We start from the raw sequence: 239,084 nt of genomic DNA on the forward strand, positions 1-239,084 counted from the left end.
TGCATGATTTTTGAAATTTCTTTGGAAGGGTATTTTGAAAGTTCGAAATGCAAAATGTGATTATTACTATATTGTTACCTTTATCAAAATATGCTTTCACAAGAAAATAGTACTCAAATTGTCTTTAAAAAGAAAGTATTTTTGTGTATTAGATATATTAATCATAAACTATTTTTAATGCAATATATGATGTAACATGTTCATACATGTTATAAACTCCTGATACATGTTTAAATATATTTTATAATAAATTTAAATTTAAATATATTTTAAATATTTTTTTATTTCAATTATGTACTGCTTGGCACATAGAAGAAACTAACAATTTATTGACTGAGTTTATTCCAAATGCTATTAATAACCCAATAGCAATAAGTACTACTAAGGTTTAGATTGTGATCTCAAAAATCCCCGTCTACCAAAAGCAACCAGGGTTCTTTAGAGAAATGGCTGATTTCAGTTCTGGGGCAAGAAATACACAAAATGAACCTGGCTATCTTGTGCCAGAAATCAAAGACATTATCAGAGAATATTAGGGTCATCTCAAGAGGTTAGCATAGCCAGCATGAAAAGCCCTGAAATGGAGGATGGGGAGAATGGACCATCACCAAAAAAGAAAAATTATTGCAATGCATTGAAACAGGATTGTCTTATAATCCTACACATTAATAAAAAGCTGACAATTATGCAATAAAGAAATGTTTGGTCCTGGTAGTAGGTGATCAGGTAAACAAATAATAAAATAAAATAAAATAAAATAAAATAAAATAAAATAAAAAGAAACGTTTAGAATGAATTAACAGGTAGTTCACAAAACTGGACTTGTAAAGGATGATACAACATTAAAATGTGCTCAATCTCCACAGTAATCAGGGAAAAGCAAAATAAAAATATTAAGACTCCATTTTCTGGTCCATCTGATTGGCAAATCTTTAAAAGTTTAATTAAAGCAAATACTGGCAATCACATAAAAAAAAAACAGGAAATGTTGGAGGTGCAAACCTTTTTTGACTGGGCAATTTGGCAGTGACAATTAACATTTTAAATGTATATGCCTTCTGACCTAACAATTCTACTTTCCTGTATCTACCACAGACAAAGACTTGTACATACTTTTAAAAGAGACATTTATAATGCTCAACTGATCACATTGTTTTTAGCCGTGAAGAGTAACGCAAATTCAATCAGTGAGGGAATTAGATACATGTGAATCAGTTCAGAAGTATGTCTTGGGATATCTTCAAGCTATATTAAGTTTTTTAAAAGTCACAGTGAAGAACATACAGTGTGATATTATTTACATTAAAACCCCACAAAATTATTTAACTCCATATGTGTCTTACAGGTTATTATATAGGAAATAGTTAAGCAAAGATGCACATCAAACTGATAGTATTGCTTACTTCTAGGGAGAAGAATCATGTTAGAGGGAATTAGAATGGACTTTTGCTTTAATTGTATTTTTAATACTATAAACACAAGAAAGTGTTTAAGTAGTCTTTGTTTTATACTTCCAGTAACCATCTTAGATGGTCATTTAAGTCTCCATTTACAGGTGAGGAAATAGGGCTCAAAAATATTGCCTGACCAGCTGAGGTTTAAACAATAGTAGAGTTGAAAAATTAATTCAGGCTTATCTTAGGGCCTCTATGCAGACTCTTCTCTGTACATTGCAAGTAAAAATGATTTTATATTTTGCATTGGTGAAAACTTTTCTAGGGAGATAACTGGGTTGGAAACAGAGATTTGGGAGCAATCAGTATTTGCCAATTAAAACCATGCAAGGATAGTGAGATTGTGGGGTAAGGAGAGCAAGCCCAGGACAGAATCCTGAGAAGTGGCAACATGTACTAGAAGAGCGGAGTTAAAGACTCATAAAGAAATCAGAGAAGTTGCTACATAATCAGAAGGTGAGAGTGAAGTCAAGAACTGAAAGACAGAGAACATTTTCTGGAGGAGGAAGTGGTCAACATTGGCATGTGCTGAAAACAGGTCAAGTAAGAGGACTTTTGGACTTTGGATTTGGTAACAAGATCACTGGTGATTGTGGCAAGAGTCTTGGTAAATAGGAGGAAGCGGAAAGCCATGCAGAAGGAAGAAACATGAGAAAGATAGGTGGACTTAGTATGGTCGTTCCTCAAAAAGTAAATATAAAATTACTGTATGATTCAATTCCACTTCTGGGTGTATATAAAAAAATTGAAAGTAAAGATTCAAACAGATATTTGCACGCCCATGTTCATAGCAGCATTATTCTCAATAGCCAAAGATAGAAACAACTCAAGTGTCCATCGTCTGATAAATAGGAAACAAATGTGGTATATACATACAATAGAATATTATTCAGCTTTAAGGAGGAAGGAAATTCTGACACATGCTGCAACTTTGATGAACCTAAGTGAAATAAGCCAGACACAAATGAACAACTGTCATATGGTTGAATTCATATAAAGTACCTAGAGTAATCAAATTCATAGAGATAGAAAGTAGAATGGTGGTTGCCAGGTTGAGAGCAGGAAGGAACGTTCAGTTATTGTTTAATAGGTGCAGAATTTCGGTCTAGAAGAATGAGAAAGCTCTGGAGAGAGATGGTGGTCATGGTTGCAAACAATGTGAATGGACTAATGCCTCTGAACTGTACATTTAAAAATGGTTCAAATGGTAAATTTTGTCAAATATATTCTACCATACACACATACAAAAAAGATACAAGGGCTCAAGTCAATGTGGGCAACTTTCTCAAAAAGTTCTGATGAAGGAAAAGAAAGTAAGAGGACAAGTCAGTCAGAGGAGGAATTTTTAATGTGAAAGATACTTGAGCATATTTATCAGCCTGGAAGGGATCATTAGAGAAGAAGAGAAGTAGAGATATACATCCGTTATTCAGGCAAAAGGTACACAAATATTGAGGATATACATTAAAATTACAGCAGACATTGAGGACTATGCTTCCAGAAGTATTACTGGGTCTTTGGGGACTGATAAGCCTAGTGTTTTATATAATGATACCCAAATACCATAATATTTAAAATTTGTCTAAACACATAGAATCTAAGCAATTTTAATCACATCGACAACTTTTCTGTAGGGATTTCCTTATAAGTAGTTCACAAAAGAATTCAAATAAATTTTTATATTAATGACATACTGGGGTTTTGTTTGTTTATTTGTTTGTGTTTTTCGTTGGGGTTTTTTTGTGTTTTTCTGGAGGGGGCAGCTTTCTTCACTTGGTTTATTTGTTTAACTTCCTGCAAACTCATATTAAGTACGAGTTTAGGTGAAATGGAAAATATTTCAGTTTCTAATCATCTTCTAATTACTCTTTGTTTGTTTGTTTTTGAGACGGAGTCTCACCCTGTTGCCCAGGCTGGAGTGCAGTGGCAGGATCCCGGCTCACAGCAAACTCTGCCTCTCAGGTTCAAGGGATTCTCCTGCCTCAGGCTCCTGAGTAGCTGGGATTACAGGGGCCCACCAACGTGCCCGCCTAAGTTTTGTATTTTTTTGGTAGAGATGGGGTTTCACCATGTTGGCCAGGCTGATCTCGAACTCCTGACCTCAAGTGATCCACCCGCCTCGGCCTCCCAAAGTGCTGGGATTACAGGGGTGAGCCATTGTGCCCAGTCTAATTACTCTTAATGCCTCTTTGGACATAAGGTTAAGTAAAAAGCAAAGAGTGTGGTGCAGTGACAGCATGATAGCTTCTAAAGTCCAAAAAGTGGTTCTTGCAACACGCGGAGGTTTGCATAATTACTATGCTTCGCTTGCAATCCATCTCCTTCTTCCCCAATGAGCGAGGGAGGTTGGGAGCAACTGCCACACATAAAAAATGAAGCTACACATTGGTTTCTATTATCTGGCAACCTGAACCGATGATAAATATATTTGTATATATCCTTTTATTTGAAGTTGGCAGTAGTATTTGCTTTGATCAACTTTTTTATGTCTTTTTTCAACCATTGTCCCTACTGTCCTTTAAATATTCTCATTTACTACTCCAACCTGTAAGAAACTTAGCCAGCTAAATGTTCAGTTTTGCAGGATCTGCACCTCTGCACCTGTTTTTACTCTTGTGGCTGAAGTAGTGAAAGATCATGTGTAAGTTCATGTGTAAGTAACAGTTTCAGTTTTGCAGTGCTTTATCTCTATGTAACAGGCAACTATTCATGAGAAAGGAAGTTTGAGACTTGTAGGTAAAAAACCACCACCCAAATTCCAGGAAAATGTCCGTTTACTGGAGGTTTTTTTGTTTTGTTTTGTTTTGTTTCTTCCTTTAATAAGATGCCTGTAGTCAGATTAGCATTTGGGTCATACTTCAAATATTTTAAATTAATTAGACTTATAAAAGCAAGTTTATTCCCATATATCAGCTGGACAGTTTTCTTCTGCATAGGGCAATATTTTCTGTGATCATTGAGCCACACAGGACATGTTTCCTTGTGTAAACGAGCACTACTTAATCAAGTATAGATTTCTTTTTTTTTTTTTTTTTTTTGAAATGGAGTCTCGCTGTGTCTCCCAGCCTGGAGTGCAATGGCCATGATCTCAGCTCACTGCAACCTCCGCCTCCTGGGTTCAAGCGATTCTCCTGCCTCAGTCTCCTGAGTAGGTGGGATTCAGGCGCCCGCCACCATGTCAGGCTAACTTTTGTATTTTTAGTAGAGACAGAGTTTCACCATGTTGGCCAGGCTGGTCTTGAACTCCTGACCTCAGGTAATCCTCCCGCTTCAGCCTCCCAAAGTGCTGGGATTACAGGCATGAGCCACTGTGCCAGGCCAACTATAGGTTTCAATAGCTTAACTTTTCTAAACTTTGCTTACACATATAAACATGTGTATACTTTAATTATATATGTGTACAGGCACCAATTATAGCCTGTTGCTCTGATTTCAAGTGTAAGCTTCATGAATAATTTTCCATGCCCCATAAAATGGATAAAGCATAATGACTGTTATTTCATAACTTCCTCTTTTGGTGGACTATCCTTTTGCAGAGGAAGAAAAAAAAATGTAACTAGAGAAGAGAGTTGAGCAGAGAACCCAGATCTTTGACATGCTGGTAGTTTGTCTCAACCCGTGAAACAGCTTAACAAGCAACTATAACAGCATTGAGGTAAGAACAGTTATTTGCTATTTTTCATTTTATTATTTGGATTGCTATTTATATAGCAACAATTTAAATGCTGGCCAGATTACAGAGTAGATTAGATAAACCTGATACCTCTTTCAAGTAAGTAACCGACATTTTAAATAAAAGGTTTAATAAATTGACAAAGCTTCAACTTCATATACAAGCTTTTAAAAACCTGGAAAAATTTAAAGTTTTCATTGATCTCCAAATTATTTTACCTGCAAAATAAAACATTATCATTCTTGTGTATGTGTAATTTTGCACACAATTTAGTGCTGAGGAAGCATTTGGATTATTAACAAATTTTATAACTTTTCTTCTTCCCCGGCTCTAGATTATTTCTAATACTCTCTCACAGATACACTTTTGTTCATTTTGCATATTATTAGTTGAGCACTTTCCAGAAAAAAAGCATTCTTACATTTGTTTTTACCCACTGTGAAAATATATCATTTAAAATATGACATTTCAGTATTATTTTTATATCTCTTCATAATATTTGTTTAGAAAAATTAATTTGTAGTGTAGACAGCATGATTTAAAAATTTAAATGAAATATGCAAATCTAATTTTTAAAATTTATTGTTTTCTAAATAAGTTTAATTTGTATTTATAATGCTTAAAATATAGTAAGAATGAAAAAGATATTTGGATTGATAATTGGAAATCAAACTAAACTGAAACTGATCTTATTAGTGAAATTCTAAAATAATCTAGATCCTAGAAACTTTTATTCTCATTTGCACTAATCTAGAATAATACCTACACATATTAACTGTATTTAATACAATTGTATTCGTACTATAGCAATTTTTAAATCTTCCTTTTAAAAGCTGTTGGTTTCTTTATACTTTGGTAAAAACATTAAAGAGCATTTAATACAGCTTTGAAAAGAAAAATCAGTTTAAGTGAACTACTCTGGCTATATACACAAATGGAAGTTTGAAGAGTTTGCCTCTGAGCATTTTCATAACTGAATCATTTTGAGAAGGTTTCATACATCACACATTTATCATGTGAGATTTGGTAAGTGTAAATATCCCAAGAGGTATTTGAAACTGTCTTAATTTGGTTTGAAAAAATTAGGCTAATCTCATGGCTTCCAAAAAAGAAAGTCCACATTATCCCATCAATTAATAGATTTAATTTTCAATAAATTTTGGTAAATGGTGCTGTTATACTGGTTCTAGTATGTTACCTAGTACCTGGTTGGTTTTTTGTTTGCTTGTTTGTTTTACGTATTTTCATGCACTATACCAATAGTTGCTGTCTTCTTATTGTAGGAGGAAGGAAAGCAGATTGTTAGTGTTACAAACTCAGATGTGAACTGTTGAATCAAATTTAACATATTAACTTGATGAAAATTTTAAAATTAAGTTGATGGTTATGAGAAATCCGTTACAATTGTATGTCTTCATCTTTATCACACACTAATTAAACACAACTGCTTGTCAGGTCTGGTAGATCAAGCCTGTAGTCCCAGCTACTTTGGAGGCTGAGGCAAGAGAATGGCTTAAGTCAGAAGATCAAGGCTGCAGTGAGCTCTATTGCACCACTACACTCCAGCCTAAGTGACAGAGCCAGATTCTGTCTCTAAAAATATAAAAATAAAGAAAATTTAAAAATAAACACAACTACTTCCATCAGAAGTTCAAATGTCCACAATTTTAACTATGAGATATTTTGATATCATGAGCTATTTAGTGCTATATGTAGTATGGTTATATACTAAATAATGGCTAACAATCACAAGGAGACATAGCCCAAGGTAATTACAATATAAGTTGGTCATAAGTGTAATTCAGAACAGCAAATGAAGGCTAAAGCACCAGAGAAGATACTATCTTTCTGGCAAGACAGATTTGTTGTTGCTATTGTTGTCAATAATTAATAAAGTCTGAATGAACATCCTAGTTCTAGATTACGGAAAATAAGTTTTTAAGTTGTTCTCTCTTTGAGAAAATTATCTTTACATAAGGAAAAAAGCGTGCTCATCTGAGTTTCCATGATAATATTAATAAATTAATATTAATAAATATTAAATATTTAATATTATTTATTCATCATAAATAAATATGATACATAATTTATTATTGCAAAATATAATTTTTACTTCTCAGCTGTAGATATATATTTTACCATGTTTTAGTAGATTATGTTTATGTGACATAATTATCTAATAAGTTTTCATTGAATCTAATAAAAGTTGAGGCTGCATGACTGCTGTATATAGTATTGTGAAATTTGGTCTCTGTCTTAATAAGACATAGTTTGATTGTGTGAAGTGAATGATCTTCTTGGGGATCTACTAAACTATTGGTTCCAGGGTTGATGCTGCTAATCTCACAGTTAAATGGATGTTCTCCTCCTCCTTCACAAGATGACCTTCCCAAAGTTGCTCATCTACAGAAATAGAAAAGAATGATCTGCTTATAGAGGGCTCTATCCCACTCCAACAAATAAACATACATTATTTTTCAAATAATAATTACATTTAGGAATAACAGTGCTATTTGTTTTTGACATAAATTACTAAACTTCCAAAAGAACATTGAAACATTTAGGCTTTGTTTAGTTGTTTTGTTTCCTCTTCTTTTGGCCATTTTCCCATTTGCAAGAATAAAGAGAAGAAAGCTTGTTGCCTAGAAGAAAGATAACAGTTTGGGTGCAAACGCAGACATGACCTGTTTTGAATTGAAAAACAAAAATCTTTGTATCTTAGATAATGTGGGCCTTTCAGCAATTTAAAAGCAAATTTGTGCCCTCCTGTGTTTGTTGACTTTCTATTTATTTTTAATAAATGTAAATTCCAAATGATTGCTACATTTGCATATTCACATATATTATAATTAAAATATGCTAAATAAATAAGAAATTATTATGATTGCAAAAATATGAACTATGTCAGTACATGAGCTCTGTGTGATAAAATATGTATCATTTTCATGAAGAAAATAATCTGTACAGATATAAAAATAAGGGTAAGCCATTTTATATTTCTGAATATTGCCATTTAAAAAATAAATGAAATGGAATCTAATTTACACATCTGCATTGTAGAAAATAAAACCACTGTTCGTTAATTTTTAATCTTTAAAATGTAACTTGTTATTTGAGAGTTAGTATAGTTCTGTTATTTGTCTGACATCATTGATGCTTTTTATAATTTTTTATTAACTAAAGTTAGGCACTTAAATTTAATGTTTTTAAAATTCCTTCCAGTTTTATTTTTCATCCTTATATACATTTTCTAAATATAGGTTTTAACTTTTTATTTAATTTTTTAACTTTTAATATTATAGAGGAAAATACCAGATTTGCATATTTAAATCCAAATTTAAATAAAAATGTCATAGAATCATTCATTAATATTGGAACCTTGGAAAGCAGATGAAGAATGAAATTAGTCTATTGGTGTTGCTCCATAAACTAGTATAAAATTTCATACCTCATTATTATTCTACTTTGCAGATATTTCATTGTAAGCCTTTAGTTTTTTTTAAATAGGTAGTGGTTATCACATTCTCAAACTTTTTTTCACCTTGGAAAAAAATAAATTGCAATATGATTTTGAGAAAAATCACCACAGTTGTGATTTTGAAAAAAAATTAAATTTTTTTAAAGTATACCTTAATGCAATTTATTTTCTCTTTGCACAAGAGAAAAATTTTAAGTAGGTTGCTTTTATTCTCGTTCTATGTAGGTGAATAGAGCTGAATTAGAGGAGCAGCAAAAACACTTTCTATGAAATTAGGCGGCCTTCTGAATAAAATACAATCATATATCTGATGGCAGTGAGTTTTCTTAAATGCTCACCAGAAATTCTTGTTACACTTCACCTACTTTAAAACATCTTATTTAGAAATAATTGGAAGCTGAAAAAAGTTGTAAAAATAAAAAAGTGTAATGAACCTCTTATATCCTTACCTAGATTTGCTTAAATATTTTATCCCATTTGCTTTATAACATGCTCTTGTTTTCTTCTTTATATTTTTCTATGGTCATAACTTTTTTCTGAACAACTTAAGAGGAAATCACACATAACAAGGTCTTTCAGTCTGTATTTTCCAAGAATAGAGATAATCTCTTATATAATGGTCACATTCAATTATCTACTTCATAAATTTACATAGCTACACTACTTTTATTTAATATTTGTCCATGTTCCAATTTTGCTGTTTTCAAATAATACATTTTTAAATACTTCCCCTCCAGTAAATCACCCAGTCTGGAGTCAATTATCACACTTAGTTGTCTTCTGTCTTTTTAAAGTGTATTGTTGCTAAATGTTAAGTAAAAATTGTTTATTTTTATAGTGTAAAGCATGTTTTAAGATATTTATACATGGTGGCTAAATGTATAATGGATCAATTGAAGTAATATATGCATTACTCAAATACTTTTTGTAGAGAAAACATTTAAAATCTAATCTCTTAGCAATATTTAAGAATAGAATACATTGTTATTAATTATAATCACTATGTTGTACGATAGATTTCTTGAATGTCTTGTCTCTTTAGTCCCCTTTTGTCTGGAACATTTCCATATCATTTCTTTGTCTTTTATGAAAATGAAGATTTTAATGAATATGGTGTATTCACCAACTCTTTTTTTCATTTTAATAAAGTGCTCCTCATTGTTTATTTTTCTGACATTTCCCCATGATTAGATTATGGTTATGCACTTTCTGCTGGAGTTCCTCACAGGTGATGTTTCCTCTCTTGCTATCATATGTAGAGGCACATGAGCCTCTTATGTCCCACATTGTTAATGTTCATTTTTGTTGCCTAGTCAAGGTGTTGTCTGATTTCTCTATTGCATAATGATGGCTCCTCATCAAAAATTTCCCCTCAGATTTAACATTCATTGATGTTCTTGTCAAATGCAATCTTTACTATAATGGTTGCAGTATGATGGCTTTACAACTTCAGCACTCCCTCCACATTTGCATTAGTCTTTCCCAATCTACTGTAAGCAAAAGAACTCCCATCTTCAACATCTATTTCATTATTAATTTATGTATCTATTTGTTACTGCTATGGATTCACGAATTTCTTTTTTCTATGACTCAACTATTTTGGTGCTTAAATTGTTTACATTTGACCAATGGAGCCCATCCATTCTATAACAAACCATCCTCCTTCCCTCCCTCCCTCCCTCCCTCCCTCCCTCCCTCCCTCCCTTCCTTCCTTCCTTCCTTCATTCCTTCCTTCCTTCCTTCCTTCCTTCCCTCCTCGCTCCCTCCCTCCCTTTATTTCTTTCTTCCTCCCTTCCCTCCCTCCGTTTGTGCCTCCCTCTCTCTTTCTGCTTCCCATTCAGGGTGATCAAGTACTCCTTTTACATACAATTAGGTTCATTATTCCCAATTTTAGGTTGTTTCCCTTTACATTTTTATTGATTTAATTTTATTTTTTGAGTCGATTAATTTACTTTAAATCTTTTTTTAACCTGTTGAGATTAAGTGCTGCTTGTCTTAGACATTTCTGCTAAACAAATTTGATGCACCTTAACTCAAATGTTACTGATACGGTTCAAAAATACTTGCTTGAGTTTGGGATTGAGCTTTTATCTTTGTATTTCAAATCTCTTCAATCTACATTTAGTCTGAAGTTAAATTATCCTCCTTTGCATTCCAAAAAGTGACAATTTCAGAAAAGAAAGTAGATAGCTATAGTCGCACTGGTAGTTCACTTATCTTATGGGTTTATTATTCCAGAGCTTTTAAAAGTTAAATGAGCAGGTTATCATTACACTTACAGAACAAATAATTATGTAAACAAAGACAAGAGCAATCATAAATGTAGTATAGTTTATGAGCTAAAAACTTTTTCATTATTTTATATGTGATTCTAGAATATTCCTGCCCCCAATACTTCCCTATATTCTACTCCGGCATTCATAACTGAAAATAAACCCTAAAATTCATAATAGGAAGAGAAATTTGTGGTTAATGTCAAAAGATTCATTTTCAAGTTCCATTTTATCACTTACTGACTGTGGAACTTGAATAAGTTACATCTCCTATATTTCTAGACATCTAAATAACCCTAACTAAAAAACAAATTCATACCTCCTCAACTTTCTACCAATTTCTGGGTTCATCCCCCACACAGATTATTAAATCTATACACTCAGATGTTAAGAGGCATCTCAAATTCAACATGCTCCAAATAAAACCTCTCATTTCCTTCCCCTCTTTCCGCTCCATCATCAATCTTCTTTGTTTACTAAATAGCACCACCTTACTCCCTTACCCCCATTATCCAGGCCAAAAGTATCTTTAATTTCATTCTTTCTTTTCCTCACCTACACTCCATCTATCAGCATGCCTGTCTGTTCTGTTCCCAAAAGATATTCCAATGCTGACTAGAATCACCTGTTTCACATCTTGAGCAAAGTGTAAGACACTGTCATCTCTGTTCTAGATGTCTCTGTTTTTGTGGTGGCCTATTAAGAAACCTCTTTTTCTATTCTTGCATCCCTACCAATATGACCATTTAAAATATCCATCAAATCATGTGACTTCCTGCTCAAAATTCTTCAATCGCTTCTTATTTTAATTAGGATAAAATCCAGATTCCTCACTATAGCTTATATGTCTATGTGTATTCTCTCATATCCTATCTTTCATCTCTTCATTCATGATATTCTGGCTCTAATCCTTATTTTCCTCCCAGAGTATTCTGAGCTCATTCCTGACACAGGGACTTTCCACATGCCCTTCTCTTTTCTTGGCATGCCCACATACCTTATTGTGACAATCTCCTCTTTATTCAGGTCTCTTCTCAAACATATCTCCTAATAGACGCCTCCCATGGTCCACTACATATTTAATTGTAGTATTCCCCACTCCATCACTCTGTCATTTTACCCCATTTTAATGTCACTGATAGCACATAAAATGTTACACAACATGTTAATTTTTATTTCTTTATCCAATTATTTATTATATGTTTCTTTCACTAGAATGCAAGTTCCCTGAGGGCAGAAACTTGGCCTTTGTTGTTCATGCTACTTTTACATTTTCTAGTAAAATAAATGGAGCATAGTAGGTCCTCAATAAATAAACAATGATTAAGTGAAAAGCCTCAACATTTCTGAGCCTTATATATAAAATAAGCATAATAGAAATAACTATCTTCCAACGCTGTCTTGAGGAGGCCAGTATTCTAAACTGCCATGCAAATGTCAGGTGTAGTTTCTTTTGTCGGTTTTGAGTCAAACGAACTGAGACCCAAAAGTGGTCCTTGGAGACAACAAATAGACAGAGAAGTTCTCTTTTTTTCTGTGCTGGCAATTTTCCACTGAGCTCAAAAGAGACAAGTTCATAATGACTGCCACTAATTTTTTAGAATCCTGGGGTGCAAGACCTCTGCATTTCTTGCCCCATTGCCTCTGCCCTTGTCCTGCCTTGCTGTTGCCCCCAAGAAAACATGCACCCACTCTTCCTTGACAGTTAGGGTTCATTGTTTTCCTCAACCACATGGAAGAGTAATCTCCTTCCAGAATCCTTTCCTGATTAGCCATCTGCCTATGCTGGCCTCACATCTATGTGTATTTTCAATATTGTTTTGTAATTACTTCCTTGTTCTATTTTTGATCTTGAAATGGATTATAAAACTGCTCTAGGAAAATTCTTTTTCTTGTATATCCGAAATATCAAGCTTAGTTATATGTTTATACATATAACTAAGTTTTTGAGATCATAAGGCCCTAAATAATAAAACCAATGATAATGATGATAATTGCAATGTTCGTAATAATAATAGCTCTGCTATTTCATGTTAAACTTTTTTTTGCATCATCATATGTCAGGTGCATCACATGATTAACGCAATTAATGCCCTCATGAGTCCTATGCAATAAGTACTATTATTTCCACTTTACAGATTTAAGGAAAAATATAGAAGTTCAGAGAGGTAGGTAGCTTAATAAAGGCCACGCAGTTGATCTACCTTTAAACTGAATCTGCATCATATTTATATATGACCTATAGCACTTATTTTTTGAGAAGCAAAGTAGGTAAATCTGTGGTTTGGTTATAGTTAAGAATTTATGGATTATTATGATGCAGCCCTAAGCCAGAAATCTTACAATTTGGTGGAGTAAATATTAAAAGAAATATATTTTAAGACACAGCATAAAAAATAGAAGGTGCCACATGAAAGATCAAAATAATTTAGAACTGTACTTCCAGGTGCAGTGATGGTTACAAGTCTCCCTGGAGGTGGCAGGTTTAAAGTTGAACTGTTAAAATTGTTTCATTAGGTGGAGAAAAGTTGTGATAATAAATTTTCAGAAGAGTTCAGAAAAATTTCAAAGAAATAAAAAATTCTGATATTACATTAATTTAATATTGAGCCTTAACTTAATATTGAGCCTTTTAAAAAAAATATTCAGCCTTTTTAATATTGAGCATTATCTCCTACAGTGCTACCATAGGAGATATTTGGTGGCTCTGACTTTATGGTTCTTCTCAGGAAATGCGTTATGTGATGAGAGGATTTTAACTCTTGCGAGAAGCTCTGGTTTCATTTTAAAGTGAGTTTATTCATGAAGTCATATATCAAGCACTATACTTTGGGCACTATTTTAGGTGCTGGGGAAATAGTGATGGACAAGATCAAGTTTCTACCCTCAAGGAGCCTTCAGTCTAGTGGGGAAAGCATTGAGCAAACTAGTAAAGAAATAAATTTTAAAGGGACTTTTAGATAATGATAGTGACCAGAAGAAAATCCAGCAGAGTAAAAGGATAGAGAGAAGATAGGAAAAACATCTTTATGTAGATGGTCTCCTGAGATGGTCTATTTGAAAAGGTAATATTTAAGCTAAGACCTGAACAACGAGAGGATTGAGAGTCCCATGCAGAGGACTCCGGGAAGAGTAGCTCAGGAAGCGTGACTGACCGGCGTAAGGGCCAGAATGAGCTTGGCGCATCTGAGAAGTAGAAAAGAGTCTGGGTCTCGAAGGATGGTGGGAGATGAAGCTCAGGAGCTGGAGTTGAAAAAGGGCCAAGTCACATAGACTGCAGACCAAGGAATGGACTTGCACATATGAGCAAACATTTCCAAGGACATGCACATGTGTTAATTGGGGATGGGAATGCAATGAATGAACCGTTATCTCTGGCTAACACAGGCTTGGAAAAACTGTTGTTTGAAGAGAAACAGGAATTACTACATAGGTAAAAGTTTCATAGGAGATAAATTATTACATTTAGGTGAATTTCAGGTAAGCCAAGTTTACCTTGATGAAAGTGAAAGGAGCTCACATATTATTTAAATTTGTAAAGATAATGTTTTCAGCAAAAATTGTCATGGAATAGTTGACTCTAATCACGGTCATCTGATAATAGCGTCATCATGCAACTTAGTTTCTGCATGGATATGAAGCAGAAAAGACTACAGAAATAACTACATTTCAGCCTCCAGAGACAGCAGATGTTCCCTTGTTTATTGTTCCCAAATCCCAGTACCAATAGCTACTGGGCCCCTGGCAACATCAACCTGCTCCCCTTAAAAGTAGACGTAAATTACTCTGCCATTTTCCATAGTAATTATATATTGCCTATGATTTATTTTTATTATCCTAAGAGATGTAAATGACCCATATCACTACATTTTACATGTTAGTTGGACACTGCTTGCTTTAAGGGGTAGGAGGTTGGGGCTGTGATTTGGAGAAAAAATATAGAATAGCTTACTGAAAAGACTTTTTACATTGAGTAAACGGAATCAATATTTATTTGTTAGGGATGATGAGAAAAAATGGCCTTCCCTCATACTTAAGAAGTTAATAACAATAATTATAGATTCTTCTATTTCTGGTTTGGGTTAAAAGCTGCCCATAAAAAACATTACCTGGCCTTGGACTGAGTGTGTACTAGAAGGATGACAATCATGTTGTCCCCAGGGCAGTCAGATGTGTTGCTATAGGAGCCAGAAGCTTACTTTTGAGTGCTACTGGCAACCTCCAAATAGAAAACCATTGTGCTACTGGTATTACAGGGTGTGGAGGATTATAGATGACTTATGTGCTATTTAAGCAATGCATTCTATCTTATGTGTATATATATGGGTATCATGACCACCATATTATCGGATTATTGCAGTGTGAGGTAGTGTGCGGTTTTTAAGTGCATGTGTGTGAGAGAATAAATGCATGAATATCTGCAATATGCATTAGAGAGCACTCCTGAAATATAAGCCACTTCCTGACCTGGGCAGATTAACCAAGAAGCAAACCTATTCAAGTATGAGAGCATTAGATTTTCTACACTAATAGTACACATTTGTTGACATGAACTGGATTCAGGAAGGGAATACAGAAAGAGCAAATAGACGTTTGGTTTGACTATTTAATTAACTTGGGGCTGATGATCACCCTTCAGAAAAGGATGCTGAGGATGCCTTCTCCAGAGCCAAGAGGCCTCTCCTTGTGCCTTTATTTGGCTTTCCTCCTCTCATTGGTGACCCATCATGTTAGGAAAAAAAAAAAATATCTTTCAAAAGTGTAAATGTTATTCTTTCTGTGGGTGATGTCATCATTTTAGTGGCCCAAGCATTTGTTACTAAAACAGTACTTAGCAACACATAATCATTATTTTCTCCTCTTAAAATTCTGAGTGTGTTTGTTCTGATGCAGTCAGGAGACACATTTTTCAGGGAGGTAGGAGTAACAGCTTAAAAACATGAAGTAATGCCTGGAATAATCTCTTGACTTGTGTTCCTTAAATAAGCAAGAAGACAACTAAATTTTCCTTCCTGTGGCGACAGCTTTGGCGGAGTTAAAAAAAAAATTTTGAAATATAGTGCTAAAGGAAGTGGTTTTCATGCAACTGTGCATCATATACTCTTCGTTAATGTGGTAGATACCGTTTGCTTGACTTCATTTGACTTGTCTTTCTCATGTTTTTGCTTGTAAAGTGGGTGAGAAAAGTTCCACCAAAGAAACCTGTGCACTGACCAATCAATAGTGATGTTTCTAAAGTTCCTGTTAATCATTTCAGGAAACATCTTGGGCTCTTTTTTAATTACATCCTACGTAATATAAAAACTGTAAAGGTATTTCTGTATAGCTATACCATCTTGTAGAAAATAGCTATATGTTTCTTAAAATTTGTAATTTGATTTGAATCCTCATATTTCAAAGACACTTGAAGCTTAACAAGAGCTTACTTTTAAAAACATATTCTGTATTTTAAAATTTGTGGTTACTCTTTTAAATAACAAAAATAGATGTAATTTATCAACGGCCTGACCAATGTTAGGATAATTCTCATGAAGTCATTCATTATCACAATTCCACAAGGTAGACATTTTAAGTTTGCAGGAACCTAAGACTTGGAAAAAAACTGTCCAAAATCTTATGCCTAATAACAGATTCTAAAGCCTGTCTTTATGTCTAATAGCCAAGGCCATGGGAAATTACACTTAATCTTTTCCTACCCTGATTCTTCTAAAAAGTGTGTGAGTCATGCGCAGGCCATTGCACCAAGTTGGTTGGCAGGAGGAGGTGGGTATGCCCTATTGCCAAGAGCAGCCAACAACAAAGGCAGCAGGGCAAGGTTGCAGCAGAAGACCAAGGTTGCAACATCAGTAACTACTGCCAGTGGAAACTAGCCCATGTATCATACTTGGTATGTTATATCTGTTGCCAATAACCCCGAAGTAGATAGTGTTTTCCTTTTAGTCACCCAGTAATCTAGTCATAAACAAAATAGATTTACTTCATTGGCTGCTTCTTCCATCATGGTAAGGAAAATGCCCAAAGTTATGCCATGTATCATCTAAGCATTCCTTCTTTCTAACAATTAATTTTGGCTGCCTTCCATGAATCTGATATTGGTGCCAAACATTCCCTATCCCACAAGTTCAAGAGTAATCAAGCAAAGTTGACACCTTCTAGTGCCCACATGGGCTTCTTGGTATTTAGGGACCTTGGCAAATTATTTACAGCTTCTTTCAGACGAGCCTTCCAGAGCTTTGTAAGAATAAACAAACTTCAAAGGTCTCCGAAGGGGAAAAACTGTCCTGGCTAAGTCTATAATTTAGGCTATCTTTAGAGAGCACAACTCCATAAAGAGAGAGGTCCAAGAAACCAGCTTCTTTTATACAATTAACTTTTTCTTTACTTAATTGTAAAGACTAAATGACAAGTAGGAAAGTGCTTTTGCAGGAATGTGGGAGTCTTAAAGCTGTAGAAGGAAGATACACTGTGCATGGGAGTAAGTATGTGGGTGGGAGTTATAGATTACTGCTCTTTTGCTAGTCTAGAATAACTATGCATAAACATCTTTATAGTAGTAACTTGAACAGAATCGTTAAACCTCTATTAAAGGCACTTGATACATCATTTAAAATAAGCACAGGTTACCTTATATCCAGAAACAGAAAAAATCATTTTACATCTAGCAAAAAAAGATTTTAAAAGAGCCTTTGATTTTTGACAAAACAGATGATAATAAAATTAAATTTTTATTTTATTTTCAAAATATTAATTCAAAAGCTATACTTTTGAATATACATGCTATACTTCTTGAAATTATCAAAAATAAGCTGGCTAGCTTTGTAGATATCATACCCTTAAAAGATAAAGCCCAAGAAGTGAATGATAGTAACACCAAAGACAGTAACAGCAAGAGCATGTACTAATGATCAGTCACAGATATCTTCCAATCTTGCCTTTAGGGACTATGTGATAGACACCTTGCCACTTAACACAAATAGTCACTATTTCATGCAACTACTAATAGAATTCTGTCCTTATAAATGAAGAGGATTTCAGACAATATGCACATATAGTACAAGTATTGTGAAGACTTTCAACTATAATGTGAGACATTTGAATTCAATAAAAAAGGGAGAGAGCATTAAAATAATTATAATTGTTTATCTGTTGAGTTTAGATTCAGCAGTTACACACTCTCATTTTTCTCCTTCACTAAATTTTGCACATTTATATTATTTACTTAGTTGATCATAATTATTTACCATTTCATATTCATTGTCCTTGCTAGACTGTATACTTCAAGAGACTTCAGGTCTAGTTTTGCTTACCATGTAGTCTCAGACTCTAGGAAAGACTAGAATTATGCCAGGTGCTCAGTGAGTATTCATAGACCGGATAGGAAAGTTGATAGCAATAAGGTTTAGAATGAAAATGCAGCAGTAACTGGTGAGCTGGTGACCTAGGGCCAGAAAAGTTTGAAAAAGGAAAAGAATGCTCCACATTGTCTAAAAACACATTCATTACTGGGAGGGCTCGATGGAATCAGGCCCTGTCAGCAGTTACTCATTGCTAAGCCCATTGCAGAAACATAGGCATTCAAATCCATCCAGGTGGGGCCAGGAGGGTCATTTGGACTGACGGCACATTCACAAAGGCCATAAACTAAGATGTCTAACATTATCTTCAAATGAGTTTCAAATGAGGTATGTTCTGTTAATTTGTTTATGTTTATAATTTAACTATGTTAATTTATTGAACGAATTTATAAAATATATTAAATATACAGAGTAGCTTTTGTTGAATACACATAATTATACATATGAGTATGTAACTGGTGAAGATAACGTATATCTTCAAAAGGAAGTGGCCAAGAACACACTTAATCTCCCAGAGGCTCTGATGTCACTCTCAAGGGGGTACTTATAATCACAATTTCTTAGCAAGAGACAGGGTATAGAATTTTAAACAAACAGCAACCTAAGCATTTCAGAATATGTAGGATTCTCCTTTGTGTGATCTTAACTGTTTGTCTTATCTGTTTGTAATCCTATGGACCACTAATGCTTACCTGGTATGAAGTGAAGCATATTTTGGTTGCCGAAGAAGCACCACTTCCAACCATGTGCATGACAAAATGTACCACCTTGCACCACCAGTTTAGCTATCCACAGCTTGTCCTAACTCCCTCATTTCTAGATGCATATGGGCACCAGCCTACCCAAATCTAATTCTATTTGAGACCAAGTTTCCTGCAGATAATTCTGTTTCTATTGAGCCAAATAAACTTTACCTGCCAAAGGAAAAAATGGAACAGGTCAATGGATTGCTACCTATTCTGGGTAATTTCCATTTCCTAAGCTCTAGCTTCCTGCAGAGTTTAGGCAAGAAGCTGGCAACCTTGGCTGCGCTTTGGAATCATCTAAGGGGCTTAAAAAAGATACAGATACTTGGATGCCACTTCCAGAAATTTTGATTTAATTTGTCTGGGTTGCAGCCCGCCTATCCAAAATGTAGTCAGAGTTAAGAACCACCGCCCTAGTTTCAGTCTCCTTATTATGAGCATGGGGTCATAATTACCTCACATACCTCTTGTGATAAGTTCAAGGAGATAATGTGTGACCTTAGAGTCCCTAACACTTCCATTCCTCCTTTGCTTCATGAAAGACAAATGAAAAGGAAGGACGTGGGGTTGGCAAGTCTGGGAAGGTGAGGAGGGGGGATACTTTTGCAGAGTTCTTCCAATGAGCAGTTCATTAGGGTTAACAAGCTATCCTTTGTTAAAGCAAACGCTCTTGAAGGATTAAGCCTCATTCTCGCCTTAGTGTGAATTACTTTAATCAGATAATCTCCCATCACCTAGTTGAGGATTTGTTACTGAAAGCCTAGGGAAGGCAAGGAGAGAGAGTTGCAAGGCCAGTTTGGGATTCACTGAGGCAAGCCAATGAAGCCTCAGCCTCTAGGAAATAAGCTTTCCATAATGACAGCATGAAAAATCTGAACAACAAACTTTCTCCTCATGTTGCTAGGACAATATTTGTTAAAAGTGTTTTTCTGATCAAGTCTCTTATCTGTCTAATAGGCTTTCATGACTTTTTCTGACTTTCTTTCTGCCATGAAGCTCTTAACAAGTGTCGGGTAATTTTACCATTTGCCAGCTGCTTTGGAGTCCCTGAGGAGCACCGCCTTGCCCAGTCCTATCCTCCTTGCCATCTGCTTGGCACATGGTAAGCATGCAGTGTTTGTGGAATTTAACTGAATGGTTTCATTTGCTACAGTCTTTTCCAACTGTGTTTTTTCCCCCACGTCTGTCCCCAACCGCTAGACTATGAACACCTTGCAGAAGACTTAATAACTTCTTCATCCCTAGTGCCAAGCACAGCCGTTGGCACATAGTCAGCCCTCAATGACTATGTGCTAAATGCATTAAGGAGCAATAGCCAGTGCACTGATGCCTAAGTTAAGATATTAAAATTAATTTGTGACTGCGCTGCTCAGTTCCCGTTCTTTTGGACAAGGCAAAGAGGAAAGAAGACACAAAGAAACAGATATGTGAAACTCCCACCATTTATTAATGGGACAAATGTTGTTCTTATTCAAAGGTCTCTTTAGAACATCTTTTGAGACATGATTTGAAGGTAATTTCAGGAAACTCAGATAGGCAAGAAGGAATAAGAGGAACTAACAAAAGATCCACGGAGAGAACTCACACAATGGAATGGAGAGAGAGATGTGGAATATCATAGAAACCAAAAGAAAGGAACCTCAAGAATACAATGAATAAGTAGATAGAGATACAGCCAGCATTTAAGAACATCAACCCTGCTATTGGCATTGTCAAAGATTGGTTTGCCTTTAGAAATAAGTAAGACAATGGCCATATTTTTTCATATTTGTTTTCTATATGGAACAGTGTTACTATGTAGAAATGTTTGGGTTACAGTACATAAAAGAGTTACATCACAATATTTATATTAAAAGCCCTATTAGATACTATTTTTAAAAGACTGCAAGGGAATTCTGGGCTAAATGACAACACAGAATTTTATGAAATGGTAGAAAGTGTTTTACAATATTACGTGTAGTTACATATTATAAGCATAAATAGATAATATGTCAATTTTGATCTTCTGGCTGTATTATATATTTATTTTTATATCTGTTTAATTTATTGAAAGATCACAATTGCATATTTCCTTGTCTCTAATGACAGTCCATAGTAGAAGGTATACATACATCCCAGGTAGAGTGTTTATAAATATATTACACATTAGACAGATGAATTCCAGAGCTTAGGGTACTGGCTGTGAAACACTGTGGGGCAGGAGGCTTGTCCTTGTGTTAGCTGCAAGGCTTTGGTCAAGGGCCAACTTTCCAGCTTCCATTACCTCATGAAAAATTAAGATTACATATAAATGACATGGGGGGTGTCCTTTGTTTTATAAGCTTGTCTCAAAAGATTCAATTTAGAAAATAAATTGCATATATAGTACAATATTAACTATGCTTTTAAAAATGCACGGGAAAAGCCTAGAAGGAAATAAACTGTAATACGAACAGTTTCCTATCTCTGGGAACTGGAAACACCACTGATACAAAAATATTCTACCTTCATTAATTTTGAATTTTCTATATTGTGTTGACACCAAGTAATAAATAAGTCACACACAGACAGGCATACCACATCTCCCTTCCCTCAAGGTACGTTATCTTGAGGATCATGAGTCTTACAGCTTCTCTTCAACACTGAGATGTAAGGTTCTAATGTTTGTTGTACCCCATTGCTGAGGGTCTTCAACCAAATCACATTCTGCTGCTGGGTCCCCAGCCATTTGCTGCCCGTTGCCCTCCTAGACAGAGCCCACTTTTGGTTTGCTCTCATTCCCAGCAGTGGTGCACGTCATGCATTCTGTTCTGAGATTAGACTATCAGCCTTTACACAGCAGTCAAGAGTTATCCAGTTATCTTTGTGAAAACCAAATTTAGATAACGTTCCATCACCCCACCCCGACCCTTGCCTCTAACATAATCAAACATGTCAATGGTTCCCAGTGAGGAAAAGTATCATGGCTGTAGCTTTGCATTTTGAGCGTGATGAATTTGATTGAGATTCATTTTTTCCCTCTTTCTTAACTGTAAGCTCCTTGAGGTTAGGTCGTTTTTGTTCACCATAGGGCTCTTTAGCCCTATGGTGAACTCAGGCCTTAGGGCTCTTGCCATGCAGTCCCACTGCTTTGAATGCTCTTTCCCCAGTTATTCCTCACTTCGCTGAGAACCTTGCCTGCATATGACCAGCTCAGTCCATCCTGTTTCACACAACCTCCTCTCCCAAATCTCCCTAACCTGCTTTATTTTATTTCATAGCGCTTATCTCCATCTGAAATTACCTCATTATTTATCTTTTATTTTTTATTTTTGACTTATTTTTTGTTGCTTCTCTCCCCCTAGTAGAATGCAACCCCTTTGAGGGAAGTGATTTATCTGTGTTGTTCATTTCTGGAACCACAGTACCTAGAATAGGAGTTAGCCATGGCTGATGCTCAATAAATGTTTGTGAAATGAATAGAGTCATTGTGTGAAAGGTGTTTTCTCTATGGAAAGAAGAAAGGAGGGATGAAAAAATAGAAAGAATAAAACAAGGAAAAAAGGAAAGAAGGAAGAAACAGAGGAAGGAAGAACTATACTCTTGGAAATCTAATGTAGCACCTCCTCACATTAAACTGGGGGAACTGTTAGGCCTATTTTAGAGCTGCTTCTTGGCCTCATTGTCTTTAAGAAAAAAAAAGACAATGAAAATGAATGGCCTGAGAGAGTCAGAAGACACTGATGTCAGTTCTGCTCTTCCATGGTGCCAAGTTCCTTATATAATGCACTCCTCTGGTTTAACAAGGGAACAAGGCCAGATGCTCTCTAACATTCCATTCAATGCTAAAATTCTATAATTTTGAACTTTTAATTTCAAAATGTATTTGCTTACTGTCTCTCTATTGCCAAATCCCAAAATAATGATATTGAATATATAGATTCAACTTTTAGGTAAAATAACTTGAGAAATGCATAATATTTAACTGTTTTAAATTTTACAAACATTTAGTAGCAAAGATACTGATTTTATATATTTTCACATTCATGTGCCATATGTTATACATATATTGTATATTATGTATACATATATGTATATTATATGTATACGTATAACATGTATATATAATATTGTATATATATCAAATATATACATAGTATCTATTAGAATAAATATTTTTATTTTTAAATAGTGAGCACAAAGAAATTGTGTTGTGTACAAAATATATAAAGGTCTTTGAAGATAAACTAAATTCATGTAATTCTTTTTCTCAAGTATATTTATTCAAATATCTGAACAAGTTTGAATTCTACAAAAGGTCTCACCTCTCTCCTCAACCCTGTTGTGAAGTTTAATGTGATACATTTAATGCATCTACTTAAACTTGATTCTCCATACAAGAATGTTTGCAACTTTTGATTGCCTTTTAGAGTCATCTTCTCTTGACTATCTATATTTAAATATTGATTAGGAAGCACAGGACATGAGACTAGGTTCTGGTTTTGACACCATCTTTCAATCAATTATTTTTATCCTGGTATAATAAAAATATCATTTTAAAAGAGTATACCTCCTTGAGATATTTTTATTTAGGTGATTTGTGTGGGTAAGCGTGTGTGTGTGTGTGTGTGTGTGTGTCAGGAAAGACAAGTTATATTGCAGAGGCAGTGAGAGCTTACTGAGCTATGAATGCGGTATGCAGAAGAAGTAAGTCACAATTCACACAGGCACTCACACACTTACATAGTTACCTTAAATATCCCCATTGGACTGAAAAAGATAAATGCTGCCATTATCTTTATCTTTATTATTGGTAAACAAGGAGCTGATATTATCTATAAAAACCATATCCCTTAACTGTATTTCTCTTGAGATTCATTGGTATAATTAAAACTTGAATGGACTGAAATATTTCAGGAACCTGTAGTGAACACTCTTTCCTTTATCTGAAAATGTAGTTTATTTTACCTGAAATTGTTTTCTATAATTTCCCTCTCCACCCACAAATGACCTTCTTTTTATACTCACGGATATACTCACTTATGAACCTGTGGACTATACACTTCACAGAAATAGGAGTAACTATAATGTTCTCCTGGCACTGAGGGGATATCAATGGTATTCTAAATGAGGAACTATTAACTTTTTATTACTATAATGATTTTTTAGTACTTTCCATAGTTTGAAATGTGCTTAGGATGTTACTGGCAGTTGAAAGCTGACACCATGATTTAATAGTTTTAACATATGATCTGGTGTCTGTTACAGTGCTTTAATATTTTAAATATTATCATTCATGTTATGTTATCAATGATAGTAAATTAGACCAAATCAGTGGTAATGTAGCTTTATATCACAATTTATTTGGACTCATTTTGAGTTATAGATTGACCATTGCTTTATGAGTTTTCTTAGCCATGTTTTTCTCTGTATCTAATGTAAAATAACATGTTTTTCTCTTCTTTTTCATTTACTAGGATGGTTATTCTACTGTTTCTAACATTAAAGGATCATCCTTGTATTTCTTTGTATTCTGTCATGGAGCAAAAAACATGTCTCATCTCAGTTTCAATTTCTCTTTTGCTCCCAGAAGTTCCCCCCTCCTCCAGTGTTGAAGTAGAAACATAATTTCCCCTTTTGCACCATAAACAGGTTCAAAAGTCCTTTGTTTCACCATGTTGCTCCAAACAGCAAATTTCCTAACCCACATGATAAAAGAACACCACAGTTCTAACTTGGAATTCTACAAGGGTTTGAGAACAATTGAAAATAAATTTCTACCACCAGGATTAGTCCTTAGTGGTTTGCAGGCATTCTAAGCAGAGGGGCATGGAAGCCAGCTAGGACACCAACCTGCTAGCAGATGCAAAGGTTGCTCTACTAAGAAGTTAGGCCTTTAATATCATAGACAATGGGAGGCAAAATGAAGACATTAAAAGGCAAGTAGTAAGCAATTCAGTAGGCTAAGCCAGGGATTTGAGAGTCTCCCAAGGCTCCTCCCTTCCTCATTCCCTGCATGAGTCATTTTTCCAGTCTGTCCACACCCATTCACCCCTCCATCCCACACTCTCATTCACCCTCCAAGCTGCCGTCACAGGAACTTTCTGCAATACAAGTCTAGACTCCATCTCTGGCCCTTGCTGCCTAAACTTTTCTAGCTCATTAGTTTTGACAGTAAAGTTGAGACTTGTTAGATTAACACAGACCTACTTTTAGCGTCATCTCCTGCCACTTTCCTGTACTACTCTCCCCTCGCTTCTCATAGAAAGGCTGAGAAGGCTGGCAGGCCCCTTGTGTATACCCTACTCTTTTCATTTTCTTTGAGACAGGGTCTTTTAATGTCACCCAGGCTGGTCTCAAACTCCTGGCCTCAAGCTATCCACCCTCCATGGCCTCCCAAAGTGCTGCGATTACAGGTGTGAGCCACGCCATCCAGCCTGTCCTGCTCTTTTCTTTTCTCCACCTGGACTCTACTCCCTTTTGATATTGCCAACTTCTACACATCTTTCAAGGCACCAGTTAAATGTAAATTCTCCAGGAACCCTTCCTTCACCATCCTCAGAGCCCTCGTGGGATTGCTTCCAACATCATAGCACTTATCCCTTATGCAGAATTAATTGGTTTGTCTCTCACCTAGTAGAGGTGTTATCCTTGAGTGTAGGGACTGTCTTATCCATTCTTGCATCACTGGCATAGTAGGCATTAAATGTAGTTGCTGAATGCTTAGTAAGAGGAATGGAAGTCTTCATAGCTTGGGGTAGTTACTAATGGGCAGATAGAAAGTTCCCATTCCTGTTCTCTGAGAAAGTGTCAGTGTTCTTTTAGTTTGCTAAAACTGTGTGGGTACTTGAGTCCTTTTAAACGATTAACGCTGGGAAGAGGCACCATTTAATTAATTATTTGTTCTGGAAGGGCTCAGTGTACAATTTTAACTCAGTGCTTTGTGGATCTAGCTAAAGGTCAAGAACTCAAGTCGGCTGTTAGTGCCTCTGGAAGGTATTTCTGCACTTTAGCACCTTTCTGATGTTTTTCCTTCACCGTGAGCTGGCCTCACTTTCTTCAACACAACCTAACCTGCAGGAAGAATGTTGTACCATATCCAGCATTTTTGTCCCAAATTGTGTCCCAAACATGGGACAAACGTTTTTCATTAGAATCTTCGTTGCACAAGTTATCCGAATTCCTTACATTCAAAGGAAATCCTGCCCCCAATCTCCAAAACTTCATTACATCACAGACGTTCAGCATTCTTTCCATTCAAAGCGAAGCCAAGTTACATCTTACAGCACTCAGTGAATTATGATGTGGGGCTGTGGTTTATTTGCTCTAGCGACAATATGGCTTACTTGCTGTGGAATATCGCGGTATTTCAGAAAGTAATGTATTATTTTTAAAGAGGGAGCTTTGCTTTCTCTAAATCACATGGTGTAAAGTTGGAAATAGAGTGGCTTGTAAATTACAAATATTATTTACAAAGTAGAAGAAAAGCTGACATATGAGTGTTTGTGCTTGTGTGACAGTTTCACTAAGGATTTCCAAAACTGGACAGGCTGTACAGTGGCAATCTTGAAGATGTTTTTCCCGCCTGTTAGCCCTCCAGGTTCAAAAACTGTTTGGTGCATTTTAAGGCGGCAGTCTCACCAGATCGCAGGATTCTAGTCTAATCGGCTTCTAACCTTCAATCTAACCTTGCCGGCTTCCTTGTAAAGCCCGGTGCAAGGGCCTCTTTCAAAACGAACCCACTGGTGTGTCGAGCTAGTCGGTAGAAGTAAGTAGCTGGAGGGCGTCCGGTCTGCACGCCCGCCGCGAGGTTACAATGTTGAACGCATGAGATGGAAGATACCAACGGGAGGCCGAGGGGATCCACGGCGCCCGCGCGGGCTCCAGCTTCCTCCTGCTCTCGGCGCCGCGGGGCAAGCACCCATCACCCGCCCTTGCGGACTCTGTCCGGTTGACAGGCGACCCTGGGGCCCGGGGAAGCGCGGGAGGGCGCCAGCCGAAAGTTGAAGAGCGTTTTCCTCGCCGCCGCGTGCATTAGGAGCTCCACGAGTCCGCCCTGGGCTTCCTGGTGGGGCTGGGCGGGCGGGGGAGGGGCCGCGCAGCAGCAGCGGAAGCCAGACCTCCGCGATAAGAGGCTGCACAGAGACATGCAACAGTCTTTTCACTGCAGCTGAGTGAGTTGTAGCGCCCACAATGCTCCCGTGACAAGGAGCTGACAAGTTCCATTTTCCGTCGCGGGCATCTTGGAATCATGACTCCCACAATGCCTTGGGCATTCGGTCGACAGTCGGGCCGCCTCTGAAAAAAAAATGTGAGAGGTAAGTTTCCATTTTCACAGTTTCCCCGCGCTGGTCCGCCGCGCTTCATTGTTCGGACTCCGGCGGGGCTGCCGGTGGTTGAAGGAGGAAGTGCGAGGAGGTGCTCGCCGGCCGCGGTTCTCCTGGGCAGGGGCGGGCCGCGCGCGGTGGTTGGTTTCGCGTCCCTCAGCACCTCCTGCCCGGGGGAAGGCGGGAGGGTGAGCCGCAGCCGCTCCTGCGCCCTTCCCCGCCGTGGGCTCTGCGGACGCTGTCACGGCGCAGCCGGCGCACGGCTTGGCAACCCAGCGGGACCCAGGGAGAAACAGTGGGGCGAGAAGAGAAACAGGTGCGTGCAAGTGTACTCACAACTTAATGATCTTTGTCGGGGGAAGGTGCGAGTCCCTCCGAGGCGAGCGGCGCGCGGGTCCTCCCGGCGGCTCCCGCATCCCTGGCCCCGGGGCTGCCATCCCGCCCGGTTTTCATCTGGGCCAAATATGTGCACGCAAAGGTTAATTCTCTGCCTGCTACCCATAAATTACGCATGACATGTTTAGCTGGGCTGCCTTATATGGAGAGTGCTGTATTTCAGGCCAGTTTGCCTTTTGCCAAGTTTACAGGGCGGAAGACGCCCTGCAGGAGAGGGCTGCCTCCTCCTTTTCTTCTTCTTTTTTTTCATCGTTTTGCAGTGCGTCACTCAAAAACTGTAAGAAAAGTAAGTATAGAAGCTCTTTGGGTGGAGCCGCAGTTGTTTGATTGAATTGCTTTCATGAAAGGTTGAAAAGAATGAAAAGTAGTTAGTACTTGGGTTCTGGTTTTTAGACAAAAGCAGGACAAATATGTAGCGCCCCCCCCCCCACTTTTTTTTTTTTTTTAAACGGAGCCGGAATCTGTTATTGGTAGTAATGTGTCATGTGAGAATACTTTGATTCGAGAGCCAGTAACACGAGCAGGTATATGGTGGCGCTTATGCCTTCCTCTCGCACAGCACTTTACAACTACAGGGGTGTTGCTACCAGACTAATATTGTGTTCTTAGGGCTCTCTGGGACCGAGAGAGTATGCGGCTGTTGGGATTCTGGGGTGTATTTCCGTGGAGTATGTCCACCCAGGATTAAAATTAAGAAGCTGCCAGAAAGGTTGTTGCCGCTGACTTTACTTTGTGTGCCCACCAGCACAGGCACAAGTCATAGCAGATGGATGGCAAACTCTGCCATATACTCTGAGGAATTTCTTAAATTAATACGCTAGGAGAGAAGTCATAATTAATGCTTTTAGACTTTCGGGCCCTGTGCAACGTGCTTTGAAATACTACACCGGTGGACACTGTGTCCCTTCCTCCTGGGTTTGAACACAGTGTCTGTTTATACACAGAGGGTGTTTAGTACATAAGTATTCTATACCAGCATAAGAGAGCCACTCCACAGTTATCTTTCTGTGTGGGTTCCTAAGTGTGTTGGTGTTTCTCCTTGCTGTTGAGATAAAATATTATCACCCAGACAGAAAATGAAAGTTCAACGACTGTAAAATTTATCCCAGGAAAGTGCAGTTCAATACTTAGACTGTCTTAGATGTAGTTATAGATAGAGGCACTGAATAAGTTATTTTGTAGCCTGAGAATGCACATCGCTGTCATTTGTATCTTGCTTTCTTAAAGTTGGTGACAACTACGGCTCAACTTTTTAGGAAAACCTAATGTTCTAGTTTTTATCTGTTTTGTGTATTTGCATGGGAGTTACTTTATTATTATTATATTGTTAGATCTTCTTTGAAAATGTCGGCATAGGTTTTTTAGTCTTATTAGTTTAACGGGGGGTTTCCTTGCTGAAGACTACAAAAGTTGCCTTTTGTGTTTTAAGAACAGGTTGGGTCAGCAACAGAAAACCTGTTCATCTGTAATTATAGTATCACTTAAGACATAATAATCAGATTTCATTATTACTAAGAGACTCAGAAAAACCTCACATATGCCTAGTTTAATTTTTTCCTTATATAACTATGAACAAATTTGTGTGTAGCTACACATCAAGTGTGGTTCTCTGTGCAGTCATGCCAAAGAGAAACTGAAGTGTTACATGGTTTGAGATATTATTGCTTGTGTTTACATTTCCACATTTGAGGCAAAGTTAGACTCCAAGTTGAATTCATTAAATTTTGATTCCAACATTCTGTTCTTCCTTTGGGCACAGAATTCCTATGAAATGAAACACTGGGTTTTGTTCCAGAACAAGAACAGACTAACCCAAAATTTCTCCTGGGAGAAAAAAAGAGTAAAATTATATTTCTCATTGAAAGTTTTATTTCTCATTGAGGAAGGGTGTGCTACTTTATTATATAAAGTGCCTTATCTTCATTATAAGAAAAAAACGCCCCTCCATTTGTCACTGTTGCCATACATTAGGGCTGTATTTGATTGATCTATTTATGGAAACAGAGAATAAATAATCTTGCTGCACCTTCTGGCTTTCTGCTTGGTGTTAGATGTGCAGATTAGAGAACATCTCAGGTATTGCTTAGAAGAAGCTGAAAAGAATAGGTGATTGGGTTTTTAAAATTCTGTAAGCAAAGGCATTAGGGTGGGTGGTAGATATGAGAGTCAAGAGAGTGGAGGAAAGAAGTGAAATAGGTTCATGAAGTGATTGGCTCAAAATAAAATCCCAACAATATGGATCATAGAGAATGTGACATAGGAAGATTTTAAAGTATATGGTCTTTTAGGCCAAAAAGCTTCATATGTTTGGAAATCTAGAATGTGCTGTCCAGTACAGTAGCCACATGCGGCTGTTGAGCACTTGAAATGTGTCTAGTCCAGATTGAGAAGTGTAAAATACTGCTGGGTTTTGAAAACTTTATATGAGGGAAAGAATGTAAAACATCTGATTAATGTTTTTATATTTATGATATGTTTTAATGATAATTTTTGATATATTGGTTCTAATAGAAGATCTTACTAGATTAAACTTCACCTGTTCTCTCTCTCTCTCTTTCTTTCATGATGTCTAGAAAACTTAATATAACAAATAAGGCTAACATCGTACTTATTTTGGACAGTGTTGTTCTAGGATAAAGCAGAAAAACAATATTCTGGGAGAAAGCTTAAAGAGTTTGCTGGTCAAAACAATCAAATTGGCTTATTTTATTATATGTAGAAATACCTTGTCTTTCTTATCCATTGTAACCAAAATTTGAGAAAACACACCACCTAACATCTATTTTTATTTCCTCAAAGCTGCTATTTAGTTTAGAGATTTGATGGTGAGGTAGTAATAATAGAGAAAGACTTATAATTAGAGAATGAGTCTTAACACCTCTCAAAGGCCAAAATGGAGTATGATTGTTACTTAGGAACATTTTAGAGACACTGTAGTTATCATTGTCCTGAAGTTACAAAACATAAACGAGTCACTAAAATTATTTTAAAATAGAGTTTTTAGTAAATAGCAATTATCTTCAAATACTTAATATGTGTTTTCTTTTACTAGAACTTTCTTTAGAAAATTAAAAAAAAACAAAAAAAACAAATCCAAAGTCCTGAGCAGATGTTAATAAAAGATTGCTGAATTCATAAGAATGAAAGATTTTTACTTGCAGATAGGAGGGTATTGTTTTGAATATTAGCAAAGGTAAAAATGTGTTTCTACTGTAACATGGGCTCTGAAGAGTTTCTATACATGGAGACACTGTCTTTATAATTTGAACACATTCTTGAGAAAGCATCTGACTGGTAAACAAAGCACAATGGCATAGGTCCTGGAAACATTCCTTTCAGATATTTTCGTAACTGAAGTACATTTTGCCATTCACAGTGAGTGTTAAGCTGAAAAAAATGTGGTTCTTTTCTAGCCATATAAAGTATGCTTACTATTATTTTCTTGAAGGATGCCAAAAAATGTAAGATGGATGTCGTGGATTCTTTGTGGGGAGGAGTTAGATTGTATACAGGGCCTCAAGAAGAGTTGCCTTTCGGCTTGGTGCCATCTTGAATCTGTCTTCCACTATATGAAGCATAGCTTCCATTAGTGTCAGTGCGTGTGTGGAGGGTGAGGGGAAGAATGATCCCCATTAACTTTGTGTATTGTTTCTGATGAGTCATGGAGCATATTCACTAATGGTTGGAGAATTATTGATTGCAAAGCAGAGGATTCAAGAAGAGCTATTGGCATATGGCATTAACTGTCTCTAAACATATTTTATATTTTTACATTTGAGGTGGGGAAATTGGTTTTTACATAGTGTTTTTCATATTGTAAAAAATAAACATTTATATAAGCATTACAGATATATCATTGAGAAAAAAAAGCAAATACATGGTTATAGCTTTCTATATATTACTAGCTTTTTTTTTTTTCATAACAGATCCAGAACACCTCTTTCAGATAATCGTTCATGTTTTTAGAGAGGCATCTATCTCATCATATGTGCCTATGAAATCTGTAAAAATATGTGTAACACACACCTTGAAATATTTGTGTTAGGAGAATTCGGTCTTACACATTTGGTTCTTTTTCTACTGTTTTTGGTTATGTTCTCTAGGTTACTATGATTAACCTTTGTTAAAACAGTTCAGGAAATATTAATCTTAAAATGAAATATAGCCGTATTGGACCGAGTAGAGAATTGCTTTTCCACAGAGATCAATTATTCCAAAAAAGTGAAGACGTTTCTGAAATAATATGCTCATATGCTCCAAAAGAAAAACCATCATCTCTTTTGACATTCTTTTAGGAAACTGAGAGATGTGTGTTTTATATACAAAAAGAGGTGAATGATAGTTGATAAAGGTATGCAAAATACATACTCCTGTGAAGTATGAACACACAATTTGTATGTAATGCATGCTTGAGCATATAACTTTCCCCAAGACAATGCCAATTTATTCAAATTACCTGAATGTTAAATAATATCATACTATTAAAAAGAATTGTGGTAAATATGAAATCTAAATACCACTGATGATGTCCATGCTGATGTCAACTCCATTCCAGTCCCTCTTTAGCTAAATTCACAAAATGAAGAGATGTCTTTCTCCAAAGTAGTTTTCCAGAAATTTGTATTTGACACTGGATTTTTCCTACATTTTCACTTTTAAAAGTTCAGAAGCTATTAACTAAAAATGAACTTGTTTTAGAGAGCTAAGAAGATTCTAGACTTATGGGGACATAGTTAGTTCTATGAAATAAGCATTACATTGCTGACTTGAATATTATTTTATCATATAAAGTTGATTTATAAGTGAATACATATTGTGAAAAAATACCACACTAGGCTTAGTGAAATCTACCAAACTTAATCAAGATAGATACACCTTGTCCTTAAAAAAATAAGAATCTGGTAGGGAAAATAAGAGCTTCGAAAATAACTGTAAAGTAGAAAGTGCCTTTTTAATGAACAGTGGCTGGGTAACATAGTATGAAGGTTCAGATAAGGGAAAGTCTTCAGATGACTCTGACTTCACCCACATACACGTAATAAAGGGAACAGTCCTTAAATGCATAACTAATGAGAACAAAAGGTATTCAGTATTTTTCAGCCTTACCAAAATATTATTCTGTTGAAGCAGTATTAACTCTATTCAGCGATGGTTCCATATTTTCCATACATTTATAGATAACATTCAGATATCAAATTTTCATATATGTTTTAATTCATTTATTTATTTCTTTTATGTAGGAGAAATATAATGGTTTCCAAATGTCCTATACTAGATTATTGATAGATTTTGTCATTAGTTTTACTATTGAATACCATGAAATATCAGCTGTTGCAGCCACTAAATAGTTACAAACTGTAGGTACTACAGTTTAATAGTCAATGCATGTCATATGCTTGTACTATGCTAAATATAAAGGATGCAAGATGAGGACTTAAGCAGTTCATATTCGTATTTACAGTATTATCAAAGATATTTTCTTGTCTCAGTATTACAATTTACAGCCCATTTTCAGCTTATTGTATCCAAAAATTTCAATCTTATATCCAATAATTTATTTATTAGCATTTGTTGATGACAGTCAAAGTGATGCATTAGCATTTTATTTTTTTCTGTGTTGTTTGATTACAACAGTGACATTTTAGCACTGTTTGTGGATGGATGAAAGAAAGCAGGAGGGTGGTCAAGCTAAGTGACAGATATGAAGAGTTGGAGGACATAGGGCTTTCTGTGGGTAAGAAATTGATGAGAAAAGCTTTATGCCACTGACGAGGCTTACAATTCAGTATTCCCCTACCAAAGGCCCCCTTACTGATGTTTCTGTTTACCAGATCTTGGTTTCAAGATGCCAAGTTCTGAAGAGATACACGAGTTCTTATAAACACTATATCTAAATTTGGTTTGAAAGTCTAATGTTTGACCGGGTGCGGTGGCTCATGCCTGTAATCCCAGCACTTTGGGAAGCCGAGGCGGGTGGATCACGAGGCCAGGAGATTGATACCATCTTGGCCAACATGTTGAAACCCTGTCTCTGCTAAAATACAAAAAATTAGCTGGTGTGGTGGCGCATGCCTGTAATCCCAGCTACTGGGATGCTGAGGCAGGGGAATTAGGGGAGTTGCTTGAACTCAGGAGGCGGAGGTTGCAGTGAGCTGAGATCGTGCCACTACACTCCAGTCTGGCAACAGAGCAAGACTCCATCTCAAAAACAAACAAACAAACAAAAAAGGCTAATGTTTATACCAGGCAGGTAGAAAAACAAAAATGGACCTCATTGGAGGATACATGAGGTTTCTAAAAGTGGAGCTCCTTTGTAAATGTAGGAAGTGATATCAATATTATTATTATATTAATATACTTATTTTGAAGTAACTAAGTTTTTTTGTTTATTTCTTTAAATAAATGATAGATTTGGGGAAAAACCATTTACTCTTTTCATGCACTAGTTTCTAAATCTGTGACATTGTAAAGGTGTAAATATTTATGAAAATAGTAGAAGTTGCCACTTGCTGTATACTTTTAAATAAGGTATCTCATTTAATCTTTTCTACTGTAAAGTAGCCGTAAAGTAGTCCTTATGACTTTTATCTTAAAGATCATGACTAGAACAATTTTTTCATTTGCAGAGATATGAGGCTTGTCATTCTGTTTATTCCAGTGCTCATGTTTTTAACCAATTTTTTTGTCTTGCCTCCACTGATGATGTATAAAGAATAGTGATGAGAATATAGCTGTAATGATTACTAACATCTTTGAATACTTTCTATGTGCTAAGCTAAGGTTTATAAATTAATTCGTGTATTCCTCAGAACAACCCTGTGAGATAGGTACTGTTAATATCCTGATTTTACAGATAGGGGAACTGAGGCACAGACAAGTCCAATTAATTGTGCAACGGTACTTAATAAGCAGCACAATAAGGACTTGAACCAAGGTAGCCCAGTTTTAGAATCCATGCTCCTATGTGAAAGAATAAAAACAGATTTTAAAAATACTTATTTTGGATGCTGATAGGAGCTTGATAACATAAATGTTTGGAATACTTTAAAAGACTTGTATTTTCTACAGCATTTGAAGAGACTCCAGAGGGATGGCAGAAACTAAGAGGATAGAGAGGAAAGGCCTGGGGTGAGGGTTGGGAAGCATTTACTAGAGTAGGAAGAAATGAGGAATCAGGTGTTCAAGGGAGATTGGTGCTACACTTTTGAGGTCATTGATGACCAGGTAGTGAGTTTAATAATACGTAGCGTGGAACATAAACAGACACTTGGTGTTTAGGGCAGTAACCTTACAGGAGTTGTGTTTTGGTGACATTTTATAGGGGAAGTATAGGAAACATGTAGAATGAAATAGAGATTGTGGTTACACAGAACAGAGATGAAGGACTAGATGAGGGGAATGGCCCTAAAATGAAAAGGAGGACATGTGTGCTGAGAGAAATGTGATAAGGTTAGGCTGCATAGGATGTACCAGCTGACTGGATGTGGATATTAAAGGCAATGGGAGTATTAACACTTAATTTTAAAATATAGCAAGAATTTTAAAAACTTTTAATCAATCAAAAATTCCTTATTTGAGAATTAGGCCAGACGCGGTGGCTCACGCCTGTAATCCCAGCATTTTGGGAGGCTGAGATGGGCGGATCACAAGGTGAGGAGATCGAGACCATCCTGGCTAACACGGTGAAACCTTTCTGTCTCTACTAAAAATGCAAAAAATTAACCGGGCGTGGTGGCGGGGGCCTGTAGTCTCAGCTACTCGGGAGGCTGAGGCAGGAGAATGGCGTGAATCCGGGAGGTGGAGCTTGCAGTGAACCGAGATCGCCCCACTGCACTCCAGCCTGGGAGAGGAGCGAGACTCCATCTCAAAAGAATTATATAAAAATATCAGTAAGTGAAGAGCATTTAAAATTGTATATTATCAGGGATTATAACTTGATTAAATAGAAGATACATGTTAATTTCTTAAAACATTTCATTTCTGTGCCAAACTCTTTTAAAGCACTGGATGGTGACCTATAGGTCACCAAATTGGTAATTTTAAAGTAAACATAATTTCAACGTTAGGCGTATTTTGTTTTTTGCTGAGAAATGTCTCAATGTCAACCAGGCAGTTCTCTTCTCTTATTAAAGTCCATGCTCAGAATGCCTGTGTAACCTATCCTTAGTGATAAACAAGGTGGCAGATAGATACATGATAAAACAAGTTTGCAATGTGCTCAATGTGGCTGACATTTATACTTCTCAGATCTTGCTATTTTAGGGAAGGTATCAGTATAACCAGGGCATTCTTTTTCCTGGAACTAAAAATCCTTAATAATCAGTCACTATTATAAACAGAATGATTTACATACAGGACTCAATAAACAATTGCATTTGGTTAATGGTTATTTGGAGTTAGGAGGGTAGTTATATTTCAAATAGAATAGAAAGCTTTATTGGAATTCTTGCAGATCTTTTTAGTTTGAGGACCTTACAAGCTTTTTACAAATAAATGGTTCAAAATAGTTTAAACAGAAAATATCAGAACATTGATAGATTATGTTTTATTTAATATACAGAGAAAAATTCCCATGAAATCAAGACAGTTTTCAAGAAAAAATATTCTATTTATAAATATTTACAATTTATTAGTTATTTAGATTGCGTATGTCCATAAAAATAATACAGAAATTACACTATGTCTTTAAGTATAGCATGTTTCTATAAACTAGAGAATAATGTTGACAGTATTTTATTTTGCCTTTGTTAGTATTATATGAAAGCCACACTTATTACGTGCCTTTCTCTATTATTAGACTTTTTTTTCCTATCTAGTTTTTGCTATAAAGATATAGTATGGTGAAAATCTGTTTAGCTATGTCATTAAGATAATGCTTAGGAAATGCTAATTTTTAAGTAACTAAGATTAAGTAGTATTGGACATTCTTTGCCTTCTTTATTATTCTGTCATTGGGCTAATTTTAAATAGACAAATTAATTCCAAGTTATTTTGAGCCATTATTTGAACTTCAGTGCTGTAACATTCAGGGAAAACTGCATTTTCTACCTAGTGGCATTCAGATAAAGGCATTTGGTCTTAGGTACCTCTTCCAAAAGACTTTTAAGAGATTTGATAAACATAGCAAAAGTGAACAACAGATGATACAAGAAAATCTTTGATCCAGGAGTAGAGTTTCTCTGAGGCTTTGCATGACCTTTCCAAAAAATAATTGGAGAAGTTCCTAACAATAGAAAAATATATACTTCAACAGGAAAGACTTTAGAAAAATATACTCAAGTAGAATTCTGCATAATGCTTTCTGGGAGACCACATTTGCTGAAAATTGCCTATGGGAAATGACTTTCTCAGAGCAATATAGTTTTGAGGACTGAGATTTTAAATAAATATTTTATTGGGAGCAATTAATTTAGGGAGAAAACTATTATAATAGCCTGTTCCTCTGTAGTTGATTAAAGTTTACTAAGTGCTGAGGTCTTTTCCCTTAAAACATTACTTTGCCATGTTAACAATCAGGTCATAGAGGAATCAGTTCATCTTTTGTGTTTTGCTAAAATAATCAATTAACAAACATATTCTGAGCACCTTTAAAGTCAGAGGATTGTCATAGGTCACAAGAGGGGGATCGAAAGTATAATTACATAGTGTCTTTCCTTCTTTGACATATAATTGAGTTAGGGAGAAAGACTTGAAAAGTTAACAATGCAAGGCACTATACAAGTTAGTACCAAAGGAGGAAACTGAAAGAGGGAAGGAAATTCAAAGAAGGAAGTTTTTGTAGAACTGAATGGCCAGGGAATGGTGTGGGGGAAGAGGGGGCATCTGTCATAGGCCCAAAGATTAAGCACTCTTTTTGGAATATGAAGTGACATAGTAAGAATAAGGTGGAAGTAATGATGAAAGCTACTGTATTTGAGTGTCTTTTCTATGTGAGGCCTTGCCAGCTTATGTTGTTTTTGGAAAAACATTGAGTAAAGATAAACAACCTGATAGTGATAGTAGGCAATGAGCGAATTGGGCCTGTGAGACAGGAATCATCATCCTCTTAGAGGACATAGACTTAGAGAAGTTATCTTACTTGTCTAAATCCACATAGCTGGTGATCAGCCGAACTGAACTGAAACCAGGCCTTTTCATACTTCAAAACCAGCATTCCCCACCCCCATCTCCCCCATCCCATGATTCTGCTGGGAGTGAGTGTGGCATGTTTATGACGTAGTAATTTTAAAACTTCACCCGTGCAACAACTGACATAAGTCAAGAAGATAGAAATTTTATTTAAAAGGCTGTCAAATGTGTTTTCATCTTTTTGCTTTGATGTTGGATTACAAATGGCATATAGTCTGACAAATTCTTATACTGTTTCTTGGATTTGTAAAAACAAAAATAAAACAAACCAGGCCCCCCATGTTTATTAGATATGGTATGGAGTTGCAGTGTCATGATGTTATAACGGTGCATATGGCAGTAGGTAGACCCATTTGGGATTCCCTCAGAGGAAGCTTGGTGAAGTTTGAAGACAGTGTACTTTCTCACCAATAATATGATGCTATAAAATTTTCACCAAGAAGTGATGGGGCAAAAGTTTATAGATCATGGTTGTTTGATTATTTTATGCTTTTATGTTACATCTAATTTATACATCAGTCTCTGCTTTCTGTAACTTTACATGTGATGTAGCCTGTGACTTTAAAAGATAAGCTATTAATTATAGAGTTGTGCTGTTGGAGACCTGTCACTTTGCTAACAAATTCCTCTCTTCATAGAGCTATTTAGAACATATAGCAAATAAAATTATGTGATTATGTATTTTTAGAGAAAAATTTATTTATATAAAATGAAAGTCTTTGCTTTGCTTTTGGTTGCAAAAGAAAGCATCCTTGTTTAGCAAATATTGAGTGCAGAGCCAGTGTGCTACGTATCATGCTATACCCTTTGGAGGATAAAGAGGTAAGATGTGCCTGTTCTCAAAGTAATTTCCAGTGGAGTGATAGAAATATTCACAAATAATGGACAGGCAAAACAAAGTGGGCACAAAGAAGCCAAGAATAGGCTGTTTGTGGGCAGAGTATGGAATTTGCCTAAAACCATTCGGTAGACAGGTTAACTCTTTAGATACTTTGTATATATTGGAGAAGAGACAAAATCAACTCATAATTTATTAAAATGATGTGATTTGATATGTAAACCATTTAGTTTTTTTGTTCAAGTATTTGATAAATAAGTGTGATGCCACCATAGTATCATCTTGGACTAGACAGAAGAAATTAATTTCTGATGTTGGCAGTTTCGGAGAAAGGTGGGGACATAACAGTTCATCTGAATCTTCCTCATGCTAAATTCCTGATTGGGAGCAGGTTAAAACACTCAGGATTGGTAACCAAGTTTCAGGGCCTACAACTTTTATGTTAACAGAAAAAAAAATCAATGAGAGAGAGGTGAGTTGTATTTAACTTTAATGAGAGAATTTTAAATATGCACATGATGCTCTTTTTTCCTCCAGTTTTTCTTTCTACACAGGGAAGAAAGCTGTATTTTGTAGGCTAGCTTCCAGACTTTGAAATTGTGAAAGTGCAACTGTGCATATTCTTCTATAAGACCCCATTCAGCTGTGATGTGTTTGTTCCTTGTTTCCAGGATTTAATCTGCATTCTAGGTTAGAAAATTCAGGATTTTATTGCTTATTATTATTCACTTTTAATCACAAATATTTGTTTAAAGCCCATTACATATAAAGTTTTACTGTAAGATTTTAATTGCAATTTTTAAGATAAATTAAGAATATGGTTTCTGATTTTCTGAAGTTTATGGCCTATAGAAAAAGGCCCATTCATAAGTGAAATAATAAAAGCAAAACAACAAAAGGTCAGAGCTTTAGCCATTCTAATAATTATTAAAATAGCTACTTACCTCGTAGGAACTTACTATTTTACCTGTGTGATCATACATAGCTCGTATACAATTCTGTGTGATTTAGGCATTGTTATCTTTCTGGCTCAGAAGTGAGAAGATTGAGGCTTGGAAAGATTAAGGTTAGGGGATTTGCTCAAGGGTCATATGGTAAGGTACTGTGAGAGCTGAGATCTCAACCCAGGAGTTTTGCTGTTTTTCTGCTTGTTTATTTCTATCAGTATGGTATGAATTATGTACACAAATACTCATTGCATGTAGATTTGAGACCTACTCCAAGTTAATTCTGGAAAAACTCAGTGAAGAAGATAAGATGTGGAAGATTTTTTTTTAAGCATTGTGGTCATAAAAGAGCAGACTATGGAATGGACTTTGAAGTTTCACTAGCTTTGAAAGGAGGGATATATCAAATAGCCTAATCTGCCTGTGTGGTTTGCTCAGTATTAGGTCTACTCACACCTAATACCCTCTGCCCCAGCACTCGCCAAGATCAGCAAAATCTACTTTTAGACTCAAAATCATTACCACCTGTGAAGTTTCTGATGTCACTTCTGAGTGACATAGCACTCTGTCAATTGCTCTGTTGGATGGCTTGCTGAATGGCACCTTTTAAGAAGTGTCTTGAGCCCAAAAAGAGAGTTTCAAATGCTCTTGTAATCTATTCAGCTGCATTATTGAAGGTATTAGGGTAATTCAATTCATTTTTCATCATTAAAACACAGAAATCTATTGCCAGCTTTAAAAAAGACAAACATATCACTGAAAATTTAATAGCTCTACATTCACTTGGAGATTTCCGATAAACTTTTCGCACTTCCCCGCAAATCCCTAGTAATTAGAGCATGTCCCTGTATGTATGTGTGCATGTTTTTGTGTCATATCCCTGTGTGTCTATATATTCCATAAATGATTGTGAAGTAGTGCACAAGTTGTAGCTAAAAATGAAATAGAGTAAATGTATGAAGCTAAGGGATCCATTCTCCAACTAATGAGTTAGTTGACAAATTTGCTCTGAAATATTAATATCATTTTGTGGTTCCCCGTATTGAATACAAGTGTGGGCTTGTGAAAATATAGTATCCACAGACCCTAAGTAGAAACAAAATAAAGGTATTCTAATATACCTGTGCAAATTTAAAGTTTTAACTTATTCATATAACAGTTTTCTGCTTGTCAGTGACCTGATATCAATGTATTTGAAAATGATTTTACCTTTAAGCACCAAAAATTCTTAGGGATACGTGTGTGTGTGTGTGTGTGTATTCAGATTAAAGATTCCATGCGAATATACTAATTTTTTGGCAAGAAAATTTAGCACCTATATTTCAGTTTAATAGTACTGTGGTAAATGAAATATATTAAACATGCAGATTCTGTTACATTCACATAATATTAATTTGAATTTTTAATGTTCTAGGCACTGTGCTAGATATTGAATACATAATGGTAAACATAAACAGATAGCAAACAGTTATAAAATTCAGACATCTCTTGATTTTCAAATTGGCCATTGCAGAAATAGTGACATTTTGTTAGGTTTTGTTGCCACAAGATTTTCAAAAATTAAAAAAAGAATTATTTATAGATGCCAGTAAATATTTATTTTACAGCATCTACCAATGTTAGATTTACTATGCATGAAGGAAGGATTTTATTTTCATGTAAAGAAAAACACCATTTTATGCTTAGCATCAATGCTTTACAATTAAACAAGAGAAATAGCATCACGAAATAATATGGGAAGAGAAAACTCATTTTGATCAGCAGCAAAATGTTGTGAGTTTAAAAGGTCAGGCTAGTACAGGAGGCTCCAGTTTTGCCACTCACTGTGCAGAATGCTGTGACAGCCAGGGCTGATACAGCTGAAAATATCTGCAGCTTTGGAAGCCTTGTAAGTTTCAGAAGGTCATTTTGGCATCATGATAGGAGCACAGATTCACATGGAAGGTCAAACTGGACAGCCAGGCAAGAAGATAGGTTGCTGAACCCAGTGCTTGTAGATTTTAGAGCAATCACCAACTGCAGTAACTGAGTATTTTAATTCAGGGCAGCCGTCTTTCATTGAAATATTTATAGAGGAATGAGCTTTACTTGGTGGGGAAATTATAAATTACTTTTTCTCTTCTGAAACTTTAAGTGTTGCATCTACAACTTTCCCTGGTACCAAAACAAACGTTACTTTAATTTTATTTACGTGTGATGTATACCCCATCAAGCTTACAAAAGTAAAGTGCACGTCAGATTGGACTGTCGTTTCTTTTTTGTGTGTTTTTTTTTTTTTTTTTTTTTTTTTTTTTTTTTTTTTTGAGACGGAGTCTAGCTCTGTTGCCCAGGCTGGAGTGCAGTGGCCGGATCTCAGCTCACTGCAAGCCCCGCCTCCCGGGTTCACGCCATTCTCCTGCCTCAGCCTCCCGAGTAGCTGGGAGTACAGGCGCCCGCCACCTCGCCCGGCTAATTTTTTTTGTATTTTAGTAGAGACGGGGTTTCACCATGTTAGCCAGGATGGTCTCGATCTCCTGAACTCGTGATCCGCCCGTCTCGGCCTCCCAAAGTGCTGGGATTACAAGCTTGAGCCACCGCGCCCGGCCGTTTTGTTTTGTTTTAATCAATTAGAAGGCAAAGAAATGAAACAAGTACTTAAGATGAAATTGAGCACTAAATTTATCTCTCAGCTTCCTGGCAACTGAAGCAGAAGCTTTCGGGAGTAAAATAATCCCGAGTTTATTTGTTAAGATTTCTTCAGATCCCATATACTGTCTTATTCTTGGCCCTTCGGGTGTTTAGTTAAATATTCTGACTCTGCCCTTGGGTGAAGTCTTGAATGGGTGAATTCCAATTACTTAAGAAGTAAAGGCTGAATTCTTTAGCCTGCCTTTAAGGCCCTTACTGATTTGGCTTCAGCCCAAAGTTCCAGGGTCATCTCTTTACAACCCCATTACATACGGTGTTCCATACAGACCAGTTCTCCCAGTGTTCATATGCAGTGCTTTCCCACATCCCTGCCATTACTGTCTGGATTTCTAGTCTGGATTTCTACCCCTTTTTGTCTCTAACCAAATGTAACTTGTCCTTCCAGACCAACCTTACATTTCTTATCCCTTTTGAAACTCCCCTGACCTCTCTCTAACTTACCAAGCTTTCTTGTTACCTCTACTGTGTACTTCTCGCTTTCTTTTTTATATGTAGTTATTTGTGTGTTAGTTTTATACCTTTAATTAAGCATCAAATTCTTAAAGGCTGGATCCAAGTATTCTCACTATGTCTAGGCTACATATACAAGGTGGTCAATAGACAGTTAATATAATCAATACACATATTTTATGTGTACTGTTTATTGTTAATGAATATGTTTATTCATAAAGTTACTGTTAAATGTAGTTGAATTTCTTTAAGGAAAACATTTCTTTTCCTAGGATAGTAGGGAACAAAGAAAGAAAACCTAAAAAAAGAAGCACAATTAGAGAAACACACTCCTGTAATTTTTCTCAGAGGAAATATTTTGAGGCAACAGAACCAGGATTATAATTTTTTAAATTGTTTTGACTTGGGGTTTTCTTTTTATAAGTCAACTTAATATTTGTGATTTCTCTGTGCCAAAAAGTAACCAGTATTAATAGAGAACAGCTTTGGTACATGTAAAAGAAAAAAAGTCATTTATGCTATTTGAATCCCTCAGTGCTTTCTTTCTGACAGATTTTTAATGGTTTTATCAGCTGTTAATTAAGTTGGTGCAAAAGTAATTACGGTTTTAAAAAATATTGCAAAAACTGAAATTACTTTTGTACCACCCTAGTAAAAAATTGGCCTGACTATGGCTTTGAAATATTTCAGACAGTATTCCATCTCCTTCATTGCTCTTCAAATACTGTTTTAGTAGTTTATCTAGATCAGTCTTACTGTATGCATAGTCAGCATATATCAGTTTTATACTTTTAAAGCAGCATTGCATTTTACCTATGTGGAATTTTTCTGCTGACATATTTTAAGCTTCTCTAAGAAAAGCTCTGAGGAAAATGTAGGCTCCTGTTGCTCGGAGGGCTGATAAATAAATTTTAAAAATCATGCTCAAAGACCACTTCATTGACAATTAATCTTTCAAAATCGGCTACTGAGTATTTAGAACTTCATAATCTATTCAAAATTGATTAACAGTCTTAATTGAAAAGACATTTGTATCTGAAATGTAGAATTTTCTTGTCTCCAGGTATACATTATTAATGTTTAGTGTCTACCCCATGGACATAAAAGAGCAATAGCATCCATTCTCAGCTCTGTAAAAGAGACCATCTTATCTTCTCTAGAATCAATATTCAGGGGTTTCTCCACTTACACACACCTAACTGAGCTAACCACAAGCAATGCAGTAGTGGTACCTCCAATATATCCCACTCAGCCCCTATCTCTCCCTTTTTTTTGGCTTCTGTTGTATATATTAGTAGTCACTGTCATTTCTGCCAAGTTTGGTATTAAATTGCTAGCATGTATCGTGAATGAAGTTTTACGTTTGAAATCATAAGAGCTGATTGGGAGTCCTGGTTCTTCCATTTATTTAGCGTAGGGATTTTGATGGGTCAGTCACTTAACCATGCAAGCCTCGATTTATTTGTTCACAAATGAGCAAAATAATATAACCATCTCTTAGAGTTGTGAGGAACAAATAATTAGGATGAAAATAAATTGCATGTCAATATATAGATATTATTTGCTATTTTTGAATAATAGAATATATAAGTTGTTGGGGGAAAGTAAATTTCTCTGCTTGGCTTCTTCAATGGAAACGTTTTTTTTTTTTTTTTTTTTTTTTTTTTTTGAGACAGGGTCTCCCTCTGTTGCTCAGGCTGAAGTGCAGTGGCATGATCTCATCTTACTGCAGCCTCCCAGGCTGAAGCAATCCTCCTGCCTCAGCCTCCCAAGTAGCTGGTACTGCAGGCATGCACCACCATGCCTGGCTAATTTTTGTATTTTCTGTAGAGACGGAAGTCTCGCTGTGTGGTTCAGGCTGGTCTCAAACACTTGGGCTCAAGCAGGACTCCCACCTTGGTCTCTCAAAGTGCTGCGATTATAGGCATGAGCCACTGTGCCCATCCTGAAACATTTGTTTTTAAATTAAAGAACCAAATGAACACCTTGCAGATTTTATGTGTAAGCCAGAAAGAAAGCTCAGTACATGCATAGAATGTAGCACAAGCCAACTTTTCAAAAATTAATCTTTTTAAGGGGCATTACGTAATGAAGGAGCACACATTTTCAGTTTTATCCAGGATAAAAGTGGTTGTTTCCCCCCCCCATTAACTTTAACACAGAGGTTTTACTTTAAATTGCAAGGACTAGGTTTTTGTTGTATATGAAGAAAATAATTTGACTAAATTCAATGTAAATGTTTTTCCTTATTTGGGGGCACACACACACACACACACACACATTAATCCTCATTTTTATATTGTATTTATAATATATATATTTATATTTTATAGGTTGAATAGATTCCTTGTTTATCTTTTCTGCAAAATAATTTTATTGTTATAAATTCTCATAAGCAATAAATAAGGAACCTAAATATCACAATCTGTAAAGCGTTTTATTTGTGTGCGATTATATATGATAGTTCATTAGACATTTGATAGGAAAATATGGAAAGTTTTGAGATTGATACATGATTGCTCTTTTAATTTGTTCAGTGTATTCCTTTAAGTATTGTGAGGAATTTTTTTACCATTGAAGTAGCTTTTGCATGCTAAGTTGTAGTGAACTGCTGGGCAGAACTAAAATACAAGTGGTTTGAGGAATGATCAATAGTTGTATATAGAGGCCAGGTGTGGTGGGTCACGCCTATAATCCCAGCACTTTGGGAGGCTGAGGTGGGCGGATCACGAGGTCAGGAGATCGAGACCATCCTGGCTAACATGGTGAAACCCTGTCTCTACTAAAAACACAAAAAATTAGCCAGGCGTGGTGGTGGGCACCTGTAGTCCCAGCTACTTGGGAGGTTGACGCAGGAGAATGGCGTGAACCCAGGAGGCGGAGCTTGCGGTGAGCCGAGATCATACCACTGCACTCCAGCCTGGGTGACAGTGTGAGACGCCGTCTCAAAAAAAAAAAATTGTTGGCCAGGCGCGGTGGCTCAAGCCTGTAATCCCAGCACTTTGGGAGGCCGAGACGGGCGGATCATGAGGTCAGGAGATCGAGACCATCCTGGCTAACACGGTGAAATACCTTCTCTACTAAAAAAATACAAAAAACTAGCCGCGCAAGGTGGCGGGCGCCTGTAGTCCCAGCTACTCGGGAGGTTGAGGCAGGAGAATGGCGTAAACCCGGGAGGCGGAGCTTGCAGTGAGCTGAGATCCGGCCACTGCACTCCAGCCTGGGCGACAGAGCGAGACTCTTGTCTCAAAAAAAAAAAAAAAAAAAAAAAAAAAAAAAAAAAAATTGTTTGTAACATTTTATAAGCATACTAGTTTGCTGAAGTAGTTGATAGAGTATAATCAAAGATCGTGTCACCAAATCTTTAAACAGGTCATTTTATCAGAGAAGATCCTCTGGTTTCTTAGGTAAAGTTATAGGGTAGAAACAGAGTAAGCAATCTCTGGTAAGAGTAATATTTTAGCCTTGATCAATTATGGTTGCCAAAATTTAATGGAATTAAAAATAACCTGGGAAAACATAGATTCCTGGTTTCTATCCTCAGTAGGTCTAGGGTAGGTCCCAGGAACAGTATATATTTTTAACAGTCACCTACGAGTGACTGATTCAGATAATCCAATAATCTTTCTGGAGCATCAGTATCCCAGAGAAACAAATGTTGCTGTTAATAAACAATTTGCAATTATTTCAGTTTATTAGCTAGCTACGATTGCATTCTGATTTGCTGTGGAAAGCTGGTCATTACTTTTTAAGAGCATATGATGCTGATGGAAACATAGAGCTTTAATCCGTGTCTCATTAAAAGGATGTAGTTTATTCTTTGTGTTTCCTTATTTGTTACAGCTTTTGCAGAATGCACAGAACCTTATGTGCAATTAAAATAATGAAGAAAAGGGTATTGTTTTCTATTTAGCAAGGGAACTAAATCTCATGCTCCCTTATAGTTTCTATTCAATATGCATTCTCTTTTGAAAGTACAAATTTGTAATAATAAAATTTTTGATCTCATCTCCCGAAAAGCCTGACTTTATTTATACTTTGACAACACGGTAAAATCACATTGTCAAAATAAAAGCATTGGAAATGCTCACATTCTGCCAACCAACCATATTTAAAGTCTTGTAAAAATTCACTTTCAGGTACTTTATTCTGTAGACTGTTATTTAATAACTAAGAGAGTTTGAGGAGGACAAAGTGAGGTCAGAATGTTTTTATTTTCCAACAGGACATACGTGCAAAGGCATAATCATACAAGAGTATATACCTCTCTTGGTTATTTTAATTAGAAGTGCATGCTGCTTCATGGAGACTCCCCACTCCTGACTCAGGAATGACTACAAGTGGAACCCCAGCCTCGGGGAAAATTACTACATAGGAAAATACGCTTGGGTCTACATGAGTTTTCCAGAGTTCTGTTGTGCCTTAGCTAGTTTGATAATACTTTGCATTATGTATAGCAGTTGTCAGAAACCATTTCCTTTATTCAATTAGCATCTAAAAAAAGAAAGAGTAGCGGATATTTTCTGACATTTGTGGAAATAATGTGTTAAAAAAAGCATTCCCTTACTCTTATGACATAGTGTTGTCAGAGATTTCACAAGTATAACGTGCCCTGCAGATTCTTAAAACTGCACATTTTCCTTTGGTTAATAAGAAAACAACAGTAAAGTATATATTGTCCATTTTGATACTTTGTCAACCCAAACATTTTTTCCAAATTCCAGACTCTGTTTCTTTGTAAATAATTACAAAATGCAAATACTGTGATTGTTTTAGAAATGAAATGCTATGTTTTGATGCAACAGGAATTGAAAACTGATTTTACAAATGTTTCTATTGATTAGCTGCTATATGAGGGCTAACAGTTGAAAATATTTTGGAAAAGTACAAAAAACAGGCTTTCAGTTCTATTTACAGAAAAAGACATACTTTTTTTGCATGTTCCCACAAGAGAAATTTATAGTGTAAAGTACAGCATAGGCTTAACAAATATAGAAAAATATGTTATTGACTCTTAGAAGTACATATTGGTAAAGGTTTTCTTGGAAGTTTTTTTATTCTAGTTCAAAGTTAATACGTATATGAATACACTTCATGTTCTAAGGATTTATATTATTAAAATTACTCAAATATAAGCATAGCTTTTTATATACAATTTCAACATTGATTAAAAGTGAAAAATTGGCATTAACTTAGTTGACTACTGATAACAAAATGGACATATGGTGGAGTAATATATAATTGTTAAAAAGTAATTATATTGATCTGTTTCTATTGACATAGAAAGATCATTAACATATTTTATATTGTAGAATATTAACATAATTTGTTGTTTAATCTCTGGACCTAGTTAGGTATGTGAATTATGTGAAACCTTCCTCGAAGGATATTTAAGTTACATTGAAGTGAAAATAGGAGTTGTCAATGCATGTCTTTGTTTTGTGGCGTATCTTAGTCTTATTTTAAACCAGGGAAGAACAACTGGGTCTTGAGTCACCGTTAGTCAGTGAAAACATTTTTCTTGTTTGTGAGCATATGTGAGTTTATTTTTTTTTTGAAAAAAAGTCAAGTTAAACTGACATACAGTGTTATGAAGAATAGATATTATGAGGAATATATTCAGTTAACATTGGTATATTTTTAAAAAGTATGTTTGAGATTATTCGTTAAAAAGTAATCTTTAAGGTCAGTTGTATAAATCAATAGAATTATCCATGGGATTGTAATGTTAAACTGTGTAGCACCTATGTGGCTTGAGTATTTGTAAGTTTGGAATAAGAAATATGTTAGTGAAATAATAGGGACTTTTACTGATTATGTGGAATGGAGGAAGTATTTGTGTATTATGTTGTGTCATGAGAAGTTCACTAATTTATTTTTTTAGAATACATTCGAGCAATTCCATATTCATTCGTAATTGGTTTTAGTCATTGTATTCTGAAGAATAATTATTGTAGATTTTTTTATTTTATTATAGGCATAGATTTTTCTATACTTTTCTTACAATGATTAATAAATCATGTATTTTGGGCCATATTCAATACAAATAAGCTAATACGATTTTCCTGATTGAGGTTATCATGCAAGGTTTAAAATCAGACATTTGGAAATTCAAAATCTATTTGTTAAGATAAAGCTTGTGTGGTCAGATTTAGTGGGTAGTTTTGAGGGCAATTATCACATTAAATTTTTAGAAATTTTGAACGGTGTGGCAACTATTAAGTTTGATCCTAGTGAGATATGCTTTATATTTTGGGCAGGTTTTTAAAAAAAATTATATCTGTCATATTTTTCACATGTTGATTTTGTAATGTATCCTACTTGAGTCTGCTAAAATAGAAAACAAATATAGGTTAATTATGGAGAAGATCTTATGACTGTTGGTTGTGAGAATGATTTCTGTATGAAAGAGAAAGTTGGAATAGAGGGGCAAAGAGGTACAAAATACAGCAAATTTCACCAATGTATGAGGTGCTGTGGAAATATTTTCTTAGTTCTCTGATGGATTAACTTCATACTTAGTTTTGTATTGTGCAGTAATGTCATTAGGGATGCACAGATGAATTTGGTACCATTTTTAAAGCAGTGAACATCATATTTTAAAATGTTTTAGGCAGAGATGCCACCAATCTCAGCAAGAAGCTTGGTGATGTTCAGCAGATACAGAGGTTGAATATGAAAACTATGATTTTGGCCCTTAGTTACTGTGTCAAATAAAATAATACTCATTTAAGTAAGCTTTAGAATCAAAGTCTATAATCAGGGCATTGTAACGGGAATTACAGTATTACTGTGTATTGCATTTCATTTAGCATTCACATTTTTGTTGTGTTAGTTCTACATTGACAGATTTGGATTGGGTCACTGTACCATTCTGAAAATTGCCAAGATGATAAGATTTGATTTTTGTACCATTTAGTTCTTGAGCACATAACAGCATGTTAAATTTTGCTGTAGTCTGTGTTCTGATAACCTATTTACTATTTTGAAATATTAAATGATATGTACAGATCAGATATGTTTACCTGAGGCTAACAAGATAATGTCTTTGTGTAATATATAGGTAAATAAAACACTAATTAGGAATAGTGCCTTCTCTTGTAGAACAATTAAGTAGCATTCACAGTTTTATCTCATTATACCTTCTTGTATAAGGAAATGTTAAAATACTTCCTCTTTGAATAGCATCAGAAAAAATGTAGTGTTTCTTTTGCTGGAATTGAAGACTGGTTCTGTCAGAAATTCACAGATAATTATTTAAATATTTTAAATTTGCAAAGCCACATAAATCTGTGTCATATATTCTGTGGCTCAGAATATCTTCAGCTTCATAATCAAGGAGGTATTTAAATATGTTGCTATTTTAACTTAATCGCCTCATGTTCTCTTTCCAATGAGTGACGTTTGATGCTGGTTTCATTCACTTATAAAGGTGATATCCCCAGGGTACTAAACCGTATAGTTTAAGCACTGTAATTTGTCAAAAATACAAACTAGTCTGATATACTAAGAAAAATATTCAGTCATATCACAAATATTAATTGTTTGCTTCCTCTGGGCCAGGCACTGTTTTGGTGATCTGTTTCTATTAATGGAGAACTAAGGTAACAACTGCTTTCTCTCATGGAGCTTACATTTTTGTGGCAAAGGCAAATGATAAGCAGATAGCGAGATAAATGTGTAATATTAGTCTGCTTTCTTCACAGTACTACGTAGTATTAGGTGGGGTTTTTTTTGTTTGTTTTTTGAGACGAGGTCTCACTCTATTACCTAGGCTAGAGTGCAGTGGCTCAGTCATAGCTTAGTGCAGTCTTGAACTCCTGGGCTCAAGCATTACTCCCATTTCAGCCTCCCAAGTAGCTGGGACCACAAGCAAGTGCCATCATGTGTGGTTATTTTTTAAAAAATGTATTTTCTATAGAGATGGGGTTTCACTATGTTGCTCAGGCTGGAAGTGTAATGTTATGTACTTCTCTCAAAACAAGTCTGGACTGCTGTTGGGAGGAAAAGAAGGCTGGGTGCTCTGGATGGTGGGCTGAAAATCTTCCAAGAAGATAACTTTGCAGTAGGGACTTGGACGAAGGCGTATTGGGGTATAGAGCTAGTATGCAAAGTGCAGTGATTCATTGTGATAATTATCTTCTAGTGAGCTTAAACCTTTTACTTTTTTAAAAATTTTGCCTGATATAGGAATTAATTCAAAATTCACTTTTAAATCATTGCCTGTGTAGAAGCTTTATGTTCTGTTTTGTCCTAAATATAAATACTTAAGGATCAACAATCATTTTCTAATTTGAATGCAGTTTAGTTGCCTCTGGGAATTCTAATCTTTAGCAGTAGCATGTCACCTAAACAACACTCCTTCATTATCCTTCCTACAGTAGACCAGTAGGTGATTTAGGGAACCAAACTGTTGAATGGATCAGAATTCTAAAAGACTGCTTCAACAGACCTTAGATTACTTATTTGAGTTAGTAAACACAATATTCCTTTCTTGGCAGCAGCTAGTCTGAAATGTGTCAGACCAGCAGGCCACATTGGCATTCTCTATGCCATTCCAGAGGATGTGTGATTGAAAGTTATCTTTTTCTTTGCAGTATTGCTAAAACTTAAGTCATTTACATATCTCCTTCATGATTTTTATTTATATATAGTCTGTTATGTATATGTGTGGGTATATATGTATATATTCTTTAAATCTTTTAAAAAAATTTATTTAATTAATATATAAATTTTTTTCAGACAGGGTCTCACTCTGTTGCCCAGGTTGGAGTGCAGTGGTGTGATCATGGCTTACTGCAGCCTTGACATCCTGTGCTCAAGCAGTCTTCCTGCCTCAGCCTCCCAAGTGGCTGGGACTACAGGCATTTGTCACCCTGCCTGACTAATTTTTGTATTTTTTTGTAGCTATAGGGTCCTACTGTGTTGTTCAGGCCGGTCTCGAACACCTGGCCTCAAGCAGTCCTCCACTTCAGCCTCCCAAAGTGTTGGATTACAGGCGTGAGCCACGGTGCCTGGCCCTTTAAATTTGTAAATTAAACTAATTTCTTCCTAAGTTATAATATTGATGTAATCACAGACTGGACACACTAGTTTTAGCATTCTCATCTATCTATTAAAATGATGTTGTTTGTCCGTCACCTGAAATTGCCGTGGGTCCTGCTGGTAGTGTGCTTACCCCTCACCGAGAAATATGTATCTCTGCTTTTTGCTATGTGGAGTTGAATAGTGCTGAAGGCTGCATTAACTCATTCAGCTGGCAGTTCTTCCCATATAATATATAACATCTTTGTTACTCTACTTAGCACCTTAGTGAATACAGAGATAGCTGTACAACCTCCAGAAATGTTAAGTTGGCTGTTTGTGTATGGAGATCTCTGTTAATATTTGGGACAAACCCTGGGAATAATTGTGTGAGCAAACTTAGTTTACTAAAGAACTGCATTGCTAATTATGAACTTGTTGACACCAGTGAGCCAGGGGAAGAAGTTATGGTTTTGGGCAAGGGTTTCCTTCTTATCAACTCCAGACTTACGGGGTGAAGTTAGCCATCTCTTTCAGTTAGATTGAAACTGCCTTACTAAACAAAAATCATAATAAAGGAGCTCAAAAATTACTTAGTTAACATCCTTAATATATAACTTATATCAATATTAAAAGCATATTAAATAAAAGTCTTCAAAATTACCAGCTAACTACTCTGGGATGTAATTGGACTGATTGCCTTATTTGCTTTAGAAGAACTTTTGAAATGATAAGTAAACATATGTGAGCAAGAAATTTAACCTTGCTCATAGAGGCTGTCCTGTTCCCCAAAAGAGAATTTCATTTTCATACCTTATAAACATCTATTTTTCTTCTATAGCAGTAGGTATGTGACTCTTAAATAGGCCTTCATATGAAGCCAAATATATATATGTAATCTTTAAGAATAAGTTTTCAAAGAATAAGAATAATTTCATTCTTCCTGATCCTTTTCTTGGTTTTTATTATCTCTGTCATTTCAAATTATTATTTCTTTCCTTTTTATTTTCTCCCTTACATTTATCTTAAAGTAGAATATATACATGATTTCTGATATCATTCAAGAAGAAATTTGTTCTTGTGGCAGAATATTGGTGTTGTAGACGATGTCAGATAAAGCAAGAAACTCTAGTGTTTGGAATTTGATCAGTAGGTTAAAGAGGGACTGCTGTTAGCTATTATTCAGATTTTTAAGTTTGATTCTTATAATATTTTTGTTGTTCAGAGAAGTTTATTATAATGTATTGAAATATAGGCCAGATATTTACCTCAGAAGCAATGTACCCATTAGTACTTATCTTTGAAGTAGAAATCTTTCCTTTAATAATTATTTAGAGACAAAATTTATTTTAGGCCAAATATGTTTGCAAGAATTCTCACAATCTGGACATTACCCACATATATTTAAACATTATATCTATCTATAGAACAAAACTCTATTACTTAGTTAAAGGAATGTTTTGTGAATTCAATATTGATCCAAATTCTATAAATCTTAATTTACCAAAAAAGATTTCTATTTTTTGAAGTTTTTTTTTTTGAATATAGATAAGACAATAATCTGATATCAGCAGTTTAGTAAAATCAATCTATAGGATATAATTTGAGTTTGTTGCCCACAGTGATAAACCTTTATCAAGTGATAGTTGATAAACCTATATCAAGGGCAGGCACATACATTAGCAGGTCCAGCTAGACTAATGCATAAAGGCCAGTATCTGTTTTAATTGTTCAGTATCTATGCCTGAACTAATTATTAATATTTTGATTATCATCCTTGTCTATGTCCTTTACAATTAAATGGTACAAATCTATGTTTATAATTCTTTCAATAGCACTTTTGAAGTAAATAGAATTTGTCTGCTACAGAAAATAAAGATAATCAGAACACTGATTTGCAAGCATTTTAGTAATCAAAGTTTATTTTGTGCTTGAGTGGGACTGTCTGTAACCTGGCAAAAAGGAAAAATAATCAGCTCTAGAAATTAATTGTTAGTTGTATTTAGATATGACTACCAAGCAATGCTGATCTTTCTTGTGGTACCAATCTTCTTATATATATTGTCTGGATGCTATAGACATGATTAAATAATCTATTTCGTCAGGGTTGGGACCACATCCTTTTATACATGTTTATTTCTGTAAGTATGAATGAAGTTTACTTATTTATCAAACATTTTTTAAAAAGGTCTGTTATGTTCCAAGAACTGTGTGATGAGGAATGCTGGGCCTACACCCTGTTGTCAGGGCATATATAACATTGAGGGGGAGAGGTACAAAGAGATACAAAGTATCAAAAACATTCTGAGATGGAATAATGTTTAGCATAGTTGGCCCAGCCCTATAGAGAAGGTGATTTTTGAACAGCAGTTTAAACAAGGAGAAGGAATTTGCCAAGTTGCAGGGTTGAGGAAGTGTGTGTCAGACCAAACAGGGAGTTAGCATGTAACAAGTCCCAGGAGCTCACACATGTCTTGGCACCTGCCAAGAACCCTCAGCAACTCCTCTCCAGGGGGGATACAAGAGGTACAGCACTGGGAGAAGCAACAAGATAAAATGTGTCAGTTTGTTAAAAGGGAAAGGTTCAAGAAAGAGGGAGTTGTAAATCATGTTACACATCAAGCAAAGGCAAGAACAAAACATAGTCTTGGGACTTGGCTTTCCTGACAGCATTGATGACCTTTGCTGAGCAGTAAAGTAATGGGTGTGAAAGTCAGACTGATAAGGATTCAGAAGTGAATGGGAAAGGAAGAAGCAGAAAAACAGCATAGTAGATATTCACCTGGGAAGGATGGATTAAGTACATTAGGGAGAGGAGGATGCATAGCCAGGGCAGCATCCTCTTCCTCCTGCCATGTCACCCTCTGCATTTCGGAGTTACTTTAGTACATTTGGAAGCTAAGAGAAGGAACTGCTGAAAGACAAAGTGTGCATGCATAGAGGAGGCAGAAAGAGAAAGAGGTCTTGAGAATGAATGAGTCAAGGTGGAGGCTTGTGGAAGCTTAACTGTGGGCAGGAGGAGGGAGAACTGGGAGACTAAGAAAGAAACAAGGATAGGTTAACGACTCATGGATAGGAAGGTAAGAAAAAGTTCATGCTTAAGGGCTACTGTTATATGGCTATGAAATATTCATGACATATAATGTTATTATCCACTGTTGCTAATGAACATGGAGAAAGAGTAATGAAGTTTTAGAAAAGCTGCTGTGTGCAATGAGATAGGGAGCTGTCCAAGGACAGGGCTAGATTGTGAGGCAGTTTTGAAAGGGCCTACGTGACCCTGGAACATTATTTTTAGAGGCAATGATTGTGCGTGTGTGTGTTCAAGTGTATGTTTCAGTGTGTTCATGTGTTGTATTCATATATGTGTTCATGTGTGTGTGTTTGTATGTTTTGTACCCTAGACGTAATCCAAATCCTGATGCAGTAATTGATAATTTAATTTACCAATATTTTTGGAACTCCATCTATTTTGCATCACTATGTAAGCCATGGGGTTACTGAGATGAATAATATTTTTTTCTGTCCTTAAAACCATATGGTCTAGTGGGTCAATTATATAAGGAAATAAAACACTGTATAGGGCATAGGTGCAGAGATAATTCAGAGAAGGCGGTATTTTAATATATGGATGAATAGAGATGGGGGTAATGACATCTTGGTAGCTTTTTGGAGGAAGTGACATCTTAGCTGGCTTTAGAGGAAGAAAATAGTTACAGGTAAGGCACTTGAAGATTCTGAAGAGAAGGACTAAAGAGATTGTTGACCATGCAGGTGGTCCATTCTCAAGGCATGAAATCATTAAGTAATTCTTTATGCAGAACAAAGTTTCAGGAAGACAGACACAGCTTACACTTTATGACTGGACCTTTTTTTTTTTAATATAGAAACTGGCATTAGGACCTAGAAACTTTTTTGAAAACCAAAATATTTCTTGAACACTGGGATGAGGTTTTTTGTTTTTTTGTTTTTTTGTTTGTTTTTTGAGACGGAGTCTCTCACTGTTGCGTCCGGGCTGGAGTGCAGTGGTGCAATCTTGGCTCACTGCAACATCCACCTCCAAGGTTCTAAGTGATTCTCCTGCCTCAGCCTCCTAAGGAGCTGGGATTACAGGCGCCCGCCCCCGTGCCTGGCTAATTTTTTGTATTTTTATTAGAGACTTTTTTTGCCATGTTGACCATGTTGGTCTCGAACTCCTGACCTCGCTTGTGATCTGCCCACCTCGGCCTCCCAAAGTGCTGGGATTATAGGTGTGAGCCTCTGTGCCCAGCCATGGTTGTTTTTGTTTGTTTGTTTTCTTTTTTTTTTTTTTTTGAGACAGCATCTTGCTCTGTCACCCAGGCTGGAGTGCAGTGGTACAATCTCAGCTCACTGCAGCTTCCACCTCCCATGTTCAAGTGATTCTTCTGCCTCAGCCTCCTGAGTAGCTGGGATTATAGGCACCACCACCACGCCTGGCTAATTTTTGTATTTTTAATACAGATGGTGTTTCACCATGTTGGCCAGGCCGGTCTTGAACTCCTGACCTCGTGATCCACCCACCCTAGCCTCCCAATTTGCGGAGATTACAGGCGTGATCCACCACGCTCAACTGATTTTTTAAATCTCTATCAAAAGTTGTAGTCTTACTGTAGTATTTTCCAAATAGTTTTGGAAAGTAATTTTTTAAAGGAAAATTAGTGTTAAAATGGCAATATTAATCTTAAACGATTTAAGTTCTAGATGCTCATGTTTTTTAACATACATATGTATTTATATCCTGTACTTTAATTCCAAAAATTATAAACATACCATATGCCAATAGAGCAATTTTGGCTCATGAAGAAGTATAATCAAATACTAGTGATCATACTGTGTTATTGCCTCTTTAAAATGTGAAGATTTTACTTTTTAAAGCCTTATTTTCCTCATTGGCGACATTCAAAAAAAAGAAAAGAAAAGAAAAAGAAAAATCCTGATAGAGAAAGTAAGTTGTTAAAAGTAAAAATGCCCTGCTCTAAGTAGTCTTGTGGTGCTGAGTTAACTGATCATCAGGCAACAGGGGATCCCTCATCCCCCACCCTCCAGCTTTGTTTGGAATTGTACTTCTGAAGTGCATCACGCTGCTCAAATCAAATTGCTCACTTAATATTTAATGTTTCTGCGATGGAATCACTTTCTCCCTTGAGGTTGACTTCAGATTTACCAGACACACTGACAACACTGCACTCCTTATTTTCCCCACATGACCTCAGCTTCTGCCTTAAAAATGTACGAATAAAGGATGCTTTTGTTCATATCTTGCCTGCCTGTGATATATTGACAAAGTGTCTGCGGGCTCAATGGAATAGTTTTACAGTATGAGTGCTGCTTTCAGTGGAGGGGCAGGACTTGGGCTTTAGAAGGAAGTGAATTGGATAGGTCAGGAGAATGTACCATTTGTAAACACCCCTTTCCTTTTTTATTCACGTGTCAGGACAGCAGGAGCAGGCTGTTCAGTGCCCGTCCCTGCACAGAGCCAGAGGGAAAGCAGCTTGGAAGTCAGCTGCAATTTTTAAACCTTACTTTTTATTCCCCGGTAATGATCTTCAAGTGCTTAGACTTGTCTGAGAAGCTGTTTTGAAACTAACATGGTTTAGTCCACTAACTGCATGTTGGGTAAATTCAAAACCCACATGCTCGTCCTCTTGCAGTGGAATAAGTCACATCTGATGGACATTTTCTGTGCTTATAGCATAGTAATGAACGTCTGACAGGCGCGACCTTTCATAAGACAACCCACACTATTGGCTTTCTGCCCAGAATATTGCTGCAACACTATCTGTGATTGGTTATCTCTCTATCATGCATTGCTTCACAAGGGGAAACGGCTCCTTTTTTTAATAAATCTACGATGGCTGGCTGCAATATGCCTCACTGTAAGTATTTTGTGTGTGTATGTGTGGGAGAGAGAGGGAGAGAGAGAGGCTGACTTGAATATTACTTAGTCTGGTATCACATGGCAAGGTTGTGATACTGTAGGACATCAGTGAAGTGCTACTTAGTAAATCTTAACCTATCTCTTTTTTCTACAGGTTGGTACTAAGAAGTGCCTTTCCTGACGTCTCTGCTGCTTGGAACCGCTTCTAGAGCAGTCTCTGCTTTTGCCTTGCTTGCTGCCAGCTAGACTGTGACGACAGCACATCCACCCTCCACCTCTAGCCCAGACACCCCCATTTCTACTTATAATCAAGAGAAAAGCTCTAAGTATCTGGCATTGCCCTAGGCTGCTTTAGTGTTAAAAGAAAAGTTCGCTGAAAAAGTAAGATATCTTCTGCCAGGAAATCAAGGAGGAAAAAAAAAAATCATTTTCTCGATTTTGCTCTAAACTGCTGCATCTGTCTATGCCAAACTAATCAATACCGATTGCACCACCAAACTCCATTGCAAATTCAGCTGTGAGGAGATTCCCTTTCAGACAACTTTGCTGAAAGCAGCTTGGAAATTCGGTGTCAAAGGGTCTGCCACGTTTTCATGCTTGCATTTTGGGCTCCAAATTGGCACTGGGAAGGGGTTACTGAGAGCACAAGGCTGATACCAGGCCCTACTTTTAAACGTTCATCTACTTACAATCCTAGTATTTCTCTAAAAACCAAAACCTCTTTGAATTAACAGTTTCATGCTGTGAATTTCTAGTGGGAGATCTTTTCCTTGATATTGACGACACAATTTTCCATGTACTTTTAAAGCAGGGAGTGGGGAAAAGTATTTTGAGGGGACATTTTCATCATCAGTTCAGCTTTTTTTTTTTTTTTTTTTTTTTTTTTTTTGGTTATTGCTCTTTTTTTGGGGGGTTGGGTTTGTTGGTTTCACTGAAACATTTAACTACCTGTAAAATCTAAACATGGCTGTTAGTGTCACACCAATTCGGGACACAAAATGGCTAACACTGGAAGTATGTAGAGAGTTCCAGAGGGGGACTTGCTCACGGCCAGACACGGAATGTAAATTTGCACATCCTTCGAAAAGCTGCCAAGTTGAAAATGGACGAGTAATCGCCTGCTTTGATTCATTGAAAGTGAGTAACTATTATATTCTTTTAAGGATATTCAATGCTTGAATAAGGGGGATATGGACGTAACAGTTCTCTGCATTTGGGATTATGGATTGCTTTGTTCATAGTTTAGTTACACAGTGTGTTGATGATGTTGGGCTGGGGAACTTTACAAGAAGCAACAGAATCAAGTCTGGCCAAACTTTGTTATGAATAACTTTATCAGTCCTTTCACTCCATGTTTTTTTTTTTTTTTTTTTTTTTTTGCTAGGGCAGAAAGTATTGACATGTTTTTCACTTAGTAATGGCAAAGTGAGTGTCTGTCCCTGGAAATGGTAAATGTAGCTACATGTGAGTGTTTAGCCAATGCATATATTATATATAAGGCCGTGGCAATAACTGAATGAAGATGATTTTTACTTGTTGGTAAAGGCATTGTACAGTTGCAAAAGACAAGCAGATTTAAAATCAGCTAAACTTGGATAGACTTTTTACTCTTTTAATATTTTGACATTTTGGATTTTCTTTTTTTGTGGGCATTTTAAGGCCAGAGCCACACGTTTTATGGAAAATACAACTAGAAGTAAGGTGCTGAAATGCTGCTACAGCACCTTACCTGAGGGACAAACTTTGTTGAATGTGAGTTTTATAAATAAGCAGAAACTCATAAGTACTATTGTTTATTGGATTTTTCCAACTTCAGAAATTCTAAAGTGAATTAGCAGTTTATTTTCTGTTAGATGGTGATTATTTTTTTATTTGTAATAGTCTTAGCTAGAAATGTTAAAAGTTAGCTTTTGTGAGCACCATAATACTAAAATATTTACTTTAGTGTTTCTTGGCATTCAAAAATGTCATTGCATTTGTAATTCAAGTATCATATTTGAAAATGAGTCTTTTAAAAGATAACATAAATGTCTTTATTTTGACACACAAGGTCAAGACTAGAAATGTGTTCCTGGGTACTTTCAACCTACTTGGTTTAATCAAATTGCTTTTGAATATTAATGTCCTAATTTAATTCTTTGAAGCTTTGAGGAGAAGACACTATCACTTCTACATATGTAGACAAGTAAAAGTCTCATAAGTCCATCTTGTCTTTACAAATATATAGTGCTATAATAATCTTTTCTTTAATAACATCAGGGTGAGTTATGAGTTAATTGTTTCAGTTCATTGTTTCCTGGTCCAGTTTAGGCTGTTCATTTTGCTAAAGTTTTTGGCAAAGATTCCAAGAACATGATCTTTAGAGTTGAACAGAAAGGAGGTGTTAAAAACAAAAATATTTTAAAATATTAGATTATTTTTAATGTCATAGTCCTAAAGATCAATAAGCAAAAGTCATAAACTCCCATTGAGACTTTCTTCAGCCTTTCCTTTGAGAGGCATCAGTGAAGGGCATAGTGGTTGTACCTCCGTGAATGTGTATTCCTAAATTCATGCCGGCTGAATTCAGGTGTAATTAGAGACTGAGACCCATAAAATGAGGGGCAGAGAGCTAATTACTCCTGTCGGTAACCAGCTGTGGCCATAAGTAACCCTGTTTTGACCCAATTAATAGTAAATCCAATTTTTAATCCTACAGACAGTTGATGGTGCACACGTAGCTGCAAAGTAAAGGACATTAAATTTTGCTGTGACATTGAGTGGTTTCACAGAAGACCTGCCCCTACAACATTTGGAAACATTGTGAAACATTAATATTCAGTTGCTACTTTTCCTTCTCAAAATATATTCTTTTTTTAGTTGCTGCTCACTTATGGCCACAGAACAGTCCCTTTTTGAGTAAAGCAGCAAGGTTGCTTAATGCCATGCTGTGTGGTTAACAAGATTCAACTGCCACATCAAGGACTTTAAATAATTTCAAGATTTTAAATGTATTTATGAAATGAACTCATTACAGCAGCTAATCAATGCAGACTTTGTCCTTTTTCTTTGTCTTTCTAAGATAAACTGAATTTAATTTAAATTTAAATTACAGTGTCTAAATCTTGGTAAAATATTTTAAATTTGAATAAGAGGAAAAAAACCCACAAATTTATTTATGATGGAGCTTCATACCCAGGAAAAAAGCTTCTTAAATGTTAGTAAAATAACTATGTTAAGAATTAAAACAATTTTGAATATGCAATTAAGCATTTATGTTAAAAAACATGTTTCTTGTGTGTGTGTGTATATATTTATAACTGACACATGTGATTTTTCGTACAGTATTTAGAATCCTTCCCTTCAGATAGCAGTCCTCTTGTATTCAGTCTTGTGTCTAAAATAGATCAAAAACATATTTTAAAACTGTTAAAGTAACTGTATGACTCATGCTTGAAGTTCTGAAATTTGGGAGCGTTATGAGGTTTCCATGCCAATAACCGCTAGATCATTTGCATTCTCTCACAGAGTAAACGAAAAAAAATTTAGAAAACTTGTAATATCCTGACTTCTTTAATAAAATGTGTCCTGTGTATTGCTTAAATCCATAGTCCAGCCTTTTCTGAGTTCTTGAGCCATGAGATGGAGGTGGCCTGTGTAATCTACTATTTTTAGAAAGTTAGGAAAGCAAACCAAATACTCTCTGAGAGGACCCTATGAAATGGCTGTACCCTTCAGCTGTGCTGCTTCAGACTTTGGCCAGGCTCCCAGGTGACTTACGTTAATAGCAGACTTCTAGTTAGAAGAGGAGAATTTATTTCATTAAAAAGACAGAAGTCAAACAGTTCAAGAAAATATTCATTTATGTAAAAGAAGTCAATTGGTATGTTACAAAGATAATGGGAAGAAAATTAGCTGACAGTATTTTAGTTGCATACTGATGATTTTAAGGTTTAAATAATTAGATTTAAATATACCATATGAAAATGTAGAATTCTGTATTGTAATAAATCTATTACTAAGTAAAATGGGAATACATGATAACAAGGAATGTAGGTATTTATTAAGAATATCAGAATTAGAATGAAAATAAAAGAGCAAAAGCTGTAATAATGTGTGCTAGTATATAAACAATAAATACTTAATTTCTCTAATTTTCCTTTTATAATTGTAGTTTTAATTTATAATAGTTTAAGTGTATATTCAATCTGAGACTTAAATTGCTTACAGATTATAGATTTAGGTGTATTAACTATTTCAGAAATCCAGAACATTTGCAAAGGTGCATTATTTGATGCCAAAGAGGATTATGTTCCCCTATGGCCTATGAAAGATATAGGAAAAAAGAAAAGAAAAATATTAACACTGCACGCCACCATTAGAAAATTATATTTCAAAAATGATGTTTCAAATAATACTTAATGACAAATTGCCTATTCAGTCATGAGCTCTCAACTAAAATTTAGGGAGTCAATGTAAAGAAAGCCTACAGAATGTATTTTAATATTTGCCAAGTTATTTATACCCTCAAAAAAAAAAAACTTTTACGATATGATCAACAGAAATAGACTTATTGTTTACTGAATTCTATTTCAAATACCTGTTCATTTTTCGGGTACTAGGGATGGGAGGAAGAGAATATAACCTTTATATTTACTGTTTAGCAAAATTCTAGCAAAAAATCTAGCAAAATTCTTTTACCTTTGAAAACTTTAGTCACTTGTTCCTTTATCAAATTGAACAATTTTATTTAAGATAATTAAAATTTATTTTTGCTATATACAATGATATCTATCTATAAATAGCACCACTGATCAGATTTATCATAGACAAATTTGAAATCAGATTCCACTGCAAAGTGGCATAGAATCAAGGACACTGAGAACAGTTTTAAAGAGCCTCTGAAGACTTAGCAGAATATATGAAGTATGGAAATTAGGTATTAGAGGGCACACAAATATATGTACATACAGGTAAATGAACAACTAAAACACTCAAAATCAGTAAGGCAAATCAAGTATCCAGATGGTCACATATGGATTGGTTGGCATAACTAGACATGAAGAAGTAGTCCCAAAGGTGTTTATAGTTAAATTTTAGAAGATGGTCTATTGCTAGCATGGTTTACCCTCAGTCCAGAAATTGCCTGTGATGCTGCTGTTCTTTCCAAGCCCCAGGCATAGACTTTTCATCGTATTTTAAAAGACAGTTTCACTGATAATCCTGATAAAATATCTGCCAGTTTTAGGCTAAATATGCAATTTTCAATCAAAATTTTGATCTAGTAGGGTCCTAATTGGAATGAGTGTTACCAGGAATTGTTTTTGTTGTTTGGTTTTTACCACTGGTATCTCCCATGTATTAAAACTTTGACAGATTATTATATATACTGTGCTGGCACATATATTCAATGTGTTTTTCCGTGACAGATTGACATATCACTTCCTTGTTTTCTCCTAATGACTCTGGAGATGAACTAACTATAAGGCATAACCTGCACAGCAATGTGTTTCATATAAAAGCTCCCTAAGCAGAAACTTCACAGCTTTGTAAAGAATACCCTGTGAATATGCTGCAGTGTATCAATTCTGACATAAACCATTCTTTAATGAAATTCTCAATAGCTGCAGTTGCTTTGGTGAAGCTAGTAATTGTATTCATTTGCCTGTTTATATTGTTAGAACTTTTTTAGAAAACTTTTTTTTTTAATGACTAAAGGTTTCTTAGACTATGAGATAAATTTTAAACCATGTTTTGAATCAAGCTACCTGCTGCTGTAATTCTAGAACTAGTTATTTTGCTTCATATTATAAGATTTTGGTACACTGCTTCTACTTTTTTCCTCATGAAATCTTGCTTCACTGTGCGAGTGTGACAAACTAAAAACAATTTAGACCTCAAGCAAGGTGGCACTTACAGCTGAATTCAGTTTCGTTGTAATTCAGATGTCTGAAGCTACTCAAAATTCCATGGAGTAGCCTTGAAACAATTTCATGTATAAGGCTGTTTCTCACTTAAAAGAGACAGTGCTGTGTGGGGTGAATTGTCTTTTGAAGAACTGTATGACATACGCCCAGTTCACGTGAAAGGTGAGAAATGGAATGTTTCTCAGACCTAGCACAGATACCTAGGGACCTAGTTTGGGAAGCTTATCTTGTCATTTTCCTTGCCAAGGATAAGTAGAGGATTTCGGCTATCAACATTGCTAATCCGTTACCTTTCATGCTGAGCAATGTCTCTGCCTTCCCACAGACTTAGACAAAGCTTCTTATTTTCTTACAAAGAGATCCTATTGAGGAAATTTGATTTTTTTTTTTTTTTTTTTAACTTCAGCAGTACTACATCCTGTGCTTTTAGATAGGTGAGCAATTTTCCATGTTAACAGCTAGGCCAAAATTCATGACTGCCAGTAGAAGTGGGTAACTAGATAGATGGCCTTTGATTTAGCACTAATGATAGTTATTAGCATGTAGCAACTTAAGTAAAAGCAACTGGAAAGGCTTGATAGAAATTCTGAGTTGTTTGAAGTGTAATAGATTATTAGAATAGTAATTTCTTCGTGAATTTTACTGTAAAAAAGCTTGATTCTAGTGAGGACTTCTTATGCTAATTTCTCATTTATAATATACTAACAACAACTACAGAGTTTTTATTTAATACTGTTTCTTATACAAGTATCATAAAATGCACATCTACGTGCAGCATCATCCCTACATTTTTGGCACATGTTTGAAATATTTTCACTTTGAGATAAAGTTTGATTTTTTTGCTAGTGATAAAACTTTCTATGCTGTGAGCTTGTGTTTTGAAAATTCCTGATAATTGCTAAATAGTATAACCCCTGATATCTTCTAATTTGGTTGACAGGTTGTTTGTCCTCTGGATTCCTGAGGGCCTTGGCCATCTCTGACCATTACTTTTCTTGTTTTGTTATCTCCGAGTTCTTTCCAGCTTTCTAATTGTCCATCTTCAGAACTGTTGGTTCAGATCTTATGTATGTCTTTCCATAGTCACACAGAAGTGATTTAGACATTTTGTCTGTGAAAAATTAGATTCAGCTTTGCCTAACAGAGACACCTCCCCCATCCCCAGCATTTGGCATAAACAAATTAGGGGTTTATATTTCAGTCAGTTGTCTAGATCTATTTGGTGACTCTATAGTCATTGGAACTCAGGTTCCTTCTCTCTTAGTTCCTGAGGAGCACATGGCTTCCAACTTTAGGATTATTTCAAAATTGCAGCGTGGCCACTGCAGTGTCAGCCATCGTATCCTTAGTCTAGGACACAGGATGCAGAAAAGGCAAGACGCTGTAACTCAGCCCAGCCAGGCTCTTTTTAAGCGAAGGTTCTCTGAGCTTCACCCAGTAATTTTTCAGTCTCTTATTGACTGATTTTGGTAGCAGGGATTGCTAGGAAGTATTTTTTTGTATGTTGCTTTGTTTAGTTTTTATTTATTATTTAAAAAAACCGTTGCCTTGATTAAAATCAGACATCTGGTAGGTAAGACAGAAGGGGAGAATGGAAATGGATGTTCAGGAGGGCCATTTCTGGAATAAAAGAGTGATTATTTTTTTCCCTCATAAAACTTCCAGAATTAAGTAAATCTCTCTGAAAAGCATCTGGGTAAGGGAGGTGGTTGAGGAGAGACCACTTTTGAAGAGAAACTGAGGTCTTCTCATCTTAACAAACTTGTCATCACTTCTTCTGTCTTGGTTATTTAGTAAGTAAAACCTGGCATATCCCAGATGGATTTATTTTTCCTTATAGAGAAAACTAAAAGAGCTTCATTTTTTGCCTTCTTATAACTGTACTTATTTATCTATTTATTTGAGACAGAGTCTTACGCTGTTGCCCAGGCTTGAGTGCAGTGGTGTGATCTCAGCTCATTGTAACCTTCGCCTCCCACGTTCAAGCAATTCTCCTGCCTCAGCCTCCCGAGTAGCTAGTCCTACAGGTGTGTATCACCATGCCCAGCTAATTTTTGCATTGTTAGTAGAGATAGGGTTTCACCGTGTTGGCCAGGCTAGGCTTGAACTCTTGACCTCAGGTGATCAGCCTGCCTTGGCCTTCCAATGTGCTGGGATTATAGGCGTGAGCCATGGTGCCCAGCCTACTGTTCGTATTTATATACACAGTCACATTTTTATAACTGGAATATAGCAGAAATACCATGTCATAAAACAGGTCCCAAATGATTTTATAAGACAAAAGAATCTGTACTTACTCTGATTTGTATTTCTGCTGCTTCCACAAATACACTTTCTTATTTTTTCTGTCTGGAGTAAAATAACAAGATGAGTTAACATTTATTGAAACTTAATATATATCAATCAGTATTTTCAGTGCTTTTCATTTTTTCATGGTATTTTGTCCTTGTAAAATCTCATTGAGATAGTTACTGGTATTACTTCCATTTCATAGATGGGCACACTGAAATACAGAGAAGTTAGGTAATACATGCAAGGTCAGTAGTAAAATGTGGACTTGAAACCTTGTAATCTGATTTCACAGACTGTGCTCTTAATTGTTTCGTTATGTTTGCTGGAAAACACTGCTTCTTAATTTATATATGCATATTCTAAGGATTCGACAAAGAAAACATAACTAACAGCAGTACTTAAGAATAAAAATGAATATCCAAGACAAATTTATAGTACAGGGCCTAAAACAGTAAGTACTCAGAAGTAATCACTATATTTTAAGTCAACAAATGAGTCAAGGAGTGAACCCAAAATAGCAGAAAGAATGTTGCCACCAACTTTCAAAGATGTTGTATCTGTTGTAAAATATATGGCCATATAGGAAAAATTTTAAATGAATCATCTTAGATAAGTAGTCACTGTATAAACTATATAGCTGCCTCCCCAGTGCATAAAAAGCCATATTCAAAAGTTTTAATTGTTTAGAAAGTGTTTTTCCACAGAAGCAAGGTGATTAAGTCATCAGGTCAACCCTGAGAAGCCAAAGTAGCCCAGAGGATGCTTGAGTTATAGTTCAGTATAAACAGTACCTTGGAAACCCTGGTTATTAATTAAACCCAAGAGGCTCCATAGAAGTGTTATCTTATCGTAAATCTTGAGAACTGCTAGAGTCACAGACCCCAGCTGCTTTTGTCAAACTATTTCTATGGCAAAGATGTATTTTAAATTTCAGTTTAGGGTTCCAGAAATTCACCTTGCCTAGTTCAGGGGAGGTGCCTCTCCCAAACACCTGGAACTCATGCTGTGAGCCGGTGCAGTTTTCCCCAGCTTTAACTTTGGGCTGCTTCTGTTTCCTGAAGCTAGTCTTCAACAGGGCATTTGCTTAGAATCAGGGTATGCAGTGAGGAGCTGGAGTCCAAAGCTTCCCACATGTGTAACATTTAGGGTGGGAAGTTGTCATCAATATGTCTTCCAAGTGACCCCCATTTTTCTGAGGACTCAGCCTGCCTGTTTTTTGAATGTAGTGCTTATTGATCTTGGGCCCTGTCTACTGCAGCTTCTACCCATTCTTCCTCCGCTTTGAAATTTTCAAGTGTGTGGTTGTTGCTGTTGTTTTCTGAATACTAGTAACCATGGGGAAACAGGTGGATCGTAAAAGTATCAAACTCAATTTTTATTTTGTTTTTTGGCATTTAATCATAGGATATGGTCAAGAGACCAGTTATAAAAACTCAGATGTGAGGAAGAAAACCATTAGGAGGTGAAAAGAATTCAACAATTTAAATAATATAACTTATGTACTTCCTATGTCAAACTTTAGGGAGGCAATTAACAACACAGTCCTCAAGGAGCTGGTTACTAACAGGGAGACTAGTAGATTAGGTGGTGGTGGCAATGGTCAGGAGGGGGAAGTTTCTCGACAGCAGTTGCAGGGTCGGTGAAAGAGATACTTGAGGAAGAGAGAAAGAAATGGTTCTGGTGGTTTATCTTTCCTTTTTCCCCTTCCCTTTCTCTCACACTATTAATTATGACACCACAAGTGGGAATAAAAGAACTAGAGGGAATCCCCAATAAGAGACTTCACATAGCCACAGGCCACCAGACTGTGGCATCTGTCCCTGAGTCATCACGGGTCACTTGGTAACCACCTATATTTTAATCCTAGATCACAATTTTAGGCCCAGCAAAATTCTTGTGAAGCTGTCTAGATTTATTAAGCAATATTTATATTTTAGTTTATGTTAATATGAGGTTAAGATCCAAGACCCTGTTTACTCCAGACCCCATATGAGTCCAGTATCTTAAGTTAGAATTTTTCTCTCTGCATAAAATTCAGACCTAGCGTATAGGCTTCTGGATTTCAGAATCACTTATACTTAAGTCCAGGCTGTTCTCAAATAAGGCAAGAAGCATCTGCTGTTAATAGTTGACAGTAAATTACACAAAGTAAAACTTGGAAAATTAAAGTCAGAAAAGCTGGGAAGCTTTTCTATCATTTTCAATTTTCTGCAAAAATACGGACATAATCAGTGTTTAGGATCTGCTTGTGATGGATAAATTACATCTGTAATTCCTTCTTTTCCATATTACTGCATCCAGACGATAATTTGCTTTCAGATATCTTTGCTTATCTAATCGTTCATAGACTGGAAATAAGTAGTAACATCTCCCAATCCTAGGAAGCATTTATAACTAAATAGGGTTAGCTCACCAAGTGGGCCAAATTAAAAATAAAAGGTTTTAGAGAAAAACAGCCAAATTTATCATGTTTGAAATAAGATTTCTCTTGGGTAGATGACATTGCCTTTCATAAAACAATTCTCCTTAAAGGGAGGCAACCGAGAAATGAACCATGAAGAAAGAAATAACTAAAGAATTCATTGTTTATATAAAGAGTCCTGTTAAGAAAGACCTGAGATCTGTGCTCTGAATAAACTATCTTTCTTCACATTAGCTTGTATTTCCCCCTGGCTAAGTTGAGACTAATGAAATCTAAATCTAGCCATGAGAAAAGATTATCATTATGAGTTTATTTATTGATTTTTTTTTTTACCTTTGTGAACTTTTACTACCAGACATTGCCATCCATGAATCATAGCAGAGTAATAAATTGAAAACAAATGTCTACATAAGAAAACCCAATATGTTAAGAACAAAAAAACACCCTCCCAACTCTAATGAACTAAAGTCATCCACATTTAGGGTCATGTACATTGTATGTGTTTTTATGGTAGAGTCTATTTAATAGCTCCTCTAAATCCCTTAAACTATGAATAACGTGTAGCAGCTTAATATGTACCATATAGTAAAGTGGGTTAAGTATGCAGAGTGAGAGATACAAGATGCAAAATGAGGTTTTTTTTTGTTTTGGAAGAATCTTTATTAGCTACTCTTGGCTTCTGTATTTCCCCCTAAGGATGAATAATGTTAGAGGAGAGATTCTCACCAGAAATATACATTATTCTGCCAGAGGTTTAATTAAGAATTTTTAAAAAATGCAGACCAATATATATGCCACTTCTTCATCTCAATTATAGAAAAATCATCCATTCTTCCTCACCTTTTCACCATTCATTACCTGCTACCAGACGTTGTGATAGGCAATTCTGATGTAAGGGTGAATGACACACAGAGCCTTTTTGGGTGTTGATAGACTAGTGGTGATTATAAGCTTTCGAGCTTCTGAAAAACACAATGAAGATTAAAATAATCATAGGATAATAAAATAGTTTAAAACCCTTCTAGTCTTTAATTTTAAAATGTTCCAGTAGAACACAGATTTGCTCAGGTAACACACAAGTAGGCATTAAATGCCTTCCTGTGTGTCTGAGAAGTTTGTTGTGAAATATATTGGAAACTGCTGCATAGTCAGTGTAGGAGGAGCAGATGAATTTTAGCCGTGGTTGTGTGTGCTGTAAAAGACTATATATGCTTGTATTAGTCAGAATGAGTACACCACTAATTTTTGTGTGGTAAGAGATTTATACTAAACTCATCATCAGTTTCTGTAATTCAGTGAGATAAAACTGAGTCAGATTGAATTTTAGGGAGCACATGTTGAAACGGCTAATTTTATTCCCCTAATTTGATCCTCATCTATTGATTATATAAACTAATGAAGCTAAGAACAATTAACCCTTACAAGGTTACACAGGGAGCTGCTGAACTGACATTCAGTGTAGGCAGTCTGTCTTCAGAGCTTATGCTTTCAATCTTATGCTAAGTTTAACTTGTTTAAATTAGCAAGATTATGGAGCACTATACAGTGACCTTGTATATACAAAAATTTAGTATATTGATTATTAGAGAATCCACATATTAGACTGTTGTACATATATGGGCAAGTATTTGTTGAATCATTTCAGTTGCCTAAATTTAAGCAACCGTACTGTTTAAAACATGCTCATTCACATTTTTTCTTAATCTGGAAAGTCACTTCTGAATAATTGCTTGTTTAGATTTTCTCATTTGATGTGGGAAATTTATATTAAAATTTTAACTAGTATTCTGACAACCCAGAGTCTAAACCTAAAGTCAAGAAGAATTTTAAGTCATTCTGCAGACAGAAGATGAACAGTATAGCAAATCAGAATAATAGACTGTTCGGCGGGGGGGGAAGAAAAAACCCGTGAGAATTGCAGGATTCCAAGATAAAGCTTGGAATTGAGGTAAAGGCATCAGATAAGGAAGTGTTTCATTTCATAACTTTTTTTTTTTTTTTTGCTTAAAATATATTTTAAATCACAAAAGTAGTAGCATAACCGTTATTTTTCTAATGCATAGAACCATGCAACTTTTTTTTTTTTTTTTTTGAGACAGAATCTTACTCTGTCACCCAGGCTGGAGTGCAGTGGTGTGATCTCAGCTCACTGGAACCTCCGCCTCCCGGGTTCAAGTGATTCTCCTGGCTCGGCCTCCTGAGTAGCTGGGATTACAGGCTTGCACCATCACGCCCCCAGCTAATTTTTGTATTTTTACTAGAGGTGGGGTTTCACCATGTTGGTCAGGCTGGTATCAATCTCCTGACCTTGTGATCTGCCTGCCTTGGCCTCCCAAAGTGCTGGAATTACAGGCATGAGCCACCGCGCCTGGCCCAAGACATTATTTTATAAGAGGCTGAGATTTTATTCATCTTACTAGGCGTTTATTAATATTATATTGTTTTCAGTATATGCCTCGTAAGACAGAAATATGCTTAAAAACGTTTGTAAGTCTTCGCAAGTTGTACTATATTAAGTTAAAATCTAGATGAAACCATTCACCTCCTCTTTGACAGTGATTCATATATCTTATTGTATGTCATACTTATTTGTAATTTTGAGTATTACATTTCAGAAATTTTCTAGGAATAAAAATTTCAGTGGTTAATTTTAATTTTTTGTTGATTTGTAATAATTACTAAATAATGCTGAAATATTTAGATCTAGTAGGTAGAATTTTTTCATGTGAATACGTTAATTTTCATGAAGTATTTAAAAATAGCTCACACTATTCTTTTTAAGACTTTTGTTATATGTAATTGGACGAAAATTTGACCATGTAAATATAAGAATCGTTGATTGTATTTTATTCATGATATGTCATAAAGAGCATGTTTGCTCTCAAAAAACATGAGTTTGGGAAGATGAAATTTCTGGGAATACTGGGTATTTAGTAGCTATCAGATTGTAATCCTGAACTCTTAAGAGATGTATCTCAAATATTAGAATTGATTATGTTATTTAAAATACTCCATTGGAAATATAAAATAATTATATTTTATATGTCATTCATTACAGTTCATTTGCATGAATGGTAGCTTGGACAGAAACTTTTGATACCAATAGCTGGTGTTATAAGTGTCCTTTCCTGAAACTCTTGCCACACGTTGCGTTTTGGCGATTTTCATAATTGTATGAATTTAGTCAGGCAGCCAATTAGAAATATATTTTTAGAAAATTAAAAATGAATTTATGTGGATTCAGTGAGATCAATTAGGTAAATCACTTAATTCAGTGTCATGCTCCGTGTAAATTCTTCATAAATGGTAGCCATTAGTATTGATTGTTTTTATCTGAATGCCAGAGTTTAGTCTAAGTTATCTTTCTTCTTATGGGAGGAACTTTGCCTTAGGTCAGAATAAAGATTGTTATATAGATTCAGACTTGGTATGTAAGTCAAACTTATTTTATGTCTGAGACTAAATTGATCACAGGGAAAAGTGAGTGGTATTCCTTGTCCTTTCATTTCATTTCTCTGGGTGCTTTCCTCATTGGTTTGCATTAGCTATAGTATAACTTTTTATTATGTTTTGGTATTTTCTGAATGTCTAGATTGGCCTGCATGCTCTTTTCTTTGGGATGAAATTTGTAATAAAAATTATTTTGTTGCAAATAAATACTGGCGACAGGAATAATGACAATGTGACTACCAGTGGTTTTCACTTCATTCCCAGTGTCACGTTTAGAATTTTCTTCAAACTAGATCTTTGGAATAATTGCAAAAAGCCACATGAAAAAATGTGCAAGTAAAAACTTTTTTTTTTTTTTTTTTTTTTTTTTTTTTTTTGAGACGGAGTCTTTTCCTGTCACCCAGGCTGGAGTGCAGTGGCACGATCTTGGCTCACTGCAACCTGCACCTTCTGGGTTCAAGCGATTCTCCTGCCTCAGCCTCCCGAGTAGCTGGGACTAGAGGCACGCACCACCACACCCGGCTAATTTTTTGTATTTTTAATAGAGACAGGGTTTCACCATGTTGGCAAGGCTGATCTCAAACTCCTGACCTCGTGATCTGCCTGCCTTGGCCTCCCAAAGTGCTGGGATTACAGACATGAGCCACTGCTCCCAGCCAACATTTTTTTTTTATGGCAAAGAATCAAGACTTTGTTAAGAGCCCAAACCGTGGATTCAGCTGGATCTGAGTTTGATTCCATAGTGACTTCCTAGTGACATTGTGCCAGTCACTTTACTATCCCAAACTGGTTTCCTTATCTGTAAAACAAGTCTAGTGTCATCTGCTTTCAAGATTTTGAGGATTCAATGAGATCAGTTAGATATAAATCATTTAGTGTAGTGTCTTACTCCATGTAAATACTCCATAGATACTAACGGTAGCGGTTAGTATTGTTCTTATCTGAATGACAGAGTTCAGTCCAAGTTATCTTTCTCTTGTGGGAGAAACTTTGCCTTAGGTCAGGTGAATGTCATTATGCATATTGCACTATAGGTCTTCGTGTTGTTTGAAAAAATTAAAAAGGACTTACCTTGAATGTGTATACGTGTGCACATACTAGCTTATTTACTTACCTGTTATCAAGAGAAAATAATACCTTAACCTCTTAACATATGTATGACTTGACTACTAGCTAAACCAGTAGGTATTAATAGAATAATTCAGTATATATATTGTCTGTGCTTGAAAATTCATTTTGTAAATGCAGTTATTTATGAATGGAAAAATAGTTGTAACCATCTGTTTGCAAATCTAATTTCATTTAAAACTAATCCTATTTAGCTTTATGCTGGTCTACAATAAATAATTCATATTTGATATTTCAAATGCTGTACCATTTATGTAAATTTTCTCCTAAAAGACTCACCTAAGACTTTTCTAGAAATAAAATTGTTTATTCAGTGAAGTACCTGCACAGATTAGAAGGTTAAATATTAAAGTTTATTTTTTCATGATTTGCACTATTCTTTTCTATTTTTTAATACCTACATAAAACTTAATTGGTCAGATATCTACCACTCACTTCCTCAAATGTGTAAAGAAACATCCAAATCCCTAATACTCTGTTTATCACAGCTTTATTTTTTTTTCCCTTTCACTGTCACTCAGAATTGATAGGGATCCAATTCTAGCCTATTGAAATGGTCCTTTTGCTGCAAGATTTTTTTTTTTTTTTTGAGACAGGAGTTTCGCTTTTGTTGCCCAGTCTGGAGTACAATGGCGTGATCTTGGCTCACCGCAACCTCCGCCTCCCGGGTTCAAGTGATTCTCCTGCCTCAGCCTCCCGAGTAGCTGGGATTACAGGCATGTGCCACCATGCCCAGCTAATTTTGTATTTAGTAGAGACGCAGTTTCTCCATGTTGATCAGGGTGGTCTCAAACTCCCAACCTCAGGCAATCCGCCTGTCTCTGCCTCCCAAAGTGCTGGGGTTACAGGAATGAGCCACCACACCTGGCCTGGCTCCAAGATTTTTGAAAGCATTTGCCTCATTTATGAGTTTGAGACTTTTGACGTGATTAGAAATAGCATGTACTTTTCCCAGCAAGTGAAAAGGGGGAAAAAACATCAAAACCCCATCTCCCTGATTTTTTTGGCTTTTCAGAAATAATACAGCCCAGTTGTTTCCTATGGCCAGTTCTGGGTTTTTCTTGACAGCATCTATAAATGTTCTTGTTATAGTCTAATTCTGGATATGAGTTATGCATTTACAGTTTGATTTACTGAGCCATGTCACTGCCTTCTTGTTAAGGTTATTGATTATTGCCCATTCTATTCTGCTGTGTATTGATTTAGTGTGTGACAATGAGTTAATTGTATTACCTGATGTTGAAGAAGGATCAAATATGTGTTCAAAGGGGATGCTTGTAGCCTGTTTAATTGAGTTGGCTATTTCAGGCTTTTAACATGTTGTGAAACAATTGGGAGAAAGTACAGGAGGACCTCTGAGGGCAAGGAACATAAAATTTGCTTTCAGCTTTTCTGCAGTTGCCAAAAATTGTGCGGTAAGGCTTTCCTGGAATTAAGTAGTCAGTTGGTATTTGGTTAGCAGATGCTTCGTAAAACCTAATATATTCCCCCTATATTTCCTTTAAAAATCAAGGGGGTTGACAGTTTTAAATTGTCATGTTTTATTGAGAAAAACCCACTTCTCTGAAACTCCCTATTACTGGATATGAGGAAAAATAACAAGCAAGGTGTGTTGTGTATGTTGGTGCCCACATTTTGGAGGAAATTACAGAGAGAAAAAATTAAGCTAAATTATTAAGAATCCGATGAGTTCTTTTTGCTTACTACAGTTTTGTTTCATATTTCATAGTTTTTAGAAAAAAAATTTCCACGTAATAACATTTAAGACCAGTATTATTTTCTTTGACATTATTATGCAGTTTGAATTTTCTAAGCTTTAGACAATTCACACTTAATGTAAAAAAAAAATTAACCTTCAGAATGAGATCATGGTGCCATGGTTCTCTAATGAATGTTACCTTTTGTTTTAGCAGCTCAGTTGGCTCTAATCCATGGAAAAGTTTTTATTTCCCATCAGCTCCAAAGTAGGAGCCAAACCAAAGTTTAAAGAAACATTTTCCAGCAGACAAGTTTCTACAGATAATATCAATAGTCAAAGCATGTGAACACACACACACACACACACACACTCTCTCTCTCTCCCCCTCTACCCCCCCACACACACCCACACACACACACACACGCGCACACACACACCCATGCACACATCTTCTGGAAACATTAAATCCAGGAAGAATTTCTGAAGTTCTCATAATAAAAATAACTGTAATATTAATAAAGTACTCCTTATCAGTTCTTTCTCATCACATTGTGGCCCCAAGGGTTTGCTTGACTTTTCAAAATGTATTTGCTTCAGGATAAATTGAAGAAGTACCACTCTCTCTGTATTAATACCTTTCAGGGCTTTTTGATCTGTAACCTCTTGCCACCTCCGGTTTATCTGGCTTAGCATATGAAATTTGAATAATGAGGGAGCATAAACAATTATGACTGCCTTTTTAAAAACACATGTTAAACCTGTGGCCTCAAACTTGTCAGTTCTGAACTTTAACAGTAGAAAAGTGAAAGCTCGGTGTTGAAAGTAGAGAGTGTAAGAGATTTTGCCAGTTGGACCACTTTGCTACAAATACCTATTAGACCCAAACCTTTCTTTTGCCTGGTGATCAGCCATACTGATAGCAGGATCCACTTAATTCCATGTGAGTCAGCAGCTTGCATGGCATGCCCACTGTGTGCAAACAGCTTCTCAGGTACTTTTCCAAGTGTCCTGCCTGCAAAAGCAGAAGAGACTTGGAATATATTTATTTATATTTATTTATTCTCTCACCCCATTGCTTGCTACATCACCTAGACCTGCATGCTTCATCACCTAGTCCTACTTGTTCCATCACCTAGTTGGAATTTCTAAATCAACAGACATGGGCAGATACATATTTTAAAAGCTGTGTGCCTCTGATTAACAACCATTCCTTTAATACTGCTGAGAGGTTCAGGGAACATAGTATTTTTGCCATGACTTCTCAATCTATAGAGAAGATGTATTTATCTCCTAAGGATAAAACCATCTGGAAATTTTCACATGCTCCAGACTTTCAGATAGAACTGGCTTTGCCTTCTCTTTTTCGTCTTCCTCCTCTTCTTCCTTCTTTTTCTTCTTTTATGTTTTTGGCTTTGCTTTCTTATTAAAACTATGGATGAATTGTTTAAAAGATTAAGAAGATGAAATAACCGTCTCACCTACTTTGTAATTTCTTATTCATAGTTAGAAGGTAGAGTAACTCTGTTTCATAAATGTCCCCATTAAATTTCTGATTCAAAAATATATATTTTTCTTTATAAATACCGTTTCCTATGATTTTTGGTCCCTAAAAAACAAACAAACAAAAAGCTACTTGATGGTACATTGGTTGTAATTAGCAAGTCTCCATTTACTACGGATCTTCCATTCTGCTCTATTAATTTCCTTTATTAATGATAAACCAGCCAGTTGATAAAATAATGTGTCAACTTTTAGAAGATTCTTATAAATTTATGTGGAGTTCTGGGACTACCTAAAATGACTTTGTGACTATTTTAGAATAAAGAATTTCAAATTCTTTATTCCTTTAAAAAATTTGTTTTTTCAGAGACAGTCTCACTGTCACTTAGGCTGGAGTGCAGTGGCGCAATCTTGGCTCATTGCTATTTCCACTTCCTGGGTTTAAATGATTCTCCTGCCTCAGTCTCTTGAGTATCTGGGATTACAGGCATGCACCACCATGCCGGGCTAATTTTTGTGTTTTTTGTGCAGATGGGGTTTCAGCATGTTACCCAGGCTGGCCTTGAACTCCTGAGCTCAAGCAATCCACCCACCTTGGCCTCCCAAAGTGTTGGGATTACAGAAGTGAGCCACCGTGCCTGGCCTTTTTTTTTAATCTCGAAATAACTCCGTAGAGTTATCTTCAAATAAGTCTAATATCTTCTCGTTGAATTTCAAATTGATTCTTATTTATAAACCCATAGAATCTGTAAACCCACAAACAAATGATTCTTCATCGATCAAGTTCTGTTTTCAAATAGATGTTCAAAAAGATGATAAACGTTGTATTATAACTTAAGGACTTTATTTTGTTCATTTGGTCTCTTACCTTTTAATTGTAGTGGACTGAAATGTATACAGATTTTCTTGTACAACAAGTAGCATCCTTTAGCTACAACAAATGAATAGATTAGCCTGTGTGAATATAGTTTTGCAAAATATTAACGTATGAAAGTAGTCCTAAGACTGCAAGTGCTGTTGCTTTAGAACTTCATGCATGAATTGGGTGTGTTGCTACAGGATACAGAGAAAATTGATATCAGCCTTAGCCTGTAGTATGTTTTGACAGCGTGAATGAGTCAAGCAAGCAATTTTCCAGACTGTTTAATGGTACAAAGGAAAGGGCTGCTAAGGAAGTCATTCTTATGAGTAGCTGAAAAATATTTTTCTTAGTAACTGTTCTAGAGAAAAACAGGTCACCGCTGGGCGGGGCGGGGGGGAAGCAGTCTCAAGTTACAAGTATTCTGAAAGTGGTTTGATCATTAAAATGTATTTATCTTATGACAAAACTTAAAACGGATACTGCTTACTATATTTGCAATGTCTTGAAACTCAACAAGAAATTATGTAGCATCATTACAAGTTTTAATTCATGGTAGAATTTTGGAGATTATATTTATTGAGCTATGTTTTTTATTTCATTAGTACAAATAAAACTGCATTATCATAAACATAAAGATAAAATGTTTTAAGTTTATAAAATTACTGCAAATTTATTCCACTGTGTGGTTCTAAACTGCATTTGAATTAAAATAGGACTTGATCGATGGAGAATCATTTGTTTGTGGGTTTACAGATTCTCTTCTAGGTAGTTTGAAAAGATTCATTGTCCAGCAGCAACTATTCACCCAGAGACATAGTGCTTAGCATGAGCTTGATGGATTCAAACCACTGGGTTTATCATTACTACATAGATCTTTGAAAAGACAGGCTGCAAATCTTGTTTCTAAGCTGTGACTAGCTATTATTATGTCAATTTGAAGAACAGAAGTAAAATCAATCCAGATTCAAAAAAAGACACTCTACCGTCATTCACAGGCTGCAACCAGTTCAAACTGTAAGATCCTGCCTATTTAAATTCCCCTGATTATCATGATTATTCAATATCGTGTTAATATTTAAAACTTGGAATACAACCTTGTTTTTATTTATACTATTTTTATTTAACCTTGTTTTTTTTTAATTTATTTATTATTATTATACTTTAAGTTGTAGGGTACATGTGCATAACGTGCAGGTTTGTTACATATGTATACTTGTGCCATGTTGGTGTGCTGCACCCATCAACTCGTCATTTACATCAGGTATAACTCCCAATGCAATCCCTCCCCCCCCCTCCCCCCCCCCCCATGATAGGCCCCGGTGTGTGATGTTCCCCTTCCTGAGTCCAAGTGATCTCATTGTTCAGTTCCCACCTATGAGTGAGAACATGCAGTGTTTGGTTTTCTGTTCTTGTGATAGTTTGCTAAGAATGATGGTTTCCAGCTGCTTCCAAGTCCCTACAAAGGACACAAACTCATCCTTTTTGATGGCTGCATAGTATTCCATGGTGTATATGTGCCACATTTTCTTAATCCAGTCTGTCACTGATGGACATTTGGGTTGATTCCAAGTCTTTGCTATTGTGAATAGTGCTGCAATAAACATACGTGTGCATGTGTCTTTATAGCAGCATAATTTATAATCCTTTGGGTATATACCCAGTAATGGGATGGCTGGGTCATATGGTACATCTAGTTCTAGATCCTTGAGGAATCGCCATACTGTTTTCCATAATGGTTGAACTAGTTTACAGTCCCACCAACAGTGTAAAAGTGTTCCTATTTCTCCACATCCTCTCCAGCACCTGTTGTTTCCTGACTTTTTAATGATTGCCATTCTAACTGGTGTGAGATGGTATCTCATTGTGGTTTTGATTTGCATTTCTCTGATGGCCAGTGATGATGAGCATTTTTTCATGTGTCTGTTGGCTGTATGAATGTCTTCTTTTGAAACACCAAAAGCAACGGCAGCAAAAGCAAAATTGACAAATGGGATCTCATTAAACTAAAGAGCTTCTGCACAGCAAAAGAAACTACCATCAGAGTGAACAGGCAACCTACAGAATGGGAGAAAATTTTTGCAATCTACTCGTCTGACAAAGGGCTAATATCCAGAACCTACAAAGAACTCAAACAAATTTACAAGAAAGAAACAAACAACCCCTAACCTTGTTTTTATTTATACTATTGGAAGATGCTCTAGCATTTTTGAAGTAGGCTGGAAAAAAATTGAGATTCAGTTGTGGTTCTACTTACGTTTTTACTAGAGTAACTTGGAGAGACAAATCAGTGAGTAGTCAAGTCTTCATATAATCAAAGCTTTTAAAATATGATAATGAAAACTTCAGGTGTTAGATTTAGCTTCATAGAAAACCTTTTTTGGGGGCTTCTAGTGTTTTTTCTTTGCATTTTAAAAATTGTTTGTGCACTGTTCAGTGATTTTGTTTAGTATTTAGAGATGATTTTTTTCCTTTGTCACTTTCCACATTGAACTCTAGTGATTTAGTGTGTTGGAATTGCCCTCAGAAGAGTCTTTAGAAATGATGTCATGCAGTTCATTAGTTTTACAGATAGGGAACCAAGGAGTGGTGAGTTAGGGTTTAATCATATTCATAAAGATCTTGAGGTCATTAGGACCCTTTAAATGTGACCAGTGATAAATCACAGCAAAAACTAGAATATACTGTCTTCATTTCATGCAAATGGCATCATTGACACATCTGACAGATGAAAACTGCTATTAAGGTCGAGTCCAAGTGACAAAACTTTCTTGACTGTTCCAAGGCCTTGGCTACTCTACTGGTGGCGTTAAAGTTCTATACTGTTTTTTTTTTTTTTTTTTTTTTTGGTTTTTGCTGGACAACAGACTCTCCAAAAAATGCATGTATATACATTATGCTTATTATAAAATTTACTAATATAAAGGACATAGAAGACAATTAACAATTAAAATATACAATGCTAAACATTTAAATTCGGTATGGCCAATTGATTCTTACAGAATGCCTTTTTGATTTTTGTCCAACTCTTGCATCTATAGCCAACCTGTGGTTGCAATTGACAGAAGAGTTTAATTCTTTCTTTGTGCTCTTACTCCTGAGTCCCTCATTGTGCAGTGATCATCAAATGAAACATCCTTCGTGAAAATGAATAGCTTAACTTTTTGGCATTTCCTTACCTTTTATGTGTCATAGAATAAACTACATTATTCCTGATTTTACAGTTAATTTGTAACTTGTTTCTAACTCCCACTAGTTTATAAGCTCCTTAAGAATTAATCACTTCTATATATATGGTGTTTTGAATATCCTTGACATTCATTAAGTGCTTAGTGAATTGAATGCAATGTTTCTTTCAGAGTATGACCAATAATTGTGAGCAGATTTTATGTGTTTTTAAATTCAACTTTAGAGAATTTCTTTTTATGTAATAGGACATTTGTTGGACAGCAACATGTAACTACTCATAAAATGTTTCTCTGTGGAGTCCAGCATCCTTCATTTACGGTAGGACTCATTCAGTTAAATTGCTCAGGCACTATAATGGGCTATTTATGTTCTGTTGATGTAAATTTCTAGAACAGGCCTTTCCTTGGACTCATGCCATGTTTTGTATGTTATCTTGTACAGGCAGCACATGGGGACCTAGTCAGGCTTCCTGATATGATAGCTGTATATACAGCCCATGTCTCAGAGGGGAATGATAAATTGGCCTGTGCCATGGCACAATACAGTTATTTTGGTGACAGTATTAACTCTCTTTTCATAAGGGTGCTTTGTTGGAAAACTATTCAGCTTAACACAGAATATTTAGCTTTCAAAGGTTGCATAGTGAGAAATGATATTGCCAGGATAGAAACATTATCAGTGTTTTCTTTTTTTATCTTTTTTGACTCTACTGAGAATATTGAGAAGAGTTTTGATTGGTATTGGTGTTTATTATGAGAGAAACATTCTGGGAACCAGGCTACTAGTATATTTATTATTTTTATTATCAAACCAATAGCACTAACAAGGACATACGGTATTTGTTGAGGGGTTCCTATATCTCTGTTACACTTAAATTTCTCTGTACTCTAATTTTAGAGAAAAATTTGTTTTGTCTTCCAACTGTGAATACTTTATAGTGTTGCAACTTCTACTTCTAGTCTTTAATCTGAAGTAGAAAAGAGAATCCAAGCTTCCAAAAATATGTCTCTAGACTCTACCACTTATTAACTTGCTCCTTATTTTCTCTCTCCAATAATTATTTTAAGAGCTGTATGATATAAGCTATTTTTAAAAGAACTGAAAAGTTCTAGAGAGTAAAAAAATGTTCCAGATTGTGTGTTGGTGCCAGTAGTACTGACAATTAAGTATTTGATTGAGGAGAAACCTACATTTATCCACTTTGAAGAGGATCATCAGGGGGAATTAAAAATTTAGTACTTCAGACTCGTTGAGGGTTAGAACAGAGTAATTATGTAGCTGGTAACAAATGCTACAATCACCACTTGAGCATTATGATATGTTACTTACTCATTGAGACTTACTGGCCTTCTTCAGGGAACTTCAGATTTTATAAAAGTCATTTGCTTAGAGAGTAAAGTTCTGCTAATCCGTTATTTTGTTTCTGTCATCCTTTTCTGCAAATAGGGTGAGTTTTCTGAGAAGATAAGTCCCTGGTAATAATCTTTAAAATGATACAACTTTATAGAATATCTCCCCTTGGCATGAAGCAATACTTTTTGTCTTGAACAGTGAGCCTCTTGTTCATGCAGTATTTAAAAGAGATGAGTGTAGAGGTCTTCCTTCTACATTCATTTTATTCGTTAGTAATTGAGAAGCTGGTCTAATTTTTTTAATCTTGTAAGCTGGGAAATAATTAAAATGCTCAAGAGACAGTAGATCAAGCCTAGTGTGCCTTTCTCCATCAAATTTTAAAGGATTTTTTTTTTCTCAGTAATTCTGCTTTTGTGTATTTCCAATCTTGCTTCCTATTTGCGTTGCGCACAGTGGCATGTCAGTTTCAAAAGAAAATGTATTCAGATCTACTTTCAAACTAACTGAAAGAGATAGTGGTATTTATTTTATCCTGAGGTTTTGTTGTAATTGTTATAGTTGTTCTTTGTTTTTAAAATCTGTACGTATCAGTAATCTCCTAAGAGAATCTCTTTATCTCAAACCCAGAGACTGTTTATTCTTGTTTTAGATACTGTTTTAAAAGCCAAGTAATATTACTATAGTATAGATATTTTTAAAAATAATGAAAACAGACTTTTTTTTTTTTAACCACATTTTTGTACGAGAAAAACATTAGAACTCTGTCATACTCCTAATATACACCATTGTTGTTAGGTTTCAAACTCCTTGTCCGCTGTCTGGAAGCTTTATAAGGCTGTGCCTTGGTCTTCTTAAGCCTAACACATTGTAGGCTTCCAAAAGATATTACTTTATTTGTATTAAATTTAAAACGGAATGGAATGTGGTATATCACCAGAGTTCATAGCTCCTGACCCATGCCGTAACTTTCCTTGCCCCCTCCCCAAGGTTTAAAAAAACGCAAACTATTAGACTAATTATAGTCATTACAGTTGTAAATTAGGTCATGCATTTCATTAAAAATTGACGCAGCTCCCTTTTTGAAAGGCTCTGTCACGGAAATGCAAACTAGCCTTGTATATAGAACACTGAAATCATTTAACTTCAATTATTCTAATTGCGATATCACAAAGATTAAAAAATACATCTATATTATCATCTCAGCCTGATAACTGGGCTGGGAAAAATGTCAATTCTGATATGTAACAAGATTGGTATGAGTTATTTTACGTAACAGTTTTATTGATTGATTTTTTTTCATTTATAATCACTAATTCTGTGAGGTTTTCTCCCCTACAGCAGTGGACTGAAAAAGTTACATTTTTCTGCCATTTATAAGCACTAAGAGTAGAAATCAGTAGTTAAATTGACCTAATAAAAGATTTGTGCATCCTACTACTGTGACAAGAACAACAGAAAGCAACATATATAGACTCTTAACAAGGCTCAGAAGCACATTTTGCATTTGTTTTGCATATGAATTTAATAAGCATGAGACAGTGCTAGTGAATTACATTTGTTTTATCGAGTCTGTTTAAGCCAGGATACTGTTAAGTAATAGGCTGTCGGTTTGTGGGAGCCAGATTCAGTAACAGGTCAGCAACAGACTTGCCACATGCCAAAAATGGGGATATACTGGTTTCAGTTTGCTAGCTGCCTAAGTAAACTTGTGTAGAATTTGCATTTTGTGCTTTCCAATTACTGGTTACTTCTCTTGATTATTACATTTGCATTCCATGTAAAAAATAGATTTTATGTTTAATTCAAAATGTATCCATAAGTACTTATTCATTGAACATTATTTTTAAATGATAAAGGAACTTTAAAAAGTGATAGGATCAATGTAGTAATAATTCTAACTCCCTTTTATACCCATATAAAATTCATTTAACTAGACTTATTCATTCAACAATATTATTAAATAACCTGAAGGAATTTTTTAAAGAAATAGTGTGAACATACAAATATGAATAATTTGAACTCCCTTTTATATAAATATATCTGTATTCACTATAAATAATTTTAAAAAATATATATGTACACACACATGCGCGCACACACACACGTCATGCCTTAACAATGGGAATACATTCTGTGTGTCATTAGGGTATTTCATTGTTGTGTGTACATCATAGAGTATACTTACACAAACCTAAATGGTATAGCCTACTACACGTCTAGGCTATCTAGTACAGCCTATCGACCCAGGCTGCAAACCTATACAGCCTGTTATCATATTGAATACTGTAGGCAGTTGTAACATAATGTTATGTATTTGTGTATCAAAACATACTCAAACGTAGAAAAGATGTTGTGTTGTGCTATGAGGTTATGATGGCTACAAATATCACTAGGTGGTAGGAATTTTTCAGGTCCATTATAATCTTATGGGACCACCATCGTATATATGGGTCCTTTGTTGACTGAAGTGTTGTTATGCAGCTATTGACTATAGTTAGTGAAAAAAATCTAGTTCTGTGATTGGTTTTGTTCCCTCCTTTCTTCTGATCACTATTCATTCAATACCTTTTATATGACGTGTAGGTTGAAAGCACAGGGTATGCAAAATTTATCCCCCTGTTTTGGTTGGAGTATCTGTTGCTGACCCAGATAACTTCATTTCCTTCATCTGTGCTTTCATTTTCAACTTCTCTAGTTAGAAATAAATCCTCTTGTGTTGCCCCTTGAGGGAGGAATCGTTTAGCAGGAAATCACTTACTAATCACAGTTCATTAATCACATATAAAGAATACTTTTTAAATGTCAACTGTCATTCATAGAAAATGTATGTTACCTTGAGGAATCTCTATGAATTACTTATTCATTTTCATTGCCTTTCACACATTACATTATATTCCTTAGGAGTTTATTAATTTCAAATATAAATTGACTATGACTTTTATACAGAGTCTTGCAAACAAGAGAGAGAGCAGTTTTGCACCTTTTCTTTGATTTACTTGTTATCTTCCTGGTCATGTAATTAGTCTGTTAAAGTCACTCTGCCTATATAGCTTGTTGAAAGTTACAGGCAGTGGAGTGCTGGAACTGGCTCATGTTGAGACCTCATCCCAATTTCATGTTCAATGATGTCTTTGTTGATAGCTTAAAATAGGCTATGGTGAGAGTGTTTACACTTTGGAAATTGACAGAGGCCAACCATGGTTCTCCCCTCTTCTAGACGGCCACTTATTAAACCTTTAGCAGCACTCACTGTTTACAGTGGTTTTTTTCCTTTTTTAAAAATACTTTTATTATGAGGAATAGCCATGTAGAGTTTTATTTCCAGGTATTTTGTTGTTTGAAACACTAAGAACATCACTCACTATACCAGTTGCCAGCTGAGTAACTGGGAAACTTACTTAGCTTTCCTGTGCTCAAGTGTCCTTGTCTGTTAAGAAGGGGATGATAATAATAGCACGTACCTTGCGATTGATGTGAGGTTGAATAAGAAATACATTTATTTCAGGGCATACATAAGGACTTGGAATGAACACTCAAATAATGCTACCTCTTATCTCTCTGTACTTTAATTAATAGATATTTATTGGTCCCTTACTAAATACCTAGCATTTTGCTACGTACAGTGGGTCATCTACTGAGACTCAATACCTCTCACGTCGAGTCTTAGCCACATTGACCTGTGGCAAATGACTTCTTTTGATGTTCCCATGTAGTGCCATCCCCCCGTTTTTTTTTTTCATTTGTTTTTGTTTTTTGGTCTTTCTGCCTGGGACTCTTTTTTTCTTCCTACATGAATTTTGCAGACCTTTTTCATGTTTATATTTGTCTCATATATTCCCTCCTCTAGAAAGCTTCTCCTCACTCTAGACCTGGCCACATAACTGTTTTGCCTCTATGTAGTTTGGAGTATGAATCATAATTACGCATCTTAGTCCATCTCTGCATTTGATTCCACAGCCTACGACTTATCACCTTTGTGTTTTTAACCTCTTAGTAAGAAATGCTTGACACATAGTAGATCGACTAGAAGTGTACATTGAATGTTTGTTGGTTAAAGGAATGGAACTAGACTTCACTCACAGAGACCTTACTATTTGGCCAGAGAGATAATGCATACATATGAGACATGAAGGTAAACACAAAGTATATTGAAGATATCTATATTTTAATTTTTTTAGTTTATAGTTTATTTTTACATACCTATGTTTTTTTGTAGTAGGTAAGTCAATTATGCTACACATAGACATTTATGTACATATGTGCAAATACATTGATTTAAGTTATCTAGGCCAGATTGTAAGTAGCAAAGCCCAGTTTGTATTACAAAGCCCAGGTTTTGTGACTTCAGGTCAGAAATATAAAAAAAAAAATCCTTGGTTACTCTTCCAGACATGAACTCATTCTTTTTTTTTTCCCCTGTGATTTCTATCTTTTTTGTTTGTTTGTTAAGTTTAAAAAATTCTTATGGCAATTTTTAAATGTACATAATATTAGAGATACAATATAACAACCTCCTCCATATATCTGTCAGTCAGCATTTTGTATGCATGTATCCGTGTGTGCATCAGCCAACATTTTGCCCTTCTAGTTACCTTTCACACTCCTTTTATCCCTGTCGTATGTTAAAAACATATCTCAGACATCTTATCTTGTCACCTATACTTCTTCAGTAGTATCTCTAACAGTTAAGAACTTATTTTAAATATAACTCCATTTCCAAATCTATGAAAATTGACAATAATTTTATTGTATCATTTGATAGCCACTTTATGTTCAACTTTTCCTGATTGTCACAGCAATGTCTTTTTTTAATAGGTGTGTTTTTCCAGTTAGCATCTACATTTCATTTGGGTGATATGTCTGTTAAGATTCTTTTAATCTATAACAATTGCTCTTCCCTTTTTTCCCTCATGCCTTAAAAAAAAAAAAATCAGGTCATTGTTCTGGAGAATTTCTGAAATTCTGAATTACATGATTTCTTCTCTGTGGTGTCATTAGCTTGTTCTTCCATCATCCTTATTTTCTGTAAACTAAAAGTTAGAGTCAAGTTTAACTTTAATGTTATTTATTATTATTTGGGAGGAACATTTCCTAGAAGGTTCTGTATACTTTCTATTTCATCATATCAAGAGGACATAATTTTAGTAATCCCTACTTTTAATGATGCTGCAATCTATCAGTGAATCAGATTGGCCTGGGCCAATCCTTATAAAGTTCTCCGTCAGACTTGGATCCAGTGATTTCACCTCATTGTTGATCATTTTGTAGTCATGATGTTTTTTAGGGTTTGCAAAATGGTGACTTTTAATTGTATAATTTCTGCTGTGTTTACTATCAAGAATTTTTTTCATAAAGAACTTTTCATAGCAACTAATGGTCAACTTCAAAATATAATTTATATTAGAAAAAGGGAGAAAATGCAATATTTTTATTTATCAATTTTCAGAATCAGATATTCTCTTCTAAGATCTAAATAAGGTTACACATATAATCAAGGATGCCAATAAATTTTTCTAAAAAACCTTTTCCCTTGGAGAAGTTATTTGTTTATTTATTTATTGAAATAGAGTTTCACTCTCGTCTCCCAGGCTGGAGTGCAGTGGTGCAATCCCGGCTCACTGCAACGTCTGCCTCCTGGGTTCAAGTGATTGTCCTGGCTCAGCCTTCCGAGTAGCTGGGATTACAGGCATGCACCACCATGCCCAGCTAATTTTTTTTGTGTGTATTTTTAGTAGAGATGGGGTTTCACCATATTGACCAGCCTGGTCTTGAACTCCTGACCTCAAATGATCTGCCTGCCTTGGCCTCCCAAAGTGTTGGGATTACAGGCGTGAGCCACTGTGCCTAGCTGATAAATTATTTGAATTGCTTCTCCTAATTATTTTTTGGATTAGTATGTTTTGATAACATTGTTCCTATGGTAATATTATCACAAAAAGTTTTCTTTCCTTCCTTTTTGTTTATCATTAATGTGCCTCTGTATGATTGAATTTGTTTACTCAGAAGATACTTATTGGGCATCTATCTTTTTTTATCAAGCTCCATGCTAGTCCCTGAGGATGTGGATATGAGCCCTGCTTTTTCCTTTTCTTTCTTTATTTTTTTTTAAATTTGAGACAGAGTCTCACTGTCACTCAGGCTGAGTGCAGTGGCATGATCTTGGCTCACTGCAACCTCCGCCTCCCAGGTTCAAGCGATTCTCCTGCCTCAGCCTCCTAAGTAGGTGAGATAACAGGTATGGGCCCCCATGCCCAGCTAATTTTTGTATTTTTAGTAGAGATGGGGTTTTACTATGTTGGCCAGGCTGGTCTCAAACTCCTGGCCTCAAGTAATCTGTCTGCCTTCGTCTCCCAAAGTGCTGGGATTACAGGCTTAAGCCACCGTGACCGGCTGCTTTTTTCCTAGAATATATAGTTTGGGTCTCTTTTCTACTCATGATGTGATTTAAAAAGTTGAATGTGGTTTTGTGAACTATAATATTTGGTATCATATACTATATATTTTAACTAGCATTTTTTTACTTATTTATTTATTTATTTATTTATTTAGCTTTCTTTAGAGTTCTTGGCCTTAGTGTCTAAAATAGTGGCAATAAAGGAATTTGGAAGTTAAGTCGTTCTTGCTGACCCAAAGAAAAATCAGATGTTTCTGTTTAGGACACTGTATGTGACAAACAAGGAAGGTTTTATTAATTTATTTTTTTGAAGAGGAATTGACGAGAGAATAATGATAATTCCTCTAAGATTAAAAGTAAATTATAAGATTCTGTGCTATTTCAATGTGAGCAAACATTTGAATTTAATTCGACTTCTATTTTCAGTAAATGAGAATGAAATTTTAGGAATGTCTTTATCTCCTATAGTGTGTTTTGCCAAGATTTATTAAGGGTAATTTTGGATTTTAGTAAATGTACAGTTTCTAAAGGCTTGTGAACATTTTATATTGATAGAAAATGTAAGTAAGACTAGTAACATTATTTTCTCCAAAGGATCATGTGACTGACACAAAAAATATGATATAATATTGAATCTGCCAAAAGATACACTGTTAATCTGGGGTTATGTTATGTTGTTATTTTATTAGGTATGTGATACTATGCTGTGAATTACAGAATATAGGTAATTAAGTAATTATTATAATTCTAAAAATCTTCTGAGATATTTTCTCTATAGCAGAAACTCAGCTTTTACTCATGTTCAGATAATGTGATATAGCTGTTATAGTTATTTGAGATTAGGATAGAGGCAAACTGTTGACATGTAATTAAAATGTGTTTTATGACTAAAAACTAGAAGGATGTAAAAAGTTTACATTGTATTTATAAGACTTTGCTAACATGCTTTACGACATTATGGAGAATTACTAGGAAGAGGAGATCTTTAAAAGGAGTGACATTTTGCTTGCTTTGCTGGAGTACCTTATCAGGAGATTTGAAATCTTAGCCCTTTAATTGTGGTATCTGTTAATTCTAAAACTTATACTGAATTTAATTTTGAAGATCAACACATGGGTTTTTTAAAAAACAATATTTACTCTATCAAAAGAGTAGCTGTATTTTTGACTTGAGGAAATAGCTTAATTTGAACAGCACAAAACTTGACAGAAAAGTTTGCTAATACATAAATATTGGCTTTTAATCTGTTGAAAACGGAAGGCTAGTACCAAGGGAGACAGTAGTAAAATTATAGAAGGACCTAGTGAAAAGTAAACATTATGCAACATAAAAAGAATACTAGGGGAAAAACTGACAGAGTAGAATAACAGGAAGATTAGTCACTTCTGGAAGGAAAAAAGTAGGTAGGGGGCAGGGGAATGAAGTACTTTAAACAGGAATGTGGAACTGGAAGTGCTAGGGCTAAAAGACAGATATGAGCTCATCTGGGAGCTAAACTGGGCTTTGAAAAAGGAATAATACTGGTAGCATTTAATATCAAAATTTAAAGTTTATATTAATAAGAAAAAATGGAGAAAATTTTTTGTTAGGGATTATAAAATGCCTGTTAAAATGAAAAGAATTATATTTACTCCTTTGTGGAGCTGAATTGATTTCGGTCAGACAGCAATGTAAAATGCAAATCAAGAAAATATATTTCTGAGGCCAAGGCAAGAGATTACTTGACCCCAGGAGTTTGCGACCACCCCAGGGAACATAGTGAGACTCTGTCTCTACCAAAAAGAAAAGAAAAGAAAAAAAATTAGCCACGCATGGTGATAAGCACCTGTAGTCACAGCTACTCAGGAGGCTGAGGTGGGAGGATTGCATGAGCTTGGGAAGTCGAGGATGCAGTGAGCCATGATCAACCATTGCACTCCAGCCTGGACAATGAAACAAGACCCTGTCTCAAGAAACATACATATATTTCTTTCAAAACCAGCCAAAGTTATTTTACTTTCAAGTGATGGATAAAATAAAAGCATTGTGGATATCATGGGATATATATATGTGCTATTTGGTTTGAAATAATTTTCACTTTTGCATTTATTTATCTGACAAAGGAGTACCAATCTCTAAATATTTTAAGGATTATTTCTATGAATTCTCAAAAAAATATAAATTGTAACTGTCTATATCATGCAAAAATATTTAGCAATCCTTATAACAGAAAACAAGAAAGTAAACTTTGTGTGTGTGTTCATGTGTGTGTATGTGTGTGTTTATTGGTATTCTCATTAATCCCTAGTCTCTACTGATGTAATTATTAGGGACATTAGTGGAACAGATTTTGCTAAACACATTTTCAACCACTCTGGGTGTTCTTAGGTATTTTATTTATTTAGAGACTGATTCTGTGTTGTCCTGGCTAGTCTCAAACTTCTGGGTTCAAGTGGTCCTTCTGCCTTACTTTCCCAAGTATCTGGGACTACACATGCACACCACTGCCCAGCTAAAATGTACTTTAAATAAAGTAGATAACTCTGGGGTTGTCTCGAACTCCTGGCTTTAAGTGATCCTCCTGCCTCAGCCTTCCAAAGTCCTGGGATTACTGGCTTGAGCCACTATGCTTGCCACCTCTGGGGTTATCATAGCATGACCCCAGGACGAAAATCTGCCCATTTTATATCCGGGAAAAAAATGCTACTTCATTTAGATGCAGAAGATGGCTTATGCCTATTGAAATAAAAAATTTAGTCTAATTTAGACACCCAAGATTATTATTTGATATAATGACATGGAATACATCACTCTGTGTCACTGAATTCATGGAAATGCAGTACAGAATGCAGTACAGTAATCCCCCCTTATCTGCAGTTTCACTTTCTGCAGTTTCAGTTACCTGTGGTACAACACGATATTTTGAGACAGAGAAAGCAATAGAGACCATATTCACATAACTTTTATTACAGTATAACTGTTCTGTTTTATTATAGTTATTGTTAATCACTTACTGTGCATAATTTATAAATTAAACTTTATTGTAGGTATGTATAAAAAATATAAATAGTATATTTAGGGGTTACTTGTTACTGTCCATGGTTTCAGGCATCCTCTGGGGGGTCTTGGTATGTATTCCCCATAGATAAGGAGTATCTACTGTATACAGTCAGGTAAGCCATTCCCATTGATTTTATTACAAATGCAATGCTTCCATGGCTCACTTACACATAATTTGCTGGGGCAACTTCTGACTCTTGCAGAAAATAACCATTTTACATGAACACCAAATACTAATAAAAAATAATCTTTTTCTCCTTTTCTCTCTCTTTCCCTCCCGTCTCCCTCTCTCCTTCCCTGTTTTACTCCCTCGCTCCCTCGTTCCTGCTCTTCTGCTCTTTTCATACTCACACAGACACTGCTTCGCCTACACACACACACACACACACACACACACACACACACACCCCCACACACACCCACCCACACACCCACCCTACCCCTGGGCATAACTGAATAGGAAATGTTTATTTTCCAAACTAGAGAAAAAAACCTTATCTCAAACACTGAAAGTCCTTCCTTTTCCTGGTTTGGAAACACTAAGTCATACTGAGTCAGTTGTAGATTTTCTTCAGCCAGTTTTATTTAAAGCGTAAAGTTGTGAGGACAAAATGACTCAGGAATTTGTAATGTACCATTAGAGCTTTTCACTTTTAGGATACTAGTTCATATTCAGATGACTTAGTATTAAAGATTGATGAGTTGTTTACTTTCTAGAAGAACCTGAGGAGCTCACTGTAACTTCACTTATTTTGACCTAAGTATGGCCTAGAGTTTATGCTTATTAATTCATTTATTTCTAGGTAAAGCCATGTTCAAGGAATTAAATAAAAGGAAATAGACCCAGTAAAAGTTGATGAATAAGAAGCTGTTACCTTATCCATTTACTTATATTACTTCAAATGTTACTGAGTAATTGATTGATTCAGACAGTTTTTGTTCTATTGCCCAGACTAGAGTGCAGTGGCATGATCTCAGCAACCTCTGCCTCCTGAGTTCAAGCGATTCTTCAGTCTCAGCCTCCCAAGTAGCTAGGATTACAGGCTCCCCACTACCACACCCAGCTAATTTTTGTATTTTTAGTAGAGACAGGTTTCATTGTGTTGGCCAGGCTGGTGTTGAACTCTTGACCTCAAGTGATCCACCCGCCTCGGCCTCCCAAAGTGCTGGGATTATAGGCATGAGCCACCACTCCCGGCCTTGATAGCTCTTTAAAAATGAAGTTTGTTAAAATGATCAGAAACTTATATGCAGTTGATTGCATTGCCATTGACATCAGCAAGAAATAAAAACTATAGCTATAGTGGTTCAGTTAAGCAGTCAGAATCTATATGTCTATATCTATCTATATTTATTTAGATGACTGGATAAAAGAGTTATGATTCCTCCTAGTCTATCATGTGATAATACCAAGGTCAGAAAAATCATTTGTTATGATCTATCTTATGTAAAAGCCTATGGAGTTACTTTATTTTCCTCACTCATAAGATGACAAAATGTGCTTTCTAGAATTTTTGAATAATTTTTGCTTAAATTCAGTGTTGGAGACTGAAACAAATTTAAAGCTGTTGTTAGCAAAAGAGTAAATCAAGCTAATGTGAGTGCAGTATATAACATGATACCCAAGAAATTCTGCACAAAAGGTAGTTGTCTAGAAATTAGGTACAGAGTTGTCATCTTCCTTCTATGGTAACTTGTGATTATAAAAATAATCGAAGGTAAATAAACTGTAAATGACACATCACCTCAAGCTATGCCACATGGGTACCTAAATAAGTTCTTTTTAGTAAATGCCACCAAATGGCTACATTTCTTACAGCTTATGGCTAAATTCTGACAGAGGGGAGGTGCCTTCACCATAAGAGTATTTTCTCTCTGAAGTTTTCATGGTTGTGTGTGTGTGTGTGTGTGTGTGTGTGCGCGTGCGCTAGTTTATATTAGGTTAGATTTTTTTAAAAGCTGAAGATAGCCAAAATTATCCCAGAGAGTTAGACTTGCTGCCAAACTAAAGAAATAGCTTGGTTTCAGTATTCTTCTGGCTTCTCAGTCTTAATGTTTGGGGACCTAAGTGCTCGATTTGAGCTGTCTGAAATTACCCAGATGGCCCACTTTGGGTCCTCAAGAGCTAATTGAAGGAAGTCATTTCAGCTGCTGAATAATCACGGCAGTACCTTCCTCCAGTGTTGGTTTCAGCCCACACCTTGTAGATGATCGTTGTCTTTCTGAAGCTCTCTCTAAACTCATTGTCTGGACCCTACATGTAGCTAAATTAATTTGCCAAGGATGGGAATGAAATATAAATATTATTGGCAGCGGTGGTAATCCCCCAAAACAGAATGACAGATACTGTGATGGTAATAATGTTACTGCCCTGTTAATGCCTCCAAAGATAAGATACACTTGAAAAATATGAAAACTGAATTTTCCTTGACTTGAAAATCTGAGAATCACATAAAATGTTTGTTAATTTCTTAAGCTAGTAAATATCATTAAGAGAAATGGACACATAAAAGATAAGTATGTGTACATATTTGTACACAATTAGGTTTTTGAAAAAAGACAGGGATATCAGATGCTTCTGCCACCAGGGTTCTGGCCAGCCACAACATTTCCTGCTCTCTTTTTTGAAGAGTTGTAACACTTCATCAGTTTTCAAGCAGCAGTAGAGGGTGGGCATGAAACCACAATTTTAGGAACTGCATTCTCTGGGTCCACATTTCATCTTGGCTACCCCGTAGTTATATAACTTTTGGCAACTTAACATTATATGCCTCAGATTTATCATATATACCCTATTACATCGGAGTGTATCTACCTTGTTAGGTTATTGTGACTCTTAAATAAGTTAATACATGTAAAGAATTTGTGGAATTTCAGGGCACACAATGTTACCTTACCATTGATGTTATTTGCTGTTATTAAATCTTAATTTTATGTAAGCATTTTAAAATGTCTGTCTTGTTAACAAATGTGCAATATACAAATAAACGAAAATAAAAATCAGTGGTGGAGTTTTAATGAAATAATTTAGAGCTCCAGCTCTAGAACAGTATACTCTTGATTCAAATCACTGTGACCTTGAAGAAGTTATGTAACCTTACTAAGCCTCAGTTTCCTTGTTTCCAAAATGGGAGCAGTACTAATATCTAATCCTTGGAGGGTTTGTGAAAATTAAATGCGATAACACATATAAAGCCCAGAGAACAGTGCTTGGCACTTAATGGATTTACAGTATGTGTTAGCTATTGTTTTATTCATTCTGTCATAATGAAGTGAACACTGTGATGCAGTACTTACATATTAGAAACATTATACTTAGAATCTGCCTATATAGGGTTTTTAGTTTTGCTAATGAGGAGTGTTACTCTCTGCTGTGTAGAGAACACATGCTTTGGTGTTTATAATTTTTCTCTAATAGGTAAATGATTAAGAAAAGAATAACCTGTTTTTTTACTTACCCTATTTTGAGATATACAGAAAAAACCTGTAGATGGCTTTTCATATCTACAGGATTTTAGCTGTGGATAAATCAGTTAGGTAAATGCATTGTTAATGTTGGAACTTGCTTACCTCTGTTGTTCAGCCACAGTGTAGCCACTGGTTAAGTTGAACGCCACTAGAAAGAAAAGCAAATAATCAAAAACATCAAAATGGAAATGAAACATGAAGCAAGGAAGTCATTGCTGCTTCTGTAAAATAAGTGTCTGAGACCTATATTTTCCCATCAGTTTGGAGTATTGTAGATTATGACAGCATTAGGATTTTCACTAAAATTGTTTCTATGCCAAGATGGCAGATAGAATATTATGAAAGAAATGACCAAAATTGCATATGACATTTATATGGTAACATTCTTTCTTTCATTAACAGGAAATTTCAGGGCAATTATTTGCTTATTGGGAGTGAGGAGGATGAATGAAAATTTAAAAAGGGTTCATCAAGGCTTCCTTATAATGAAGTAAACTTTTAAAAGCATATTTTTCCATAGAATTAGAAACTTGGAATTTCATAGTAACAGTGTATTCATCACCTTGTTTGGGGAGCAGATTATCAGTATGATCACAGGAAAACACCTGTTTTGACACTCTGAAAAAGGTGCAAACATACAGGCAAACTCTCTGTAGGTGTAGAGTAAATAAGAATGCTTTGGCTAGCATCCTGCAAGGAGGTGGGTCTAAATGGTCTGCTCCAGCTTCTGCTGCTGCTGCTGCTGCTAATATTGCTGGGAAGGAAAAGTGGCTGACCTGGCATATCCATTACTCTTGGTGCTGCAGCAGTCACTCAGGAAATGTTGTTTAAGGGGAACCTTCTGGATCCTTTTCATGGCACCATGGCAAGAAGAAGCTGTATCTTATCTATGGAAGATAAAGCATGGAGTTGGCTAATGGATGCTGGTGAGTGAATAAGGCAATTGGGGAGGCAGTTTACTAAGATACCATTTGGGTAGTCCTGCTCACTCAAGGCCTGAGATGACTTATCCAGGGGAAATGGCCTCTGGTATTCTGTACATTAGAAACTGTTTTAGAGCGGAACTGTGGTTTTCACATTAGCAATCTGATCTGTGATCCTGTATATGTTCCATCAAGTTCTCATTTATTCTGTGCTTCACTACTTGAACTACTAATCCTGAAGTTTGTTCAATACTTCAGTAGATGGAGCATAGTTTCCCATGTAACTTCTTAGTCACTGATCTCTACTCTTGATTTTTACTTGCCCCAAAGTGATTTTTTAAAAATAACTTTGTAGTATATGAAAGCAGTTATTCCTCCTTTCAGTTCTAAATGAGAACCTTTTTTTTCACAACAGTAGATTATAGAATTTTAAATTCTTTCCTTTTATGATTTATATCAGACACAAACGTGTCAATAGTTTACTTTTGTCTTTCATGAAGAAATTGGAAGAAATAAGAATTTTAAGTTAATCAGAGATGTAGGTCAAATTTTCTTAGAATTATTATTCTGTGGTTAATAGGTATCCCATTAAAAACTGTAAAAGCTATGTTTGGGAACTTACAGTGGCATAGTAAAGTTCTGACAAGTAATAGGGGAACAGACTTATTTAACTGCAACTTTTAACAGATTTATTTGACCAATCCCCTCTCCCCAACTCTTCTTTTTTCATGAAGAGAGCTTTTCCACATGTGGCACTACCAGCCAGTAAGTATTTATCAAGCACCTACTATGTTGCTTATGTTGCTAGGCAAACTGGCTACTGGAAATAAAATTGTGAGCACATTCGTCAAAAATTTCTCCCCTTGTGATGCTTAACAACAGTTATGAAAATATTTGTTTAGATGATCTGATCTTATGTAAGATGCTTTAATAACAGCATAGTTTTTATTAAAAATGTAATCTAAAGAGCTTCATAAATGAATAATCCTGCTACAGTTTCTGATGGACAATGTTTATTTGTCTTCTCTTCTACTTTTGGGGGGATTTGTTTCATTTTTGTTGTTTAGATTGTTAAAAACTGGTTTTCACGAATGGGATTAAGAACATAGGTGCAGCATACAAACTGCAATTGATTTTAAATTTTTTATTTAAAGTCAAATTATTACCTTTAAAAAACGGTCAGCCTCCATTTGGATTCTGCCATAGAGGCTTACACTATCTTTCTGTATTCACACCTATCACATTGACATGATTGTATTTTTTAAAAATTAAGTTTAGTTTAAGCCAAAATCTAAACTTAGGCACTGTCTATAAGATGAAAAAGTATTTTTAAAGGAAAATTTAGATTCCTCATTCTCTTATAAAATCCCAGCTCCCTCAAATTTAAAATACTAACTGCTTAGGCGGTACTTAACATGTCGTAAGGTGGGAGTTACTTCATTTTATAACAATGTCTAACTCTTAGTGACTTATCAGACATAAGTAAACCTTGCACAAGCAAGAGTAGCTTTTATTTCGTGTGTCACTTAGAATATATATTTTGCAGGTGAGGGGAGAAATCAATTTTTCCCAACACAGGATAGTTTGAACCATTTTTCTCAAAGTTAAATAGACTACTATTACTATTTTAGTTACCTTAGAACTAAATACCTTGGAATAGAAGAAATTAGATACCTGAAGTCAAGATTATTACACACACATAACTGCTTTTAGGCAGTAACTTTTCTTATTAACTAATTACAAGTATAAAGTCCATGGTTAATTTACTTCGAGTCTAGAAAAAATGAGAGTTCCTAAATGATCTTGACCATTTTCATTTTCATTTCATACATATTAAGAATTGTTAAAGTCCTGTCAGAGTTTATACTGAACCTCTGACTTGATTTTATCCAGCTTATCAAAGCAAAATTGTCTTAGTAACACTCTTTTGTAGGTGTTTTTTGGGCTCCTAAAGAGTTCTCCAAGGCTTGTGAGTAGTTGAAGAGCTGTGAATGGTGGTTAACAAGCTATTAGCATCTCCTTGAAAAGCATAACATTATGAAGCAGAGATTCAGGAGAATCTTAGACAGTGAGTAGTCTATCTGACAATGCATCAAAACTAAATTAGTCGGCCAAGCATGGTGGCTCACGCCTGTAATGCCAGCACTTTGGGAGGCCAAGGCGGGCGGGTCACTTGAGGTGAGGAGTTCGAGACCAGCCTGGCCAGCATGGTGAAAGCCTGTCTGTACTAAAAATACAAAAATTAGATAGGTGTAGTGGTGCATGCCTGTAGTGCCAGCTACTTGGGAGGCTGAGCCAGAAGAATTGCTCAAACATGGGAGGTGGAGGTTGCAGTGCGCCGAGATTGCACCACTGCACTCCAGCCTGGGCGACAGAGTGAGATTCCATCCAAAAAAAAAAAGAAAAGAAACACCAACTAAATTAGTTATATTTTCTGTCCTTCCTCTTTATCCTTTTTCTTTTTCCATCTTTTGCTCTTTTCATCTCTGCACTGCTTATCTACTTGCCTCTTCTTTGTATTCTTCTCTTATCTCATTGAATTTCTTCAGTCTGCCTCATCTGATCATAATAGAAAGTGATGAGTTTGATAAAATGTGTATTGTACTTACTAAAAACAAGTTTAATTATTTATCGATTTAAATAATCAGTTGTTTAACCTTCTCTCTGTCTTTCCATTTTCTCCCCTAATTCCCAATAATGTTGCCTTTTAATTTCTGCTGCCTTGTGGATCAGCACCCTGATTTTTTTTTTGTATTTGTAGATTAAATATTGTGAAGACAAGATATAAGAATTTTATGTCACTTATTAGATTTTTAACCATAAATGCCACAGGCATGCTATAATATGTATTCCTTACTTTTCTTTTTAGAACTAAATCTCCATACCCACCTCCTCCGTGTTTTGGCTTATGTATGGGATGCTAGAATGGCCTATCTCCATGTATTTTGTTGCATTTCTCCATTGCTTCTTGTGTTCTGGCGGGAATCTTGGTGATTCTTTTCAAGCACTACCTGAGCTCTGTGCCAGTTGTTCCTCTTCTCCCAGGGTCTTGTGCTGCGTGGTCATGTCTCCACTTCGTCAGCCCTGTCCATTGACAGAACCTTGGGTTCTGTGATGGCTGCCTCTAAACCTTTGTGAGAGCGGGGAACATTCCTCCCCCTGCTGCTACAGCTGAGCACCGTGCTGGGTACCATGTTGCCCTCTACACTTGCTTTCAGTTGTTAAGGCTTCCCAAGCTTTGGCTGTGGCTCAGTGATCCTGCTGTCAAAACCCTGAAACTTTCCTAGCCTGGACACTCAGTGGTAGCAGCAGGTGTTGGGATTTCTCCAAGCCCCTAAGACTCTGGGAGGAAGAGAATGGCCGTTTGACATAGACCTCAGGAGTTTTCAAAGCACCAAGAAACCTCTCCAGAAGATATGTAAAGGTAAGATTCTGATTTCTCTAGGAAGCCGTTCTAGAAGCTAAAAACAAAACAAAACCCTGTAGCTATGGATTTAATGTAAGCTAGTAGTTAAAGAATGTCCTTGGGGAACTCTGTGTTTGATAGAACCAAAATATGAGTCTTCGATTAGGGAACTACTCATTGAAAACTCTTATAGGAATTTTGTGTGAGATTCACGTTAGTTTTGTTTATATTAAATCCGGCATGGAACAGATTTTTAAATATTCCATTTTTTTTTTTTTTGGACACTGTGAAGCACTTTTTCTCTTTCACAATCTTCATTGTATATCTAGTAAGAGAAATCTTGTTGAGAATTAAAATGGTTAAAGATAAAATAGAAATTATTTTTTCAAATACTGATGTTTTATTTACCTCTGTGTTAATATTTAAAACCAAAAACATTAAATGAATATATCTTCAAGTTCTTCAAGCTGAAATTCCTAAATCCATAATTAATTCAAAAGGAATTAGAAGAGCAGTTCAGATTTTAGTTGGTAGTGCTAGGGATGCGTTATTGTCCTTTGTCAAAAGTTACTGCTTAGTATTCTAAATACAGTGATTTCTGGTAAGGCTTTATTTTTAGATTTTAAAGGGAAAACAATTAAAATTAAGAAAACTTTTTGGGAAAAAAAATTCTCTACATATGGATATAAATAACCTGGATGCAGGATACTTGTGGAAAGGTGGTGGGGTGTATGTGTATGACAGGTAGGGGAGAGAGATCAGCAGCATCTTAAGTGAACAACACAAAACACCTCTTCAGTGTTATGAGTTTTGTGGCAGCTGTTATTTAGTGCCCCCTTCCTTTTTTTATCCCCTGCCTCTATTTTCAGGCAGTAATCTGTGAAGTGATATTAAGGCACTTCTTCTAATATGAGATCATTGTTGGCCTTACTGTCAGTTCAGGTCTTCTTTTTTTCACCCCTTTGTTTTCTTTTCAATATTAACTTAATTTCTTAAATGATGTCCCCTTGTTGAAATTAAGACTATTAGCTTACTACCACATTGAAACCCTTTAATTTCAATGACCAAAAATGCAACTTAATTTTTAAAAATGAAGGAAAATGTTTACTAATAGCTGAACAAAATGAAAAATATCAATCTTTGATAGTGTTTACTGAGGATGCTTTTTATTTATAGTAAACTTTATTTTTATTGATATTTCATTTAACCTAATTTCAGAGTAGCTCTGTGCTGTAAGATGAGCAGAAGAACAGATACCCTAAATCTCAAAGAGCTTTTTCTTTCATGTTTTTCTTCTGAGTAGGGCATGAGGTTTCAGATTCCCCGGTGTTGACATTTATTATTTTATACCTTGAGATTTTACCTACAGATACAGAAAGAGGAGATACGGCCGGGCATGGTTGCTCATCCCTGTAGTCTCAGCAGTTTGGGACGTCTAGATGGGAGGATTGCTTGAGGTCAGGAGTTTAAGACCAGCTTGGGTAATATAGCAAGACACTGTCTCTTCAAAAATAAAGAAACCAACAACAACAACAACAACAACAACAACAACAACAACAAAAAACGGCATGGTGGCAGGCACCTGTAGTCCTAGTTACTCAGAAGACTCAGGCAGAAGTATTGCTTGAGCCTAGGAGGTCCAGGCTGCAGGCACCACTACACCCCAGCCTGGGCAATAGAGTGAGACCCTGTCTCAAAAATAAAAAGAGGAGATAATATCAACATGCAAAAACTGAACAATGGGAATCTCTTGTGGTGTATACTTGCCACCTCTATAAGATTGTAATGATGATGACTGAGTTTTTTTCCTGCCAAGTTCAGTTCCCTTTTTTTTTTTTTTTAATGTAAGTAAAATATCAGACTATGTGAAATTTTACACTTATTTCTCAGAATATATTAAAAATAGTGGCGGTCGGGAGCTTTTTAATTCTTTATGAGTCCAAGCTGAGACATAGTTACAACTGACAGGATCTGTTCACCATACATACTTCCACGTTTGGAAATTATCAGCAGTCACCTGCAACTAAACCCACAAGCATAAGTGTTCCAGAGTGATAGGATCTTATTCGCATAATGCCTAGGAAGATCCCAGATGTAAACGGGAAAACTCAAATGTTCCTTTGGATTCTGTGACAGCTGAGAAGCATCCAGGCCTGCTAACTCACAGAAGAAGAATACAGCAGAAGGGGACTGGACAGAACCTACTTTTGTATAGCCACCGATCACACCTAAAGCAGCGTGCTGCATAGACAAAGCCAAGCCAGTAAAAAGGCACCTGTGGGCAGGGGTCCTTCTGAATTGTTCTCTTCTAATTCTCTCCAGACCGGAGACTGCAGCAGGCCTGCACCTATACCACTTTCCTGAAGGTCTGGGTGAATTGATGAGGGGACACAAACTGTAGGATGCTTGTTTTTTAAAATGAAAAGATGTTTAACAAAGCATTTTATTCACACATGAAAACATTCAAGTTTATTCCCTCTAGAATTCAAAGTATAACTAAATGAAATGTTTTGAAGTGCATTAAAATGGGTAATTCTTTCATATGTAAAAACAGAAAAGTAAAATTTTTATGCTTTTATTAACATTTATAGTGAGTTTATAATTTTTTAAAAAATGTGTGGCACAGTCTCAAGCTAGTAGTTAGCATTATTTGCAAGTTTGTCTATAGAGTGCATTTTTTCTTTTCTATTTCTAGAACTCTTAAATTCCCTTGGGACAAGAAATGAAATGAATGTAAGAATGTAAATTAAGAATTCTCTTTCTTGAAAGTTCAATTTTAAAAAAATAGTTTAAGTACTTTTGGAGTGGGAATTTAGAACACTATTTCACAAAGAGTATGAAGTACTTAATCACTGAAAATCTTAGAAGTGAGTGTTAATTCTCAAAATAAGGTCTCAGTCCCAATCGTATTTTCTATGGGAATTTCTGCCATCACTCTCTTCATAAGACTAGTACTGCTCAATTCCCGTTTTTTCTCTCTCCCTTCTATTCTATTCTGTTCTTGGAGAGCATGGGAGCTGTCCATACCAGTAGGCAATGAGGAGAATATTATAATTGAGATTGAGTATGTCAAATATAAGCCTTTTATGATATAATTATTTCTTTTGTTGTAATAAATTTCTCAGCCTCATTAGGCATATCCATACATACATATTTTCTACATATCCATGTAGAAAATAAATTTAAAAATAAGGTATATACCGAGCACCTTAAAGAGATGACAAATATAGGGATGAGCTCAGATAGTGACGTTTTTGATACTTTAAGGGAGTTTTTCACTTCAAAAACAAAATATTCCTGTTTATTATTTTTAGGTGGAAAGAAAAGATCACTGAATCAGAATTATTCAAAATTAAAATGATCTCTTTAGTTAATTTAGTAATGTATGGATTACCTATTACCTTCAGTGCCATTACAATGATTATTTTATTTGTTCTTCACAAAAACACCTTGAGGTAGTTAGCATTATTTCACCTTTACAAATGAGGAAACTGATACCAAGAGAAACTGAATAATCAACCCAAGGCCTCACAGCTGGACACAGGATTCAAACTCAGGAAGTGTGGCTCCAGAGTCCATCCATCCTTAGACGTCCTTGTTAGTTGTAAATCTGACAGTGAGTGCCAGTTCCCAAATCAGTCCTAACCCTTTTCATGGCTGGTACCAGCAAGGGGATTCTGTCTGCACCTCCTCCCAACTCAATTTTGGGTTGCCATTCACTGGCTGGCTAATTGACCTATCCTCTCTCAGCGATAATCCCACCCTGTCTAAAATATGAATAATATTATCTCCTTCTCAGGGTTTTTATGAAGATTTAATTTTATGAGACAGAGTATGCCAAGCACTTAGCACAATGGCTAGCATATACAAAATAGCCAATAAATTGTTTACGTTATTATGTAATGTTCCCAGGGTCACACAACTAGAAAAAGATTGAGTCAGAATTCAGGCCCAACTTTGTCTTACTGGAAAACTAAACAAAACTAAAACACACGTGCGCGCGCACGCAGACACACACACACACACACACACACTTTCCACAAATAGGACCTATAAAGCAAAACTCGTGCTCTTTCTGGTTTGTAACACTACCTGTCAACTCTAACCATACCTTTTATGATGAGTAAATAAGAATGTCATGTATGCTGAAGGGATATGTAGCATAGTTTAGTGGTTTAGGGCAAACTTTCAAATTGAGGCTTCCAGTGTGTGACAGTAGGCAAGTTAACCCCTCTAAGATTCGTTAACTACACATATTAAACTAAAAACAGTATCAGTTGTATTATCATGGATAATAAATATTAATACAATTAAAGAGCTGCAATAACTGTTAGCTTTTAGCAATTGATAGAGATATTAATGTTTCTTTAAAAATATATTCACAAAATTGGGATGCATACTTAATGAAATCATAAACATGTAAATAAAGTCTTAGAGATGGATAGAATCTTAGTAGATGATCTTCCATTTTTGAACAGTCTATATGCTTTCCCTGTCAAATCCATTTAACCTCTGTGAAAGGTCAGTGGAGAAAGGGGAAGAAGGCATCAGAGATCAGGACTGACCCAAATATGGAGTGGTTGTACCTTCAGAGATGTGGGCAAATATTCTCACTCTTGGCTTGATGTCAGTGACTAGCATTGGAACACCAGATGGTGAAAATAATCCCTGTTAAGCAGATGATGGGATTATCAATCTTGTGTTCTTTCTCTTTTGCAGCAGAACCCAAACCAACAGTTGGGACTCCAGTCCTGAAAAGAGAGAGAGTTGCCTGGACTGAGTTGAATGCCAGGGTTTAACCTTGAATGCTAGTCACAGCAGGGACTTCTTGAATTCTTGGAACTCAAGTGTCTGGCCTCCTTTACTAGTTCTGAACTTCTTGAGGATGAGGATGTGTATCATAATATTTATTTGCAACTCTAGAACAGTGTCTGGGAAATAGTGGGCACCCAATGCATGTTTGACAATTAAGTAAGAGCATAAGATCCAGAAATGGTACAGAAAATCTTGTTTAAGGATTCCATGCCATCAAAGGGATTAGAAAATGAGTCTGCAGTGCAGAAAGCATAGGATGTCCTGGGGTTGGGGGAGCGGGGGTGCCATGGAGCTGAGGGTGCATAACCTTTGTAATGACGGGTTTAGGAACTCGGTAAACTGAAACTGTCAGTGTAGCCTATTCAATAAACGTAGGAATAAAGTATTCCTAATTGCTTAAAAAATGTTGTAAGCAGGTGACATATTTAAAGAATTGAAAGCCATTGGAATCCATTTATATTAACTTTTTCATACAGTGAAAAATAATATTTCTGGTACTAGAAACTCAATTTGGTACCAGAGACTTGAGGAAAAATGTATTTATAAATGTGTCATTGATATATTCCCTTATAAATAAATTATTAAAATAGGGTTTTGCCGGGCGCGGTGGCTCACGCCTGTAATCCCAGCACTTTGGGAGGCCGAGGCGGGCGGATCACAAGGTCAGGAGATCGAGACCACGGTGAAACCCCTTCTCTACTAAAAATACAAAAAATTAGCCGGGCGCGGTTGTGGGCGCCTGTAGTCCCAGCTCCTCGGGAGGCTGAGGCAGGAGAATGGCGTGAACCCGGGAGGCGGAGCTTGCAGTGAGCCGAGATCGCGCCACTGCACTCCAGCCTGGGCGACAGAGCGAGACTCCATCTCAAAAAAAAAAAATAAATAAAAATAAAAAATAAAATAGGGTTTTATGTTTATATTATAAAATTATAATTTGTATGAACGTTAAGAACTTACATGGATGATGTGGGAAGTAACAGTGGAAGTGTAAAACATGACATTTTTTGGGGGGTGATTGGTATAACTTTGAGGTTTGTTTTTTAACTATAATGTGTTACTACTTGTTTGATATATTTTTCCCAGAAATATGGTGAAAACATCTTTCAGTCAGAATCTAAGTTAAAAAACATAAAACATAGTAAAGAAGTAACTATGCTTGGTCTATTAAGACAACAAAAGAAACCACAAAGCACAAACTCATACTTTTTTCAGACCATAACACTACCTCTCAGCCCTAACAGTGCCTTCTCTGATAAATAAATCAGGATGCCATGCATACTAATGGGAGATGTAGCAGAGTTGAGTGGTTGCCACAAAGGTGATTTTAGGTAGTCCTAACAGGTATTGCAGTGATTTCATGTGGTATGTTAAAAGCCAGACACATTAGTACCTTGTGTTAAAACCCTGGATATTGTGCACTGGCACCTGAAGGAAAGTTGTTTAGAAAATTTAAACTGAGAATAAAACTCAAACCAAGTGTTTCCGTGAACATTTGTGTCTTCTTAATTTGAAAAAGGCCATGTATTACACCAGTGCTCCTGTCAGTGTGGAACTTTCTGGTTTCTCAAGAACAGTCTCTTAAATCAAGCACTAAGTTACTATTACCCATTTAAACATTTTTGCTTTAAAAAACATACATTGTTGTGAGAGTAAAATATTAAATGTAGAGAGAAATTATCGCTTACACGTGTACCTTATTTTGTAGAATATAGAGTCCATTTGTGCTATTTTTATTTTTAGATGTGCCTGTAGAGTGGCTGCTTTTGCTGTTCTTCTCTTCCCGCTCTCCGTATACACAGATGTACACACAGATGGAAAGGCACACAAAGGCATACAGACACCCATGCTTTTGCTTTTACTGTAAAAGAGTCATACTAGAGTACAAATTACATGGCATTAATTCTCTATTAATTCTCTTACTTCTTCGCTTTCGAGGCTATGTATGCCTGAATTTTATCTAGGTATAGCATACCATTTGGGCATGAAAACATTGTTTTACTTCACTTACCTTGGGAGTACTTTCTTTTTTTCCCTAATTTCCTAATGCCTGTTTTTAATTTATTTTGGCAATTCACTATGGGAGTTTTAATTAGGTAGTACGTTTGGGATACTATTGAAGCAGTATGTATTAACTACCAAAAGTTAAACTCACCGTAAAACCGTTTACACACGAAATAACTTAGATACCTTGAGTACCGCTTTTCTTTTCCCTGCCCTTATCCCGGATGTGTCCTTGGCAGTTTAATCTGCTTTATTTTACCCCTTTAAAAGCATAAGATGCAATGGCTCAAATAAAATCAGTGGGCTTTCTCCCTGAGGAGACTTTTTGTCATCAGAAATAAAAGTGTCAACACCAAAAGGGAAAATGTTATAAATAAAGTGAGTGGTGTTTGGTAATCATCACCATTTTTGATTTCCTATGTGGAAATAGGATTTTGATATATGCATTTTTTAAAGCATCTTGCAATTTAAAAAATTACACATGGAACAAACCAAATACATATTTTTAAAATACTGTTTTTATTTAGAGAGATAGCTGTGTAAACTGCTCTGTGTGTGTATGTGTAAAACATTGATAATACATTAGACATAATTTGCAGAAACTACTAATTTTCACATCATTTCCAAGTAGAACTGCAAAGATACAGTACTGGGTTAGCTTTATGGTTAAAAGCATTGGCCCTAGAGCCAGATAACATGGGCTCAAACCCTAGTTCTGCCATTTACTCGTTGTGTTACCTTGGGTAGGTTACTTGACCTTTCTAAGCTTCAGATTTCTAATCTTTATTTAATGAGTTTTAATAATAGAATAATAGGATTGCTTTGAGGATCAAATAAGTTAATAAACCACTTAGAACAGTGTTGAATAGGCTGGATTTTTGTTTGTTTGTTGCTATTCTTCTTGTGTTATGTTTTGTATCCAGCAGAAGTGGTTATTTAGCTTCCTATTTTATGAGGTAGGACTGATGGGAATTGACAGTCTTAGGAAACGGTACAACTATAAGTCAGTGGAAGTTTTTCCTAGTCAAGATGTCAAATGCCAGAGGTCAGATTCATGTGGCAGGATGGGGTCCAAACTGTGCAAAAGCTTGAAGATGAATGAGGCGAGACAGCTAAGCTTAAGACAAAAAAACAAGTGAAGTTATGTCCTTGGGCAGTGTTTGTGGTAGTATAGTGCCGCTTTGGAAAACTCAGAAAATGATCCTCAACTCTGTCCACTCAAAGTAGATTCTGCATCTCAATGTCACAGTGTCAAAAATTTCTACCAACATCTGTTTAAATCATTTATTTATATTCTCAAATATTCATACCTTTCACATAAATGAGGTACATTATTTTTAAAAACGCAGTTTTCTTTCTTGATTTTTTCCATATTGTCCCATTATTCTGAGATGAGTTTATTTTATAGGAATTAAGTTATTATCTTACAGAATAAATCTGATTTCTGACTAGATAGGAGATAACCACATATTTTTCCTAGAATAATCTAATTCCAATTTTACTTATTTGTACCTTATATGACTATTTTCAGGTTAGAAAAATGTGGTCCTGCAGTTTTGTTTTGAAGTTTGCCTGGGCCATATGAAGCCACCATTATCATTTACATAAAAAATGAAGGTTATCTGTTGCCCACGAGAAAAATACAGCATACTCAATGTAAAACACTGAAATAGTGAGGGTTTCATAAGCTGTTTCAGTGATTTCTGACTTTGGGTTGGAAAGCTCTCATGTCTCAGTTACCTCAGTGGGTACAATGACGTTGTCCCAGTCTCCATTACCAAATTGTTTCAAATCACTTTAATTTAAAAAAAAAAAAAAGGCAGGCATGGTGACTCACGCTTCTAATCTCAGCACTTTGGGAGGCTGCAGTGGGAGGATCACTTGAGTCCAGAAGGTGGAGACAAGCTTGGGCAACATAGTAAGACCCTGTCTCTACAAAAATTTTTTAAAAACAAAAGTAAATAAATTATCTATATTGTATTTTCAAAGTTTAGGATTGAGAGATTGAACTCATGCTTTTTAGTGTAATTATAATTTTGGAGCTATGCTGACATATTTGTAAACAAACACTTAGTAAAAACTCATATAACAAAAAACAGCCAACTATACTGTATTAAGATTGCTACATGAGAAGAGTTCCCTTTAAAAAGGAAATTTCAACTCAGAGGAAAGTTTGATTTATGTTCATTATAGAACTAAAATTATTTTAAAATATTTTCCATGAGTTGAAAAGTACATGAAAAAAATGGATTATTTTCAAAGCATTAATTGACACTTTATTTAAAAAAAATATTTTTATAGAACCTCAAATTGAGTTAAAATTATACTTTTAGTCACTTAGGTTATAGTTTTCATATCAAATGTATTTTAAATTTTAGGTTTTATGTTTTTTAAGTCTTCAGATAGGCCATTTTCTGCCTATTGTTCAAATATGTCAACCCTTGTAGAGTCAGGTCAGTTTACAATGAAGGCTTTCAATGTGTTTGGCATTTTTATTGGAAGTCAGGAGCTTTACAACAAAGAAGACCGAAAATCATGTAAGAAGACAGTGGACAAAGCACTGGACTTGGAGTCAGTTATTTGGCTTCCTATGACAGGTCCCCATTTGATCACATTGTTACTTTGTGTGTGACATGTTTTCTCGGAAGCATACCCACCGCCATCTTGACTCCTTGGTGGAACAAATCTAGTAAAGATAATGCACAGCACAGTACTTTTTGTAAACTGATATTCATCTCTGTGAGATAATTCATTTATCTGAAAAATAATATAAATGAATGTTTAAAAATATACTGTGCCGGGCACGGTGGCTCACGCCTGTAATCCCAGTGCTTTGTGAGGCCAAGGCAGGTGGATCATGAGGTCAGGAGATTGAGACCATCTTGGCTAACACGATGAGACCCCGCCTCTACTAAAAATACAAAAAATTAGCCAGGCGTGGTGGCGGGCGCCTGTAGTCCCAGCTACTTGGGAGGCTGAGGCAGGAGAATGGCGTGAACCTGGAAGGCGGAGCTTGCAGTGAGCCGAGATCGCGCCACAGCACTCCAGCCTGGGCGACAGAGCCAGACTCCGTCTCCCAAAAAAAAAACTATATATATATATATATATATATATATATATACACACACACACACTGTGAAAGTCAGTGTTTTTATGAATTCTCCTCATGAATTCCACAACTGTATGTTGCTCTCATGAACATTAAAATTGAAAGTGTAATTATTATTTTTATAAGGATAATTGGTAGTGTAAATTTTAATCTATTTAGAATAACAACGAGGTGGGTGAAAAGAATACAGACTTTTCCTCCAAGATGAGTCAGATTTTAAAAATTAAGGTGATATCTACTATTTAGTCTACAGTTTTGAGAATGATTTCTGTTGTTTGAAAGAGTTAGATACCTTCCAAAAGAGAAAAGGAATGCAATGGGAGGAAAGATAGGCAACAAAAAACAAAGAAGCATCTGTCCCTTATGGAGAAAAATGTATTTTTAACAGATACTAGAAAATATAGAAGTTGCTCTATCAACAAAAAAGTTTTAGTTGCTCAAACAGGTAGATAAACCAATGTGAATTTACTGAATAAATGAGTATGTGCAAGTGGAAATCAATGAGTGAGTAAGTGAGCAAGTAAATGGATAAACTCAGTAGGTAACACGTTATTCTTCCTGTTTATTATTTTTAGAAAACAATACTTATTTTAAAGTACTACAAAGAGTTCACTGAAAGAACCTGGTGAAATTCCTCATTTTCTCTTGTGGTAATAGGCAGTTGTTATAGTACAATCATAATCTTTTGACTGTAATTTATTATTGTGTAGGTTGAATTACCCTGCATTTATAGAGCTTTTGGGAATCAGGAGATGAGAAAACACAAATCATAAGCAAAAGGGCAATTAGTACTATCCTAAAAATAAACGTTGGCCCATGTAATCACATCCTAAATAAAATAAACAGAAGTGGATTAAGAAAATTATAGCGGTTTAGAAGAATTTAGTGTGTTTTCTAGCCCCATTTTCATTTGATTTTGATAGTAATGATTATTAAAGGAAGACAGAGCACTTTGTACTTTTAACATTTAGCTGGCAGCAGCAAGTACAGCAATATCCAAAGTGTATTGAGTGTCAGTGGTGTAGAAAAAGGCACTGACTTGACATGATCATAGAAGGTTTTTAAGTGCTTGAGAGAAAGGTTGGGGAAGCAGGTGAAATATGAGATTAGGGCTTGTTGGAAGTCTTAGGACATTACAGAAAGCATAATAAGTCTTACTATCTCCTGGGAACAGAATGCATGGTTACAAAAATAAACCGAGGTGGAATTTGAAGACAAGGGAAGAACTTTGGCTGACAGGGAAGCAAGATCAGGTTAGCATAAGTTCTGGCTATCAAGACCTCTCCTGGGGCCCGTTCCCTAAGAATGTATCCCTTGTGCTAAATAGAGTATGTATGTACAGGCACATTGCACATGTTTGAAATACTTGAATAACAGTTCTTTAGGGATTACTGTGTAATTACTTGTAGGCATTGCCTTTATTTATCTTAGTGCTGATTTATGGGGCTAGATTTTGACGTATGTTACCTACAATGTCTTGTTTCATAGTTTGAGAAAGTACATAAACAATATTGAAAAATTTGTAAACATCAGTGGCGTTATTTAGTGAATAGAACAACTGGAAACTTATTTCTTATCTTTAAATGATCAGCTGAATGTAACATTATATCCATGGCATATTAAAAAATGAAAAATAGATGGAAACTGGCTTTGAACAGATTTGAACAGATTATTGAAATGCTAGTGTGTGATTTTTCTGAGTTGCACTATAAAAAATTTTTACTCTTGCTACTAGAGGAAATCACTCAACTGGAAGTACTGGATATTATTTCTAACTAATCTATTAGTCATCCTAATAACAAGAAAGTATTTAGTTCCTTTTTTTCATAGCAGTCCATCTTAAACAATAAAATTGCATAGCCCACTCAAAGATATTTCAGGAAAATTGAGGTGTTGCTTTCAAAAAAGTGTTAAAAAGTGGGCACAGTAAATGTGCGTGTGTGTGTGTGTGTGTGTGTGTGTGTGTGTAGTTTAGTGCTGCTGTTTTATCATTTATTTCTCATCATACAGGTAGGAAGGTTAGCAGAAAATAATCTTGAGATTTATAGTTTGAATGACTAGGCCTGGAGCATTGCCCTTTGCTAAGATAAGAAATATAGGTGTTAAAATTGATGTTTTCTCTTTCTTTTTAGGGAGAACATGTAATTGGTTTGGGAGGGTTGAATTTATGGAAAAACATCTGAAACCCACTTACTCAGAACTGATAGTGCTGTGATAGGAAGAAAATACCCAGAGAGAATGTATAGTAAGAAGAAGGAATCTAAATACAAACCTTGGCGCATCTCTCTATAACCAGCAGTCAGAAAGGAGGAAAATCAAAAGAAAGTGTCAGAGAATGGATAGGTTAATACGTAACAGGTAAATGAGGATGGTGCTTTGCCAAGGCAAAAGAGAAAAACATTCAGGAAGTAACTAGCTATTCTACAGAGAAGATGAGAAATGAGAAAAAGATCACTCTGGCAGTTAAAAGGACACTGGTAATCTTTGAAGCAGATGAGTAGAATTGGGAGAGGGGAGGTAGAATTCAGATTGTAAACCAGATTCCAAGAAGATGCGTCACTAGTAAATTGGGAGATAATGCATGAGACCTCAACACAAGTAGACAAGTCTATAAAGAAATTCAATAATAATAATAATAAGAGAAGTGGGAGTCGGCTGAAGAATTCAGCACAGAAGAGATTGTTGTAGAGCAGTGAGGGTTATTCCACTGCAGAATAGTGGAAGCATGTCTTTTTCAGTAAGGGAAGGGGCAACAGTCAGTGGAGAGTGAAAGAATGAATGACGGGTCGCTAAAATAGGGAAATATCAGAGAAGTTGAGAAGGGATTTTAAAAACGTGAGTTAGAGAGGTTGGCCTTGAATGGAAGATGAACCAAAAACTCCCTGAGAGACAGAAATGAAGGTGCTTAGCCTGATTCCATTCCCTAATACTACCTTCACTTTGGTCATCCTTGTCATTTGGGTGGTTCCATCCTTGGGTCCACACTCCTTTCTTTACTCTTTTTAAAAATATTTTATTTTAACTTTGCCTTATAGACCCACCTCGATTGAATTTCATGAGGGCAGAGGACATGTTTTATCCATGCATGTGTTCTAATGTATTTCAGTAACCCCCAAAGTCAGTGCTCTCAGGGGAAGAAGTTTCATAGCCCTGCCTATCGGTTATAGTACAAGGCTGATGACTAATTAGCTACCTAGGTGAACCTCAAAAGCTGTTTCCAAAACAAATCCTCAGTTCCTAATGAATGAGGCAGATTATTATGTATCAGACTTTTGTTTGTTTGTTTGTTTCCTGTTTTTGGTTAATAAAGTTACTGCATAACAAAACATAGAGTTCAGGTGTGAATATATCCAAAACTAGATAAAAGTTGTAACCATAATTCATTGTAGTAAGTAGAAACATTTAACTGAAAAAAAATATGAAAAGACAAAAATTTGCAAGGCAAATACTTGTTAAATGCTTTGGTTTATACCACTATTTATATCAAACAAATGAGATTTGATTATGTCATTATCTTTTGTCTGATCCATACTGTAGGCACAGACAAATCCCTTGATTAGAATAGTTGGATTGTATTTTCTGGTTCTTAGCAAAATAACTGTGAGCAAAAGTTAACTAAATGTTGTCTATGCCTCTCATTTAGAAAACATGTTTTATGTTTGTGTTTGTTTTGTGATTGCTATTGTATAAGTGGTAAGTTTTCAAGTTTTATTAAAGGTGTAATTTCACAGTTGGAGTATATTTGTCAAATCCTGACGTATTTCACTTGTAAATACATGGTATAACAATTTTTTAAACACCTTTTTATGTGTAAACACTTATAGGAGGGGTTTTAAGGTAGTGGGCTTGAAGTCAGACTGCTAGTGTGTTGAATTCTGGCCTCAGGAATCACTAGCTATGCAATCAGATACAAGTTACTGTAAGCTATAGCTGTGTCATCTGTAACACTGGGTTACTTAAAATTCTTTGCTGAAATGAATTTTAAGATATTTAAATGAAGTGAAACACAAAAAGCATGCAAACAGGGTCTAGCACATGATAAAACCTTATTAAGTGTTCGCTACTATTATGATTTTTCAGATTATATTTTGGAGATTCAAAAGTACTTAGTAAATGTCCAGATTGCTCTAAGCATATGCTTGGTCTCTACTAATCCACTTTATTTTTTTTTCACAAGTGATCGATAATCTGTTTTTCAAAGTAGTGTTAGATAGACATAGAAATCTTATGATCTGTCTACCATTTTTATGGCTTTAGACTCAACATTATATTTGAAGTGAAAAATTGTAGCTGTTTTAATTCCTAAATTATGTAAAGCTATAAAATTTGTGATGTTATCTACTTGATTTTATTCCTCCTGAAAATACTTTGTTTTATTTCTCTTCAGAAGGGAAAATAGAAGGATAAGACAGTAAATTTAGGATGAGCAAAATATGGCCAATGACAACTTTCATGTATTCATTTGTTCATGTTTTAAAAACTTATTGCTTTCACTAATCACTTAAAACACTGGTTGATGATGATTATTGTACAGTTACACGGACATCTTGTTTTCTTCTAGAGTCCCAGGAAAGCATGAGAACATCATTTAACTACACTAGAATTGTAAAATAAAACACAATTTTGTCCTGGCTCACTTCTCTAGGGCTGCCTTGAACCATTCTTTAGTTGTACAGTCTCCTGTCCAACCTCCCTGGAGTTTTTAAAACACATCGCCCTGTCTCACATTCCTGTCTTCACACAATTTGTCTTTTCACAAAAATTTTTCCACCCTGGTTTTGTTTGTTTGTTTGTTTGTTTGTTTTTTAACTTACGACTCATCCTTTTAGACTCAATACCAGAGACAGCTCCTCTGGGGAGTCTCCCTTGATCCCCTCCATTTCCTAAGCTGTGGGAACTATCCTGTTAGTAACCCACATCAGTTTCTGCTGCAGCCATTTACTGACCTGAGTCCTCTGGGATGCAGCAGAGACACACCATTTGCCCTGCATGTATAGTGGCTAACACCATTGTGTCAATGCTCACTTAGTGTTGGTTGAATGACTGCATGCAAGAATAGCTGTTTTAATTTGGACATTAGGCTGAGTTTTATCCTTATTTGTTAGAGAGGTACATGGATGTAAACTTCTTGGATTATGTAGTAAGTTATGAAATGAACTTGTTTAAGTCTATTTTATGATGAATCTTTTACAAACATAGAAACAACGCTTGCAGTAAACTCTCTTAAAATTAAATCCAGACAGATTTAAACTATGTGTGTCGGATATACTTTTTTATCTTTTATATGAGAGTACAAAAGTCAGGGTATGCTGTCATCAGTGAGCAGAAACACACCTTAACCTCAGAAGCTTACCCTTGCAAAGGTGTCTTTCTTTTCTCTTGTAAAGTCAATGGTGTCCTCTTTCTTTCAACTACTCAGGAGTCCAAGCTTACTCTGTCTTCCTCTGACGTGTGGCTTCCAAAGTGGCTGAGGCTGTGACAGGGAGAGATGGGAAAAGAACATTGGTTTCCAATAATCTCTTCTGGGAAATCAAACCACCATTTACGCTTAGTGTCTGTTGGCTAGAATAATATGCCACCAACTTAATGCAACAGAGGCTGAAAAGGTTGCCTTTTAGAGTAGTCAGGCAGAAGAAATAATGCGTAGGAATTGACCAAGCCACTAGGTGATTTGTCTTCTTTTTTGTGTTCTATTTTTTATTCATTTAATTTTTTTGATACTGGAGGGCCTGAGTGAATAGTGTGAGGTAGATACCACTGAGTAAATTCAAGTATAAAACATAAATGCTATACTAATTATCAAGCCCTTGTCATATCTTAGGCATATTAATTATTGAAGAAGAGAACAAATCCTATTTTTTTTTGGCTTATAGTCCATTTTGAAAATGTGATAGACATTTTAAAACATAGTGCATATCAGCATGTAACCTTAAAATATGGCATGCAAATTCAGAGGTTCACAAAATCTCTGCAGCCCACCCACTGTAGCCTTCCCAAAGTTAAGAGCACCTGGCCTATGCTACGTGGATTGGTGAAGTATTAGAAAAGATGAGAGAAAATCAATATGAGCATAAATTTTATATTCTTTTTGGTGAGTGCTTTTAAAGAAAATTAGGACCTAATCCCCCAGTTTAAGTGAAAGAGGTGATTTGGTTGCTACCTGATAGAGATTCATTGAAGGAGAAAGAAGTAGACAGTAGACAAAATTGTTGTTGAAAGTATAATCAAGGCCGGGCGCCGTGGCTCATGCCTGTGTAATCCCAGCACTTTGGGAGGCCAAGACGGGTGGATCACAAGGTCAGGAGATCGAGACCATCCTGGCTAACACGGTGAAATCCCGTCTCTACTAAAGATACAAAAAATTAGCCGGTCGTGGTGGCGGGCGCCTGTAGTCCCAGCTACACGGGAAGCTGAGGCAGGAGAATGGCGTGAACCCGGGAGGCGGAGCTTGCAGTGAGTGAAGATCACGCCGCTGCACTCCAGCCTGGGTGACAGAGTGAAACTCCATCTCAAAAAAAAAAAAAAGCATAATCAAGAATCGGGCATCCAATTGAGGTCTGAGCAATAACTTTTATTCATGGTCTCTTACCAGTCTGTGCTGTATGAAGCTTTAATGATATTTAATTATTGAATTCATTTTTTAAAATAGCTGCATTGCAGAGAAGTGGTTTGCTATTAAAATACTACGTACCTTAGGAGACTGAGGTGGAAGGATCACTTGAGCCCAGGAGTTTGAGACAAGCCTGGGCAACATAGCAAGACCCCATCTCAAAAAATAATAATAATATCTGAGCATAGTGGCTCCCACCTGTGGTCCCTGCTACTTGGGAGGCTGAGGCAGAAGGATCACTTGATGCTATGAGATGGAGGCTGCAGTGACGCGTGGTGGTGCCATGGCCCTCCAGCGTGGGTAAGCAAAACCTGCCTCTTAAAAAAAAAAATTACATACTTGAGTGTGTGGATCATACAGATTAATGAAAGAATTACAAAAGATTTTTAATGCTTAATTCTATATTTGGGGTCTCTTCAGTTTTAAAAAGAATAAAACAATTTGCTTTATCTTACATTGTCGTTTTATATTCCCAATTATTTCACTCTAATTTTACAATTTTTACCATATGAAAAAAAAAAAAAAAACTGCCCTGAAGACTTTGGTTTACATAGAATAAAACAGGGCATATATTGTTGTGTAAGAAAATGTAATAACAACTTAGCATATTTAATCATGTTGTAGAATTACATATACTAGAGATATGTAGAGATAAATACTTGTTACTTAATGTCAGTTTTATAGATGAGGATATTGAAATTAAGTGTTTAAATGATTCCCCCTTAGTATTTGCTTCTATAGAAATTTTTACCTATTTTCACTCTTGTTTCTCTTCAGATCATATAAATCTTTCGCCTTTTACTAAAGAAATTTTTACCTATTTTTGGCAGTTTTCTCAGTGTATTGTAATTATTTCATCAAAAGTTGAATCTCCTTACCAAACTTGGGTACTACTGAAAGGCAGAAATTTCTGTTATTCATCATTAGTCCTCCAGAGCTTGGCACTTTTTTTTAATGCTCAATACATTGAGTGAAGGAATGAGCAAACAGTTGAAAGACAGTATGAAAAAAAAAATAGTAAGTGAGATCCGGTCTCTGTCCAAATGCCTGTGAGGCAAAATAGCTACATGATTGGTGCTGGGACTCCAGAGCCAGGCTTCTTACCAGCTCAACTTCATACTGTCTCGGTCAACTTGGCATTTGATATATATTATCTATCTTCTTGTGTTGTTATGAGAATTAAATGAGTTAGTATACACAAATGCCTATAGCAGTGCCTGTGTCCAGTTTAATTTGGCTTTACAAATTTAAACCTGCAAGGATTATGTAATTAGACATACGTAAATTTTATACTAAAATAAAAATCAGAGTAAATGTAATTTGACATCAGTTGAATACAATGAAGCCAAATATCTTAATTTTTGGTTTATTACTGTGTATTTGGTAATCCTGGGAATTGACACAATTTACATTTTAGTTTAAGTGCATTTTATTTAAGTTTAAAACACTAATATTTTAAGATCACGGAATTAACCATTTTTTCATATTTTTCCATTGTCAAATGAGCATTCAGTTAGAAAACTGCAATTTTTTATTAGTATGCGACAGATATGACACAGCTAGGCTAAACCATATTATTAGATATAGTCCAAAATTTAGATGATTATACTGAATATTAGGATTCACTTATTGTACTACTGAAAAGTCAACATTTCAAAGCTAATTATGAAAATGATCTACTAAGTGTGTGACTTTTTTCCCAAGAGTAATTTCATTTGCTTCCACCAATTTCAGTATTCTAGTTGATAGAGTCAAAATCGTAGCACGGAGAAGTAGCACAAGATATGATGTGCAACATGTGTTGTGCCAAGTCAGTAAATGGCCATCATAGGAGTGGCCATCATCGCCTTATACCTTACCAGAACACAGAGAAAAAAAGAGTCTGCTTTTTAAAAAGAAAGACAAAATTGCTTCTGGCCTCCATTTCACAACACTTTGTTTCTCATGAGAAGAAACAAGAATTCCAGAATCGTGTGAAATTTTCATGGTTTTATGAAATCATTCTCTGACTCATTAAAATGTATGCTAAGAAAAAAAAATCTTTCTAACTTATGCTTTATGCTCAGATGCAATTTTAATAGTCTCAAACTAAGATAAACAGATATCCCAGCAAACTTTTTCAATTTTAAAAAAAAGTGCCCGAAAAACTTATTACTCTTATTCTTTCTTGAGTTTGATTAGAATTAATACTTTTCACAGTTTTTGTGTGCCGCCAATAGCGCTAAACTTTGTAAAGAGTATCGTCTCTTTATAAAATATATTGACCAGAATCTGCTTCTTAAACAGTGGAATACTAGAATGTATCACAGAGGTGAAGAAGCTTCTAGTAATCCAAGTTTGCCTGACAAAGTCCACTCTTTAAAATGTCCTGATTTATTTATTTGAGACAGAGTCTCACTCGGTCGCTGAAGTGCAGTGACACAATCTCAGCTCACTGCAGTCTCCACCTCCTGGAATCAGGTGATTCTCGTGTCTCAGCCTCCCAAGTAGCTGGGATTACAGGTGCACACCACCACGCCCAGCTAATTTTTGTATTTTTAGTAGAGACCGGGTTTCACCATGTTGGTCAGGCTGGTCTCGAACTCCTGACCTCGTGATCCTCCCGCCTCAGCCTCCCAAAGTGCTGGGATTACAGGCGTGAGCCACTGCACCCGACTCTCCTTTTTCTTTTTTAAAATTTAAAAATTCAGTTACTTTTGTTCTGTGTTCCAGAGGGGATCTGGGCATACGTGTGTTTTGTGTGTGTGTGTGTGTGTGTGTGTGTGTATGTGTGTATGTGTGTATATGTTCTTACTGTAACCCAGGTATATCTTTATGCAAAATCATGCATTTCCCTTGTGGTATTACCGTGCTTATAATATCAAATTCAGTGAGTCCTGTGGTAGAGAGGCAGTCTGGGAATGAGCAGACCTGATTTTAAACCCCCAGTTCACCATGCTATTGATGTAAATGTTGGTCTTCACTTTACTCATTTTCTCAACAGAGATCATGCCATTCCTGAATTATAAAATGTGCCTTGCCCATCTCTCCAGGCTGCTGGGAGAATAAGAATAGAGAGCCCATGGTAGTACAAGCCCAGAGAGAACTTCAAGAATGGTAGCTTTGGTTTGTGAATTATTAGCTGCTATTCTTAATAGTGACACAAGGAAGGAGGCAGAATTCAGTTTTCAGAAGCCCACAGTTATAGTCAAGACCATTGCTGCTCCTTAGTTACATGATCTTTGAACAGACATTTTACATCTCAGAGCCGATTTTCTTATCGCTAAAACAAGATAGTAGCATCTGCCGTGATTACTTCAAATGGCTGTTGTGAGTTGCCTATAAAATAATACTGTTAAGTAAATATTAATCATGGTAGCAGTTTTCTCATGCTTTCTTAGTACTACGTTTCCAGCCCTGAGATGGAGTGTTGTAGGAGCAGGGAAATCAGCCACGGGTGGATGTGGGCAGGAGTGGTTAAACACTACTGTTATTTCAGTAATGTGATAATTGGAGTTTTAAGGGTATGTATGTGTGTTTTGGGAAAGTAGAGTGGAGCTGGAGAAAGGGCATGTAGACAACTATGTTAGAGAAATTGAATCGCAGATGGTGAGTGTTTCATTTTCCCACCTTACTCTTGCTTCTTTAAGTTACTACTCCCACAGGACTTTGGCCATAGACTGACACGAGTGAAAAGTTACTCATTGGGGAATCTAAGCTTCAGTGAGATGATACAAAGTGATTGAAGCGGGGAGCTGTGAAGAGTTAGAAATAAGGTTGGCTCATGGCATGCATCATCAGCTTATCAGGACATGGATGGTGGCAGAGAAAGGAAGAGAACTCATTGAAATAAATACGGGTTCATGGGGTTCATGAGAGGTTCATGGAGCAGAACACACTTGAAAAGGTCAAAATGAAGTTAGAAGAGTGTGTGTGTGCACACGCGCGTGTATCTGTGTCTGTGTGTGTATAAATTAAGGAATGAGTATGCTTGTAGGATGTATTTAAGAAAAAGGGGGTCTGTTAATTTTAGACTTCTAAATTTCACACACTACATCAGTGAGGATGGTTTCAGGCATCCCATGAAGAGTCAAATGTGTATAAAGAGAGAATTTTTCAGCTTAAAAGACAAATTATGATTTCTGAAGCTTTGAAGTCATATAAAAGTTTATTCACTTCTTGTAAATATGTTATCTTTGATTACTGATATTTTATTAAAAGAACTTCTCATTTTTATTCATATTTAAATATAAATATGTTGATGAAGATAGTGATGGTAATGTTAAATCGTTGGCTTCTTAAGAATTGTATAGGCCGGGCGTGGTGGCTCAAGCCTGTAATCCCAGCACTTTGGGAGGCCGAGACGGGCGGATCACGAGGTCAGGAGATCGAGACCATCCCAACATGGGCTAACATGGTGAAACCCCGTCTTCACTAAAAAATACAAAAAACTAGCCGGGCGAGGTGGCCGGTGCCTGTAGTCCCAGCTACTCGGGAGGCTGAGGCAGGAGAATGGCATAAACCCGAGAGGCGGAGCTTGCACTGAGCTGAGATCCGGCCACTGCACTCCAGCCTGGGCGACAGAGCGAGACTCCGTCTCAAAAAAAAAAAAAAAAAAAAGAATTGTATAGTCCTAGTTTGTGAAACAAAAAAAGACAATAAATGATAAGTGACTCATTAGGATAAAGGATAGAAAAGAGAGCAAGAAATATTTGAAAAATATATGTTTCATTTACTGTTAAATATCCAGTTCAGTTAGTTTTCCCTGTAAATAGATCTGTTTCCTTTGCTCTTAAGGAGAATGAATTGAGATATCCAGCTGATGACTTTCGTTTTTCTTTTTTTCTTTTTTTAAATTTATTTATTTTTTTTAATTTATTTATTATTATTATACTTTAAGTTGTAGGGTACATGTGCATAACGTGCAGGTTTGTTACATATGTATACTTGTGCCATGTTGGTGTGCTGCACCCATCAACTCGTCATTTACATCAGGTATAACTCCCAATGCAATCCCTCCCCCCTCCCCCCTCCCCATGATAGGCCCCGGTGTGTGATGTTCCCCTTCCTGAGTCCAAGTGATCTCATTGTTCAGTTCCCACCTATGAGTGAGAACATGCGGTGTTTGGTTTTCTGTTCTTGTGATAGTTTGCTAAGAATGATGGTTTCCAGCTGCATCCATGTCCCTACAAAGGACACAAACTCATCCTTTTTGATGGCTGCATAGTATTCCATGGTGTATATGTGCCACATTTTCTTAATCCAATCTGTCACTGATGGACATTTGGGTTGATTCCAAGTCTTTGCTATTGTGAATAGTGCTGCAATAAACATACGTGTGCATGTGTCTTTATAGCAGCATAATTTATAATCCTTTGGGTATATATACCCAGTAATGGGATGGCTGGGTCATATGGTACATCTAGTTCTAGATCCTTGAGGAATCGCCATACTGTTTTCCATAATGGTTGAACTAGTTTACAATCCCACCAACAGTGTAAAAGTGTTCCTATTTCTCCACATCCTCTCCAGCACCTGTTGTTTCCTGACTTTTTAATGATCGCCATTCTAACTGGTGTGAGATGGTATCTCATTGTGGTTTTGATTTGCATTTCTTTGATGGCCAGTGATGATGAGCATTTTTTCATGTGTCTGTTGGCTGTATGAATGTCTTCTTTTGAGAAATGTCTGTTCATATCCTTTGCCCACTTTTTGATGGGGTTGTTTGTTTTTTTCTTGTAAATTTGTCATTGTTTCAGCCCAAAATCTCCTTAAGCTGATAAGCAACTTCAGCAAAGTCTCAGGATACAAAATTAATGTGCAAAAATCACAAGCATTCTTATACACCAGTAACAGACAAACAGAGAGCCAAATCAGGAATGAACTTCCATTCACAATTGCTTCAAAGAGAATCAAATACCTAGGAATCCAACTTACAAGGGATGTAAAGGACCTCTTCAAGGAGAACTACAAACCACTGCTCAGTGAAATAAAAGAGGACACAAACAAATGGAAGAACATACCATGCTCATGGATAGGAAGAATCAATATCGTGAAAATGGCCATACTGCCCAAGGTAATTTATAGATTCAATGCCATCCCCATCAAGCTACCAATGAGTTTCTTCACAGAATTGGAAAAAACTGCTTTAAAGTTCATATGGAACCAAAAAAGAGCCCACATCTCCAAGACAATCCTAAGTCAAAAGAACAAAGCTGGAGGCATCACGCTACCTGACTTCAAACTATACTACAAGGCTACAGTCACCAAAACAGCATGGTACTGGTACCAAAACAGAGATATAGACCAATGGAACAGAACAGAGTCCTCAGAAATAATACCACACATCTACAGCCATCTGATCTTTGACAAACCTGACAAAAACAAGAAATGGGGAAAGGATTCCCTATTTAATAAATGGTGCTGGGAAAATTGGCTAGCCATAAGTAGAAAGCTGAAACTGGATCCTTTCCTTACTCCTTATACGAAAATTAATTCAAGATGGATTAGAGACTTAAATGTTAGACCTAATACCATAAAAATCCTAGAGGAAAACCTAGGTAGTACCATTCAGGACATAGGCATGGGCAAAGACTTCATGTCTAAAACACCAAAAGCAACGGCAGCAAAAGCCAAAATTGACAAATGGGATCTAATTAAACTAAAGAGCTTCTGCACAGCAAAAGAAACTACCATCAGAGTGAACAGGCAACCTACAGAATGTGAGAAAATTTTTGCAATCTACTCATCTGACAAAGGGCTAATATCCAGAACCTACAAAGAACTCAAACAAATTTACAAGACTTTCGTTTTTCATTTTTCCTTTTATTCCTGTTACTAAAGCATACTTTCTTCTTCTCTGATTATGGATTACATAAGAAAGCACTAGTTTATCTTTTCTAACAAACTAAGTGATCCACATCAGTTAATCTCTGAATTACAGAAGACATACTGTGGACACTAGTATTATTATTATTATTATTATTATTATTATTTTAATAGAGATGGGGTCTCACTGGGTTGCCCAGGCTGGTCTCAAACTCCTGGGCTCAAGTGATCCTCCCACCTTGGTCTCCCAAAGTGCTGGAATTATAGATATGAGCCACCGTGGCCAGCGTCATCTGGTTTTTAAAGTAATAAATACACATGCTTTAGGAAGATACCAGTTGCTTAAAAGTACATTAACAATTAATTTCCCTTGAAGGGGAAACAATTTGACTCATTCAAACGCTAGATTTATTGCTTATGAACAATGACTCCTTATTTCCCTGGAGATTAAAACCTTATATCCCTGAAATAACACAGTTTAAGTTTGTATGCCTATTCTATTATTTGAGTTTAACTACATGTATAAGCAAGAAATTGTTTTTGCATTCTTCTTTGCTGTCACTAGCAGAAGAAACTATATATATTTTGACCTAGTTACTTGGGCAGGACAAATTACATTGTAAGTTTCAAGTCATTTGATTTAAAAGGAGAATCCAAATGGATTTGATTATCAACAGATTGCCAAACTAAAATTTAAAAAATAGTATCTCCATTTCTCACATAATTTTTATTTAAATATTATTCAGCTCTAAAATTCTATCTATTATTTATCACACAATTCTTAGTTGACTCCTAACTGTCTAGGTGAGATGGATCCAGTGGTATACTGGTAAATGTTTACCAACCTGCTCTTATAGGGGTGGAGAAGGATACACTGATTTGTCAGGTTTGCTGATTTCTGTGGTGCAGACACTAACATGACAGACACTAACATCACAGACTTAAAGCTACCTAAGTGAAATCACTAAATGTGTAGTTAAGAAGAGATGCTCCCAGTCAGCTATTGCCAGCCAGTGTAAGCTGGCTCCTGCACATTCCTGGAGAGGCCAAGATTTGAGAATCCCAGGATTTTCATTCTGGGATTTGAGAGAAGAGCATAGTGAAAGATAAGGGATGGTTCTAGATCTCTCTGATGGTGTTAATGAATGTGATTGCTACATGTGAGCATAGGTACTCCAGGCCTCTTCTATTCAAGTAGAAAATTCCTCAGTGATTCACAGTGGTTTTAAGAGCTAGGAGAGAGTTCAGACATTAGGTAAATCATCCCTGTTTTATGGTGCCTATCTTTTCTTCATCTGCAGTTAGACCAGTCTCACTATAAAACCCAAAGCACAGTAATACACAGAAACTATTTCCAAGTGAGATTTTAAAAATATGCTTACTGCCTTTTGAAAACATTGAGCTTTTTCCTCTCTGTTCAGCTTTGCCCAGGATACTTGTTAGACAAGTCTTCAGTATATTCTTTTGGCTTTGTCATGTCAACCACATACCTTGGCCAGGTCTCTGAGGATTTCCAAATGTTTAATCATCCCTAGTGTATGATATCCTTGTTCTGTCACTTTTTAAATATCTTCAGCGTAATGTGTCTTGAATAGGTCTTTGGTCTGTGCTTATAATCACGTTAGTAGTCCTGTCATTTTTCCCTCCTCCAATAAATCTTTCATCTTTTAAAGGAAAAGCAGCTTCCTTGTTAAACCAACCATAACAAAAGCCCCACAGCCTTATCCCAAACCTTCATGGTTAAGATTAATGATAGCTGAAAATCATATACCCATTTAATAATTATCTTGGTAATGTTAATACAAATTTTAATTTTTTTCATTGAAGAAATCCAATATGAACAGCCTGTCCCTGCCTGTGCCATTTAGGTCACTTACTCATCCTGGAATCCCCTTCTCTTCTTCCTGTCCCCATCTCTCTCTGTCCTTTGACACTCATCTCAGGAATCATCCTTTCTATGATGTCTTCTCTAATTAACTCCCTCTGCTCCTAGGCCTGACTGGGAGTTCTTCACCTATACTGCTTCTTAGGGCTCACATAGAACTCTGTTGACCCTTCATTAAGTAGTTCTACATTTATTATATCTGCTGTCATTTTCTCCCTGGCTTTTATTTTGAAAAAAAATTAAACCCAACAGAAATTGTAATACTAGTATAATAAATACCATATACCATTCAAGTAGATTTGCCAGTTGTTAACATTTTGCTGACACTCTGTCATACACGTTTTTCTGAATATTTAAAGTAATTAAGTTGTGCATATACATTCCTTTTGTTAGTCAACTTTATCTAGATTTTGCTATTCTTAGATTAATTATACTTAATAATTTTTGAAGATTTATTTCTTGATTTATTCATTCATCAAATATATATTGAACAGCTATTATGTAACAGATGCTGAAGCCTTGAAGGTTTCAATGTGTACATAGGCTGATTATAGGATATTTTAGATGTATATGATATAATTATGACTAGATCAGATGAAGAATAAAATATTTCCATTGTAAGTGTAGGAATAAAACCATATACCCAGATCTATGAAAGTGTCATCACTGATTTATCGTTGATTTATTCAGTCACCAGAATTTGTTGTCTATTCTGTGCTGTTGTATGCTAGGAGCTGCCAGAGACCGTGGGTATACATCCGAGACTTCTTACCCTTAAAGAATCTAATCTCACATGAGAGAGAAGATTATCCAAGAAAGCAGTGGAGTATGAACATCATTGGAGTTCCCATGGTTCTATGGAAATAGAAGACAGAGAGGCAGGCAAATCTTCCTGTGTAGTTCCAGTGATGCTTGGATGGTACTTTGAAGGATAAGTAGAAGGAATAAACTAGGTAGATAGAGAGACAGAAGACGTGTGAGACTGAAGCAACTTTATATTTTAAGTCAAGGAAACATGAAAAAGATACAAAATGTTCCAGAAACTGGTAGCAGTTTAATACAATGGGAGTGGCAAATGCTAAGGGGCAATGATGAGAAAAGGAAAGACACAGGACTGGAGGGTTAGGCCCAGGTTATGAGGGACTTTGTGAGTTGAGCTGAAGAGTTTAAAAGCTATAGGAAACCCCTGAATGATTCAGATGGATAGTGATAGACACCAGGTTTGTGTTTTTTATAAGGTTACCCTGAAAAAGATTGTGGAACAAAATCGATCTTGATGTCTTGTTATTTTTAATTTAGGGAGATTAAATATTGCTTTAATGGGTGCTAACTCAAATATTAAAAGTGATTCAAAGGCGTATTTAGGTGATTACTGTGCATTTAATAAATTATCCAAATTATTGATGCCTCAGCCAATTTATGTTACCTAAGAATTTTACTTTCTTCCACATTGTTTTCTTCTAAGGAAACCGGCATCTAAAATTTTAAAAATGTGTTGCTCTCAGCAAGGAGTTAGTAATTTCTGCAGCTAATATTGCTGCCTGAAAGAGAGAAAGAGGAAAGGAGTTGCTATAATTAGACACCTGGCTTTGTAAGAGGACGAGATGTCATTTAAAGCATTTTATTTCTTGCTGCAAAACCCTTTCTGTTGAGTAAATGAATAGGAATTAATCAATGACAACATGACAGTGATTCTGGAGGTTTTATAATTGATGTAATGTTTTTGTTTATTGGATCAATTAAGCCTGATTGACTTGCAGATTGCAGCAGCTCTGACAAAGCACCCATTGCTTATAACATTTCAATTCTCTGTGCTCACTGCAGTGCGGATCCACTGGCAGGATCAGCAGGCTGCAGGGATCTTGTCGGAGATAGCACTAGTAGGGGTGGTTTGTGCAGATGTTAAAAGTCATATGATGTAGACTCAAAAAAGTTACCTAGCTGTATTAGTTTAACACTTTATGTTTGCTTTATACTCCTACAGTCAGATAACATAGTTCATACTCTAGGATTAATACCCCAAAAGAGCTTATTAGTTTGATTTCTGAAGGATGCCAAATTATTAAATTTCCATGTAGTCTAGAGTTTCTTAGCATCAGCACTATTGTCATCTTGGACCTGATAATATTTATTGTAGAGGGATGTCCTGTGCATTGTAGAATGCTTAGCAGCATCTGTGGCCTCCACCTGCTAGTAACAGTTTTCCCCCTACCTCCAGATGTGACAACCAAATGTATCTCTGGGTATTGCCAAATGTCCCGTGGTACGCAAAAGTGCCCCTGATTGAGAACCATAGTTGCAGACATTTCACAGTTAAAGTAAAACAAATAAGTACTTTGCTTAACCTTTCCATGGGCTAATTGTATTTATTTATTTAAAAATCTATATTGATACATCTGCATTTATGGAGATATAGATAAATGTTTGGCACTTTGCTGAGTTCTCAAAGTTGGGGAGTATTTTATGGAATGAACAAACCTGAAAGATCCATGCAATTGGCTAAATGAATGTGTGTGTGAAGTTTCCATGTTTTTAAAATTAAGATAGGCAGGAAACTAAATCACAGAAATGGATATCAAATAAAATAGATGTTCTATTTAAAAATTCTATGTTTTGATGTAATAATAGGAGATATAGAATTGCATATGTAAGAACATCATCAAAAGATTATCTTTTTCATTCATGGTTTACAATATTGGAATTATGCATTTGTTTTATAACTTTATTTTTATATGCATATTTAATATATTTTATTTTTTTCACTTTTCAAATGGTATTACTAGCATGTGAAAATATCATTGAGGGATATAAATTGAAGCTGTTTTGGGATTTTATGTGGACCTTGCACACCAAGGTCCTGATCTTTGTTTTAAAATGTTGTTAACTCAGTGTTAAATCAAACTGTAAGACAGCAGGGAAAAGAGTAAGGCCTTAGCGGGGACTATGTGCTGTGATCATTAAGTTGAATTAGAGGTGTAAGATCCTTCTAGCTATTATAGAAGAGCAGTTCATGGAAGACCAAGTTTCTGAGAAGAGGATAAAGATGGTAGATAAATGAATATGCCAAAATGAAACTAATTTTTGTCTTCGTCCAGTATTAAACTATTACTATCCATCTTTTTCCTCTTTGGTAGTCACTTACCAAATGCTGAGCATATGCCAGGCATTGAGGTGCTAAGCTAGAAACTTCCATTTACATGGTTTCATTCAGTCTATAAAATGCCCTCTGAAGCAGGTATTGATAGTTCCATTTTAGAGAGAGGGAAACTGAGAATTAAATGCCTAAATACAGGTCATACAGTCTGTTCATATTGCAACCAGAGATTGAGCCTCATTTTTACATCATTACCTTATTCGATTATATTCAACAAGCACCTTCAAATGTACCACATAGTTTTTTTAATGAAACAATATAATTCCTGTCCATTTGTATATAATAATCTTCATCAGATCTTCTTCACATTCCACTCTTTCATGCTCTCTGAAACGAATTAAGAATGAGATTGATCCTTCATACAGCTGATAACCTGTGTTGATACAGTAGCCATATTTCACTAAAACCTTTTACATAATAAGACTATTGGTCAGTTGCATTTTTTTCCCTATAATACATTATTAATTCAAGATGCCCTTTATTTTTCATGGACAACTCCTGGAAGCTAGTTAGTTCCTTTTGTCTCTAATTTGATTACTTAAGCTATAAAATAGAGACTGTAGTAATAATCTCTATCTGTTTCATAGCTCGAGATAGCATCTTTATTTAGCAGTGCCTACACCTTTTATGTTCAAAATTCCTTAGACAAGAGACATCTGTACACAATGTAGCTGTAGTGTGACTTACAATAACTTTGTGTTTTTGTTATCAGCAAGAGATCACTTACAAAGAGACAATACACCCTTTGTACTTGCAAGTAAAACACTACATAGTTTTACATGTCAAGCATATGTAAGGCATAGTGGAGGTCAGGAAGGATAAATTCATTACGTGCCTGTCATCACATCAGAAATCCACCTCAATCAGAAGTGGTGTGGGAGTTGAAACATATCTACCACCCGGATGATATATTAATCAGATTTGCCCTTTGAATTGTACAGTAAGAGCTGTAATGGCATTACATATTTATGGCCAAAATTGACTCATTAGTGGATAGCTCTGATTTGGAGGTAAAAAAAAAAATCTAAATATGTTTTATTTTCCAAACCCAGTTTTACTAACATGATATAGCTTCTCATAAAATATTTTGAACTAGTAACATCAAGTTTTGACAAAAGCCTGTAACCTGAGGGGAAAAAAAAAATTGGTTAGATACTGTGAGAGAGATTGCAAAAGAATAGGGAGTAAATTTGTTACTACAACAGTGAAAAGGAATCCAATTTGTTATTTTGTGACTTGTCCTGCTTTATTTTATTTTGTTTTATTTTATTTTATTTTATTTTATTTTATTTTATTTTATTTATTTTGCATAACTACTTTTGGAGGTTTTAGTAAAGATCCAGGGGACTTTGGTTCAATGTGCTAGCGGCTCCATGAAAATGGACTGCTTCATGTGAGTGCTCATCTGTCCTCTATCTCACTGAGTTGTCTTTTACCATTGACCTCTCTTTTGGGGATCTTTTCAGGTAATTCCAGAACTGTATAATGCCAAACTTAGGAGAGTTGCAGGTGGCATATGTAGAAAGCATTTTAATTATGCTACAGATTTGAAATAGATGCAAGTCACATCTTTATTGAAGTTAACACCTTTAACATATATATTGAGACAAATTTCCTAAGGTATAGTCCAAAAACTCTTTGTCAGTTCATTCATTTTGAAAGTAAAATGGGTATGGGGCCTCAACAATTTTCTGATTTTTTTTAATAATCCCTCTTATCACTGGATTATGTGAATAGTTACCACATGACTATTCTCTTCAGATTTCAGCAACGAGACAGAATGGTTGAATGTTTGCTACTTCCACATTGCTTCATTCAAGGCAAAATAACTCACCTATTAAAACTGTCATTATTTCTTTTCTGTCTAAAGTCTTAAAGACTTTCTGTTTTCAAATTTTGATACCTCAAATTGGATGAATGTAATTGAGCCTTTAAACTCAGTTTATCTTCCCTAACTAAATTCAGAGGTTGCTAAAAGGATGTACTAGAGGTAAGTTAGTAATGTTAAGCAGTTAATTTTTTTCCCCTAAAATTATGGCTTCTAAAAATGGAATTGTGAAACCATTGCTTAATTTTACTTGGTGTCTTAAGAACAGTTTGTATACAACAGATATAACCATGAGGTTGATATATACAGAACTACATTATTTTAATTATGCAGTTCTATTAAACATCTGTTAAAAGGCTGAAAGGCCTTTTATGAAATGTTTTTTCCAGAAATTCCAAGATAGCTTAAGTACCTTTATTCTTGTCTAAGATATTTTATTAGCATGAAAGAAAAGACACAAACTCACACATACATATTAGTAATAGGAAGACATTTTTGAACTTAGATATAAAGAAACCTTTCAAAATCATAAACAATAGAGCCTTTGTCAGGACAAACGTGTAAAAAGGTGCTAAATTTGCTACAACCTAGGAGGAATATTGCCATTCCATGAGCCTTCATTTCTTCATCTCCAAAATGAAGTAGTTGGCTTAACAGTATTTCTAAATTCTATTTCAACTCTAAGAAATTACTAACTGCAAAATTAAAATCAGAAAAAAAAGAATAGTTTTGTTGATCACAGTGTAGCTAAAAAGTTAACTAGGCTGGTAATCATAGCCAGAGGGTTTGTTGCTGTTTGAATATTGAATAACAGGTTTCTAACCTTGAATTTAATTACCGTCAGAAGTGTCTTATTCTGGTGTTAAAGGCCAAATATCTGTGATTTCAGGACATAATTCTTTGAGAAAGTACACACCTTTCATCACGTGTAATTTTTACCAGCTGATTTTTATAGCAATTAATGTTATTCCATTTCAATCCATTTGTCTTCTTATTTTGCTGTATGAGTCATCTTACCGAGCTGTGCAGAGTATAATGTAATATCCTCAGCACCTAATAAGCTGGCAGATATGTTTCCATTTGAATGTAGATGCTATGGAAAATTTAACCGAATTAAGCTATAATGCTTCACTTACTTTTAAGTGGTCCATGTTAGAAGATTAGTGAAGGAATCCTTTCAGTTCATTGTTATATTTTGGAAATATAATACTTTGATAGGATACTTTGGTAGGATAGATTATAACAGGTGTAAGACTGCAATTTAAGTATGTAGGCATAAGGAAGAAACAATATCACAGCCAATTAGGAAAGTGAGCAAGCTTTTGAATGTCATTATCCTTGTTGTTTTTGTTGTGAAAATGAGGGGCATCAAATTAATTGCTTATTAATGTCAGTCATTTTGGATGGTGAATAAAGACAAATTTTCGTTATATATCATCTCATTTATTTTCCCTTAATTAACAGTGAAGGGATAGTTTGCAGAATATTAGACATTAATAATTTTGTGTACAAAAGAGAAAATAATACAGTCTTCATAATTCTGGAATTGAGGATGTATTATATATTTACATAAAACAAAGCTGTAATTTCTAAAGGAATAATACATTAGCCATAGTTTACATTTGACTTTTTTAAATTATACTTTAAGTTCTGGGATTCATGTGCAGAAAGTGCAGGTCTGTTACATAGGTATACACACGTGCCATGGTGGTTTGCTGCACCCATCAACCCATCATCTACATTAGGTATTTCTTCTAATGCTATCCCTCCCCCAGCCCCCCATCCCCTGACAGATCCTGGAGTGTGATGTTCCCCTCCCTGTGTCCATGTGTTCCCATTGTTCAACTCCCACTTATTAGTGAGAACATGCAGTGTTTGGTTTTCTGTTCCTGTGTTAGTTTGCTGGGAATGATGGTTTCTAGCTTCACCCATGTCCCTGCAAAGGATATGAACTCATCCTTATTTTATGGCTGCATAGTATTCCGTGGTGTGTATTTGCCACATTTTCTTTATCCAGTCTCTCAATTGATGGGTATTTGGGTTGGTTACAAGTCTTTACTATAGTGAATAGTGCTGCAGTAAATATACGTGTGCATGTGTCTTTATAGTCGAATGATTTATAATCCTTTGAGTATATACCCAGTAATGGGATTGCTGGGTCAAACGTTATTTCTGGTTCTAGATCCTTGAGGAATCGCCACACTGTCTTTCACAATGGTTGATCTAATTAACACTCCCATCAACAGTGTAAAAGCGTTCCTATTTCTCCACATCCTCTCCAATATCTGTTGTTCCTGACTTATTAATGATTATGATTCTAACTGGCATGAGATGGTATCTCATTGTGGTTTAGACTTGCATTTCTCTAATGACAAGTGATGATGAGCGTTTTTTCATGTGTCTGTTGGCTGCATATATGTCTTCTTTTGCGAAGTGTCAGTTCATATCCTTTGCCCACTTTCTGATGGGGTTGTTTTTTTCTTGTAAATATGTTTAAGTTTCTTGTAGATTCTGGATATTAGCCCTTTGCCAGATGGATAGATTGCAGAAATTTTCTCCCATTCTGTAGGTTGCTTGTTCACTCTGATGATAGTTTCTTTTGCTGTGCAAAAGCTTTTTAGTTTAATTAAATCACATTTGTCAATTTTGGCTTTTGTTGCGATGACTTGGTGTTTTAGTCATGAAGTCTTTGCCCATGCCTATGTCCTGAATGGTACTGCCTGGATTTCTTCTAGGATTTTTATGGTTTTAGGTCTTACGTTTAAGTCTTTAATCCATCTTGAGTTAATTTTTGCATAAGGTATCAGGAAGGGGTCCAGTATCAGTTTTCTGCATATGCTAGCCAGTTTTCTCAAAACCATTTATTAAATAGGGAGTCCTTTTCCCTTTGCTTGTTTTTGTCAGGTTTGTCAAAGATGAGATGGTTGTAGATGTATGGTGTTATTTTTGAGGCCTCTGTTCTATTCCATTGGTCTATATATTTGTTTTGCTAGCAGTACCATGCTGTTTTGGTTATTGTAGCCTTGTAGTGCAGTTTGAAGTCGTGTAGCGTGATGCCTCCAGCTTTGTTCTTTTTGCTTAGAATTGTCTTGGCTATACAGGCTCTTTTTTGGTTCCATGTGAAATTTAAAATAGTTTGTTTTTCTAATTCTGTGAAGAAAGTGAGTGGTAGCTTGATGGGGATAGCATTGAATCTATAAATTACTTTGGACTATAAATTACTTAGTATGGCCATTTTCACGATATTGATTATTCCTATCCATGAGCATGGAATGTTCTTCCATTTGTTTGTGTCTTCTTTTATTTCACTGAGCAGTAGTTTGTAGTTCTCCTTGAAGAGATCCTTCACATCCCTTGTAAGTTGTATTCCTAGGTATTTTATTCTCTTTATAGCAAGTGTAAATGGGAGTTCAATCATGATTTGGCTTTCTGTTTGTCTATTATTGGTTTATACGAATGCTTGTGATTTTTGCACATTGATTTTGTATCCTGAGACTTTGCTGAAGTTGCTTATCAGCTTAAGGAAATTTTGGGCTGAGACACTGGGGTTTTCTAAATATACAATCATGTCATCTGCCAACACAGACAATTTGACTTCCTCTCTTCCTATTTGAATACTCTTTATTTCTTTCTCTTGCCTGATTGTCCTGGCCAGAACCTCCAATACTGTGCTGAATAGGAGTGGTGAGAGAGGGCATCCTTGTCCTGTGCCAGTTTTCAAAGGGAATGCTTCCAGCTTTTGCCCACTCAGTATGATATTGGCTGTGGGTTTGTCATAAATAGCTCTTATTATTTTGAGATACATTCATCAGTACCTACCTTCTTGAGAGTTTTTAGCATGAATGGGTATTGAATTCTATCAAAGGCCTTTTCTGCATCTATTGAGATAATCATGTAGTTTGTGTCATTGGTTTTGTTTATGTGATGGATTATGTTTATTGATTTGCATATGTTGAACTAGCCTTGCATCCCAGGGATAAAGCCAACTTGATTGTGGTGGACATGCCTTTTGATGTGCTCTGGATTCGGTTTGCCAGTATGGAGTTGAGGAAATTCACATTGATGTTCATCAGGGATATTGGCCTGAAATTTTCTTTTCTTTTATTTGTTGTGTCTGGAGGTTTTTGGTATCAGGATGGTGCTGGCCTCATAAAATGAGTTATGGAGGAGTCCCTCTTTTTCTCTTGTTTGGAATAGTTTCAGAAGGAATGGTATCAGATCCTCTTTGTACCTCTGGTAAAATTCGACTGTGAATCCGTCTGGTCCTGGGATTTTTTTTTTGGTTGATAGGCTATTAGTTACTGCCTCAATTTCAGAACTTGTTATTGATCTATTCAGGGATTTGGCTTCTTCCTGGTTTAGTCTTTGGAGGGTGTATGTATCCAGGTAATTATTCCTTTCTTCTAGATTTTCTAGTTTATTTGCATGGAGGTGTTTATAGCATTCTCTGATTGTAGATTGTATTTCTTTGGGATCAGTGATGATATCCCCTTTATCATTTTTGTATTGTGTCTATTTCATTCTTCTCTCTTTTCTTCTTTGTTAGTCTGGCTAGTAGTCTATCTATTTTGTGAATCTTTTCAAAAAAAAAAAATAGCTCCTGGATTCATTGATTGTTTTTGAAGGGTTTTTCATGTCTCTGTCTCCTTTGGTTCTACTCTGATCATAGTTATTTCTTGTATTCTGCTAGCTTTTGAATTTGTTTGCCCTTGCTTCCCTTGTTTGTTTAATTGTGATGTTAGGGTGCCAATTTTTTATCTTTCCTGCTTTCTCCTGTGAGCACATAATGCTATAAGTTTTTCTCTAAACACCACTTTAGCTGTGTCCCAGAGATTCTGGTACGTTGTGCCTTTGTTCTCACTGGTTTCAAATAACTGATTTATTTCTGCCTTAATTTCATTATTTACCCGGTAGTCATTCAGGAGCAGGTTGTTCAGTTGCCAAGTAGTTGGGCAATTTTTGAGTGAGTTTCTTAATCGTGAGCTCTAATTTGATTACACCAGGGTCTTTTCTGAGAGACTATTTTGAGACTGTTTGTTATGATTTCCATTCTTTTGCACTTGCTGAGGAGTGTTTTAACTTCCAATTGTGTGGGCAATTTTAGAATAAGTGCGATGTGGTGCTGAGAAGAATGTATATTCTGTTGATTTGGGGTGGAGAGTTCTGTAGATGTCTATTAGGTCTGCTTGGTCCAGAGCTGAGTTCAAGTCTTGAATATCCTTGTTAATTTTCTGTCTTGTTGATCTGTCTAATATTGGCAGTGGGGTGTTAAAGTCTCCTATTAATTGGGTGGGAGTCTAAGTCTCTTTGTAGGTCTCTAAGAACTTGCTTATGAATTGGGTGCTTCTGTATTAGGTGCATGTATATTTAGGGTAGTTAGCTCTTCTTGTTGCATTGATCCTTTTACCATTATGTAATGCCTTTCTTTGTCTTTTTTGATCTTGGTTGGTTTAAAGTCTGTTTTATCAGAGACTAGGATTGCAACCCCTGCTTGCTTTTTTTTTTTTTTTTTTTTGCTTGGTAAATATGCCTCCATTTCTTTATTTTGAGCCTATGTGTGTCTTTGCATGTGAGATGGGTCCTCTGAATACAGCACACCAATGGGTCTTGATTCCTTATTCAGTTTGCCAAATTTGCCAGTCTGTGTCTTTTAATTGGGGCATTTAGCCCATTTACATTTAAGGTTATTATTGTTATGTATGAATTTGATGCTGTCATTATGATGCTAGCTGGTTATTTTGCCCATTAGTTGATGCAGTTTCTTCATAGTGTCAATGGTCTTTACAATTTGGTATGTTTTTGCAGTGGCTGGTACTGCTTTTTCCTTTTTATATTTAGTGCTTCCTTCAGGAGCTCTTGTAAGGCAGGACTGGTGGTGACAAAATCTTTTAGCATTTGCTTGTCTGTAAAGGATTTTATTTCTCCACTTATGAAGCTTAGTTTGGCTGGCAGTGAAATTCTGGGTTGAAAATTCTTTTCTTTAAGAATGTTGCGCTGGGCACTGTGGCTCATGCCTGTAATCCCAGCACTTTGGGAGGCCAAGGCCGGCGGATCACCTGAGGTCGAGAGTTTGAGACCAGCCTGACCAACATGGGGAAACCCCATCTCTACTAAAAATACAAAATTAGCCGGCCGTGGTGGCACATGCCTATAATCCCAGCTACTTGGGAGGCTGAGGCAGGAGAATCGCTTGAACCCAGGAGGTGGAGGTTGCGGTGAGCCGAGATCTTGCCGTCATACTCCAGCCTGGGCAACAAGAGTGAAACTCCATCTCACACACACACAAAAAAGAATGTTGAATATTGGCCTGCACTCTCCTCTGGCTTGTAGGGTTTTCTGTAGGTTTTCTGCAGGGAAATCCACTGTTAGTCTAATGGGCTTCCCTTTGTGGGTAACCCAACCTTTCTTTCTGGCTGCCCTTAACATTTTTTTCATTCATTTCAACCTTGGTGAATCTGATGATTATATGTTTTGGGGTTGCTCTTCTAGAAGAGTATCTTTGTGGTGTTCTCTGTCTTTCCTGAACTTGAATGTTGGTCTGTCTTGCTAGGTTGGGGAAGTTCTCCTGGATGATATCCTGAAGAGTGTTTTCCAACTTGGTTCCATTCTCCCCGTCATTTTCAGTTACACCAATCAAACGTAGGTTTGGTCTTCTCACATAGTCCCATATTTCTTGGAGGCTTTGTTCATTCCTTTTCATTCTTTTTTCTCTAATCTTGTCTTAAGGCTTTATTTCATTAAGTTGATCTTCAATCTCTGATATCCTTTCTTCCACTTGATCAATTTGGCTATTGATACTTGTGTATGCTTCACAAAGTTCTCGTGCTGTGTTTTTCAGCTCCATCAGGTAATTTATGATCTTCTCTAAATTGGTTCTTCTAATTAGCAATTCCTCTGACCTTTTTTTCAAGGTTCTTAGCTTCCTTGCAATGGGTTAGAACATACTCCTTTAGCTCGGAGGAGTTACCCAGCTTCTGAAGCCTATTTCTGTCAATTCATCAAACTCATTTTCCATCCAGTTTTGTTTCCTTGCTGGCGAGGAGTTGTGATCCTTTGAAGAAGAGGCATTCTGGTTTTTGGAATTTTCATCCTTTTTGTGCTGGTTTTTCCTCATCTTTGTGGATTTACCTACCTTTGGTCTTTGATGTTGGTGACCTTCGGATGGGGTCTTTATGTGGACGTCCTTTTTGTTGATGTTGATGCTATTCCTTTCTGTTTTTTAGTTTTTCTTCTAACAGGCAGGCTTCTCTGCTGCAGGCCTGCTGGAGTTTGCTGGAGTTTGCTGGAGTTCCACTCCAGACCCTGTTTGCCTGGGTATCACGAGCAGACACTGCAGAACAGCAAAGATTGCTGCCTTCTCCTTCCTCTGGAAGTTTTGTCCCAGAGGGGCACCCGCCAGATCCCAGTGGAGCTCTCCTGTATGAGGTGTCTGTTGACCCCTGCTGGGAGGCATCTCTCAGTCAGGAGGCACGGGGGTCAGGGACCCACTTGAGGAGGCAGTCTGTCCCTTAGCAGAGCTCAAGCGCCATGCTGGGAGATTTGCTGCTCTCTTCAGAGCTGGCAGGCAGGAACGTTTATGTCTGCTGAAGCTGCACCCACAGCCGCCCCTTCCACCAGGTCCTCTGTCCCAGAGAGATGGGAGTTTTATCTGTAAGCCCCTGACTAGGGCTGCTGCCTTTCTTTCAGAGATGCCCTGCCCAGAGAGGAGGAATCTAGAGAGGCAGTCTGGCTATGGTGGTTTTGCAGAGCTGCAGTGGGCTCTGCCCAAATTGAACTTGCCGGGAGCTTTGTTTATACTGTGAGGGGAAAATCACCTACTCAAGCCTCAGTAATGGCGGACGCTTCTCCCCACACCAAGCTGGAGAGGCCCAGGTCAACTTCAGACTGCTGTGCTGGCAGCCAGAATTTCAAGCCAGTGGATCTTAGCTTGCTGGGCTCTGTGGGAGTGGGATCTGCTGAACCACTTGGTTCCCTGGCTTCAGTCTCCTTTCCAGGGAAATGAACAGTCCTTCCAGGCATCACTGGGGTATGGAAAAAAAAAAACTCCTACAGCTAGCTTGTTGTCTGCCCAAACTGCTGCCCTGTTTTGTGCTTGAAACCCAGGGCCCTGGTAGTGTCAGCACTCGAGGGAATCTCCTGGTCTGCGGGTTGTGAAGACCGTGGGAAAAGCATAGTATCTGGGTTGGAATGCACCATTCCTCGTGGCACAGTCCCTCATGGCTTCCTTTGGGTGGGGGAGGTTGTTTTCTCACCCCTTGAGCTTCCTGTGTGAAGTGATGCACCCCCACTTCAGCTTATACTCTGTGGGCTGCACCCACTGTCCAACCTGTACCGAAGAGATGAGCTGGGTACCGTAGTTGGAAATGCAGAAATCACCCACTTTCTGTGTTGATCTCGCTGGGAGCTGCAGACCTGAGCTATTCCTGTTAGGCCATCTTTCCAGCCACTCATATTTTACTTTTAAGTGATTAGGTTGATTGGGAGAAATGGTGATTTAATGCAGAACTTATCCATTGTTACGTATTTTTAAATTAGATTTATAAATGAGGATTTTCAAATTTGTACAAAAGTAGAGAAAATAGTGTAATACACCATAATTCAGTGTTGATTATTTTCCTTATTTATTGATCTTGTTGCTTCCATCTTCTCACTTTTTTGGGAGGAGGGAATAGGCTAGAACATTTTAGAGCATATCTTAAATGGCATATGATTTCTTGTGTATATGCATCTTTTACATATAAAGGCTGTTTTAAAAAAGAGTCACTCTTTTATAGTTTCTTTTTTTAGAAACAGATAAGATTAAAGATTAAAAAAAATAGCCTGACTATAGCCTATTATATAGGCTAGCTATAGAGATAGCCTAGCTATAGAAACAGCATTTTTAAATTTCATATGTACAGTGATTTATTATTTGCAAATCATCTAATTTTTTAAAGTATGATACTTTATTATTTGCAGATTATTTAATTTTTAAAAGTGATTTCTGTGGGAGGTCAGAATTGGATGGAGAAGGGCCGTTTTTATTTTTGAATCGTGGATACCTGTAATGACCTGATGAAAACTGCTCTGAGGGCATCTTCAGCTGGAAAGTATGTATTACTACTTTCTGTAATCAGTGTCAGCCACCAGTGTCTCCCAGCAGCACAGCAAGTAGTCATTTCCCAGCTCTATTATACATCACTCAGTAATCATGCTGCAGTGTCTTAAACCCATAGAGTTTACAGATATGCCCTGGTATTACCCTTATATGCTATGACCATTCAAACTAGAGTGTCAACTTGGACTCAAAGTAAGCTGACTGAAAAATGGGCAGGATGCGATTACCAGAAAATGAAATTGAAGTCACACTCATTAAATAGTCTAGATAAAATTTACCATACAAAGTGTTCACTGTGGATCTGGACATGTAAATATAAATGGAAAAGTAGAGAAAGGATTCAGGGATGCTTGAACTGTTTCTAACATGGCATATATAAATTGCCACGCCCACTGTCTTCTGCCCACTGGCCACAGATCGTTTGTGTTCTCATCGGTCAAAAGAAGACTCAGGAAATGGAAGTAATTATTTTTCCTGTGAACAAAGAAGAGTTGATTTCATTATATTACTTATTGGAACTTGTCTGTTATTCTCATATTTATGTGGCAAAGAAGATATCTTCTAAGACATGCATGTTATCAGAAGTTGAGGTTGTTTTTTTGTTTGCCTGTTCGCTTTTTTTTTTTTTTTGCGACAGACTCTTGTTATGTTGCCTAGGGGTTTCAAACTCCTGGTCCCAAGCAGCTTTCCCTCTTCAGCCTCCCGAGTAGCTGGGATTACAGGCGTGTGCCACCACACTTACCCAGCGGAGTTGGGGTTGTTAAGCTACTTTTGAGAATAGTTGTATTCTACAGTGAATAAAGATGGGTTTGCCCAAAAGAAATTTTTTTTTCCTCATTGGCACTAAAAGGCTCCTCTTGACAATCTGTTTATAGCTATTCTCACAATTAAGTGTGGAGAATTAGATTAATTCCATTGAAATCATAAATGCACTGCAATCTGTAGATTATCAGTTAGTTTAGATAAACACTGCTGATTACTGTTGAATTATGCATATAAATATTTATAGCATCCTGTATAATGTACTTGTAAAAATAAATAATGATTATAATAATGAAGATTTAGATCTGGATGTGGAGGCTTATGCCTGTAATCCCAGCACTTTGGGATGCCAAGGTGGGAGGATCGTTTGAGGCCGGAGTTCAAGACCAGCGTGAGCAACATAGTGATTGGTATTAGGTCTTCTTCACATGTTTGGTAAAAACTCAGCAGTGAAACCAGTAAGCCTCCGGCTATTCTTCTCAATATCTACAAACAAAACAAAACAAAACACAAAAAAGTTAGCCAGGGGTGTGGTGTGTGCCTGTAGTCCTAGCTACTTGGGAGACTAAGGTGGGGGGATTGCTTAAGCCCTGGAGGTTGAGGCTGCAGTGAGTTGTGATTGCTCCACTACACTCCAGCCTGGGTGATGGAGCCAAGACCTTGTCTCAAAAAAAAAAAAAAAAAAAAAAAAAAAAAAAAAAAGAGTACTTAAATTGCTATGTATTTCTCCACCTTGAAAGGAGTATTTTCCAACTGGTTTAATACTGTTGTTTAATAAGAATAAGGTATATCCTTAAATTAAACAACAGTATTAACCAGATTTTGAGATGCAATGTTAGCCACATTTATTTTCCTTTAGGCTTGAGGAAAATACAAGTTTAGATACCAATTCTTTGTTTCCTAGATTAATTTCTATATATTTTTTGTATATTTCTGCTCAAAGCTCATACCATCAGGCTAGTATCTCATGGTATTATTCCAACTATAAGATGCATGAATATATTCATAAGTTTTTAGCTTTAAGTGTAGTATGACATATTTTACAAAAGTTTTTAAGTTCAGAAATAGTTTCTATTTATGATTGAAATATTTAAAATGTACAATTTTTCTCTTGAGAAAAGACTATATTTTGTTAACTTTTTCAGATTATACAAGTATTTGACTCAGATCTGTCTCCAAAAATAGTCTCACATATTATCTTGTGAAAACATACATTGAATTGTGCTTTTAATTGTTTATTGTTTTAATCTTTTGTCTAATACAGTGATACAGTTTTCTCTTCATAGTTAGACTCTCTTAAATAAGAAACTCTTGAGAGTGTAGTTATGTGTGGTTCATCCCTAAAATATGAAACTATTTTAGAAGTAAAATGTGATGTTTATGGTGGACAAGACTTGCTGACTAATGGTTCTTGGAAACTTTCCGTTTGTCAGATTGTTATGTAGATGATCATATATTAAATCTAGCGAAGAGGAGAGCGAAAGCCCAAGGAATCTAAAGAACTTTTTTTTTGGGCTAATAGTGTGTTTTTAGGAGTAAGAGCTGCTATAAAGAATGCAGAAGCCTCATGTCATTAGCTGCATGTCCATCTCCTAGCAGATGAGTTGGGTGTAGCACTATATATGTGTGTGTGTATATATACACATACACATACACACACACATATAATATATAATATATATAGTAATATATATTATTATTTTATATATTATATATCTTCTTGGGGAAATAGGGTCTTACTGCTTCAGCTGAAGTCTGCATGCTTTTTGTTCCCTATCTTCTGCTAGTTTCTCTTCATTTCCTCACTTCCTCTTTTCCCTTTAGTTCCCTTTTCCCTTTGCTTCCCCTAGACTTAAAATGTTATATGAAGTTGAGTTTGTGGTTAGTGATTTACATGGAAACTTCTTGTTGTTTTAAAACAAAGCCCCACAACTGTGGCAGTGAGGATAATATAGTAAAAACAGTGAGGCTATTCCAAGTAGTTGAAAGAGTTTCATTGTGGGTGAGAAGCCGTTAATGATGGTTGTGGTTGTTTCTTTTTTCAAAGGTGTTCTCATTTTTTATTAGATCATATTTTACTACATTTAATAGAATTATGCTTAGATAAGATGCTTTTTTCATTGAATTGGCCTGGCCCCTGTTTTTATGTGGGCCTTTGAATCTGGGTTGATTTGAAACTACCTACTGCTGTCCTTTATACTGTCTGCAGAGACCTGAACCTGTAGATAGTATAGAAGTCGTGTAGTAGCTAGGACCCATCAGGTGGTTATAGAACTGAAATTAAATTCAAGCCCCGACACCTCCATTCACCAGCAAAGACCGTTGGTAAATTAACCTGTTCATTTATAGTGTATCATCTCTTATTTGGGGACAATAAAAGGTTTATTGAATAGAATTCTAGGGTCTCATGTATGTGAAGCTCTGAGAACAGGGTATAGTACACATTATATAGCAAGAAATGTTAGTTGTCATATGTTCAAAGACAAATTGTTGATGGAATTGAAATCTATATTGGGACACATTAATATATTTGGAGGTGGCATTCAGGTTTCAGAATCTTTGGTATTGTTTAAAATTATTTAACATTGAATACATTAACTAACTTCTACGGTGACCTAAATTTCATCTATGATCAGATCTATCATGTTAATCTATTGTTTCATAATAGGTTGAGCTATCAAATGATGAGCACAAGGACAAGGTATAGTAAATCTTCACTTACTGTCTTCCAAAGGTTCTGGGAAACTATGACTTAACATGAAATGTGGTATAACAAAACCAATTGTTTTTCTCATCAGTGTTATAACTAAATGACATTGAAGGAAAGAAACAATATATATTATTTGAGGACTTGCTGTATACTGTTTTACGTAAAGTAACAGTTTCTAAGAACCTATTGGTGATGTTAAGTGAGGACTAACTGTATTAAGAATGTTTCAGGCTGTGAGGGGTGGCTCATCCCTGTAATCCCCGTGCTTTGGGAGGCCAAGGCAGGAAGATTGCTTGAGGCCAGGAGATTGAGACCAGCCTGGGCAACATAGCAAGAACTCCTCTCTACAAAAACAAAACAAAACAAAAAATAATTAGCTAGGTGTGTTTCTAGTTACTTGAGAGGCTGAGGTGGGAGGATCACTTGAGCCTAGGAATTGGAAGCTGAAATGAGGCATAATGGCACCACTGCACTCCAGCCTGAGTGATAAAGCAAGACCCTGTCTATTTTTTAAAAATTAATGTATGTTCTAGCTACTCAAGAGAGATATAGTAATGTACTTTTTAAAATATTTCTGTTTTGCATGATAGCTCCTACCAAGAAACAGTTACAATATAATACAACAACGTGTTTTTAATGCTACCTCTCTATATTTATTTAGGAAGGTAATAATATATTTCTACCTGATACTTATGTAATAGCTAGACAGCTTTTTGCAAAAATATTTTTCAATATGTTTATATCATTACTTTTTCCTTTGAGAGATTTTCCCTTTGAAATCTTCCAAGGCTTTTTATAATTCCAATAATATCAAGAAATCATACCCAAGATACTATGTTGCATCATTATTGAAACAGGAGTTTTAATTTTTATTCTTATTTTATTTATATATTTTCTTTTTAGAGACAAGGTCTTGCCCTGCTGCCCAGGGTGGGATACAGTGGTGCAGTCGGCTCACTGCAGCCTCAACCCATCAGGCTTAAGCAAACCTCCTATCTCAGGCTCTCAAAGTAGCTGCGACTACAGGCACACACCACCATGCCTGACTGATTATTGAATTTTTTTAGAGATCAGGCCTCACTGTGTTGCTCAAGCTGATCTCAAACTCCTGGGCTTAAGTGATTCCCCCTCTTTGACCTCCCAAGTGGTGAGATTACAGGTATGAGCCACCATGCCTGGCCTGAAGTTTACAATGTATGTTTGTAGTAGACTGAATACTCTTATCAACTATATTTTGATTTGTAAAAGGGTCATCCTGCATGTTTAACGTTACCAAATAATCTCAAAGTAGATTAGAAGCAATGGAAATTAAATTAAAAATTTGTCATATAAAGTCACCACTGACATTTTTGATAATTAACCTTGGGTTTCTCTTGGCAAATTGATAGACTTTACACTGAAGCAGAAACTCCTATATATTTAGCTCTCTGCTTTTAATGTGGTTATTTCTGAAAAACATTATCAGAGTTTTCTGTCAACCAGTGATCATTAATATTGGGTAATTACAGTGTTTTCCCTTGTAATAGAAACCACCTATGGAGGGGTAGCAGCTTTTCTTGAAGGTTTAAATATTAAAACTATTTTAGCCTTTCTTTGAAACTATTTTGACTATGAGTTACATTTTTGGCAAGATGTATTTTCCTTTCCTGGGGACCTTTCCAAATTGTTCAGAATTGTCTTCATTAAATTAAAGCACTTCTATTTATGCATTTCAAATGTGTGTGTATGCCGCTACACATTGTTCTAAGCACTGACGTAATACTTTCTCCTTCTGGATATTGATATGTTTTTGTTTGGCATTACAAAGGCAGACTCTGAAAAATTTTCTAAATGACATCTACACTTAATAATTGCTGCAGATATTGCTGAAGAACCATGAGGTTGCAGTAGGGTTTTGTTTTTGAGAAGTTTTAAAATTTGTCTTATTTTGGATGTTTTCCCCCCTTAGTTAAAGATTCAGATGAAGACTGAGTCAGAAGATAGGTTAAGCTTTCCTGCCTCTGCTCCATTGGAATGGGACAGACTAATTTCCTTGGGATAGACGGAGGCTACTTACATAGGATGTTTATACTATAAGGCAATTAAATACCTTCTAAAAAGATGTAATTTCTAAAAGTAAAACAGAACCTGGAACCACAAGACTGCTATTCCTAGCCCAGATAAATTAATATTAATTCTAAACCACAAAGATCTTCATAAAGATTGCTAAATATGAAGATTTTTATACCATTGCTCAGTAGTACATATCAGGTTGTATAACCTTGTGATGAAGAAATTTTCCTTCTGTATTCGTCACTTACTGTTATGTTCTCTATATTTGGAAAGTCTCCTTTTGTTACAGACTTGAAGTTTAAAGATGCATCATAAAGTCTAAAAGTAGGAAATGCCCACAAAATTTAACATTAACAGTTGTAGAACATATTGAATGCCTAAAATACAGTGTCTGAAGAAAGTGGAATATTTTGAGAATTTGACGTGCTCTTTATCTTCCAAATTGCTTAAATCTGACTATTTCCTTGTATCTAAACTCAAAGTTTATGGTAAGGTCTAAACGGGCATTGAGCCCAATAGAATGGAGAGATTGAGAAGAAAAGGGGAATCAACAGGGAAATAGCATGAATGGAAAAACTTTACAATTGTTAATTGATTACTAGATGTAAGCCTCTAAAGAGGTATTGAAAGAGGTTTTACAGCTTTGGCTTCATTATCCTTACCTTCAAAACCTTGTGTAAATGTGTCAAGAGTATTTTGAGCTCAGAGTATGAGCTGAAAAGAGTAATATTTCAGATACCTTAATACATTATATTTAGCCCTTCATGTGGGAGTTACTGCATTTTCATGTTATGTACTTTGTACAACTTTAAACATTTCCTATATTGAGTTTTTTTTAAAGGCACTTCTGTTTATGTATTTCAAATGTGTGTGGATGCCACTACACATTTTTCTAAGCAATGAGTTAATATTTTTCTTTCTGAATATTCACATGTTTTTGTGGCACTACACACACAGACTCTTTGAATAATCAAACTATTCACAAGCCAATTCTAAGTGAGAATATCTTTGTATTTTTGTTATGTTTTGTTTTTATTAATAGCAAGTTCTTATACCTTAGTATTTGAGAAACACACAGTTAATAAAACAGAAGGAGAGGCAGCAGTAAGATAAACTGGCTTTGCTTCATAAAATTATCTTGTTTTTAGACAAATCCAAATAGCAACAACCATGCATCTTTTCTCAAACTAAGATTTTATAATAGATGTTTTCATGATAACAAGTTGTATATCTACATTTCATTTATATAAAAGGCAGCTCTAAACTCTGACCACATTCAAAGTTACTTGTAACAAAGGCTGGATTGTAATATGAACACATCTGGATTTGTGTACAAATATGGTTGTATGTAAAGGTAGCAGCAGTTTCTAGCTTTCCTTACTAGAATTGTATCTATATACTTCAGGCAGGAGTAGAAAAAGTCCACGGCATATTGAGCTACTATGTGTCCTTACTTGCTAAAAACAAAAAAAGTAAAAATAAACTCTGCCCATAAGTGCACACTATTCTGTAAAGAAAAATTCCTATTTACAGTTAAAATATTTTAAATTTTAAAACAGCATAAAAATATGAGTACATTTTGGTTACTTTTTGGAATATTAAAGCAGAATAGATAAATGTGTCTGTGTTGTTTCCTGGACAGTCACTTGTTAGAAAACTCATTTGGGTAATTATATAGTAATTCCATAGTTAGCAGAATTTTATTTTATATTTCAATATTCATATTTCTATGAAAATAGTTCATAATTTAACATGCAAATAATTCTTTTCATTCACATGTTAATTTCCACAGCCTGTTTCTGTGAAATGTTTGTTTTTAATTTTTCTGATTAAAAAATGTTATCTAGTTTAGCTTTGTAACTTAGAGTGAGAAAAGGCTATGGTTTGTTCTCTGAAATGCTTAACTTAGTTTCAAACTGATTAAATCAGCCAAAGAATTTGAAGGGTTTAGCTATTAGATGTCAAATAATTGCTTGATTAACTTATACTTCAGTTTTTCAACTGTTCTTTTGACATATTAACCTACGGCTGGGGACGTAGTAGGTGCTTCGCGTATTTGTCAATTGATTTAGAAACAAACATAGTGTAACTAAGTAGGCATAACATACTCTTTAGTTACCCCAAGAAAGGTATATTTAGACTTGTTTAGTAAGCAGAGGTGGTAATATTCAACCAAGTAAGCAAATATAAGTATGAAATAGTTTGCCTTTAAACCCACTTGGCAGTGGAAAGAGCCAAATGGAAAACTAGCTGACCACTCTGATCCTGTTTGTCTTACACAGTAGTTAAGCCAAATGCCACTCAGACAATGATTTATTTATTAAGGCAAAGAAAATATTTTTCTTTCCTAAAATCGTAATGTAAAATAATAAATATAAGAGGACATTTTGAATCTGTGATAGAATCCTTGTTCCTTGCCGTAATATGTTAGGTTGCATAACATTTTTCTTAAAGGGACAAAAGCTGGGGAATTCGTATGTTGTTTTAGCAAGAAAAAATAGATAATGGAAGTAGGACTTTCCTGCCCCTTCCCTAAAGCTTCAAGGAATCTGAAGCTTGAAAAAGAAAATGAAACTTAAAAAATCCCGAATCATTGAGAACAATGTGCTTCCCTAGAGGCTCTTTTCATTATAATAGCACTTATTTCCAAGAATGCTTCTGAATATGTATCCCAGACAATTAATGCAACATATATTTGTCTTTAATACTTTTCCAGTTTGAAGATACTTGTCCTCAGTGACAGAATATAAATAGGAGTTGAATAGGTTTCTTTCTGTTCCATTATCTTTTCTTTTTACACTGGTTGCCCTAGCAGGGGCTATCTTTTCCTTGTTTTTTCCTCACCTTTTAAATCCGGTTTTTGTTATCTTTAGCATTTTATTCAACTTCATTTTATATTTTGCTTTAGCATTCTGGTTCTATAATGCTACTTTATCTTGTATATCACTCCGTACTTATTAGGGTTTTTCCATGTCTCCCAGTCACATCTCTTGAGGAATGATTCTCACTTGAGAGGTAGTGAGATTTTTCTTCCAGCTCATAACCAGGAGAAAGGAAGACCTGCCTGATTCCATCTTTGGACTCAAGGAGCCCATGAGATAAAGACTGTCTCGTAAGGTAGCATCAGGCTTTTGTTTTGACACAAGTTTACCATGTGTTTTCTATAATCTCCTTTTATTACCTACTAAAACTTATCTGAATGCTTACAGAGAATGGTTTTTTGCAAACTGCCTTGCTCTTGACTGCTTAGACAAACCTTATTTCTTGTCGTCTGTAACAGCTACTGCAATGGGCAGAACTTAGAATTTCACCTTACAATTGGGATTCTTACAAGGTCCACCAAACCCATGAGGAGTCCATATTTGAGTTTTGAGAATATTCAAAAGCCCTGAAATGTTATGTAATTCCACATGTAATTTTCTGGAGAGTGAGTCTGTAACATACAGAGGTGTTGTGTCATGCCTCACCACAGTTTAAGAGCTGTTTATATGCATTGTATAGAGCCCAAGGGTATTCTGGAAGCAGCAAAGATCTGAAAACCTTGGTTATAGAGAATTAGAGAATTACTGTTCCATGAGTGTGGAATACATTATATTAGACTAGATGAGCTGGTGTAAAGGAGTCATTGTAACAAAATCAACAAAGGTTTCTTATGCCTGTGGAGTAGCTGCCATGGAGCTAATTCCCAAGTGATCCCTCCTGAGTTGTTTTTGTGGAATCATCTGGGCCGCTCTGCATTGTATTCATGCTGAGGTGATAGATGAATGCTTTTCAGAATGTGGACATGTCATGATACATTTCAGGATCCTTTTACCTTGAAAACTATGTTGCTGCCATGTTGGAAAGGTAACACCTAGCAAAAATGATTAATGTGGAAGGGTGCATCTTTAATCTGTGATGAAGAGAAATTGATTTCATCTTCACTCACCTCAAATCCCTGTTCTATGTAATGGACATTAGCAGATATATATTGTACTCATGGCACCTAAATAAATTCATGCCATTAAAGGGAGTTTTAGATTTATTACCTATTAGATGTATTATTTATTCAGATTAAATGAGAATTTGGCTTTGCAGTGTGTGTTAGTTATTTGGGTAATGAAGTAACAAACATTTTAATGTTACTTTTCAAAATGTAAACTTCAAATTGTTTATATTTGAATTATTGCAGACTCCATATGCTTAGTGTACAACAGAAGTTTATAATGTTTTATTTTTAATAAAAGTTACACTTTGGGAAGGGTGGTCCATGGAGGTAGAATGTACCAAACTGCCTACAGGAAATGTTTTTCTTTTTCCTAAATGAAAAGCATAACGATTGGAGTACCCTCCAATAGTCAGGCTTTTTATCTGTGTATCAGGGCATTAAATTTTTTGGCATATAAAATAACCCTTTATCCTCAGAAGTTGTTGCTCCTGGGTTTTGCCTGACTAGAGAGTTACAGAAAGATAATTGAAAATAAAATGTATGCAGTTTGAAAAATATCCACACTAAATTCAAATTGGTTTTTAGAGTTACATTTATGAAAAATCATTCTTGATTGTCTGTTTAAAAACCATCAAACTTCAGGTGTGGGTTTAATGACAATACTATAGAGCAGCATATCTTAGAAAAAGAAACTACATGACAAATAAATTGCGGTGAGCATGTTTAACATCCTTTTAGGCAGCCTGTCACAGTGCTGGTTAGTGACCAAGTCAGGCACTTAAGCAGGTCATTTCCAACATTCACTGGCAGGTGCAGGTTTTATATGATGTTTGTTTTCCAACCTTTGATTTTAAAACTTTGAAATCTTAATTTGCAGAAAACATTCTTGCCTGATAAAACAGACATTATTTTGTGTTGCTTTGAAATGTTCACTTTTATAAACCTATGCTGTCTGGAGTGTATATTTCCAAACTTTGTACCATTAGATAGGCTGTGGTCCTGAGTGGGCCAGTTGTTTGAGTATTGCCTGCAGATTTGATTCCTCAGTGGAAATATTCCCATAATGCTTATTCAGATAATTATTATTTATTCTTTAAGCATGAAAAGACGGTCAAATAACTATGGTGTAGTTTTCAGAATTATTTACACTTTTTGTGTAACACAAGAGAAATTATACATCCCTAGTAAAAATCGCAGGAAAAGAACCTGTGTTGGGTAACTCTGTCCTCAACTGATAAAGGAATAAATAATTTTAAATTTCATAAGTCATATGATCTTTTCATTTTATGCATAATAAATCAAGACACATGCTAATAGATTGATACTTTCAAAAATCAGATTTTAAATGTGTCACTTGCCTTTTCGAGTGACATCGAAGTGGTGCAATCTGGAAAATGCATGATAGAATTTCTACCAAACATTAATATTTATCTTCTGGGTCACCACCTGAAGACTAATAGCACTATGTCTAGAATTCTTGTCATGGGCTGTGTTAGTAAAACAGTAATAAAAGTGATAGAGTAGTTCACTATTTTATGTCCTGTGGCTGGTTATGGTCATCTGGCTGAAGTCTATCCCATATAAATCCCTTGTGTCAACAGTCGGGAACATTCAATGATGTACTTGAAATATTTTTAACATGTGGTATTTAGAATGTTTAGAATGTCAAAGGATCCTTTGTAATGATCTTTCCCTTGGGTAGTTCAAAAGATATTTTTAAAGTTATTTTTCAAAGAGCACAGTGTTTGAAGATTTTAATAATATATAAATCTAGAGTACTTTGGGGGGAAAAAAAAGCTCAGTTCTAGAAAAAGAAAAATCATCCCATACAGTGAAGTGATATATTAGTCAAATAATCTATGAAAAATTCAAGAAAATAGAGCATGTGTTCATTTTTTGTTGAAAAAAGGAACTTTTTTTGTGAACAAGAGAATGCATTTGATGCTCCCTTGGGAAACTGTTACACTCTTCTCTAATTGTGTTTTTCACATTTTATGTTCAAGTGTAGATGCCTGAAGAGATAGCATAACCTGTTCATATTTTTCATAGAACATATTAAAGGCTGTTTCTATGGCAACAAGTTTTAATTGGCAAATCTCATTCTGTCAGCACTCGCAAGTGGATTTTTCTTGGGTACATTGAATTGTTAGAAATGCTTCACAAAGTAAAAGTTAGATTTGGCATTGCTCTTTGGCATGAAAGATGTTCATGGTCAAGGATTTATTTTGTTAAATAATTTACAGTATGTGTAGTAAGTTGCTATACAGATGATACATCTATCTCAGCATCTTGTTGGTGTGTCAAGATACCTGCCGAGAATTGATACACGTAGGGCTTGCAAACTGAAAATAGCAACTTGGGTTATTTCACACAAGTAAAGTAGGTAAGTGGCAGAAAAAAAAAAGTTTGAAAAAAAACTAAAGTCCTTTTAGGCAACATTTTAGACTTTTTAAAAGCAGCATATTTATAGTTTTTATTTCCTTATGGCCCTGACTTTAATAGTATAGATTGATTTGTTAGAAACATAGTTTGGAGCTTTCTTTCTCATGAATTTTATTTCTTGAATCAATGTGGTGCAGAATGTTGAAGCAGGTATTTGGTAAGTTGAATCTGGCTACTGCAGTGTTATAAAAATAGATTAAGTAAACAGACACAGCAGGCCAATGCAGCTTGAATTTTGAACCCTTCTGAGACCCAGTATAGCTTTAATAGTCTTTAGTTCTAAGAAGGAAAAACTATGAATCTCTCAGGTGATTTTAATATTATATAATGAAGGAAGATCTATCATACAGCCAAGAATCAGGTGTTGTATCTTTTGTAATTGTTTCAGAGTGCTTTATCTGAAAGCTTCAATTTTTAAGCTATTCCAGTCTGCTGTGTATTTTTTTTTTTTTTTGGTCTTTGCTATTTTTATATCACTGCGGTAGCATAACCCTGCACCAAGTATAAGACGGTATTGCAGTTCATGTTGAATGTAAAACTGTTATTAAATGAAAGCTAATAAAGCAAATTCTTGGAAAGAAGGAAATTGCATTCAAGACTTAATATATTAAAATCAAATTTGTCTTCTAAAAATTAAAATATGAAAGGACTAAATGAAACTGTATATTTCCCCCTCTTCAAAAGTCATGAGTTCATGTAGTCAAGGACCAAAATCTGATTAGTCACTCATTTTAATTATTTTTCACTGTTGCAGATATTCTGTAAAAGTCTTCCTTTCTCCCGTCTATCATCTTTGTCTCTTAAAACTGTCCTTACTGTGTTTTTGGATTTTTGTCCTTTTCATCAGAAGTCACAGAAAGCTCTTATGGCTGAATAGTTCAACTTTATCTAGGTAAAGTGCCCTTGTATCTTTCTAATCCATATGTTTCCTGAGCAGTTATGACTCTTGTAATTTTATAATTATATTTAAAAGAAATTGTGTGTATATATATTTATAAATATAAGTATGTGTACACACATATGCATATATGCTCTGTGGGCATATTTGTATGAATTTATTTCTAGTAGTCTAAGAAAAGGATGAGATGGTATTATTAATAACTTAGTTGAAGAATGTTAAGCCAGTTTTCCAAGGCTTTTCCATAAATTAGTGAGAAAGGTAAAAGTAAAAATAAAGATTAGATGGCCTACAGCTCCCTGTAAAATAATCCATTCTCAGAACCACAGGCCTTGTGAGTTGTTTTATGGGCCAACAGGATTTCACTAGACCCTTGACATTCTTGTTTAGATTTCTGGTTTTTAGTACTCAGGAACTATCCCAAAAATTCATTACATGTAATCGATTGGTTTTGGTCTTTGGGAGGAAATTTACATCAGGTGCTCTGAGTTGGCTTGAGGACTCAGCTGGAGAAGGCATTTAGTTGGCCACCCTCTTCAAGATATCTTTGTTGACTGTTCACATAAGCCATAACTATGGTGAAGAGGATGGAGTATTTGTCCATTTGGGAATTTACAAAGGTCCATGGAGCACATAACATTAAATTATCAGGCTCTTTTCATACCAGTGCTTTACAAACAGGACTTGAGAAATGAGAATAGTATAATGAATGTCAGTAGTTACAGGTTTTAGCTTTTCAGCTTTTATTAACCCTACCAGTCCCAGTCCTATAGTTGAGTGAAACAATATATGTCTGTCTTCTCTTTGCTCTCAATTTCTATGCCAAGTGCAGTTCCCTTGATTGTGAGTGCTTCAGACTCCCAGCTCTTACATTTACCCACCCAGGTCCAATCTAAAATTTCTAACTTTGAGGAGGTATGACTAGGTACTCTATGGGAAAAGGGTAGGATAGAAAGGGACATAGAATTCCTGGGAAATGATCACCGATTCTGGTTCAGAGGCCTAGCAGTTGAAAGCTAGAGCTGGAAATCTGGAAGCATTATTAATGGTATTCAGTAGGTATCTGGCAGCATATCTGGTAGCCTGCATGTGCATTATTTACACAGGTATTCAGGTAGATGAAGTGACTAAATGAAGAAGTATCTTTATCACATACAGTGAATCATGTTCTAACATAAGGGCAAAGAAGGAAGGTGAAGTGGTGGAGGAATAGTTTCTGAGTTACTGGAAAATGTGAATGTAGACATTATTAATAAAGATTAATAATAAACCTTTTTTGATTTAGAGCCTAATTCACATTCTTTTAAACAGTGTCCAAGTTGACACGAAATATTTCATAGATTTGAATGGGGATCAATCTCTGTACCTACCCTTTTATAGAGGCATGGATCTCTTTTTTTTTTTTTCTTGAGATGGAGTTGCACTCTTGTTGCCCAGGCTGGAGTACAATGGCGTGATCTCGGCTCACCACAACCTCCGCCTCCCAGGTTCGATTGATTCTCCTGCCTCAGCCTGCAGAGTAGCTAGGACTACAGGCATGCACCACCACATCTGGCTAATTTTTGTGTATTTAGTAGAGGTGGGGTTTCTCCATGTTAGTCAGGCTGGTCTCGAACTCCTGACCTCAGGTGATCCACCCACCTCGGCCTCCCAAAGTGCTGGGAGTAGCACAGGTATGAGCCACAGCACCTGGCCCCGCATCTCTTAATGATTGGGATATGTTCTGAGAAATGCATTGTTAGGTGATTTTGTCATTACGTAAACATCATAGAGTATACTTGCATACACCTAGATGGTGTGGCCTCCTACATACCCAGGCTATATGGTTATAGCCTATTGCTTCTAGGCTACAAACCTGTACTGCATGTAACCGTACTAAATACCAAGGGCAATTGTATCTCAGTGGTATTTATGTATCTAGACATAGAAAAGGCACACTAAACAGATGGTATGAAAGATTAAAAATTTTTACACCCATGTAGTATACTTACGATGATTGGAACTTGCAGGACTGGAGGTTGTTCTGGATGAGTGAGTGAGTAGTGACTGAATGTGAAAGCCTCAGAGATTACTATACATGACTGTAGACTTTACAAACACTGTACACTTAGGCTGTACTAAATGTATATTTTTTTTTCTTCAGCAAGTTAACCTTCATGTAATTGTTTATTGATTTATTTATTCATTTGTTGAGATGGAGTCTCGCTCTGTTGCCCAGGCTGGAGTGCAATGGCAAGATCTCAGCTCACTGTAATGTCTGCCTCCCAAGTTCAAGAGATTCTCCTGTCTTAGCCTCCCAAGTAGCTGGGACTACAGGCCACCACACCTGGCTAAGTTTTGCATTTTTAGTAGAGACAGTGTTTCACCATATTGGCCAAGCTGGTCTCGAACTCCTGACCTTGTGATCCGCCCGCTTCGGCCTCCCAAAGAACTTTCTTAAATTTATAACTTTAAAAAAAAAGAAGTATTGACTCTTTTGTAATAACACTTAGCTTAAAATGCAAGCAGATTGCACAGCTGTACAAAAACTTTTTATATCTTTAAGGCTTTTCTCTATTTTTTTTTTTTTTTGTAAACCTTTAAAAACTAAGACACAAACATATATGTTATCTTAGGCTTACACAGGGTCAGGGCCATTCATATCAATGTCTTCACATCTTGTTCCACTAGAAGGTCTTCAAGAATGGTAACATGCATGGAGCTGTCATCTTTTATGATAACATGCATGGAGCTGTCATCTTCTATGATAACAATGCCTTCTTCTGGAATACCTCCTGACAGGCCTGCTGGAGGCTGTTTTACGGTTAACTTTTTTTTAATAATTAGAGTAAGCTAACAATAAGTAGTATAGTAAATACATAAACCAGTAGCACAGTCATTTATTATCACGTTTTGTACTGCACATAATTGTATTATACTTTTATATGACTGGCGGTGCAGATTTGTTTACATCAGCATCACCACAAACACATGAGTAATATATTGTGCTGTAGTGTCACTCAGTGATTAAGAATTTTCAGCTCCATTATAATCTTAAAGAACCACTGTGAAATATGCAGTCTATCATTGACTGAACTGTCATTACATGGTGCATAGCTGTATATGTATGGATATTGATCTGTGTCTCTCTGCATGTGTGCGCGTGCGTGCGCGCGCGCGCGCGCACACACACACACTGATATAAGTGGGTTGTAGTCCTCCGATGACTTAGGCCAAGATAGTGTTTGAAAATGAAATGCTATACCTTCTTTATTGTAATAGCAAATCAAAGCTAAGTAGCAGTAAAACTGTTACTGGACTGGGATACTTGATGCAGGGAGAGGGTCACAGGGCACAGGCAAGAATTCCTTTGCCCTAAAGACTGCAGAGTAGCAGAGCAGAAGCAGCACTTTTTGGAAAGACACAGCTTAACCAGAACAATGCATAAAAGCCTTTGAAGTGCACTGATGTGAGAGTGAGACTAGAAAACTTTCATTTAACAAATCTAGATAAACTTATAATAAGAACAACAGCTAAACTCTGCCTGTGTTCTCTAGGTGCTAGGTATTGACTTTACACAAATGACCATTTAAATCCTCTTATATAACCTTATCAGGGAGATAGTATAGTTATCCCCATTTTATTGATGAGGAAACAGAGGTTTAGAGGATTAAGTGCTATGTACAAGGCCACAGGGCTGGCAAATGGCAAAAACTGGGATTTGAACCTGAATACATCTTTCTGCTTTTTGAGTTCCTACTCTTAAGCACTCTCTCCTTTTTCAGTTTTAAAAGAATGTTGCCGCGTAATGTTACACATTAAGTTGCCCTTTCTTAAATAAATTAAAACCTTACCTAAAATGAATAATGATTCTAAGTTTGAACCATGAACTCTTCATAGCAAGGACAGATGTTATGTAACTGCTTAAACTTCTGTTCACAGATTTTTGACACTACCATTCAAATTTATGACCTTTTTACATTTTCGTTTTTTCTTCCAGCTTCTCATACCTATAAACTTTCCTCCTTTTGACCTTGTTATTTGCATTTGAAAACTTGGTCCATAAAGCTTTCCTGAAAATCACATGGGAAGCAGTATTTCATACAGCTCCAGAAAACTTTTGGGAGGAAGACTGACAGTGTTGGGGGCCTAATTCTGCATGCTTCCTTATTCTCTGCATTTAGCTCCTGCCTGACATGTGCAGCATATTGCTAAACACGTGCCAGACATTACTGTAGTGATATTTTCTATAGAAAACACCTTGGTATAATTCAAGATGAAAAATAGAGTATATATGAGAGGTGAAAAGGCAAATTTGATGATTAAAGTGCTGACATCCCAGTTGGAAGCACTGAGAAGTACATTCAATTGCCTCTGGCTTGCTGAATCTGTTTGTCTATCCCGTACCCACCCCCATCTCACAGGGCTAACAGGGAAGCACATTTTGAAAATTCTGATGAATGCATTCCAATTCTATTTTGGTGGGAAAGGCTGAGTTTGCAGGGAATTGGTAGTAAGGTATTGGCACTTCCTTTGTTTCTATAATATCAATAAATTGCAAACTGTCATTTCTTTTACTGAACATGGGTTTCAAATACAGAGCTCCTGATTAAGTCCTGTCATTTTGTGCAAAAATAAAAAATATGCTTACATTATAGAGAAGCAGTTGAAATTTATAAATAGTAAGTAGTGGCATAAAGACTTCTTTTCTCTTTACATAGTGCAACATGAACAGAAATCTCAGCAAGAAGTACTTGAAGATGGGTCTTATTATTTTTTTAAATATAATCCCCTGCTTAGGTAACATTAGACATATGTTAATACATATTTCACTTATTTCTATGTAATACTTTTATTATCAATTTCAGAGCTCATTTCTGAGACAAAATTCAGAAGTAAAATTGATATTAAAACCGTTGGAGCGGTGTTAATGGAAGACAGAATTCAACAAGTTGAGCCTTTTGTACATATTTACATTTCATGTGCTTTTTAAAAACTCAAAAAATGAATGGAATGCTTTTGAAAATCAGCATACTTACCCTACTTCTGCCTCTTTGAATAAACTACTATCCCAGAATTTCTACTTTTTAAAAGCAGCAACAAGAAGTAAAACAAAACATTCAAAGCCTTAGTGTTGAGATTTTGAATACTATATGTCCGTTTTAACATTTATTCTTAACCCTGTCTATTTTTGTCCTCCTTGGCAAAATTATGTAATAGCCTTAACTGCGTGAGCCATAATCTCCAGATGGGTAAGATATACACAAAGAAAGACGATATATTACAAAAGCACTTTTCAGAATATTCCATGTTCTGACAATACAAACACGTACTTCTGAAAGGTAGCTACTCCCACTTTTTTGCAGTAATGTCAGGGAAACTTTAAATGAGATGTAAAAATATTCCTGAGAAGTATTCTGAGTGAAAATCCCAAAGGCCTTTTTTTGTTGTTTTTAACAGGAAAGCATGCTTGTACAGATGACTTGTTGAATTTTCTAGTTTTTAAAATGGTGTACAATTTGTTGCCTTGGATCCTAAGTTTCTAGAGTGCTGCTATCTTATTGATTCAAGGTACCTCCTAAAAGGAGCCCAGAATCTCTTGCCAAGATATCTCCCATAGGAAAGTACCAGAACTCCTTTACATAAACATCTCTGTCGTCTCACCCAACCCTCCCTGGCCTGTCTCCTTGACTTCTGTCATTCCTCCCTGAAATCCCTTTTCCATGCATACCTGTTTTCTAGATAGTCCTGAACTGCTGGAAAATAGACACTTTATTCCCAATAGACTGGGAGTAGAAGGAGCCTGTGGTCATTGAATGGCTTTTAAATCTGGAATGTAGGTTAGAATTAGCTTGCAGCTACAATCTATCTTAGAGAATTTCTTGATATCCAAGACTAATCCCAGGTATCAGATAACTTTTAATGGGCATGATAATTTTAGGCCTTTTACTTTCTGAGAATTGAATATACCCAAGAATAGCAGCAAAGAACTAAAAGTCTCCGGAACCATACTGCAACACTGGGTGAGAAAGCCGTTGACTTACCTTCGTAAGGAAATGAATGGTAGGGTGAAATATGATTCAGGTCTGAGAGAATATCGTTTGACTATTAGCATCCCAGCTTTATTTGTACCTCTTCTTGAGAGTGTTTCTCCTGAAGTTACCTTCCATTGATGTCTTCTATAACTAGCTTTCTTTACCAATTGGAATTGCATTTTGTATTTCTTTTTCTATCCTGCATTATCCAGCATAATGATAGGCAAGTAGATACCTAATATATATTTATTAATGGATAAATGTAAATAGAGTATGAACAACATGTGGATATATGTTCCCCTTTCCTATGTGTGAGCTATAGTTGGCACAGTGAATTTTAGTATTATGTAGTTTACTAGTTCTTTGTAGAAATTGTTTTCTCAAAGGTAATTTCTTTATCACTTTTAGTAGGAGATATGAAATTATTTTAAATAATTTTTTTCTGTGAACTATACTGGAAAAAGTGTCTAATTTATTAAGCTGTTCCAGCAGTTATTGAGAGTAACCAATTTAGTTATAAATCTATTTTTATCACTGACATTCAGTTCATCCTACATGGTTTTCTAAAACGAACCTACCATTTTAAAAACCAAGATTGTTGGATAGATTTTCTTCACAATTTCATCCAAAGTGAGAATCACTGAGACAGCAGTAATATTTTGAGGGCAAAACCAAATTTTTCCAAAGAGTAACAGATAACATTGTTTATAATTTGCAAAATAGTCATAGTCAATTAGTGTGAAATACATATTTTAACTAAATGTGTACTGTGATGAAAGCTATAAGAAGTCTGTCTGACTATATTTATATACAGTGAGAAGAGTCTTCCACAGACTGTTTGCTTAATTGCTGCATTTTTAAACACCACTAGCTATTTGAATTTCAGTTTGACACTGTTTTAGTTCTGAATATAGCCTGCCAAATCTGTTTATATGGTACATACGCATCATGCAGATGTCTCCGACACCTTAATTGTTCTGTGACCTTGTACAAATTATTTAATTTCACAGGATGTCTGAATCCTTGTCAGCAAAGTGGGGAGTAACAGTACTGGTGCTATAGAATCCTTGACACAATTATGTGAGATTTAGTCTCTCCTTTATTCAGCACTCTGTGGCACACTCTAAGCTAGGTGAAACAGAGCCCCTGCCCTCACGGACCTTATTCCCTAGTGCAGGAATTAGTCGATAAATAAACACATAAATAAGCAACATGATTACAGGCATCACAATTACTATACAGAAAATAAACAGGCACAAGTGTCAGATGAATCCTGACTCTGGGGGACCTTTAGATGGGTATTATGTCCACTACTCTTTTGGAAGAGCATAAACAATAAATGGTAATTTTCTCCCTTCATCATCCATAGTTAATTTCTTTCCCCCGCAAGAGGGAGCCTCGCTCTATCGCCAGGGCGGAGTACAGTGGAGCGATGTCGGCTCACTGCAATCTCCATCTCCCAGGTTCAAGTGATTCCCCTGCCTCAGCCTCCCGAGTAGCTGGGACCATAAACATGCACTACCACGCCAGGCTAATTTTTGTTTGTATTTTAGTAGAGACGGGTTTTACCATGTTGGCTGGGATGGTCTTGATCCCCTGACCTCGTGATCCACCCGCCTTGGCCTCCTAAAGTGCTGGCATTACAGGCGTGAGCCACCACGCCCAGCCTTCAGCTTTTATTTAATTATTATATTCACAGTGTATAAAACAAAAATACGGATAAGTAGTTTTTATCCTGTGAGAAATATTTTTCAAGTTTAAGATTTCATAGCAGATATGTTATTGCTTCAAGGTTAATGGAGTGACTAGTACATTTTCATTATTTTGTAGCATAAATTATTTTAAACTTTTGTTCAGATGCAGGCCAACTGTTACGCTGTTTATCAAATGATAGTCCTAATTAATGTTTGTCTGTTTTTTCTTCTCAACCATTTTGGTGCTGTATTTCCCAGAAGACATTTGTGTGCCAGCTTACCTTGCTATCCTACTTGAACAATTTAGGCAGCTGTTTTGTCTTGGATTGTTAGGTCCTGTATAACCAGACAATCAGTCATTACTCTTGAATTCTTTTAATGAGTGCAGGCTTTCTGTATCCTTAGGTCATCTTCACTAAGGAGTATCTTCCTAAAATCCAAGTAGGCCTCCACAAGAGCATTTGATGGATGGATTATCTTTGCTTATGTTGTAGAGTTCTTAACCTGCCATTGACGTTACTTTCGCTTAACTCTTGCGTTAACTCTTAACCTCCCCTGAACAAAGCCTTTACCCCAACCAGATTGCTTTAGCTACTGTCTGTTGCCTAGCTGGAATGTTCCCACCTGTGTAGTTGTAGTTACTGCCATTTTACCTATCAGGCCCTCGTGGCTTTTTTAATTCCTGCGAAGTCAGCTGTGTTACAGAGCAGGGTTCCCCAACCCTGGGCCGCATAGCAGGAGGTGAGTGGCAGTGAGTGGATGAAGCCTCATCTCTATTTACAGCTGTTCCCCATTGCTGGCATTACCACCTGAGTTCTGCCTCCTATTATATCAGTGACGGTGGCGTTGGATTCTCATAGGAGCGTGAACCCTATTGTGAAGTGTGCATGCGAGGGATATAGGTTGGAGATGCTTTATGAGAATCTGATGCCTGATGATCAGTCACTGTCTTCTGTCACCCCCAGATAGGACCATCTAGTTGCAGGAAAACAAGCTCAGGGCTCCCACTGATTCTACTCTATGGTGAGTGTTATAATTATTTTGTTATATATTACAATGTAATAATAGTAGAAATAAAGTACGTAATAAATGTAATGCACGTGAATCATCCCAAAACCATTCCCCACTCCACCACCACCAGTCCAGGGAAGAACTGTCTTCCATGAGGCTGATCCCTGGTGCCAAAAAGGTTGGGGACCACTGTTATAGAAGACATAATCCTCAGACTCGATATCAGACCTGATTGGCTACTGTGTGATCTTAGGCAAGTCATTTAGCCTCTCTGAGCTTTAATTCCCTCGTTGGCGTAATGTAGTTAGTACACTTAACTCATATCATCATTTCAGGTTAATTGAATATGCTTTTGAAAGCGCTCCACTCCTAGTTTGTCATTCCTCTGCGTTTTTTTCCACCCTGGTTTCACAGCACACTTCATATTAACAGTCATCTATTTTCTGTAATATATCCTGTATTAAGCTTTGTTGCTGCCCTACCTTGACCCTATTCTACCTTTTCTTCTGTTTTTTGTCTGTCTTTGTTTTGTTTTTTGGTAGGTTGTCAGGTAACAGGGAGAGATAAATTAAGATTCTCAAAAAAGTTTGGGATTACCTGTTTATTGTAATGAACCATCTTTTCAATTGCTTGAATAGTATTTAGGATAAATGAAGTACAAGAAATGGTCTGTATGAATTAACAATTTCTTTTCCATGATGAACCCATGGAAATATATTAAAGAAAAACTCACGGAGGTATAGCATGTTCCTAAGTGTAACACTGGGAGAACAACAAAAGGAAAAAATGACAGAAATATACTGATGGGAAGTGGGAAGTAGTAAGCTGGCAGGAGAATACAAAGAGAAAATATAGTAATTCTGTGCTGTTGGCACATGTAATAGGATGTGATGTACTACTAATATGTATTGTCTAATCTGAAAGTTTCTCCAGCTTAAAAAAATCTTGGAGATAAGAACATTGGCATTCCATTCTAAGACCTGCTAGGTTTCAAATGATTGAGAATATGTTTTTTTAAAATTATTATTATACTTTAAGTTCTGGGATAACATGTGCAGAATGTGCAGGTTTGTTACATAGATATACACATGCCATGGTGGTTTGCTGCACCCATTAACCCGTCACATACATTAGGTATTTCTCCTAATGCTATTCCTCTGCTAGACCCACTCCCCCTGACAGGCCCTGGTGTGCGATTTTCCCCTCCCTGTGTCCATGTGTTCTGATTGTTCAACTCCTACTTACAAGTGAGAATATGCGGTGTTTGGTTTTCTGTTCTTGTGTTAGTTTGCTGAGGATGATGATTTCCAGCTTCATCCATGTCCCTGCAAAGGACATGAACTCATCCTTTTTTATGACTGCATAGTATTCCATGGTATATATGTGCCACATTTTCTTTATCTATGTTTTAAGCATAAATAATAAAGCACTGATAATCTGTAAACTTTACTTGAACCTATTTAAAGTATTTCTTGGTCCTTTCACAGTAATCTTCTTTAATATTTCCTTAAAATAACCCTATTGACTAATATAAATATTTTCCTACTGTGTTATGTGAGCTCCAGTGCTTTTACCAATTCACACAAGGGGAGGAACCTTCCCCCCACCATAAGCCAGTAAACTGTAGCAAAACCCAGTAGTCTGTAATGTGGAATACTGGTTTTAGAAGAAATTCTACTTTGTTTGTGTAATCGGTTCATTTTATTGTCAGCCAATTTTCTACTCTTTCAGAAATTATTATTTAAAACAAATTCACTTGCTAAATAGTCTTTTCAAACCACAATTTATTCATTTATAATTTTTCACAATTTATTTTTAAAAAATCAAACCAAAAACAGTTGCCCAACTATAGTACAAAAGAAATGTATTGTAAATTCAGAGCCACATTTTAAAAATGAAGTTTGACATTGTTTTGAATTATGGGTAAGTGCTATGAAACAAGATATGCATAAGTTTGGAAACAGGCAAAAATAGTTGCATGTAGAGACTGAGCCCTATTTGGATAACACAGAACTTAGTCATACAATTATGATTTTTGAAACAGTTTCAGAACAGTTGTTAGACCCATCTACTCATTCTTTCTCTTTATGTTAGTGCATGTAATATATTAGTGTAGCACAATTTTTTTTAATTAAAAAAAAAAAGACCTTTCATGTTTGAATTCAGGATAGGTTAGGATTCTTTTAGGGTGCATAGTAAATTATTGTTTTTAAATATTATGGCTGAATATGTCACATTCAAAAAACATACATTAAAATTATCAACTCCTAGTAGAATCAAATGAAGCAAAAATATGGAGTGTATGTGTGTTAGTATGCATTAGAAAAGGAGTAAAGTGGGAGATTATGAAAGATGGGTCTGGGATTATTATCTGGAGAATGGTAAAGTCTGTGTTACCTCTTGCCTGGACTGTTAACGTAATTACTTAATTGGTCTCCCCTTTCCAGGCTCTTAGCCTCTTCAAGCCCTCTTACATTCTTGTCTGAGGAATTCGTGAAGTACAGCTTTGTTAATTTCCTTTCCACCCCATTCAGTGGCTCTTTCTGGCTTACAAAAGGAAGTAGACAATCTTTAATACAGTACTTGAAACCTTCCACAAACTAGACTTTTCTAGGTCCCTTTTCAAACTTGTTTCCCACTGCTCTTATTACAGATTTATTACTTGTCACTGATGCCCCAATGTATATTTCCTCTACCTAGATATCTTTTCCAACTCTTCATGTATGAATTTAGCTTCTTTTTTGAAGCTATTATCTGATACTTCTAAATGGAAATAGTCCCCTTGTCTTTAAAAATTACTAGAACTCTATCTGAATGTCTTTTGTGACACTATTTGCCCTATAGCCTTATATTCTATTAATAGCTATTTATACGCATGCCTTGTTTCCTTTCTTAGGATAAGTTTCTAGTTCATTTTGTGTTTCCACTGTCCCATAGCACAATGCACATGAGAAGTCTCATCATACAGTAGGTGAGTAAATATACAAATGAGCTATTCTGAAATTTGGTGTAAAATATATTCAAGGTGAGACCACTTCTGCCTGCCTTGCCTTGCCTCCTTCTTCCTTCCTTCCTTCTTCTTTATTCCTTCATCGTTCTTCTTCCTTCTTCCTTCCCTCCCCCTCCTCCTGTTTCTTTTGTCTCATCCATTATTACCTTTTTTCTCCTAGCTTAGAAGACAATGAATTAATTGTTCTGCTTTCTCTTTTGCATCTGTGTCTACACATACTGTATTTCTGACCTAGATAATCTAGCTCTTCTACAACAATTTCAGAAAGTAGGTATACTCTGGTATTATTCTAAGAAAAACAAAAGAGATTGCTTATTTAATTAAATTTTTTTTTTTTTCTTTCTGAGACAGGCTTTTGCTCTGTCACCCAGGCAGGAGTACAGTAGTGCTCACTGCAGCCTCAACTTCCTGGGCTCAAGCAGTTCTCCCAGGTAGCTGGGACCACAGATGTGTGCCACCACATCTGCCTAATTTTTTTCTGTTTCTTGTAGACATGGGGTCTCACTATGTAGTCTCAAGCGTCTGAGCTGAAGTGACCCTCCCATCTCGGCCTCCCAAAGTACTGGGATTACAGGCATGAGCCGCTGCGTCCAGCCATTCTTGTTGAATTTTTGATGACTTCTAATGGGAGAAACACATTATCAATTTTCATTTTCCATCTCTATTGTAGTGAAATCATTTGTTTTATCTGAAAACAAGCAGGAATGACAAAGTTTTCCTTCAATCCCTAGATTATGTAGGCCACTTTCATTCTGGCTACCAAATGGTGGAATGCATGCTGACCCTGACATTACTAGTACTTCCTAACTTCATAACTTAATATTGTTGGGACCTTACATGAGACATTTAACCTCTGGGAACTGCAGTTGCCTGATTTGTAATATGAGGCTAATAAGAATACCTCATGGGATTGCCATGAGGGTAAATGCTACATGTTATTGTGAGAGTTAATGGTAGACATTGTAATTACTTTTGAACAGGCCACTGAGGAGAGGATTCTACTGATAGTACTAATTGTCTTCCTAAACAAACAGCAGCAGTCCTGTTGAGACATCTTATCTCCTTACTTGAAAATTTATAATATGCCACTTTACTTTTATAAACATTTACTGTAGCTATGAAATTTTTAACTTGAGCTTAGGCAACTTAAAATGGAGTTGTAAAAGCAATATTGTCAGGTTAACATAGGAACTGCCTAAGACCTCTAGCCCTCGATGGGTGATAAGAAAACTAAATTGTATAGAATCTATTATTACTTATCTAATTTGCTGTAAATAACACTGATAATGCACTCTTTCTTAAGTGTACTATGTATGTTGAGTATATTTTTAAAAGAATAAGGGCTCTCAAGGGTACATTGATATTGTGGATCTCTTATCCCCCCACTTCCCTTGAAATCTTTTCTTTCTTGTGAACGACTAGTTTAGAAATAACCCTGTGATTATGCAGGTGTTGCTGGTCCTGAGACCCTGTCCAGGATTATATGCCCAAAGGAACAAAGGACAGTAGCTTTTTATGCCATCCATTGCACTTGAGTGCTCTTTTCCCCAGTGTATATGAAATGAGCTGTTTGGAAAAGGGATAATTTAAAAACAGAAGTATCAGTTAACTGACAGTCAGTTAACATTAGCAGTTATCTTGAAGTCACTGGCAAAAACAAAGTTTAAAAAAACTCTGGAAAAGGTTGTGGTTGGTAAATGAGAATGTATATTAGTATATGTAAACCAACCTGTGGTCTTCAGAGTAGCCGTCATTAGAATCATCTGGGGAGCCTTTAAAATACACTTATGCCTGGGACCCAGCCAAAACTATCTAAATAAGAATTTCTGGGAGTGGAGGCTGGATGTAGGAATTATTTTTTATAATATACAGTCATGGTCAAGGACTGGTTACTAAGCTTTACAGTATTGTCAAGTGATGTGACAGGTGGGACACCCAGAAATGCCCTTCTGTCTCTTATTCATTCTACAAACATTTATTTAAAATGCTTAGGTTGCCAAAATATATAATTCCTAATCAAGAACAGTAGACAGACTTGTAGAAATTACCTACAATATAGCTTGGCAGGTGCTGAATTCACTAATGTGAGTTTATTCTACTTCGCAAGAAAAGAAGGGAAGGAGGAAGGGAGGGAAAATGAAAGAAACTTTCCTTAGTAAGTGACATTTGAAACGGGTCACTTCTCATAATCAAATGTAACCTATTAAAGTGATTTACTTTTAATATCAACTCCTTTTAAAAATAGATGCCAAGTTTCTTAATGGTAAGTGAAATGAGCATGAGTTGATTCTTACTTTGGCCTGAGGAAAGCTTTGTCACAGCTACTCTAGGAGCTACTGTTCCTTGGACACAATTTCCCAAGTGAAAGTACGGCTTACACATGGAGTTTTTAGTACCTGCATAAGGGCATGTAGCTAGCGGGTGAGAGAGCTACAATGAACACAGGTCTCATTGATTCCTGGATATGTGTTCTTTCGTTGCACTGAACTATACTATAGTCCAGTGAAAGAGGCTTCGTTTGGGTTAATTAAAAGAGATTCACTAGAGGCTTCATTTGGGTTAATTCATTAAAGGAGATTTACTAGAGGCTTGCTTGGGTTAGTTCATTAAAGGAGGTTTTAACTTGATGTTGAGCTGGCAAACTCTGACAAAAGGAATGTTGAAGGAACAGGAGAAAAGGATGCTTTCAAGCATCTCTGGAGAAATTGACGTGGGTGATAGGAACCAGGGGTTGCAAGGTAAAGAATGTGCTAGGAGAGTGAGAGCAGCCTGGTCATTTTCATTTTCTGAGTACCAGACCATAATTGAGGTCCCTGTATATATTCCCCCATTTAATATTCACATCATCCCCAGCCTGGTATTCTTATCTTCATTTTTGTAGAAGAGGAAGTTACAATTCAGTGAGGTTGAATAATTAACCCAAAGTCTCACTACTCATAAATATCAAAATTGGGACTTGAACAAGCAACTTTCTGATTTCAGTTCATGTGATTTTTAACCATTGAGCTGGAACTGTATTGCTCTTTCTGTGTCAACTCCTGGGACTGTTTCTCTGTGCTTACCTCTAATGCTTGTGTATATGAGAAGCTTACAAGCTTAGGATACAGATACATCCAACAGGTGACCATATTTCTTACTTAGGTGGGAGCAGAGCCACAAATTCATACTTGGATAACAGTAATAAACAGTTAACTGAGAAAAGGAGTAAATGGTAGAAGACTAGGGGAGAGAAAAATATATTTGAATGAAGAAAAAAATGGGGCTATTGTATGTCAGTTTATGGACCCTGAAGAAGATGCAAAAGGAATATTTGAGAATTGTCTTATTGGACAGAATATCCTATATTCTGAAATATTGTCAGGACTCATTCACTTGGTAAACACTTACGGGATTTTCTTGGCCTGATACAGGCTGTGGGCATGAACCTCCTTCTGGAGACTGTCACCAGGGAAGGAAGATGTGCAAACAGCACCCAGTATTAGCAGAGGAACATGTACAAAATACAAAGGAAGATACAACAACTATTTCTAATAAAAGTCACCTGCTTTCAGCACAGGTAGAGAGTGTAGAAATCACAGATATATTCCTTGATTGACTTTAATGCACCCAAGCAGAGTGTTTAGCAGATCCGGGCTTTCAGCCTAAATGTTGTTGGTATGATAGCAAGAAAAAAAAAAAAACCATGTGACAACGGTCTGTGCTTTTCCCTCTCTCGTTCACATTCTGGATTGTTTAAAAAAAAAAAAAAAAAAGCTGTGTTGCCATGGCTAACGCTCCTGTGAGGCCCAACATCTCCATACTTTTCATCTTAACTAAGCACTTAAGAATATGCACTACAGCTTCTGATTGCCATTTAGAACAGAGCACCGTGTGATGACTAAGCTCTTTCAAGTAGTTATGCTTAATGTGATGGCTTCAATACCCTTTGCCATATAGACTCATCTGTAGATACCTGGTACAAGTTCCATAATTTATAGTTACCTATTTTTATTTATTTGTATGTTTATTGTTACTATGGATCTTTTTCTGAAAAACTATTCAAGGATACTAGACACATACTGTATGTGAAATGTTTCTAAAAATTCTGAGACTTTTCTATTTTATTCTCAGTGGTAATTTTTAGGTAGTTTGTTGAGTGTTACTTTAGATATTTGGGGAACTGCCCTAGAAAACCAGTGGAATTCTCTAGGTATGGGGGTGGAGTGCCCAGGAGGAGACAGGCTCAGATAACCTGGTGTTGTGATACTGCTTTTTTTTTTTTTTTTTTTTTTTTTTTTTTTTTTTTGCCTCAAGAGATTTTCTTTGCCCTTACTGCTTATGCTGCTGCAGTCAGCATCCAATAGAAACATGTTTTGGGCTCATGAGCCAATTGTCTTTCCCCTCGCTGCTGCCTCAAGTCTGAGAGAGCTGATGGCAGTGCACAATTTTAGCAAATTGTCATAGGCAGGGGGGTGGGGCAGGGAGGGGAGTGTTTTCCCCATGGGGACAGAGCCAGTGTCATTGAGCACATTTTGTTCAAGTACAAAGTTGATCTGTCTGAAGGAGACTGTGGTCAGCAGTAGTGAGGACCTTTATTGCCTCACCTTTTCTTCGTGCTCTGTCATTGTTTATGTGAAGCAGTAGCATTTAATGGCAGGACTTGAGGCAGAATTTGTAAGGTCAGAAAGTGACAATATTTGTTTTTCAGTTAGGGAATCCCACAGGCTTACAAAGGAGGGCCAATGAAAAATTAGGAAAAAGAAAGGGTCTTTGCATTTGGCAAAGACAGTGCAGAGCAGTGTAATATGTAGTAATTTCTGTATGTAAATGGCAGCCAAAATTTTAGACATCTGTTACAGTTTAGAAAATTATTTAAGCACTGATTATATGCTTAATATATGCTCTCCCATCTAGGAGGCTGAGTAGACTTCAGCGGAAGAGTTACAGTGGAAATATTGACATAGGTTGTTGGAAACATATTACATAATATTATACTTTGAAATTTATCATGACTAAATAAGTATTATCACTTTAGAGATGTAAAAACAGGATTTACTTTCCTTTACTTGTAGGGATATGTGGGATCTAGCAGGTACAAATACAACAAATGCCTCATATAAATACTAAGTAATGATGTTATTATTCTCAAGCTGACTTTACCAAAATGTTTTTCCTCTCTGATTTCCTTTAGTTACTTTTATATTTCTCAATAAAGACTTGCCCCTTAAAACATACCTTCCTATATTACTATAACTTTATATCTTTAATTTTATGTGTGTGTCTGTGTACATATATATATGTATATATACACACACAAAGATATATAACTTTTTCATTATATAATAGTTTTTAAATTGTTTTATATCTAAATATAATATATAACTATATATAATAAATTTTTCATTATTTGTGTTATATCCAAATTGAAGAGGCATGTCAGTGAAATATATAGATAATCCAAGAACCTCTTGCTTCACTAGGTTTCTTATTGAAGTGGATAATGTGAAGCAATATTTAAACTTCTTTTGTGTTCCATTGCTTAAAAATATTGTTGATCCTGTAAGACAGGTTCCTCTGAGGGAAAAAAAAAATGACAAGTAAATTGAAATTTACAAAAGCATCTAAATTTTTCCCATTACACTTTGGAAATGCTATGTGGATTAGTCTTCTCCAAATTCAGTTGCTTACATTATGAAATATCTTTTCCTTTGCAGAACTCAAAAGGGTTGAAGACTTCTATTAGGTTCTGACCTAGAGTCATCTGTTTCTAGTGTTAGCAGTCAACGATTAAACAAAAACAAAACACATTTACAGATCATCAAGTGGGATACATTTGGTACAAATACATATCCCTACGGTAATGATTAGGAGCACCTACTTTGTAGTTAAACTGCCTGGTTTCAGTCACTTGTTTTGTCGGTACTTCAGTGTTTAGAAAAATTGAAATGTTACAAACAACCCTTCCCAGTAACATTGAGAGAGGATTAAGGGAATTAACATTGGTAAAGTTTTGAAAACAGTACCTGGAATATAGGAAGCACTATGTAAGTGTTATTATTCCTGTGTTATAATAAAAATATACCTTTTGGTTTTTAGTCAGTACTTCATGGAGAGAAGGAGAGATTTAAAGATGGAGAAGTTTTGCTTTGTAAACGTACTAGGAACTAGTCTTAAACTAGATTGTTTAAGCAGTCTGTAAAGAACTGCTTAAACAAGTCTTTCAAGAGATTGTTAGAAGAAAAATTGGATGCATTTGACTTAAGACGTTTACCTCCGTTTTATCCTCAGGAAAGCTCTGGAAATTTAATAGAGACTGTCATACTTAAATCCACCTAGTAATGGTACAATGATAAATTGGATAATATTTATAACACATTTTGTGTTTCTCCACTGAAAGGCATGCTTTACACATAGAGTGCTAAAATTAATTATGTAAATGTTAGGGCTTTTAATTATTAGCCAAGATTGAAAAGTGTCTGATTTGGATGTCATAAAACTTCAGAAGTGTTTCAGCTACAAACAGTTTAGAAATCTGATTGTTGCTGTACCGAAAAAATAATGAAGCAATTTAAAAATAATAGAAACATAGTGATCTGGCATTTCCAGTTTCATGATGCTATAAAAAAGCAGCCAGCAAATGTTGGACTGTTTAATGATGCTGGCACCTACCAAATGTCACTGGGCTTTCACAAGGTCATAGAGACTCTGGTTTGGCTCAGGGATGGTGGTCAGATCTGTCTTTGGAGCCTATGAAGACTATGGAATAGTGGCAGACAATAGGTGCAGTTAAGCCCTGCATAGCATTAACCTCAGCAGTGGTGATACACTTTTCTACGATTCTCTGGGATAGAGGAGGCCATAGGTATGAGAAAAAAGTGAGACTTTCTTCTTACAGCATCCCATCACAAGCCACTCTACATAGAAGAGCCTTATAGGCACACTCTGAGGAGATTAAGATTTCTTCAAATGACTATCAGCTAAAATTGTGTGCCGATATAACTGCAACAGCAACAGTTGTATGTGTATCTGATTTCTCACAGGCAAAAGCTGCTGGAGAAAAAAAGTGGTATTTTTTGTCACAAGAATGTGTGTGTGATTTGTTGCCTTTTTCACTTTCTCAACCCTCTCAGCGGCAGCTACTTTGACTCTCATGCATTACATAACAGTCTCTAGAGGTGTAGCGTTTCAGTTATGCCATTTTCAAGATGATTAATGGGAATTGTGCAATTAAAGTTCTTAGGTTCTCTGGGAAAAAAAAAAAAAGTCATAATATCCCAGTGTTTGAGTGGGGGTGTGTTGGTATTGCGTCAATAGTGAGGATATTTTGGGATATCGTAAATGTCGCTATTGGTTTCAATATCCAAGAATCTTCATCATTAGACTTAGGAATGTTCTACAAAATAGTGCCTAGAACAGCTATTGAATACTCGAGAGGGCTGTTGAGCTAGAAAAGTCTAACCTAAAATCCCATTTGAGATTAGATTATGCATTGATGAGAAATGTTTAGTGCCTATTAAAAAGAATCTATTACATTATTTTATATTCTTTCAGGCCATGGTAAAGTTACAAATTTGAACTCAGTAGGTTGTGTGTGTATGTGTATGTGTGTATTTTTCTTTCTTTTATTGGCAGTCTCAACAATTGTTAAGCCACTGTGTGTGTGTGTGTGTGTGTGTGTGTGTGTGAACTTTTTACGGGACCAGGAAAGGGAAAAAATCTAAATTTGCTTTATATTGTGTTTCATTTGAAAACATGTTTTATATCTGTGGTAAAGTAATTGAAAGAAATTAGGACTATTTCAATGGAAATATGTTCATAATTTTTTTTTAGTTTGTTTAACTGATACGAAAAAAATCTCCCAGCTCTTGGGGTTGAATTGAGCTCCATGCATTTGCTATTATGCTGACTGGATGAATAAATAGCAATTTACATCTAGAAAGTTAAGCTTTAAATATTGATTAGGATTGCTATATCTACTTTAATTTAGAAGACTAGAGATTGCTTGCCTAGTAAAATAAGAGAACTACCTCATTTTTTCACCTTCTGTGGGGATGCTAGGCATTTGTTGCTGGTGTTAAACTGAAAGACCAACGAGGAAATCAAAACAGTAGAAGTTGTGTTTGGTTTAAGAATAGTTTCTTGCCTTTAAAAATGGTAAAACTGTGAAATAAGTACAAGGGTGCTATGATATTAAACACAGATAATTATGTAATAAAAACTCCTATTGACTTACATAGGTTAAAGAGTCATGAATATTTGAGAATTTAAAATTCCATTAGGTGTAAAGTGGTGGCTGGCTCTCAACAAAGGATGATGCTGCCCTCCCTCCTCCCCACCAAGACATTTATCAATATCTGGAGACATTTTGGTTTATCAGAACTGAGGGTTGGGGTAACATAGACATTTAGTGGTTGTAAGTTAAGGATGCTGCTAAACATAGTACGATGTACAGGACCGCTCCCACAACAAAAATATATCTAGCCCAAAATGTCAGTAGTGCTGAGGTTGAGAAATTGTGAACATCTTTTTAGGATGTATGTGCTCTTGTAAGCTAACCCAAGTCCTTTATGGAAACAAGTGAGTTATCAGGAAATATACATTTAAGAGCAACAATATACTTTGTGTTAGATGGCAGTTATTTTCAGTACTTGCAAAAGCCAGTAAACTGTGATTCTTAGAATCAAACTCATACCTACCAAAGTGAAAACAAAACCCTGAAGTATATATGTGTGCATGCACATTTGTTTGTATGTGAAATAAAATTTTCTCTTAAAATCATTCACCTTATAGGCTGCCATAAAATTTCTAACATTAGATAATTGTAATTTTTAAATAAATATTTTATATACATGTGCATGTGTGTGTGTGTGTGTGTGTGTGTGTGTGTTGTTTATTCACCCAAGCATTAGAATTGATAACCATGGCAGAGCCATAAAAAACATTTTTTGCAAGTGTGAAATAGTGTGGCTTGACTGCCAATGTTATTATTTTTGGCAAAAATTTTCTGAGATATTTTCTGAGATAGCTGAAAAAAAAAATGGTAAGAATTTTCAATAACTAACTATCAAACTTGTTAGCCAGAGTTTCTGGGCAATATCTGAGCAATGAATACCCAGAAAGTACTTCAAAAACATTTGCAAATATCAGCTATCCCAAAAAGAAATCTTGGTTTTAACAGTTGAAATAAATGATTATAGCTTGAACAGTCTTACCAGAAAACCATAATGAAAATTGGGAAAGACTTATGAATATAAGCTAGTAGCCCTGTACTTTTCCCATTGCTCCTTTATTTCCAGAGTCTACTTAAATAGAACTTGGTAATTGTAATCCTGCCACATAGTTACCATTTGGCTGCTTAATAACATGTGTCTTTAGACTCTGACTCCACAAATCATAATATTCCTTTTATTTTAAGTAGAAGTATAATTAAAAATGGAAAATTAGTTTTCATTTAGGATTTTGATATTTTTTGCTTTATTAAGTCCAACCAACTTCTAATCGTTTTGTTTTCAATTAGCTAGTTCGTAAATGCATTACACATAGCTAAGAAATAGCTTCTCATATTTCTAACTTACCACCTCTAGTTTCATTCAGTTTTATTCTTATTTTGACTATTAATTACCTAGCTTCCATTATATTTTATAGTTTATATCTTACTATATATATTACATATGCAGTATATATACTATATTTGTACATATGTAATGTAAAAGTATGCTTTATTAAACTGTAATGCTTATAAATGAACCATACGTTTATTTGGAGGATTAAACAATCTAAATGTATATTTTCCTTTATTATAGCCACAAAAATATTTATAGCAGTTTGAAAGACTAATGAGACAATTCTTAAATTCACAATTGAACAACTTACAACTTCAGAAGTTACTTGATGAATATATTTATTGAATGACGGTTATTGGTCTCATTGGTCTCATACAGGTTTTTAAGACTACAAGGGGCAAATTTTGCCTTTTTTGGACAGATTACTTTTAATTGAAAAGTGGAGAAAAAATATTACAAAAAGTGAACTTGGTGTAGACCAATATTTTATTAACTTTCCTTCTTTCCGTTAAAATATATACTGTGTGTATTGCTATGATGTCTTTGGAATCTTTGTTGGATTAATTCTATTTTAAAAGACTCCTTGAATGGAGCCTAAGGGATCTATTAGGCTGGGGCAGAAGTTTTGCCATTAATGGCAAAAACCACAATTACTTTTCCCCAACCTAATACTATGTAGGCTCTATAGAGTGTTCTGCTAGTCAGCTGGACAGCTCTCCAAAAGTAAGATTTCAATGTAATCAACAAAAGCAAGGCACAGAAATATAACATTATAAAAAATATGTTAGAATGACACTTTTTCTTGGTGGATGTGGCAAATACATGATGATTAAGAGCCAAGCTTTTATTACATTATTGGTGATTGATATGCATTGTCACTGGGTTTTGCTACCTGTATTATTTTTAGAGCTTTTAATAGATACACTGCTAAATTGAGCAACTGCTACTTGTTACTAGCTTGAGAACTTAAGAAAAGAGAGGAAAATAACTAATATTTATTGACTGCCTATTATGCCAGGCGCCATTTGTGAGGATGGCCTGTTACTTACTAATCTTCATACATCACCAATGAGATGTTATCGTTACTATTATATAGAAAAGATGTGACCACTCAGAGAATTTCACTAACTTCCACAAGGTCACACAGCAAATAAGTTACATAGCTACAATTTGAACAAAGCTATATTTGATAAAATTACACAGTTATCTCAATAGTTGGAGCTACCTGTACCTATCAAAACTGAAGACAAAGATCTTTTATATTTATATTTCCCATTAACCTAGCAGCCCAATTTAATGTATCTTGAAGTGAAATCTCTAAATGATTTAGAGTAATAGCTCCAATATAGAAGTCTGTATATGTGAATTTTAGATACTGATGAATTTCTGTTTTTAGACTTTTAAAATGTATTGTCATTGTATAGATTTTAGGATGCCAGAAATATTGAATGTCTATACAAATCTCCTTTTGTCCCTGGTGAAATTTACAAACCTCCTTCTGTTTTCTTTTCTTCTTTTATTGTGGCTAGCTTTATCATGTATTATTTAAATGACTGACCTCTTAATAAAAGCATCATTAGGTCAGTACAACTCAGAACCAAGATTTGGTATCATACTTAGTTTTTTTCTATTATCTCCATTGTCTCTAGAATAGAGTTAGAATACAATTCATCTTGAGGCATTTAGTAAGAAATGAACATTCATTTATTCTGTGAATGTTTATTGAGGTGTAATGCTACTGAGGGCTGAGATGGATGAAGCTGGCAACATACCAACGTAGTATTTACCTTAACTCTCAAAGGAAGGTATGTTCCTGGTGGTTTTAGGTAATTCTAATGGAGAATGTTTATTCTAACTTATTTTTGACCTTTTTATCTGTCAAACTATAATCATTCAGCAGAAGAGTCAGCATTAAACATGTTTTAAACTTCCTAAGAAGCCGAGTTTATCTAGTATCATTGCAGACATTATTCTGTTATTTTTTCCACACGTCAAATGAAAATTTATCTGGCGTCGCACAATTGTATTTTGTAGTGTTTTCTGCTATATCAGAATCACCTGGAATATTTGTTAAAATGTTAATTTCTGGGCCCTCAAACCTATGGTCACAGCCCTTGGTGGGAGAGTCTTGGTAGTCTATATACTTTTTCACCAAATATCAGTTGATTCTTAGGAACACAGCTTTTTGAAAGTGAGGGGCTCAACACAATCAAATCAAGGTGGGCAGAGAAAGTTACCATAGATAAGAAATGTAGGAGAACAGCATTTTTCCTGAGTAGATGTCATATATTCAGAATGAAAATCAAAAGTCTGAGCTCCTTGTAAAATTTTTGAGATGCACTGATGCAGAATGTATACCAAACTCATGTGATTTCTTTCCACTATTTCCGTCCAGGCTATGTTCATTGGCAGGATGGTCTGGGTGGTGTGTATTCAAGGAAAGTACTGGAATGAAGTGCTTAGGAAGCCCAGAGTTAGTGTTGGAAGGTCAGGTTCATGGCTCAGGGCTATCTGTGCTCTATTTACGGAACTATAGAAACTGACGTGAGTGAATTGATGGGAAGTGAATTCTCGTGGTGACCATAACCTCGCTTATCTGCATTTAAAGAAATCCAGTTTTACTAAGAAATATGATGCGGAGATATTGAGAACAAGAATTTCTCTTACAGCCAAATTATTCTTTGTACTGAAAAAGCAGGCTTTTTCTAGGAGACTTCAACTAAATATCCCTGAAATTAGACCATATGCCATCCAGGAGTTATTTATTTTTGCCAGTCCTACTCTGTGGTTTATCTTGGGAATCTAAGGTTGTTTTTGGTTGTTTTGTATCAAGATGCTTTTAAGCTGATAATGCACTCCTGATCCCAACATACATCAAGCATGGTGATTTTATATGGAATAAGTTTAATATATCTATTACTTTATGAGCATACCAATAGCCATAACTAATAGATGTTTAAAAAATCATCTTCATACCAATGTTTTGTTTTTCTTTTGTTTGATACACAATTTAAATTGTGGTGGCAGTGATACACGTTTTCTAATAATTCTGTACTAGATAGAGAGCCTGAGGCTTACAGAAATTAGCTTCTTATGCAGTTCATGCACTTGATGAGTAAGAGAGCTAGGCCTCTGTCCCAGCTCATGAGACCTGTAAGGTCCTTGCTATCCACTGTCCTCCACTGCCTACTGATTTCAAGTATTACATGAAGCTTGTAAAAATAACGAGCAGTATCCTATGATTCTAGCCCAGTGTAGAGACATTCCTAAAAACCTCATACAAAAGGAGCCAAAACTGATCATTTAAATTAGCATTATGACAGATTTTATCATAAGTATAAGCATCAGAGTCAGTTTATAGTGTAAAGTTAAATTATACTAAATTGGTTTTTTTAGAATGTGAATGATGGCTTCTCTATGCAGCCATAAAAAAGGATGAGTTTGTGTCCTTTGTAGGGACATGGATGCAGCTGGAAACCATCATTCTCAGCAAACTATCACAAGAACAGAAAACCAAACACCACATGTTCTCACTCATAGGTGGGAACTGAACAATGAGATCATTTGGACTCGGGAAGGGGAACATTACACACCAGGGCCCATTATGCGGAGGGGAGAGGAGGGAGGGATGGCATTGGGAGTCATACCTGATGTAAATGACGAGTTGATGGGTGCTGACGAGTTGATGGGTGCAACATACCAACATGGCACAAGTATACATATGTAACAAACCTGCACGTTGTGCACATGTACCCTAGAACTTAAAGTATAATTTTAAAAAAAAGGAAAAAAAATTTTATTGTACTGTTTATAAACAGTTTTAATTAGATTTATTGCTGAAAGACATTGTCAAGGTAGTTGATGAGATCTGCTACTATTGATATGATTTGAAAATATATTGAAAAAATGTGGGTGGAGTGTCTCACACCATATTGCATATTATAGACTTTAATGAATATTTGTATTAAAAAGAGCTATCCAAAAGGAAGTTATATTTATACTTATTATTTTATAGTAACTTTTTTTTTTTGAGATGGAGTCTCGCTGTGTCACCCAGGCTGGAGTGCAGTGGCGCGATCTTGGCTCACTGCAACCTCTGCCTCCTGGGTTCAAGCGTTTCTCCTGCCTCAGCCTCCTGAGTAGCGGGGACTATAGGCGCATACAACCACGCCTGGCTAATTTTTGTATTTTTAGTAGTGACAGGGTTTCACCATGTTGGCCAGGATGGTCTTGATCTCCTGACCTCGTGATCCACCCGCCTTGGCCTCCCAAAGTGCTGGGATTACAGGCGCGAGCCACCATGCCCCGACCTATAGTAAGGTTTGTTTTTTCGGGGTGTGTTTTTTCTTTCTTTCTTTCTTTCTTTCTTTCTTTCTTTTTTCTTTCTTTCTTTCTTTCTTTCTTTTTTTTTTTTTTTTTTTTTTTTTTTTTTTTGAGATGAGCTCTCACTGTTTGCCCAGGCTGGTCTCAAACTCGTGGGCTCAGGGGATCTCTTGCCTCAGCCTCCCAAAGTGATAAGATTACTACTAAACACATGTGATTTCTTTCCATTATTTTAGTCCAGGCTATGTTCATTGATAGGTTGGTCTGGGTGGTATATATTCAAGGAAGGTACTAGAATGAAGTGCTGAGGACAGAGTACAGAGGTAGTGCACCACCATTCCTGGCTTATAGCAACTTAGTTTCTCCATTTTAAAAAAATTTTTGGAGGGTAAATATATCCATTTCTTATTGTTTCATAGATTTTGTGAAACGGAGAAGACTAGATTTATCTTTGAAAAGTTAAAGGCCACATTTTTCACCAATATTTCATTATACTTATTAATCTCTATATAGAGTGGGAACACATGGGAGTTTTCTTCTTTTTAATTGTAAATTCCTAATGCATGGGCTGGTAAAGCCTAGTAGTAATTTTAATTTTATTTGTCATTAGATACTTGTAAAGGTGTTTTACTGAAGATACAATGTGCCTTGAGTCCTCTAAGTTCATTTCCTAAGATTTCAGTACAAGTGAAAATAAATTATATAACTTTGATTCTTAAATCATTAAATTTAACCAGGAAGATATTAAGAAAGAAGACTGATATTCGTTATTTGATATTCTATGTTTTAGTATTACCCTAGCAGTTGGTAGATTTTTAAACTTGAATCTGGAAATATTAATGCTAATGTTATTAAAATAATTGAAACTTTTTAAGCTTTTAAACTTTTTCAAATGTCTCAACCTCTCATATTGATAATACGTTCTGGTGAATTCATTACTTGTTCTATATGTATGATCAAATGATATGGACAGTGCATTGTGTGAAAAACCCATGATACATTCAAGTGGGTGGTTTGCATTATATTTTTTGTCATAATTCACTGATTTTATTCTTTTTTAAGCTGACATTTGCGGCTTTTGTTTTTATAGGGCCGTTGCTCCAGGGAGAACTGCAAATATCTTCATCCACCCCCACATTTAAAAACGCAGTTGGAGATAAATGGACGCAATAACTTGATTCAGCAGAAGAACATGGCCATGTTGGCCCAGCAAATGCAACTAGCCAATGCCATGATGCCTGGTGCCCCATTACAACCCGTGGTAAGCATGTTTTCAGTCTTCACTCATTAAGTTTGTAATTCAGAGTGCTCAGTTTTAGTACTAAAGTGATTATTGCACCAGATGAATTGAACCCAGACAAGAATTTCAGTTGCCTTACCATTTTCTAGCAAAATTAAGTATCAGTCAAATGCTGGAACAATTTATACATTGTGTAGGTACTCATTTCTGGCCAGATGACATGGACATTTACATTATAGCATTTGTTTTCCTCTAAATTTTTCTTCAAAATAAATCCCAAGACTGGCAGGTGTTAAAATGGTCTGTGTTACAGTGGTCATCTAACTCACTAGTATAGTCAATATACATTTTCAGCCACCTTTAGAGGTAATAATGATATTTAAAATTGGTATGTATGGTCTTTAATTTTGAGAATAGTTCTCCCTTTCCTTACTCCTTGAAAAGAATGTGTATAGTTCTTTTTCTTGAAAAGGCACCTTTCTTATTCTTCTGTAATTTAAGTTGAAATTATTTCATAGCTACAAATGCTAGGAGAATTCTGACAGTAGTAAATCAATATCATAGACTTGGAAGTCTCATTAAAGGAGAGTTAATCAGGGGAGGCTGAAACTCTGAGGGCTTAAAGAGCTAAAGTTGAAAAACTGGGTGGTCACAGATATTTAATGTTTGCTGAGCAGTATATACGGGTGACTCTTGCTTTGAAACACACGTTTCTATTTAACTGTTTGGATTTCTGGAGTGTGTGTGTAATAAATGACTAATAATCTCTTCATATTTATTCATCAAAATGTAGAAGATTGTAAGAATTAGTGTTAGGTTGAAAAAGGTACTTTGACATTAATTGTGACATAGTAATTCTACATTTAAATTTAAATGCGTGTTGAAATTTGCAATGATCAGAATATATCTGCTAGTAATTTATGTCACTAGCTTATATGCAGTATTTTGGGGTCATGGGAACGTGAAGACCCATGTTTTTCTGGGATGCTAACTGTAGCATGGTGCTAATTTTTTTCTAAGTGCATTCTAAAACCTGAACTCAATGTAATTATTATTCTCTTTTAGAACTTAATGCACCAATTATTCCAAAAGAGTAGGGGATTGCATTTCAAGGTGGGAGGATCTCCATATTACATGGGCAGTGATAGCAATGATCAGCTCTATACAGTTGAAGTGAGAGAATATAAGTAATTATGTGTCTGTTTTAACCTGATCTGTTTTTTCCCCCCATTATTGAGGGCTCAGTTAAAAATGAGATAACTTAAAGTTATTTTTTGTGACATCTACTAATTTCACATGCTTGTATTGGGATAGCATGAAGATTTCCACTTGGTTAAAAAAAAAAATAGCTATCACCATTCTCTGACAACATGTACGACAAAAGTCTCATTTGCACTTGGCTCTCACATACAGTTTCAAAGATCTGATAAGTCTTTGGGGTGGCTACCACCTTAGTTGCTCTAAGGCCTATCCTTGATGTGAAGATACTTTGTTCTACTTAAACATTTAAAGCATGCCTATCACCAGGCTGTACCCTCTCTATTGACCGGGAGCACCTTTGAGATCAGCAAGTGTGGTTCTCAGATGGAAGAGGAGAACACTGGTCACCACATTAACTGACCTAGTCCTTGTGTCTGACTCTGAAGGCCATTCTAGGGTGTCATATGTGCAGTCCTGGGAAAAACTGTAAACAATATTTATGCTCTTTGAAATACTACTAACAAATATATTGTGTATGAAATCTCTAAATCACAGATTTCTGAAACCATCAGAACAATCATCATATTTTCTGATAGTTTTGTTAGAAAATTCTCTGCTTAGACAAATTATTTTTATTAGTTGTGAGCACATTCAGGCTTTATGTTAATTTTTCCTCATATGACTACATTTGAATGTGGAATTACCCTTCTGCTAAAGGTATCCTGAGATCATTGTCTAAAAATACACTTGATTCAGAGATGACTTTGTAATAAGTACAGAAATCATTTTAATTATTCAATTTTAAGGCATTTGGGACTTTAATGACTGTAGAGAAAGCTTTAGTACAGGAAATTTGCCTTCAGAACCCCACCTGAGACTTTTTTATCCTTTTTGTAGTCAGCCCTGTTTTGATGAGGGTAATGACATGGAGATTCAGAAATGAATGGAATGGTCATAATCAGCTACTTACTGGGAGTTTAATGTGGGCCTTACAAATAGGGATATTAACAGGACTAGAAGAAGCCAGGTGATTAATGTGGAAAAGGGTTGCCGCTCAAAGAGAATGGCCACTACTACAGATGAGTGTTTGAAAACATGGCATTAACTTGGATCCAACCCAGGTAGTGGTCATATCAAAGAAGATAATACTATGAGCACTTCCATACCATCAGGAGTATTCAGAGTATCTGAGCAGTGACAAGACTTTTAGTCAAGTAGGTGACAGCATCTGACTTCTCTAGGGTCAGTCAGTTTAGCTCCCAAACCTAGGAGGAACAGGAGGGAGAGAGGGAGACAGCAAGGCCTAAGCAAACTTAGAAGCATCTAGTATTGTGCCTGGCATATAGCAGAGATCAATAATTACTTGATGAGTGAAAGAACAGATGAAGGTAGGAGTTTCTCAAACACCAGAAAAACAGGCAGAGATTCATGGTCGTTTACCTGCTCCGTAGTTCAAAGGAAGCATAACCAGCACCCAGAACACAAGCCCAGTTACAGAGGCTGCAACATAGAATGGGGAATAGAAGTGGACACGTATTAGCAGACTATTAGCAAAGGCAGCTAAAGGCTTGATGGCTACAAGAAATATGCCACTAAACTTGGGTTATTATGCAACCAAGTTTGGGTTTTCATTTTCTCATAAATTGTGAGAGACAAGGTCTATACATTTAATATCTTCAGAGCATGACACTAAGGGAATGCAGGTGTCTATAGGAAGGTTTCCCATTTTCATAGGCTTTGTGAGCTTTTATTGAAATGTACCAAGCCAAGAATCAGAAACCGGACTTAAAATGTTTGAGACAAATACAATACGTTAGGGACTTTTACAGTGCTTGGCACTTTTTATATATTAAATCCTTACATACCATCCTTTAAAGTAGTAATGTTACCCTAAATTTAGAGATAGACTGAGAAGTTCAGAAGGGTTAAGAAATTTGCTCAGGTTACACAGCTAGTGAGTAGCAAGGCCAGGATTTTAACCACCCTGTTCTGCTTTTGGTATTCATGATGTGGTAGCACTAATTGGAGACACACCATTAGCCAACTCAGCGTCCTTGGTTGATTGATTAGATCTCTAACCTAGCTGGATGTGGTGGCTCACACCTGTAATCCCAGCACTTTGGGAGGCTGAGGCAGGAGGATCACTTGAGGCCAACAGTTCAAGACCAACCTGGGCAACATAGCAAGACCCCAACTCTACCAAAAAAAAAAAAAAGAAAAGAAGAAATAGCTGGGAGTGGTGGTACATGCTACTCATGCTACTCAGGAAGCTAAGGCCCGAGAATCACTTAAGCCCAGGTTGAGGCTTCAGTGAGTTATGATTGCACCACTGCGCTCCAGCGTGGGTGGCAGAATAAGACCCTGTCTCTAATAAAAAAAAAAAAAGAGCGAGATCTCTGACCATCTTCAACAAATAGTGAACAGTTTGAAATACATTATCTACAGGTTTTAACAATCTTATAATGTAAACATAATCTCATTTCATAAGATGAGAAAATAAGTAGTAGAAAATGAATGATTTAATCTGTGTCCACACAGATTAATAAATCTAATATTATAAATTATAGAATAATTGACATTCTGCTGTCATTTCTAAACCACTAATACAATGTAAAATGATCTTTTTTTAAAATCATATGTTCTTTGATGACAAATGGAAGGTCTATAGTGTTTAATTATTGAAATTTTAAAAAATAAAACTTCTGGAATTACCTGAGCAAGGTGGCCAAATAGGAGCAACTCTGCTCTACAGCTCCCAGCAAGATCAATGCAGAAGGCGGGTGATTTCTGAATTTCCAACTGAGGTACCCAGTTCATCTCATTGGGACTGGTTAAACAGTTGGTGCAGCCCACAGAGGCTAAGCAGAAGCACGGTAGGGTGTTGCCCCACCCGAGAAGTGCAAGGGGTCAGGGAATTCCCTTCCCTAGCCAAGGGAAGCCGTGAGGGACCCTGCTGTGAGGGATGGAGCTATCCAGCCCAGATACTACGCTTTTCCCACGGTCTTCGTAAACCGCAGACTAGGAGATTCCCTCAGGTGCCTACACCACCAGGACCCTGGCTTTCAAACACAAAACTGGGCAGCCATTTGGGCAGACACTGAGCTAGCTGCAGGAGTTTGTTTGTTTGTTTGTTTCATACCCTAGTGACTCCTGGAACGCCAGCGAGACAGAACTGTTCACTCCCCTGGAAAGAGGGCTGAAGTCAGGGAGCCAAGTGGTCTTGTTCAGCGGATCCCACCCCCATGGAGCAAAACAAGCTTAAGATCCTGCTGGCTTGAAATTCTCACTGCTAGCACAGCAGTGTGAAGTCGACCTGGGACTATCAAGCTTGGTAGGGGGAGGGACATCCACCATAATTGAGGCTTTAGTAGGTGGTTTCCCCTCACAGTGTAAACAGAGCCGCCAGGAAGTTTGAACAGGGTGTAGAAACCACCTCAGCACAGCAAAGCCACTGTAGCCAGACTGCCTCTGTAGATTCTTTCTCTCTGGGCAGGGCATCTCTGAAAGAAAGGCAGCAGCCCTAGTCAGGGGCTTGTAAATAAAACTCCCATCTCTCTGGGACAGAGCACCTGGGGGAAGGGGCAGCTGTGGGCACAGCTTCAGCAGACTTAAACTTTCTGCCTGACAGCTCTGAAGAGGGCAGCAGATCTCCTAGCACAGTGCTTGAACTCTGCTAAGGGACAGACTGCCTCCTCGAGTGGGCCCCTGATCCCTGTGCCTCCTGACTGGGAGACACCTCCCAGCAGGGATCAAAAGACACTTCATATAGGAGAGCTCCAGCTGGCATCTGGTGGGTGCCCCTCTGGGATGAAGCTTCCAGAGGAAGGAACAGGCAGCAATCTTTGCTGTTCTGCAGCCTCTGCTAGTGCTACTCAGGCAAACAGGGTCTGGAGTGGACCTCCAGCAAACTCCAGTAGACCTGCAGCAGAGGGTACTAACTGTTAGAAGGAAAACTAACAAATAGAAAGCAATAGCATCAACATCAACTAAAAGGACACCCACGCAAAATACCCATTCAAAGGTCGCCAACATCAAAGACCAAAGGTAGGTAAATCCACAAAGATGAGGAAAATCCAGCTCAAAAAGGCTGAAAATTCCAAAAAACGGTTTGCCTCTTCTCCTCCAAAGTATCACAACTCCTTGCCAGCAAGGGAACAAAACTGGACGGAAAATGAGTTTGATGAATTGACAGAAGTAGGCTTCAGAAGGTGTGTGTTAACAAACTCCCCTGGGCTAAAGGGGCATGTTTTAACCCAATGCAAGGAAGTTAAGAACCTTGATAAAAGATTACGGGAGCTGCTAACTAGAATAACCACTTTAGAGAAGAGGATAAATGAGCTGATGGAGGTGAAAAACATAGCATGAGAACTTCGTGAAGCATACACAAGTATCAGTAGCTGAATCGATCAAGTGGAAGAAAGGATATCAGAGACTGAAAATCAACTTAATGAAATAAAGTGTGAAGACAAGATTAGAGAAAAAAGAATGCAAAGGAACGAACAAAGCCTCCAAGAAATATGGGACTGTGTGAAAAGACCAAACCTACGTTTGATTGGTGTACCTGAAAGTGATGGGGAGAATGGAACCAAGTTGGAAAACACACTTCAGGATACTATCCAGGAGAACTTCCCCAACCTAGCAAGACAGGCTGTTTGGGCAGACACTGAGCTAGCTGTAGGAGATTTTGTTCATACCCCAGTGGTGCCCGGAATGCCAACAGGACAGAACCATTCACTCCCCTGGAAAGGTGGCTGAAGCCAGGGAGTCGAGTGGTCTTGCTCAGTGGATCCTACCCCCATGGAGCCCAACAAGCTAAGATCCACTGGCTTCAAATTATCGCTGCCAGCACAGCAGTCTGAAGTCAACCTGGAACTACAGAGCTTGGTAGGGGGAGGGCATTTGCCACAACTGAGGCTTAAGTACGTGGTTTTCCGCTAACAGTGTAAACAAAGCCACTGAGAAGTTCGAACTGGGTGCAGAAAATTCACATTCAGGAAATACAGAGAACAACACAAATATACTCCTCGAGAAGAGCAACCCCAAGACATATAATCGTCAGATTCACCAAGGTTTAAATGAAGAAAAAAATGTGTTAAGGGCAGCCAGAGAGAAAGGTCAGGTTACCCACAGAGGGAAGCCCATCAGACTAACAGCAGATTTCTCTTCAGAAACCCTACAAGCCAGAAGAGAGTGGGGGCCAATATTCAACATTCTTAAAGAAAAGAATTTTCAATCCAGAATTTGATACCCAACCAAACTAAGCTTCATAACTGAAGGAGAAATAAAATCCTTTACAGACAAGTAAATGCTGAGGGATTTTGTCACCACCAGGCTTGCCTTACAAGAGCTCCTGAAGGAAGCACTGAATATGGAAAGGTAAAACTGGTACCAACCACTAAAAAATTACCAAAATGTAAACACTATCGACGTATGAAGAAACTGCATCAACTAATGGGCAAAATAACCAGCTAGCATCATAATGACAGGATCAAATTCACACATGACAATATTAACCTTAAATGTAAACAGGCTAAATGCCTCAATTAAAAGACACAGACTGGCAAACTGGATGAAAAGTCAAGACCCATCAGTGTGCTGTATTCAGGAGACCCACCTTACGTACAGATACACAAAGTCTCAAAACAAAGCATGGAGAAATATTTAGTAAGCAAATGGAAAGCCAAAAAAAAAAGCAGGGATTGCAATCCTAGTCTCTGATAAAACAGACTTTAAACCAACCAAGATAAAAAAAGACGAAAGAAGAGCAGTACATACTAGTAAAGGGATCAATGCAACAAGAAGCGCTAACTATCCTAAACATATATATACACCTAGTACAGAAGTACCCAATTCATAAAGCAAGTTCTTACAGACCTACAAAGAGACCGACTGCCACACAATACTAATGGGAGACTAACACCCCACTGTCAATATTAGACAGATCAATGAGGCAGAAAATTAACAAGAATATTCAGGAATTGAACTCAGCTCTGGACCAAGCAGACTTAATAGACATCTATAGGACTCTCCACCCCAAATCAACAGAGTATACATTCTTCTTAGCACCACAAAGCACTTGCTCCAAAGTTGACCACATAATTGGAAGTAAAACACTCCTCAAAAGGTGCAAAAGAACAGAAATCATAAACAGTCTCTCAGACCACAGTGCAATCAAATTAGAACTGAGGATTAAGAAACCCACTCAAAACCATACAACCACATGGAAACTGAACAACCTGCTCCTGAATGACTACTGGGTAAATAATGAAATTAAGGCAGAAATAAATCAGTTCTTTGAAACCAATGAGAACAAAGACGCAATGTACCAGAATCTCTGGGACGCAGCTAACGCGGTGTTTACAGGGAAATTTGTAGCACTGAATGCCCACATGAAAAAGCAGGAAAGATATAAAATCAACACCCTAACATCACAATTAAAAGAACGAGAGAAGCGAGAGCAAAGAAATTCAAAAGCTAGCAGAACACAAGAAATAAGATCAGAGCAGGGCTGAAGAATAGAGACACAAAAAACCCTTCAAAAAATCAATGAATCCAGGAGCTGGTTTTTTGAAAAGATTCACAAAATAGATAGACCACTAACCAGACTAATAAAGAAGAAAAGAGAAGACCCAAATAGACACAATATAAATGACAAAGGGGATATCACCACTGATCCCACAGAAATAAAAACTGCCATCAGAGAATACTATAAATACTTCTATGCAAATAAACTAGAAAATCTAGAAGAAATAGATAAATTCCTGGACACATACAGCCTCCCAAGACTAAACCAGGAAGAAGTCAAATCCCTGAGTAGACCAATAACAAGTGCTGAAATTGAGGCAGTAATTAATAGCCTATCAACCAAAAAAAAGCCCAGGACCAGACGGATTCACAGCCAAATTCTACCAGAGGTATAAAGAGGAGCTGGTACCATTCCTTCTGAAACTATTCCAAACAATAGAAAAAGAGGGACTCTTCCATCACCCATTTCACGAGGCCAGCATCATCCTGATGCCAAAAGCTGGCAGAGACACAACAAAAAAAGAAAATTTCAGGCCATATCCCTGATGAACATTGATGCGAAAATCCTCAATAAAATACCAGCAAACTGAATCTAGAGCACATTAAAAAACTTATCCACCATGATCAAGTCTGTTTCATCCCTGGGATGCAAGGCTGGTTCAACATACACAAACCAATAAACATAATCCATCAGATAAACAGAACCAATGACAAAAACCACATGTTTATCTCAATAGATGCAGAAAGGTCTTTAATAAAATTCAACATCCCTTCATGCTAAAAATAATAAACTAGGTATTGATGGAATGTATCTCAAAATAATAAGAGCTGTTTATGACAAACCCATAGCCAATATCATATTGAATGGGCAAAAGGTGGAAGCATTCCCTTTGAAAACTGGCACAAGATAAGGATGCCCTCTGTCACCACTCCTATTTAACATAGTATTGGAAGTTCTGACTGGGGCAATGAGGCAAGAGAAAGAAAGGGTATTCAGGTAAGAAGAGAAGAAGTCAAATTGTCTCTGTTTGCAGATGACATGATTGTATATTTATAAAATCCCATCGTCTCAGCCCCAAAACTCCTTGAGCTGATAAGCCATTTCAGCAAAGTCTCAGGATACAAAATTAATGTGCAAAAATCACAAGCATTCCTATACACCAATAATAGACAGAGAGCCAAATCATGAGTGAACTCCCATTCACAATTGCTACAAAGAGAATAAAATACCTAGGAATATAATTTGCAAGGGATATGAAGGACCTCTTCAGGGAGAACAACAAACCACTGCTCAAGGAACTAAGAGAGGACCCAAGCAAATGGAAAAACATTCCATGCACATGGATAGAAAGAATCAATATCACGAAAATGGACATACTGTCCAAAATAATTTATAGATTCAATGGTATTCCCATCAAGCTACCATTGACTTTCTACACAGAGTTAGAAAAAAAAAAAAAAAAAACTACTTTAAATTTCATATAGAACCAAAAAAGAGCCTGTATAGCCAAGACAATCCTAAGCAAAAAGAACAAAGCTGGAGGTATTGCACTACCTGACTTCAAACTATACTACAAGGCTACAGTAACCAAAACAGCATAGTACTGGTACCAAAACAGATATATAGACCATTGGAACAGAACTGAGGCCTTAGAAATCACACCACACATCTACCACCATCTGATCTTCGACAAACCTAACAAAAACAGGCAATGGGGAAAGGATTCTATATTTAATACATGGTGTTGGGAAAACTGGCTAGCCATATGCAGAAAACTGAAACTGGACCCCTTCCTTGCACCTTATACAAAAATTAACTCAAGATGAATTAAAGACTTAAACGTAAGACCCAAGACCATAACAAGAAGACCAAGGCAATAGCATTCAGGACATAGGCATGGGCAAAGACTTGACGACTGAAACACCGAAAGCAACGGCAACAAAAGCCAAAAATGACAAATGGGATCTAATTAAACTAAAGAGCTTCTGCACAGCAAAGTAAACTATCATCAGAGTGAACAGGCAACCTACAGAATGGGAGAAAAATTTTGCAATCTCTCCATCTGACCAAGGGCTAATATCCAGAATTTACAAAGAGGTTACACAAATTTACAAGAAAAGAAAAAAAACCATCAACAAGTAGGCAAAAGACTTGAACAGACACTTCTCAGAAGAAGACATTTATGTGGCCAACAAATGTATGAAAAATCTCATCATCACTGGTCATTAGAGAAATGCAAATCAGGGTCCGGGCGTGGTGACTCATGCCTGTAATCCCAGCACTTTGGGAGGCCGAGGTGACCGAAATCGAGACCATCCTGGCTAACACAGTGAAACCCTGTCTCTACTAAAATTACAAAAAATTATCGAGGCGTGGTGCCATGCACCTGTAGTCCCAGCTATTCAGGAGGCTGAGGCAAGAGAATTGCTTGAACCTGGGAGGCGGAGGTTGCAGTGACGCGAGATCGCACCACTGCACTCCAGCCTGGGTAACAGAGAGGCTCCATCTCAAAAAGAAAAAAAAAAAAAGAAATGCAAATCAAAACCACAATGAGATAGCATCTCATGCCAGTTAGAATGACGATCACTAAAAAGTCAGGAAACAACAGATGCTGATGAGGATGTGGAGAAATAGGAATGCTTTTACACTGTTGGTGGGTGTGTAAATTAGTTCAACCATTGTGGAAGACAGTGTGGTGATTCCTCAAGGATCTAGAACTAGAAATACCATTTGACCCAGCAGTCCCATTACTGGGTATATACTCAAAGGATTATAAATCATGCTGCTGTAAAGACACATGCACACGTATGTTTATTGCAGCACAATTCACAACAGCAAAGACTTTGAACAAACCCAAATGCCCATCAATGATAGACTGGATAAAGAAAATGTGGCACATAATACACCATGGAATACTGTGCAGCCATAAGAAAGAATGAGTTCATATCCTTTGCAGGGACATGGATGAAACTGGAAACCATCATTCTCAGCAAACTAACGCAGGAACAGAAAACCAAACACGGCATGTTCTCACTCATAGGTGGGAGTTGAACAATGAACATATGGGCACAGGGAGGGGAACATCACACACTGACGCCTGTTGGGGGTTGGGGGGGTAAGGTAGGGGATAGCATTAGGAGAAATACCTAATGTAGATGACTGGTTGATGAGTGCAGCAAACCACCATGTCACATGTATACCCATGTAACCTGCACGTTCTGCATATGTATCCCAGAACTTTAATAAAAATAAAAAATAATCAAAAACATAAATAAAACTTCTGGAATCTTCTTCTGATTTATTATTTTTACTTTGTCACATACTGTCTGGTGCGGATTTTATGTAATGAAAAATTCCTACATAATTTTACCAAAAATAGGCTGTATATCGTGGCTTACAACCTGGAGGCCGCTGATAGATTTCTTCAGTTCATCCCAGCCAAGTGTCCTTCAGAAATTCTGTTGTTTCCAGGCTCTCTTCATTGCCCTCAAAGAGCTCTACATAAGCAGTGATTATAAAGAGCTTTGCATGATCTCTGGAATTTCTCTAGTAATGGCCTTTACCTGTGATCCCAAAGGTAGTCGTGGCTATCCATAATTTCTGATGGCAGCTATTCTTCGGGTACACAAATTCGGTGTCTCAAGATAAATAATTTGTGTAGAAATCCTGTGCATTTCATGAATTTTGAAATAGCCTAGGAATAGAGAAATTCAGTTTCTGGTTTTAGCTAATGTCTTGAGAGCTTCTTTGCGGCTTCTGTCACCTAGATAGACTTTGCTGTCATGTCATGTTCCAAGCATTTGTTGCCAGTTGGATGCAGAATGCTTTGAAGTCATCACTTGTCACGCTTCCAGGAACACCTAGAATTCTTAAATAGTTCTTTGATTCTTTGCTTTCCATTTTATGCAGGTAATGGTTGAGATAAGGCCACTTTATCCCAGAATGTTTCTGGTAAAATGTTTCCATGTCAGTTTCTCTGAGTAGGCTTTCATCCATCCTGCTGTTCTTACTGCCTGTTTCCATTAAGGAGCCTGTGAATCCTCAAGCAGCCTGAGAGAATGGGCCCAGGATTTTAAGAACTAGGCCATGCCTGGTTGATACCTTTCTACTAGGAGGGCCAGAGTGTTCTTTATTTAAATGTTTGTTATTTCAGTAAAACTGGATTGAAGGATGAAGTGAAACTAAGAATGAAGGAGATACTCATTGATTTATCCAGTCACAAGTCAGTCTAGAGGCAAAGTTATAACAGTATCTCTTATTTTATTCCAGTCATTTGCTATCTTTTTTTTTTTTTTTAAGAGAGAGGGTCTGGCTTTGTCACCCAGCCTAGAATGCAGTGGTGCAGTCATAGCATACTGTAAGCTCACACTCCTGGACTCAAGTGATTCTCCTGCCTCAGCCTCATAAAGTGCTGGGATCATAGGCCAGACCCACTGTGCCTGGCCCTGCTTTCTTAGAAAAAAAGAACTTTATAACATGAATTTGTTGATACCTTCTGTTAGCTTTTGGCACTGTTTATATTCAAAATAGCTCACTGAGACTAGTTACAGGGTTATGCCTACCCAGAAACATGCTTTTGTATACCTTGATTATGTGTGTTTTTTTTAAAAAAGCACTTTATATTTTATTGCTTTATATACATACATATAATGTAGAAAAATATGACTTAAAGTTTGTGTTCTGTGGATTTCAGTGTATACTGATTACATATTTCTGTTACATATACTCCCTCCTTTTTTTTTTTATTCTCAAACATTGCAAAACAAACAGTGTTCACATGGTGTTTTAAGATAAATGTCAGCCCCTGTGATATTTGCAACATTATAACATGGTAACTACATTACTGAAACTTAGAAAGCTTAATATAAAAAATTGCAAAACAAAAAGAATAAACTTTGAATAGGTATATTAGAGATAGTAATTATTAAATTTTGAGGTAAAGAAAGAAAATAACAATCACTTTTATTTCACATTCAAGTATATATTCTAAAGAATATTTAATGTGTTTGCTTGTTTCTATGACAGAGAAAAGCAGTTAGCAAATCCATTAGTATATATGTTAAGTAAATGTTTGTAGAGGATCTGTATAGATGCTAAACGCAGCACATAAATAACATGAACAAGACATAAGGCAAAAGTCTGCCCTCTAGGAGCATCCAGTCTTGTCAGACTAGAGGAGATATGCAGGTAAACCCATGCAGTGGTTTATGCTGCGTTCGAGTAATTAGGAGTTCATGGGAACAGAAGGTAAGAAAAACCCCTTCATAGTTAGAGATGTGGATGGATCAAGAGAAACTTACCCGAAGAGTCCTAATTCTTGAAGCACAATTAGGAATTAAACAGATTGGCTAGGCATGGGTAGCATTCAATGTGGAGGATAAACCATGTTTAAAAGAAAAGAGCCATAAGGGAACATGTATCCTTAGAGACCTTACGTACAATCAGAAAAGTGTACCTATATCTGTAGAAAACGACATAGTGTATGGAACTAGAATCACCTAGGAGCTCTAAAAAAATACTGCCACTTACCAGAGATTCTGACGAGTGAGGAGTGGCCAGGGCATTCACGGTTTAAAAGTCCTTTGGGTGATTTTAATGGACACCTGGTTCATTGTGTGAAAACCACTTTGTGAGAACCACTTGGAATCAGACACACCTGTGGTCACATCCTAGGCCTTCGATTCACTCATTTGTGTCTATAGACACATAATCTATATAGACCATAGGGAACTAAACAGATCTCTCCTGATCTCTACCCCTCAAAAAACACAACAGAAAAAAAAATTACCAAGGGAATTTATACTCTACTGTTGTAAGGATTAAATACAATAAATAGCACAGATAAAGCACTCAGCATGATGCTGACACACAATAAATAGGGAATTACTACTAATAACCATGTTTGCATAGCTAACTAGGGTCACAATATGACATTAACACTTTGATTTATAATGAAGTGTGATTACCTTAATGGAATCAATGTCCGATTTAAAACAAACAAGTGATTAACCCATAAGCAGCACCAGAATTAGTAAGTTTGTACTTTGTTTTTCTCTGGTGAGGGTGTTCGTTGGCAAAAGGCAATTATAAACCAAACTTTCTTATGTCTTCCAGGAACAGAGATACCTACAAATCATTATCACAAGAATATAGTCAGTATCAAATATACCAATTACGTAGTTATATGTTATCCTTCAGAGAGAGAACAGGATGCCACTTGATAACATTGCATTAATACCTGTCTTTGAGATTCTGCTGAACCTCCTGCAGGATAGCTTTTGGAATAGAAAACTGGCAGTAGTGCAGGTCAAGTGCTTTCCTAATCTGATTAGGGCACTCTCTGATGGGGCTAGCAGTGACCTATCTTCAACATGGCACTCTTTGAAAAAACAGTATGACTAAAGTGATGTAACAAACTTACAAAAATTTAAAATAAATGAAGGAATGTTGCGTGTGTGTGTGTGTGTGTGTGTCTGTCTGTCTGTCTTTTGGAATCAAGTTTCAAAGTATAAAGCTAGTTATTGATTGTCTGCCTATTCAGCAAATAGCTCTGCTTATCGAAAGAGGGAACAATTTGAGATAATGCTTGCTGAATGTGTCACATTTTTAAAAGCTCCTACAGACTTTACTTGGGGACAGTGCCCTAAAATTGTACAGATTTGAATTTGCTCTGCTGAATTAAAGCAAAAGATCAATTCTCTTGCTGACTCTATAGAAACAACTCAGGAAAGATTATTGCCAGTTATTAAAGCAGTATTTTTACATAATAAAAGTATGATTCTGCCTATAGTGTACAACAGCTGCATTATATGCATTTTTAGATTTCCAGTGTATTTTATTTGGTGAGATTTAAGAGAGCTGAGTTTTATTAGCCTCTGGTCTCATTTTATTAAAATAAAAATGCTTTTTCTTCCAAAAACATTTTTAAATTTGTCCTTTGCTTTTAAATAATTATAGTAGATTATGTACAGTAACATAAACATCTCAGTAACTTTCTGAAGTATACATTAAAAATGCACTATCTGGAAATACATGTTTATTCATAGTAAAAGAATGCAAAGAGGAATGATAATGAGTAGCTTCTGTTGTCCATTTGCTGAACTAGTCTGTTAGTCCCCTGACATAGACTCTTTTAGTCTTCTATGCTAAATTTCTTGTAATTCTTAAATGACTAATATAGAAATTAGGGTGCTGGTCTGGCTGGATTTTCATATGCAATCTGACAATGTATAACAAAGTACAAGTTTAACCTGAATATCCTTGAATAGAAATCCAAGTTCAACATATATTCACTATACAATCAATCCTTGTCCTGCTGCCACCTGGACAGAGAATGGACAGTGGCGCAGCATTAAGTCAGCTGTGGCTCTGGGAAGTGTTGGTGGACAGAGACTGCCCTGGGCCCTAGTTTCTGACAGCTTGTTGATTGTTAAAATCTGGAATGCACAGATAGTTCTTGTTGTCTGCAGGTTGCTGCTTTGTGCTGGGAGGGGTTGGGGATTAGAGGTGCTACTTGAGACCACTTCATCAGGCAAGAGCCATCGACCTGGCAGAGTAGCTAAACATGGCATTCAAACCAACGTGTTCAGAGGCATAATGATTTTAAGTTGACATGGTATAATCTATGTTGTATTGTTTCTTCTCAGTGAATCACATTAGGTATTGCATATTCTGGTTTTTCATATTTTTGTTAGTAAAAATGTATAGCTAAATGCAAAGAGTGCTTCCCAAGCAAGTTTTGAGGTCAACAGAAGAGTTCCCTAAGAAAGGCCTTCTTAACATTGACAGTATTGACTTTCGGGGCTGGATAATTCTTTGTTGCGAGGGGCTGTCTTATATGTTGTAGAACACTTAGCAGCATCCCTGGCTTCCATCCGTTATATGCAATAGTTCCCCTCCAGCTGTGATAACCAAAAATGTCTTTAGACATTGCCAGGTGTCTCCTGAGAGGCAAAACAACTCGGTTGAAAACCACTGCCCTAAGAAAAAGGGAACACTTGAAATTCATTTTATTTTTCTAAATATAGAATCAGTCAGGGCCAGAGTGAATAAAGGATATGTTTTACTTTTTAACGTATTTCTTTTGTACTATAAGAATTACATTTGTAATGTATGCCTTATATTGGAAAAAGTTTTGCTACAAAGCTCTCTTGAATGCTACATATATTCAGGGACCATGTAACTTCTTATTCCTATCAGATGGCAGAATTAGTTATTAATACATTATAATGTCTCTTTTATTCTAAAAGATGTTCTGTAATTCTGTTCATTACTACTGAGTAAAGAAAATAAATTGTTAAATATTACCTTAAAGAGGCTGGGCTCGGTGGCTCAGGCCTGTAATCTCAGCACTTTGGGAGGCCGAAGTGGGCGGATCATGAGGTCAGGAGATTGAGACCGTCCTGGCTAACATGATGAAACCCCGTCTCTACTAAAAATACAAAAAATTAGCCAGGCATGGTGGCGGGCACCTGTAGTCCCAGCTACTAGGGAGGCTGAGGCAGGAGAATGGCATGAACCCGGGAGGTGGAGCTTGCAGTGAGCCAAGATTGCACCACTGCACTCTAGCTGGGGCAACAGAGCAAGGCTCCGTCTCAAAAAAAAAAAAAAAAAAAAAAAAAAATTACCTTAAAGAACAGCATCCGTTTTGCCTACAAGCTTTTGTGTTTCAGAAACAAGCATTATTACATGAAGCATTAAACTTCGAGAACTAGAATTGAGAGTCTGTTAGGAAGTTAAAAATGTACTATCCATAAGATATGAAATTGTTTGTGTTCTGTTATACTTTAAACACTAGAAAAACAAATTGTTAGATTTCAGGTAAATTAATGCTATTCAAGAACAAATATATTTTATGATATGCAAGTTTGCATATCAACAAATAGAAACAATCCTTGTGTATCCATGAAAGCATTTCTGGAAGAAATTCTGTCTTGTAGCAGTTTATTCAGTTCTGCCATATGTATTTCCTTGACTAATCATGTAGCATTTCCTTAGTAGCAGTTCTACTTCAGACTTCACATTTTAGACGTGTTTTCCCTTAGTAAGGTATGATAGACTAGTGGAACATTTATAATTTCCCCCAGAAAAATCACCATCAAGTAAGTATACCAAACATTTTATCTTATGTGCTCAGAAGACAAGGTGTCATCATCACCTTTCCCAAACCCATGAGATTTATTTACAGCTTACATTGACTGTGAAACTCTTTTATCCCCTGGGAGTTCTACTGTATTTATTCCGGATCATAGGACACTTGCAACCTATTAACAGTGGTAAACAGGTCTTTCAAGTACATCTGACATAGCAATTACAAAATGTATTTCTTAGACAAATATCTAGAATTAAGTCAGGGCAAAGATGAAGATTAGGTGACCACAAGGAGTTTCTGCCTAGTTTATCTATTCTTCAAAAAAAAAAAAATTACAAGTATTATAGACCCCCCAGGTTCAAAATTCCAGTGAATAATTTAATGGATATTTTACCTGTTATATTTTAGAAAAACATTGATTTGATGAGTGCTTATTTAATAAAACAGCCTTACCCTAAATGATAGTAAATGAACACAGGATTAAAGGGAAGAAGGCAAGGGAGGAAGAATGGATAGATGGATGGAGGACAAATGGTAAATGAACACAGGATTAAAGGGAAGAAGGGAAGGAAGGAAGAGTTGATAGATGGATGGAGGACAAATGTATAATTAAGAATAATCAACTTTGAGCTGAGACCCGCTTGTTAAATTTTGCTTTTATTTTATTTTTCAGCCAATGTTTTCAGTTGCACCAAGCTTAGCCACCAATGCATCAGCAGCCTTTAATCCCTATCTGGGACCTGTTTCTCCAAGCCTGGTCCCAGCAGAGATCTTGCCGACTGCACCAATGTTGGTTACAGGGAATCCGGGTGTCCCTGTACCTGCAGCTGCTGCAGCTGCTGCACAGAAATTAATGCGAACAGACAGACTTGAGGTAGGAATGACTAGTTGGTGTCTTTATGTAATACATTCTAATTCTCCAAGTGTATTTTTTTGTTTGTTTGTGTTTCCATGGCCAAAAAGTTGTAAAAATTTTAAAACAGAGATTTTGGCTTAGGGTTTGGAACATTTTACTAGAGTATAGATATGCTGTATTTGATTAATGTAATGTTTATAAAGGCTACAACATCCATGTTTAGAATAGTGGATAAGAAGTTGGACCCTAAAGTCAGATTGCCTGGTTATATCACTGTACCTCAATTTCCTCATCTTTAAAACGGCACTTACCTCAAAGAGTTAGGGGAATATCTGGCACATAAGCAAATGCCTCCTGAGTGTTTGTTGTTGTTGCAACTATCAAGAATAACAAACGTTATCAATCCCCTAAAAATTGTTCTCATAAAGATTTACAAATATTAGTGTCTGTAAAACATTTTACAATTTATTATTGCAAGTTTTCTCATAAGCTGTACAATATTTTGGTTGAAGTAGAAAGGAAACTTTGTTTATGAAGTGTGCTTTCATAAAAGTTTTTTGCATAATCCTCTTAAGTTCTAGAGTAAAGGATGATCAGATGCGTGGGCTCCGCTGTTGGTACATGAAAAAGATATTAAAGTTATAAATCTTACTTTAATGTGGTTGTTCAGAATTTCAACATGACTGTGAATTAATGAATTTGGTAAATTATAGATGTAGAGAAAAAGTGACAGCATCAAATGTACATTGAAGATACAAACCTGTCATTGAACCCACCTAAAGAATAAAATGACTTTTTCCTCTTTTCCCTGGTGAGGATGAGGTGATATATTTTTTTAACTTACATTTTAGGTTCAGGGGTACATGTGCAGGTTTTTATATAGGTAAACTTTATACCATTGGGGTTTGGTGTAGAGATTATTTCATCACCCAGGTAATAAGCACAATACCCAATAGGTATTTTTTTCTGATCCTCTCCCCCCTCCCACCAACCACCCTCAAATAGGCCCTAACATCTGCTGTTTCCCTCTTTGTGTCCATGAGGTCTCATCATTTAGCCCCCACTTACAAGTGAGAACATGTGGTATGTGGTTTCCTGTTTCTGTATTAGTTTGCTTCAGATAATGGCCTCCAGCTCAATCTATGTTGCTGCAAAGGACGTGATCTCATTCTTTTTTATGTCTGCATAGTATTCCATAGTGTATATATACCACATTTTCTTTATCCAGGCTACCATTGATGGACACTTAGGTTGATTCCATGTTTTTGCTGTTGTGAATAGTGCTGCGGTGAATATACACATGTGTGTCTTTATGGTAGAACGATTTATATTCCTTGGGTAAATACCCAGTAATGGGATTACTGGGTCAAATGATTTCTGTTTTTAGGTCTTTGAGGAATTGCCACACTGTTTTCCACAACGGTTGAATTAATTTGCACTCCCACCAGCAGTGTATAATTGTTTCTATTTCTTTGCAACCTTCCCAACATTCATTATTTTTTGAGTTTTTAATAATAGACATTTTAACTGGCGTGAGATGGTATCTGGTGGTTTTGATTTGCATTTCTCTAATATTAGTGATAATGGACATTTTTCATATACTTATTGGCCACTTGTGTATCTTTCTTTGAAAAGCATCTGTTTATGTCCTTCACCCACTTTGTAATAGGGTTGTTTTTTGCTCGTAAATTTAAGTTCCTTACAGATTCTAGATATTAGACCTTTGTGGAATACATAGTTTGTAAATATTTTCTCCCATTCTGTAGGCTGTTTATTCCGTTGATAGTTTCTTTTGCTGTGTAGAAGCTCTTTAGTTTAATTAGATACCATTTTTCCATTTTTATTTTTGTTGCGATTGCTTTTGGCATGTTTGTCATGAAATCTTTGCCAGGTCCTGTGTCAAGAATGGTATTTCCTATGTTATCTTTCAGGGGTTTTATAGTTCGGGGTTTCACACTTAAGCCTTTAATCCGTCTTGAGTTGATTTTTGTATATGGTGTAAAGAAGGGGTTCAGTTTCAATCTTCTGTGTATAGCTAGCCAGTTATCCTGGCACCATTTATTGAACAGGGAGTCCTTTCCTCATTGCTTGTTATTGTCAGCTTTGTTGGAGATCAAATAGTTATAGGTGTGCTGCATTATTTCTAGGCTCTCTATTCTGTTCCATTGGTCTGTGTGTCTTTTTTTGTACCAGTACCTTGTTTTGTTTACTGTAGCCTTGTACTATAGTTTGAAGTCAGGTAATGTGATGCCTCCAGCTTTGTTATTTTTGCTTAAGATTGTATTGGCTATTGGCTGTTCAAGCTCTTTTTTTATTTCATATGAATTTTTAAGTAGTTTTTTTTTTTTTCTAATTCTGTGAAGAATGTCATTGGTAGTTTGACAAGGAATAACATGGAATGTATAACTTGCATTGAACAGTATGGCCATTTTAATGTTATGGATTCTTCCTATCCATGAGCATGGAAAGTTTTTCAATTTGTTACGTGTCATCCACGATTTCTTTGAGGGATGTTTTGTCATTCTCATTTTAGAGAGCTTTCACCTCCCTGCTTAACTGTTATTCCTAAGTATTTTATTCTTTTTGTGGCAATTGTGAATGGGAATGCACTCCTGATTTGGCTCTCTGCTTGGATGTTGTTGGTTTATGGGAATGCTACTCATTTTTATACATTGATTTTGTATCCTACAACTTTGCTGAAGTTGTTTATCAGATCAAGGAGCTTTTGGGCAGAGACTATGGGGTTTTCTAGATAAAGAAACAACTTGTCTGCCAACAGGGATAATTTGACTTCCTCTCTTCCTATTTGGATGCCTTTTATTTCCTCCTCCTGAGGATGAGGCAATACTTAGTGCTAATAAATTTTACTGAGAAAGTGGCAAAATGAGGCTGTTATATGAACATAATTGACTCAAATAATTTGTCAGTTTAGCAGGAATTTAGTTAATAAGCTGATTTATTATTTATTAACTTTTGTTGCATACATTACAAAGGCTCTGAAATTTTAGCGTATTGACAATCATATACCAGACACATGCATCAGAGATTTAATGCTCAAAACAATCTTATCAGGAAGACACTATTATTAATTCTGTTTTACAGGGAAATGATTTTAGGGGAAGAGATGTGAAGCAACTTGTTCTTGCTAGGGAGATACACCTGATACACCTGGATTTTTGAGTGATTTGTCGTTACACAACTGTATTGCTTATTAATTAACTATTGCTGTTTGCAGATGGATTAAGAGGAAACTTAAATTTTTTTTAAATATCTGAAATTATTGGATGCTCAGCATGTGAAGCAGTTTTATTCCCCCAACCTTTCTAAAGCAAACCCTGAGTTCTTAATGCATAATTGTTGATTGATTAGTGGTAACCAAATAAGCAATCTGAGATGAACTTTAATGAATTAATTATTAATAGATGATATTCAAAAAAAATGGTTATAACTCTACTAAACCAATCCTCCCACATTCACAATTTTAAGTAGTTTGTTACTGTTTATATTTTGTAGTGCTTAATTGAAATGAAGACTTTTGTCTTTGGGTTTTTTCTTTTTGTGAGGAGCTACTTATTGTATTTTGTCTGTTTTCTTTTGCTATAGTCAGTACACATGGCTACCACTGCATCAACTGTGATTTGCCTTTTATCTGAATCCTGCTTCTCTAAATGCTTGATTGTAGTGCAGCTTCCTGTCTTATTCTTGTTAACAAGATCAGATCCAGTGTCACAGTTCCAACCTGTTAGGATACTGCAGTGTGAAGCTCTGAGGCGCATCTTGCTGCTCTGTGCTTGTGATTTTAGACAATCCTATCTGCACGTTATTTCTTCGCATGCCAATTGCATCACGTATCAAAGTCTAAAAGACATGGCAATAAATGCACCTACTTATTTATTAATTGATCAAATGTTTGGTCATTTGGTATTTAAATGCATACTCTACTTCTTCCTTATGAAATTCTGAAGCATATATTTGAATTTTGAGTTCCTTCTGAGGTAAAAAAAATTTTTGGAATCAGTTAAACTATTGACCAGTTCTTCTGGCCACTTCTTTCTGTCTTTTTACTGCAACTTGTTAGACAATAAGGAAATTTAAAATACCATAGATTGTTAGCCTTCTGGTTCTTATATAATTGCTTAAAACTGACATCTTTACAGCACCCAGTGTGATACTACAGAAAAAAAAAATGTTAAATTGGAAAACAGGAATTCAAGAATTACTACATGTGATATTGCTAATTAGGTGAGCCAGCTTGGATCAGGATGCTCTTATTCTCTGGGTTTCATATTCCTCACATGTAAAGTTAGGGGGTTGCATCCCATAATCTCTAAGGTCACTTCCAATTAGAACATTCTAGGGACATTTAGGTCATTTTCTTGTTTTTAACACCAGCCACAAGCTATTGAAACATTTATTTTTAAAAATTATATACATATACATACAACATGAGATTTATATCAATATTCATATTATCCTTTCTTTACTGGCTTTTAAAAGACTTTGTTGCCAAGTACTTCCTGTACTCCAAAATTCATACTTCTTTTTTTTTTTTTTTTTTTTGACACAAAGTCTCACTCTGTTGCCCAGGCTGGAGTGCAGTGGCAGGATCTCAGCTCACTGCAACCTCCACTTCCCAGGTTCAAGCAATTCTCCTGCCTCAGCCTCCTGAGTAGCTGAGATTATAGATGTGTGCCACCATGCCCGGCTAGTTTTTGTATTTTCAGTGGAAACGGGGTTTCACCATGTTCGCCAGGCTGGTCTCAGCAATTTCTCTCCATGATTATGTTAAGAAATTATTCAAATCTATAGATTCTAGAAAAGACTGAGTTTTTTTAGCCATACCCCTGTTTTACTACAAAGAGTTAGTAATTGGAGAAATCATTGTTTGACTTACTTTCAAGATGCACAGTAATTTTTTATGGTGCCAAAAGAATTCATGAATGCATTCATTCTCTCATTTACTCAACAATATTCAGTAGAAAACTGTTGAAAGTATTTTAAGTAGAAGATGTGAGGAATGTCTTTGAAACCCTTTAATTCCTGTCTTATCAATGACAAGAAAAGATCCACATGAGAATAGTGCCCAAACTCATAACTGATGCCCAATAACTTGTTAAATGAATGGATAAATGAGTCAGTCAACCAGTTACTCAGGTGATTAAACACAGAAAGATACATTCCCTTATTCAGGGCTCAGGGTAACCCCACAGAGGTACTAAAATATGAAAAATGTTTATCATGTGTTACCATTCTCCTTGGAAACATGTTTACATTTTGAGCAATTCAGCTATAAAATATGGCATCTTGATTATGCGCCTAGATCTAAAGCAGTGGTTTTCATACTTTAATGAGATTAGAATCACTTGGGGTGATTGTTAAAAATGTAGGGCCTCATCCCCAAAGACTGATTCAGTAGATCTGCGATGGGGTTTGGTAATATTTTTCACAGATCTGCCAGGTGACTCTAAATGCAAATAGCTATAAACACATGCACTAAAAGATACTAGCATCTCTTATTTAGGCTTCAACTTTTCATCATTTATTTAATGTATTTGTAAATGATGTAGCTTTTTGTGAACCTTAATTAAAAATCCATCTCCTCCAATAAGTTGATGAGAACACTGTGCACAGCATAGTGAAATACTTTAGGTAAACAATGATGATTATTAAGGTAATTTATATTACATAGGAGTAATCAAATAAAAACCAGGGGACACGTATTTCAGATACTTATGAAAACATTAGATTGACATTTGGTTAACTGCACCATTTTTACATCAGCAGTCTATATGAGAAAAATATAAGTATTCCAGGAAAGGTGGACAAACAACGGTTTCTGATAGTTTCAGTTTGTGTTTGCTTGTCTTAAAATAAATTATTCTTGGCTGAAAGTTTTATTCTGTCAGGTAATCATTACACGAGTTTCTAATTCAGGCCACTAATGGTTGTATGTTTCTATTACTTCCACAGAAGAATCTAATAACCCTTTTCATATAGGCAGAAAAACATATAATACCCATTGACTACAAAAAATAGAACATTTAAAGCTAAATGAGGATTAGAATGACAGTAAAAAGCATGCCTAGGTTGGGATTATTTAGGTGTTTAGTGGATTTAACATGATGGAATAAAAGACTTTCTATTCAGAAAAGATTAGGAAAGAAGATGCTTTTAATAATGTAGGAAAGTCTTATTGGTAGGATTATTTTAATTTTGCATTTTTTAGAGGATGTTTGGCTACTGCTTTTGTGATTTTTTTTTTTAATATCTCCGGAAAGTTCCCAAGAAACCTTAAGAGTTTTGCACATAGAGGTTTATGTAGGTTGTTTTTTTAAATCTGTAATAAACTTTAGAATGACTCTTAAAAATGTAGTAACGTCTTCATTTAAACAATTTAATACACTATGGCTCTGTCAGTTATTAATCTCTGTGATTAGAGTTTTGATGTGGTGTAGAGTTATAAGTTGCTTAAACTGTAGTAATTGCTGGATTAAGAACAGTGGTTCACACCTGCAGTCCCAGCTACTTGAAAGACTTAGGTGGGGGGATCACTTGAGCAGGGAGGTTGAGGCTGCAGTGAACTGAGATTGCGCCACTGCAGTCTATCCTGAGTGACAGAGGGAGACCCTATCTCAAATAACAATAATGTAAATTAAATAAGGTACTGGCTAACTTGGTGTATTGACAAGCTTGTTTCAAAGTTGTGTCCATTTTCCTGTCCTGTTGGGTTTGCATAGTCATTCATGGGAATTAATAAATGACAACGTGGAAGTGGACTTAATGGTTCTGTCGTTGGTCATTCCTGTTCAGATTTTATGTTTTTATGTGAGATCAAGTGGTAGATTCTTAGTTCCATTACCTATAGAAGTATGCTTGTGTTTTCTGGCCCTAATAGTAATGATGGAGTCTGCCTTTTAGACTTCAAAGAATGCTCCCATTTGATCCTAACAGAAATACTATGAGATAGTTAAAGTAGATGTCTTTTTCTTGATTTTTTTTGGAAGGAGAAAAATTGATCAAATATATACAGTTATTGAATAACCAACTGTATTAGTCCATTTTCGTGCTGCTGGTAAAGACATACCCAAGACTGGGCAATTTACAAAAAGAAAGAGGTTTATTGGACTTACAGTTTCACATGGCTAGGCACAGGCAAACCATATCACCAACTGAAACTAGAAATCACATCATCTGATATTTATCTAGGGATTTTAATTGTACAATAAATTGACTACAGTTATATTTACCTAATTACCAGAATTATGAGGATTACAAAGTGGATATTTTAATCCTTTTAAAATGAAGATAGAGATAATTTCTTTGCATTAAATTATAAACTCATGATCAATAATGTTGTGAACCCTTTGATCAAAGTGATTGATCAAAGTGATTATCCAGGATTACTTTTTAAAGTAATACTTAGAAAAATTTAGCTTGTTAGTTCCAGCTTAATAGAAAGTGAAATCCATGCTGCTTATTGGTGAACATGTGGCTCTATGTCTTTGAATATGTTTCTTAATATTGGCCATTAACTATTAAACTGACTTCTCAAAATGTTAAAATGGACAAAGTCCCTTTTCTTCTTATAATTAGCTTTCTATTCCTGCTTTTGATTGTTATTCTCCAAGATGACTGAGTTAATTATACAAATATGGTGAGCACAAAACATATTACTTCAAAGGGATATCTCCTTAAAGAACATGCAAATGACTCTCCAGTTTTGAATAAATTCGAATATTGACATTAATCTCCTTAGAATCCCAGTGCTTTAACTTGCAGAGCATTGCTGAATTTAATACTACTTATAAAACTTATTATTTTGACCATTTTGAAATATGTTTTTCATGTATTAAAAAATTAGAGATCAAATGACAGGATGATTCTTATTATCCAGATTTGTATGATGTGTTATAAGCTGTGCATTATTTTATTCAGTATTCATGACCTTTTAAATAGATGTTAATAGTGTTTTCATTATGAAGATTCCATAGCTAGTAAAGTGATAGGAACTGGAACTCATAATTTCTGACTACAAACCCTATTGTCTGTCTACTATATTACTGCTATTTAGTTAACAAAAGAAGGTTTATTTAGAATTAATTTACATTTTCTTAGGAAATCTTCCTATGTTTTCTTTTGGTTATTTAAAGTTTATAATTATTCCATAGATATTTTTCTGGAAATAGAATTTAGAACTTAAATGTTTTCATTGAATATCTTCATTGGCAAATCTTGCCTTAGTACTTGTAGAGTAAAAGGTTCATGTTGAATCACATTACATGTGTAGCTAAATAGATTTTATTATTTTAATGTAGGTTTGAAAGCCATTTATCGAACATTTTTTTTTTTCTTTTGAGACAGAGTCTTGTTCTGTCACCCAGGCTGGAGTGCAGTGGCACGATCTTAGCTCACTGCAACCTCCGCCTCTCAGGTTCAAGCGATTCTCCTGCCTCAGTCTACTGAGTAGCTAGGATTACAGTCGCCTGCCACCATGCCCAGCTAATTTTTGTATTTTTAGTGGAGATGGGGTTTCACCATGTTGGCCAGGCTGGTTTCAAACTCCTGTCCTCAAGTGATCCACCCACCTTAGCATCCCAAAGTACTGAGATTACCAGCTTGAGCCACCGCCCAGTCACAAAATATTTTTATATGTTGACCCAGTACATATACATGTACAGATAAATCTGTATATTTATCTGCCAAAAATGAAAAATGCCTATAGTCATGGATAAATTATTTGAATATTATTTGTAATATGGAAATACTGGAAATTATCTAGATATCCTCTGAAAGAATTACCTGTATTTTGTACACTGTTTGATGCAGCCATCCAAAGTGATCACTCTGGAAATTATTTAGCAAAATGAGAAAATGCTTATGCTGCATCGTTGAGCATAAAAGGTCACCAAATAATAGCTATACTATACAGTTTTTTAAAATGTGTGTATACATACAGAAGACTGGATGAGAAGAGAAAAATGAGCCACAATGTTGTTAGAATTTTCAGATTTAATTTTACATTCTGTGTTTCAAATTCTCTATGATAAATGTCATAATTTCTTATCCTGTTTTTAATTATGAGATTAAATTTGTTGAATTTATATAATTTGTCAATTATAATTTGCTAATGTAGTAGTATGTCTAAGACATTTATTTTGGGGATCAGCATAAAGTGTCCTTGAGTTTATCAGAGAAACCAGATCAAACCCATACTGAGCAACCAAGGGATAGATCCCATTTTATTGATGATGTCTATTAGGAAAAATGTGTTTTAGAAGCTTTGGGAAGTTCATGTTCCCACAGTTACCCCACAGTTCAGATGCACATCTAATGGTTGGTAAATTTCCAGTCCCTCTGGCCTGTACCTCTCACCAGTACAAGTTTTCACAAGAGATTTTCTCTTCTTTATTTTTTCAAAGGCAAGAATAATGTGAGAGTAGCTATTACAGTATGTTTCTTTTGTCCCATTTCTTACATCAGGAAAAACCATAAACTGCAAAAAAATAAAAATATGAAAGAGTCAAACATGCATATTATGCAAAAGCAGTTGACTAAGTTTTTTTAACCTCAAAAAAGGTTGGTTTTATGACACATTCTGAGCTAATTCTTAGTTATTAACTCTGCTTAAATATTTGTAGAATTCTTTCTAAATGTCTCACAAGAGAGTAAAGAATGTGAGATTATAATAAACCAATCCTTAACCTGTAGAACCCCACCCCCTGCACACACATGCAAATATATACACACAGAACCTAAATAACTTCAGGTCTTCTTTATTGTTAATGTGGGAAAGAATAAACTACATAGGAAAAATAGAGTGTTAGTTCCCTGCTGCCAGTTCATTTTGAGCATATTCAAGAAAGCAGGAATTACTGAGGAGCAAACAGCAGCTGAGAGAGATCACTTATAGACCTTCTGCGAGTTTCCTGTTTGGTGATGCCTGCATTGACATAGATTTGCTTAAACAGAAAAGTAGCCCTGTTGTTTATGCAGTAGTGTATATTTAGCATACACACACACACATACACACACACGCACACACACACACACACACGCACACACACACATGCACACACGCACACACATAAAGCTTTTTATCATTATTTAAGGTAGGCACTATACTCTTCCTGAGTGTAGTGATGAGCCTCACATATAGTAAATTTTGATTAGGTACTGGGTACTGTTTTAGCAAGCTCCATAGCTGATGCTAATGTTCAGCCAGAGAGGAGGATAATTATTCTGGGTAACAGCTTGATCATTTTTGCTTTCTAAGTTATAAATCTTGGTAATAAATTTTTTGGTGTGTTCAATAAGATAAATACACTAAAAAAAAACCCCAGAATCTTGAATAACTTTTAAAGTCATTTTTGTGTTCTTTATAACTCTTGAGTGTGGTGATGAATGACACTGGCTCATTGTATGTATTTGGAACACGAAACTTTAGCTAGCTTGAGGTTTCCAAGTAGTGCAAGATATCATTTATAATGCTCTTTTTTAAGATGTAGCGTGGTACAGATTATAGTATCTCTTTCTTTAAGAAGCACTTTCCTCAGTAATAGGATATGAATATAATATGGGGAAAACACCCAAATTTAAATACAATCATTTTATTTATGTAAATCCAAGAAAACCTTTGCTTCCTAAGTTATTGCAGGGTTACAGTTTCTCTTTCTTGCTTAACTTCAAGATAAAGTGCTTAATATCTGCGTTTGCTATTTGTGAAAAGATACTTTTGAACAGTTAAAAACTGTTTTCTTGAAGCTTGAAGGAAGAGCAGGAAAATATTAAAAGGACATTCTGTGTTTTAGATGGCCCTCTTGTGGTAAAAGGGTCAAAATATCCCGAATGAAGACTGCTTTTAAATAGTAAGAGTCAAAATTGCGCAGATGAATGAGAAATAATGTTTTCGCCTTTTCCCTAAGATCTCGGTGGCAAAATTAACAGAATTGTCAAATATAAAACAAACAGACATAACAAAACCAATCTTTTTTTACTGCTTTATATAGCTACCAAGTGAATCTCTGAAGATCAAAAAATAACTCCCGGAAACATTTTCATAAAAAGCTATCAGATTTGATTTTGTATATTTTTCACTTGGAAATAATTTTATATTTACACAAAAGTTGCAAAAATGGACCCAAGAGTTTCTGTCTACCCTTCACTGACCTAAATATTAATATCTTGCGTAACTGTGAAATCTCTCCTAAGACCAGAAAAATTAACATTGATATACTGCTGTTCAACCAATCTACAGACTTCAATCAAATTTTACCAGTTGTCCTCCCAATATTCTTTCTGTGACTCCAGGATCCTCCAGCTTGTGATAGTATCTCAGTCTGTCTTGCATGACCTTGACACTTTGGAAGAGTAGTAGTCGGTTATCAAGTAAAATATCTTTCCATTCACTTCGTCTGATGTTTCATCTTGATTAAATTCAGGCAGTAATACATCTGCTGTGATTGTGTGCCCTTCTCATTGTATCGTATCAATAGGTACACAGTGTCACTATGTCTCATTATTGGTGGTATTAATTTTGATCACTTGGTTAAAGCGATGTTTGCCATGTTTCTTTACTGTGAGGTTATTATTTTCCCTTTGCAATTCGTAAGTATATCAACACCATTTCAGATTGTATTTTTACCATAATTAATATTATACCTGTATTTTCTTATGGGCATTTATACTGAAATGGAGTTATAATTTGTAACTAAACTAGGAAATGCTGAAGTTACTTTGTTGCCTTGTTTGAAAATCATTTTTCCCCTTTCATCTGTAGCCTTCTATCACCAGTCTTGCACTTTAAGTTAAAATCTTCAGAAAGCTTCTTCTTGTTCATGTTGACTAAACCTCATGTACTTAATGACCTCAATAGGTATGTCGAGAGTACCAACGTGGCAATTGCAACAGAGGAGAAAATGATTGTCGGTTTGCTCATCCTGCTGACAGCACAATGATTGACACCAATGACAACACAGTCACTGTGTGTATGGATTACATCAAAGGGAGATGCTCTCGGGAAAAGTGCAAATACTTTCATCCCCCTGCACATTTGCAAGCCAAGATCAAGGCTGCCCAATACCAGGTCAACCAGGCTGCAGCTGCACAGGCTGCAGCCACTGCAGCTGCCATGGTGAGTAGAGATATCAGCTCTCTCCTTGTTAGCAGTCAGAAAAGCAAAGTGAGCAACTCTATCTGACTACAAGCTATTCATTTATTAACCTTTTTTAAAATAAAATTGCTGAAGATATGTTTGTTCAGGTATCCCAGACAATATTTAAAGAAGTTACTTTCACAGAAGTGAGGGTAACTCCTCAAATGGTTCAGATTGCTCCTACCCTTGGCCTAACTCTTAATCTGTCTTATTCTGGATGTAGGGTTTCTGAAATCTCTGCTTTGTAAAGAACCACCTGTCTCCTTTTCAATTTAACGATATTGCCATTTTCGGTCTTCTTATTTCTGTGTGCCATCTAATCAGCCATTGTTTTCCTTTGGTGTGTTCTTTTGCACATCAAGGCTCTTCTTCACATATATCTTGCTTTTAACAATAACATGATCTGGAACTATTTAGGAGAATTGTTCAACAAAATTGTTCTTAGAATTAGCTACAGGATTTTGAGTAGTATACTCTCTAGATTGTCTGAAATAATATTGTGGCATAAAGAAAATAGTAACACTAGAGAAGCTTGACTATGCCATTATATAGAAAGGAGAGAGACACCAGTACTCAAAGAGTTAGAAACTGGATCATTAAGAATAGCTACTAAACTATATTCTCAAGGTAAATTTTAATGTGATCTAGTAGCTGATTTTAATGAGCCCATTCTTTGTTCTTTGCTTAGCTGTTTTAATGTTGTCATTTTTTACATAAATATGTGACTTAAATCAATGAAATACTCATTTTAAAAGTTACTGTGTAGTATTTCATAACAGTGATATTAATCATGAGAGAGATCTTTTCTGTGTTTGTTTATGGATACTTGAGCAAAAATACAGAAGGCAGACTCTCTCCTCCTCTCTTCCTTTCACTCTTTTTTTTTCTGTTAGAGTATCTTGTTTGTAATTAACTACAAAGAGGAGTTATCCTCCCAATAACAACTCAGTAGTGCCTTTATTGTGCATGCTTAGTCTTGTTATTCGTTGTATATGGCATTCCGATGATTTGTTTTTTTATTTGTTTTTTCTCACCTACCCAAAAATGCACTGCTGCCCCCATGATGCACCTCTGCTTGCTGTTTATGTTAATGCGCTTGAACCCCACTGGCCCATTGCCATCATGTGCTCGCTGCCTGCTAATTAAGACTCAGTCGGCTGTCAAATCACTGAAGCGACCCCTCGAGGCAACCTTTGACCTGGTACTATGACCTTTCACCTTTTAGCTTGGCATGTAGCTTTATTGTAGATACAAGTTTTTTTTTTTTTTTAAATCAACTTTAAAATATATATCCTTTTTTCTGTTATAGAGTTATAAAGTACAATGAAAAAACTGAGTGTGGTTTCCTGACAAAATTAGTAGAAAGACTATAATCTAAGTACATAGATGGATGTCATACAATAAAAGATTCTGAAAGCCCAGCAGCCCACATTCAGTTTAACTACATTGTAGAATGTTCTAAAGAAATAGTTGGAGGATATAAAGAGTGTATTTTTGACTGTATATTTATGTACCTGTTTGGTTAGCATGGCTTTAGTGGTAGAATTATTTACATTTTAATATTTATAGTTCAGTATTTAAGGAAAAAAACTTGCATGCTCTGGGACATTTGCATGTCTAGGTAGATCTGGGGGGAGGAGCAGTGGGTTAGTTTTTATTTTATCTGTTTCAGTCACTCTGTACAATTAACTATTAACATTGCTTATACTTGTCAATCCTCATGGAGCTCGCAGTGTGGCTTTTCCTCTTTTCCCAAATCAATGGCTTCTCATAGAAAGCCTGAAGCATTATGGGACCTAAAGCACTTTAACACATTATAACATGTGCTCTTGTACTAGTGAGATTTTCTTTTGGACAAAAATAATGCTTCCTTTAAAGCTTTTATCTTGCTTTTTTTTTTTTTTTCTTTAATTTTTTATTCATTGGATTTTTTCCCTCGGGTAGTTAAGTGCTCCGCTGCTTGCTTGCTCATGCTTCCTAACAATTTTAGCCTTCGACTGATTTTTCTTTTTTCTTTTTCTCTTTTTACTGGTATTTGTTTTTTATACTCATTCACTAAACAGGGAATTCCTCAAGCTGTACTTCCCCCATTACCAAAGAGGCCTGCTCTTGAAAAAACCAACGGTGCCACCGCAGTCTTTAACACTGGTATTTTCCAATACCAACAGGCTCTAGCCAACATGCAGTTACAACAGCATACAGCGTTTCTCCCACCAGGTAAGGGGTGGGGTTTCTTAATAAATGAATCTGATGATCTACAGAGAGTCCTACTGTTAGAGCAGATAAACCACACCCCAAGTTTGTTTGTAATTATAGATGAGGTGTCAGGTAAGGTGGTCAATGATGGAAACTTATCTGAGGTGTCTCATGTGGTTTTTCCTTAAAAAGTAAGGATTTTAGCTTAACGAAATATGGATTAAGGATCAGTGGTATTTTATACATTTATATGTGTTTGTGTAATTTGGAAATGAAATATAGTTCTCTTGTTTTTCTCTTTCCTCCACACTGTTATATGTCTGTCAAGCTATTTTATGATACTTTCTTGCTGTAAGACCCCTTTGCCTTCATTATCCCATAGAGTTAATTTAAATTATATAAAACAACACTTTTGGCCGGGCGCGGTGGCTCAAGCCTGTAATCCCAGCACTTTGGGAGGCCGAGGCGGGTGGATCACGAGGTCAGGAGATCGAGACTATCCTGGCTAACATGGTGAAACCCCGTCTCTACTAAAAATACAAAAAACTAGCCGGGCGTGGTGGCGGGCGCCTGTAGTCTCAGCTACTTGGGAGGCTGAGGCGGGAGAATGGCCTGAACCCGGGAGGCGGAGCTTGCAGTGAGCCGAGATCACCCCACTGCACTCCAGCCTGGGAGATACAGCGAGACTCCGTCTCAAAAAAAAAAAAAAAAAAAAAAAAAAAAAAACTTTCAGTTTTGATTTTTATTTTTCAGCCTTTTTGTTTTCAAGGTCAAGAATGAAAAAAAACTATGTGTTCTAGAGCTCTTAAAAAGGGCATCAATCTTAGTGGCATCAATCAGTACACTGTTTAAAATTTTGACTGTTCCTAAGCTAATATTGAAAGAGCCCTAAGTGCTCCTCAATGTTTAATTTATTATGGAGTTCTACATTTGTGGTTTCAGCTTATTTTCAATTTGGTAATGTATACATAATCTAGAATTATTCACACAAATTGCAAAGTTTAAAACACAGACTAGCCACTCATTTAATTACCTGGAAATTTACTTTTTTTATTCACTCTGAATTTATTTCAGAAAATACATATAAACTTATTATTATCTGGAATTTTACTAACCAGAAACTCTAATCTCACTTTCCTCTTTATCGCTTCACTCTTATTTTGAGAATACCATGGTAAAAGACTTACTTAATAAAATATTTTATTAATTAAATTAATGATTAGATATATATGTCAAAAATCCAGCTCCCAATTTTATATTAGACTATATTGGCAGTATTTACAGTGTATTAGGTTCATAATGCTGTGAGAGAATGTGAATTTGTTTTTGATTCATGAACAAAAGAATAAATTATATGAGTTTTTAATACTAACCATAACTTTTTATGTAGTACATCTTTGAAAATCAGTCATCCATATGTAAAATAAACATGAGGTAACAGTTAACTAGAATATTCCACTAGCTGAAATAGCCAGTGCCCCAGACACATGGATAAAATGATATTTGTACTCATGAAATAGTATCTTTCAAATTGCAGTTTGTTCATATTAGAACAAAAATTAAATCATTTTGACCTGTAGTCTCACATTTCTCTTATGTTTTGTAATATTATAACTTTCTTCTCAACATGTATAGTTTTTCAGAAATTAATCTTTTTGCTCTTGTGCAAGTTGCTGTGTCCCCAGATTTTCACTGCCCCCAACAAATAATCCATCAGTTTTTCTGTAGTCAGATGAGCAAGGTTTCAAGGGATTATATGTAGCTATCATAATCTCTTTGAAGAAATTAAATCTTATTTTTGTCAGTTTATTTTATTGGCTAAAACATTACCATGAGAAATGACAGTTTCAGCTAGACCAATGGTAGTGAGTTATCTCAGTTGATTGTTCACAGTCAGTTACAGATTGAACTTCTCGTTCTACTCATTCCCCTCTTCTCACTACTGTACTTGGCTAGTCTTAAAAAATATGATAGTTTCTCTACTAAAGTCTGAAAAACAAATCTATGCTATTTAAAGAAAGCTGAAATTATTTTATCAAATAGGTTTCATGTTAGTTTTTTCAACAACACTCAAATGACTATAGTTTTTTTTTTTCTAAATAAGTATAACCATCAGTTGCATGGTACGATGACCCTTACTGATGACACTAGTGTCTCCCTAGAGTAGGTTTTTGATGACCCTTACTTGTGACACTAGTGTCTCCCTAGAATCGCTTTTTGTCTGTGGATAGAGCCAAAGATGCTAGGTAAAGTTCAAATTAGAGAAAATAAACTCATTCATAAATCAGAATCAAACTTGTCTCTCTGTGCTAGGGTAAGCGTTGCTAATTTAAATAAAATCTGCATTAATTGAAATATGCTGAAAAAATTTTAGATATATTTGCATTTATTACGATGCATTTTGCATCAGAGATATTCCAGTCTTGATCAATATTTCTCAAATATAGGCCAGGCATGGTGACTCACGCCTGTAATCCCAGCACTTTGGGAGGCAGGCAGGCGGCTCACTTGAGGTCAGGAGTTGGAGACCAGCCTGGCCAACATGGCAAAACCCTGTCTCTACTAAAAATCCAAAAATTAGCCATACATGGTGATGCGTGCCTGTAATCCCAGCTACTTGGAAGGCTGAGGCAGGAGAATCGCTTGAACCAGGGAGGCGGAGCAGCAAGCCGAGATCACATCACTGCACTCCAGCCTGGGCAGAGGAGCGAGACTCCGTCTCAAAAAAAAAAAACATACAAAACAATAACAAATATATATATACACACACACACACACACATTTCTCAAATGTAATCAATATAGTGTGAAATTATTGCATTAGCAACATAAAATAACATTTATTTGCAACTCAGTTTTAAGGGCCTGAAGCAGCACGTTGACCTTTATTAATCACATAATCAGAAGTAGAAGTAGGTAGTGACTCCATGATTATTTTAAAATATTTTCATTATATAATATGTACCTGCGTGCACAAAAATTGACCCTGTGACCTGAAAAGGTTAAAATGGATAGCTCATCGTTATTTCTGCCCCACCACTTTGTCAGACAGTCAGAAAGGAAAGAAGTCTAATGCAGGGAATGTAAATGCAAAAGCCTCAGGGGCCAGGCAGGAAACACAAGTCAAGCAAGAAATAAATTGGGAGCTGTGGGGTATGGGTGGCACAGGGGAGCACAGACTCAGTCTAAAGAGTATAGTCAATGTTCATACTTTGCCTTTTGTTGCCTCAGAGAATTGTCTGCCTGGCAGGTTGTACCTGCTATCCACTGCAAACCCTTTGTGGCTCCATTTGCATCATAGACTGTGTAAACCACAGTTGATTGTGTATATGCCTTATAGGGTTGGTTGTAAGAAACCCGCACAACCTAACACAGTAGCCCTGACATACAGTGTTGCTAGGTCTTATGATTTTTTCCCAGATATTCTGGACGTTTGTAAGTTTATATGTGAAATTTCTCAATATTTAAATTTTGTCAATTAATTCAGTTTTTAAAAAACACCCTTTGAGAACTAAAGGAAATGTATCTTAACCACAAATTCACATGTAATCTCATGTCTAATACCTGGGAGAAAAGGAATGCCGTTTTCCAAAGTTTGGTTGTTCTACAGACAAATAATACAGAATTAGATGATCAAGGAATCTAATCTGATCACAGTTTAATAATTTGGAAGGTACACTTTGAAGGCTTTATTGGAACTGGGAAGAAAATGGAGTTCTTTTATTTTTTTGCAGCTCAGAATTTTAGATGTCTATAGTCTGTTGCTTCAATGATAACTTCAGATGTGTAGATGCATTTTATTCAAATTACAGTGAAGCATGGTTAGCTAAATTCTTAGAGCAGGTGGCTGCGTATACAGAGTAGGTTGCTGGCAAAAGATCAGGGTTCAGTGACAAGCCAGCCAGCTAACTAAGAAAAATTACTGCATGCTTTAACTTTTAAGAGCAGAATTGGATTTAATATGGACATTACCCGTCTAAGCATCATTCAGCCATACATACATACATCCTCCTATCATTCTGTTCTCCCCTCTCCTTTCCTCTCGTATCCTTTTTTCCTTCCTCCCTTCCTCTGTCCTTCTGTTTTCATCCATCTATTCATCCCCCCATTTATCCACCCATCTTTCCATTTATTCATTCAATAATGTATGCCACTGCGTACCAGTATTTATGTGAAAGATTGCAAACTCATGGCCCAAGGGTAAAATCTAGTATCTAGAAATATTTTTGTTTAAGAGTGTTTACATGAAGACTAAATGTAAATCCTTTAGATAGGACACACACTGTACCCTTCAGTTCCAAGCCCTACAATTCCGTATTGCCTTAGGCCAGATTGTTTCACACATTTTGTTCAAAAGAGTTACATTTTATTGAATGGTTGCTCTGGTTTCATGCTGCACTGAGTGCTTTGCATATATTATCTCATTTTTTTTTTCACAACGCCCAAAAGATTGGCATTAATATTTTCATTTTACCAATGAGTAATTTGGAGCCTAGTAAGATACAGTGATTTTCCCCAAGTTAAACAGCTTTTGTAAGGTTTAGATTTAAGTACAACTTGAACTCAAGTCAGACTGACTTGGTTAATCTCTCAATATATATGAGCTTATTACACGAAGACCTTAAAAATGATTTGGGAGAGTGGAAGTAGCCCTTACTGATCACCTAACTCCATTGTGTTTCACACTTAATACCTCATTTAAAGATAAATATAAGTATTAGGTTAAATTCATATTAAAGTTTTGTTTTCTCAAATTTAGATATATACTTGTTTTAACCTTCCCTTTTCAGGACCAGATTGATTATTTGTAGATATTATACATAATTTAGGATCTATATATATTATAGGTATGAATTTTCACTCAAGAAATTAGGATGTATAAGAAATACCACTTTCCTTTATACCATTTGTTTTCATTGAAATTAAGTCTAGCTCTGAACTCTGATCTCTGTCTCCCTGGGTTGAGAGAAATAACAGGCATTACTGGGAATCCAGGATATCCCCCAGCTCCCTCTCTCTCCTGACCTTACCTCAAATGGAGGTCCTGTGCAGTCTAGTATTCTCAGACACACTATGCATTCTTCATTCATCAGTCACAGCTGCTCACTGCTGATATGATCATTGTCCATGCTTGCGAGAGCTCTTGAAGACAGGTACTCCAGAGGTTCTGTGCTTGCCTTGGATATAGGCTTCCTTGTCTATGCCCTCCAGGCTCCCATGCCCTTGAGGGCCTGATGTCTGCAAGGCTATTCTGAAAGAACAGGCTACCTACCCAATTACCTGTGGAGCTGCACACTGCCTGCCACTTCAATCTTCAGGAATTTTTTTCTCTGCCCTAATCACTATTTTTGCTTACCTACCATCTTCAGAATCACACCTCTTGTCTCCCTCTCTAGCATATCTCCCTCAATCAATGTTAGCTTTTGAGTGTTAACAGTTCTGAAAATACATTTGCTTTAAACAACTTCAACTTTGGCTTGTATTACAACTCTACGAAGAATGAGGCAACAAAAGGCCAGGAAACTTTCTTAGGTGGTGGTGTAGGTCTAAGGGCAGGGGTAGGCAGGGTTGTGTTTATAGAAAGAAGAAAAAACAAAAAGATTTGTCACATTTAGTATCATTAATACATTTAATAATTTATAATTATGTATATTAGTAAATTACTTATAATTAATAAAAATAAAGAAGGTACTGCTTGTTTGGATACCAATTTTGAGAATAATCCAACTGATTGTTAACTTTTAGTCTTAAAATGATATACACTGTTTTTAGAAGATCTTAATCAGCTTAATACTTTTTATAATCAACCTAAATAGGACTGAATTATTACATCGAAATTCTAACTTCCAACTAAATCTTCATTACAATTCTTTTTTTCCCTTCTACTTATCTCCCTTCTATGCTGAGTAATTTTAAGTATGCATACATCTTATTTGTAAATTATCCTAGTTTTTCCTACATTTTACTACATATCAATTAAAATTTTTGATTTAAAAAGTCATGCAATTAAAATAACACATTTCTTAGAGGCACCCCATTCTGCTCTGCAAATATCTTTGTAGGATAAATTGGAAATTGACAAATACATTTACTTAAATTTTGCTTTGTGCTGAAAATGGAGGAAAAATTTAAATTGGCCATTTGCGCATTATTATTAGTAAATCAACCCATGTAAAGTAAAGATGGAAACCAAAGTCATTTCAAAAGTGATTTTCGTTTTTGGTAAGTGGGTCCTACAGCATTATGTCCTCATATTTGTGAGTTATTGCACCCTGGCTAGTATTTTCATTGCTGCCTTATGTTTATTTGCTGCAAATGCCTCTCAAAACTGTGTGCATTGGTTATAATGGTAATGAGGAAGATAACTCAAACTAAAATTCAAATCATAATAGCTTTAGGGTTTTAGAGAGATAGTATAAGGTTAACTCATTTTCAGCATGTGCAGGCTTAATTATGCATGGGATGAAATACAGTAGGCAAGTCTCAGCATAATAATAAATAATGAAACATATAACCTGTACAATATTTAAACTGGCTTTAATATTACTTATCACATTATTCTTTATCATTCATCATTTCTTTTCCAATTCTCTCACCCTACCATTAAGACGTAATGATTTTATAAGATGTAGATCTGGTATTAAGTTTTGCTTGCTCTACTGTCTCAAATTATTATAACTTCTTTGTTATTACCAGCTTGTTTCTGTTTGTCTTTCACAAGTCTTTGACTCAGTAGTAGTAGCAAATGACAGAGATCTTCAAGGGTCTTAATGCTTGTCAATATAATATTATTCCACTTGATAGGATGTGTCCCCAGATTCATTACAGAGTTTAATCATTGATCACTGTGCCCACAGTCTAATTGTGATGACAAACTAATTGCAGCTGTTACAGGGATGCCAGTTAAGTAATCCGTGTTTAAGTTGAGTTTCTCAATGGCAGCTTTATTTTATAGGGCCATCTCTGACAAGATTCATTTGGCAGATATTTTTCTAACAAATGTTCGTCCCAGATGCTGCTAGTATTTAAACAGGATATGCCAAGATTTAGATAGAAATATAAAATCCTTTGATATTTTAAAACCTAGAATTCTAAAATAATCCCATAGAAAGAACAGTGGTTCTGCATATGGGAAAGTGCCTTGTACTTGGTAAAATAAGTTAAATTTTCAATATTTACATGTCAAAGAGAACAAGGACTATATATGCAACATTTATTTTTGCTTATCATGGTTGAACAATTGTCAGCATCAGTGCTAACACCCCATATGTGATGTATATATCTTCACTATCTCCCACTCAAGGTTTTTATTGAAGTCTAATTAGCAGTTTCTTGTGTGTGAAATTTTGTAGAACATTTGCCACTCCCAGAAGTCTTGAAGGTCTGAACCAGCAATGAAAACCACTCTGATTTCCTAGATACCATGAAGTAAACCAATTTGATATTTATAAGAAATTATATTCCCCCTTAAGGCTTTTCCTACATTTTAATTTCAAATGAAGGAAATGCAGAAATTTCACTGTTTTATGTAAAATTTATTGCTTGGCATCCCTCCAAATACAAATCCTGTATGAATAATCACAACCCCTTTCGTGTTTATGTGGTTGCTGCTACAATGAACAGGAAAATAAAACAAGAAGAATGAAAATGAATGTTTGGGTTTCATTATATTGTTAAGTCAGTTTTGTACATTGAATTATTTAGTATTTAATAATAAATAATATCTTTAATAAGTTAATGTGCTTGATATTAAGAAAATGTTAAGGCATTCATAAGTTAAAGTCAGAAATAGCAAAACGACCAGATGGTTAGTAATCAGATTAAAACAAAACAAATTACAATATTATTTTTAAAATAACTAAGTGGATTTAAATTACTTCCAAAATACTTTTGTTTATAGGCAACACTTAAGAGAAACAAAGTGTACCAGCACACAGTTAAACTGGCTTTTATTCTTCACTTGAGACTAGTTCTAATTGATCACTGTGCTATTGTATGATTTGATTGTGCTGACAGTTACATGCCACTGTTCCCATAATAACAATTTTTCTTCTTTGTTCAAATGAATTTTCTAATTACACGTGTGATGGGATGTTTTAATTCTTTTCCCTTTTCAAATCCACCTTCCTGTTGCAATGCATGATGGGCAGGCTCAATATTGTGCATGACACCCGCTACAAGTGTTGGTAGGTGCCAGCTTTGTTTCTTGATTATCTTAAACCTATGGTGTACCTCACAGCCCCTCAAAATCCACTGCTAAGTTTAACTTATATCTATTGGGCAAGTCCATTTCCCCTTTACTAACACCTGTCAATTAAATGCCATTTTCTATTTAATTGACATGGACTCACATAAACGTTTTCTTTACACACACGAGTTTCCTTTAGTCACCTTTGGTGGATTTTGATTGGACTATGAGTTCTGGTGTGTAAAAAAAATCTATTTCATGAAAGTAATATACTGTATATTTTTATAATAGTAAATGAGAAAAAAATACTTTCATTCTAACAGATAACTGTATATATGAAGTAAATACTTGTATTTTGACTTAGATTTTGAATGTCTGACTATGAACACTATATAAAATTCTTGTTTTTGACTTAGCATATTAAGCCTGTTTGTGTCAATTTTCTTGATTTGATGGTAACAAGCTTTTTTCCCCCTTTTTTTTCTCTTTCATCCCTCCTCCCCTTCTCTCCTTGGAATGTTGTCCTGCTTTGCGCTGTGATTGCATGTCACTCGCTGGTGATGATGTCCTGTCACATGGCTTATTGCTGTGATAAATACCATGCCCAATTATCTCTTCCATGTTGCCATGGTTTCCATATTGCTACACTCTTCTGTATGTTCGCTTATATGATTTTCCCTCCGAAAGTTCCCATGGTGCACGGTGCTACGCCAGCCACTGTGTCCGCAGCAACAACATCTGCCACAAGTGTTCCCTTCGCTGCAACAGCCACAGCCAACCAGGTTTGCTAATTTACAGCTTTGTTTCTTAAAAAACAACTCTAATAGGGCTCAATCCAACAGCCCTTACGCATGTGGATTTCCCATTGAGGTCAGTGGGAATCGTATGTACGTGAGGGCTGTAGAGGGTGCTTTAATAAGCATGGGGTTTCAAAGATACCTCTTGTTGGCCTACACATTCTATGATGAGCAGCAGAATGCTTTTATGCCATTTATAAGTGCTCCAAAGTTGTCGCAGCTCCATTTCTGAAGCTACTAAAATGATATTTACACAAGCAATTCTCATTGGTTTCAACCAATCTTGCAGGTGTTTTGACCAACCAAAAATAGAGGCCATCTTAAAGTTTTTATTTAAAACATTTGGTATATACAGTTTCTTAGTTATTGCCTAAATGATTAATAGAAAGTAAAATATTTAAATGTATTACATATGCCACAAATGACCACTCTTGTAAATAAGTTTGTTATAAATTCATTATAATCTGAATCATTTAATAAGCAGATTCAAAACAAATTGTTTGTGTATAGCATTTCTAAACTTTTATTCTCAATGCTTTCAGTGAAAGAAAAATCCTAAATGCTCTTATTTTTATAATTACCCTGCATAAATGTTGGAGATTTATGAATGAAAAGAAAAGAAATTAAGTATGGCGAATTGACAATCATTCTGTATTCCATGCAAGTTTATAGAGTAACAATTATGCAGGGTACTTTCAAGTGAAAGGGATTTGTTCCATAAATTTAAATTTTATGATATACAATAACTATTTTAAAATAAATGATTTAAAATATTTTAAAATTTAAAAATTGACATTTATTCACCCAGCATTTTCTGATTCTACTTAAAAATATTTTCTAGAAAATACTGGTTGATTTCAAGTTTCATTTATATAAAATAGATTTGGGCTTCAATAGAGTTGACAGTGTATGAAAAAAAATAGAGCCAAGCCACATTTCAGATAATCCACAGGTGAAGGTTAAATGTAGTCAAATGAGTCTCAAAAGAATTAGTATCAGATGAGAATCAACATGTTCCACCTTGGAAAGGGAAGACCAATTAAGACATCGATTTGTTGTTCTTACTGTGAGGAGTAGCCACCCTTGTTCTAAAATACATCACGTACTGTTGATGAAGAACATTCAGCTATTAGTACAACCATTCAAAACTTTCAAAATCAGAATACAAAAATGAATTTAATGTTTCAGTCAAGCTTTAAACATTTCTTGGCAAAGAATCATTAATTTTTCAGAAGCTTGTCAAAATAGCCCTGGGTTTATGTGAACACATCAGACTCATTTACAAGAATGCTAGATGGTGCATATGTGGCATGTTAATAAGTAATCTTTGGTAGAACTATCACGATAGATTCAATACAATCCATCTGTGGTGCAAATCAGTGATAAAGAACTCTCATGCGTGTACCATGTATGACCGTAGAATTGCTGGTGTAAGCAGAACTATAGCAGAGCAAATTTCAACATGCCTTTGGCCACCTGGGTTGTAGGGGACACTTTACTTTTTGCATTGTGCTGTGACCATTTCATGCATAATCTTGGGTCTTCATACTATTTGACAACCAAAAGAAAGAAAAGGGAATGGATATATATATACACACATATATTATATCTACATATACATACATATGTATATGCCTACAGTACATTAGCAATGCTGGAAATAGCTGATGCCACAAAATGCAGCCTGCATGCATGCAGAAGTTTATAGCTGGCCCTTCATCTGCATCGATTGGTGTTGAAGGTCCTTGGTATGTTTCGACAGCCCCATCCTTGATGCTTCTACACTGTTGGGTGCAACATCCTGTCCTGCAGCAGCAGGAAAAATGGTATGAGAAGCTTCATTATGCTTGGAGCACATTTTCGTGCCATTTGCCAATGCTGTAAAATTGTGTAAAAATGTCAGCTGAGAACTGGAAATAAAACAGGGACATATTAATATACACGCCAGACTGTGGATTGTAGTATGTTGAATTAGCCTAAGATGTCTAAATTGAAAAAACAGCAACAAAATGCCTTTGTGTATGTGATTTTATTATTCTCCCAACAACATTGCTGAAATGGGATTAGTATCGTTTTATAGAAGAAACGTAAGCATAGAGTAATGAGTTGCTTTGCTCAGGGTCACACAGCCAGTAAATGGATCTCTAGGGGTAGAACCCGTGTCTTCAGTCCTCTGACAGTCTCAATCTATTGTGCTGCCTCTCTCAGGTTAGCAGCCATTAATTTCGGGTTGAAAAATCAAGCTACAAATTTGAAGTTCTAACTTTGGGAACTATTGAAATAAGTCAACTCTATATTGGTTTCTTACTCTATTTTCTCTCAAGTTCTCTAATTCTCTTGCCCATTTAAAATACAATAAAAGGTGCCATCAGGATTCAGAAATATGTTCTGAAGTAAACTTAGGCTCTTACCTAGTTCTTTGAATTACTGCTTTATAATTCTTACCTGGTATTTTTAATTTGGAAAAAAAAAGACACCCTAATTTGAACGAAAATGTCAGAAATTTGGTTGCACAAAAATAGGCAAGACATTTCCTTATCTGATTTCTGAATGATTACTAAGTAACTGAAACCACAGGGGGGTGTGTGTGTGTGTGTGTGTAGGCCAACAAAAAGGGCTTCTTTCAATACTGCTCTGCATGAATTTTTGATAGTTTTACTTATCTTATTTCCTAAAAGCTGGTAACATTTACAGAATAGTATTTAACATGAAGATTTTAAAGTTAGTTGCTACTATGGCATTTAAGTTTACATTAACTTACTGTTATGTTGACCAGATAAGGACTATCACCTCACAGCTGAATTTCACTTTTCTTTAAAAATTTAATATTAAAATGTTTTCATCTCTTGATTGTTGGCTTGCTTGCATGGATCATTCATTAAATAATTTTTTATTTGCTAGATACCCATAATATCTGCCGAACATCTGACTAGCCACAAGTATGTTACCCAGATGTAGAATTTTCATCACTAAACAGTAAGTTCATTATGTAATATATAGTAGCATATTTGTGCTGGGTTTTTTTAAGATAGCAATCGTATAGTGCACTTAAAATTTTGCAAAATCTCTGAGAAAATATTTATATACAGGTCACATTTTTATCTTAAATGGGTTGTGAGGAATTTTATCAGACATTTATAACAAATACGTTAATATCACTTAAATATACAAAGTATCAAGAGAAAATAAATTTTTAAAATTTCTGATTAGAAATAAACACAAACATAAAACATATGACCAAAAAGTAGTTAGAAGGTATAGATCAAGGGTTGGCAAACTTTCTTACAGGGTCAGACAGTAAGTATTTTTGCTGTGTGGGCCGTATGGTTTCTGTTGCAGCTACTCTCCTCTGCCATTGTATCATGAAAGCAGCCAGAGACCACATGTAAAAAATGGGTGTGGCTGTGTTCCAGTAAAACTTTATTTACAGAAACAGGCAGTACATCACATTTGGCCCACAGGCAGTATTTTGGCTGACCCCTGGTGTAGATTATCACTTATTTTTTTTTTTCTTATTCTTTGGCTAAACCTTAAATGGGACCATGTACTCACTTCATCCCATGCACCACCATACACAGGGGCATTAGAATATAATGAGTTTGGCTAAGCGTGGTGGCTCACACTTGTAATCCAAGCACTTTGGGAGACTAAGGTGGGTGGATTGCTCGAGCCCAGGAATTTGAGACTAGCCTGGGCAACATGGTCAAACCCTGTCCTACAAAAAATATAAAACAATCAGCTGCGTATGGTGGCACACTCCTGTAGTTCCAGCTACTCAGGAGGCTCAGGTGGGAGGAGCACTTGAGGCCCAGGAGGTTGAGGCTACAATGAGCCACAGTTGTGCCACTGCACTCCAACCTGGGCAACAGAGCAAGACCTGTCTCAAAAAAAAAAAAAGTAGTGAGTCTCACTTTAAATAAATATATACACATAATCACATATATGTGTACACACAAATCTACATATTCAAATGAATCTTAGGTACTTTAAAGTAGTTACCTCAGAGGATCATATAATTCTGAAAATGTTGCCATTGCAACATTTTTAAAATGGTTTGAAAGTGTTGTATTTAGTCTTTAAAATGTCTTGTATTTTGTCTTTAAGAACACTGTCTTAAATACTTACAAAGGTGCCCATTTTTCATCCATAGGAATACGTTTTGTCCAGTATGCGTGCATTCAAGTTATAACATGTGCTCAGATGCTTGTTAATTACTTATTTTTATATTTAGAAAGAGACAGTATGCTTAAAACTGAAATTGGTTAAGATGGGTGACCATTCTTTGTTGCTTCCTTTTTTTATCTGTGTATTAACATATTTACAAATGAGTTTTTGGTGCTACATTGTGTTAGTTACCATGGCAAGGAGATAAAGATAAATAGACAATAAGATAAAGATGTAAGGAATTTCAGGATAATATATTAAAATAACAGAGGTTTGAAGAAATTTCTCTTAGAGCAAAGATGAAGAGCAGCTATTCCCAACAGGATCCATAAACAAATGAATTTGGACAATGAGGGTGTTGTTCTAAGGACAGTGGAGGTGTAAAGGCCTTGTAAAAGAAGGACAGTGTGCCAAGTCAGGAAACGATGGTGGCTGAGAACCAACTCAGAAACTCTTGTGATGTTAATCTGTAGCAAAGCTGGACAAAGTCAAAGCCCATGCAAGAAAGGAGGATAGGCAGAATTCAATAGCCATTTAAGAAAGGAATGATAGGCTCAATCGGAAAAGTACTGCCAAAGACTTGCTGCAGTATTAAAATTGATTTTGTCTATTTCATAAGTTTTCTCAAAGCAGTTCTGATAAAAAGGTTCAGATTCTGAACAATAGCCACATTTTTAGAAGCAGCAGCATTACTTTGTAGTGTTGTTGGTTTAGAAGAAGAGTTTGACATGCCAAAGCAATCTGTTTCAAGCTCTTATAGTCAATTAGGTGTGTTTGGTATGTATATATTTAACTGTATTCTATTTCTTAGCAATAATCTAGGTTGAAAAAAAAATTCTAAAAATAATTAGCAAACCAGTAGATTTGTCTTTGAAGCTTAAGCATTTAATGTTCTGTTCATTTAACAAATGGTTGCTCATCTTCATGAGGAGTTGCAACATTTAAACTGATTTTTGAGTTACTAGATTGTGATTTCTTTCATTTTCAAGGTTGTATTGTGAAGCATACTTTTAATATATGTAAAGATTCCCTGCTGAGAACAAATTTCTTGTAAAAACTGGAACTGTTAATCCACAAGTACATTGTAGTATCTATTACAACTTAATTCATGAGTAATAATTCTGTAATTCAAAAAGAATGATTTTTATTTTCTTAGTTTTAGGAGAAAAAAGTTCAACAAACTGAATTATCCAAAGCCATCACTTAAAGTATCATTCTTTTTTTTTCTAAACCTGCATTATGCTAATCAAGCACCCAAATAGAATAAATCTTGTTTAATAGAACATATGACATGAATTTTAATTTTGTAGACCAGACCTTTACTCTTGAAACCTTATTAAACTGCAGAAAAGAAGTAAGTTTAAATTTTGCCCTACAACAATTGTGCTAAAAAAGAACTGTGTATATTATGCCCCTTGATTCTGCAAATGTATTTTATACTTTTAGTTTAGGATTAGTAAATTTTTTAGCACATTCTACAGTCTTATTAAATTGTACACATTATTTCGTTCGTATAGAGATGATAAACAGATTTTGTTCTGTCTACTCTTGTGAAATGGTTTTTGTTTTTATATGAAGATATAATAACTTGTGAATATACTGCTTAATCAAAAAGAAAATTTTCATATTAAATGTATATTAGAAACTGCTTTTAGATACTATCTGTTCTAACAAAGATTCTTTCTTTTTCCCTTGTAGATCATGCTAAAGAGGAAAGGACAGTGTGCTTGGTTAGAGTAAAGGATGAGGTCATTAGCCATATTGTATATATCGTCAAGCAACACACACAAAAGTTCCTCAGCCACAAGACATCCACATATTGCATGTTAACCAGAAGAAAAGACAACATGGAAATCCACTGCACACTGTTGCCTATACACTTTGTACATTTAATTGATATTTGTGCTGAGGTGATATTCCTGTCTAAAAGAACAACATTGTCTTTCTTTTCTAGCACAGAGTTATGCATTCAAAGATGCATACCTAATTAGTTTCCTATATATTCATGCCATCTTGAAAAGACAGACTATGGTGTAACCATGATTCTATTATGTATTGGTACGTCTGTAGACCAAGATATAATTTTTTTAAAATAAGTTTATTTCTTTCAAGGTTTACAAATAACAAAGGTGCACCTTGTATTTAAAATTGCCATTATAGATGAGAGCGTGCATGCACAGTCATTTTTGTTTAAGAGTAATATTTTTAATGTAATAGATTGTAAGACGTGGTGAGGGAGGGATCTGACAGAGATGAATGTGCCAAGCAAAACCACAACTGTGTATATTTTAAAGCACATCATGGCTTTAAGTACCATGTTGTTAAGGATTCTCATGAAGTGCCATAGACTGTACATCAAATTAGAGTATTATTTCTTCAGTGTTATTGTTTTCAGAGCCACATTTTGTTGCATATTTGCTAGTACTAATCAGTCAAAGGGCACCATTCTTTTTTTTTTTCTTTTTTTTTTTTTCTTTTTTTTTTTTTTTTGAAACCAAAGCTGTCTCAGAAATGGCCAATTTAACTTTACAGTAACAATAGACAGCACAACACAAACTCTCTCAATACAGATAAACTCACACATACTGGAGATATATATAATAGATATATGTAAAATTATTTTAATGCATTGTAGTGTAATATTTATGCATACTATACTGTATAACATGTTATTCAAAAGGGATTGCCATTTCTGAGACACAATAACAAAAAATGTTTGAGGAAATTATTTTGCTTCTATTTATAGCCTCTGTCAAAAGTCAAAAGACTATAAATGCTTTGCAAAAATGGTTTCACGTTTGCTTAAATGCTTCATCACAGTCACATTCAAAATAGTGACTCTAAACAAAGAAGAAAGCAGCACTGTCATCAGATGCATGATAAACCAAAATATGAAAATGGGAAATGTTTAATTAACCTAGTAATTGGGTGGGTTAAGTACATGGGTGAATTTTATATGTGATTTTTGTTTTGTTTTGTTTTTTTCAGATTAACTGCTTATAGCCTTAGAAAGCCTTTTACAAAATTAAAAAAAAATAGATGTGCATTCAGTTTTTAAGAATGGAATCATCCAAAGGAATTCCTTTTTTTGAGGTTTGGATGTCGCAGCTAGTAAAGGATATTTTTGCTCTGTTCGGCAGTTCTAAAAATTGCTGAAGTAGGGGCCAGGTCACTGGTAGTTATAGTATGGAATGGGAGAAGTGAAAGTTCAGTTATAGAACTTTCCATACTTCCAAGTTTACTGCAAGTTTTTATGCTTGAGAGAGATGCTTTCTAATATAAGACTGATGTGTTGATTTTACTGATTGTACTGTACATCTATTAAAGCCTTAGATTATTACATTACGGGTTGGAACCCATACCAATGTAATTTCAATCGTGTTAAGAAAGTAATGGTGACTTCACATGTTATTGTAGTTAGTTACATTATAGAATATTACTTATTTTTCTTGTTAAAATGTAGTTTTTCATTTCCTACATTTATTAGATTTTCATTTTCTATTAACAATTGAATACCATTTCAGTTTATAGACTATTGTTTTATTAGATTTTACCGATGAATTTTTCAAAATACAAAAAAAAAGTAGTTTTTCCTTCATAACATACTCAGTTTTGTATTACATGTAGTGTCATATGAATATTCGTATTGTTAACTAAATGATTTATATTTTACTGATTTAATATTACAGTGTAAGAATGTCAGTCATTGTTAGTTCTTGTCTAGTTTTCATTAAAAGAACAAAGATCTTTTATATGGATATCTTATAAATATATAATCATTGCTAAGTAAGAAGTTAAGTTGTTGCTATCGCAACAATCCTGGCAGACAATTGAGTAATATTTTGATGATTTATTTTGTTTGTAATTAGTTATTATAAGAAGATCTAGATCCTAGATATTAGAATAAAATTTATTTTCTACTGTATCCATTTCAAATGTTAAAATATTGTTTAATATTTTTGAAATCCCTGAATATCAGGCCTTGTTATAAATAAGCTGCATAATCAATAAAGAACAAGGGACTTTTTGTTGATAATCCAAATACTCAAAGTTTACGTAATGAAAATTATAGCGTGTGTGCAAACTCTTGAGGGTTGATTATGCTGCAATTTAGCATGTTGGAACGTCTAGAGAGAAGGTTGACTTTTTGCACTTCTGTATATAGTCAAAAGAGAGAAACCTGTATAATAGTAAGATCTTATTTTGAATAAAAACGTCTATAATTACAAGGAGTTTTGTTAAGGCTAATACAATGACAGACTGAGCAAAATTGCTTGCAAAAGTGGCACAGAGTTAGCACTCCATACCCCTTCAAACATGTTGCTTTGCTTTCTTGTGGACAGCTTGTAGTTTGCCAGGATTTTTTCAGCTGGAAAGATACGCCATCCTTTCAAACCCTCATGACTGACAAAAACTCCATGGGGCCAAATCTGCCTGAAGATCATTACCAAAAATAGCAGGTACTTCTACCATTAAGGTGAAATCATGGATCAGATATTCCTTACATTTTTCAAAACTACTGCATGTTTAAAACTTCAACAAAAAAAGAGAGAACTATACTAAGAACACATATTATTCAGATCAGTTTCTGCCAATTTCAGTGGTTTATTGTTCACAAAAAAATCTTCAAAACGAGTATTGACTTTCACAAAATTTAAATCATAAACAGGCAAACCAAACAGCACACTGTAGCTATAGTTGTTATGTGATTGTTTTTTAATTGCTGTAGGATCCTGTTCTTTCAGCAGGTGAAAAATAAAACGCAGTTCAAATTTCACGGTTTTAATTTTCAACTCAGAAGCACTCAAAAATGCAAAATGTGATAATGGGCACTTGTTAAAAGAATTAGTGTATCCAGCCTTCACTCCAGCTGGTTAATAATGTTGCACTTATCAGCAACCCTACCGCTTTCATCTGCTGAAAGGACAAATGTGCTTGGTTTTACTATTATGTAATCACAACTTACTTTCTGCTTGTAGTTGCTTAAAATTATGTATTTTGTCTTGGGCTGCAATTTGTTTTATGCTTATTTTATTATTACTGCGGTAGTTGACTTTGCTGTATGGAAAAATAAAGTGAAATTGCCCTAATAAAACTTCTCTTTCTTAAGTATATTTGTGTATCTGAGATTGAATACTAAATTATTTTTGCGAGTTTCATGTATTCATGCATATGTATCTTTACAAACATATTGATGTACAAGTTTGTTACCTGGTTTTAACTGATTGCAACTGCAAGGAAGGCGTTTGTTGTCTTTCTCACTAATTATCCTTTGATAATGAGAGAAAGAATCTAAATCAGGATATATTGCCATCCTGTGCCCAATGTTTTCTGAAATTCTTGCCTTTCCCTGTCTGACACTTTAAGTGCCGATTGAAATAGTTTTAAGTGTCGGGGTGAAAAACGGTAAGAAAAAAAGTTATAGATCATGATCTTTTATTAAAGAAATGTTATTTGCCTGACTGCTGCGTCTGCTGACTAGGACTGGAAATCAGGCAGTCCAAGAGAGATGATGGCACTGTATTCAGAGGGATAAAAGGATGTATGCATATGCACTATGAGCCAGGCCATGATATTACTTCTGAGGTGTGTGTATGTGTGTGAATTTCTTAAATGGTGGATTAAAAATTTTGTTGAAGTGGGTCCTGGCATCGCATATAAGCTTTGCAATTTCTACAGATAGCCAGTGAATGCCAAAGTTTCAATATGAAGAACATGCACATTGTATCATTTAGTTCTGCTTTATGCTGACTGGCACTTGGTATTTGGTCAAGGGTTACAAATGCTCATTTGTAGGCTGATGCCTTTTTTTCTAAAATGTATTGTAATAAAAATAGGTGTATTAGTCATAATCAGTACAGTTCTGTTACTGGTTGAGTTCTAAAGGACAATTCTGTTGTTTTCAGTAGGTCCAACTGTTCTGGGTGCCGCTTGTCTAAAAGAATGGCTGCCCTGAAGATGATAGTCTGAAGCAGGAGTTCACAGCCTTTTTTGAGTAATATCAAGACATCTGGCTCTTCCCGTTTAGTGATATTTTGGAAATCTTTTCATTGAAAAAAATTCAGTAACTAAAAGTTCTTGTAATTTTTGCGGTACTTTAAATGAAACTATTTTGTTAATCACAACAGCATATACATGCATCTGAAAAATTATTTTCAGAAGAGTTATTATTACAATGCCCACTAGGGGTCCTCAGCTCACAGAATGGGACTCTGTTAGAAGTCATTCGTTTTTCATTTGGAGAACAAAATCATCTGCTAGAGCTATTACTCCATCACATACCCTTGGTACTCATGGGATTTAAAGTTGGGAATGACACTAAAGGTGAGTGACATAGCAATCTATTATTTCACTGAGACATACTTTTGAATACCAGCTGCTTTCTTACAGGGACTAGTCACTAAAGCACTGGGGAGATATTGCAGTGGTTGAAGAAGGGCTCAAAAACCAGAACACGTGGAATCGTGTCAGCTGTTTGACCTTGGCAAATTACTTCTCTGTGACTCAGTTTCCACTTTATAAGTACAAGAATATCAATACTGCACCATTGTTGAGTGGTTTCCAGACTTTGCTGCAAACTGGAATTATCGGGGGGATCTTTTAAAAGTATTGATACTTTTAAAATAAAACTCAATAAAAGTATCAATACTTTTATACAATCCCCCAGATGACTGGTTCCTACTAGCAGACATTCTGGTTTAATGACTGGAGGAAAGAACTGGGCTAATACATAAAAAGAGCTTAGAAAGGTGCTTGGTTTATAGCAAGTAATTGATACATGTTAACTATGATTGCTATTTATCCATTTTAAAAATCACTCCACTTACTCAACTTTTTCCTGGTTCTCGGATTACACATCCCTTTCAAAGTAGCCAGGTACACACTATCTCTATTCATTTATATTATCTGTAGTTTTATCTTTCCTGTTTAGCAATGAAACTATCTTCTAATTTACCACCACCGCATATCCTGCTGTTACTTCATGTGTAGTATTTCAAACCCAGAATCAAGTACTTTTTTATTAACTCTGAAAATTTTGTATAGTTCTTATTTCAATTTGATATGGTAAATCTGAAAATTTTGTATAGTTCTTACTTCAGTTTGATATGGTCACAGACACCACCTAGCCCATTTAGACCCAATATGAAAGTAACCATTTAGGCATATCTAAGCTTAACTCTAAATCCCCCTTCAAATATTTTAACTGTGTTGAAGGTCAAATAATAGAATGAAGGTACCATTAAATAATGTATTTTAAATATTTGTATTATATTTATCAAAATAATACCTCATAACATTTCAGTGACACTACTATATTTCTATAACATGTTACATCATAGGTTTTTGAATGCTTAAATTAGTACTACCTCAACATATATTAGAATCTAGTTATATACTGTATATGCTGCTATACCAGGATCAATGGCAAGAACCTTACAGTGTAATGACTAAAACGAAATATGCAGAGTATGTAATTCCATCTGTATAGACACTGATCTAGTATTTCTCTCCTCCCTCACTAGTCCGAATCTCTATACCACAAAATAATTTAGAATAAAATTAAAACTACATTCTCTTCTGGAATACAATGATATGACTACCCTACTTAATGTCTAACTCACTTTATCCTTAAAAATTAACTTGAATATTGAAAAATATTTTTGAATAAACATGTTCATTGCAGCATTTTTATAATGACAAAATCCTGGTCTCAATACTTAGGAAATGTTTCAATAATTAGGAAATAATTAAGTGAAGTATCATAACGTGTTATATATTTACAAAGCATTTTTTCAAAAATGATTTAATCACACAGGAAAGTAACTTTAGTGGTAAGATAATAGACTGCCTGGCTTTTCAGAGATTTCTAGTTTAGTAAATATTCACTGTTTTTTAAATTTATTTATTTTTTTAAAACTTCGAATTATTCACATTTTTCCTTAGACCATTTCCCTATTTAGGCGAGTCAGTTTGTCATCTTCAGAATATTAAAACGTCCTACAAAACTTCCATTTACCTATCACTGTTAGTTGAAAAATTATAGAAAACATCTTGCCAAATCAGTAAAATATGTATGCCGTTTTAGTAAAATATGTATGCTGTTTTAGTGAAAAATAGTAAAAGGATATGAATAAAACTCCTTTTTTTTTTATTTTTTTTTGTTTTTTGTTTTTTGGTTTTTTTTTTTTTTTTGAGACAGGGTCTTGCTGTATTGTGCAGGCTGGAGTGCAGTGGCATAAACATGGCTAACTGCAGTCTCAACCTTCTGGGCTTAAGCAATCCTCCCAGCTCAGCCTCCCAAGTAGCTGGGACTACAGGCATGCACCACCACACCTGGCTAATTTTTTAACTTTTTTTGTAGAGATGGGGGTCTTCCTATTTCCCCAGGTGGGTCTTGAACTCCTGGGCTCAAGCAATCCACCTTGGCCTCTCAATTTAATTTAATCAATTAAATCATCTTTTCGTTTTAGGATTATCTCATCACCTGCCCAACTCTAAAAGATACTGAGTCACCAGAATTGGTTAATATCTATTATAATTTTATCAAAAAAAGATAACTGTGTGCAAAATACTTTAAGAGGATTTGCTAACAGGGTAACTATAATAATGTGGGAGATGAGAGCAAGGTGTGCTCCAAGAAGGTGACATTTGAGCAGAGACCTTGTTAAAGGTGGCATAACATTACCTCGGTGGCATACACTCTCCAGTCATCTTTGCTGTTGGATACTGACTCATCCTTCTTGCCAAATTAAATGCTACTGCATCCAGAAGTATTATTTTCCCTCCTGACACTATGAAGCATTATTTTTAGCTTTATTTGTTTCATGATGTATTGCTTTTAACTGTATTTCAGTACTCATTTTGTTCTGATATTTCAAATTCGTTTACGGTTTGGAATTGCTCCAAAGACAGATACATTCTTGCTAGGAGGAACCAGTCTTATGTCTATGAAGCACCTACAGCCTAGCATCAAGTTTTTATTTAGTAGGAACTGGCTGATTGTATACTCGAATTTTAATTAAATCTGTCTTCTAGCCTTGATGGAAAATGCAGATGAGGAACATTCTATCACACTCTTCAGATTGTGAAAACAATGCAAACACAGTAGAAAGGTTGACTCAGTGCCTTCCATTCTTTGAAAATTAGTCTGGAGAAGTGAACGGGTATTTTCCAGCCCACACTGCCCCTAAATCCCCCAAAGCCCAAACTATACCACCAAATACAGTAATTTAGAATGTGTTTAAAACTTCCCTCGCTTGAATACAAAGATGTGATTACCTAACTCACTGTCTATGGAGAGAAGGATGTGTGGGAAGGAACATTCTGGTATGAGTGGTATACATTATGAACATTTTCTTATAAAGCATCTGTGGTGAAAGAGAACATACCTTTATGTTTTCTCTGCATCCTTTAAAATATTTCTAATTCTGAACTTATGAATCTCTTGCCTTGCATTCATCTTTCCTTACCATCTGCTGAACTGTTTTTATTTATGTTTTGGTTTCTTTCCCTCGGCACCTCAAACCTGTGCTAATTAGTATCAACAGCAGAGCATAGGAGGAACATAAGCCATCCACTTGCGAACAAATTATAAGAACTGCAGTGGACACTGATTCGTACAGAACGTATATTCACAGTTGAATGCTTTTTAACATATTTATCTTGTTTTAATTAGTTGTGTGTGTTTTTCTTTCATCCTGTTCCCTTTATATTATTTCATAGGACTCAAAGCTCTGATCTCTATTTAGGCTATCTTAGCTCCTAGGAGAACCCTCATTATGAAAATGTGTGTTGAACAATTACTTCATTTGATAAGGGGGTCTGAGAAGCCACTATATTCTCCTACAATTTTCCCACTTGTTCGCAGCTAATTAACAATCACTGAGTTAGACATGAATTTAATAATTAATAGTTAATAAGATTTTTAAAACTTTAAGGAGACTTTATTGAAAAGTGACTTAAATCCATGTTTGTTTATTTCCTTCTTGGCTCCCTTCATCCCTCTTCCACCCTGTCTTCATTGTTTTGTTTTTTCTGTTCTCATAAGAATTTACGGAATGCTAATCTGCTAAGCACTGTGGTAGACAGATCAATCCAAAAGTCTGTGCTCAAAGAATCCAGTGAAGAGTGGGCAAGATATATGTGTCAACAACTAGTTAAAATACAAACTGAAAATTGATATGCTAAAAGACTGCCTAGTGTTATGGGAAAAGAGAAAGGCCACTGATTCCTAAGGAGCAATGGAGGAGAAGGAGCCCAGAAGATAGGTCTGTGGTTGTTGGAAGACAAATTTCCCCAAATTCAATTTTTCCTTTGGTTTTCAGTGTCATGCAACTTTCTGAAAGCATTAGCATGTTCACGAGGATAAGGAGAATATTACTATATGCCTTCTATAATTGTACAACCAGACCTTAAGTTGGTTAAGACAAAATGTGATAATCACCCACATTTGGTCCTACAAACTCTAATGATACTGTGTCTTTAACTTGAATTGATTGTATGTGTTGGTATAATGTAGCTATCTTTTGAAATTTGAAATTCTTTCATTTGTTATTATCAAATTCTTACCCACCACCTGCATATGTATGTGATGGAAATATTTTATACAAGAAAAAGTATTGAAATACTTGCCTCATTGCATTTTTTCAAGACTCCAAAAGATAAAATCAATGTATTCGTTTATTTATTAGTCTTATTTCAAAAACAAATAGATGAGGATGGACAAATAAACTAGTTCTCCACAAAAGTCAGACCTCAATTTAGTCAGTGTTTTGTTGTTGTTGTTGTTGTTGTTGTTGTTGTTTTTGACAGAGTCTCACTCTGTCGCGCAGGCTGGAGTGCTGTGGTACTATCCCGGCTCCTTGCAACCACCACGTCCCAGGTTACAGTGATTCTCCTGCCTCAGCCTGCCGGATAGCTGGGACTACAGGCACGTGCCACCACACCCGGTTGATTTTTCTATTTTTAGTAGACACGGGGTTTCACCAGTGGCCACCATCACTGGTCTTGAACTCCTGACCTCAGGTGATCCACCCACCTCAGCCTTCCAAAGTGCTGGGATTACAGGTCTGAGCCACCATGCTAGTTATTAGTATTACCATTTTAAAAGTTTTCCTCCAGATTTGCTATCAGTAAAAAACAGTCCACTGATTCTAATTTATGTTGTTTTCCTTCTCTTGCTCGCCCTCTGGTGGAGCTTCCTGTAACCCTAAAATGACGAAAACTCTGGGCAATCACCGTTTTACTTGTGTCATCTCCCAAAATACAAATAACTTGCTCTCTAATGATTCAAAACACTTGAACAAACTAATCGATTATTTTCTATTTTAAGAGTTTCTAAAAATAGTAAATTAATAAATTACTGGAGCTTACCCCTTCGGATTTTACAAAAAAATCTACTGATTACCTTGAGCTATGTATGTGCTAACACTAGACATATGGAGATGAAATGAGTAAGATAATGTTGCTGCTTTGATGGAGGCTGTGATTCCTTTGGGGAGAAAGGCGCAAGGCAGTAACATGTAAGACCTAGGAGAATTGAGGGGGTAGGGTGTTTGATAAGGTCCAGCAGTAAATCTAGGCTGAGGTGATGTGAGAAGTTCTCCTGGAGGAGATGCAAACCGATGAGCAGTTGTATTTAGGAAAAGAGGAGGGAAGGTTATCCCAGGCAGAGGAGGCCACCTTACTAAGGCACAGAGGAAACAAATACAAGACCTGAGTGGAAGGCATCAACAAATTTGATATCATTATCACATAAAATGAGAGGCTGAGAGGGCCAGATGAAGACACTGACGGGATAGACTGGTATGGGATTATGGAGATCTGATGGGCCTCAATAGAGAGTTTACACTTTCAGGGGGCAACTATGGACAGATGGATTATTCTGGTGGCTGTGGACAGAGGATTTGTGAAGGCAAAATTGCATGCAAGGAAACCAACTGTTGGATAAGAGACAACATAGTGGCAAATTGGGATAATAAGTACAGGTACTGTATTACTTAGGGTCCTCTAGGAAGTAAATGCCAAGATGGATCAAAATGCAAGAGACTTAGCGGGGAGGGAGCCAGAAGAATTAAAAGGAGATGTCAAACTGTCCTACAGACCTGACACCTGTGAAGGAAGGGGCACTAGGGTAGAAACATTTTCAAACTGAAGCACAATTCCAGGAAAGTTTCAGCCAGGTTAACAGTCTCCAAGCCAAAATAGCTCATTAAAGGAATCCTGATTTTTCTGTTATAGGTCTGTATTAATAGGAGTAGGTATTTGCAACACAACAACAAAGGGCAAGTAAACCAAATTTATGAAGAATGTCTGGAAATATGTTTTTGGAAAGACTGACACCCCATTAGGAAAAAGGGCAAGGGGTTTACACGGATACTTTATAAAAGAGGATATTCAACACAAACTAAGAACTAAATGAAATGCCTCTACTCACTCCATCCCAATTGCCAAGATAAGAAAGTATCCATATCAGATGTTGGCAAAGATGTGAAGTACATGAAACACTATGTACTGCTGGGTAGAATTCAAACTGGTAAAACCACGTTATTAAAATACATTGGTGTTACTGAAGTTGAAGACCTATAACCTATGAGCTAGCAAATTCATCCTTAGATTTATATCCAACAGAAATGCCTGCATATGCACCAAAAGACCTGGACAAAAATGCTTATTAAAGCATTAGAATTAGAAACAGCTCCACATCAAGAATGCTTTGGTTCAAAAGTTCATCAAGAATGCTTTGGTTCAAAAACTGGTTGTATGTTCATAAAATTGAATAATATTGATCAAAGAAGACGTATAAATCACAGCAAAAGGCAAAACTAAACTACAGTATTTAAAAATGTATACTCGGGTTAAACTGTAAAAGGAGCAAAGTATGAAATGTAATACACAAGGGGCGATGAGGATTTTCTGAAACATGTTGGCAGTGTTCTATTTCTTTATCTGAGTGGTGGTTACATGAGTGCCCATCTTTCCATAATACATGAAGCTGCACATTTGTATATGATATACTTTTTGTATTTACTTGCTATATTTTATAATACAAAGATTTTTTAAAGGGACAAAATAAATATTTTCCCAAAAGGATAACTTATAAGATAAATTCAGAAGAAAATATTAATATTTCCCGACATGCAAGGCTTATGCTGCGAAACTAGGAGGTAGTTTTTACTGATATCCATGGAACATATACAGATTTTTTTCTGAGAAAATGAAACAAAATAATTTTTAAGTTTGCAGAATTATTTTTCTTTTATTGAAAAGTTTCAGGAAATGAAAGATTAATGTAGCAAGGAATATTTTGCATTCGATTATACTTAAAATTTATATGTAACCAAGTGTAGGAAAGTGTATTCTTCTTCAATTTGACTATTCCTCAAATACCTAATTCTTATCACAAGTGAGACAGCAGAAAGAAAACTTAGAAGAAAGGGCAGAATAATATAAACCACAGCAACAAATCATTTGTCAAAACTGTGTTCTCCATATCCATGAAAAGTTAGGCCTCCAACTAATTTAATTTTTTCTGTAATCCAGAGAACAATAACCATGCTATTTATGAAACATGGAGTGAAATTAAATTCTTCATATTCAGAGATATGTATAATGTTTTGCTTTTAAAAATATCAAATATCGTTATTTGGACCATGCTAAGACTTATGTATATAACAATTAGTAATTTAGAGTGAAAACCCTATGGCCATGTTTATTCTTAAAAATTTGTTTGCCAAGATTATAGTCTCAATAAAACAAATGTTTCTTCTTGTTTCTTTGCACTTTATTTCCACTTAACCAACTGCAGGAACTGTGGGCAATGTGCATTTCCAGCAGATGTCAGTGTTGGCGTTTGATGTAATCTAGAAATTCCTTCAAACCTGAAGCCTTACCCTGAAGATGACCAGAGTACAGTGCAGATTCTTGTGAAATGTGAAAAGGCATTCTGGAGAATTCTGTTCTCTTGGGCGATATTTTCTTAAGAAATATATTGTTACAGGTTAGGAAATAGACATGGAGGTCTTCAGCAGTATTCTCCCATCTCTGAGATTTCATTTCTTCTGGTTATACATTAATTACCCACATGTATTCTTCCTCTTGCTCCAAAAAGTATATTCACTACCTATTCCTGTCTCTGAATTTCTTCCCAGAATAAAGTGTGGTTTTTTTGCATTTATACAAGAAAAATAAATTTAGCATTTACTGGATGTCAAAGAAATAGAATAGTCTAGCTGCCCTAAAGAAATTCTTATAATGATAGAGTTGAGTTCTGTCACAAGGTACTAAGAATACACGGAAGAAATACATGTAAGGCATTTAGTGCAGTGTGTGGCACATAGTATGTCCTCAAAATGTAAACTATTATTAATAGCTATTTTATCTCATTAGGAATAATGAAAAAACATATTTATTTAAAAAGTTGGCGTTGAGTAGAGGTACTCAGATTTTAATTGGGAAAATAAGTGAATTGATCAATTTTTTTCTACCAGTAGCTCACTAATGTTTGATATTCGTATGAAAACTGCTCTATTGCCTAGAGAAGAGAACATGTCAAAACAGCCATTTCAAACAGTTGTCCCTTCTGTGTTTCATGCTATTTGGTTTATATTATGTTCATTCTGTGTTTCATGCTATTTGGTTTATATTATGTTCATATATTATCAATGAAGGACCAACTCAGGTTCAAGAGCATATTAAAGAGAAAGAAAGGCTTACAGAGAAAATTTAAGAAAAATCTTCAACCCAGTAACAGTTGAGCTAGTTTCTTATCTTGTTCCTGTGCACTTTTTTTTCTCTTTTTTTTTTTTTTAGATGGAGCCTCGTTATGTCTCCCAGGCTGGAGTGCAATCTCTGATCACTACAACCTCTGCCTCACGGGTTCTAGCGATTCTCCTGCCTCAGCCTCCCAAGTAGCTGGGATTATAGTCGCCCACCACCACGTCCAGGTAATTTTTGTATTTTTAGTAGAGACAGCGTTTCACCATGTTGGTTGGGCTGGTCTCTAACTTCTGACCTAAGGTGATCCATCTGCCTCAGCTTCCCAAAATGCTGGAATTACAGGCCAGAACCACTGAGCCTGGGTTGGTTTTTGTTGTTGTTGTTGTTGTTGTTTTCTTTTTAACCAATTGCAAGAACTGTGGGCAATATGCATTTACAATACTGGGTATGTTTCCAACAATAGAGCTCAAGCAAAGAAAATAAGAGAGGACTTTGTCAATATGAGCCTAGAAGCCAAACTTCCACTAGGAAAGACTGATCACCCAGTAGTCCTGCTTCCCCTCTTATGAAGAATCGTGGTTCTTTTCCTAAGTCAGAACAGCTGAGAATAAAATGCTTTGGTTGAGGGGGAGAATGGGAATCACATCCTTAGCTTTCAAGTTTACTGACAATGAAGTCTCCCTCATTGTTAAGCAGGTGAATTATGTGGATTATTAATGTTGGGTTGACTATATAGTGGGTATTTATGTTTATTTCACTGAAGTGATGTTATTCAGAAAATAAAATGGCATATAAGAGGAAAAACAAGACTTAGAGAAGAAAATCAATTTACAGCAACTGGGTAGTTTTCCAGACAACCAAAGTAGAAAGATGACTGAGTTTAATTACTCACACGAAGAGAGAAATACATTACTCTCTCAAAGAAAGCCAAATTTTTATAGGAAGGAAATGTTGTCAAATGAGGTGAGGGGCCAGTGAGTTACGTAATTAAGAATATTCTCAACAACAATTTTACAGTAGTGTTCGTATGTCAGTCCGATGTGTATTTGGATATATAAGGTGACTCTACAAAAGTTTTAAATACAACTTTAAATACTTTTCTTAGATTAGAATTCTTATTTTTCATAATGAGAGTAATATACCCTCTTTACTTATCTTTTTGACTACATACCATCTCCTAGCTATACGAACTTGAGTGAATTACTGTCCATGTGTCTCGTACATTCCCTCATGTGCGAAATGGAGACTAATATTAGTGACTTTGTGGTTGGAATTTGAGGAATTTAGAAATTTTCCAGAAGGACCTCATCTCTAATTTTCCATGATAACACTAAAGACATTAATACAAACAATAAGTTTCACTTTCCCTGGAAGGATTAAATCAATTCAAGGTGATAAGAAACACTGACAATTAGCTATATGTCCCTTGGTTTAAAATTGGAAACATGTATTATTATTTAACACATGTAACTTGGTTGGTAGATGTACTCATTCATATAAAATATGATATAACACAAGTTAAACTGTTGAATGTTTCAGTTCTGAAAATTGGTATAATTCTAGGGAAGAGAATATGGGATTTACCTTGATTCCCGCCCTTGGCTTTG

At 35.8% G+C, this 239,084-nt stretch overlaps 1 protein-coding gene, 1 long non-coding RNA gene and 1 pseudogene across 24 annotated transcripts; 2 read left to right on the top strand and 1 right to left on the bottom strand.

Annotated features, from left to right (window-relative positions):
* Positions 1 to 4,994: 4,994 nt before the first annotated feature.
* On the top strand, positions 4,995 to 227,871 carry MBNL1 (muscleblind like splicing regulator 1). 22 transcript variants are annotated; one of them, XM_050779818.1, is made up of 12 exons: positions 4,996 to 5,109; positions 19,976 to 20,081; positions 57,789 to 58,771; positions 177,442 to 177,612; positions 195,082 to 195,282; positions 207,137 to 207,394; positions 208,563 to 208,616; positions 209,479 to 209,632; positions 217,761 to 217,796; positions 218,486 to 218,580; positions 221,497 to 221,571; positions 224,458 to 227,871. In XM_050779818.1, the coding sequence occupies exons 3-11, from the start codon at positions 58,598 to 58,600 to the stop codon at positions 221,551 to 221,553; spliced, it is 1,200 nt and encodes a 399-aa protein (XP_050635775.1). In that variant the 5' UTR covers positions 4,996 to 5,109; positions 19,976 to 20,081; positions 57,789 to 58,597; the 3' UTR covers positions 221,554 to 221,571; positions 224,458 to 227,871. The 22 variants fall into 22 exon arrangements, with proteins under 22 accessions (XP_050635788.1, XP_050635786.1, XP_050635793.1 ...); XM_050779835.1 differs by lacking the exons at positions 4,996 to 5,109; positions 19,976 to 20,081; positions 57,789 to 58,771 and adding exons at positions 27,161 to 27,255; positions 95,140 to 95,259; positions 98,126 to 98,680; XM_050779831.1 differs by lacking the exon at positions 57,789 to 58,771 and having other exon boundaries at positions 4,995 to 5,109.
* On the bottom strand, positions 26,211 to 27,086 carry LOC126948266 (uncharacterized; annotated as a pseudogene). Its single transcript, XR_007723383.1, has one exon. The product of XR_007723383.1 is annotated as an uncharacterized LOC126948266 (transcript).
* Positions 58,778 to 72,527, top strand: LOC126948269 (uncharacterized). The gene is made up of 2 exons (XR_007723385.1): positions 58,778 to 65,333; positions 65,450 to 72,527. It is a non-coding gene; the product is annotated as an uncharacterized LOC126948269 (long non-coding RNA).
* Positions 227,872 to 239,084: the final 11,213 nt, after the last annotated feature.

This window comes from Macaca thibetana, chromosome 2 (assembly GCF_024542745.1).
Source record: "Macaca thibetana thibetana isolate TM-01 chromosome 2, ASM2454274v1, whole genome shotgun sequence".
Lineage (NCBI taxonomy): Eukaryota > Metazoa > Chordata > Mammalia > Primates > Cercopithecidae > Macaca > Macaca thibetana.

Coding starts and splice junctions, on each gene's coding strand:
- MBNL1 (XM_050779818.1), top strand. CDS start 58,598: ATGGCTGTTAGTGTCACACCAATTCGGGACACAAAATGGCTAACACTG. Junction 209,633..217,760: donor TACAGCGTTTCTCCCACCAG/GTAAGGGGTGGG, acceptor CATGATGGGCAG/GCTCAATATTGTGCATGACA. Junction 218,581..221,496: donor CAACAGCCACAGCCAACCAG/GTTTGCTAATTT, acceptor TTTATTTGCTAG/ATACCCATAATATCTGCCGA.